This window comes from Pelodiscus sinensis, chromosome 27 (genome assembly GCF_052426305.1).
Source record: "Pelodiscus sinensis isolate ZL-2025 chromosome 27, ASM5242630v1, whole genome shotgun sequence".
NCBI lineage: Eukaryota > Metazoa > Chordata > Testudines > Trionychidae > Pelodiscus > Pelodiscus sinensis.
The window spans coordinates 4,389,667-4,633,459 of record NC_143078.1 but is presented as its reverse complement, the minus strand read 5'-3'; the positions used below and the strand labels follow the sequence as shown (position 1 = coordinate 4,633,459).

The following is a 243,793-nucleotide window of genomic DNA, read 5'->3' as shown; positions in this document are numbered from 1 at the left end:
CAGTTTAGGATCTATGATCTTTTAAGGGAGACAAAGACCTTGCTAGCAGATAAATTAACTGAGGAGAGGCCAGAAAAATCACAGCAGAAGCCTGGGACCAGCTCAGAGGAAGTAAAGCCGCCTGCAGATCCAAAGGGATCTCCCAAGGAACATCATGGTTGAGTCTCTGGGAAGCTGACACCTAGCCAGCACTCCAGCCACCAGAGAAATCAAAGGAAATCTACACTGCACTTCAGCCCCCGCCAAACAGCCAGCATGACTGATGTTAAAGTGATACTCACGCACATACTCTTAAGACTCTGTACCATAAACAACCCCAAAAGCAGTACTGCTCCAGCCCACCCTTTGTCCGGGTTTGTTCCTCAGCAGGTCTGAGGAAGTGCAATGAAATCCATCACCTTTGTAAAATGGAGGTAACGTTTCCTCATCTCACAAGGGTGTTGCAAGCCAGGCTCTATACAGGAAAGACTGGGTACTCAAATACATGGCCTGTAATTACCATGGTTAAGTACTAAAGTGAATAAGGTATCTGCTTCCTGCACTAGAAACACTCATTTTGTTGTACTCTCAGCCTTGAAGCCCCTACTGCTCTGGGAAGGAGAGCAGGTTTCTGTTATGGCTCATGAATCATCTTCATTGATACTGGATCAGGCTGTCCTATTCAAAGCACAGGGCCTCGCTCCACAAGCAGTCCCATTGATTTCAATGGAACGTAGTTACAAGGTACAATTCATTTTAAGTGTGGCACAGGCTGAGTTGTGTGTGCATGCGCAGAAGTATGTGCGACATACTCATCACCTTCATACATGCAGGAAAACATGGTCTCTGCCTCCCAAGAGTTCATAATCCACAAGTGCAAGGGCTTATCTAGATAATATAGTCATTAACGTTAGCTCAGATTGCACAGTATTATGACTGTGACCAAGTCACTGCTGTGGTTTTGTTTCCATTGTATATATTTCTACTATCTACCTATCAACAGGAACTGCAACCATTTTGCCAGGTAGAACATTGTAGAGGTACATGCATTAGCTTCTCTCAGACTTGATTTTTGCTCACTCTTAGCTTTATGTTTTCCTTACACTGACCTAAAGGCCATAGACAATGGAAAAAGCAGAGTCTTTGTACATAGCGAAGCTTATGTACCCCTTGCGGCTGATAAGGAATTACAAGAATCTAGTCTGGTCACCAGATCCTAGGCAGTGTCTGTAGTACAAGGTCAGAGAAAAGTGATCTTTTGACCTGTGAATTGAGTGTGTTTGACAGACCACTGGAATCCCAGAGGCTATTTCTTTATTTTCTAATCCCACTTTAAAAATAATAATAATAATAAAAGACTACCCAATTAATGACACCATGGATATAGCTTTCCCATGAAAAGAGAAAATTATTTGGCTTAAAAGACTGCAGGATACATAAAAGAAAAAAACATTTCATTGCTGTACATGCCATGAATGGAAATTATGCAACAAGCCACCCGCCACAGCAATTTTCCCATCCTTTTCTTAAGCCACAAGGAGTCCTGTGGCACCTTATAGACTAGCAGATGTATTGGAGCATAAGCTTCTCGCAGCTGATTGCTAGAAGTGGGCCTCACCCTCCCTGACTGAATTAACCTCATTATCTCGAGACTTATTCTGGCCTGCATATTTATACCTGCCTCTGGAAATTTCCACTACATGCATCTGACGAAGCGGGTCTTTGCCCACGAAAGCTTATGCTCCAATACATCTGTTAGTCTGGATCTGCAAAAGCGATAAGGAGACCTGTGGCACCTTATAGACTAACACGGCTACCCCTCTGATCCTTTTCTTAGACAATTTAGATTCCAGCAAGCCACTCCCAAGTAAACCCCAAATGCAGCCCAAGGTGTCTCCTTGCACACCTCTATCAGAGCATGCGTCATGGAGCTGGATGGAACACAGACATAGCCCTTCAAAGAAGAGAGCAGAGATACCCCAGCATGCCCGGTCTCATTCACCGGTTAGAGTTCCCTGTGCAGACTCAGCTGGACTTGGAGGCTGACAAACCCTGCAAGGGGGCTGCATTCTCCTCTCTACCCACTCACGTTAACCCTTTCCCTACCAGATACTGAGTTGCCACAGTGTTATTGCAATGGCAACTCTTGTTTGTCCAATTGCACCTTAGAGGCCCCACTGTGATGCCTACTCCACGTACAGTCAGCCTCTGACCTGAAAAGCTTCAAGTCTAAGCAGACAAGACAGACATAGGGTGGGACCAAGGAATTATCATTGTCCCTGTTCAGACAGCAGGGAACCAAAGCACAGAACAATGACGACATTCTTCGGGGCAGGGACCATCTCTTTGTGCTGGCCTGGGGGTGCTTGTGCAATACCAACAGTAAAGGACTTACCCAAGGGAGTCTGTGGCACAGTGCGGAATCGAATCCAGATCTTTGCCATCTCAGCATTTGAACGATGCCAGCTCCCACCCTCTCCTCGGAGCGACGGAGAGAATGATCCTCCTTTCCCAGCAGGCTCGTCGTCCTTGTCAGCATGCTCAAGGACAGGAGTGAAAATGAATAACTGGGTGCACGGGACCGGGACAGTGGAGTTGCAGGGAAAAGGGGCTCTCAGTAGCATTTGCCCGCTGTTAATGGCACTGCAGCCTTTGGGGAAAAAACAACAACTTTGGAGAGTGACACTAAGTGCTTTTCATCATCATCACGATCATCCTCAGCAACTCCCGCAACTGCATTGCTCACTGTAGGACACTATGTTACGGCTACTTTATCTTCTCCAGAGCTTTCTGCCTTCGTCACGGGCCCCAGTTCTCACTCTTCCATCTAATGCTCTTACGCTTCCCTATCACTGATGTACAGCTCATTTCAAGATTACATTGGCCCATCTGTTATCTGTCTTGCTGGCTGTGTCTCTTGCTTGCTGCCATTTGTCTCTCCTTATCCTGTTAATGTAGTCACTTGCTGGCTTGGTTTCATATTCAGTTGATTCAGTCTCTTTTCCTCTGCAAGCAGTTTTTCACTTGGTGCTGTCTTCCAGCTTGCTTACAATCTGGGCCCCCTAACTGCAGGTCTGGCGGCTTTTTTTTTTTTTTTTTTTAAGTGCATGAGGATGCTCACTGCATAGGTTCTGTTCACTTAGAGCTGTGGTCTCCAACCTTTTTAAGCACGAGATCACTTTTTAAATTTAAGTGCAATCCAAGATCTCCCTCAAACCCACCTATCCTTGCCATGCCTCCTTTTTGCCCCTTCTCCGAGGCCCCCATCTCGGCTCACTTCATCTTCCCTCCTCTACTCTCTCACTTGCACCAGTCTGGGGCACAGGCTCTGGTCTTAAGGAATTTGAAGTGTGAGGGACTCTGAGCCTGGGGCAGGTAGTTGGGGTGCCAGAGGGAGTGTAGGTGCAAGTTCTGGGAGGGCGCTTGGATGCAGGGGTGCTAGGGAAGAGACTGGGGGGCAGAAGGGGGTTCATGACTGGGGTAGGGTTTTCGGATGTGGGCACCAGCTGGGCAGCGCTTACTTCAGATGGCTCCTGGGTGCTGGTGCAGTGTGGCTAAGGCAGGTTCACTCCTGCCCTGGCCCTGCACCACTCCCAAAAGCAGCCAGCAAATTCTATCCCAAGTCATGTTGCAGCCCCCACCCTACTGTGTGGAGATAGAAAACAGGGTGGGAGGGGGCACCTTGACATCAGCACCCTCCTCTGCCCTGCACAGAAAACAGAGGCTCCTGAGTGGACATCTCCAAGGCAAAGGGCAGATGGGCAGCAGGGGGGGTAGGGGGAGGGGAGGAGCACTTGATAGCCTCTTGGCCAAACCAGTCAGGATCACCTGTCAGAGGCTCCAAGATCTACCAGTCGATCCAGATTGACCCGTTGGTGACCACCGACTTAGAGGCATGGCCTTTTTAAATGAAACATCTGGGTCATCACAAAATGGGCGAGATGCTTTGCCCTAGGAAGAAAATATTTGTGAACTGGCTTGTGTTCATACTACTGCCCTCCACTTGGCAGAATCTGAGCTGCTCAGTCATGTGACATAGGCCCTGCACTGCTAGCAACTTATTAAGATGCTCTAGAAATCTGAGGGGGGCACTAAGCAGAAGGAGCTAAGTGTTGTCCCTACAACTGCCTTAAAACTGAACAATCATGATCTAGTAGTAAAAGCATCTAAAGACCTGGGTGCAATTCCTTACTCCGTGGGCAAATTAGTCTTTCTGTACCTCAATTTTCCCTTTATAAAGTGGGACAATTTGCATTACCCTCTCTCACAGGGGTGTTGAGAAACTATATCCATAAATGATTATGGAGTGTTCTGATATTATGGGAATGGAGGCCATATACACAGTACTTTAATGATGGAGGCAGTGGTACTTTGGCAGCTGCAGAGTTGTTGCAGTTTTTCTGTTGCAACATGTTCTATGCTGCTAATGTATTTGGTCCTGGCATTCTCCAAGCTTCAGTTCAAATGTTTTCTAATAGGATACCCAGGTATTAGCATAAATGTGAAACAAGTCCTGTTGCTGGTGACAATCCAGACTGTTTCAGACACAGTACTTTATACTTGCTTGATTTCTCTGTGCTTCAGCCTTGGTTGAATGTGGGCATCTTCTCTTAGAGTAGTAGTATAATAAGAGTCCATCTCTGAAGACAGCATTACTTTGTATTTTCAGCTTCTAGGTAAAACTGACCGGCATTGTCGTTGGTTTACTCTGTGGATGCAAAGAATGTTTTTTATTGAATTCAGTGTCATTTTTAATGCCTATCATTACATACTGATTTGGCTAGATTAAATAAAAACTACCTTCCTAAGTTTCTCCTTGCAACTCGTGTCTGTTTTCGTCCTACTTAAAATGCTCACAGATGCAATGTGGCTTTTATGCAAATCTTAGTCTTTGGGTACTGCACACAGCAAAAAACAACATCTGACAAAGTTTATTGTATTAAATAGAAGGTTGAGAATTCATTTAACCTACTGTACTCAAAGGATCTGGCAGCTCTGAAAAAACAGAAATAAGCACTTACCACTGAATTCACTTGCTATTCATATGGCTGTCACGTGTACCTTTCAACAGAAGTTCGAGTGCAATTCAATTTTAATAAATAGATGCTTAAAATAATGCTGTGTAGAATGTATCCATCTTATTGTATTAAACTTAAAACCTCAACTCCTAAGCCATCAGATTTCAGTCCAGCAGGCTGTTCACCTACAAATGAGATTGTGCACCCAATACTCCTAAGACAACAGCATTAAACTGAAAATTGTAAGAAGTCTCAACTCAAACTATTCTGCTGTTGGGGACTTTTAGAGCTTTGAAGCTTAATTAGGGAGTGAAGAATAAGTCAAGGGTGTAGCTGGGGTAGTTTCCAAATCTTCACTCTGATGCAAACTCCTGGGCAAAGAAAAAGGCCCGGAGCAGCTTCAGTCCCCAGATCCAAGGGAGGGTTCTCCTGATTCAGGCATCATGGAATTAATCTGTAGGCTAGCCCTAAAGAACCTGCTCATACACTTCTGTGTATTGAACAGTGATTCTCAAATCCCCACTTCCATCCCACCATGTGCAAATCCCTAAAGAATATCACTGAGGTGCAGATCCTTTGGGAAATGGCCCCACAGGGATCCACGGACCACAGATTTAAAACCACTGATCTAGGGAATGCCACAGCTGTGGTCAGGGATGGTGGACAGCCAGAGGACAGTTTGTCATAGTACACAAGCCCCTGGGCAGCTCAGAAATGAGCAGGGGAGGGAGGTTAAAGAGTAACTTACAGCCACCTTGCCCCTGTTTCTTTGGGCTGGCATAGGTACAGCACTGAGTCCCACCCTGAATGCTTACCTAAAGCCTTTGAAATTGGCCTGGCTAATTCATGAGTTCATGGGTCCTTAGGTACCTCTTGCTCCTGACCAGTTCATTGAAATTAAAGTATCTGAATGTTTCAGATCATGCCCCCCTATCATAGAATAATAGGATCATAGAATAATAGGACTGGAAGGGACCTCGAGAGGTCATCGAGTCCAGCCCCCCGCCCTCAAGGCAGGATCAAGCTCCGTCTACACCATCCCTGACAGATGTCTATCTAACCTGTTCTTAAATATCTCCAGAGAGGGAGATTCCACCACCTCCCTTGGCAATTTATTCCAATATTTGACCACCCTGACAGTTAGGAATTTTTTCCTAATGTCCAATCTAAACCTCCCCTGCTGCACTTTAAGCCCATTACTCCTTGTCCTGTTCTCAGAAACCAAGAGGAACAAATTTTCGCCTTCCTCCTTGTGACACCCTTTTAGATATTTGAAAACCGCTATCATGTCCCCCCTTAATCTTCTTTTTTCCAAACTAAACAAGCCCAGTTCATGAAGCCTGGCTTCATAGGTCATGTTCTCTAGACCTTTAATCATTCTTGTCGCTCTTCTCTGTACCCTTTCCAATTTCTCCACATCTTTCTTGAAATGTGGCGCCCAGAACTGGACACAGTACTCCAGCTGAGGCCTAACTAGTGCAGAGTAGAGCGGCAGAATGACTTCACGAGTTTTGCTTACAACACACCTGTTGATACAACCTAGAATCATATTTGCTTTTTTTGCAACAGCATCACACTGTTGACTCATATTCATCTTGTGGTCCACTATGACCCCTAGATCCCTTTCCGCCATGCTCCTTCCTAGACAGTCGCTTCCCATCTTGTATGTATGGAACTGATTGTTCCTTCCTAAGTGGAGCACTTTGCATTTCTCTTTATTAAACCTCATCCTGTTTACCTCTGACCATTTCTCTAACTTGCTAAGGTCATTTTGAATTATGTCCCTATCCTCCAAAGAAGTTGCAACCCCACCCAGTTTGGTATCATCTGCAAACTTAATAAGAGTACTCTCTATCCCAATATCTACATCATTGATGAAGATATTGAACAGTACGGGTCCCAAAACAGACCCTTGAGGAACTCCACTTGTTATCCCTTTCCAGCAGGATTTAGAACCGTTAACAACAACTCTCTGACTACGGTTATCCAGCCAATTATGCACCCACCTTATCGTGGCCCTATCTAAGTTATATTTGCCTAGTTTATCAATACCCAATTCCCAAACGAAACACACCAACACCCTCTGTGCCAAAAGAAGAAGTGGAGATCTGGGCACATTACCTGTGGTAATATTTACAGAAAGTAGACCTCACTGCAAGCTTATTCACACCAGGATTTTGAGCAGAGTAATTTCAGTGGAGTTATTCTTGATTTTCCTGGTTGTCAGTGAAGCCAGAAGTATGCCAAATCCATTCACACCTTTGCAGATGTTGTGAAACGTCCCCTCTTTCCCAGGTTTCACTGACCAGGTTTAGAAACTGCCTCACAAACTTGTTTAAAAACTTTGTCCCTCCATCTAATCGGTCTGTCCAGCTGTCAAGAGCCCATAGCTATGGTATCGGAGCAGTAAACGTAGTACATTTACAGCTGCATAGCACTGCCCATCTGGTTGATGGGTATTTTTTTTTAAATATCAAAATCTTAGAATTACTCCATCAGGCAGAGGGGTTCTTTTCAGGCTAGCAGCTGGGAATGGACCACACAGAGTCAAGATGAAGATACGTTTGTTTTACTGTGGTTTTGTTTTCTACTTTTTTTGAGCCGTGCAACGATCCAAGGACAGAGCCTTTAAACAGTGACCCTGACTGCTGCAGGAATTTCTCACCTCAGTGTGGTATCTATTCATGCACTGCAAAATAGGATGAACTAGAGGACCAATCTTTAATTCCCTTGCAATAATAATGCCTAGTTTTTATATAATGTTTTTCATTCATAAATCTCCAAGTGAATGAGATCAATGGTTAGTTTGAATAGGAAGCTTGCTCTAATATTATTTTAAGTCTGTTGTGTGTATAGTGTTTCACCTCTATTGGGTAGAGCCACCCAATTTACATTATAATAAATCTGCCTCACTGTAAAGATTTTATTCTTTCACTGAATTAACCACCAGTGCAAAGCTAAATGACACTACAGTCCTTGCGATGCACAGTTCTGCTCTGAACTCAATTCCAAAAAAAATATTCACTACAGAGATACTTGGCTCCAAATGGAAGAAAAAACCTCAGCCACAACTATAACATTTTAACTCTCCAGAATGACCTCAGAGGAAGGGCACAGTGCAGATAGGTAACAAATGCATCCTGAACGCTATTTGAGGAAATCAACATCCAGGCTAAAAATGAGCTTGACAGGTCCTAACAGATGATAAAGCATATGAACTACTTTCTGCAACAGTAAGTATGGCTTAAAGCATCTTGTGGCAGAACACCACCTCTGGCTGGAGTGCTGGGGAAAAAAAATATCACTCAACTTTACTGCTGAGCTTACAAAAAGCTACGTTCATGTTTATCCTTCCATTGACACAATGACACACTGTTAAGGCAGAAGTATTTCATGCATATATACAGTGAGAGCATGTGGCTAAGTATATTTATAGTTAAAAGACAAGTATAAACTATATATGCTGCAGTCAGTGTGTATATAGCACAAAGTGCAAGATATATTCTACACAGGGAGAATGTATACAATACATTACTGTTAACGCAACAATTGAAACTCTGCTGGTGTAAGGAGCATTGTGTGATTAGTGAAAAATCAGTCCCAGTCTGTAGACAATGTAGTTTTTGGCTACATTTTGTTGTTAGGAGCAAGGCCTTTTCATTACAAAACCTCAACAAAAAGTGTCAATGTGTATGGGGAGGGGTGTGTGTGTGTGTAATTTTCCCAACCCCATGTCAGTTATAGAAGTTGTGCATGTGTTGGGTGGTTTCAAGAGGGAAAACCCAACAAAGTGAAGTTTGATGCTTTATCTCCGCCTACTGGTGATCAGCGGCACTTCAAGTCCTCAAATTGGACAACAGAGGTGGCCTGCTGAGTAGAGCTGGTTAATTTTTTTTTTAAAGGAACTTTGTTGAATTATAGCTTTCACAAAAATGCATATTTTCATGACAATTTCCATTTTTGGTGATTTTTCCCCCCAAGTTTCTGCTGGAAAAAAAGTGAGTTTAAGAACATCTCAAAGTATAGGGAAATGTTTTAATGAAAACTTGTTTCATTTTACTTTTATTTTATGGAAAATAAATGCTAGCTTTCAAGCAGAGCTATTGCAGTGGCTACCTGGAGCACCAACACAGCCAACAACTTGCATTCTACGATAGGCAGGACTGACCTGATGCTTCAGGACAGCTGGTAAGACACTGGTGACTTGCTTTGTAATTCGGGGATAGGCACTGGAATAAGCAATAAAGTCAGACATAAGTGAAGAGGTGAATTTTTAAAAACAAGATTAAATTTTAACTACATCAGGCCTTACCTTTTCCTTCTACCTATGATTATATGGCCCTATTTCAGCAAGGTTATTTGAGGTCAATAGGACTATTAGTTTGCTTAGTATCATGCACGTGCTTAAATACTTTGGGGTATGAATATTGGGGGGCAGGTAGCGCATGGGTGTTGCTGGCTGATATTTTATGGACCACTTTCTTCACTGGGTTTTTCCCTGGATCTTTTTTGTAGATGTTTATTTACGCCTGGGGCCTTTTCTCCTTTAAATAATTAATTGCTTGGTTTTAGATTATTGTTCATGTCCCTTTTTTCCACCCCTAGTCTGGCTTCACAATTAAAAGTTCCTTATTTATTAGTAATGACTGAGTATTAAAAATAGGCAAATGCTTTGCTTCGTTGACGTTAATCATCCCTTTCTGAGAGCAGTATAGCATACAGATTCTCATGCTTCGGTATGTTGGCCAAGTTCTACCTAAAGGTATTAAGCAGAAATGTTACGTATGAGTAAGTCATCTTATCACAGCCTCCTCTACGGTTCTGGCACCTCTCTGAAGTACCGGGGACCAACCGATTTCAGAAACAGGATAGAGTAGGTAGACCAGAGTTCCAATGCAGCATAGCAATTCCTGTGTACCGAATAGAGGTGGGAAAAGACATTTCTTCCATGTAAGCAGTCTGACTGAGAAGCAGGTAATTCCCAGTATGCTTAGGGTTTTAAAAAGGACTGTGCCAGTCCCGATCTTATCACAGAATGTGGTAATTGAAGGCTAGAAGTTGGCCACTTTTTTCTTCCAAATGGGATCTTATGAACATCTGAAGTTTCTCAGTACTTTCATGCTCATTTTTTTTCCCCAGGAATTCTTTTCATTACTTAGTCTTTTTAAACAGCATTGAATTTCTTTCATCTTCAGCGTTCTCTGTTCATCCGATTTTAAGAAGAAACCTAGGTAACTTTGAAATGCATTGCTCTTCCATCCTGCTGTACAGGGTGGCCAGCAGCTTCTCTCCACTCTAATAAGAATTGTAAATGTGACCCCTCTAAAGTAATACAGCCAATGTCATCTCCTGTAAAATAAAAGACAGTAAAGCCTACTTTATAAGGCTAAGTAGAGGGGATTGTATTCGTTTGAGCTAATTAAGCAGATGGACAGCCTCTCTGATAAACAGGAGGTGGCCAGAACACGTGAGCTAGGGAGCGAAGTAATATGTCTTCAGATTCTTTTTTCTCCAAACATAGGGATCATATTCTTGTACCCAGCTCTGACCACATAGGGACAGATGAACTTTCATTTCCCCTCCTCTCACATCCTCCATCTGTTGGCACATATAGTTTGATATACCATCATTCTGATGAGCAAAAGAGAAAGTAGAAGCTTTCTCTTTTTAAGAGAAGGGGAAAACTGTTTTGGATCCTATTGCATGGTACAATTGCAAGTTCAAGCAGAGGAAAACACTTTTTCCTAAAACATGGCTCATGTGTGACCATGTCAGGTGCCTATGGATATGAGCACCTCTAAACATCAAACCCCTCTGACTTCAGCATCCAAGTATTGATCTGTGTGTGCAATGTCAGGTACACTATTGTAACTTTGTGGTTGCCTTTACACGCTCCCTCAGAGTGTGACATTGCTATCAGGGGACTCTGAAATTTCACTCAACACCTCCTTCCTTTTATAGTCCCATGAAAATTCACTAAGGAACAGTTTTCCAAGGTAATTGATTAGTAAGCACGCAGCCTTATAAGATCCACAAAGTCAATCTTCAAATGAAGGACAGACTCATGGAGAAAATTGCATCAGCTATGACAGGTACCTAGCAAGGCAACTGAAGCATCATCAAGTTATTGGGAAAATTTTCCTGACAGGATCAGTTTCTTGTGGAATCCTCATTTTGAAGCGGAAACCAGAGAAAATCAGTTTTAAAATGTGGGACTATTGTTATTTCCCCATAACATGTGTTGTAAGAATCATCCAGCCATGGTAACAAATATACCAGCATAGCCAGACAACCAGGCCAATCAGTGTTGCAAGAGAGGATGGCAATGGAAAACTAGAAAGAGGCTGAGTCACAAATGACTACTGGGTGTCTAACTCTGCCACAGAACACTCATTCCATTTTTTAATGGATAACTTCAAATGGAATTGAAGCTGGTGGCTGGTTTGACTGACTAACTTTAAGAGCACTTTATCGGGGGGAGGGGAAGAAGGGTGCAATCTCCAGATTAGCAGAAGAATGACATCTAGGAAACCTGGAAGTACTGCACAGAGCCATACAGTTGGCCTGTCCAGCACAATACATCTCTTTCCCATTGTTACTTAAGGGCTTGTTGAACAAAACCCCCATAGAGTAACTTGGTCATAGGGCAAACTTCTTTATAATCCCTTAAGCTTGAAGTGATATTCCTTATATCATCTTCATGTAACCAGGGTATCTTATATTAACTCTGTAAATATTCAGTGCTTCCTCAAACCCTACTAATCTCTTGACTTCAGTAACATGTTGAAGCAGTGAATTCCACAGGCTCATACGGAAAGCATCTTTTCCTTCACCTCTTTTAAGTGTCATTTTCTTCAGTTGTCCCTTTGCCTTTTTATTTTAAGGGGTCGAGATTCCCTGTGTAGCCACTGACTCATTGAGCAACTTTGGGTCCTACATTCAAACGCAAGGACAGCTGCTTGGTATTGTAATATACATGCACAGCACTAGTGCCAACTCATCTCAAGCCTGTGCCAAAGTTCACATACCCTTTAAAAATATGATATTCATGTTCATATTTGTGAGCACACTGAACATGGGCCTAATACTATTCCCTCTGATTTCAGAGGACATTTAAACCTTGGACTTCCAGGGGAACAAAGACAGCACCACAAACTTTGGTTAAGATTCTCTCCTTAAATTCCTAATCTCTAGAATTGGTTTATCTGGGCAGTCCATTCATTTTCATCACCTAGCTTCTCGAAGATGCTTTGCCAGTAATATTCCCTTTTTGGCATGCATGGTAGCTCAGGGAGGAATATATTTCACAATTTCAAGTTGAGCTCAACTTTAATTGGAAATTCTCACACCCAGTAAATGATGAATGACTTTCCATAATGTTTTGTTGACCAACACATGTACACTGTGTCAGGCGTCGTAAGAGAATGCCATATGCAGTATGAAAATCTAATTATTTAGTAACAGCTGCTGCAATTACTCCCCCCTCCTCAACTTCAGCAACAATGCCTATGAATTTCTAATGTGCTTCTTTAGTTCTTGCTCCAGAGAGACATTTTTGACTCTGATTGCCATGCTTCCAATCCCAACCTGTCTGGTGGTAGAATGGGGAGATGTCATATTTGCAGACATATCCCAAGAAGGTTGGTAGCAAAAAGCAAGTGGCAATTCTGGATGCTTTTGAGGCCTCGGTCTTGTTTTTCTCCAAAGATTCAAGGGACAGGTTTCCATCAAACCTTCAGATAATGGTGCATCACCGTATGAGACCCTGTGTGCTGAAGAACCCGAAGATTAGGGGTGGATTCTATCACTGCAGAGAGCAGCATGGTCACATCTAGGAGTTCCTGAAGTGAACCCCACAGGGCCAGATCCTGTATTCCAGTAGCATCTAGAGGCACCAAGCGGACGAGAAGTCCAGTAGGCAGCTTGCTGCACCAAGTTGTTGCCCTGAAGAATTCTAAAATCTAAGGACATGAGGAAGTCCAATAAGGGATACACACAGGAGAAGCAACTAGCTCAGGGTCATATAGCAGATCAACAGCTGTGCCAGAAAAAAACCCAGATTTCCCAAATCCTGAGCAAGAGCCCTCTACATTGGACAACCACAACCAAATGAGGGGAGCAGCATTTCAGGTAGCAAAAGATCCTGCCTTGCTTGAACAACTCCATTCTGTGGCTCATTTACAAGACAGCACCAGAAGCAATAGAACTACCCTGGCCTGGGTAAGGGATGTGCAACATGAGAAAAGGCTGCAGATTCTGACATGGTTATTCCAGATGTAGTCAGCCCAAAGGAAGTGATCATAGAACACTAGAACAGGAAAGGACCTCGAGAGGTCTTCAAGTCCAGTCCCCTGCCCCCACGGCAGGACCAAGCACCATCTAGACCATCCCTGACAGATGTCCAACCAACCTGCTCTTAAATATCTCCAGTGATGGCGATTCCACAACCTCTCAAGGTAATTTATTCCAGTGTTTAACCACCCCAACAGGTAGGAATTTTTTCCTAATGTCCAACCTAAACCTCCCTTGCTGCAATTTAGGACAAGAAGCAATGGGCTTATCAGAGGCGATATTGGACTCAGCAATGCTGTGACTTCCTAACTGCAGTTATTATAACACTCATTCAAGGAAGGTATAGTCCCTGGCCCCAGCTGCTTCAAGAGAAAGGGAGAGAGAAAAAAAGACACCACACAACTGTCCCTTTTGGTTCTCAGTTCTTATACAGCACTGCAGCAAGGGATGCAATGTGAAAACCTGGATGGATCAAGCGAAGTTGCTGATTTTCCCCCAATTCTTGGCTGCAAAACAAACAAACCGCCCACAAAAAATGAAGCCTAAGACCTGGCTAGAGGGGGTTTGATTTTCACTCTGAGTATCTCACTTTGTCAGGCTGATGCCACCCTTGGCCTTTCCTATTAATCAGGGTGTTCTCTCGCCTCTAATGAAAGGCCAGACAGAGTAGATGGCAGCATTCTGATCTCATCAACTGCCTTCCCTTAGCAAAAGTGACCTCATTTTCATCTGCTCTGACATTTTTCTTTCCATTAGTATCCAAGGCTAGAAACAATTTGTCCAGGTGTTTGCCTTTCCCTTTATTCCCATAGCAGAGCAAAGCAAATCATGAAAGCCATCAGAAAGAGATGGGGAAAAGACCTATTAGACCTTTCAGTTCTTCCTTCAGGGACCTGTCTAAGCTTGATTCTTACAGCATGTTTTCTAGTGCTTCATTCAGTCTAATACTGTGTCAGGATTCTAAGGATTTAGAAAGCAGGAAAGCTTAGGGATTCAAGCAACAGGATGAGTTATCAGCCAGATTCTGCTCTTGATTAAAACAAGGGAGAGACTCCTGAATAAGTTTGCTCAACTCCTACTTAACTCCGAATTTACAGTTAAGGGGCTTGGTCTTCAACTTGTCACAAGAATGCTCCTTTTTCTATTATGCTGAATGATTACTTGCATTTCAGGTGTGCCCAGTGGTCTGCTCCCCTGGTCTGTGTATTGCACTGTTCCTAGGTGCAACACATCAATCATGGGCTCTATCCTGCAGAGAGCTGGTTAATGAGAATGCATTACATTTTCTTAAGTGCTTACATAACTTGGGAGTTACGCTCCTACTGAGTGTCAGCAAAAATGTAGGCCCTTGGGGTTTTAAGGGACTATTGAAAATTGAACATAGGAACTTCAGAATATTGCCCCTTGCATCATACATGATACAAGCGATCTCAGACATATGGAAGCGTGCAGAGACATTGTCTAATGAAGAACCAAAGAGAACACAAGCCATCAAGGCTGTTCCCCTTTCTGGGCACTTCAATTACAGAACTTCAACTTCTTTAGTTGGGAAACTTCATTTAATCTTGACAAACACTAGGGACACCTGTTATTTTCTCAATACTGTTTTCTGAGCTTCCCTCCCTTTTATCTGACAAGTCTCAGAAGCCAAAGCGATATGATGGCTTCCTACAGCATTCTGTCTTTGGAGCAGAAGACAGCTTTGTGTTAGATACGGATCAAAAAACCTTGTGCAATACTGCTGCCATCGTATCACTAATGCCAGATATCAGGTTTAATCTGCTCCATTTAATGCATGTACAGCCACCAAGACATTAACATGCTCACTACATAACTAGTATGTCTTAGGCCAACTCACACTCCATATTTAGCAGACAGCACTAGGGCCAGGAGCTGTTTAGAGAGCAGCAGCAGGAGGCACCTGCCCTGTTAGAGGATGATACCGTCCCATAGCCCAGCTGCGTGCAGGTTCCGATTTAGTAATTTGTATCGGGCTAATTAATTTACAGATTATAATCACTTGAAATACTCTAGCTGCTTTCTGCAATGAAAGATTAAATGCCTATGCTAGGATTCCTCACAGTACAAAGGATTCAGTTTTACAGGTTTGAACTAGGGAAAACATTAGAATATTCCAACCCTGAATCATCCCAGCTCTTGCAAAATTATGCACATGCGGATTATTTGCAGGCATGGTTATTGATATGGTGAAGGTGTCATTTCATCCATCTGTACAGATTTTGGTTCCCATACTTTGCAAGCACAGTACCTTTCACAGAAGATCCACAAAGCATTTACAAATGTGAGCCCTCTCCTACTTGCTTTCTCACCTTAATTTTACTCCCCCCCCCCAAAAAAAAAACTGTTATAGCAGCACACAGTCCCAGACACATTTACCCAAGCACAACATTTTAACACATGGGCAACATTTTTTAGAAAACTTAGAGGAAGGGGAGTATAAGATTTAACTGGACCAGGAGTGTTGTGTTTTAAAATACTATTTGTTGAGATATACTAATATATCATGTATTTATTCTCTGGGCTGCACCACAGCCTGCTGAGCACAGCTTGTTTTGTTATTTGAATTTCAAAATCATCTATATCCCCATCGTGCTAGCCAGTGTGCAGACAGAGGGAGATTGATTTGGTGCCTGTCCCAAAGAGCAGGAAGGGAAAGACTTGATCAAGAAGGGAATAGAACCCAGATCAAGGAGATGGCCAGGGAGGTGAAATCATTTGGCAAATATCCAAGCTTAAAAAAGGCAGAGGTGCAAGAAAATCCCTTTCTCCAAATTCCCATTAGAGAGACCAGTGTGCTATATCCCAGTGCCTATATCCATCTCTTTCCAGCGGAAAGATAGAATTTATTTTTGACTGCATCACACCTCCCCCTCCAACCATGGTGAGACTAAGCTAGCATCATATCTTCTGCTAACTTTATTATTGAATACTAAATGTTCTTTACAATAATTTATTCATTGGTAACAACTTCAGGCCCCAAATTGCTATTTAATTAATTACAGAGATAGGATTCGTGCTGACTTGACAGATCTGAAAAGGCATGATGCCGGCAGATATCACAGGGTCTAGTCTGTGCACATGGGAGTTCAGCTTGTCTGTCTGTCTCTGGAACTCCCATTAATTGTAACAAGCATTAAAGAGATAATTCTAAATACAAACACACACACACACACGGGAGAGCAAACCTTTGTGTGTTAGTCTGAAAGCGCCTACTCTCCCACCCCCAACAGAAACAATTCCAGGCTCTGCAGGATGAGCAACATGACAATATTGATAAGAGCAGAGATTATGTGTGATGTTGAAAGCAGGGCATGGCATTTCCCATCACTGCCTAGAAATATGGGACAGTTTCCCTCATTTTACTGTACATAATTGATATCAGGCCAGGAGCTGCTGGCAAATTAAATTTTACAACCCTTGACATACCAAGGCCTTGACTTAAAATTACTTGCGCTTTACTCTAATTATTCATCTTTTACTGGTCCAGAATTTAGGGATGTCATTTATTTTGCAGAAAAGTGATTTGCTGATCCACAACAGAAGGAAACAGATGGGAGGGGCAGAATCACTGTGGAGCTTCTGAACAAAAACAGCAAAAGGGAGAGCTGTTTAGGGGAACAAAATAAAGAAGTCCAAGGGTAATAGATGATGCAACATTTGGTGTTATGCTATCAGCAGTTGTCATACCATGCTTCAGGACATGTTCTAATGGGAAAAGGACAGGAAGGTATTTGCTCCTCCCCATATGTAGCAATAGATAGGTCAAAGGAACTGGTGCCAGCCACCATACAGTATAGAATAATGGACTTTTGCGATTAACAGTCTGCTCTACTCCAAGGAGTCCTACATTTCAATGACTGAACTTTCTAGAAGATTTGTCCTCAGACAGCAGCAGTTCTTAACCTATGGATCATCACCTCCAAAAGGAAGCGTGTATAGCGAATTCAATAGAACGATTTCCTGATTCCCAAAAGTTCCTCAATCTACTGAATTAATTGTTGGAGCAAAGCATCATGGGCAGTGGCAAAAGCAATTCTGGACCGTGTGAGAGTGGGACTGGCTATAAACAGTGTAATAGACTTATATTCTAGCCAAGTCAGTACGCACGTGCCATGGACAAACCCTCCCTGTATCCTATGCCCTCTGATGGCAACTGCTCCCGCTCCCTTATATATGGGAAAAATAGATTTGTGAATCCATTTGTTTGTTCAAGAACGCCTATTAAACGGTAAGAGCTAAGACCACGAAATTTGGCATACAGCTTCCTCCTATCCTAACTTAAAGCAAGGTCAGGGTTTGGTTGTTCCAGGAAAACAGGATATGCTTGGAATTTGATTGTTTTCATAACAGAAAGGGAGGGGACAGAGAGGAGACGCATGATAATCCATCACCACCATGATTGCTATATGGACATTTAACATAATGAAAGAAAAATATACTCTTGAAAACATTTATGATCTTTTATTGGGCTAGACTTTAAGGCCAAAAGGGCCATAGAGAAGTCCTCCAGGCAACTAGAACGGCTGTGGAGGAACCAGCCAATCAGGAGCCAGGAGGAACTACAAAAGGAGCCGCAGGACTAAAGATAGTTCAGTAGCAGCCCAGGCCTGGGAGGGAGAAGGTTGGGGTGTCTTGATAGAACCAAAACCAGCTCAGAATGGGGAGCTGGAGAAGTCCTGGAGGCACCACTCTCCTACTGAGTGGAGAAACAGACTGAGGGATTGGATTCAGAGAGACTCTGCAGAGAGCACTGGAATGGGCTTCTGTTAGCGATATACCCCAGATGGGGTTTGTGATTTCACACAAGGCTGTGTGATTTGGCCAGAGGACTGAGTGGCTGAAAGGCTGAAGATTGAAAGCAGTGCAGGAACCCGCACAGCCAAAACATGGAAGGTGAGGCCTGACCCCATTACAGATATTAACAGTAAACATGAGGCATTAAAAGTCACTTGATGTTTGGAGGACCAAATAGAAACCATTTCAACCTGACAGGGGTGCATTAAATAAAAAGGCATTTAATGCCGTGCAGTCGATAATCTTTGTGGATACTTCAATAAATACAGATATCTATCAACACATTCCATATGCTCCATTTCGATTGCCTGTCCATACATCCCTTAGACACCAGAGCTGTAAGGACCATAGAAAAACCTAAGTAACAATCCCTAGATGAGTGGAAATGTCTGTACTTGGATAGATAAGCCCCATAGTGCATTTCTCCTCTTTATAGTAAGTATCTAATAATCTTTAATGAGTAATTTCTCTAGCCATCATATTTTCCCCTTCCATGGGCATCATACCTCCCTACACCCGTATGTTATTAGATGACAACATTAACTTTGGGGAGAAAAAAACTATTATTCAAACTGAGTGGCTTAAAATTGGATTGCTTACATGGTAATGAACCTTGGCTTCTGTTAAGAATAAATCCCTTTATCTGCATTGCTATCTCACATCTACATTTGCCACAGAAGGCCCTTTAAAACACCCGGGTGTCTGGGCCTGAACCAGATCTAATGTGGCTTTTAAAAAGTACAACGCCTGGTTCTCTCTGCTTTCCTCTTTGGGCCGACAATAGGAGATAAATTCGCTCCCCGGGAATCTTTTGTGGGCCATGCTGCTGAGGCAATTTGCAGTTTGCTGTGGAAAAGGCATCTTACGCTACATTTATCACCCCCTGCCGTTGGCTACAATTCAACCCACTTTGAGTCACCGAGCAGAGGTACCGAGTGGCTCTCCTGCATTATTATTCCTCATCATAATGGGTGTGCAGGGAAGCAAGCGATAAATATACAGCACATTCCAGAAAGGCTCAGCTGGGAAGTGAAGGTAGAAGAGCCAGAGGGTAGGTGGGAGGAGAGAGAAACATTTGCAAAAAACTAGTCGGACATATTCTCTCCTTTTAAATAAACATTTCTTACTGACCTTGCAACAGCAGAGATCACTGCCTGCCTCTTGCAGGAGATATCAAGGATGGGCTGAATGAAATGAGCTCTTACAATCACCTCGATCAAGATCTACTGTCAAGAATGAAAAAAGGTAATAGAAAAGCCAAGAGAAATCTCCCCTCCCCACAAATGTTTCCAGCCTTTAAATATTCAGTTGCTTCCCTGCTTGCAACCCCCTTTGCTCCCCAGCATCCCAATCCAGACATGGACTCAACACCCTCAACTTCCATAGACTTCAGAGGATTTCGAGTACTGTGCATGATCAAACCTTGAATTTTAAACTTTAAACACAAGCGTAAAGTGCTTTGATTGATAACCATGAACTAAAGCACTTGCTGAGTCTGGGCTTTGTAGTTTACAGTAGCATTTGTCAGCAACATTTAGACAGCCCCTCAACAGGTGTTGATCGGGTAGTCAATGGAGCTATCCCAGTTTACAAGTTTTGAACGTAGAGCACAGATCTTTATGCAGCTCCTTTCCTTTCTAGGAACTGTACCTCTCCACAGACACACGAACAGGATCTGCCCACAGCTTCCAAGTGTCCCACCCCAGTACCCGAGCAACTGCTGGATGTTAATTTCTGGGACATTAGAGTTGCATCAATTTCAGACATGACTTATGTTTTTAGGAAAAATTAGGAGTCTGGTGGCATCATTTTTGCAGGTACAGACTAACATGGATACCCCTCTAAGTCTTAAAGGTTATAATGCAAGCTGGAGACTTCCCTTATGGCAATAACTGGGAAACAGTATTTTGTTTCGGCCAACTGTAAAGAGACAGTTGAGAGGAAAAAGGAATACTTTATCACGCTATGGCATATTCTATGCAAGGAATTTATTCCTTACTACTGATGCCTAAGGACCTGTCAGGGATCAGGGTCCCACTGTGATAGGGGCTGCACAAACACAAAGACAGATCTTGTCCCATAGGCATCACAGTCTCTAGAACAAATGATCTGGTTATGGTGTGGTGAATCAAATCATGTCCGTCCATAAGCTCCTTCCTCATCCAGCATCAGTTAATCGAAAATGCAACGCAACCGCTGCCTGGGCTTTTAAGCACGATAAAAAACCCACAAAGGATTTGTTTGGCAGATTGTTAGGCACTGACCAGGTCTGGCTGTTGGGGTTATGACTGGAAGTAACTCTGCTGCCTGATGCTCACCCCGTAATCCTCCATGGAAGCAGACAAGCCTCATCTGGTGGGCTCCGATTCTGTCCCTTCTACTTGCTGCAGAACCAAATCCTTGGTTCCACCAGTAACCGGCCACGAGTGGATTGTCCAGGTTGTGCTAAAGTCCATGCCCTTCTGTCACAATTGAGGCTTCTTTTGGGCAGGCATTTTAGGGCAGTGATACCTTCAGCAGGAAGCAAAGATCTGGGGCAAGAGTCACAATGGTAGCCGGAGACTTCTTTTGTAAAGACAGAACCAAGTTTGATCCCATTACCTAGCATTCCTAATTAGGAAGCCACTTTTAGTCAATCAGCATCTTGCCTCCCTGAGCCAGGCACTGTGTACTAGAACTGGTTGCAACTTTCAATATTTGAAATTTCAATTTAATTTTTGAATTTTCTCCAGCTTTCATGTGCACTTGTGTAAATTCAATGCACGCCCTAAAGAAATTGCTGTCTTACTTTTGCTCGTTCCTCCTCCCTTTTACCTATTTATTTTCCTTTTACACTACTTCTGGGAGTAGGTACTGTGCCTCTGTGTGTGTGTGTGGAAAGTGTGTGCGCTCTTCAAGACACCTGTTAAATACCACCGCTACTGCTTTTCTCTTTTATAGAGCACACATGCATCTCTAAGGTCATAAATGATGCACATCTTCCCATAAACATAAGTCTCATCTCTCTGGAATGCAGCTGTGTATTATCAGGAGTTCACACCTGCCCAAGACTTTGTAATTGTCTATATGCTACACAGTGTCAGTCCTAGGATTCTCATGGCCAGATGCTCCTGGCTCTGAAAATGCAGGGCCCTATCATGACAACCCATGTGTTCCCTTCAACATCCCTGAAAATGTTTGTAGTGTTAACATTCTTGTGGGCACCTTTTTTTAACTTTGTGTTTGTAATGCCTTCACCTTAAGAATACATGTGCTTGCTTCTAATGAACTGTTTGGTAACTTGTAACAGCAAGCAATTATGCTGCTTACTGCTCTGCAAAGACAGCAAATCACAGATGCTAGGCTGTATAGGCAGTCTAGCCTCCTGGGAATATTGGTGTAAAACAAGTAGCAGCTTTCACACCTCAATCATAGAAGAGGGGGAAGAGATGTGGGTCTCTTCAAGCTAGTCGATGTCCCAGAATCTGGAAATCTGTAAGTGCCCCTGTAAAAGCATGGAAGGGCAACAGGTGCAGTTGCCTTGAACGGAGGCCAGGTCTACACGAGGCAATCAAGATATGCAACTCCAGCTACCTTAATTGCTTAGCTGGAGTGGACGTATCTTATTTGAACATTAGTGCCATCCCCACAGTGGGAGGAATGTGCCTGTCAACTTCCTTTACTCTTTACGAGGAGTAGGAATACTGGCATCATCAACAAAGTGCCCTCTGTGTTCGATTTAGTGGGTCTTTACTAGACCCATTACATCAAATGTCAGAAGAACAATGGCTGGAGCGCTCATCCACAGGTAAATATTGTCATGGCCTTTGACGCAAATCTCATGATAGCCCTGTAGGACCCATGACATTTGGGCAGTTCGAGTCCATTCAGTAGAGGGCAGTGATTCTATGGCAGCTAGATGCTATGGTGATGGGCCTGATTTAAGGGCTTGAATACAAGATGCACTACCCACCTCATCATAATATTCTCAGTTTTACTTAGGGGGAAGTTGAGACAAGACTAGTAAGTAGCCCAAGGTCACAAAGCAGCAGCAAAGCCAGCAACAGAACTCCAGGACTTGGGTTCAGTAGCCCTTAAAAGCCATCATTCCTCTTTCCTTGTCTGTACATGCATAGAAGATTCTTGATTTCCATGTACAAGAGCTATATTCTACAGTGATAAAACAAAACGGTAATGAACCATTTGAAAACCGTAGTAGATTCCTGTACAATAGTTAGAGGGATATTTTGAAAATAAAGTACCAATCAGTTCCAATGCCTGAGTGCTTCTCCCAGTCTCAGACCACCCCAAGAAAGGGGGCAAGTTTTCATTCAATGCAGCTGGTCGACAAATACAGCTTTTTACTATTATCCAGTATGCTCTCAACTCTGTGCATTGCTGGCAATCTTTGATGAATGTCTCAGTTAGCAAGTGTCTGTTAAGACCTCCTGTGCATATTAATTATGACTGCTACACATGCACAAAAATGTTACATTCCATGTCCCAATATTTTACACCTGTGGGGATTAGAAAATATAGCAGCCAACATGAAGATGCTAAGTTTGATCACTGGCTTACCTTGGGTCTTTGGTCCTTTGAAAATAATTGTTATGTCCCTGTTTGACACCTGTCATTATAATTAAAATCATACCATCATACCCTTTCCCCCATGCAGTTAGCTCTAATGGGGATGCCAATTTTAATTTCTCCTTTCCAGAGGAAGACAGTCCACGCACATAGAAATTATAGATTGAATCATTTAACTTTCGCCTGAGGTGAATTTTGCTCATGCTTAGCAGATTTGCAGCGTGTCGGGGTTTCGGGCCTGATGGCTTGCAGGCCCATCACAGACTACTCTGCACATGAAGGATAAATAAGCTCTCCTGCCGTTCAGCTTTGGCACCACTGACCTACCATAAGACCTTGCAATAATGTAAGATTTCAGCTACCCAGACTTCTGTTGGATACAGAGTCACCTCGTCCACTGGACAGTTCAGGGCAATGACTCCACGCCTTGGGGGCTGGTCTGGGGGCCTAGTGCCTTCAACTGGGGTTGGTCCTGCCCCTGCCTTCACTGGTGGAGGCAGGAATTGGTGCAACTGGGCTACCAGCTATGTCACTTGTGGGAGGGGGTAGAACTGTTCCCTCCTCCCCTCCATCCTCATCAGCAACAGGAAGTGGAACAACTTGGCGGGAAAGTCGGAAGAGTAAAGTGGCCTGGGGCCTTGTTTCTCTGCTTCCTGCTGCTACCAGTGAGTGTGGAAGAGCCCCAACTTCCCCAACCTTTGCTGCCAGTGCCAGGCTCCGGCAAACCCCCCCAGGTGGTATCACTCAGGGAAGAAGGCTTGGGCAGGAGCTGGTGCAGATGGGGGTGGCCCATGCCCTGCACCCCCGCTCCACTGGGGCAGCTCTGGTTGGATAAAGAATATCCCTGAATAGTTTCTAGTAAGCTCCTGCCATGTACTGGCAAGACTGTTTCAGAAAGCGAAGGAAGGAATGAGGGGGAACAGCCATTTTAGACTTCATTCTGTGCAACAGGGAGGAAGCAGTAGCAAAATCAGAAGGTGAAAGGCAATTTGGGGGAAAGTAACCCTGAAATGATAGATATGAATCTAACAAAAAGGAGCAGTGAACAGCAAAATAAGGACAGTGGACTTCAAGAAAAGCAAACTAAGAGACTGAAAGTCCCATGGGAAGACAATCTATGGCAAAAAAGGAATTCACTAGAGCTGGCAGTTTCTCAAGGAGACCGTATCAAAGGCAGAACTACAAACTATACCTGTGCAAAGGCAAGATACAGGAAGAGTATTAAGAAGCCAGTAAGACTACAACAGGAACACTGAACCTGAAAATCAAAAAGGAATCCCACAAAAAGCAACAACGTGGACAAATTGCCAAGGAGTACAGAAGAATAGCACCAACTTGTAGGGACAAAACCCAGGAAGGCTAAAGCACAAATGAGTGACACCAAGAAAGGAACAAGGGCAATGAGAGGTTCTTTAAATACATTGAGAAACAGAAAGTGTAGGTCCTCTACATAATGGGGAAGGAAAGCTTGACCAATGATGTCAAAATGGCTGAGATGATTAATACCTATTTTTCTTCAGTTTTCTCTAAAAAGGTTAATATTGACCAAATACTCATCTGAATTCATATTAACAAGGGCAAAGAATGCAAGTCTGACAATGGAAGGCCAGGTTAAAAAATATTTAAAAGTAAGTTAGAAGAATTCAATTTGGCAGGGCCTCTTGCAATTCATCCTAGAGTACATACAGAAATCTCAGAAGCAATTATCTGAGAACTCATGGAGGACCAATGAGGTCCTAAAGGACAGGAGAAGGGCAAACTTGGAATCTATCTTTATAATGGGGAATGAAGAGGACCCAGGAAATTGACCAATCAGCCTAATTTCTATATCTGGAAGGATACTTGGAACAAGTTACAAATAAAGCACTTTGTAAGCACCTAAGGGAAAAAAAGAATTAAGGAGAGCCAACATAACATGGATGTGTCAAAAATACATCATGCCAACTCAACCTGATTTTCTTTTTTGACTGGCTACTAGACTAGTGGGATAGCAGGGAAGATGTGATAGATTTTTGTTTAAAAAACCCTATGGCATTCTCAAACAAGAGAAGCATAATCTAGATCAGGGGTTCTTAGCCAGTGAGGTGCACCTCCCCAGGGGAGGTGTGAAGGGGATACAGGGGAGCTGTGAGGTGCCTCCCAGAAAATTTATCGCAATTGCCTTTTCACTGGATAAAATTCTAAAGTTTACATTTCTTCATAATTAGTATTATGAATTAAAATTATAAACATTTCCTATTAACTTCTAGAGATCAGCACATTACAATAGCAGTGCGAATCAATCAGGCCTGTGACGACACACTACAACAACAGTACGCGAGCATTGCCGACTTTCATCTTCAAACATTACGTAAATTTGTTAGAAAAAAGTTCAAAATAAAAGCTCATATTATTCCTTTAGGCTTTATAACGGGGTTCACTCACCACACAGCGCCACCAGCTATTGGACTTGGGAATTAGCTCAGATGGCTGCATGCAGCGTTGTAGCCAGACAGGAACCCCCCTTGTAACATCAATTTTTGCTTGCCTGGAGCATACAGGGCACACAGAGCAGAAGGCCCAGGCTGCTGTGACCGTGAATGGCTATAAACAGAGATACGCCAATTGCTGACCAAGAGGCTGCCAAGGAGTGCCCTTGACTCAAACCCATATTCATCCGAACACACATCCGTCCGCGGGTGGAGGAATCTCTCGCCCAGTAAAAAAAAGAGTCTAGTATTCACAATTTAGTTCTCTTGCAAGTGTAAATTAATTTGAAACTTGCTTGTAAGAACTGGCGCCACAAAATGGACCAGTAGAATTTGGCCTCTTAGATAAAGAGGATACGGGCCCCCAGGGGTATAAAGATGGGTCCAGCAGCACATTTACTCTGAGTGTCAATCTACCATCTATCTGCTGGTAGGGTTAGGTGTTTGATCTCCCGAGGTTCCAGAGGGGACGCCCACCTCATATTCGTCTTTCCTAGGAATTGAGAGACCAGCCCTGGCCTGACACGCTGGAGTCGAGAGGCACAGAAAGGGGTAAAAATTGTACCTGGATGTGGTCCTTTGTTTAAGTACATATATATACACATAGTGTTAGAGCTCTTTAAAGATTAAGCTGTCACTTGGTACCATTATTTCTATTTTCTATCTTTATCTTTTTCCTGTAATCATTATTAAGACCTATATATATATATATATATATATATATATATATATATATATATTTGTTAACAGTTAAGAAATAGAATAGCCATTGAAACCATATGTTTTTATAAGTCTTTTAATAAACCTGTAACTGTTTAAGCTTTAACCTGACTCCTTCAGTTGCTGTAATAGAACCAAGCACAATTTAAAAGAACTTCAGCAGGTCATAGAGGGACAGACATAGGGAAAGCTTGGGCGTTTGGATCTGTGTCACTCCCAGGTGACAAGATCCATTGGGGCACCTTTTCAGCCTTTCCTAGGCTGCCCGCTGCGAAGGAACCCCTGTGTTCTAGCAGCTAAAATCTAAGGTGTAATAAGCTCTTCCTATATAATGGAGCATCTGTTGGCTTGCTGGCCACCCTCTGCGACGGGACCCTAGTCTGAGGGTAGGCCTGCTGGCCAGTTTGGCCAGGCCTTGGCAGCCCAGGCAGGGAAGCCTTCACTGGCCTGAGGGAAGGCAGCTGTGGGAGGCCCAGGCCAGGTCTCAGCCTCATCAGCCAGGAGCTCTGGGCAGGCCTCTGTCTCCCTCAGAGGCTGAGCCCCGACTGAACTTCCTGGCAGAGTTCTTATAGTCCTAGCCACGCCCCTTAGCTTCCTGTCAGGTGAGGGGGCGGGGCTAGGCTGTGCACAAAATGGCTGGGGGGGGGGAAGACATGAAGTTCACTTTCAGGGGAGGTGTGAAGGTAAAAAGGTTAAGAACCCCGATCTAGATGAAATTACCACAAGGTGAGTGCACAGCTCATTGAAAAGACCATACTCAAAGAGTAGTTCTCAATGGTTTGTGGTCAAGCTAAGATGGCATGTCTAGTGTGGTCCTGCAGGGGTAGGTCCTGGTTCCTGAACTATTAAAAGTTTTCATTAATGACTTGGAAAATGGAGTGGAGAATTTGCTGGTAAAATATGCAGAGGTCTTAAATATGGATGGGGTGACAAAGACACTTTGTATGAGAGGATTCATATTCCAAATGACCTGGACAAATTGCAGAATTGTCACCAAATTTGATCTTGTCGATTTCAGACCAAATACCAAGTAATAGACTTAAGAAAAAAAAAGTACAACCACAAAGAGGCAAACCACATGTTCAACTTGCTACATGGTTGTGTTGCTGAGAAAGACCTGGGGGTTATAGTGGATCACATGTTGAATAATGGTACATCTACATGGCACGCTATTCTGGAATAAGCTATTCTGGAAGGTATATTCTGAAACAGCACATGGACACTGCAGGGAAGCCTCAAAATTAGTCTGAGGCAGGCTTCCCTAACATAGATGCGCGACCTTGATTTAAAGCCCCAGGAAGCACTGGGGAGAAATGACCTTGGAGAGGAGCTATTTTGAAATAAGCAGCAGTGGAATGTGCACAAATGCCCTATTTCGAAATAGTTATTTTGGAAGAGGAGATATTCCTTGTGGAATGGGGTTAACAAGTCAGAACAAGCCCTATATTATTTAGAAATAATGGAAATTGCTGTGTAGCTGCTCTCATTGTTATTTTGGAATAACAGCTATTATTCAAAAACAATGGTGCAGTGTAAAAGCACCCTATGAGTCAAACGTGATGCTTCTAAAAAAAGCTAAACATTCTTGGGCGAGTTAACAGGAGTGTCATATGTAAGACATTGCAGGCTCTACTCAGTGCTGAGAGTTCAGCTGGAATACTGTATCCAGTTCTGGGTACCACACTTCCAGAAAAATGCGGACACACTGGAAAGAGTTCAGAGAACAAGAAAGTTTTGGGAAACTTGACCAATGAGGAATGTTTGAAAAAAATGGGTCTGGTTTAGTCTTAAAGAATTGCATGGGGACTTGGTAAGTCTTCAAATATACTAAAGGTTGTGATAAGGGGACAGGGATCGTGAATACTCCATGTACTCAGTAGTACCTGGAGTGAAGAAACCCTCAAAGGCAAAAAGAAGGAGTCCTGTGGCACTTCAGAGGCTAACAGATTAGGATAAACTTTTGTGGGTAAAACCCACTTCAGATTAATTGGAGTGGAAATTAGAGACAGGGGTGTATATTTATGTAAGTACAACAAAAAAAGTCACTCATCAAATGTAGGACAAATGTTAGAGGCTAGTCAAGTCATGGTGGATGTGGCTCATTCACAGCAGCTGATCACTATGGAAAACATTTTCTGGAGAAAAAGAATGTGTCCCAGAAACAATAAAGGGTATTATAATTCTTAATGAGATAAGATAACTGCATTTTTGAAAACTCTGGTTTCAGAAGGGTGCAGGATGAGTAAACGAGTGCTGGGACAGCAACACAAGATAGGCACATTCCTTCTAAAAAGGACAATTTATAATCTTTAGGAAAAATATAGCTGCAAGCAAAATCAGAAAAGGAAAGAACTGGAAAAGTGAGCATAAAGAACGGGGATTTTACCTTGATGTTTGTAAATGTAGTTCATTTTAAGATCTAAGGTAAATCCCATGATGTACTGACAGTACAGCTGTAGGGCTGGGGGGACTAAAGGCTAGTAAAAGCAAAGGACAAGAAAGAATATAAATGACTTCAGACTCCTGAGCCGCATTTTAAATTCTATGGCTTGGATTTCCCAGCAATAGAACTTTTGTATTATCATAATTAAAGGGAACATGCTCGAGTTGGCTAGGAAATGGACTTTCAGCTCAGCAAAGAGTTTTTGGATAAATATGTTAAGGAAATGATCCCTGCCAAAGAATAGGGAAAGTTAAGGTAAGTTAGCTGATCCAGTTCCTTCAAAAGGTCATCAAGTTCTACACATTCCCACGGAACATTTCACTTTTCGACTAACTGGCATTTTCCAGCTGAAATATGGGACTTTTTTGGATGAAGCACTGAGCTCTAGACCACACTAGTGTACCAATGAGGGAGATTAAAGTATGCTCTATGGGGTCTCAATGTGATAGTTCCAAAGAGTTATCCGAGTCAGGACCACTCAACTCTTGCCACATCACTCAACGGAAGACAGGTCTTGGTTACATAGAAATGGGTTTTCAGGTCAGTGTGGGAGGTCCCATTATTTTATTTTTAATTCCTCTAAAGGATTAATTTGATTATTAAGCTTATCTCTGTGGTATTTGCCCAGGCAGCCAGCAAAGATAGATTATAGAACAGTGGTTCCCAAAATTTTCAGCATCACCCCCCCTTCTGATTTTTGAAAAACCTTCACATTCCCCTCCTCTCCCCCCCAAAAAAAACTTGAACCAAAAAAAAAGAACTCGAGCAGGGCAGCAAAACTTGATGGTGGGGCTGGGTCGCCTCGCACCCCCCCTGGAATTTCTTCACAGGCACACTCTCCAGTTTGGGAACCCATGTTCTAGAATAAACGAGTCTGACAGATAATAAAAATATGGAAATACACCATCTCATAGAACTGGAAACTACCTTGAGAGGTCATCGAACCCAGGCCCCTGCTCTCACAGCAGGACCAAGTACATGACAGATTTGCTCCAGATCCCTCAACAGCCCCCTCAAGGATTGAACTCACCACCCTGGGCTTAGCAGGCCAATGCTCAAACCATGGAGCTATCCCTACCTTTGTAACCTTGGGTGATGGGAGTGACAAGGTATGATCAGCTGGGATGCTGGCATGGGACTTTCAGATGCACAGCCCAGGACCAAAGAGGGGCTGAGGATTAGATTATACATGTAATGAAGAAAAACAAGTCAGATGCAGGCTGCATTATTTCCCCAAACAAAGAAATTTACCCCTGTGCTAGAAATCAGGACAAGACCAATAGGTTACAGTGTCGCACTCAAAACAGAGCTTAAGTGAGACCTCATTGAGCCAACATCAGGTTTGTACACTACCTAACAGGAGGAAAATCATCCACGATCTAGTGCTAGTGCACAGTACCACCCCACTTCATGTGGGAATCCTGTTTCACTTCCAATGGCAAATTTTCAGTATGACACTGCACACTCCCACAGATTGTGAGCACACAGATCATGTGGGCTCACCCACAGCTTTTTATGCACTGTTCAATGTGTGCCCACCAAGGCACGTTTTGCACATGCTCAACAGATGCATTTGCAAATACTGGGGGTGCAGTCCAGGCTTCCTGGTAATTTGCCTTTCAGCGTCCTGTCTGGCAGAAGCCGAGAGACTTGCAGGAAAGCACATTCTGAAGTCAGGAGAGCAGTGTAGAAAAGCCTAATAAAAGGTAGGCACAGGAACCATCTGTCTGGCTCCATAGCATTCTGTAATAATTAAGTGTAATACACTATTTGGTCTTAAGACATTTGGACTATATCCACAGTAGTGGGCAGCTGGTGACATTGTATTGATAGGGGCTATAACATCTGAACGCTGGCTAGATCAGATTAGTCAGTAGTTTGTTACAATCACTTTCCCGCTGCTAACTCAGCCTGCCTGCTTGATTTACTGCACCCCTCCTAAAGAAAACTCACATGTCTATTTGTATTCAGCTCCTAGACAGGCATCCGGATTCAAGGAAACAACCATATGCAATTGTGAAGGGAGCAGATGCTACATAATCAACTGTAATTTAAAGAAAAAGGAAAGGTGATAAATGGACCAAAATTGCATTCAGCATCAAGAACTTTTCTGTTGTTGCGCTCACAAAAATGATGTTCTGCTTGCAGCTTTGCATCTCCTGCTGACACTGGCTGGCTTCCAGAATAAAGCCACCAAAGGCCAACTGTTTCTTGCCATGTCAGCTTCATTTTATATCCTTACTACCGACTCACTCACCAACTGGGATTTGTTTCACAAGAGATAGTTGTACTTCTTACTAAACCACCATGAATGGAATGAACTTGGGGCTGTGTCAGATGATGGGGTGATTCACTGCGGCACTAATCTTCTACAGATTTCATAAGACTGGCCATTAAATAGCACAAGAGATTCCAGAATTATTCCTTCCTGTCAAGTCCCTTCTTAGGGATGAGCTAGAGCTGAACTTCTGAACCTTGTATCTTCTCTGCTCACCTGAGATGCCTTGCTGCAAAAATAGCCCTAGGATTCATAATACCACAGTTCAGTTCCCTGCTCAGTAACTGGCTATGTCTACACTACCACCATGTAGCTATACCCATTGTAATCTAGCTAGCACAGCTCACAAGAGCATTAAAGACACAGGCTTTGGTGTGGGATAGCAATAAGACTACATAGCCACGGGGAAGTGCAGGGTTGCATGGCTAGAACCCTGCAAATTCTGCAGAGATCTGGGGACCATTAATTAGGGATTGTGGATGGATGCAGATCCAAACTACCTCTTTAGAGACTCACAAATTGGTGCCTGTCTGCTTTATGTCTGTGGAGCAATGCAGCCAGGGGTGTCAATATTCAAGTTTGTGGAGGGGATATGGATACAAATTGTGTGTCTGCGCAGGGTTGTGTGTGTGTGTGTGTGTGACCCACACTGCTGGGTCTTCACTTCACTGCTGCATTTGGTTTAACTTATAGCGGCTACTCGTGGGAGTGGAGTTAAGTGGAACATAGGAGGCCAGGGGTAAAAAAACCCAGACCACCTTCCTCACCCTAAGAGTGCTATGAGACAGTCAGGATTGAGATGCCTTTACTGGAGAGAACCAGCATTGCAGCTAAGGGCTCAGGAGAGCTTTGTGGGAGCTCTGGGTGGCATGGAATAGCAGGGGGTGCAGCAGCATATAACATACACAGGTAGAGCTGAAAGGAGAAAGCGGTATATTGCTTGCCAGCTTGAGTCCCAGGGCTGTCAGCACATCAATTTCTGCAGCACCTCCCTCCCCAAAGAGATATTTAAAAAAGAAAAATAAAAGTAATCATTCTGTAATTCAATACAATACTAATCAATTGTGACAGGACCTAGAGAATATTTTCACGGTGCCAATTACTTAAAGGGCAAAGATGCCATACCACTATTAAAATGATGGCACAGACAGCTCTCTAGGACATTGTGGAACAATGAATTAAATGCTGTTCAACTTGTTCAATGAAATAAAGTATTGGATCATTAACCTTACCAATGTCAATGTGTTGCCACTATCAAATTCAACTAAATGAGTGTCCAAGGTAATAGTAAAAAGCACACTTCAGACCAAGAAATGCATTAATATATTATTGGCTGCTAATAAAGAGAAACTCTAATGCAGTGTGAGCAAGAGAGAAAGGAACTAAAGAAGTACGTCTTAGAGGTAGTCAAAATTAGATAGAGATGGAAAGATCTGTATGTACATTTACTCCTGCATATGTGCGCATGCATAAAAATGTTCAATGCGTATTATTTATATGCATATTATGTACAATATGGATCCTTCTTTCATGGCTACATCTCTCTTCCTTTCTTGCCACCTCCCTATTCAGGGTCATCAACTTTTATAGACTTTTTCCACGACACATGATTATTCATCTGGCTGTTGTGTTAAATGGGCGCTAGTCTGCTGATATTCAAACCACACATCGACTTTGGACTCATTCTTGACCTCTTCCATTCAGTGTCAGCGCAAAGGTCATCTTATCAACCTCACTGTGGGTCTCTGTTGGACACATCCAATCCAGTGTGCATCTTCAGTGAATTTGGCCCCATCACCACAATGTTTTGTTTCTTATCCCAGAGCATCCAGCCATTTCACTTTCAGTTAGTCAAGTGCAAGGCATGGCAGTGGGGATCTCTCCCCATCCCCAATCAGCTGGGAGGCTGAATGTTTCTTCACTGCTTCCTCCCTTGCAAGAGCCTTTCACTGGCATGAGCATACCCAAAGTGGATGTACCCTGTTTTTTCACTCTAGTATGTCACTGAGCACACACTACATGTCCCCAGTTGTATGTTATAACATGGGAAGCAAAGTTGTGTGAATACACAGACACTTCACCCATCACTGCAAAGCAGCCACCTCTGAGATGGAAAATGGCTTTTAGAAGCACAAGCAGCTTACAAAACTCTGGAAAAAGATAGCGTGTAATTGAAAATGCATGTGACCAAATAGACATGACCGAATAATAGCCGCATGCTGTTACATTCCTATTTTAAGACCGAATGAACCAAATTTAAAAGAGGACAAGAAAAAACCACACTTACCCTTTCACTCATGAATGAGCAAAAAGAAGGCAGGAGGAGGAGAACCGTGCCTTCCTAAGACATTTTCAATTTTATTTTAAATGAAAATAGAATTAAAGACAATATGCAGATTTAAGACAGGCAAAAACCATAGAAACATATGGATATTGGCCATGACTGGGCTCATTTGTATTCTGTGATAATAGGGTTACTTAAACCGGTTGATTCTATTACAAGCTCAGATGATACTAGAGATGCCCATCACCAGAAGGGTTAAATACTCATGGTACTAGCTAGTTACCAAATCACCATTATTATACTATTTCATATTAACTTTACAGTAGCAGCTGATTCATTAGAGCATCTTATGTTACTATAGCATGAGCTAGACTCAAAATACTGTTTGCAGAGTAACAAAGCTTGAAATATCTAAGTTAGGTTCAGATTCTGCCTAAGACAGCACAAGCAGAGTGTGTTCAGAGGGTATGATGGGTGAAAGGCCTGCACACAACCTAGGCCAGGTCTACACTACATGACAAAGTTGACCTAACATACACAACTCCAGCTACCAGAACTCCAGCTACCAGAATAGTTTAAGATGAAGCCCATGTATGTTAAGTCTAATTTCTCAGGCATCCCCACTGCCAGAAGTCGACAGGAGAAACTCCTGATGGAGAATTTTAATCCGAGGGTTCCGATGGGGGTCCAAAACACCTACCAAATCAATTTCATTCACCCTTCTTAAGCAACCAGCTTTATTCAGGAGTGCATTCCAGAGCAAAAATCTCCAGGATACTCAGGAAAGTTTTGCAACTTCCTGAACAAAGTCTTTTGTACTATCTTACATGGTAATCATCCCTTTCCCACTGACCACTTACAGTTACACACATACACAGGTCATGCCATCTGCACCAAATCCCCTTCAATCATTACCTACTGCCTCACATTCCCTTCTCTGGCCTTACAACAGGTTCATACCCGTAAAACAGCTTTATACCAGTTTCACCTATCTCCTTGTTGCATATCTGTGACCAAGCATGGCCCCCTTTACAAAGACCAGGCTAACATCCAGGTCACACAGAGGTCATACTGACAAATTAATTTTATCCTTCACCCCCATCGACTTTCCTTACTCCTTGCCATCCTGTGGCATACCAGGTCAACAAGGGCACCATCAGTGAACGATTTAGCAGGTCCTCACTAGACCCGCTAAATCAAACCCCAGAAGATCGATCTTTAGAGAGTTGTTCTCAGGGTAAGTGTAAGGCAGGCCTGAGACTAGGACTCAAGTTTTTGAGATGTTAGACAATACAAGCTATTTAGGCTCCCTTAACTTTTGTGTTCATGTAACTAATCCTCTTTGCTGTTCATCAATGGGCCAAACACTATTGAGTTACACCAGATGCTATGACATCAAATTCAAAGGGACTAAAAAGGCTCAATGCAATACATTTCAATACTCCTTTATTGTACTTAAAGTTATTGAGGTCACTGCTACAACCCACAAGGATAGTCACACTTGATAAACATGGATAAGAAGAGCAGCCAGATGACTATATTTAGGGTACATCTAAAGCTACATACCTCTTTCAAAAGAGGGATGTAAATTAGACATATCAAAATTGCAAATGAAGCCAGGATTTGAATTTCCCGCATTTCATTTGCGGGATCGCGTCACGGCATTTTCGTAAAACACTATTTTGAAAGTGACACCATGGTCTAGATGCGGTTCTTTAAAAAAAGCACCTTTCAAAAGATTCTGTAAACCTTGTTTTTGAGGAGTACAGGATCTTTCGAAAAAGGCTTCTCTTTTCAAAAGAACCATGTCTAGATGGCAGTGTCACTTTCAAAAGAACTCTGTGATGCGATTATGCAAATGAAGCCCAGGAAATTCAAATCCCAGCTTCATTTGCAATTTTGATAAGTCTAATTTACATCCCTCTTTTGAAAGAGGGATGTAGACTAGACTTACCCTTACAGTGCACATCAACAGTCCTGCAAAATGTAGGGATGACACTACGTAGTCGTGAGCATTTCCCTGTCACCCTGCTCATAATCATCTACATAACCTAGCATAAGTAGATATGGTAATAATGTGTAATTAACAGAAGAATGGCCATACTGGTCAGACCGAAGGTCCATCAACCCAGTACCCTGTCTGCCGACAGTGGCCAATGCCAGGTGTCCCAGAGGGAGTGAATTGAACAGGTAATGATCAAGCGTCTCTCTTGCCATCCATTTCCACCCTCTGACAAACAGAGGCTGGGGACACCGTTCCTTACCCATCCTGGCTAATAGCCATTTATGGACTTAACCTCTATGAATTTATCTAGTTCTCTTTTAAACCCTGTTATAGTTCTAGCCTTCACCACCTCCTCAGGCAAGGAGTTCCACAGATTGACTATACACTGTGTGAAGAAGAACTTCCTTTTATTTGTTTTAAACCTACTGCCCATTAATTTCATTTGGTGCCCCTAGTTTTTATATTATGGGAACAAATAAATAACTTTCTTATTCACTTTCTCCACACCACTCATGATTTTATAGACCTCTCTCATATCCCCCCTTAGTCTCCTCTCTTCCAATCTGGAAAGTCCTAGTCTCTTTAATCTCTCCTCATATGGGACCCATTCCAAACCACTAATCATTTTAGTTGCCCTTCTTTGAACCTTTTCTAATGCCAGTATATCTTTTTTGAGATGAGACCACATCTGTACGCAGTATTCAAGATGTGGGCGTACCATGGATTTATATAAGGGCAATAAGATATTCGCCTTCTTATTCTCTATCCCTTTTTTAATTCCTAACATTGTTTGCTGCTACAAACAGGATGTTAGGAATCATTAAAAAAGGGATAAAGAACGTCTTCAGAGAACTATCCATGACGACTCCAAGATCTCTTTCCTGATTAGCTGTAGCTAAGTTAACCTACATCATATTATTGGGTTATGGCTTGATTTGAAGAATTGTAACATGCTAATCAGGATACAACTTGAGAAACCTTAGTGAAAATATTGTATGTGCTGGATACCCTGGAAGGTGATACTTGTCCCTGTGAAAAGAGCCAGCATGAGGCTAACGTACCAGTTACGTCCCACTCAGGCTAAGCATTAAGTGCCAGATGGAGTACCACTTTACGAATAGCCTCACTGATTGTGGTACGCAATACTCTGATGGGAACAAAGGGTTCACTCTAATTGGGTCTTCACTGCTGCATAGACCTAACTCTGGTCCTTTGTACCAGGGTAAAGGGCTTTCATCCTTGGTCCATATTTCTGTTCTTCACTCAAAACTTCATTATACTTCTCTGCTCACCTTTGGGTCTTAACCCACATTTTCAGTGACTGAATTATCAGCCTTGGCTAAATATGACATTGCCTAGAAATAGTTTAGAAGGAACAAGGGCACCATTGTCCTAATGTAAGAAAGCATGCACGCCACATGATGGATCATGTGCTAGATGCAATGCTACATTTGGTCAGGTTCATTGGTCACACCCCAATCTGGACCATCTGAAAATTTAAAACCAGAGGTCATGAACCACATCAGTGATCTAAAATTTGCATACTGTATTTGTGCTGGCTGGCATTAGAGACCTTTTTCCAGATGTGCTCACTGGTAATTTGGTGCCCCTTTTGAGGTAAAATGGTTCCACTTACCAAGCAGACCCTGTAGAAGTATTTAGCCTCCTAGTCCTCTTGTAGAAATTCTTCATGGATGGTCACCTCCATTTTTGTAACTTCAACCTTAAGAGAATTACAGACTTACTACTGAAATGAATTCTTTCATCATGAGACCACCAACTACTGCGGATGTGGAAAGATATTATTGCTGCCTGGGGGTAATGGGAAGGTGGCAGATAGTCTTCATGGTTTACAGAGATAGAAATGATAGTCTAGTAACAGGCTGTTTTACTCCCCCAGTAAGAGTTGTATAGGAACCATATCGTGATGCTAAACTTGGATGGAAATCAGTAATACCTTGAACAGCGCTTCAACAGCTGAGAAATCAAGCACTTGTCATGTGCCAACAACATCAGGACTGAATCCATCTGTTGTGCTACTGCATGTACCAGATACATGTCTGGGTCTCCATCCATGCCAAACAAACATTAACGCATCACAGCAACAAAAAGGTAAAGTGGGAGGACTGTTAGAAAAGGGATTAATATGGCTGGCTGAATTATCCCCCTGCATGTTCTGGGATTTGACCATTTGAGGATTTTAGTGAACAATTCCCCTCCTCCCATGCCAAATGCCCATTTAGCATATCCTTCATCAAGCTGGTGACAGCTGCTTCTCACCCCCTGGTGTAGGACCCAGAATTTTCTCCCCTTAGTAACTGTCTTCTCAGGCCAGAAAAATCATGTGGGGGTAGCTTCCAGCCCACCCCAACAAAAAAGTCAACACACAAAACCCCTTTCAGCCAGTCTCCTCCTCGGCCCTCCAAGCTCATTCAATAGTCCTTTCTCCAGTAGGGTGTGTCCTGGCTTTCCCCTTGTTGACCTGAGTTGGAAGGGTCACTCAACTCTATGGAAGTTTATATATGGCCTCCAAGCAAGGACCAGTACTTCCAAGGACATCACTACTGTACTGCCTCAAACCTTCGCTTGCTCTTGCTTCATCTCTTCCTGGAGTCTGTCTTTGTCCTGGCTCCTCACAAGCTTCTTCCCCATAGGCTCTCTCCTCAGCGGTTCATGGAGCCTCACACGAGTTTGTCCTGTTAAAACAGCATCCCTAGCAAAGCAGTTACTCTTCTGCTACTTCCAAGGAAAGTTGGCTTTTAGGTTTGCCATGCAGCCTTGGAAAAAGACATCAGTTCTCTCCAGGTGACAGAGCGAGGGAAGAGGAGAATTCTATGAAGTATGCTAATATCCTTTTGGAGCCAACACAAGCAGAATGACAAAGAGGGATGTGGAATGGGGTTGAGACTGCCAACTTTTAAGCATCTTTAAAAAAAGTGATCCATTTCAAAGAACACAACAAGGTTTTGGATGTGCCTTTGAAATTCTATGGAGATGCTCCTTATTTCAGAGTAAACCAGGCCAAAAGAAACAAGACTTGGCAGGTCTGTCAGGTCAAAGTGAGAGATGAAGTTGTGGCTTGAGTCTGTTCCATGATGGATTCCTTGATTAAGGAGTATGTTTCAAATTTAAATATAACCCTTCACTTGGATTACCCTCTGGATATAGCATGGAGAAAGGAACTGGAGTGTTTTTAGCACTTATTGTTGGTAATGATTTCAGTTTGCAGTACAGCTGCACTTGATAGTTATTGCTATGTTCCAGTACATTTAACGCCTCCCAAATGTGAGTAAATGAAAAACCACGTATACTACTCTGTTCTGCAAGTGAAATGTTTTTATGATTTCATAATGTGGGAGAAGAATTGCAGGCAAAGAACTTTCAGTTGTACTGATCTTAATTTGCCCTGCAATTTTACATCCCTTGGCCACCAAACTACCTGAGAACTGGAGCGAGGCCTCCGGGGTGAATTATTTAAAGACCACCCTCCATGATCATGTGACTTAGATGGAGGAGGAATATCCTAATGAACATACGAAGAGAAAAATAAGTCACATGATCACTGATTGAGAACTGTTCCAAGCCATTGAATCTGTATAATCAAGTCTGTATTTGAAGTACAACTGAAACACTCGTTTGTGATTAGATAATCAATAATGGCATCTTCTACAGAGCCATTGCCTATACGATTTAATATCTTTCCTTGCAATAAGTCTGACATCCTATTGATCAACAAAGACATGAATGGCTGCTTTAGGATCACCCCAGTTTTGGTTTTTAGCTTTTCCCTTGTCCCATCTTTGTGTTGCCTCTCCCCTACTTTTCTTGCCTAAAAAAAATCTAAACCCTCAGATGGACGCTAACATTTCATTCCCATGCTAGTCCCAATATCCATTTTGTTCTAAAGCCACCCCTGATACCTCAGTGTTTATGCACTGTTCAGAGTACATAAATGCTGCAAGCTAATCCTTTAATTCCTGCACTGAATGTTTCTTAATGTGAAAATATGGCTGTTGTATAATGCACAAGGTCTGTGCTGGTAGAAGTGGCCTTTCTACATCAAAAATACATGGAGTTCTATGTTTTCTACCCAATGTGTTCTACCCATTCCCAGGAGAGTGTTGGTGCCAGGCACAAATCTAGGCCTTTGTCATAGCATAACGTTAGTGATAGAGATACAGGTGCTTGCTATTCATATTATCCAATGTGCTGTGCACAGTGGACCAGGAGACAGCAGTTGAGCACAAGCAACTCATCTGTTCTACGTGAAGCAATGCCTTCTTAGCATTTACTCTGCTATCCAGAAGCTGACCTGATTCTTTGCCAATACACAGCACTGGCTAAGGGGATTAGTGTTGCTACATCAGACAGCTCTAGAGCCTGCTGCTGGAATGGTAGTCCTTAAGAGGAGACAAGCATTTTGCTGCATCTAATAGGAATTTCCAGCTTCTTGAAAGGTGGACTGGTTTATGGGGCAGAGTTATGTTGGCAGATGTTGTAAACCTAACTATTGATTTCCATAATTTCTAGTCTTATCCTTTTCAAGTCATTCTACTCAAGCTACTTTGAAGTACAACTTGCTCTCATCCTGTACTTGAGAGGAAACTGTCCAGGAACATGCAACAATTTAAATCTCCATAAAACAAACTTCAATGCTACTGTCCAGTCTCTGGCTTCATCTGCACCATCAAGCTGCAGTGAGTCAATCAGCTCCCAGCACTAACTCCTGAGATGTCCACACAGGCAAGGTACTTTGTGCAGAATAACTTTGCAGTTGCTGCATTCTTCTAGGGAAACACCTTGACAAGAAACTGCTTTTTGCAAAGGCTGCCATGCTGGGGCATGTGGACACTAAAATGGTTTGCTGCCTTGTGACAGGCTTCTGGAAACAGTCCATAATACCTCAAGTCCCCTCTGCTCTGTTTGGAACTCGTCTGTCCTTTCTGCAGGTTCATGCATGCTGCTTTTCAGAGCTCTGTTTCAGACAGCCTGTAGGCTGTGCCAATCTGCTGCAGGATGCAAAGGAAATTGTTCAAGTGAAATGCTTGTGCTGTTGAAGACAGAGGCAGGGGTATGTGCACCCACATATGGGAGTGAGATTGCTCTGCAGAAAGCTGGGGAAGGTGGCAGAAGGACTGATGTGTAGTGTGTCTACCCTTCCTCAGAAAGGGTTGTTTCCTGCTGCTGTTTGAATTGAACTGTTTGAAGACAGGATGCTAAAATCCCTAAACACCATCTCCTTCCCTAACACACTCCCTGTCACATTCTCTCCCTCCTGCCAGCAGCTGTCAATGTAGTAGGGTGACCATGAAGCATCTGATGCCGACTGCCCCATGGGGCATTACAAACCCTTCCCAAAGCACACTGTGGCCAGTTGAACAGTGGAAGAGTTACTATAATGCACTATTCTCCATGGTATTGCAAGAACTGCCTATGTGGATGTGCTCCATCACAAGGAGCACGCTGCGGACACACAACAGCTGTTTTTCTGTGAGCAGCACGGAGATTGCCAGCGTCATACATCTGCTGGTGTAGACAGCCACAGACTGTTCATAGACACCACACACAAAGGAGCCCTAACCCTTCTGCCCCCCCTCCCCCCGAATCAGCTCTGCTCATCTAGACCATTGTGCTTTTTGGCAGCAGCTGATCTTCTATGCTATACCCAGAATTAGGGCATGAAAAGGGCCATCTTCCGTTGGCAAAAGTCAGTGGGAACCTGAAAGGCCAATTCTGTAACAGCTATGTAGATAGGTTTCCTGACAATTGGTAGATGTAATTTTCCTCCACTCTTTCTGCAATTTACACTTCAAGACAAGACTTAATAAATTGCAAGATGAATGCTGCAACCAAAGTGCTTGAGAAACAGAAACAATGAAAAAAACAAAACAAAAAATTTAAGGGGAGAAAGGCAGAACAGGTCTTTGGATGAGAAATGATGCTAATGACACAGGAATATGAAGAGCCCCAGACAAGTACTAAAATAAACGGTTCTTGTGCTTTAAAACCTAATCTATCACTTGTTTTTTTTAAATGGGGCCATTTCATAAAAATAGATTTGGTGCTTTGATGTTACTGTGAGTGTGCCCCAGGGCAAGGCAGAGAAAGGGCAATAATATAACTAATAGGGATCAACTTTATAGCATTAACTCATCAGGAGCATGCAAGGATGCGTACCAATTGGTAGGTGTAAAGGATAAAACTTAATTATGTTTTTATTAAAGCTTTTCTGGTCTAAAGCACTAAAGGATTTGCTGAGCATTGCTTGGGCCCTTGTAGTAGTCATGGGTACAGGAGTGAGGACAGGGGACTGGGAGGCTCAAGCATACTGGGGTTGCATTTCCTGGGCCAGACCCAGGTTCTGCTCTGATGGCTGGCATCCAGAGGGAGCAACCAAGCACAGCTGCCAGGGCTGCAGTTGTCAAACCCCGGCTGGCACCCATGGAGGAGCTATAGGGGCTGTGCTGCCTGGCCATGGCTAACGGCTGCTCCCCAAAGAGGCTACAGTGGCAAGGCTCCTGCCTATGTCTGGCACTGGGGCCCAAGAAGCGGGGAGTGGTTTGGGCTCCAGGTCTGGGAGAGGAGGGCCACTTATCTGTGGTTGGTGGCAGGCAACAAGCAGAGCCCCGCCTCCTGTGGCTATTGTATTACAGGCACAGCTGGCCCCTGTGGTCACTCTGCAATATAATTGTCCCCCCACACTTGCTGCCTCCTGTGGTCATTCTGGAGCATAACTGTCCTAGCTGTCAATCACATTCCAGGCACATCCCATGGCCCTGGCATTACCAAGCCTTTACCTTGCTTTAAGTTACCATGTGAGGAAGCTTCATATCAAATTCGGTGGTCCTAGCTCTTACCGTTTAAGAGCCATGCTTGAACAGACTCCCAAATGCATGGACAGACAGATGCAAAGTTCCTAATATACGTAGTAAGAGCAAACACTGCTTGCTAGTGTACAAACAAGGAAGCCAACATGGTTTGTTTTAGAAGACTGCTATATTAGCAAAGACGCCCTTCTCCTCATTCTTCCCCATTAGATCCACTCCCCAAAAAGAAAGGGTTGGTGTCACTTGCACTGCAGCATCTTTAATTTCATTAGCTTCCAGCAATATGCTGTTCAGGTACAAAGAAAACAATCCTTGAAGGGGAAAATAGGGTCTTGTGCTGCAAGGGGAAAAAAATCTTGTTTACTGGGTCAAATGTGTTTACCTCATTTACCTCAGTAGAGACATTTCCATGCATTCCTCAGTAGCAACAGCCGGCACAGCAGACGCAATGCAGAGTGGGTCATCTGACAAAGCAACAACAGGAAGAGAAGAGAATGACCAGGGGGTTCCAAGTCACTGGAGTCATTTCACAAAGGAGGCGTGTGAGATCCCTAGCCCCTGCCCTGGAATGCAGCCATCATTCTCTGCCAGGGACCATCAAACTCACTGGGAAACAGACGTGCAAGTATTGTCCATTGGCCAAGTATGGTTACGATTAATTAGAGCCGCGTGTCGTGCTTTTGATAGCCAAAGTGCTGCACGAATGTAACGCCAACAGGCGGAACTGAACCTGGGACCTCTAGAGCTTCGTGAATGAACCTCCTCTGCTTGAGCTAAAAGCCAGCTGGCTCTCAGCTAAGGCTGCAGTGCAAGCTCAGTGGTCTCACTGCCACTACATGGGACAGTAAACCACACCCTGAAGGTGTGTGCATTACACTAACATTAATTAACCCTCATGTCGCAGCCCTTTGATAGGCAAGCTGGTATCAATAGCCCCATTTTACAGGGGTGAAGTGAAGTGACGGAGTCTGCGGAAGAGGATTTCTTGACATTCTTGCTCTTAGGGTGAAACACTCCTCTATACAGAGGGCCAGTGCCAGGCATTCAAACTACTTCAGTTATATTTGTGAGGTCAAATACACTGGTCCCTATCACATAACCCACCATCAATACCAGCACTACTTGTTGATCTCAATGACAGGCCAACAGACTGAACTCCACTTTTATCTGTACTAGTTGAGTCATGCTGGCAGTGACTAGTGAGCATCTGGCAGTGTAGCTCTTCCAGCAATGTGCTGGTCTCTGGATCAAGAAACCCATCTGGTCTCCGAGGCCCAATGCCTGTGTTCTAATGCTCAAGTCCACATCATCTTGTGGACTTCTGTGGCACCCTGCAGAGGAATGGGCCACTCAGTAAATTGGAAAGCAAGATCAGGACCCAAATTTGTAGCTGTGATCCTTGGCACTGAACTCCTTAACAAAAAGAAAGATTCCTTAAACAAAATATCATGGCATCACACCTTAAATAAAGCCAACTGAAGTTTGAGCCTATGACATCTTATTATCCAATAGATTTGATACATTTAGACATGTATGGAGAAACAGACACTTTAAATACTCACTGAATATTGGTTGAAATATTCCACCAAGAAAAAAGTGCAAGCAGCAGCATGTGCACACACGTGTTCTGTCTTGTCAAAGTGATAGATTTTATATAAAACTGACTTAAGGCTCCAACTTTCTTGATTTTAATAAGGTTGTCAGTAGTGAATGTTATCTTAACTCATGAAAAAAATCAAAAGACTTGTCTTGTTGCACCATATATCACAATGAACAGTTGACGAACAACAGAGAACATGCCCCAATTTGGGAAAGATTACTTTTTCTTGGAAGGAGGCAGGGGAAAGAGAGAGGAACACTGAAAGGCTTATACTCAAATGACTTGTGGTCAAAAGAGTAATTCCAATAGATATTCTTGAATCATGCCCAGACAATAAATCCTGCAACCAGAGGAAGACCTCTATTACATTAACAAGTACATTTAGTTCCTTCATAACAATGCAGTTCAACTGAGGCCTCAGACATTGAAAGAGTTAATGCCTGCCTTTCAGAAATGATTTCTGTGGAGAAGGGTAATTAACAAAAGCAGTACCAAACAATGAGATTCGTTCAATTGTTTCTATTACTGCTCAGGCAAGTTCTAAGAGGTGGAAGTCACCCCACATGGAGAAACTCACACTAGGGCTGACACCTAAGTCCCATTTAGCCCCAAGGGCAGAGCTCTTCACTTGTCTTCCTTCAGTGGAGTCAGCAACTGGACACAGCCTAACCCCATAACACTTTTCTTCCAAGTGTTGCCCTAAGATTCTAGGTAGAATTTAAGCCTTAGGCTCTGTATTGCAAAGCTTTGCATTAGAGCCCCTTTTTACAAGTGCTCCCCAAGGAGACACATTGCTTTGAGAGGAAGCCATCTTCAATAACCTAGGGTAAAGCTTTCCCAACTGCTCACGTGACTTGAGAACCTATGCCCCACAAATCATCATTGGGTTTTAGGCACCTAAATCACTTCTAAAAGTGTTACCTCGAGTGTAAGATATGCAGCTGTTACCTGCTCTGTAGCCGTGGTCAGCACTACTCCATGAGACAAGGTGTTGCTGCATTGGAGCTGTATAATATGGTTACTCATTTGGGGCCAGTCTCAATATTGGGGCCTCAGAGTTCCTTGCAGCTAACCATTAGATTCCCTGCCACTGTTCCAAACATTGTCCTTCAGACTGAGCATATGAGATGTTTGGCAGCCATGAAAATCGGCTAGTATTAAAGCACCATCGTCTGTGCTTAGAGGAGAGCTAACCCCCGCCCAGGTTCCACACTGACGGAGGGGATGGGCTAGGGAAATCTGTTCCGGGAAAGTGCCTGAAGCCTTTTTGAAGCCAACAACCCCAAAAGATTTTACTTGTCCATGAACAATGCAACCATGTCACTGTAATATGCACTCTGCATCTAACTCCTAGTCCACTATGCACAGGCTTTCAACAGCCACCAATAATGATAATTCTCCACCCATGATGGGTACTAACTCTATTTGGTGCTTACTTCATTAGCTAGGGAATTGATGCTGGGTGCCATCTGCAGCACTGTTTAGGCCTGCCGGCAATCTCATCACCTTGGAAATGCGACTGGGGTGGAGTTAAAATTAAAACATTGTCATAGCCAGGTCGTAACATTTCACGTGCTAGAGAATGGTGTCATTTGTTACTGGCATCTTGGAAAAATGGACCCCACCTGCCATTGAGAAGCAGCAGAAATGGAAGCTAGAGCTGGCTTAATGGCTCTTTCTTTCCCTTCACGTGTAAGTCTAGTTCGAGGCATGTGTCAGGATGGACCTTTAGCAGAATGGACAGCTTGTGCTTGTAGCTCAGACAGAGGCTTTTGCTGGTCAAGGTACCTGTGCACTCCTCCATCATAAATGATCTGGAGAAAGGGGTAAGCAGTGAGGTGGTAAAGTTTGCAGATGATACCAAACTGTTTAGGATAGTCAAGACAGAAGCAAACTGAGGGACTCCAAGAAGATCTCACCAAACTGAGCGATTGGGCAACAAAATGGCAAATGAAATTTAATGTGGGTAAGTGTAAAGTAATGCACATCGGGAAAAATAACCCCAACTATACGTACAGTATGATGGGGGCTAATTTGGCTATGACAAATCAGGAAAGATCTTGGCATTATCGTGGACAGTTCTCTGAAAACTTCCATGCAGTGTGCAGCGGCAGTCAAAAAGGCAAATAGGATACTAGGAATTATTAGGAAAGGGATAGAAAATAAGACCCCAGAATATTTTACTGCCCCTGTATAAAACTATGGTACACCCACATCTTGAATACAGTGTACAGATGAGGTCTCCTCACCTCAAAAAAGGTATTTTGGCCTTGGAAAGGGTTCAGAAAAGGGCAACTAAAATGATTAGGGGTTTGGAACAGGTCCTATATGAGGAGAGGTTAAAACAACTGGAACTTTTCAGTTTAGAGAAGAGAAGACTGAGGGGGGGTATGATAGAGGTCTACAAAATCATGAGTGGTGTGAAGAGGGCCGATAAAGAAGTTATTTATTAGTTCCCTAAATAGAAGAACTAGAGGACACCAAATGAAATTAATGGGTAGCAGGGTTAAAACTAATAAAAGAAAGTTCTTCTTCACGCAGCGTGTAGTCAACCTGTAGAACTCCTTGCCAGAGGAAGCCGTGAAGGCTAGGACTATAACAGTTTAAAGAGAAGCTAGATAATTTCATGGAGGTTAGGTCCATAAAAGGCTATTAGCAAGGGGATAAAATGGTGTCCTTGGCCTCTCTTTGTCAGAGGCTGGAGAGAGATGGCAGAAGACAAATTGCTTGATCATTGTCTTCAGTCCACCCTCTCTGGGGCACCTGGTGCTGGCGACTGTCAGCAGACAGGCTACTGGGCTAGAAGGACCTTTGGTCTGACCCAGTACGGCTGTTCTTATCCATTATGTCAGCTTCCAGCTAACCCCAAACCTCCAAGTCCTATGCAGCCAACGTTCCCCTCATTTAGAGCCTAGAGTATCCTAAGTCTTCATTTTGGAGCCACATGACCTGATTTCTCTACCACAAGGAGTGGTACACACAGGACTTGGATACAATGACTATAAAAAATGATTCTGTTCAGAGGCTGCTGGACTCAGATGTGCTCTGTGGTTCTCCTGGGCACCTCTGATCATCACTGCCCAGTGCACCTCAAAATCCTAGACCAGCCTACACATTCATGGAAGGATTGATTACAACCAACAGAAATGGTCTGAAGTGTGAAGGAACATTCCATTTTGTAACAACTCCCTAACTGGGGGAGTTCGTCACCCAGACAGTCAATCATGTTGGGTTCATCATTTGAAGAATCTGGAATTCGTCCTTACACTGGAGCCTTTTCACTTGGCTACCTGTAGGAACCTACTTGTGACCATCTTTGCGGCATTACAGGACAGTGAACCAGAGTCTTTCCTCCAAGCATTTGCTCATCCCAGAGGTAGTTCCATTACTGCTCTCCAAGTCAATACAGCGATGTCTCAGCTTTTACCTTAATTTAACAAGTCTGGGTTTGGTTCTCTGCTACCTTCTGAAGCTACTTTTATCTTGGGCCTAATTGGCAGAGATTCCTATTTTTTCAGCTACAGCTCTCCTTTCACTGCCAGGGCAGTGCTCAAAATGGGAAGTGTCAAAGCAGTATGCAGGATCCACACTAATTGATCCATGCCCTGCCAGCACCAAAGGAATATCAGCTGCTACCACAAAGCTCGCCACTCCCTCCCACTGGGGAGAATGTTTTACACCCACATGGCTTAATCATGAGCCATGATACATGGCCAAAGAGAACAACTCTCCTTCTAAATCTATTAAGACCCTGACTGCAGAAGTCTGCTGAGTAACAAATTACCACCTTATCACCACCCCACTCCTGTGGAATTATATTTTATTGCTTCTTGATTTTTTTCTAGGCTGACCACAGCCTTTTATCATTATATCTGCACTTTATCATAGCTTTATGGCCCATCATTCCCTCCCATTGGTCTTTCCCCCTTTCCCAAGGAACAGCTCCTTATATGCACCTCATCTAGTTTATCGGCTGATATTCCTCAAGGTTCAGTGGCTGCTTCCATGGTTATTTGCAATTTATCTGATTCCAAAACCTGACATTATTCCCGCACTGCGATATACAGTTGCCTGACTATTGTGCAAGCTTATTAGTCTGCATCAACAATTTTTTGTGCTACTCCCACATTTAGAGCAGAATTTGTTGAATTACAAAATTTGATGTCTGAGAAACATCACCCCATCTGCGCAGATAAGACAGAATTCATTACTGTAGGATCTACCATTACTGGGAAGAATTTAGGGCAAATTACTTTGCCCTTGGACAACATAGCCCTGTGCTAGTAACTCACTGTGCCCCAAATCCTCACCTCTTACAGATACTCTTTGGATCTGTGGCAATCAATTATGCCTAGTAAGGTGATAATGGAAACCTTCAAGCCCATCAGCCAAGTTTATCATCAAGCATAACACTCTGGCATTTTCTACCTCACCCTTCCTTTCTCCAGAATAGATCAACAGAAAGATTATTCCTTATTCAGGCGAATTTTCATGAATGGGTAACTAGTGATCACTGACAGGTGCATGGCAGCAAGAATAAAGAGTAGGTTTGGACGCATGCAGCTAGATAGGGCTTTAAATTACTAGCTAAGGATATTGTTGGGACTTAGGTGGTGTCAGTGTAAATGAGTCAATTCACCTTGCATTGATTTGTCCCCCCCGCCAAAGGCCATGTATTTGAGAGAGCTTGTGCATCTGTGTCCAGCCATGCTTCTGCTTGTTCAAGAACTCTTCCTAAACACTAAGAGCTAGGACCACCAATTTTGGGATGTAGCTTCCTCTCTCCTAACAAAGCAAGGCCAGGGTTTGGTTGTGCCAGGACAATGGGCATGTGCATGGAATGTGATTGTTTCCTCAAGTGGAATGGGAGGGCTCATAGCAGGAACAGTTATTCTCCAATGACCTCAGAAGAGCCTCCTTGAAGAACAGCCAGCAAGCAGGTCATGAAGCCCCTTGCCCTAAGCCCTTGCACCTGATACCCCCTGCCCAAAGTCACCCCTAACACCAACCCTGACTTCTGCACTCTCCCACACCTCCTGCCCCACAACCCCAACAGGGCCAAGCAACGCTGGGTAAACTTTTTAGTTTCATATAAGAGTTGTGAACAAATGGGTGACAGTTAAATATAAATAGCCCTTCTCCATAACGTATTGTAAGACCCTTATCCAAGACTGTTAATAAATGGCAAAATGTCAACAGCAAAAAAGTTTCATAGGAACTCCTCCAGCCAGCCACAGACTGACAAAAGTAGTCCTTTTTCTATTTTGTCCTGCAAAAATGCCAAAGCAGACTTTTCTTAGTGCCCAGGTGGTCAGAATCCAGATAAGGATACTTGATTGTTTCATCCACACTCCTCCATATGCTTAAAAATATTGACTAGTTATTTTGTACAACCATCTTATGAGCTTGAGGTGTTCTCTTCTCCAGTTGGCAGAGGAGACTGTTACCGAGTGGGTTAGTAGCGCACAGGTCACAAACAAGGATACCAAGCCAGTGGTGAAGCTGAAGGGGTGAACCAAGAGTATTCACTCCAGAAAGTGGTAACAGATACTTAGGTGCCTAGTATCAAAAGACAAATAGCAAAGCCACAAGAGCTAGGAGCTTGCTCCAAAGAGAAATGACCACCAGGGAATGTGTACAGAAAATGGTTCACTCCGGCTTCCATGGCAATCAGTAGCAAAATTACCTTTGATTAGTGAGGAAAGAGGGTTAGGTCTCTGGCCTGCGATCCAGAACATATGGGTCCACTTTGCCATCAAACAGAAATCTGTGACAGATATTTAGGCATCCAAATCAGATTGGAATCCAAGGTGGCTGGGTTTGTTTGCAGATTTTGGCCTTAATCTTGTGCTTCAGCTCCCTGGCTGTAAGGTAGGGGTCATGACCTTTCCTCTCCATATGGTCTTATCTTGTAAACCCATATGTGTTTATGTACAGCTCCTAGCATGACCGTTTGGGCATCTGAGCACAAATAATTCCAACAACTTGACAGACCAGATTTGACTTTTAGGTGGTCCTGGAAATGGGGGAAGAGGTGCACCTTTAGGGTAACTCCTTGTGGCACACCAATATTCCTCCCTTTGGGATTTGTCAAGCCCATGGCCAAGGCTAGTTCCAGCTAAGCCAGCTCCCATTGATCCACTGCATGGTAGGTTTGCTGGATTAATTGACAAAGTGCTCGGTAATCATCCTGCTGTGAAGAAAAAATGCAACGAGACAGGCCTGACAAATGGGAGACAGATTAGATGTTTGTCACACATTAAAGACCCCATCACAGAAGCTGCACACCCAATTAAAAGCAATACAGGAAAGCAGACAGGTGCTTTGAATGTGACTGTCTCTAGTTCCCTTTTGCACTGTGCCATGGGAATTCTCAGCCTGGGAGGTATTCTCCCCACCATCAGGCGAAACGGATCGCTAGGAGGGAAAGATTTGATCAGACTCATCTACAGGTAGACCCGCTCTGAAGTTCCACTGGAGCTGAGAGAGTTCTATGGTTCTATAAGAGCAGAATTCTAGAACTGAAGGGACCTTGACAGGTCATCAAGTCCAGTCTTTTGTCCTCACGGCAAGACCCAACACCAGCTAGACCATCCCTGACAGATGTCTCTAACCTGCTCTTACATAACTCGTGTTGGAGATTCCACAGCCTCCCAATGTAATTTATTCCAGTGTTTAACCACCCTGACTGTTGGGAAATTTTCCCTAATGTCCAACCTAAGCCTCCCTTGCTGCAGTTTAAGCCAATTGCTTCTTGTCCAATCCTCAGAGGCCAAGGAGAACTATTTTTCCTCCCTCCTCCTCTTGACACCCTTTTAGATACCTGAAAATCGCTATCATGTCCCCTCTCAGTCTTCTCCTTTGCAAACTGAACAAGCCCAATTCTTTGTCTTTTCGTAGGTCATGTTCTTTAGAGCTTTAACAATTCTTGTTGCTCTTCTCTGGACCTTCTCCAATTTCTCTACATCTTTCTTGAAATGCTGTGCCCTCCAACGGAGGCCTAATCAGAGCAGAGTAGAGCACAAGAATGACTGCTCATATCAGGAGTTTGGTGCACACAAAAAAATGACAAGACTTTAGTTGAGAAAATGTTTTCCTTGTGTGACCCCAGCTTAAATGTTGCCTGGACCTTCCAATGGGCAATTTGAAGTTTTGAGGTGATATTTATAAGAGCACCTCTAAACTGTGGGGGAATGCTTTTTTCTCTGTATTTATGTAGAAGATGGTATGCAAATTCCATTCTGGATTCATTAAAAGGAGGCAATTCTGTGCAAGTGCACTACTTAATATGATTAACTCTGCCAGTAATACAATAAAAATGAGCGAGAGGGGGGGACAAAGGTCCTCAGTTGATCCAAGTCACTGAACTCCAGGAGCTATATGAATTCATACAAGCTGAAGATCCATCCGAGTAACTAGATGGCAAAGTCAACAGCAAGAATTCTTTCATAGCCTCCTATAGTTACAACAAGGCAGTTCTTAAATTGATAGGAAACTCTGAAATTGCCAAGATAAGACTGTTTTGCAACCCACATGCCACCTACGCACCAGAGGTTTTTCTCTGTGAGGAACGTCAAAATGTAACAGAGGCAGACCCATTAACCTTAATCCATTATACAGCCACCTACAAGACTCATACCATAGATGGAAAATGACAAGAAAGGAATGTGTTGTATCAAGTTGGAATAAAATGCATGAAGATCTCATAAGCCACACATGCATTAGCCAACAGGGGTACCATAGGGTAGGGTGCATTTGTAGAGAATAACCTCATTACAAAAAATTCAAACAATTATACACTAAAGGAAATAGGAAAGTTAAGATGGGATAGTAAGAATGGGTGGCTTCAGGGCTCAGAGGGAAAGTATGTGTGCTGGGAGACCAGAGTTATGTGGGAAGGGTTTAGCAGATTGGGCCACATTCTCTAACAAGAAAGAAAAAGGTGATGATACAGAGATGGCAAGAGAAATGAAGTGAGTGGTGTGGACTGAATGGGGAAGCAGTTCAGTAGACTGAATAATTTAATGAGGAAATTTTAGTAAAAATGTATTACTCAACCCCACAGAGGAGTAGAGTAAGTGGACACATTCTCTGTCATCCTGGGCTGGGCTGTGTCATGTCATCCTACTCTCCACCCAACACTTTTAGTAAGCATTTGAGACATTTGCATGTGCTAAAGAACGAAGTGTGCATTAGTGCCTGAAGAGTATTAGAGTATAATTGCAGGTAATGCCTAGAAGGCCTGGCCCCATTGTGCCACACACCATGCAAGAAAAAAAGGAAGAGGTACCGAATGGGTAAGGAGTGACTTGTTAACTGTAAATCTTGATTTTGGGAGAAGATGGGCATATCCCTGGTAATTCAAGTGTAATTTTTAAGTTTGGTTCACTAACGAGCAGGGCTGTTGGGGAGGGAGAGGGGGAAAGGGAGGGACAGAGACAGACCAACCTTTGCAGAAAAAATTCCCTCATTTATAGAAATTTCAGACTTTCAACCAACTGGCAAGTTCTGTTAAAAACAAGTAGCTTGTAAGCCTAGTTAAGTACACCTACCTAACGCTCCAGCATGGCAGAAAACCTGAGCTAAACAACCACATGGTAAGGTAGGTAAGTAGGTAGATACACAATCTAGAGTCTGATACAGTGCCCACCGCAGTGAATAAGAGCCATGGGAATCCTTTCAATGGGTACTAAAGCTGATCCTCCCAGTTGTCCTTCACGTCACAGTAGGCTAGTCCCCTACATGATTTTCTAGTCAACTACGAAAACATCCCGACAAGTGGTGCTGCCATCACTTATCTTGGGAAATCAATCCATACTCCAGTAGATACTGGGGAGCTCTAACAGCATCCAGATGCTTTCACTGTGCTGGACTTCTGTTATTCTCTTTGAAAGTGCTGTCATGTGGAATGGCAGTGGTAGCACTGTTTACATATACAGCATTGTACATCAAAAGCACAGCAGCTTCCCAATTACTGGGATACCCTGTTGATTAACACAACTGTGGATTCCAGTTTTGGAGTGAATGCACAGACTGCGCTTTGCATTTCACATGACAACACTATCTCAAGTGTACCAAAAGTAAAGTACAGCCAAATACCTCCATCTACCTTTCTAACCATTTCGTTTTATACTACATGAATATAAATTCACAGAAGAGCAGTGCTTGCACGGCAAGAGGAAAAACAGTCTTTTGAAAGTCTTGCAAGCTAATTGGTCTTGAACCTAAATCATAAAAGACCTGTAATTATACTGCTCAGAATTAACACAGAATGCTGCTTTAAAAAGTCCATTTTTAAGAGAATTTATACTATAAGACCTGTCACTTGTGAGTAATAGAAGCGGAGATGCTAAGTTAAGCTTTGTTATCCTGTTTGTTCATATGGTGCTTATACCAGCTGTATCCCACAGAAAAGCACTTTTCAATTTATTTTTATTGCTTCTTTCTAAAAGCATTCCATTAAAGTAATATTATGCTATATGAAGTTTCAAACTGCCATCGGAAGTTTATTTGCTTGTTTTGCAGGAATGGAATAAACGGTTATTTGCAGTAACTTATTACAGCTTCATGCTTGTGATACCATAATTAAGAATCAATAGCTGGTAATAACCAGTGGTAACGTGTCTTTCCAAATTTGAACTGGACTGATACTTGGCCTACAGGCCATCTAGTCCCACGATTCTGCCCCACATATATAAACTTACAAGGGGTTCTAAGGTATCAACTCCTAGGAGCTCTTACAGTAACCAAATACTGTTGAGGAACTAATTTTTTTAACCCAGAGAAAACTGAAACACCAAAACCTTGAAATCTGAAAGTTACTAAAACCCAAGAATGTCTGTTTTTTCAAAAGCACTTGTCATAAAGTTCTCGTTTTCTAAGTCCAAATCTATAGCTCAGAGCTCATACACTTGTCTTGGTTTATTCTGGGCTACCCACCTACCTAGAAGCCTGGCATTTAACAGCTTGGCACTCTTCATAGATGAGAAACAGAACAAGAGTTTGAGATCTTGTCCTGTTTGACAGTTGAGCCCTTCCAGAACGGTCGCAAACTTGCAGACACTGATGGAAGAGCTGTATTTTTGAACCCAACCTTTTCAGAATGATCATTTTAATAAAGGATTTGGATGAGCAGCGTGAAGAGGCATTCTCCAGGCTTTTAAATTGAATTCAGACAACAGACAATGAGAAAGTGCTCCACAAAGTGGGGGGGGGGGGAGGGGGGAAGGAGGGGGAAGAGAAGAGAGAAGATACACTGGGATTGATTATTTTTCATGCTATTATGTGGAGTGCAGAGTCAGACATCACACTGTCCAGACCAAATTGGAAGGTTATACTTAAAGTAATTGTTACCTAATAAAGGTTAGAAAAACGGACAGCTAGTTCTTTCGAAGCCTGTAAATTTCTCCACACGCTAATCTTTCCCCCTAAGGTATTGCACTAACTGTATTATCAATTTGACACTCGATTGCTTTAGAGGCACAAATTCACTCCCCATATTATCAGCTTCAGAAGATTGGGAGAGAAGTGTCTGATTTGGACAGTAAAGGCAACGGCGAAATCTTCCCCCACTTCTTGGTTAGAAAACAAGTGGAATGCAGTAGAAGTTTTTGAAAGAAAATTGGCTGGAGTGAAATGTGAATAGCACAGAAGATCACACAGTAACAAACAAAAAAGGAACAGCCAATCATTCCTATCACCTTGGGATATGGTATTTGGAAAGAATTTGCTCCGATATTCCTCTGCTGTGTACAAATACATGTGCATGCGTGCACACGAGTAATTCTTAAACCAATCAATACAAGTCTCTAAAGTGAAAGATTGAAGCCATCTGTGGCAGGAACGTCAGTAAGCAATGCATGCAGGTTTCCTTGTCCAACTGTCAGCTTATCCACACATTGCTCAGCTTGATGAAATGCAGTTGTAAGGTACAGTATTTAAGCGATACAGAGCATAAAAAAGCAAGCCTAGACTCAACTTGTCTTCTAAGCCACACTAAGCACAACTGGGTGTGGTCAGTTTGAGGATGGGGCACCTTCTAGCAAAGCCCAAAGGGTGCTGGTAAAAGGTTCTGTTGATTTACTTGGTGGTGCTTTTCTTCCTAATACACACACTCCAACTGGTCTGGTCTGGTCCCCAGAGGCATTGCTGCTGATGCCATCATCTTTAAGATCAAAGATCTGTAGGCTTGGGAAAACCTCATTAGATGGGTGTAACACAAACTTAAGCAACTGACGGTTGAGAAAACCCTGGATTCCAAACATCTATTCTTGTTTGCACTGCATAAGTTACTTACTTTTTAGACTGTATTTAGCCTGTATTACTGTATACGGAGGACTACTGAATCTTGCTCTCCTGGGGTTCCTTTGGTGGTGTGAAATGGCAGAACTAATTAGGGCAACATTTTCAAAAGAATGCCTTGGACTTTGGAAACTCAACCCCATTGACACTGAGGCTCCTAAGTTGCTTGACGTTTTGGGGGAATGTTACTCAATACTTTGCAGTTGAATAGCTCCATGTACCTAAACATCTCAAATGGCATCAATAAGATTAGTAGGATCATCCCCACTTCAGAGGTCCACTAAAGCAGAGATGAAGTGATGCCCAGTAAAATACTATCAGTCCAGAAGAGACTCTCAACTTTAATGAAATGCAAGTTCAGAGATGGGGGTCACACTAGGGGTATGTCTAAACTACATGCTTCTTTCGAAAGAGATCGTTTAGACAACCACCACTTTTCGAAAAAGCAATCTGCTTTTGAAAGTGTGTAGTCTAGAGACTTTTCTAGTGTGTAGTTGAACTGCTTTTTCGGAAGAACACCCAGACAATCTGGATGCTCTTTCAAAAAAAAAAAAAAAAAAAAAAAAAAAAAAAAAACTTTGTTTGCGTTCAAGAACACATTTTTATGAAAGCTCTTTCAAAAACAGGTGTTATTCTTGTAAAATTAGGTTTACTGCTGTTGAAAAAAGCCACCACATTCTTTCGATTTAATTTTGAAAGAACATGACAGCAGTCTAGACGCAGGTGAAGTTTTTTTTGAAAAAACCAGGTTTTTGAAAAAACCTGTAGTTAGGGTTGCCAGATGGTTTCAACGAAAATACCAGGCACACTTAACATTACATCACAGTCTACATTACATCTTATTTAGAAGATACTGGCGATTTATATTTTCTCAATTTGTTTCCCCAATAGAAAGCTCAAATACAGGACTGTCTGGTTCAAAACCAGACACCTGGCCACCCTACCTGTAGTCTAGACATAGCCTAGGTCTCTGGAATGCTAATCCAGTTTTCTAACCACCTGTGCCTCACCTGGGCAGTGCATGTGGTTATAGCTGGCTTATGAGATTGGATTCATAGCATGCTTAAAATGCCAGTGCTATTCTAGCCACATCAGGTTTTATGATCTGTTAAATATACGTCAAAACTGATCATATATCATTGTCATGTCTTCATGGATGCCATCTGTCAACTTTCTGATGCAGAAAAACAAAAAAAATTAAAAGTCATTCTGTGGGTTGCAACCTAGTCTGTCTCTTGAAATGAAGATAATTTATTCCCCTCTTTTGGGGGCATTCTGGTTTGCGATAGAACAGGATTAGTGCCAGGAGAAGCCCCTCGACCCTACTCTCTCTGCTTCTCCCCACTGAAGTGAGGGATACAAGGATCAGGAAGAACATTTGCAAAAATAAGATCCGTACCACAAAATGAATTGGATAGGATTGAATAAGTCATATTCGCTCTTAGCAGTCATGAACAGTGGAGTTTATTTTAAGTGAATATTTTTCCCCAGTAAGGCCTTATCTGAATAAAATAGGATGTAATAGCTTGCTGTATTATACAACACAAGAAGAGAGTCCTGTTCAAGAAAAGGAAGATCTCCATGCTGTAAAGTAAGCATCTCTGGCTTAAGATCTTATCCTACAGACTTTAAGTAGAAGCCTGGGAAAAATGGCTGATTTACCCCTTCATAACACTTGATTGTGTGCCCCTGATTCTTGTTTACAGATAGAAAGTTTTTTTAAAAAAAATGAAACAATCAATTATCTCTTCCTAATAGTCAATCTATAGAACATGTTGATGATGGATACTGTCAAGTCAAAACCAACTGGGTGCATAGAAGTCAGAACTTTATGGAGGATGGACATCAAGGGTTATTAACTAAGATGCTCAGGGCTGCTACTCATACTCTGGGGCTAACTCTACATGACAAGGTTTTTGTGCAAAACCGGCCATTTTTGCGCAAAAACCAGCAGAGCGTCCACACCTCAAGCACACAAATAAATCAGAAGAGAAGGCTTTTTTTGTAGAGTTATTCCTCCCCACAAGGAATAACTCCTTTTTGCGCTACAGCTCTTGTGCAAAAAGTCAAGTGTGGATGCTTGAGGGGTTTTTATGAAATAAACCCCTAGCGGAAAAAGCACAGATGCTCTGATGGCCATTTGCAGAATGGCCATCAGAGCTTTCTTGTACAAGAGCATCCATGCAGTGTGGACGCTCTCTTGTGCAAAAGCACATTGCTTTTGCAATGCACTTTGAGATCTGGATGCACTTTTGCACACGTTTTTGTGCAAGAACTCTTCTGCAGAAGGCTTCTTGCACAAAAACCCTGAAGTGTAGACTAAGTCCAGGTGTCCCTAAACTTCTGCCAGCTGCAGAGACTGGGTAACAGGAAATGGATCCCTTAATTGGCCTGTTCCATCCATTCCCTCTGAAGCACTGGTGATTGGCAGAAGACAAGATTCTGGACTAGATGGATCAGACTGAAGCAGCACGGCTGTACTTATTCCTAAGAAAGCAAGGAAGGGAATTCTGCTCTCAGTAGCACTAAGAGCAAGCTGGACAGAAGGGCTTGATCTTTCAAGGTGCTCAGCTCCTCCTGGAAGCTGTTGAGAACCCTCAGCTTCCAGGAAAGTTAAATGAGCGTGGAACATCTCCCATGAGCAGGTCCATACCATGGAGATTTAGGTCCTCACTTTACAATCTACACAGGCATCACAAAACAGATGTTGGCCCTGAAACTGATGGTCAAATGTTGGAATTCAACCTATGCGGCAAGGAGTACAGGATTTACAAATTTGGGGCCAAATTCACTATTATGCCCTATTAATCTATTTTTTTTGGGGGGAGGGGTTGCACTGGTAAACTGACAGCAAAAATTTAGACTCACAGATCACTTGAATCGTCTGATTAAATCCTTGATCCTGCAGCCATCAAACTATCAGAGTTAGGGGCCAAAGAGCTTATTGAATTGTTTTTTCCAGAGCCTGTTTCTCTCCTTCCCAGGATAATAAATACAGCTATGTAAAAGAAAGGACACATACAAATGGCTGTTATCAGAAAGCCACTCTTTAATGCCATCCAGATAATGTCACAGTACTCAGTCTTCCTAAATTTAAATTATTAGCAATGACCAAGCTGTGCTCCATCTTGATGCATCACTTAACCTTGTAATCAGAAAATCTATCCCCTTGTGTCTTAGATGGATGATGTCACATTACACGTTTTCCCCCCTGCCAGACCAAGCAATCATGCGGGAGTGAATCAGTCCTGAGTTTGGCTGTAGACTGCCTCATGAGTGCGATTAATAATGTTGATTTTATTGGTGAGCTAGAGCAGGCTTCTTAGAGTCTACTATAATTTGGACACATTATAATTTTGCTAATCTCCCTCCCCCAACCCCACCACCACGCCACAAAGAAAATAATTTGTAACCTTAATGCTCTAAAGGAAGATGGTTTTGAATAAGATATCATAGCTAATAGTAACAATACAAATCAGCTGATCCAATGTGGGTTTTACTCACAAAAGCTCATGATACAATTTGTTAGTCTCAGGTGCCACAGGGCTGCTCATTGATACAATTATTGTTTTCCAACTGGGTAAAAAACTCTTGGTAGTTATCTAGACATGGCTGTACAGAGCCCTGATGCAAGTGTCTTTGGCCTAATATATTGTAGTTGAGAGGAAAGCATCTGGCAATCAATACTACATTCGCTTCCCAAGACCAAATGCAGGGTTTTTTTCCCTCCCTCCTGTCTCTGGGTTGGATACTCCTCATGTACAACCATAAAACTGATGTAAAACTACTCCATTGAGGCTGCAGTCATTTATTTCTCATCAATGCCAGTGAAAGCAGATTCTCTAATAGAAATATGCCCTCACCCCCAGTCCCAATAGCACCAAAACCTCCCCCAAATGTCAGTTACCCTTGAAACGCTGCTATGATGCTCTGAAGTATTATCCCATTGTTCATTGACAGCTGACTTGTAATAATCTATGAGCCATGAATGACACAAGATGCCAACATCTTTCCAAGTCTGAGATCTTTTCTGGTTTCCTTGATGAACCCTCACAGCATGATGGGCCAAACCAAACTCCAGAGCTGAACCTCTTTGAAAACCAAGGCTTTAGTGAAATTCTAACCCTTCTCAAGTCAGAATCCAAACTCCAATTCATTTTGACGGAGCAAGGATTTCATCCTTATATGTTGGGTCCATCTCTACTTCTGTTCTGAGAAATGCTCCTCTGCATACAAAGGATGTTTATTAGACTAAAAGCAGCTCTAGTTGAATTGCTCCTTCAGTTTGTCACGGAATGGCACATTTTGATTTCTAATATTTGTGAAGAGCAGTCACCCAGGGGAAGGTACCTTCAGTTAATACAGCCTGAACTCAGCAGGGCAGGTATAATAGCTCTCATATGACACTGGAAATGCGCTTGCTACTACATGCACCTGAGTCAGGTTTAACTGAAAGATCTTCATTCCCAAAGGAGAGACTAAAACGAAAACAAACCTACATTGCCCAAGTTAAAATCAAATAAACTACATCAGCAAAATAATCTATTAGAATAGGTTTATATTTACTTGATCCTGAAGGAGTATTTTGGGAAATAAAATTTTAATTCACTTCAAAAATCCCAAATACATTTCTTCTTTTCAAACGGCCTATAAAATTTTTCAAGATGAAATGAATGTTTCAACATTCCCTCAGTTCATAAACACTGTTTGTAGAGATTAGAATGTTTATTTAATGTCTGTTTACAAAAAAACCCAACTCATTCATATTGCGATAGACAATTTATTTGCTGGCATAGGTAGGGCTTCAATTCTGTGAATTGCACAGGAAAGATTTTGCCTGGTTTGATTCAGTTTAACCTACACTAATTGGGGGAGGAGGGGGGAGGGGACAATGTCCTTGCAGGGAGGCAGATCAGTGGTAAGTATCTTCTCTCAAAAAAGAAAAGGACACATTCACAAGACACAGGATATAGGCATTCAGGTAATACATACTCACTATTGTACTATATTATATATAAGCTCTCACAAGCTGTGCTACCCAGCACTTTGATATCTGGAAAACTCACTTGACTGGCATCTGTCATAGATGGCAATACAATTTCCCCTTCAATTAGCTGGAAAAACTCAGATAGCCATCCATCATTATTCCACATTTTCCAGCACTTGCGGAAGTCAGGTTTGTAATCTTGTGGCAGTCAAGTTTGTTTGTACAATCATAGAACACTAGAACTGGATGACCTCTCGAGGTCTCCAAGTCCAGTGCCCTGCCCTCATGTCAGGACCCAGTACTGTCTAGACCATCCCTGACAGGTGTCTGTCCAACCTGCTCTTAAATATCTCCAGACATGAAGATTCCACAACACCTCTGATTTATTTCGGTGTTTAATTACTGGACAGTTAGGAAGTTTTTCCTAATGTCCAACTTTAACCTCCCTTGCTGCAGTTCAAGCTCATTCCTTCTTGTCCTATCTTCAGAGGCTAAAAGAATAATTTTCCTCTCCTCCTGGTGACACCCTTTTAGATACCTGAAAACTGCTATTGTGTCCCCTCTGTCTTCTCCTTTCCAAACTAAACAAGCCCAATTCTTTCAGCTTTCCTTCACAGGTCATGTTCTCTAGACCTTTAATCATTCTTGCTGCTCTTCTCTGGACCTTCTCCAATTTTTCCACATCTTTCTTGAAATAGGATGCCCAGAACTAGACACAATACTCCAACTGAGACCTAATCAGCGCAGAGTAGAATCGAAGAATGACTCATTCCTTGCTCACAATACTCCTGTTAATGCATCCCAGAATCATGTTTGCTTTTTTGCAACAGTGTCACACCATTGACACATTTAGCCTGTGGTCCACTATGACCCCTAGATCCCTTTCTGCAGTATAGGAGGCCCCTGAGTTGTGACTGCCTGAGTTCCAACCCCCTGCTCTTAACCATTTTTGCAAGTGTGGAAGGGGCTGGAAACCCTCAACTTATGGACTCAGCCCACATTTATGGTAGTGTATAGTACCTTTCGTCAACGTGGGTTCGAATTAGGACGCCCCCGACTTGTGACACTTCCCCCAGAACCAATCATTTTGCCAGTCAGGGGCCTCTTGTACTCCTTCCTAGACAATACTCCCCGTTCTTTTGAAGGGTAGCTGAGTTAGTCTTTAAAGTGCTACCAGACTATTTATTGTTTAAGTTTATCTTGTAGAGACTAACAAAACATGTAGATGGTATCATGAGCTTTTGTGGGCACAGCCCACTTCTTCAGATGACCGGAGTGTTGGATGTCCAGAACCAAAAGTAAGGAAGAGGGGAAGGGGAAGAGAGGAGAGGAAAAATGGGAGGAGGGGAAGAGGCAGTGGGTATATAAATATCAGAGAAAGCCGAGCAGTATGTCACAGGCAAACACCTAAAGACTGGATAGTTAAAAGAAGCAGACAAGAACCATTAGTTCGCAATTAGAGAGGAAGAGTACTAACACCAGATTCTACACAGAAAAACCATTGGCATCTTAATTGTTTGGTTGATAATGTCCCAGCCATCCGGTCTTTTGATTCAGACCAGTGGCATGAGAATTAAGCTTGTGAATGAATTGTAGTTCCAACTCTTCCCTATTTATTTGGCTTCTGGAATTGGTCTAACAAAACAGCAACTTGATCTCTTAATGAGTGACCAGGCACATTAAAGCATTCACCAACAGGTTTCTGTATGTTCGCTTTACAGATATCTGATTTGGGTCCATTGATTCTTTCCTGCAGGGACTGTCCAGTTTGTCCATTATATATTGCAGTAGGGCATTGCTGGCATAGATCATGTTAGTGGATGTGCAGTTAAGCTTCCCATTCTGTATGTGTGAAACTCATTGTTCCTTCCTAAGCCGAGCACTTTGCACTTGTCCTTATTAAACTTCATACTGTTTACTTCAGACCATTTCTCTAGTTTGTCCAGATGGTTTCGAATTATGACTCCACCCCCCAAAGCACTTTGCAACCACTCCCAGCTTTGTAACATCTACAACCATAAGCATATTCTCTATGCCAATATCTAAATCATATGTAGTGTTCAAGATGTGGGTGTACCATGGTTTTATACAGAGGCAATAAGATTGTCTTATTTTCTATCCTTTTTTAATTATCCTTCTTTGTAGTTTAGCCTGTTTAAGTGAGTAGCATGATGTGCATGGAACCCCACAGTGGTTAAAAGCCTACAAGGATACCTGAATTTAAATGTTTCATTTTGGTCACTGTGACAGCTTGTCACTGATCGGGGGGCGGGACGGCCAGAACCCCGATGGAGGTTGCCGCCGGGGAACCGGTTCTCCGGCGTTTCCCCAGCTCGGGCGGCGGCAGCGAGCGGGGGAACTCCCCCCGCACCTGCGCCGTGCCGGCTCCTTCCCCGCGCCGCCGGACGGCGGGGACGGGGGAGGGGCGGATCAGCTGGGCGGCAGGACGCTGCACGGCGGCGTGCCTGGAAGGGGAGGAGACCCCAGGAGCGGTGAATACGGCGGGCCAGCTCAAAAGGGCCGGCCGCCGGCACAGGAGGAGGCAGGCTCCCGGCAGGAGCAGAGGAACCGAGCCAGAGGCAGGAGGGAGCCCGAGCGGCACACCCCGCGGCTACCAGGCCGGCGCTGGGCCCGGGGGCTTCGTGACAGCCACTGCCCCTGGCGGTCCCTCAGCCCGTCGGCCGACGGGGGGCGTACCCCACCGTGCCGCGCCCAGCAGGAGCGGGACGCGCGGAGACGGAACGGCGCCTCAGAGCGATCCCCCGAGGATACGTCGGGAAGCGAGACCCCACGAGACCCCGAACCAGGGTAGGTGGGAAGGCGGCGGGCCCGATTGGCGGGCACCGCCCGGGGGGAGGAAGGAGTTCGGGGCAGGGCGCTTTTGGCGACCGTGGGTGGACGAGTTTCGGAGGGATTAGCTCCCTCGTCCACCGCGTCAGGGCGTTAGCAAGCCCCGGCGCCCAGGGCCCCGGGCTGGGACCCGGAGAGAGGGCGGGACCGGGTCCCCCTCCCTCCCCGACGGGAGTATCCCACTCCCCGCGGCTGGCGCAGAGAGCCGCAGTGAGTTACGACCCCACGAGGGGAAACGTTGGACCAGGGGCCGGCTGCCCCACCCCGCTCGGGCTGGTGACTGTCGCCGGGTTCGCTGACCCCCCCCTCCCTTTGGGAGGGGGTGATCGCACCCGTTACCGGGGGTTCCCAGTTGGGGGCTCCGAGGCCGAATAGGCCCAAAAAGGGGGACACGAGGGTTCGCTGACCCCCCTCTTGGCCCAAGAGGGGGTGATCGCACCCGGAAACCCCCACACGTGGTGGAGAATGTGGGCATCGACCCCACTGGGCGCTCAGCGGGTAGGGTAAGATGTGCTCCACACCTAGGGAGCAACCGCTGCGGGACCACACGATGGACGCCCAGCAACTATTGGATTGGGTAAGGGACACCCAACGTCAGCAACAACAGCAGCAGTCCCAACTGATGCAGCAGCTGGCGAGCCAGTTTCAAGACCAGCAGAGACTCCTAGTCCAGGAGCTATCGGCCCAGCACGAAAAATGGATGCAGGGATCCCAGCCGGCTACCTCAGCGGGCGGACCAGCATGGAGGAACGAGGACTGCAACCCCGAGCTAGGAGCGCTACCCCTCCGCCTGACCAAGATGGGACCCGGGGACGACCCAGAAGCCTACTTGACCACTTTCGAGAGGGTGGCCACGGCGGCGAGGTGGCCGGAGGCTCACTGGGCGACCCTGCTGGCCCCCTATCTGTCCGGACCGGCCCAAATGGCCTACCGGAGCCTGGCGGCCCGAGAGGCCTTGCAGTACGCCCGGGTGAAGGAAGCGATCCTGGACCAGTTAGGAATTAACAACGACACCTACCGCCAACGCTTTCGCAATGAGCGGTTCAAGCCAGGTGAGCGGCCCCGGGTCTTCGCGCAGCGCCTCCATGAGTGGGCGTGGCGGTGGCTGGAGCCGGAGCAGCGCTCGGGCCCTGAAGTAGCGGAGCTCGTAACGCTCGAGCAGTATGTCCACCTCCTTCCTCCGGGCGCTCAGAAGTGGGTGCGGAGACACCAGCCGGGGACGCTGGCCGCGGCCATCGCCTTGACGGAGGCGCACCTCGATGCGGAAGGCGGAGAGGTGGGGATGCGCCGTGAGTCCATGCCCGGCCCCACGACGAGGGAGGCCCCGCGACCACGCGCAACAGGCCCGACGCCGGTAAGAGACCCCCCCAAGCCGCCCACGGGGATGGGACGGCGCCTGGCCCCGACTTGGCCCGCCAGGCCCGGCGAGACTTCCGGGGAGGCTAGGAGGAGCCACGGGGAGCTGGGGGGCGACGGCCGGCGGGGGGGCGGGCCACACTGCCTGTTACCAATGCGGGCAAGAGGGGCACCTAAAGCGAGATTGCCCTATGATGGACTGCACACTGTCCGTGCCCGCCCCGAGGGAGACCCCGGCAGGACAATCCCGCCCGGTGGTGACTATCTGGTTGGGGCTGAAGCCCCTCCAGGCCCTTGTGGATTCGGGGTCCGCCCTCACTTTGGTGCGTGAAGACCTCGTCCCGGAGGCACCGCCCACCGGGGAAGCTACCCCGATGAAGTGCGTACACGGAGATGTGCGGACCTACCCCACCGTCTGGGTCCACCTGGCAGACGGGCAGGTGGCCAGGGTATGGCGAGTGGGGAAGGCACCGAACCTGCCGCTGCCGGTGGTGATAGGACGGGACTGGCCAGGGTTCCCGCGACTCCTCAGGAAGGGGATGGACCCATCGGCTGGACGGGCCCCAACGGCGGAGGCCTATGTGCACCCCAGGGCCTCGGGGGAGCCCGCCCCCACCGCGGGCGTCGGAAGCCAAGACCCCGACTTTCTCGAGGAGCAGCGGGCGGATGAGACCCTGCGCTACGCGTGGGAGCAAGCCGGAGCGCCGGACGAGACTGACGACCCGCGGCCAGGCCCCCGCTTTCAGGTAATCCAGGACCGGCTGTACCGCCTGGTAACAGGCGGGGAGGGGGAAGGGGAGAATAGACAACTGGTGGTGCCACAGACCCGGCGACGGGAGGTTTTGGACCTGGCACATGCGAACCCTTGGGCCGGCCACCTGGGGCGGGAAAAGACATTGGCACGGGTGCTCCGCCGGTTTTACTGGCTAGGAGTTTACCGGGTGGTTCGGGACTTCTGCGCCTCATGCCCCAACTGCCAGAAGGTCGCCACGGGCAGGGTCCCCGCGGCCCCCCTGGTGCCTCTCCCGGTAGTAGGGACCCCCTTTGAGAGGGTGGCCCTGGACTTGGTGGGCCCACTAGAGCCATCCAGGGCGGGCCATCGATTTATTTTAGTAGTGGTGGACTACGCCACTCGGTATCCGGAGGCTATCCCGCTCCGTAATGTCAAGGCCCCCACCCTAGCCGCGGAATTGATTAAAATCTTCACGAGGGTCGGGTTTCCCCAGGCTATACTGACGGACCAAGGGACCAACGTGACATCCCAGCTGATGAAGGAATTGTGCGCGCTCCTACGGATCAAAACCCTGCGTACGTCAGTGTACCACCCCCAAACTGAACCGCTCCACCAGGCCATCCACCGCACCTTAACAGAGATGCTCCGCCGGGTGGCCCAGGACAGCCCGAGAGACTGGGACCAGATGTTGCCGGCGCTCATGTTTGCCGTTCGCGAGGTGCCCCAGGCGTCCACCGAGTTCTCCCCCTTTGAGCTGCTATACGGGCGCCAACCTAGAGGGATCTTGGATATCCTGAGGGAGGACTGGGAGGCGCAGTCGTCCCGGTGCCAGGGCACCGTGCAGTATGTCCTGCAGCTCCGGGAGAGGCTCCGACGGCTCGGGGCCTACGCGAAATGGAACCTGCTGAGGGCCCAAACGAGACAGGCGCACTACTACAATCGCACGGCGGTGACCCGTCAGTTCGAGCCCGGAGACCGAGTGTTGCTGCTCCTCCCCACCCGGGACTCCAAGCTCCTCGCAGCTTGGCAGGGCCCACACGAAATAGTGCGGAAAGTGGGGGACGTGAACTACGAGGTCCGACTCACGGGGCGACGGAGAGCCACCCAGGTCTACCACGTGAACCTGCTCAAGAAGTGGGTGGCCAGGGAAGGGCTCCTGGTGGCGCCCGCGGAGCAGGAGGAGGATCTTGGCCCCTCCCCGGCGGACCGGACGGAGGGAGGCGCGCCGACCGTGGGATCGGAGTTATCGGTAGACCAACGGGCACAGATGGAAGGACTCCTACGCCGCTTCCAACAGGTGCGGACAGCGACCCCAGGGACAGCCAAGGTAGGAGTACACCGCATCAACACCGAGCCGGGCCGGGCGATCCGGGAAGCACACAGGCACCTTCCGGGGAAGAGATGGGACACCGTCCGGCAGGAGGTACAGCTAATGAAGCAGTGGGGGGTGATAGAAGAGTCACGGAGCGATTGGCGCAGCCCCATAGTATTGGTCCCCAAACGCGATGGGAGCGTGAGATTTTGTATCGACTTCCGGAAAGTTAATGGCATCTCACAATTTGACGCATACCCCATGCCACGAGTGGAGGAGTTACTGGAATGCCTGGGGAGAGCGCGGTACATTTCCACCTTGGATTTATCTAAGGGTTATTGGCAGATCCCGCTGGACCCCCAGGACAGGAAAAAGACCGCGTTCGCAACCCCCTTCGGGCTGTTCCAGTTCCCCCGTATGCCATTCGGACTCCACGGGGCAGCCACGACCTTCCAGCGGGCTATGGACCAGGTACTGAGGCCCCTGAAAGGGTACGCGGCGGCGTATATTGACGACATCGCCGTGTATAGCATGACGTGGCCAGACCACCTCCGGCACCTGGAGGCAGTAATGCGGGCGCTGCAGGAGGCCGGCCTCACGGCGAACCCCAAAAAGTGCCACCTCGCCCAACGCGAGGTGTCGTACCTCGGTTATACCGTGGGAGGAGGACGCCTAAAACCCTTACTGGACAAAGTGGAAGCCCTTCGGAGCTACCCACTTCCAGCAACGAAGAGACAGGTACGGGGGTTCCTGGGACTGGCGGGATATTACCGCCGATTCGTCCCAGATTTTGCCACAATCGCAGCCCCCCTGACCGAACTGACTAAAGACGTGCACCCCAACAAAGTCCAGTGGACAGCCCAAGCCGATCAGGCCTTCCGAGAATTAAAGCGCAGGTTAGTCCAAGCCCCGGTGTTGAGGCAACCTGACTTTGAAAAACTATTTTCTCTATATACAGATGCATCCGAATGCGGTATAGGAGCCGTGCTGGCCCAGGACCACGAGGGAGAAGAACACCCGGTCCTTTATCTGAGCCGGAAGCTCCTACCGCGGGAAAGAAATTATGCAACAATCGAAAAGGAGGCCTTGGCAGTGAAATGGGCCATTGAGACCCTAAGGTATTACTTTATGGGGCAATAAATTCAAATTAATCACGGACCACGCCCCGCTTGTATGGTTAAACTCTATGAAAAATTCGAACCCGCGCCTAACACGCTGGTACTTGGCATTACAGCCCTACTGCTTTGACGTAGAGTATCGAGCGGGCAAATCCCACCAAAATGCCGACTTTTTCTCGCGGGTATTTGAACCCGTGGAGGGCGAGGGGGACCCCGCCGTAAGGGGGGGGTTGTGTGACAGCTTGTCACTGATCGGGGGGCTGGACGGCCAGAACCCCGATCCCCCGGAGGTTGCCGCCGGGGAACCGGTTCTCCGGCGTTTCCCCAGCTCGGGCGGCGGCGGGCGGGGGAACTCCCCCCGCGCCTGCGCCGGCTGCGCCGTGCCGGCTCCTTCCCCACGCCGCCGGACGGCGGGGACGGGGACGGGGGCGGATCAGCTGGGCGGCAGGACGCTGCACAGCGGCGTGCCCGGAAGGGGAGGAGTCCCCAGGAGCGGTGAATACGGCGGGCCAGCTCAAAAGGGCCGGCCGCCGGCACAGGAGGAGGCAGGCTCCCGGCAGGAGCAGAGGAACCGAGCCGGAGGCAGGACGGAGCCCGGGGGGCACACCCCGCGGCTGCCAGCCCGGCGCTGGGCCCGGGGGCTTCGTGACAGCCACTGCTCCTGGCGGTCCCTCAGCCCGTCGGCCGACGAGGGGTGTACCCCACCGCGCCGCGCCCAGCAGGAGCGGGACGCGCGGAGACGGAACGGCGCCTCAGAGCGATCCCCCGAGGATACGTCGGGAAGCGAGACCCCACGAGACCCCGAACCAGGGTAGGTGGGAAGGCGGCGGGCCCGATTGGCGGGCACCGCCCGGGGGGAGGAAGGAGTTCGGGGCAGGGCGCTTTTGGCGACCGTGGGTGGAGTTTCGGAGGGATTAGCTCCCTCGTCCACCGCGTCAGGGCGTTAGCAAGCCCCGGCGCCCAGGGCCCCGGGCTGGGACCCGGAGAGAGGGCGGGACCGGGTCCCCCTCCCTCCCCGACGGGAGTATCCCACTCCCCGCGGCTGGCGCAGAGAGCCGCAGTGAGTTACGACCCCACGAGGGGAAACGTTGGACCAGGGGCCGGCTGCCCCACCCCGCTCGGGCTGGTGACTGTCGCCGGGTTCGCTGACCCCCCCCCTCCCCTTGGGAGGGGGTGATCGCACCCATTACCGGGGGTTCCCAGTTGGGGGCTCCGAGGCCGAATAGGCCCAAAAAGGGGGACACGAGGGTTCGCTGACCCCCCTCTTGGCCCAAGAGGGGGTGATCGCACCCGGAAACCCCCACACGTGGTGGAGAATGTGGGCATCGACCCCACTGGGCGCTCAGCGGGTAGGGTAAGATGTGCTCCACACCTAGGGAGCAACCGCTGCGGGACCACACGATGGACGCCCAGCAACTATTGGATTGGGTAAGGGACACCCAACGTCAGCAACAGCAGCAGCAGTCCCAACTGATGCAGCAGCTGGCGAGCCAGTTTCAAGACCAGCAGAGACTCCTAGTCCAGGAGCTATCGGCCCAGCACGAAAAATGGATGTAGGGATCCCAGCCGGCTACCTCAGCGGGCGGACCAGCATGGAGGAACGAGGACTGCAACCCCGAGCTAGGAGCGCTACCCCTCCGCCTGACCAAGATGGGACCCGGGGACGACCCAGAAGCCTACTTGACCACTTTCGAGAGGGTGGCCACGGCGGCGAGGTGGCCGGAGGCTCACTGGGCGACCCTGCTGGCCCCCTATCTGTCCGGACCGGCCCAAATGGCCTACCGGAGCCTGGCGGCCCGAGAGGCCTTGCAGTACGCCCGGGTGAAGGAAGCGATCCTGGACCAGTTAGGAATTAACAACGACACCTACCGCCAACGCTTTCGCAATGAGCGGTTCAAGCCAGGTGAGCGGCCCCGGGTCTTCACGCAGCGCCTCCATGAGTGGGCGTGGCGGTGGCTGGAGCCGGAGCAGCGCTCGGGCCCTGAAGTAGCGGAGCTCGTAACGCTCGAGCAGTATGTCCACCTCCTTCCTCCGGGCGCTCAGAAGTGGGTGCGGAGACACCAGCCGGGGACGCTGGCCGCGGCCATCGCCTTGACGGAGGCGCACCTCGATGCGGAAGGCGGAGAGGTGGGGATGCGCCGTGAGTCCATGCCCGGCCCCACGACGAGGGAGGCCCCGCGACCACGCGCAACAGGCCCGACGCCGGTAAGAGACCCCCCCAAGCCGCCCACGGGGATGGGACGGCGCCTGGCCCCGACTTGGCCCGCCAGGCCCGGCAAGACTTCCGGGGAGGCTAGGAGGAGCCACGGGGAGCTGGGGGGCGACGGCCGGCGGGGGGGCGGGCCACACTGCCTGTTACCAATGCGGGCAAGAGGGGCACCTAAAGCGAGATTGCCCTATGATGGACTGCACACTGTCCGTGCCCGCCCCGAGGGAGACCCCGGCAGGACAATCCCGCCCGGTGGTGACTATCTGGTTGGGGCTGAAGCCCCTCCAGGCCCTTGTGGATTCGGGGTCCGCCCTCACTTTGGTGCGTGAAGACCTCGTCCCGGAGGCACCGCCCACCGGGGAAGCTACCCCGATGAAGTGCGTACATGGAGATGTGCGGACCTACCCCACCGTCTGGGTCCACCTGGCAGACGGGCAGGTGGCCAGGGTATGGCGAGTGGGGAAGGCACCGAACCTGCCGCTGCCGGTGGTGATAGGACGGGACTGGCCAGGGTTCCCGCGACTCCTCAGGAAGGGGATGGACCCATCGGCTGGACGGGCCCCTACGGCGGAGGCCTATGTGCACCCCAGGGCCTCGGGGGAGCCCGCCCCCACCGCGGGCGTCGGAAGCCAAGACCCCGACTTTCTCGAGGAGCAGCGGGCGGATGAGACCCTGCGCTACGCGTGGGAGCAAGCCGGAGCGCCGGACGAGACTGACGACCCGCGGCCAGGCCCCCGCTTTCAGGTAATCCAGGACCGGCTGTACCGCCTGGTAACAGGCGGGGAGGGGGAAGGGGAGAATAGACAACTGGTGGTGCCACAGACCCGGCGACGGGAGGTTTTGGACCTGGCACATGCGAACCCTTGGGCCGGCCACCTGGGGCGGGAAAAGACATTGGCACGGGTGCTCCGCCGGTTTTACTGGCTAGGAGTTTACCGGGCGGTTCGGGACTTCTGCGCCTCATGCCCCAACTGCCAGAAGGTCGCCACGGGCAGGGTCCCCGCGGCCCCCCTGGTGCCTCTCCCGGTAGTAGGGACCCCCTTTGAGAGGGTGGCCCTGGACTTGGTGGGCCCACTAGAGCCATCCAGGGCGGGCCATCGATTTATTTTAGTAGTGGTGGACTACGCCACTCGGTATCCGGAGGCTATCCCGCTCCGTAATGTCAAGGCCCCCACCCTAGCCGCGGAATTGATTAAAATCTTCACGAGGGTCGGGTTTCCCCAGGCTATACTGACGGACCAAGGGACCAACGTGACATCCCAGCTGATGAAGGAATTGTGCGCGCTCCTACGGATCAAAACCCTGCGTACGTCAGTGTACCACCCCCAAACAGATGGCCTGGTGGAGCGGTTCAACCGCACCTTAACAGAGATGCTCCGCCGGGTGGCCCAGGACAGCCCGAGAGACTGGGACCAGATGTTGCCGGCGCTCATGTTCGCCGTTCGCGAGGTGCCCCAGGCGTCCACCGAGTTCTCCCCCTTTGAGCTGCTATACGGGCGCCAACCTAGAGGGATCTTGGATATCCTGAGGGAGGACTGGGAGGCGCAGTCGTCCCGGTGCCAGGGCACCGTGCAGTATGTCCTGCAGCTCCGGGAGAGGCTCCGACGGCTCGGGGCCTACGCGAAATGGAACCTGCTGAGGGCCCAAACGAGACAGGCGCACTACTACAATCGCACGGCGGTGACCCGTCAGTTCGAGCCCGGAGACCGAGTGTTGCTGCTCCGCCCCACCCGGGACTCCAAGCTCCTCGCAGCTTGGCAGGGCCCACACGAAATAGTGCGGAAAGTGGGGGACGTGAACTACGAGGTCCGACTCACGGGGCGACGGAGAGCCACCCAGGTCTACCACGTGAACCTGCTCAAGAAGTGGGTGGCCAGGGAAGGGCTCCTGGTGGCGCCCGCGGAGCAGGAGGAGGATCTTGGCCCCTCCCCGGCGGACCGGACGGAGGGAGGCGCGCCGACCGTGGGATCGGAGTTATCGGTAGACCAACGGGCACAGATGGAAGGACTCCTACGCCGCTTCCAACAGGTGCTGACAGCGACCCCAGGGACAGCCAAGGTAGGAGTACACCGCATCAACACCGAGCCGGGCCGGGCGATCCGGGAAGCACACAGGCACCTTCCGGGGAAGAGATGGGACACCGTCCGGCAGGAGGTACAGCTAATGAAGCAGTGGGGGGTGATAGAAGAGTCACGGAGCGATTGGCGCAGCCCCATAGTATTGGTCCCCAAACGCGATGGGAGCGTGAGATTTTGTATCGACTTCCGGAAAGTTAATGGCATCTCACAATTTGACGCATACCCCATGCCACGAGTGGAGGAGTTACTGGAATGCCTGGGGAGAGCGCGGTACATTTCCACCTTGGATTTATCTAAGGGTTATTGGCAGATCCCGCTGGACCCCCAGGACAGGAAAAAGACCGCGTTCGCAACCCCCTTCGGGCTGTTCCAGTTCCCCCGTATGCCATTCGGACTCCACGGGGCAGCCGCGACCTTCCAGCGGGCTATGGACCAGGTACTGAGGCCCCTGAAAGGGTACGCGGCGGCGTATATTGACGACATCGCCGTGTATAGCATGACGTGGCCAGACCACCTCCGGCACCTGGAGGCAGTAATGCGGGCGCTGCAGGAGGCCGGCCTCACGGCGAACCCCAAAAAGTGCCACCTCGCCCAACGCGAGGTGTCGTACCTCGGTTATACCGTGGGAGGAGGACGCCTAAAACCCTTACTGGACAAAGTGGAAGCCCTTCGGAGCTACCCACTTCCAGCAACGAAGAGACAGGTACGGGGGTTCCTGGGACTGGCGGGATATTACCGCCGATTCGTCCCAGATTTTGCCACAATCGCAGCCCCCCTGACCGAACTGACTAAAGACGTGCACCCCAACAAAGTCCAGTGGACAGCCCAAGCCGATCAGGCCTTCCGAGAATTAAAGCGCAGGTTAGTCCAAGCCCCGGTGTTGAGGCAACCTGACTTTGAAAAACTATTTTCTCTATATACAGATGCATCCGAATGCGGTATAGGAGCCGTGCTGGCCCAGGACCACGAGGGAGAAGAACACCCGGTCCTTTATCTGAGCCGGAAGCTCCTACCGCGGGAAAGAAATTATGCAACAATCGAAAAGGAGGCCTTGGCAGTGAAATGGGCCATTGAGACCCTAAGGTATTACTTTATGGGGCAATAAATTCAAATTAATCACGGACCACGCCCCGCTTGTATGGTTAAACTCTATGAAAAATTCGAACCCGCGCCTAACACGCTGGTACTTGGCATTACAGCCCTACTGCTTTGACGTAGAGTATCGAGCGGGCAAATCCCACCAAAATGCCGACTTTTTCTCGCGGGTATTCGAACCCGTGGAGGGCGAGGGGGACCCCGCCGTAAGGGGGGGGGTGTGTGACAGCTTGTCACTGATCGGGGGGCGGGACGGCCAGAACCCCGATCCCCCGGAGGTTGCCGCCGGGGAACCGGTTCTCCTGCATTTCCCCAGCTCGGGCGGCGGCGGGCGGGGGAACTCCCCCCACGCCTGCGCCGGCTGCGCCGTGCCGGCTCCTTCCCCACGCCGGGGACGGGGACGGGGGCGGATCAGCTGGGCGGCAGGATGCTGCACAGCGGCGTGCCCGGAAGGGGAGGAGTCCCCAGGAGCGGTGAATACGGCGGGCCAGCTCAAAAGGGCCGGCCGCCGGCACAGGAGGAGGCAGGCTCCCGGCAGGAGCAGAGGAACCGAGCCTGAGGCAGGACGGAGCCCGGGCGGCACACCCCGCGGCTACCAGCCCGGCGCTGGGCCCGGGGGCTTCGTGACAGCCACTGCCCCTGGCGGTCCCTCAGCCCGTCGGCCGACGAGGGGCGTACCCCACCGCGCCGCGCCCAGCAGGAGCGGGACGCGCGGAGACGGAACGGCGCCTCAGAGCGATCCCCCGAGGATACGTCGGGAAGCGAGACCCCACGAGACCCCGAACCAGGGTAGGTGGGAAGGCGGCGGGCCCGATTGGCGGGCACCGCCCGGGGGGAGGAAGGAGTTCGGGGCAGGGCGCTTTTGGCGACCGTGGGTGGACGAGTTTCGGAGGGATTAGCTCCCTCGTCCACCGCGTCAGGGCGTTAGCAAGCCCCGGCGCCCAGGGCCCCGGGCTGGGACCCGGAGAGAGGGCGGGACCGGGTCCCCCTCCCTCCCCGACGGGAGTATCCCACTCCCCGCGGCTGGCGCAGAGAGCCGCAGTGAGTTACGACCCCACGAGGGGAAACGTTGGACCAGGGGCCGGCTGCCCCACCCCGCTCGGGCTGGTGACTGTCGCCGGGTTCGCTGACCCCCCCCCTCTCCTTGGGAGGGGGTGATCGCACCCGTTACCGGGGGTTCCCAGTTGGGGGCTCCGAGGCCGACTAGGCCCAAAAAGGGGGACACGAGGGTTCGCTGACCCCCCTCTTGGCCCAAGAGGGGGTGATCGCACCCGGAAACCCCCACACGTGGTGGAGAATGTGGCTATCGACCCCACTGGGCGCTCAGCGGGTAGGGTAAGATGTGCTCCACACCTAGGGAGCAACCGCTGCGGGAGCACACGATGGACGCCCAGCAACTATTGGATTGGGTAAGGGACACCCAACGTCAGCAACAACAGCAGCAGTCCCAACTGATGCAGCAGCTGGCGAGCCAGTTTCAAGACCAGCAGAGACTCCTAGTCCAGGAGCTATCGGCCCAGCACGAAAAATGGATGCAGGGATCCCAGCCGGCTACCTCAGCGGGCGGACCAGCATGGAGGAACGAGGACTGCAACCCCGAGCTAGGAGCGCTACCCCTCCGCCTGACCAAGATGGGACCCGGGGACGACCCAGAAGCCTACTTGACCACTTTCGAGAGGGTGGCCACGGCGGCGAGGTGGCCGGAGGCTCACTGGGCGACCCTGCTGGCCCCCTATCTGTCCGGACCGGCCCAAATGGCCTACCGGAGCCTGGCGGCCCGAGAGGCCTTGCAGTACGCCCGGGTGAAGGAAGCGATCCTGGACCAGTTAGGAATTAACGACACCTACCGCCAACGCTTTCGCAATGAGCGGTTCAAGCCAGGTGAGCGGCCCCGGGTCTTCGCGCAGCGCCTCCATGAGTGGGCGTGGCGGTGGCTGGAGCCGGAGCAGCGCTCGGGCCCTGAAGTAGCGGAGCTCGTAACGCTCGAGCAGTATGTCCACCTCCTTCCTCCGGGCGCTCAGAAGTGGGTGCGGAGACACCAGCCGGGGACGCTGGCCGCGGCCATCGCCTTGACGGAGGCGCACCTCGATGCGGAAGGCGGAGAGGTGGGGATGCGCCGTGAGTCCATGCCCGGCCCCACGACGAGGGAGGCCCCGCGACCACGCGCAACAGGCCCGACGCCGGTAAGAGACCCCCCCCAAGCCGCCCACGGGGATGGGACGGCGCCTGGCCCCGACTTGGCCCGCCAGGCCCGGCGAGACTTCCGGGGAGGCTAGGAGGAGCCACGGGGAGCTGGGGGGCGACGGCCGGCGGGGGGGCGGGCCACACTGCCTGTTACCAATGCGGGCAAGAGGGGCACCTAAAGCGAGATTGCCCTATGATGGACTGCACACTGTCCGTGCCCGCCCCGAGGGAGACCCCGGCAGGACAATCCCGCCCGGTGGTGACTATCTGGTTGGGGCTGAAGCCCCTCCAGGCCCTTGTGGATTCGGGGTCCGCCCTCACTTTGGTGCGTGAAGACCTCGTCCCGGAGGCACCGCCCACCGGGGAAGCTACCCCGATGAAGTGCGTACACGGAGATGTGCGGACCTACCCCACCGTCTGGGTCCACCTGGCAGACGGGCAGGTGGCCAGGGTATGGCGAGTGGGGAAGGCACCGAACCTGCCGCTGCCGGTGGTGATAGGACGGGACTGGCCAGGGTTCCCGCGACTCCTTAGGAAGGGGATGGACCCATCGGCTGGACGGGCCCCTACGGCGGAGGCCTATGTGCACCCCAGGGCCTCGGGGGAGCCCGCCCCCACCGCGGGCGTCGGAAGCCAAGACCCCGACTTTCTCGAGGAGCAGCGGGCGGATGAGACCCTGCGCTACGCGTGGGAGCAAGCCGGAGCGCCGGACGAGACTGACGACCCGCGGCCAGGCCCCCGCTTTCAGGTAATCCAGGACCGGCTGTACCGCCTGGTAACAGGCGGGGAGGGGGAAGGGGAGAATAGACAACTGGTGGTGCCACAGAGCCGGCGACGGGAGGTTTTGGACCTGGCACATGCGAACCCTTGGGCCGGCCACCTGGGGCGGGAAAAGACATTGGCACGGGTGCTCCGCCGGTTTTACTGGCTAGGAGTTTACCGGGCGGTTCGGGACTTCTGCGCCTCATGCCCCAACTGCCAGAAGGTCGCCACGGGCAGGGTCCCCGCGGCCCCCCTGGTGCCTCTCCCGGTAGTAGGGACCCCCTTTGAGAGGGTGGCCCTGGACTTGGTGGGCCCACTAGAGCCATCCAGGGCGGGCCATCGATTTATTTTAGTAGTGGTGGACTACGCCACTCGGTATCCGGAGGCTATCCCGCTCCGTAATGTCAAGGCCCCCACCCTAGCCGCGGAATTGATTAAAATCTTCACGAGGGTCGGGTTTCCCCAGGCTATACTGACGGACCAAGGGACCAACGTGACATCCCAGCTGATGAAGGAATTGTGCGCGTCCTACGGATCAAAACCCTGCGTACGTCAGTGTACCACCCCCAAACGGATGGCCTGGTGGAGCGGTTCAACCGCACCTTAACAGAGATGCTCCGCCGGGTGGCCCAGGACAGCCCGAGAGACTGGGACCAGATGTTGCCGGCGCTCATGTTCGCCGTTCGCGAGGTGCCCCAGGCGTCCACCGAGTTCTCCCCCTTTGAGCTGCTATACGGGCGCCAACCTAGAGGGATCTTGGATATCCTGAGGGAGGACTGGGAGGCGCAGTCGTCCCGGTGCCAGGGCACCGTGCAGTATGTCCTGCAGCTCCGGGAGAGGCTCCGACGGCTCGGGGCCTACGCGAAATGGAACCTGCTGAGGGCCCAAACGAGACAGGCGCACTACTACAATCGCACGGCGGTGACCCGTCAGTTCGAGCCCGGAGACCGAGTGTTGCTGCTCCTCCCCACCCGGGACTCCAAGCTCCTCGCAGCTTGGCAGGGCCCACACGAAATAGTGCGGAAAGTGGGGGACGTGAACTACGAGGTCCGACTCACGGGGCGACGGAGAGCCACCCAGGTCTACCACGTGAACCTGCTCAAGAAGTGGGTGGCCAGGGAAGGGCTCCTGGTGGCGCCCGCGGAGCAGGAGGAGGATCTTGGCCCCTCCCCGGCGGACCGGACGGAGGGAGGCGCGCCGACCGTGGGATCGGAGTTATCGGTAGACCAACGGGCACAGATGGAAGGACTCCTACGCCGCTTCCAACAGGTGCTGACAGCGACCCCAGGGACAGCCAAGGTAGGAGTACACCGCATCAACACCGAGCCGGGCCGGGCGATCCGGGAAGCACACAGGCACCTTCCGGGGAAGAGATGGGACACCGTCCGGCAGGAGGTACAGCTAATGAAGCAGTGGGGGGTGATAGAGTCACGGAGCGATTGGCGCAGCCCCATAGTATTGGTCCCCAAACGCGATGGGAGCGTGAGATTTTGTATCGACTTCCGGAAAGTTAATGGCATCTCACAATTTGACGCATACCCCATGCCACGAGTGGAGGAGTTACTGGAATGCCTGGGGAGAGCGCGGTACATTTCCACCTTGGATTTATCTAAGGGTTATTGGCAGATCCCGCTGGACCCCCAGGACAGGAAAAAGACCGCGTTCGCAACCCCCTTCGGGCTGTTCCAGTTCCCCCGTATGCCATTCGGACTCCACGGGGCAGCCGCGACCTTCCAGCGGGCTATGGACCAGGTACTGAGGCCCCTGAAAGGGTACGCGGCGGCGTATATTGACGACATCGCCGTGTATAGCATGACGTGGCCAGACCACCTCCGGCACCTGGAGGCAGTAATGCGGGCGCTGCAGGAGGCCGGCCTCACGGCGAACCCCAAAAAGTGCCACCTCGCCCAACGCGAGGTGTCGTACCTCGGTTATACCGTGGGAGGAGGACGCCTAAAACCCTTACTGGACAAAGTGGAAGCCCTTCGGAGCTACCCACTTCCAGCAACGAAGAGACAGGTACGGGGGTTCCTGGGACTGGCGGGATATTACCGCCGATTCGTCCCAGATTTTGCCACAATCGCAGCCCCCCTGACCGAACTGACTAAAGACGTGCACCCCAACAAAGTCCAGTGGACAGCCCAAGCCGATCAGGCCTTCCGAGAATTAAAGCGCAGGTTAGTCCAAGCCCCGGTGTTGAGGCAACCTGACTTTGAAAAACTATTTTCTCTATATACAGATGCATCCGAATGCGGTATAGGAGCCGTGCTGGCCCAGGACCACGAGGGAGAAGAACACCCGGTCCTTTATCTGAGCCGGAAGCTCCTACCGCGGGAAAGAAATTATGCAACAATCGAAAAGGAGGCCTTGGCAGTGAAATGGGCCATTGAGACCCTAAGGTATTACTTTATGGGGCAATAAATTCAAATTAATCACGGACCACGCCCCGCTTGTATGGTTAAACTCTATGAAAAATTCGAACCCGCGCCTAACACGCTGGTACTTGGCATTACAGCCCTACTGCTTTGACGTAGAGTATCGAGCGGGCAAATCCCACCAAAATGCCGACTTTTTCTCGCGGGTATTCGAACCCGTGGAGGGCGAGGGGGACCCCGCCGTAAGGGGGGGGGGTGTGACAGCTTGTCACTGATCGGGGGGCGGGACGGCCAGAACCCCGATCCCCCAGAGGTTGCCGCCGGGGAACCGGTTCTCCGGCGTTTCCCCAGCTCGGGCGGCGGCGGGCGGGGGAACTCCCCCCGCGCCTGCGCCGGCTGCGCCGTGCCGGCTCCTTCCCCACGCCACCGGACGGCGGGGACGGGGACGGGGGCGGATCAGCTGGGCGGCAGGACGCTGCACAGCGGCGTGCCCGGAAGGGGAGGAGTCCCCAGGAGCGGTGAATACGGCGGGCCAGCTCAAAAGGGCCGGCCGCCGGCACAGGAGGAGGCAGGCTCCCGGCAGGAGCAGAGGAACCGAGCCGGAGGCAGGACGGAGCCCGGGCGGCACACCCCGCGGCTACCAGCCCGGCGCTGGGCCCGGGGGCTTCGTGACAGCCACTGCCCCTGGCGGTCCCTCAGCCCGTCGGCCGACGAGGGGCGTACCCCACCGCGCCGCGCCCAGCAGGAGCGGGACGCGCGGAGACGGAACGGCGCCTCAGAGCGATCCCCCGAGGATACGTCGGGAAGCGAGACCCCACGAGACCCCGAACCAGGGTAGGTGGGAAGGCGGCGGGCCCGATTGGCGGGCACCGCCCGGGGGGAGGAAGGAGTTCGGGGCAGGGCGCTTTTGGCGACCGTGGGTGGACGAGTTTCGGAGGGATTAGCTCCCTCGTCCACCGCGTCAGGGCGTTAGCAAGCCCCGGCGCCCAGGGCCCCGGGCTGGGACCCGGAGAGAGGGCGGGACCGGGTCCCCCTCCCTCCCCGACGGGAGTATCCCACTCCCCGCGGCTGGCGCAGAGAGCCGCAGTGAGTTACGACCCCACGAGGGGAAACGTTGGACCAGGGGCCGGCTGCCCCACCCCGCTCGGGCTGGTGACTGTCGCCGGGTTCGCTAACCCCCCCCTCCCCTTGGGAGGGGGTGATCGCACCCGTTACCGGGGGTTCCCAGTTGGGGGCTCCGAGGCCGACTAGGCCCAAAAAGGGGGACACGAGGGTTCGCTGACCCCCCTCTTGGCCCAAGAGGGGGTGATCGCACCCGGAAACCCCCACACGTGGTGGAGAATGTGGGCATCGACCCCACTGGGCGCTCAGCGGGTAGGGTAAGATGTGCTCCACACCTAGGGAGCAACCGCTGCGGGACCACACGATGGACGCCCAGCAACTATTGGATTGGGTAAGGGACACCCAACGTCAGCAACAACAGCAGCAGTCCCAACTGATGCAGCAGCTGGCGAGCCAGTTTCAAGACCAGCAGAGACTCCTAGTCCAGGAGCTATCGGCCCAGCACGAAAAATGGATGCAGGGATCCCAGCCGGCTACCTCAGCGGGCGGACCAGCATGGAGGAACGAGGACTGCAACCCCGAGCTAGGAGCGCTACCCCTCCACCTGACCAAGATGGGACCCGGGGACGACCCAGAAGCCTACTTGACCACTTTCGAGAGGGTGGCCACGGCGGCGAGGTGGCCGGAGGCTCACTGGGCGACCCTGCTGGCCCCCTATCTGTCCGGACCGGCCCAAATGGCCTACCGGAGCCTGGCGGCCCGAGAGGCCTTGCAGTACGCCCGGGTGAAGGAAGCGATCCTGGACCAGTTAGGAATTAACAACGACACCTACCGCCAACGCTTTCGCAATGAGCGGTTCAAGCCAGGTGAGCGGCCCCGGGTCTTCGCGCAGCGCCTCCATGAGTGGGCGTGGCGGTGGCTGGAGCCGGAGCAGCGCTCGGGCCCTGAAGTAGCGGAGCTCGTAACGCTCGAGCAGTATGTCCACCTCCTTCCTCCGGGCGCTCAGAAGTGGGTGCAGAGACACCAGCCGGGGACGCTGGCCGCGGCCATCGCCTTGACGGAGGCGCACCTCGATGCGGAAGGCGGAGAGGTGGGGATGCGCCGTGAGTCCATGCCCGGCCCCACGACGAGGGAGGCCCCGCGACCACGCGCAACAGGCCCGACGCCGGTAAGAGACCCCCCCAAGCCGCCCACAGGGATGGGACGGCGCCTGGCCCCGACTTGGCCCGCCAGGCCCGGCGAGACTTCCGGGGAGGCTAGGAGGAGCCACGGGGAGCTGGGGGGCGACGGCCGGCGGGGGGGCGGGCCACACTGCCTGTTACCAATGCGGGCAAGAGGGGCACCTAAAGCGAGATTGCCCTATGATGGACTGCACACTGTCCGTGCCCGCCCCGAGGGAGACCCCGGCAGGACAATCCCGCCCGGTGGTGACTTTCTGGTTGGGGCTGAAGCCCCTCCAGGCCCTTGTGGATTCGGGGTCCGCCCTCACTTTGGTGCGTGAAGACCTCGTCCCGGAGGCACCGCCCACCGGGGAAGCTACCCCGATGAAGTGCGTACACGGAGATGTGCGGACCTACCCCACCGTCTGGGTCCACCTGGCAGACGGGCAGGTGGCCAGGGTATGGCGAGTGGGGAAGGCACCGAACCTGCCGCTGCCGGTGGTGATAGGACGGGACTGGCCAGGGTTCCCGCGACTCCTCAGGAAGGGGATGGACCCATCGGCTGGACGGGCCCCAACGGCGGAGGCCTATGTGCACCCCAGGGCCTCGGGGGAGCCCGCCCCCACCGCGGGCGTCGGAAGCCAAGACCCCGACTTTCTCGAGGAGCAGCGGGCGGATGAGACCCTGCGCTACGCGTGGGAGCAAGCCGGAGCGCCGGACGAGACTGACGACCCGCGGCCAGGCCCCCGCTTTCAGGTAATCCAGGACCGGCTGTACCGCCTGGTAACAGGCGGGGAGGGGGAAGGGGAGAATAGACAACTGGTGGTGCCACAGACCCGGCGACGGGAGGTTTTGGACCTGGCACATGCGAACCCTTGGGCCGGCCACCTGGGGCGGGAAAAGACATTGGCACGGGTGCTCCGCCAGTTTTACTGGCTAGGAGTTTACCGGGCGGTTCGGGACTTCTGCGCCTCATGGCCCCAACTGCCAGAAGGTCGCCACGGGCAGGGTCCCCGCGGCCCCCCTGGTGCCTCTCCCGGTAGTAGGGACCCCCTTTGAGAGGGTGGCCCTGGACTTGGTGGGCCCACTAGAGCCATCCAGGGCGGGCCATCGATTTATTTTAGTAGTGGTGGACTACGCCACTCGGTATCCGGAGGCTATCCCGCTCCGTAATGTCAAGGCCCCCACCCTAGCCGCGGAATTGATTAAAATCTTCACGAGGGTCGGGTTTCCCCAGGCTATACTGACGGACCAAGGGACCAACGTGACATCCCAGCTGATGAAGGAATTGTGCGCGCTCCTACGGATCAAAACGCTGCGTACGTCAGTGTACCACCCCCAAACAGATGGCCTGGTGGAGCGGTTCAACCGCACCTTAACAGAGATGCTCCGCCGGGTGGCCCAGGACAGCCCGAGAGACTGGGACCAGATGTTGCCGGCGCTCATGTTCGCCGTTCGCGAGGTGCCCCAGGCGTCCACCGAGTTCTCCCCCTTTGAGCTGCTATACGGGCGCCAACCTAGAGGGATCTTGGATATCCTGAGGGAGGACTGGGAGGCGCAGTCGTCCCGGTGCCAGGGCACCGTGCAGTATGTCCTGCAGCTCCGGGAGAGGCTCCGACGGCTCGGGGCCTACGCGAAATGGAACCTGCTGAGGGCCCAAACGAGACAGGCGCACTACTACAATCGCACGGCGGTGACCCGTCAGTTCGAGCCCGGAGACCGAGTGTTGCTGCTCCTCCCCACCCGGGACTCCAAGCTCCTCGCAGCTTGGCAGGGCCCACACGAAATAGTGCGGAAAGTGGGGGACGTGAACTACGAGGTCCGACTCACGGGGCGACGGAGAGCCACCCAGGTCTACCACGTGAACCTGCTCAAGAAGTGGGTGGCCAGGGAAGGGCTCCTGGTGGCGCCCGCGGAGCAGGAGGAGGATCTTGGCCCCTCCCCGGCGGACCGGACGGAGGGAGGCGCGCCGACCGTGGGATCGGAGTTATCGGTAGACCAACGGGCACAGATGGAAGGACTCCTACGCCGCTTCCAACAGGTGCTGACAGCGACCCCAGGGACAGCCAAGGTAGGAGTACACCGCATCAACACCGAGCCGGGCCGGGCGATCCGGGAAGCACACAGGCACCTTCCGGGGAAGAGATGGGACACCGTCCGGCAGGAGGTACAGCTAATGAAGCAGTGGGGGGTGATAGAAGAGTCACGGAGCGATTGGCGCAGCCCCATAGTATTGGTCCCCAAACGCGATGGGAGCGTGAGATTTTGTATCGACTTCCGGAAAGTTAATGGCATCTCACAATTTGATGCATACCCCATGCCACGAGTGGAGGAGTTACTGGAATGCCTGGGGAGAGCGCGGTACATTTCCACCTTGGATTTATCTAAGGGTTATTGGCAGATCCCGCTGGACCCCCAGGACAGGAAAAAGACCGCGTTCGCAACCCCCTTCGGGCTGTTCCAGTTCCCCCGTATGCCATTCGGACTCCACGGGGCAGCCGCGACCTTCCAGCGGGCTATGGACCAGGTACTGAGGCCCCTGAAAGGGTACGCGGCGGCGTATATTGACGACATCGCCGTGTATAGCATGACGTGGCCAGACCACCTCCGGCACCTGGAGGCAGTAATGCGGGCGCTGCAGGAGGCCGGCCTCACGGCGAACCCCAAAAAGTGCCACCTCGCCCAACGCGAGGTGTCGTACCTCGGTTATACCGTGGGAGGAGGACGCCTAAAACCCTTACTGGACAAAGTGGAAGCCCTTCGGAGCTACCCACTTCCAGCAACGAAGAGACAGGTACGGGGGTTCCTGGGACTGGCGGGATATTACCGCCGATTCGTCCCAGATTTTGCCACAATCGCAGCCCCCCTGACCGAACTGACTAAAGACGTGCACCCCAACAAAGTCCAGTGGACAGCCCAAGCCGATCAGGCCTTCCGAGAATTAAAGCGCAGGTTAGTCCAAGCCCCGGTGTTGAGGCAACCTGACTTTGAAAAACTATTTTCTCTATATACAGATGCATCCGAATGCGGTATAGGAGCCGTGCTGGCCCAGGACCACGAGGGAGAAGAACACCCGGTCCTTTATCTGAGCCGGAAGCTCCTACCGCGGGAAAGAAATTATGCAACAATCGAAAAGGAGGCCTTGGCAGTGAAATGGGCCATTGAGACCCTAAGGTATTACTTTATGGGGCAATAAATTCAAATTAATCACGGACCACGCCCCGCTTGTATGGTTAAACTCTATGAAAAATTCGAACCCGCGCCTAACACGCTGGTACTTGGCATTACAGCCCTACTGCTTTGACGTAGAGTATCGAGCGGGCAAATCCCACCAAAATGCCGACTTTTTCTCGCGGGTATTCGAACCCGTGGAGGGCGAGGGGGACCCCGCCGTAAGGGGGGGGGGTGTGACAGCTTGTCACTGATCGGGGGGCGGGACGGCCAGAACCCCGATCCCCCGGAGGTTGCCGCCGGGGAACCGGTTCTCCGGCGTTTCCCCAGCTCGGGCGGCGGCGGGCGGGGGAACTCCCCCCGCGCCTGCGCCGGCTGCGCCGTGCCGGCTCCTTCCCCACGCCGCCGGACGGCGGGGACGGGGACGGGGGCGGATCAGCTGGGCGGCAGGACGCTGCACAGCGGCGTGCCCGGAAGGGGAGGAGTCCCCAGGAGCGGTGAATACGGCGGGCCAGCTCAAAAGGGCCGGCCGCCGGCACAGGAGGAGGCAGGCTCCCGGCAGGAGCAGAGGAACCGAGCCGGAGGCAGGACGGAGCCCGGGCGGCACACCCCGCGGCTACCAGCCCGGCGCTGGGCCCGGGGGCTTCGTGACAGCCACTGCCCCTGGCGGTCCCTCAGCCCGTCGGCCGACGAGGGGCGTACCCCACCGCGCCGCGCCCAGCAGGAGCGGGACGCGCGGAGACGGAACGGCGCCTCAGAGCGATCCCCCGAGGATACGTCGGGAAGCGAGACCCCACGAGACCCCGAACCAGGGTAGGTGGGAAGGCGGCGGGCCCGATTGGCGGGCACCGCCCGGGGGGAGGAAGGAGTTCGGGGCAGGGCGCTTTTGGCGACCGTGGGTGGACGAGTTTCGGAGGGATTAGCTCCCTCGTCCACCGCGTCAGGGCGTTAGCAAGCCCCGGCGCCCAGGGCCCCGGGCTGGGACCCGGAGAGAGGGCGGGACCGGGTCCCCCTCCCTCCCCGACGGGAGTATCCCACTCCCCGCGGCTGGCGCAGAGAGCCGCAGTGAGTTACGACCCCACGAGGGGAAACGTTGGACCAGGGGCCGGCTGCCCCACCCCGCTCGGGCTGGTGACTGTCGCCGGGTTCGCTGACCCCCCCCCCTCCCCTTGGGAGGGGGTGATCGCACCCGTTACCGGGGGTTCCCAGTTGGGGGCTCCGAGGCCGACTAGGCCCAAAAAGGGGGACACGAGGGTTCGCTGACCCCCCTCTTGGCCCAAGAGGGGGTGATCGCACCCGGAAACCCCCACAATAACCAACTTGGCTTTAGAAAAGGAAACAAACACAGGAAGTGTTTTTCATCGCAGGGAGAACAAAAAGATAAAAATGTACATATCACTTTTGAGGATGATAATATGCAATTTTGCAGAAAGTCATAAACTGAAGGGTAACACAAGATAGTGAGATAAAACAGGACTAGGAGGTAAGCTTTTAGGTTGTAAATCAGGCTTTCCTTATGACATGAATCTGACGGCATTGGATTTTCAACAGTTGTGGAACAAGCAGGGAAAACATCATAGAGCTGATAATCTTTGCTCCCCTTTATAATATATGCTAACAAAGCCAACATGAATTCTTCAGCAGCACATCTGTGTGTGGCTATTCCTTGGAAAGTCACTTAAGAAAAATGATCCACTAGCATGGGAATGCTGGATCTAAGCAACAGTGGGAAAGGAGAGAGGTAGGAAAGGGTTTTCAAGTGACTGTGGGGGTTTCCAGGTGCGATCACCCCCTCTTGGGTCAATAGGGGGGGTCAGCGAACCCTCGTGTCCCCCTTTTTGGGCCTATTCGGCCTCGGAGCCCCCAACTGGGAACCCCCGGTAACGGGTGCGATCACCCCCTCCCAAGGGGAGGGGGGGGTCAGCGAACCCGGCGACAGTCACCAGCCCGAGCGGGGTGGGGCAGCCGGCCCCTGGTCCAACGTTTCCCCTCGTGGGGTCGTAACTCACTGCGGCTCTCTGCGCCAGCCGCGGGGAGTGGGATACTCCCGTCGGGGAGGGAGGGGGACCCGGTCCCGCCCTCTCTCCGGGTCCCAGCCCGGGGCCCTGGGCGCCGGGGCTTGCTAACGCCCTGACGCGGTGGACGAGGGAGCTAATCCCTCCGAAACTCGTCCACCCACGGTCGCCAAAAGCGCCCTGCCCCGAACTCCTTCCTCCCCCCGGGCGGTGCCCGCCAATCGGGCCCGCCGCCTTCCCACCTACCCTGGTTCGGGGTCTCGTGGGGTCTCGCTTCCCGACGTATCCTCGGGGGATCGCTCTGAGGCGCCGTTCCGTCTCCGCGCGTCCCGCTCCTGCTGGGCGCGGCGCGGTGGGGTACGCCCCTCGTCGGCCGACGGGCTGAGGGACCGCCAGGGGCAGTGGCTGTCACGAAGCCCCCGGGCCCAGCGCCGGGCTGGTAGCCGCGGGGTGTGCCGCCCGGGCTCCGTCCTGCCTCCGGCTCGGTTCCTCTGCTCCTGCCGGGAGCCTGCCTCCTCCTGTGCCGGCGGCCGGCCCTTTTGAGCTGGCCCGCCGTATTCACCGCTCCTGGGGACTCCTCCCCTTCCGGGCACGCCGCTGTGCAGCGTCCTGCCGCCCAGCTGATCCGCCCCCGTCCCCGTCCCCGCCGTCCGGTGGCGTGGGGAAGGAGCCGGCACGGCGCAGCCGGCGCAGGCGCGGGGGGAGTTCCCCCGCCCGCCGCCGCCCGAGCTGGGGAAACGCCGGAGAACCGGTTCCCCGGCGGCAACCTCTGGGGGATCGGGGTTCTGGCCGTCCCGCCCCCCGATCAGTGACAAGCTGTCACACCCCTCCCCTTACGGCGGGGTCCCCCTCGCCCTCCACGGGTTCGAATACCCGCGAGAAAAAGTCGGCATTTTGGTGGGATTTGCCCGCTCGATACTCTACGTCAAAGCAGTAGGGCTGTAATGCCAAGTACCAGCGTGTTAGGCGCGGGTTCGAATTTTTCATAGAGTTTAACCATACAAGCGGGGCGTGGTCCGTGATTAATTTGAATTTATTGCCCCATAAAGTAATACCTTAGGGTCTCAATGGCCCATTTCACTGCCAAGGCCTCCTTTTCGATTGTTGCATAATTTCTTTCCCGCGGTAGGAGCTTCCGGCTCAGATAAAGGACCGGGTGTTCTTCTCCCTCGTGGTCCTGGGCCAGCACGGCTCCTATACCGCATTCGGATGCATCTGTATATAGAGAAAATAGTTTTTCAAAGTCAGGTTGCCTCAACACCGGGGCTTGGACTAACCTGCGCTTTAATTCTCGGAAGGCCTGATCGGCTTGGGCTGTCCACTGGACTTTGTTGGGGTGCACGTCTTTAGTCAGTTCGGTCAGGGGGGCTGCGATTGTGGCAAAATCTGGGACGAATCGGCGGTAATATCCCGCCAGTCCCAGGAACCCCCGTACCTGTCTCTTCGTTGCTGGAAGTGGGTAGCTCCGAAGGGCTTCCACTTTGTCCAGTAAGGGTTTTAGGCGTCCTCCTCCCACGGTATAACCGAGGTACGACACCTCGCGTTGGGCGAGGTGGCACTTTTTGGGGTTCGCCGTGAGGCCGGCCTCCTGCAGCGCCCGCATTACTGCCTCCAGGTGCCGGAGGTGGTCTGGCCACGTCATGCTATACACGGCGATGTCGTCAATATACGCCGCCGCGTACCCTTTCAGGGGCCTCAGTACCTGGTCCATAGCCCGCTGGAAGGTCGCGGCTGCCCCGTGGAGTCCGAATGGCATACGGGGGAACTGGAACAGCCCGAAGGGGGTTGCGAACGCGGTCTTTTTCCTGTCCTGGGGGTCCAGCGGGATCTGCCAATAACCCTTAGATAAATCCAAGGTGGAAATGTACCGCGCTCTCCCCAGGCATTCCAGTAACTCCTCCACTCGTGGCATGGGGTATGCGTCAAATTGTGAGATGCCATTAACTTTCCGGAAGTCGATACAAAATCTCACGCTCCCATCGCGTTTGGGGACCAATACTATGGGGCTGCGCCAATCGCTCCGTGACTCTATCACCCCCCACTGCTTCATTAGCTGTACCTCCTGCCGGACGGTGTCCCATCTCTTCCCCGGAAGGTGCCTGTGTGCTTCCCGGATCGCCCGGCCCGGCTCGGTGTTGATGCGGTGTACTCCTACCTTGGCTGTCCCTGGGGTCGCTGTCAGCACCTGTTGGAAGCGGCGTAGGAGTCCTTCCATCTGTGCCCGTTGGTCTACCGATAACTCCGATCCCACGGTCGGCGCGCCTCCCTCCGTCCGGTCCGCCGGGGAGGGGCCAAGATCCTCCTCCTGCTCCGCGGGCGCCACCAGGAGCCCTTCCCTGGCCACCCACTTCTTGAGCAGGTTCACGTGGTAGACCTGGGTGGCTCTCCGTCGCCCCGTGAGTCGGACCTCGTAGTTCACGTCCCCCACTTTCCGCACTATTTCGTGTGGGCCCTGCCAAGCTGCGAGGAGCTTGGAGTCCCGGGTGGGGAGGAGCAGCAACACTCGGTCTCCGGGCTCGAACTGACGGGTCACCGCCGTGCGATTGTAGTAGTGCGCCTGTCTCGTTTGGGCCCTCAGCAGGTTCCATTTCGCGTAGGCCCCGAGCCGTCGGAGCCTCTCCCGGAGCTGCAGGACATACTGCACGGTGCCCTGGCACCGGGACGACTGCGCCTCCCAGTCCTCCCTCAGGATATCCAAGATCCCTCTAGGTTGGCGCCCGTATAGCAGCTCAAAGGGGGAGAACTCGGTGGACGCCTGGGGCACCTCGCGAACGGCGAACATGAGCGCCGGCAACATCTGGTCCCAGTCTCTCGGGCTGTCCTGGGCCACCCGGCGGAGCATCTCTGTTAAGGTGCGGTTGAACCGCTCCACCAGGCCATCCGTTTGGGGGTGGTACACTGACGTACGCAGGGTTTTGATCCGTAGGACGCGCACAATTCCTTCATCAGCTGGGATGTCACGTTGGTCCCTTGGTCCGTCAGTATAGCCTGGGGAAACCCGACCCTCGTGAAGATTTTAATCAATTCCGCGGCTAGGGTGGGGGCCTTGACATTACGGAGCGGGATAGCCTCCGGATACCGAGTGGCGTAGTCCACCACTACTAAAATAAATCGATGGCCCGCCCTGGATGGCTCTAGTGGGCCCACCAAGTCCAGGGCCACCCTCTCAAAGGGGGTCCCTACTACCGGGAGAGGCACCAGGGGGGCCGCGGGGACCCTGCCCGTGGCGACCTTCTGGCAGTTGGGGCATGAGGCGCAGAAGTCCCGAACCGCCCGGTAAACTCCTAGCCAGTAAAACCGGCGGAGCACCCGTGCCAATGTCTTTTCCCGCCCCAGGTGGCCGGCCCAAGGGTTCGCATGTGCCAGGTCCAAAACCTCCCGTCGCCGGCTCTGTGGCACCACCAGTTGTCTATTCTCCCCTTCCCCCTCCCCGCCTGTTACCAGGCGGTACAGCCGGTCCTGGATTACCTGAAAGCGGGGGCCTGGCCGCGGGTCGTCAGTCTCGTCCGGCGCTCCGGCTTGCTCCCACGCGTAGCGCAGGGTCTCATCCGCCCGCTGCTCCTCGAGAAAGTCGGGGTCTTGGCTTCCGACGCCCGCGGTGGGGGCGGGCTCCCCCGAGGCCCTGGGGTGCACATAGGCCTCCGCCGTAGGGGCCCGTCCAGCCGATGGGTCCATCCCCTTCCTAAGGAGTCGCGGGAACCCTGGCCAGTCCCGTCCTATCACCACCGGCAGCGGCAGGTTCGGTGCCTTCCCCACTCGCCATACCCTGGCCACCTGCCCGTCTGCCAGGTGGACCCAGACGGTGGGGTAGGTCCGCACATCTCCGTGTACGCACTTCATCGGGGTAGCTTCCCCGGTGGGCGGTGCCTCCGGGACGAGGTCTTCACGCACCAAAGTGAGGGCGGACCCCGAATCCACAAGGGCCTGGAGGGGCTTCAGCCCCAACCAGATAGTCACCACCGGGCGGGATTGTCCTGCCGGGGTCTCCCTCGGGGCGGGCACGGACAGTGTGCAGTCCATCATAGGGCAATCTCGCTTTAGGTGCCCCTCTTGCCCGCATTGGTAACAGGCAGTGTGGCCCGCCCCCCCGCCGGCCGTCGCCCCCCAGCTCCCCGTGGCTCCTCCTAGCCTCCCCGGAAGTCTCGCCGGGCCTGGCGGGCCAAGTCGGGGCCAGGCGCCGTCCCATCCCCGTGGGCGGCTTGGGGGGGGTCTCTTACCGGCGTCGGGCCTGTTGCGCGTGGTCGCGGGGCCTCCCTCGTCGTGGGGCCGGGCATGGACTCACGGCGCATCCCCACCTCTCCGCCTTCCGCATCGAGGTGCGCCTCCGTCAAGGCGATGGCCGCGGCCAGCGTCCCCGGCTGGTGTCTCCGCACCCACTTCTGAGCGCCCGGAGGAAGGAGGTGGACATACTGCTCGAGCGTTACGAGCTCCGCTACTTCAGGGCCCGAGCGCTGCTCCGGCTCCAGCCACCGCCACGCCCACTCATGGAGGCGCTGCGCGAAGACCCGGGGCCGCTCACCTGGCTTGAACCGCTCATTGCGAAAGCGTTGGCGGTAGGTGTCGTTAATTCCTAACTGGTCCAGGATCGCTTCCTTCACCCGGGCGTACTGCAAGGCCTCTCGGGCCGCCAGGCTCCGGTAGGCCATTTGGGCCGGTCCGGACAGATAGGGGGCCAGCAGGGTCGCCCAGTGAGCCTCCGGCCACCTCGCCGCCGTGGCCACCCTCTCGAAAGTGGTCAAGTAGGCTTCTGGGTCGTCCCCGGGTCCCATCTTGGTCAGGCGGAGGGGTAGCGCTCCTAGCTCGGGGTTGCAGTCCTCGTTCCTCCATGCTGGTCCGCCCGCTGAGGTAGCCGGCTGGGATCCCTGCATCCATTTTTCGTGCTGGGCCGATAGCTCCTGGACTAGGAGTCTCTGCTGGTCTTGAAACTGGCTCGCCAGCTGCTGCATCAGTTGGGACTGCTGCTGTTGTTGCTGACGTTGGGTGTCCCTTACCCAATCCAATAGTTGCTGGGCGTCCATCGTGTGCTCCCGCAGCGGTTGCTCCCTAGGTGTGGAGCACATCTTACCCTACCCGCTGAGCGCCCAGTGGGGTCGATAGCCACATTCTCCACCACGTGTGGGGGTTTCCGGGTGCGATCACCCCCTCTTGGGCCAAGAGGGGGGTCAGCGAACCCTCGTGTCCCCCTTTTTGGGCCTAGTCGGCCTCGGAGCCCCCAACTGGGAACCCCCGGTAACGGGTGCGATCACCCCCTCCCAAGGAGAGGGGGGGGGTCAGCGAACCCGGCGACAGTCACCAGCCCGAGCGGGGTGGGGCAGCCGGCCCCTGGTCCAACGTTTCCCCTCGTGGGGTCGTAACTCACTGCGGCTCTCTGCGCCAGCCGCGGGGAGTGGGATACTCCCGTCGGGGAGGGAGGGGGACCCGGTCCCGCCCTCTCTCCGGGTCCCAGCCCGGGGCCCTGGGCGCCGGGGCTTGCTAACGCCCTGACGCGGTGGACGAGGGAGCTAATCCCTCCGAAACTCGTCCACCCACGGTCGCCAAAAGCGCCCTGCCCCGAACTCCTTCCTCCCCCCGGGCGGTGCCCGCCAATCGGGCCCGCCGCCTTCCCACCTACCCTGGTTCGGGGTCTCGTGGGGTCTCGCTTCCCGACGTATCCTCGGGGGATCGCTCTGAGGCGCCGTTCCGTCTCCGCGCGTCCCGCTCCTGCTGGGCGCGGCGCGGTGGGGTACGCCCCTCGTCGGCCGACGGGCTGAGGGACCGCCAGGGGCAGTGGCTGTCACGAAGCCCCCGGGCCCAGCGCCGGGCTGGTAGCCGCGGGGTGTGCCGCCCGGGCTCCGTCTTGCCTCCGGCTCGGTTCCTCTGCTCCTGCCGGGAGCCTGCCTCCTCCTGTGCCGGCGGCCGGCCCTTTTGAGCTGGCCCGCCGTATTCACCGCTCCTGGGGACTCCTCCCCTTCCGGGCACGCCGCTGTGCAGCGTCCTGCCGCCCAGCTGATCCGCCCCCGTCCCCGTCCCCGCCGTCCGGCGGCGTGGGGAAGGAGCCGGCACGGCGCAGCCGGCACAGGCGCGGGGGGAGTTCCCCCGCCCGCCGCCGCCCGAGCTGGGGAAACGCCGGAGAACCGGTTCCCCGGCGGCAACCTCCGGGGGATCGGGGTTCTGGCCGTCCCGCCCCCCGATCAGTGAAGCTGTCACACACCCCCCCCCTTACGGCGGGGTCCCCCTCGCCCTCCACGGGTTCGAATACCCGCGAGAAAAAGTCGGCATTTTGGTGGGATTTGCCCGCTCGATACTCTACGTCAAAGCAGTAGGGCTGTAATGCCAAGTACCAGCGTGTTAGGCGCGGGTTCGAATTTTTCATAGAGTTTAACCATACAAGCGGGGCGTGGTCCGTGATTAATTTGAATTTATTGCCCCATAAAGTAATACCTTAGGGTCTCAATGGCCCATTTCACTGCCAAGGCCTCCTTTTCGATTGTTGCATAATTTCTTTCCCGCGGTAGGAGCTTCCGGCTCAGATAAAGGACCCGGTGTTCTTCTCCCTCGTGGTCCTGGGCCAGCACGGCTCCTATACCGCATTCGGATGCATCTGTATATAGAGAAAATAGTTTTTCAAAGTCAGGTTGCCTCAACACCGGGGCTTGGACTAACCTGCGCTTTAATTCTCGGAAGGCCTGATCGGCTTGGGCTGTCCACTGGACTTTGTTGGGGTGCACGTCTTTAGTCAGTTCGGTCAGGGGGGCTGCGATTGTGGCAAAATCTGGGACGAATCGGCGGTAATATCCCGCCAGTCCCAGGAACCCCCGTACCTGTCTCTTCGTTGCTGGAAGTGGGTAGCTCCGAAGGGCTTCCACTTTGTCCAGTAAGGGTTTTAGGCGTCCTCCTCCCACGGTATAACCGAGGTACGACACCTCGCGTTGGGCGAGGTGGCACTTTTTGGGGTTCGCCGTGAGGCCGGCCTCCTGCAGCGCCCGCATTACTGCCTCCAGGTGCCGGAGGTGGTCTGGCCACGTCATGCTATACACGGCGATGTCGTCAATATACGCCGCCGCGTACCCTCAGGGGCCTCAGTACCTGGTCCATAGCCCGCTGGAAGGTCGTGGCTGCCCCGTGGAGTCCGAATGGCATACGGGGGAACTGGAACAGCCCGAAGGGGGTTGCGAACGCGGTCTTTTTCCTGTCCTGGGGGTCCAGCGGGATCTGCCAATAACCCTTAGATAAATCCAAGGTGGAAATGTACCGCGCTCTCCCCAGGCATTCCAGTAACTCCTCCACTCGTGGCATGGGGTATGCGTCAAATTGTGAGATGCCATTAACTTTCCGGAAGTCGATACAAAATCTCACGCTCCCATCGCGTTTGGGGACCAATACTATGGGGCTGCGCCAATCGCTCCGTGACTCTTCTATCACCCCCCACTGCTTCATTAGCTGTACCTCCTGCCGGACGGTGTCCCATCTCTTCCCCGGAAGGTGCCTGTGTGCTTCCCGGATCGCCCGGCCCGGCTCGGTGTTGATGCGGTGTACTCCTACCTTGGCTGTCCCTGGGGTCGCTGTCAGCACCTGTTGGAAGCGGCGTAGGAGTCCTTCCATCTGTGCCCGTTGGTCTACCGATAACTCCGATCCCACGGTCGGCGCGCCTCCCTCCGTCCGGTCCGCCGGGGAGGGGCCAAGATCCTCCTCCTGCTCCGCGGGCGCCACCAGGAGCCCTTCCCTGGCCACCCACTTCTTGAGCAGGTTCACGTGGTAGACCTGGGTGGCTCTCCGTCGCCCCGTGAGTCGGACCTCGTAGTTCACGTCCCCCACTTTCCGCACTATTTCGTGTGGGCCCTGCCAAGCTGCGAGGAGCTTGGAGTCCCGGGTGGGGAGGAGCAGCAACACTCGGTCTCCGGGCTCGAACTGACGGGTCACCGCCGTGCGATTGTAGTAGTGCGCCTGTCTCGTTTGGGCCCTCAGCAGGTTCCATTTCGCGTAGGCCCCGAGCCGTCGGAGCCTCTCCCGGAGCTGCAGGACATACTGCACAGTGCCCTGGCACCGGGACGACTGCGCCTCCCAGTCCTCCCTCAGGATATCCAAGATCCCTCTAGGTTGGCGCCCGTATAGCAGCTCAAAGGGGGAGAACTCGGTGGACGCCTGGGGCACCTCGCGAACGGCGAACATGAGCGCCGGCAACATCTGGTCCCAGTCTCTCGGGCTGTCCTGGGCCACCCGGCGGAGCATCTCTGTTAAGGTGCGGTTGAACCGCTCCACCAGGCCATCCATTTGGGGGTGGTACACTGACGTACGCAGGGTTTTGATCCGTAGGACGCGCACAATTCCTTCATCAGCTGGGATGTCACGTTGGTCCCTTGGTCCGTCAGTATAGCCTGGGGAAACCCGACCCTCGTGAAGATTTTAATCAATTCCGCGGCTAGGGTGGGGGCCTTGACATTACGGAGCGGGATAGCCTCCGGATACCGAGTGGCGTAGTCCACCACTACTAAAATAAATCGATGGCCCGCCCTGGATGGCTCTAGTGGGCCCACCAAGTCCAGGGCCACCCTCTCAAAGGGGGTCCCTACTACCGGGAGAGGCACCAGGGGGGCCGCGGGGACCCTGCCCATGGCGACCTTCTGGCAGTTGGGGCATGAGGCGCAGAAGTCCCGAACCGCCCGGTAAACTCCTAGCCAGTAAAACCGGCGGAGCACCCGTGCCAATGTCTTTTCCCGCCCCAGGTGGCCGGCCCAAGGGTTCGCATGTGCCAGGTCCAAAACCTCCCGTCGCCGGTTCTGTGGCACCACCAGTTGTCTATTCTCCCCTTCCCCCTCCCCGCCTGTTACCAGGCGGTACAGCCGGTCCTGGATTACCTGAAAGCGGGGGCCTGGCCGCGGGTCGTCAGTCTCGTCCGGCGCTCCGGCTTGCTCCCACGCGTAGCGCAGGGTCTCATCCGCCCGCTGCTCCTCGAGAAAGTCGGGGTCTTGGCTTCCGACGCCCGCGGTGGGGGCGGGCTCCCCCGAGGCCCTGGGGTGCACATAGGCCTCCGCCGTTGGGGCCCGTCCAGCCGATGGGTCCATCCCCTTCCTGAGGAGTCGCGGGAACCCTGGCCAGTCCCGCCCTATCACCACCGGCAGCGGCAGGTTCGGTGCCTTCCCCACTCGCCATACCCTGGCCACCTGCCCGTCTGCCAGGTGGACCCAGACGGTGGGGTAGGTCCACACATCTCCGTGTACGCACTTCATCGGGGTAGCTTCCCCGGTGGGCGGTGCCTCCGGGACGAGGTCTTCACGCACCAAAGTGAGGGCGGACCCCGAATCCACAAGGGCCTGGAGGGGCTTCAGCCCCAACCAGATAGTCACCACCGGGCGGGATTGTCCTGCCGGGGTCTCCCTCGGGGCGGGCACGGACAGTGTGCAGTCCATCATAGGGCAATCTCGCTTTAGGTGCCCCTCTTGCCCGCATTGGTAACAGGCAGTGTGGCCCGCCCCCCCGCCGGCCGTCGCCCCCCAGCTCCCCGTGGCTCCTCCTAGCCTCCCCGGAAGTCTCGCCGGGCCTGGCGGGCCAAGTCGGGGCCAGGCGCCGTCCCATCCCCGTGGGCGGCTTGGGGGGGTCTCTTACCGGCGTCGGGCCTGTTGCGCGTGGTCGCGGGGCCTCCCTCGTCGTGGGGCCGGGCATGGACTCACGGCGCATCCCCACCTCTCCGCCTTCCGCATCGAGGTGCGCCTCCGTCAAGGCGATGGCCGCGGCCAGCGTCCCCGGCTGGTGTCTCCGCACCCACTTCTGAGCGCCCGGAGGAAGGAGGTGGACATACTGCTCGAGCGTTACGAGCTCCGCTACTTCAGGGCCCGAGCGCTGCTCCGGCTCCAGCCACCGCCACGCCCACTCATGGAGGCGCTGCGCGAAGACCCGGGGCCGCTCACCTGGCTTGAACCGCTCATTGCGAAAGCGTTGGCGGTAGGTGTCGTTGTTAATTCCTAACTGGTCCAGGATCGCTTCCTTCACCCGGGCGTACTGCAAGGCCTCTCGGGCCGCCAGGCTCCGGTAGGCCATTTGGGCCGGTCCGGACAGATAGGGGGCCAGCAGGGTCGCCCAGTGAGCCTCCGGCCACCTCGCCGCCGTGGCCACCCTCTCGAAAGTGGTCAAGTAGGCTTCTGGGTCGTCCCCGGGTCCCATCTTGGTCAGGCGGAGGGGTAGCGCTCCTAGCTCGGGGTTGCAGTCCTCGTTCCTCCATGCTGGTCCGCCCGCTGAGGTAGCCGGCTGGGATCCCTGCATCCATTTTTCGTGCTGGGCCGATAGCTCCTGGACTAGGAGTCTCTGCTGGTCTTGAAACTGGCTCGCCAGCTGCTGCATCAGTTGGGACTGCTGCTGTTGTTGCTGACGTTGGGTGTCCCTTACCCAATCCAATAGTTGCTGGGCGTCCATCGTGTGCTCCCGCAGCGGTTGCTCCCTAGGTGTGGAGCACATCTTACCCTACCCGCTGAGCGCCCAGTGGGGTCGATGCCCACATTCTCCACCACGTGTGGGGGTTTCCAGGTGCGATCACCCCCTCTTGGGCCAAGAGGGGGGGGTCAGCGAACCCTCGTGTCCCCCTTTTTGGGCCTATTCGGCCTCGGAGCCCCCAACAGGGAACCCCCGGTAACGGGTGCGATCACCCCCTCCCAAGGGGAGGGGGGGGTCAGCGAACCCGGCGACAGTCACCAGCCCGAGCGGGGTGGGGCAGCCGGCCCCTGGTCCAACGTTTCCCCTCGTGGGGTCGTAACTCACTGCGGCTCTCTGCGCCAGCCGCGGGGAGTGGGATACTCCCGTCGGGGAGGGAGGGGGACCCGGTCCCGCCCTCTCTCCGGGTCCCAGCCCGGGGCCCTGGGCGCCGGGGCTTTCTAACGCCCCGACGCGGTGGACGAGGGAGCTAATCCCTCCGAAACTCGTCCACCCACGGTCGCCAAAAGCGCCCTGCCCCAGACTCCTTCCTCCCCCCGGGCGGTGCCCGCCAATCGGGCCCGCCACCTTCCCACCTACCCTGGTTCGGGGTTTCGTGGGGTCTCGCTTCCCGACGTATCCTCGGGGGATCGCTCTGAGGCGCCGTTCCGTCTCCGCGCGTCCCGCTCCTGCTGGGCGCGGCGCGGTGGGGTACGCCCCCCGTCGGCCGACGGGCTGAGGGACCGCCAGGGGCAGTGGCTGTCACGAAGCCCCCGGGCCCAGCGCCGGGCTGGTAGCCGCGGGGTGTGCCGCTCGGGCTCCGTCCTGCCTCCGGCTCGGTTCCTCTGCTCCTGCCGGGAGCCTGCCTCCTCCTGTGCCGGCGGCCGGCCCTTTTGAGCTGGCCCGCCGTATTCATCGCTCCTGGGGACTCCTCCCCTTCCGGGCACGCCGCCATGCAGCGTCCTGCCGCCCAGCTGATCCGCCCCTCCCCCGTCCCCGCCGTCCGGCGGCGCGGGGAAGGAGCCGGCACGGCGCAGCCGGCGCAGGCGCAGGGGGAGTTCCCCCGCCCGCCGCCGCCCACACGAGCTGGGGAAACGCCGGAGAACCGGTTCCCCGGCGGCAACCTCCGGGGGATCGGGGTTCTGGCCGTCCCGCCTCCCGATCAGTGACAAGCTGTCACAGTTATAAAGACTGACTTCATATCAGCACTGACCTTTTGTTCAACAGTTACTGAAGTTTAAAAAAAAAAAAAAAAAAACACATGAAGTGTCCATTTCAATACTGGTGGGAAAAGGAAAGTTCATTGATTTTCTTAGCTTGCCAAGCTATCTGGGCTCTTACAAGTGTTGGCCTCTGCAGAAAGAGACAGCACAGAATATGGGGGCTATTCTTTATTCCAGCTAATATTAAACTTGTGCTTCGAAACAGATGAGAGGTCTGTTGGAGGCAGCCTGCAGAGTCCTCATCTTTTGGCTAGCAGCCAGAAGGTTTGGCCAAGCAACTCTGGAAATTAAACAATCTTCCTCCAGCAAAAGACTCCTTTACAGCATTTTAACCTATTTCTAGCTGTGAAGAAGTCCAGTCATGGGAGCTAATTCATTGAACATGTGGAGTATTAAGACCCACCCTGTAGGATTCAGCAAAAGCCAACATAAAAGATCTGAGGAAGTGGATTCTTTCAAAATCCAAACAAACATTATTGGAAACAAATCCTATGGATGAATCACCTAACTCTCATATGGTGTTAACAGGCCTGATTTTTTTGGTTCTTTGTTTTACAGAAGCCCTTAAGTGCGCCATTTTTCTAGGGCAGTGTTTCTTAAACTGTTTAAGACCAAGAAACACCAAACAATTTTTTTTTTTTATGAGGAACACCAAGGGTTTTTGGTTGAGCAAAGAAAAAAGTTCAGGGGGAAAAGGGTTGGGGGAAGTTATTGAGCTAAAAAGGTCACCTTCCTCTATAAGGGTGGTCATTTTGAATTCTGTTCTCTGCAGCACACCTCCAACTGGCTCGCGGAACAGTTCAAGAAACACTGTTCTAGGGGTTGAACAGTGTGTTCATCTCAAGGAGTTTATATTCAAACTATGCAAGACAGACATGTTGGAGAAAGTAAACAGACTGAGAACTGGGGCATGAAAGAATAAGTCATTTCCCTAAGCTGCTGGTGGATGGATTTGGTGCTGCATGTCCATCTCCCCAAAGGGATTGTCTCTTGCTTTGTCAAGGACCCAAAGGGGCAATGCTCTTGTGGAGGCAGGAAAAGGGAATAAGGGAATTTGTGTGCAGCCATCTTGGTCTTGTTAACAAGAGAGCAAGAGTCAGGCTAAGTCTGTGGCCTGACAACGCGAGATCTGTAATTAGACGCTGCCTTCGCCTCTCGCCTCCATACGGAGATAAGGATAGAATGCTGACTCTGGTAGGGACCTTGAGATAAGAAGCATCTGGGTGGAACTAAATAACTGTTAGCCATTGGTGTTTGTAATGGGAAGGAGACTAATTGTTATTGTTATTATATTTAATAGACAGTATATAAACTGCTTCATAATTGCTTGTATTCAAAGATCTGCCTCGGTGAGGGGGGGGACTCCCCCCCTTGCCCGAACCAGTTTTTCCCTTGCTGCAGCTCGTAATAAAACTGCCTCTGGCTACTTGTTGCTTACAAACTCAGAGTGAGGACAATGTTTTCTTCCACAATTTGGTGCCGTGACTTGGATGGCAACGCCCGATTGAAGACAGCAACAGCGGCTGCAGACCGTCCCCCTTCACCCCCATGGTGCCAAACGAGAGGTAAGACCTTTTGAAATCTCTACTGGGGTGTGGAGGAGGACTGCCTGTAGGGTCGTCTGCTTCTTGTGGGCTCACGCCATCCGAACTTCTTCAATCTGCAACAAGGTCAGACGCAAAACGGTTCCAGGGAGGTTGTTTTGTTATCCCCGAGTAGGCCTAAGTTTACGCAGTGCTGGGAACTGCTGTGGTATTGGTGGTGCCGCCCCGGGTACGGGAAGAAGGTTGTATTGCGTCTGGACATAAGGCACCTAGGTTTACGCAGTGCTGGGAACTGCTGTGGTTCTGGGGGGAAACGTGTTGTTTGCCGCCCCTGGGGGGAACAGTGTTGTTTGCCGCCCCAAATATGGACAAGGTCCATAATGAGAGATGCATCTAAAAGTGGGAAAATTTCTGTGTGTGAAAAGCATGCTGAGTGTGAATGTAATGACTGGAGTGTGAATGCCGCTGCCCAGGTCTCTGAAAAGTAAGCTGATTCCAGCCGCACCAGGGCTCTCCCACAAGGGAGTTCTGAACGCAAGGGGGGTCAGCCGAACCTCAAGACCGAGCAGATATGTGAGGGAGTGACGACTCCCCTTATTTCATGAGCTGCTGATAAGGCCTGACACTCTAGACCCAGCAGACCCCTTCTTTGGAGTGTGTAGATTTAGTTTCCTATAAAGCCACTGAGGAGACGGGGAGTGGACAGGATGTTCCCCTGAATGACTAAAATGGATGGGGGTCAGTCTAAGCATACCCCCCCCCCCCCCCCCCCCCCCCCAGACCGCTGAAAGGCACCCCTGCGTACTACATGTACGTGCATCATGGTCTAAGAACCTGTAAGCATTTGACAGATTGACAGAGAAAGAAATCAAAGCCCTAAGGGATGAGATTGAAGCTCAGAAAAGCAAAAATCCGCCCTGCAGTGAGAAGTGTAACTTACACGCAAGTGCACAGCCTCTCCCAAGCTTAGGGGGGAATTTGGCCCAACATTACCCCCTCCACTCCTTTCTATACCCAGCCCTATATGGGCCCTTACCCCACATTACTGAAGATAGAGAGGAGGCACAGAAGATAATTGAAAGGTGTCAGCTCTTCCCTATGGAAGAACGGGCTCTAGTTACAAATCTGTCCGATCCAAAGCAAAACACTGAGTTTTGGAATAGACTTAACAGCTTGTGGGAAGTATTCCTCCAAATTCTCAAGGAAGGAATGCCTGCCGACCATCAAGCCATATTGGCCCTAGGCATTTTGGTTGGAAACATATACACAGAACACAACGCAGGAGTAGGAAAGGGCTGCCAAGCAACTTTAGGAGATTCTCAAGCCCTTGTTAGCAAATAGATAACTACAGCCTCTCTGGCTGGAATCGCAGGCTACCCAAGGATGTTTCTCAACGCACAAGTGGGGGCCATCCAGAAAAAAAAAAAAAACAGTTAAAACCTTTCCCTCACACACTGTTATAATTAGCTTGAGGGCGTGGGAGGACATAACCTAAAAGCCACCCTAAAAGCCAACTAGTGGGAATTGAATTTGAAGATGTAATCACTAGAAGCTAAATCTGCCCTAACAAGGAGACACATTCTGCAAAATAAATCTCCTTACAGAACATGGCCGAGTGATCCACCCCAGAGTCAGCAGCATAGATCAACTGCTGCAGCATGGATGTTATGAAAACCCTATACTGAGAAGTTTAAAATTAGTAATAGCTGACTGCAATAATACACATTTGGATTTACCTATTGAAAAGAATTAGGAGGTGTGGGGGATATGGGAAAGCTCACCCTCCTTACCAAATTAATACTGGACAAACATGTGTCATTGGGAAGGGTCATTTAGCAGGAATCAGGACATAAGAAGGAATTAAGCGATTATTGTAATATATGAAGGGAAACCTGCTTTAAAAACTGACTCCTTGTTTCTTGCAGCCTTTCAATAATCCAGGCAAAGAAACAATTAAATTTAATTATTTGACTACAGACACTTTTGTTAAATATTCAAAAGGAAAAGAAGGAATTCTATTGACACTTAACTGGTTAACTGTATAAAAGAATGAAATCTATACATTCAATCCTTAAGGTTAAATTTACTCTTTAAGAAAACAAATCTTTGTTTTAAGAATCCAAGCCCTGAAACTTCACTGTGTCTCTGTTCAAGGCTGAGTTGATAACACTTTTGGCTTGCTTTCAAATCCAACATTATATGTGAATACAGGCTGCCTGGCTATTTCAAAGGAATATAAAACACCTGTCCCCTCAAGTAAATTGTCCAAATACAAACAAAATATTTATAAGCGCCCATATAACAAAATTTAATGTCAATATTATTATTACTATAGTCTTAATAAGTAACACTGTATATGATTCTTTTCAGGAAAAGAAAAGCTTTTTGCTTGCTGGAACAATAACTAACCAACACCTTGTGCTAAGGAGAAGCATTATAGCTTCACACATTAAGCCTGATCTGTGGTACAAGAGGGAAACTGAGGCATGCCACTGTTGGGGAGGGCTAGCAACTCTAGAGGTAATTCGAGGGAGTGGAAGGTCACGAGTACCGATGAAGCGCTCTTGTTCTCGTAAAGTTGTAGCTCACTCGCCCATGGAAGTGGTAAGGAACTAGCTGTAACCAGTTCCCCTAACAGATCTTAGGCAGTATTTTAAGTTATAATGGACCACCCCGACGGGGGTAGAAATGTTTTCTTGTCTTTCAGATCATCAGAAAGTGCTGGTGCCAGCTGAAGAAAAACAACAAACAACAACAACAACAAAAACCATGGTTCTGTGTCATGACACAATAAGTTTGTGTTCTGTCCAAGTTTGTCTTGTGTGTCTTAATTGTAATACGTATTGCAAATATTGTTGTGTGTAGGATATTGTTTTAATGAAAGGATAATTTGAGTAAAGCAGAAGCATTAATTTAAACCAACAAAATTAATAATTGGGCCCAATCAATTGGCAACTTTAAAATTCAGTGAAAGGATAATAGTTTGGAAATTGTTTAGGCTAGGAGAATGTTAACAATGTCTCCACAGGTGAACAAAAAAGGAACTGGAAGGAAGCAAGGAGTGCATCATGTGAACAGAAGGACTGGGAGTGGGGTACCAGCCCTCTCCCCCACCGGATTGGTTTTGCTTTAATGGCTACACAAATGAAATATTTAGCTTCTGTAAATTTGCACACCAATGATAACGTGGTTTGGCCAGAGATAATAAGAAATTTATAAGTAACAACACGGGCAAGTGGGACATCAGCATATTTAAGTAAAGATGCCCACAACAATGAGGAAACGAGTAACCTCACCATTGCAATAACAGCTACTTGCCCTGCTACTCATTAGTGCCTGATGCCTTAAAAGGCCTCAAGAATTATGGAATTGCATGTGTTCCTATTAACAATTAAACATCTGTGAACCATGCTTGGTCCTATAAGAGAAACCGTGACTCTAGTCAATGTAACCTCCTTCAAGTCACATACATAGAACAAATACACACTAATAGCGATGGGGAATACACGGCCTTGGGCCTCCCCTTATTCAAACATAATTATTCTGTTTATTGTAACAACATGAACACTATGAGGACAAAGAATATACAGTCCTCTGAGTTAAAGTTTGTATGGAATATTGTGGGAAAGAAGCTAAACACTAACATTAGGCCACTGAAGTTGGACCTACTGACTCCCACTGGGGCTTACCACTTAAAGCCCAGACAAAGGTAACCCCTGAGGCATGGCTGTTATTTGTTAAACAATGGCCATTGCTAACTTGCCCTCATTTGGGTATTATTAACCAGGTCCTTAAGGACAAAATAGAGCCTCCCAATTGTGCATGAACAGATCTGTCCCAGAACCAGGACAACTGTCACTGGTCCTTACCTTGGTGATGTTCCAAACTGGTATAGACCAGCTGTGTGCTAGACTGGCTAATCAAATTGGCAAGTGCCTGATTAGGCAACGAAGGGGCTTAGCAGATACTGTCGCAGATTGGTTTGGGCCTGGAAACTCTGTCAGCAACACTTATGTCATAGCCCAGAATTGTATAGAAACCAGGCTGGTAGATGCAGTAATATACAGTGCCCGTAAAGGCCTAGACACCAGCCAAGCCAACCGACTGATCCTGAATAGTTTGAAGGATCTGTCCAGCTCTGTGTCCATTTCACTAAACCTAACCAGATATTTGGACCAGAGACTAATTGGATTGTTAATTAATGGAACTAAATTAAAGGAATTAGAAGGCCAGTATTGAAGAATAGGATAGCTTTGACCATCCAGCCCTTATGGTGGTGAGTCCCCATCTCCCCCGTGCCTACCTATGGGAGTGGGGAAGTAGAGAATCCATGAGGACCCAAAGGCCCACCTGGACAGGGCATAGTTTGTTTTTGGCCCCTCTGGGGATTCCTCATTCAGATCAGATCAGAATGGTAACCTCCCTGCCTGTACCAAAGCAGGAGCATATAGATAGATCAAGGGCATCGCTTATTCTGAAGGTGTGGGAGCCTCCCTATACCCAGGGATTGTTGCACCCACTTTGATAAGGAAATTTTATGTACCTGCCCATTTAACATCATGACGAATCTGCCTAGGTTTGATGTGGTTGTCTCAGAGAAACAAAAACATCGAGCTGGTCCAAATAAACGGTACCTACTGGTGTTTGACTACCCAGACAGATCACTCCATCCTGCCCCTCTACATATCCGTCTGTGTGTATAACAGCCCCTCACCGGATGATCCTGACTGTTGATGGAATGCGGCTCTATCGCACTTCGGCAGTGATGAGTAACCTAACATGAGATTCTGAGTGGCACGGCGGAAGTAAGTACCTAGAGGAGGGTTTACTGGCCCTACAGGCAAAGATCGAGGAGTTGGTGGCCAATGCCCAAAGATATGTCGGGGCTGGCCGTCTGAGGTACACACAGATAGGGAAACACCGTGGACCATGCCAAACACCTACCTCTGCAGCACTCAACCAGGCAGTAGAGGTCAAACCTATAATCATGGGCAGCGCCAGTAAGGCGATGAAATATCTTAAAGATGGATTTAAATAGTGTTTGCCAAATTATGTGGGAAGTTTTGATTTTAACATTCATAATAGTGCTGGTGCTGTACTCGTACTTCCAGAGTAAATTAAAACCCCTTAAATTGTATTTAACCTGGTGGGTTAAGGAGAACCCCAAAGTCAAGAGAAAGGAACTATAGGAGTAAACTGAGGCAGTCCATGGTATCTTGCTGAGAACTGACAAGCTCAAAGTATTAGGCCAGCTTGGGAAGTAAAACAGTTCAACAGTTACTGTGACCCTAGTTCCCCTGGCAACCACATTCCAAAAGAGCCTCACTTTGATAAGGCTGGTACCAAACAACCGCGCGGGATTGTTTTTATGGTTTTTGTTTTATTCCTAGGAAATAACCTTGGTTCCAAAGGAGCCAGCTGGCTTTTAGCTCAGAGAATAGAGACTCGTATGTCCATCAGCGAAAGACTGCTCTAGAAAGACCTTTACCAAGTTTTGCTAACCACCAACACCGCTGTGAAGTGCCAAGAACCGACTGTTGGCCAATGCTTTTCACTGCAAAAAGATCCCTCCATCTCGAAATGATCCTACCCCGATTGCTGATAAGCCTCTCTCTTCTGGTCCTGCTTTCCTACCTGCTGGACACCAGAAGAACCAAAATATTACAGGGTGATGTGCTGGTAACCTCTCCCCTGCATGATGCTGAACCACGACTGTTTCAAGAAAAAAAAAGAGGAAAAGTCCGCTCCTCTGACACCGCCAAAGCCCAAAGATTTCTGACTACAAAAGGACATTAAGAACTGACCTTGGTGAAAGAAGCGAAGTATTGTATATTGCCAAGGAGAAACTTGTGGGAGTGGTTTGGTTTTCTCCCTTTGATCTGGACTCTGTGCTTATGGACAGGTACTATCAGCATGTACCTGCCCTCCCTAATTTGGTTACTAATTATAATATGTTGTATGATGTTACTACAATTATAGAACAGCCCCATCATAGAATTATATTGGGGATATTAATGATTATATTGCTTTTGCTTATTAAAAGTTTCATATTTGATTGTTGTTGTAAGGGATGTGGTGGTAGAGATAGCTTTTATGTTTGTACTAATTATGTAATGTTTAATGACAATAAAGGTTTAGAAAGATAGTTGTGCTGTGGGCACAAAAGGGGGGGATTGTGGAGGCAGGAAAAGGGAATAAGGGAATTTGTGTGCAGCCATCTTGGTCTTGTTAACAAGAGAGCAAGAGTCAGGCTAAGTCTGTGGCCTGACAACGCGAGATCTGTAATTAGACGCTGCCTTCGCCTCTCGCCTCCATACGGAGATAAGGATAGAATGCTGACTCTGGTAGGGACCTTGAGATAAGAAGCATCTGGGTGGAACTAAATAACTGTTAGCCATTGGTGTTTGTAATGGGAAGGAGACTAATTGTTATTGTTATTATATTTAATAGACAGTATATAAACTGCTTCATAATTGCTTGTATTCGAAGATCTGCCTTGGTGAGGGGGGGGGGGACTCCCCCCCTTGCCCGAACCAGTTTTTCCCTTGCTGCAGCTCGTAATAAAACTGCCTCTGGCTACTTGTTGCTTACAAACTCAGAGTGAGGACAATGTTTTCTTCCACACTCTTGATTCCATCTCTGAAGAGTTTGCTTAGGCCATGAAAAAGGGATGCCCAAAATGGTAGGGCCAAGAACAATTCCAATTGAATCAAACCTGGGATCATTTCTGAGAAGACTTAGGGTAATGTATTTCCATTTCACTACATCCCACTTCACTTTCATGTTGTGGGCAAGAGCAGAAATATCTTGGAACTAGGGGATATACCTGGTCTGGACAGAAGTTAGTCTCTAGGAATCCTAGCAAGCCAGTTCTCAAAAGGGTGAGATCCAAGTCTTAAATCCTAAAAATAGGGCTCATAGGTAAAAATAAGAGCTATAGTATCCCTTATATTGGCCCTATCAATAGAGTAAATCTCAGCTAAGATTTCTATGCTGATTCATATCCAGAGAGGGGTATTCTACTGCAGATGCCTTTTAGATATTACTGGATATACTATGAAAGTTAAGAGGGAAAGGGAGGGACAGAAGCAGACAATGACTACGTATGCCTTGGAAAATGTCAGTTTGTTCCACTGACAACATAAGGAAAGCGATTAACGGCTCAAGAGCATACTTGACATAAATCTATGGATGTGACAGTTTACATACAAGCATAAATTTCCAGTTGCCTATGGGTTTATTTACTTGGGGCAGCAGTGTCATCATTTATGGGAAACTCAGCAAATAAGTCGAGATTTGAATCTGTCAAAGGTAACCTCTAAAATACATTGGCACCAGAGAATAAACCAGGGCATGACAAGTATAGGATCTGTTGTCATCAATGTGGATGATCATACTGCCAACTTGCAGTATACAGCATCAATTTAAGTAGTGAGAGCTTGCAAGAAACATGAAGCTCCTGTTCCAGAGGATATCCCATTTCATCAATAGAGCAGCCCTTTGGCTCTTGTTTTCATAAAGAATTGGATCTGAAATATTCTGGTGGATAATTTCGTCTATTGAACTTTTTACCCATGTAATTACTCCATCGAAAGTCCATGAGACCTTGGATCCTAAATCATATAAGCACATCAAAACAGATTACCTGTGGTGTCTATGACACAGATGAACATTGTGATTCCATCCACTAGAGAGCTGTAGCAACTGATGCACCTATACAGACCAGGTTTATAATGGGCATTGAATACTTTTCTGGGGCACTGAGTCACAATCAAGCTCTGATCTAACTTGATTTCAATCACCAGGGACCAAACAGGGCAATTTTGCAAGGGAGTTTCTCAGGTCTAGCAGGAGTCATTATGTGACTCCGGATAAAGTTGTCAGGGTACATCTGTGGTGTACCTGATGCTTGACCAAAAGATACTGTGCTGTCTTTGTTTGGAGAAAGTGTGCTGAGGCTAGCAGTCTGCTAATGAGGCATTGATCCCTAATCCCGTTAACACCAATCACCTCTTAATCATGGGGTGGGACTTCTCAAGACAACCAGGACTTTAAAAAGCCCATTCTTAAGTGATCAGAGAAGCTAGCAATGAAGGGAGTTTTGTAAAGAAGTTCTGAGGAGGACTGAGCAGGGCTAGACAATTTAAGCTTAAAACTAAAGCCATCTGATTTAAATATAGTTGGACAGCTTGGTAATAACAACCATAATTAAATTTAACATCTCTGCTTTAACACCACAGCAGCCCAACACTAGCAGTTTCAGGAAGGGGATTACACAGAACGAGGAATTTAGGGTAACAGAAATAAGATACAATGCCACAAGTGAAGTCCATGCAAGCTGCATGGAAGCTTTTGAAGGATGCTGTAAAATATTCAACTTACATGGATAACCCACATTAAAAAAAAAATAATGCAGAAAAGTGCCACCTGGCTAAAGTTGTCAAGTCAAGAATCAGTGAGATAAAAGGCATCACTTAGAAAGAAGAAATTACAGGCTAGTGAGGTAAATAGAAATGGCAAATAAAGCCCCCTCCCCAAAAAAGCCCCACAGAACTTGAAGACCAGCTAGCCAAAGACTCAAAAAATAATTAAGTGTATCAGAAGCAGGAAGCCTTCTCAACAATCACTGGGGCTGCTGGATGACCAAGATGCTAAAGGAGCACTCAAGAATAAGGTCATTCTGGAAAAACTAAATGTTTTGAATTGGTCATCACAGCTGAGGACACCAGGGAGATACCAAACCTGAGCCATTCTTGTTGGGGGACATTTCCTCAGATTGTCACCAAGTGAGGTATCATTATAGGTGGTTTTGGAATACTACTATTTAGCTGATCAGTTTAAGTCACCTGGACAAGATGACACTATTCCCTGTTCTGTTCACTCCCTCTGGGGCATCTGGCATAGGCCACTGTCAGAAGACAGGAAATTAGATGAACCTTTGGTCTGACCTAGTACAGCTGTTCTTAGGAACGTTCTCTTCATTGTGGTCAGAACAAGTGGGTTGCTTTCAGCAGGCAGCTATCATTTCCATTTTCAATAGGAACACTTCCTTCCTGAATAGGATTTGGGGGACCAGTAATAAAATCTGTTGTATATGCCACCTCCTTCTGGACATACCGGCAGTGCAGGGCACTGCAACATTAGGGAAGGAAGAGAGTACCTTTCCTATTTTCCAGAGACTAGGAAATAGCTGAATATTTCATTCAAATCTATAGCATTTCCTAAAACTTTTCAAAACATATTTGATGAACTGTACTTCTGTTTTGACCCAGTATTCCCAACTTCACCAGTTTTAGGCAGATTAAACTGACAATGTGGCATCCTCCTTGAATTCACAGGTCATGCAGTTCACCCACTCAAAGTACATGGACTATGGAAAAAACTGATGAAATGCCTCTGTTTAGAGAGGAAACTGAACTTGCAATTAATTCATAGCAGAGCCCGTCCACTGTGGTTTTGTAAACTTATGGGGGGGCAATACAGGTGAAAAGAGCTCTTAAGATTCACTGAAGTGTTCTCTGACTGAAGACCCTCCAGGCAGAGAGGAACAGCTTGAGGGATTTAGCAGCAGTGGTTTTATGAACAGCAGGGAATTACAAATATTCCCCTTGTAGCTAGCAAAGTGAATTTCTAGGTTTGCAGGCAAAGCTTAAAACTCAAAGGCCAAGGGCTGGGTCTACTCTGTTCTACTGAGAAGAGAGCTTCCTTTCCTCTCTGCACTCAAGGACATGCTGGAAGTGGAGTGAGTATAATGAGCAGGATTTCACCCAGCGAGTGCACACAGAATCAGGCCACTGGGGTGGATATAAATTTATGAGCTACAGGAGGAAGTCTGTGGCTGGGAAAGCATCCCCTGAACTCCTCAGACTTGCCCTGCTTTGCCCTTCACTGGGGCCATTCCAGCAGACGCTTAAGTAAAGAGTCACATGCCCAACACTCAAATGGATTGGGTCTCTGTCCTTTGCTTTTTTTAAAGCCAAAAGGGATCTTTAGTTGACCTAGTCTGATCTCCTGCATATCACAGGCCACTGCATTTCATCCACCTGTTGGAATGATTAGAACATTTATGACGACCATGAAGCATTGCTGGTTTCTAGCCTAGTGGGATCAGTTGTGTGAATATCACTAAGGCTATGTCTAGACTACAGGGTAGTTTAAAAAAAGCTTCACCTGAGTCTAGACTGACACCACATTCTGTCTAAATTACATCAAAAGAATGCGGCGGTTTTCTCAACAGCAGGAAACCTAATTTTATGAGGAAAAACACCGTTTTCTGAAAGCTCATCAGAAAAAAGATGCTCTTGAATGCAAACAGGGCTTTTTCGAAAGAGCATCCTGCTAGCCCGGGGGCTCTTTCAAAAAAGCAGATCGCTTTTTCGAAAAGAGTTGTGGCTGTCTAGACCATCTCTTTTGAAAGAAGCTTTTTCAAAAGCTTCTTTCAAAGGAAGCCCGTAGTCTAGACATACCCCTGGTCAGGGGTTCCCAACCTTTTTTGGTCCCCGTACCCCCTTGGCTTTTAGTAAACCTTCCTGTACCCTCCTATTCAATATGAAAGGAAATAAATTCTAGACTTTAGAATTCACTACTTTTTTCACTAACACTACTACTTTTGGAATATTTCAATTAGGATAATCTAGTTATTTACCAAATATTCTCTGTACCCCCTTGACAAGCTTCTCGTTCTCCTTGGGGGTACATGTACCCAGGTTGGGAACCCCTGCCCTAAGTCATTACTCTCCATGACCCAGTTTTTCTATCTGAAAACTGGGGACAATACTAATGCCCCACCTTTGTAGGGTGTGTAAGATTGACAGATATCCAACACTGAGAGACCTTTCCAACAGCTTTGGCCCCTCTCTAGGGCAGCATATCACGAGCAATGCAGTTTCAGCCCCAAAGCACTGAATGATCTTGCATTTTGTGACATAGAAAAAAGCCAAAGAATCTGTACCTCAGTGAATAAATTACGTAATGGGGGAAAATTGAGGCATTATAAACATCGGGGACTGGTCAGCTTGGAAATCTCTCCCACAATGATTACTTCAGTTAGATTCACTGAATACCACTGGCAGTAGGGTCTTCTAACCCTCACCATACAGCACAGCTTGAAATGACGGAACATGCTCAAACTCTCATTACTTTTCCTATTAAAAACTCAAAGAGGGAAGCCTGTTCTCATTGCATTTCATAGCACACACTGCTATGCAAGAGTATTTAACCTAAATGCAACTGAGGTCACACCCCCATTTGTAATGTAATTATATTGAAAAGAGCTTGATTTACCTTAAAGTCAAAGGCTAACTTGGCATCACCATGCAAGTGTATTTAAATGAAACCTATGCAAAGGTTCAATAGGGCATTTCTGGAAAGTCAGTCAAGTCCATTGGTTGAGAGTGGATGCTTTGAAGTATTAATTGGAAAGTTGAGAGGAAGTGCTTAAGATAGTAAAAGAAGGATCAGACAGCAAGTCAGAAAATTACTCCTGTCCTTAAACCAAGTCAAAATAAAAACAAAACAAACTAAGGCAAAAGAACCAAATATTTAAAGCTGCTGTTTACGTCTCACATGTCAAGGCTGCTGTGCAGGGCTGCCTGGAACTTTGTTCATGAGGAACGGATCTTAGGCTGAGATGGTGCTTCTCACTCTAGATAAGCTCTGAACTGCTCTATCAGCTTATTCCCCACCTCCTGCCACTGGAATGTATCATCTGAAAGGTGGCAGCCCAAACCACAAAAGAGGTAGAGCATTTGCATCAGCAAAGCAGGCTTCTGGCTAGACACCTTTATTATAGTGCTCATAGAATCATAGAACACTAGAACTGGAAGGGACCTCGAGAGGTCATAAAGTCCAGTCCCCTGCCCTCACAGCAGGACCCAGCACCATCTAGATATGAGCAGGCAAAAATATGCCTGTCGGCCACATTTGACCCACCAAGCTGCCAGATCCAGCCTGCAGGTGCCTCAGCCAGGCTCCCTGCCTGCCCCACCTCTGTATGCTGCTTGGAGCACTTCTTTGAAGATTGCGAACTCAGGAGACATCGTGTGCTGCTCCCACCCCATCTCAATGCCCATTGGCTGTTTTCCAGCCAATGGTAGCTGCTTGTTTTCAGGGCAGCATTCGAAGTACCCTTCTGGTACCGCAGCTCCTTCCCCCCCCCCCCCCTTACCCTCTGCTCCCCTACTTCCTCCAGACCCTACACTCATCCCAACACCCCGTCCCAGCTCAAAAGCCTCTCCCAGACCTCACACTGCAATCTCCTACCCCCATCAAGCCAGATCCCTGCACCAGGTCACAATCCCCTCAAAGACCCTGTACTCTCCTCCCACCCCCCTTCCCCAGGGCAAAAATCTCTCCTGCCCACAACTCCCTTCCAGACCTTGCACCATAGTCTCCTACTCAAGTCACAATCCCCTCCCTTCACCTAAACTCCCTCTCAGATCCCACAGCTCCTCCTACACTCCAGTGTCTTACCCCAAGCTCCCTTCTGCACCCAACCTTCACCCCAGATCCCACACCACCTCCATTAATATCACGGAAGAGTGTGGCCCCTGACCACTTTGCCCACCCTGACAGGTGTCTGTCTAACCTGCTCTTAAATATCTCCAGTGATGGAGATTCCACAACCTCCCTAGGAAATTTATTCCAGTGTTTAACCACCCAGACAGGTAAGAAGTTTTTCCTAATGGCCAACCTAAACCTCCTTTTCACAATTTAAGGTCATTGCCTCTTGTCCTTAGGTAACTGTTTTAGTGCAGTGCTGAGCTCTCCCAGCCAAACTAGGCCCTGTAAAACATGGTCAAACAGTCTTCAGCTGAAACAAACAAAACAATATGTATTGAACAGAGAGGGGAAACTGAGGCATACTGAGGTTAAGTGATGTGTCAAAGGTCAATTCCTGGCTATGGGCAGACATACTTGCTTTCTCTGAGACAGTAGGTAGTGTGTGAGGTGCAGAGGACATGTACTGATGAGTCAGGGAGGAGAGAGTTAGGAAGAGATTTCCATGGCAGATGCAGTTACTATCCTGAGCAGTAGTGTGGGGAGAGTGTTGAGAAAGTGGTCATCTTTATTCCTGGCCCACCAATGGTCCCCCTAATATTTTCCATTCATATGAAGAATAAATTTTCTATGTGCAGCAATACATATGCACCACCAGCAGAAAAAGCCTACCTGTGGATGCTCTGCTAAGTATCTGGGCAGCATTTGAACCTCTCCTGACCGCACGCACTTCCTCCCTCCCCACACTCGGCTTACAGAGAACACTGGCTATCACCTGTCTGGGCCCCATAGAGCCAATATCCTCATACCCTGAAACAGTGTCCAGAGGTGTAATATCCTGCTGGCAGTGTGCCGGGGCACTTTTTGCTGAACAGCCTAGGAATGTCCAGGAGAGTATGTAGAACACTCATATCCTTATTGGCTGATGCGGGAAATAAAATAATGAACATAAATATTGATTGGGACAGTCATGGAAATAAATGCCTCTACCTTCCTGCTAAATTGAGCAGGAATGGTGTTCTACCACGTTTGGAAGGGTGTACATGAAAGGAAGACAGTGAGTTGAGGTGAAATGCAACAGCGACCAGCAAAATTTAACTGGGCCACACTTTGGCAATGGAAATCCAGTGAAAACAGTCAGAGATGGTATCTGAACACTAAAGAACATTAGCTACATTTGGTTTAAAAATGATAAAAGACCCAGACTGTACTGTTGTGTACAACATCAAGACAGTTCATTCTGGATATTCTGAAGGGCAGAAGAGATCCTTAAAATGTTTCATTGTTTTTAATAATATCCACCATTTACTAGCCTGCTTTTATACAAAGCATTTTAATTTTTTTATTTTGAAAGTGCAAAAACAGCAACAAATAAAACCCTTACTCTTCTATGTTCCATTTTGCAAACTGATTTTATTGAAATAACCCGAGGGAGAATAAAAATAGAGCTTAGAATGAACTTAAATTGCAAGCATAACAAAATGGAGTTAACCAATGCCTTCAGGAATAATAAAAACAGCACCTGAAGCTGCACAAGGAAGCTAAAAGTACCATGACTTGAATCCTCATGCTTTGGAGTATAAAGTGACTAGGTCAGGAAGCAATTTTCTTGTGTATATTGCTCACAGGACAGAGGCATTATGGGAGTTTTGCAGCTCTGAAACATCTTGGTTAGAAATAGGATACCAGACAAACTGGGACACTTGCAATTTTTAAGACTCTTACAGGTTGTTTCTAGGATATAAATTTCAAATGAAAGTCTTGATCCTACAGTCCTTACTCTGAATAAAAATCCTATCAACATGGAAACTGCAGGGCCAAAGTAGCTACACATAATTAACTGTTTTCAGTAGGGTAAAGCTAAAAAAAGCGATGTGTGTGTATGATTTCAAGTTTCTAAAGTCAAGACTTCATTCTGTTAGGTGCTTATGGTCCTTTCTGCCTGTGAAATAAAAACCTATGAATTAATATAAGTAAGTGGGAAACTGAGTCGGGGTGGAAGTGGAGAATAGCATTTTGAAATCACACTCCACAAGCTTTTCAGGAAAGCATGAATGCAAGCTTTCCCCTCCTGCAAAATTCATCTGTCCCTCTCTAGTGGAATTTTATAAACCCATCTCCATTTGTGTCAGTTACAATTGAAGGAAGTCACTCATAGCATCCTTTCCATTATGACAATCAGAGCAAACAGGAATTCATTCCAGTCTCATTACATTTGAACAGTAGGAGGCAGTTCCATATATGACTGTAATCTTGTAAATTTTCATTAGTTATCAAGATTAATGAAGTCAAAAGAAGTTTTGGTAAACCCAAGAAATGGTTTTGTCACTTGGTGCGGAGCTAAACCAATTTAGAATGCTGACAGTTCTCCAGAACATAAGAATGGCCGTACTGGGTCAGACCAAAGGTCCATCTAAGCCCAGTATCCTGTCTGCTGACAGTGGCCAGCACCAGGTGCCCCAGAGAGGGTGGACCAAAAACAATGATCAAGCGATTTGTCTCCTGCCATCCCTCTCCAGCCTCTGACAAACAGAGGCCAAGGACACCATTTTATCCCCTGGCTAATAGCCTTTTATGGATCTAACCTCCATAAATTATCTAGCTTCTCTTTAAACTCTATTATAGTCCTATAGACTATCAACCAGATTGCCAAGGTCACATGAAGAACCATAATTATTAAATTTCACCCTCCTCTGCAGAGACAGAGAAAGACTGCAACAGTTTTCATTTGTGCATGTCAGTGTGGAACCTATAAGCACCATTTCAGAGGAAGGCCCATTGTGCCAGGCACTGTACACTGCAATAGACAGTTCTTGCCCTGATGAACTCACATTCTAAACAAACAAGACAAAGTGTGTGAAAGACTGACATTTGTACCCATTTTACAGAAGGGGCACAGATTAAGTAACTTTCTCAAATGCGAACAGAAGGATCCATAGCAAAGACAAGCATTGAACCCCTGTTTTGTTATCCCCACCAGAGCACCTTAACTACAAAAGCATCCTTCCTCTCACTTTGCCAGAGCCATAAAACCAACTGTCTAGCCAACTTCAATACAGCCTTTTTTGGGGTGGAAAGAGCCCTTTGCCTCTAAGAGTTTCTGCATTAGGACCACCAAAGCTCCTCTCCAGGGGAGATTAGGGCTAACACACAGCAAAGGAACTAGTTAAAAGTGTGTGATTCTTTAGACATGAAGACCCATCAGAAGGAGGAAAAATCTTCAATTGCAAGGCACAGAAATGGGGCTAGTTTAAATCATGATATATAGGGACTATTAGCATGTAGGATAATGAGAATATTTGTTTCTCCCTGTTACCAGCACTGGGCCAAGGAATGTCAGATGGGGGGGGGGGGGGGGAGGGGGAGAGAGAGGGAGAGCAGCTAATACTTCAACTTAGGCCAGGTCTATACTAGACCCAGAAAGTCAGCTTACAATACACAACTCCAGCTATGTAAATGATGTAGCTAGAGTCAATGTACCTTAAGCTGAGCTGGGTATCATCTCCACAATGGGAGATGGATGAGAGCAAATGCTCTCATAGGCTGCAAATCTTCTCATGAAGGGAAAGGATTTCAGTCTCCATAAAGGTGGAGCCTTCCCCTTCCTCTAAGCCTTCTTTCTAGCATCCAGCTCTTCCCACAGGCTCAGCCTCCATGACCTGCTCAGTTCTCAGCCTCTCTATGGACATGCTCAGCAGAGGGGAAGCAATGCCAGGCTGCAATGACTGCAAATCCACAGACGCTTGAGACTCATGGGATTTATTGCACAAAGGCTACCAAGGAGCAGATGTGTGCACTCGCCCATATGTATAGTAACAGCATATACTCACCCTTAAGAAGCTTCATAGAGCAGGGTCAGCAGATTAGCTTTCACTTGGCCTGGTGCCTTCTCCATCTGCTGCTCACCCGAGGGCCTGGCTCTCTGGATTGAGCTACCTCCCTCTTCAAGGCTCAGCCCTGCAATGAAGTCACTATGAACCCCTGTCTTGTAAAATGCTGAATTCCCTCTGGAGAAGGGACTATGTACATCCCATGTCAGGTATTCTTTCAATCCAGCTCCCTATCAAGTAGCTAACTAGTACTTTTACTAGCCTTCCCATTGCTCCATATGCCCCACAAGAGACCCTCTACCTAACAAGCACTATCTACTCAGCCTCAGACCCTATTGCTGTTTTCTCTGGGCTCCTTCTTTGCTTCTCTAGCTCCTAGTCCAAAACTAGGCTTAACATCCATACCTTCTTCCACTTACAAGAACTACTGCCCCCTCTTATAAGACTGTTTAGCAGACACTCAAGCTCTTCTACCTATGCCCAGGAACTAAAGAACATTCTCACACTCTCTTTCAAAAAAGAGCAGCCTCAAAGCTCCTACCTTTATCCAAACCCTGCCTGCCCTTGCCCAGCTGGGCTTCATCTTCAATTAGCCTTTCTCCCGCACTGACTCTCCTCCAGGTGCAGCTTGTAAGATTAATGGGCCCTTTATAACCAGCTCAGGCCCTAGGCAGGGTGGATGTTACACCATAAAAACTGTAGGGCTGTGTTTGTATTGGCATGAATGTGCTCTAAAGTGGCTGCTTTTGTGCTAAAACTTATTGCCTGTCTATACTGGTTGTGAGTTCTTGCACAAGAACACTGATTTTTTTTTAATGTATGAAATCAGTGCTTCATGCACAAGAACTATGATGGTCCTGCTCAGGAATAAGCTCTCTTGCACAATTGTTCTTGTATAAGAGGCTAGTGTAGACAGACAACATGAATTTCTTTTGCAAGAAAGCCCTATGGTTAAAATGGCCTTCTGAGCTTTTTTGCTCAAGAGAGCTTCTACACTGGCATGGATGTTCATGTGCAGAAGCATATGCTAGTGTAGATGCTCTCTACTAGAAGAGTTTTTACACAAGAACTCTTTAGAAAAAGTGTTTTTGTGTGAGAATGTGCCAGTGTAGACACAGCCTAGGTGTCCCGAGTACTTTGGGGTTTGGACTACAGAAATCCTTTTAGGGAGTGAATGCATGAGGCACAGAGAAATACTGTTTAAATGGGGTTTTTGAGGATGATGGTGGCTAGGTTGCTTTTCAAATAAGCTTTTTCTTATTTTTGGCTGTTATATAAGATTAAAACAGGTGAAGAAGCGGGGAACACTGAGCTAGGGAAACGAAGGGGGGAATTTAATGGGAACGTAAGCGCTAGATGCTAGTTACACTTGTTGGTACCAAATGCTCTGATGGTCAGCTCTTGACCTGGAGACTGTAGCACACTTTTGCTGAGGTTTCAAAGCTGTTTGTTTGTTAGCTACTAATGTAGAGTGTTTACTATCACACAAAACATATAGCTATGGTCAACCTTTACTATCTAAATTAAATCTCTTGGTTGTGTTTTAAAAAAAAAAAGTCTGGGGCTCTCGTATAATTCTGCTCATGAAAGCAGCATCCAAAGTGGATCTGGGAGCCAGGGATGGCCTGAAGTGCAAGGTAGTAATATTCAGAAAGCAAAACCTCAGCAAAAGGGGAGCACTGGTATTAATTTCAAGACAAACTTCCCCTTATTTGTGATTATTATGTAGTGTACCTATGTAATACTATGGTTCAGTAATTAAAGTCAGAATGATTTATGAAGCTGCAATGTGGGGAGATGTTGTTCTGAGACTTGGAGGAGTGGGCTACATTATTTAACTGAATTCAGCTGGAGTAGTTTATTTCCTAGTAGTTTTTTTTGGTTTGTTTTGCTATCCCTGCTATCCTGGCCAAATTCCAGCTCAAACAATTAGACCCTGCCTGTTTAAATTACAACTGGTGTTTTCATGAGGCATGGTGTTTTTCATTCCTGCTGTAAAACAGTCACCACTTCCCATCCCCAGAGGTGGTTGCATTTCAGTGATAATGGGTAAAGTTGCAGTAGTGGTTTTATAGACCAGTAACTTACCTCCAATAAATTATCATAGGTTGTGTCCATCCCATGTGGCTCAGTGCATGAATATCACTTGGGCTTCTTCTCCTGAAAGACAGGACTATTGAGAGTTTAAAGCACAGGATTATGGCATCAGCACATTCTTTCCACCTCTGCCACTGAATTGCTGTGTGGCCATGGGCAACTCACTTTACTATGCAGTGCTATCGGCAAAGGGGATACTATAGGGTTGAAATAACCTATTTCAAGGAGAGCTATGAGATTTACATTAGTTAATCTTTACAGAGCCTTTTGAAATTCTTGGAGAAAGAAACCATGGTATAGAAAAACTGGCCAACATGTTCAAACACCACTAGTAGGCTTGCCGATGGGGGAGCAAATTAGTCAACTGCTTCAGGGCTTGGCCACTCAAAAGAGCCCAGGGCACCTGGCTGCCATCCCAGGCCCTTAAAAATAACTTCCAGAGACCCAGGCAGTACTGAGGCTGCCTGAGGTGGGTGCAGAGTGCTCTGGGCAGTGCTGTGGCTGACCGAGCCTTGTCCCTCCCACCTTTGGCCCCACACCTTTCAGAGATGCTCTCTTGATTTTCTGTACCACAGGAGGTGGATATTGTCTAGCAACTTAGCCAACACTTCCACCGCTTACTGGGATGTGCATAGACCGGAGGGTGAAGGCAAGACCTGAGTAACAGTTTGATTTCATTCTGCAGCAAAGCTGGAACCATAGTTTAAAGAGTGGGAGGACACAGGGAAGGAGACATATGCAAAACTGGCAATAGACTGCTCCTCACTCCCATCGTAGGACCCTAACCACTGCCCTCCACTGCCTCAGATGTCTGTGGAACCTCCAGTGAAAGGAATGAAACAGCAGAGCACCTGAAGTGTACATGCTCAGTGTACCATACTTGAAACATCAATCACCACTACAGCTTTCCACAGTCAACCCCCCATCAGAAGTAGCAGTACTTCCTCTGTGGGAGTGTGTGTGTCAAAACGATTCATTTCACCTTTAACTGTAAATTCTCTTCATGCCAAAGGAGCCTCAGCAGAGGTTCTACATCCTTCCTCTTAGCAGAGACGAATACTCATCTAACACCTCTTCATTCGACTTGTGATACCTCACCTGCTGACTGTCACTTTCCTTTCAGCTCTACTTGATACAGCTAACCCTTCTTTCTTTGTTAATTACACGAAGGGTGCTGTGCCACAAGAAAAGAGCCTTAAAAATAAAAAAAGAGAGAAGGACCTCAATATTTCTTAGCTTTTCAAACCCATCTTTCTCTGTCTCCAGTGCTTTAGAAATGAAAACCTGGTGATCAAGGGCACTAGCAACATGCCATTTGCAGACATGCTGTGCACAGCTTTCACCTTATACAAGTTGAACCTCTGTAGTCCAGCACTCTCTGGTCCAGTAACATCTGTGGTCCGTCATGATTTTAGTTAGCCAGATGTCCATGTATCATGGGTGTGGCCAAGTTTCCCCGCAGTCCCATAAAGTTTGTTTACAGCCACCAGCCCTGGCTCTCATTGTTCTGTGCTGTTCTTTACCTCTATAATTTACCCCTAAATATCTTCTAACAGCCCAGCAAGCAGTGGAAGTGTTGGTGATGCTGCTAGACAATATTGACCTCCCATGGTCTGGCAAATTCTCTGGTTCGACACCAATTAGGTCCAAAGGGTGCCTGGCTAGAGAGGATTGACTTGTTCCAGCAACTCACAAGTAGAACTCTTTAGCGGCTATTGGGCTGGATTTACCAAAAGGACAGAGGGAAGATATTTAGTGACTGCTTCACAAGATATTCATAAGGGGTGGTGTGGGCTGCTGGAATAACAAAGCAGGAGACAAGGGAAAAGGCTGGTCTTGTTGTGGTGGCACAAGTCTGAGATGCAGGTTCAACTCTGCCCTGTGTGATCTCTTTGAGTCATTTAATTTCTCTGTCTCTTACGTCCCCAGCTGTAACATGGGGATATGAAGCTTCCTTTGTCTTGCCAATGGTTCTGAGGAGTGGACTGTCTGATGCCATGTCTTTGTCCCTAGCCAAATCAGGCCTTGATAAGAGTTGAGGCCACTGGTGCAACCGCAGTACAGAGGAAGATGAAAAGGCTGCTGATTATTCATAGAATGGGTAGAGATATTGGATGACCACCGGGATGGGCGTTTCCCTGGTTAATTAACTGATTCCAATCCTACCATGACCAGTTTTGATCTGAAGTCATGGCTATTTGACATTTGCTGAGGGGCCCGGGTGATGAATTATAGTCTCACTCTTGTTTTCAGTGTTAGAGATAGTCTGGTCTAGCTGAAACAAAAGACAGGACTATGTAGCACTTTAAAGTAGTCAGAAGTTAGCATCTCCCTCTGCTGGTCATCTGTGTAGCAAGGCGATGGACCAAATAGAGCACAGAGACTAAACTCTGTTCTCTCACTTCCTGGATGTGTCATAGAATCCCTGGGCTGGCAGACACCTCAGGAGGTCTTCCAGTCTAGCCCCCTGCCCAAAGCAGGACCAACCCCAACTAAATCATCCCAGCCAGGGCTTTGTCAAGCCACGATGTAAAAACCTCTAGGGATGGAGATTCCACCACCTGCCTAGGGAACCCATCCCAGTGCTTCACCAATCCTGGTAGGGAAATAGTTTTTCCTAATATCCAACCTAGACCTCCCCCACTGTAACTTGAGACCATTGCTCCTTGTTCTGCATCCGTCATTACTGTGAACAGCCTCTCTCCATCCTCTTTGGAACCTCCCTTCAGGCAGTTGCAGGCTGCTATCAAATCCCCCCTCACTCTTCTCTTCTGCAGACTAAATAAGCCCAAATCCCTCAGCCTCTCCTCACAGGTCATGTGCTTCAGCCTCCTAATCATCTTGGTTGCCATTCACTGGACCCTCTCCAATGCATTCACATCCTTTCTATAGTGGGTGGCCCAGAACTGGACACAATACTCCAGATGTGGCCTAACCAGAGCCAAATAAAGGGGAATAATCATTTCTCTAGATTTGTTGGCAATGCTCCTCCTAATGCAACCTAATATTCCATTTGCCTTTTTGACTACAAGGGCACACTGTTGACTCGTATCCAGCTTCTCATCTACTGTAACCCCCAGGTCCTTTTCTGCACAACTGCATTTTACCAGTCAGTTCCCAGCCTGTCGCAATGCTTGGGATTCTTCCATCCCAAGGGCAGGACTCTGCACTTGTCCTTGTTGAACCTCATCGGATTTCTTTTGGACCAATCCTCTAATCTGTCTAGTGTCCCTCCAAGTTTGGACGGGCACTGGGGATGCAGCCCATCGGAGAAGCCGTACCTTTTCTGAAGTTAAACTCCATCCTTGTGGAGTTCCCCATCTGGTACTCTTCACCATTCTCTGGAAGACAAACATGCACCAGAGTATAGCTATAGCTCCATATCTGTGAATAGGGGTTCTGGACTCAAGGGGCAAGTGGATTCTGCCAGTGCTTTCTCTTGCTGTGTAATGATGCCCCATAACTGTTGGACTCATTCAAAGGCCAGTGTAATCAGGGAGGAAGCACTAACAATGCTGAAGAAACTATCCCTGTATAGGGATGAAGTCGGTGTTTCTGGAAGGGAGCTTGGTAGCCTTTTGTGTTGCTGTCTGCAGATCCAGTGGAGCATGTTTTAAAGCCACATTCAGACTCGCTCTTCTCCTGACCCTCAGCCCCATTAAAATGCTTGTGCTCCAGACATCATAAAAGAGGAGGTAAAAAAGGGCAAAGTGAGCACAAAGCGCCGCGCCGCTGGGTTAATGCTGACCGTCTGAATACACTGGAAAATGCTAACTCTACCAGGCTAAGCGACACCTCCAGGACTGCAAAGAGTAGCTGGGAGAGGGGGAAGGAAGGGAAGGTTTAGGAAAAGCGATTTCCATTTTGATCCTATGGCTGCACTGCCGATTTCTTTGCCCAGAGGGCAGATGCATTTTCGTCTCTCAAAGCACAGTGACCCAGCTGCAGGCAGGCTGCATAATACCGGCCTTTGCATGCACAAAGCACACACAAAGGAGAAGGAGGAGGAAGGGGCGGCTGAGCTTTCTGAGCAGGTGGGAGAGTTAGTAAAGGGTGGTGAAGCGTTGGGTTCACACTGGGAAACAGGGACATCAAGCCGAAGGCACCGGAGGCTGCCCTCCACCTCAGCTGAGGACTTAGTGGGTTCTGGAGCAGCAGGATGTCAAGAAGTTTCACTTATTTCCTTTTCTTTAAAAAATTCTCCTCAGATGTCCTACTGATATTGGCTTTACAGTAAATGGAGGGTGTGTGCGTGAGTGAATGAGAGAGAGAGAGAGAGCTTCTAACTGGATGTTCTGAGTGCCCTAATCTCTCTGAATCAATAGAAGTTGCACTCCGTGCCTCTCAGGACTGGTGTTCTGTCAGATACTTTCAGATGGTGACAAAACCTTGTGTGCTGTTGTGTTTAATAGGTACCTAAAATTCACCTGGTGTAAAACTGAGTGTTGTCAAACTGGGGAGCGGGGAGTGTCTGTCAGGGTCGCCCCAGGTGCCCCATGTGTATTGATTATGGTAGACTGGATTCTCATTTACACGAAGGATGCCATATGCAAAGCAGCTTGGGGTGGGTGGGACTGCCAGCCCAGTGTAAAGAGGTTTCGGTGTAAAGGAGAGTCCGTCTCCGTGTTTCACACTTGTATGTGCAAGTACCCATGTGTGCATGTTTCCAAGTGGCACTGGGTGAGACTTGTTCCCATGAATCCCTGCCAAGACACTGATTCTGTTCTAGGACCTATATTCTCACCTACATTTGATGTGGGTGCAGCTTCACGGGAATCATTCTTGATTCACACTTGCAGTGAGGCTAAACTCAGGCCCCTGGTGGACATCTGTTTGTGTGTGCGTGTGTGCGTGTGTTTTGTGTACATGAACTCTTAGATCTGGCTTGCTTGCTGAATAAAATATGTCGACAATTTTATCAGCCATTCGAGTCATTAGTTGTGTGGAGCCCGACTGAACATACTGGGAGGTCATGCTATTCATTAATATTTATTACCCCTGATTTGTTTAACAAAATACATAAGAGGCTTTTTGAAGTAGGGAATTTCTAACTGCAGAAGGCAGCCAGTATAAATGATGCGGGTAGAGTACACACAGCCTAAGGAAATAAATTTAAGGACAGATAAATGCACATAGTGTGATGCTTCCAAGAGTGGAGGGCTCTTTTGATTAAAAGTGGCAACATCTCAAGTGGGGGAAAATATTGCAAGCGCTGTAGCAAGGTGTTACGTGTCTTTATTTTCCCAAGCTGCCCAGGTTTCTGTCTTAGCTCTCAGGCCAGGTCTACACAACAGGTGAAAGTCGAAATTAAGATATGCAGCTCCAGCTGTGTATGGAGTTGACGTACCTTAATTTAAATTTCCACACTGTCTCCACAGAGGGAGTTCAATGGGGCAAATGCTCCCATCTCCCCTTACTCCTACTGAGCAGCAGGAGTACTGGCACCGATGGGGGTACTCTCTGAGTTCAATTGGGCAGATCTTTCCTAGACCTGCTAAATCAAACTCCGAAAGGTCGACCGCGGCAGCGTCCGTCTTCCACGTAGTGAAGAAATGGCTTCAGGCAGATGACCTGAAGCACAGTATCAATTCATTAATGACAGTCATGTGAAGGGAGCTGTCACTCACTAAGTGATGCCTGATTGAGCAGCAGTGTTCTGCATTAAAGGAGGCCAAAGACAGGTTAGGCTGCTTGTGTGCACAACGCTCGGACTGTTGGATTTGGGGATGAAGAAGGATAAATACAGCTATGATGTTTATTGGGGAGTAGAGGTGAATCGATCATCATATGATTAGGCTCACTTTTGCTTTCTGTTCTGGGTACTGAAGCAGTTTGAGTGGCTTGGTATTATAATAACTATAATCTTGGGGATTTGACTGGCCTTGAAAGCAGAAAGTATCCCCATAATCCAAATGATCCATCAATGCTGTGTAAATACTTCTGGATATTTCCAGTGACTGATATGGATGTTTGACAGGGGGAAAATCATGTTAGCTTCATTTATATTGGTTAAACATATTAGGCTAAGAATCAGCCTTCATGTAATTATCTCCACGGTCTTCAGTGACTGTATTTAGTCCTATTCTGTTACGTTCCTGGGGCAGTCTCAGAACGTACATGGATGCGTCATCACACCCTGCGCAGAGTTAGTGCTGCCCATTATTTCACCAACTGGTCTCAGTGCCTCTAAACTAAGGATGGGTCAGAATAAACAACTGAGATCTGGGCACCCCTGAAGAAGCATATGTTTATACCTGCCTATACAAAGAGGTATGGTGAAGCAGAGATTATATTCCATGTAGAGACTGGGTGTAATTGCAATTCAGGATAAAGTGCCACCCACCTGAATATACAGGCTGGAGAAATATTGTATTGTGGTTTCCATAGTAATTTTTGTGGGGAGGTTCATATTTACATACATTCATTTGAACAACACTAAAAAGATAAATGTGGGTGGAAAAGGAGAGGGAGAGAGCTATTAAGAAATGGAAAGGATTTCAAGCTGTGTATTAGCTTATGAGTATTAAGAAGGGGGAAAACCTGTTCATAAAGCAATTTTTAAATCTGATCTAGTGAGTTTATTTTCTCCTTTGCTGCATTTTCCCCCTGGGAGCCATGTATACATTTACAGGCAAATTAATATTTTTATATATAATTTACCAGCTAAGAATTTCAAAGCACACAGATTTTCAAGAGCAAACAACTGACAATGGAAGGTGCTAGGGAGAGATTTAACAATGCAGAAGGCTACCCAAGAGGGAAGGATTGGGCACTGCTCCCATGTTTCACAGGATGGGTTAGTGGGCTTTAAGGATATATAAACAGAGTGGGTACCTCCACTTTCAGAACCTGGAAGTACTTTGAAATTCAGGTGATTTTTTTTGAATCACTTTTACTGAAGGCTCTACACTTACAGAATTTGTGGTCAGGAACGAAAATGGAAACAACAAACACTGTGGATGTGTCTACACTGGCAAGTTATTCCAGAAAATCAGCCGCTTTTCCGGAAAAGCTTGCCAGCTGTCTACACTGGCAGCTTGAATTTCCGGAAAAGCACTGACGATCTACTGTAAAATCATCAGTGCTTTTCCGGAAAAACTATGCTGCTGCCATTCGGGCAAAAGTCTTTTTCTGAAAAACTGTTCCGGAAAAGGGCCAGTGTAGACAGCACAGTAGTGTTTTCCGCAAAAAAGCCCCGATCGCAAAAATGATGATCGGGGCTTTTTTACGGAAAAGCGTGTCTAGATTGGCCACGGACGCTTTTCCGGAAAAGCGTCCTGCCAATCTAGACGCGCTTTTCCGAAAATACTTTTAACGGAACACTTTTCCATTAAAAGCATTTCTGGAAAATCATGCCAGTGTAGACGTAGCCTGTAGGTAGACATATTTTTTTTTACAACTTATCTAGACTGACTCCATAGAGGAAGGTCTGGAAATCATGTCAGAAAATCTGTCCAGATGAGATGTTTAGCTGGATGGTGCAGACTCAGATAATCTCCTGACAAGCATCTGAGCTCTGAATCCCTTTCTGAGCACTTAAGCCTTCGGCGATTGGGCCTTTGCTCAACATTTCGCAGTGTATTTCAGTCCTGCCAGCTTTAAACGTTCAAAAACCATAAGTCAGGGCTCCCAAAATCATGACATTGGCTTAAAAATGATGAGATTTAAAAAAAATAATGCATGATGGTGATTTTGTTTAATTTGCATGTGTATTTTGAGCATTTAGGAGTGATGTTTTCAATCTTTCCTCTATTACCAGAAGGATCGGACAGTAAAAAAATTAAATCTTAGGTTCTACCATAATAACATGACCCCTGGAGCTAAGGCTTTAAAAACACCAAATACTATGAGATTCATGAGAAAATTGTGACTGTGGGTAACAGTGGCATGGGTATTCCAGGCCTTGAGTTGTTTGATTTGCTTAAAGCCAGACCTGGGGTGACAGGTTCAATTCTTGTGAGTTTGCATTGTTGAGTTGCATTTAAATGAGCTGTAATTTACTTTCACAGGTGAAAAACAAGCCATCGAAGGCAATGTGAGTCAAATTCCTTTTTAATCAGGGGTGACCACATGGTCCAGTGCACATGGAATTCCACTGGACATCAGACAACAAAGTTTCTGCCGCTAACCTTTTGTGAGATCTTGGCCTAGCCACTTCCCTTCATTAGGCCTGTGTTTCCTATTATTTGTTCATTCTGAGTATGTAGATTATAAACTCTTCAGGGCAGTGGCTGTCTCTTAGTATACATTTGTGTATAGTGCCTAATACAATGGGGTCATTAGATGATGCCATAATTATAATTAGTTTCAGCTTTAATAGGACTGAAAGACCAATGACACTGACCTTAAAGTTTATTTTAAAATTTGAGTATAATTGAGAATGGTGCTTCTAGGGCGGATATATACTTTCTGGGAGACACTCCAGATGTGAGTTTGATACATAATAAATAAAACAATGTACAGAAATACAATCTATGCTGTTTAGCAATGTAGCAGCTAGTGCACAGGAATGGAAGGCAGTCTCCTATGCTATATTCCTGCCTTTGCCACTGATTCAGTGTACGAGCTTCAGTCATTTGCTCGGCAACTCTGGTTCCCAGTTTGCCTGCCTGCAAATTGGAAAGAGTAGCTACTTACCTCTCGGGGGGCTGAGGAAATCAATGAGTGTTTATAAAGTGCTTTCTGGAATGATAGAAGTTGGAAGTATTAATAAAGAGGAAACCACAATAGTGCGGCAGAGAGAGAGTGAGTGTGTTAATAGAGGAACAATACCAAGTCACCCAGCCACAGCGTCGGCTCTCTCTGCATTGAAGTTACCCACTGGCATGTCTGGACTAGCTGATTTTTGGTGGCTGCACATATATTTGCCAATGTTCCCCCTCCTTTTTTGCATCCAGGTGCCGATTTTTTCCATCCACGTGTGGAATAATTTTTGTGTGCATCGAGGCATGTGCGGATGGGCACCACCAGCAGTAAACAGAAACTAGCTGTGGGCACTCTGCTAATCAGCTGGGCAGCATTGGAATCTCTCCTGAGCAGCTGCACAAGCACACAGCTTACCTGGAATATTGATGTTCGCTCATTGCTTTGAGCTGTTTACTAGGATATGCAAGTGAACCTACGCCACTGAACATAACGCTTTTACCAAACTCACTTCTAAGAACTTTTTGTGGTACAGTGTAGCCCAGGCTAGGCTCTACTTCTCAATGAGCCTGTATTCCAGCCCCATCATGCCACATTTGTTGCCATCTAAGATATTATCTGAAAGAATAAGGTAGGCTACGGCGAAGCCTCCTGTACTCTTCATGTCCAGGACCTTGGAGAGCAAAATACCCCATGTATGAAACCCTGCTTGCTGTCTTTGTTCCTCTGAGCAAATTTCTGCCACCCTTATGCATTCAGGTCCTTACTCCATGGCTAACTTACTTGGAAAGAGAAACACCTATTGGAGGGGAACTACTCCGAGTAAAGCAGTGCTCAGTGTGAATACAGCTGTCAGAATCTAGCCTTCTGAAATCACACCCTCCAGCACCCCATCCATTCCTCAACTCGTTCCCTGAACATACACATTTAAAAATCTGCTGGGGATACAGCATTTAAGCCTGAGACAAACTTCATGAGCTTGGCAGCACAGCCTGGATTGTGAGCCAGTAGCTCCCTTTTGCTGAAGGAGTAAGAGTCGGAGATGGTGACAGCTTTATTTGTAGTACAGTCAGGAACCCTGGCTTGCACCATGTTTCAAAACAAGAGAGAAAGGGGAGATAAAGGGTCTAGTAAGTCTTTCAAATGTGACACATACAGTAATTACTTTATGTTTGAAACCAGCAAATATCTATTGATTTTTTTTTCCACTCAGTACCTGTCCTCAACCTCATAAACATGCTGACATGGTGTTTTACTATGTGTTTTGACCACAATTGGACTTAAGGCTCGATTAGCACCCGGGAAGATCAAAGTGGCATTTGTTTTGGAGTCTAGCCTAATGTAGCAGATTAAATTCGTTGCCACCAGAGAATTTGGCCATTTCACAGCCTTTAGCCCCACTGACATGCATGACAAGAAGCAGCTTCCATATTGGAATGGCAAGTTTCCTTCCGCTAAGCTGACTTGCAAGAGAGATGGCTACAGCAGTGCTGTGCGTAGAAGCAATAATAGGATCCCTGGAATGCAGTATGGAAGGAGAAGTGTCCAGTAAGGATGTTAAGTATCAAGTAATTTGCTAATCTTAGGCCAGGTCTACACTGCAAGGGGAAAGTCAGCTTCAGGTGTGCAACTCCAGCTAAGTAAATAAAGTAGCTGGAGTCGATATACTTTAAGCTGAGCTTGGAGCCATCTGCACAGCAGGAGATCAATGAGAGAAATGCTTCCGCCGACTTCCCTTACTCCTCATGAGAGTGAGGAGTACTGGCACTGATGGGGGTACCTTCAGCATTCTATTTATTGGGTCTTTACCAGAACTGCTAAATCAAACCCCGGAGTAATCAATTGCCAAAGCGTTGATCCTCTGTTAAGTGGAGACGTGGCCTTCACTGTTAAAAATGAACCAGAAGCCCGGATTGTACACCTGGATTTGTATCCCCTTGAATATTTGTGGGTGCTTGGATTCAGGGTTTGAATTCAGCATATGGCATGTTCTGAAGCCAACTGTGAAATTCAGAGCTTATTGTAAGTTCTGATTTCAAATATCTGCCCCACCCCAGTAGCACAGTAAAGAGATATGAAGTTTTGTCATTGGTTTCAGCTCATCTCTAGGCAGCATCTCTTCAGACATTCGTTATAACTCCGAGAAGCACACAGAACATTATCTCGGTTACATAAATGAAGCTCAGGCTGGTGTTTGCCAAAGCCCCTCAAGTGAACCTGGCCTCACATTTCAGGGGACTCTGGAGGAAAGATTTAGGGTTTCACTCAGAGCTGTGCAGTGCTTGGTGTCTTTTCACAGAGCCAGCCAAGGATGGTCCAGAACCAAAGACCTACATCCAAACCCTTTGGTCCAGGTGATGTTTGGATTCAGAGCTGGTTTGCATCCAGGCCCAGTTCTTATGCTCAACCTGCAGTCAGACAAAACGTGCGTTAGGGCTTTTTCTGAGCAGGTGGAAGGATATTCCTAGGCATGCTGGGACCAAAGCGAGGACACATACCAACCTCTGCTAAACAGAATCGCTGAGTTGTCCGATAAAAACCTGCATGTCTGGCCATTAACCCTGTCTCCAAGGGACTTGCTTCCCCTTTTACAACTATTTCCCAGACCAGACAAATTCTATAATCACCAGATAACATTTCCCTTTATTCTGCACAGTGATCTTAGATCCCATTAGCATTTATCACATTGACAGAAACGTCCCCTTCCTTCCCTGAGGTGCTGACTGCACCGGGGGGGCCCGAGAAGTCTAATAAGCTTTTCTTGCCAGCTAATCAGTCACCTGAGGCAAACATGAGCCATCTCCAGCCTCCAATCCAGATCTTGTAGTGCTAGATTTTAGTAATGAAGCAGCTCCTTGCTGGATGAATGGTCTTAATACACCTTTCAAATTCCATTCTCTTCCCACCCCCAACCTTTGGAAGCTTTGTTTCAAGGAGGGACATATCAGTACAATAGATCAAATTTCTTCCCCCTGCCATTCCTTTGGCTCTAAATCTATCCTTATGTGTTCCACACCCATGCCTAGAGGCCTTGACTGTGGCTGGGATCTGTTCAGGCCCAGAGTAAAAGGCAGTTCCTGCCCCCAAACAGCTCACGAAGATAAAAATGGAGATCTGCGGCACAAAGCGAGGAAGCGACTTCTCAAGGTCCCACAAGTAGGCCAGGGCAGAACTGGGAATTAAAGTCAGATTTCCTGTGTCCCAGAGATGTGTCTTAATTACAAACAAAATCACATAGGGCTTTGGGCTGCAGGGGGAGGGGAAGTATAGTGAGTTTCATTGTGAACATTCACAACTATCAGCACCCGCCCTTGGTAACACACCTGGAGCTCAGCCTTTGTCCAGTGTGATGTAGGAATCCCAGCTAAGGTGAGCAGGGAGCTGAAGGCATCACTGATTTGTACAGAGAGCTCCTGTCCTGTGCAAGACAGAACACATAGAAGCATCAACTAGAAAACTGGCCTGCTGGGCAATTAAGGTTGGCATCACCAGCGGAGTGGAGGCAAGAGTCAGGGACTTGATTGCACATCAAAGATGCAAGTCCGAGTGGGCTGAAACAGTGAAGAGTGTTAAAAGGGAAGATGCCTTGACGGATGCAGGGGAGAAGTGTGTGGCAAAGCACTTGTAGGACAGGTAAAAAGGGGCGGATTAATAATGGCTCCCATTGTCTTTAATGGGAATTGTGGGCACTCTGCAACTTTGGAAATCAAGACCTTTATGCAAATGAGATACTTTAACATATTGCTCTATCCACCTCCGACACATTTATGCAGTTTTTGGCCATTGGTGCTAGAAATGAAAAAAAAATCGAAAAGAACATGGGAAAAGCAGTCCCAGACTGAACCCAGATGACCTCTGGCGATAACCTCACTGTGAGAAATAATCTATCTGGAAGTGAGTTTTCCCAGGGAAGCTCTTCTGTTTCAGTCTCTAGGAGCCTGCAGCTAATAGGAGAGGGAGATTAAAACTGAAAAAGGCTCTACCTGGACTCATCACTACTGTTATCAGTGATCTGAGGTTTTAACACAACAGAATCAACTTGGCCTTTAAGGGGAAAAAAGCCACAAGTGGGTAAAGATACACCAGGTCAAATGAAATGAAAATATCTCATCCTATTGATGACGGTAACTGGCTGATCCTAATTAGCAATCTTAATGCGGTGTAAGGTGGTTTGTGGTGACCTTTCAGCCGAGTGAACTCTGAGAAATGCGTTTTGCTCAAAGACAAAGGCTACGTCTAGACTGGCATGATTTTCCGCAAATGCTTTTAACGGAAAAGTTTTTCCGTTAAAAGTATTTCTGCAAAAGCGTGTCTAAGATTGGCACGGATGCTGCGCAAAAAGTGGTTTTGCGCAAAAGCATCCATGGCCAGTCTAGACGCGATTTTGCGCAAGAAAGCCCTGATCGCCATTTTCACGATCGGGGCTTTTTTGCACAAAACAATACCGCGTTGTCTATACTGGCCCTCTTACGCAAAAGAATTTGCACAAGAGGGCTTTTGCCCGAACGGGGGCAGCATAGCATTTCCGCAAGAGCACTGACAATCTTACATGAGATCGTCAGTGTTCTTGCAGAAATTCAAGCTGCCAGTGTAGACAGCTGGCAAGTTTTTCCTCAAAAGCAGCTGCTTTTGCGGAAAAACTTGCCAGTCTAGATGCAGTCAAAGTGTAAAGTGGGATTCTTACGACTTGGCTTTGGTCATTTAACAAGATAACATGCTTAAGGATTGCATGAGTCTCCGTTACAGGGCCAGGGCCAGGGCCAGGCAGTTTGAGAGACAAGCAAATTGAGAGTGTCTGGTGAGAGTTTAAAATGACTCCCATTACCCAAAGGGTCACTGTTGCTTCAAGAGACCTAGATCACTGGCAGAAAATAAGATTTAAAAACACGTATGTGATTTAGAATTCAGAAGGCAACTTGCTCAGGATCCAGGAGGAAGGAGGTTTTGATGGTACCCATAGACTGAGGTGTAAAGGTAATTCGGAATAGGAAGCCTAATCCGAACTACCTAGTTCGTGCCATGTGTAGCCGTGGGCACGGAGTCTGAACTAGCGGACATTTAAAAATGGCGGCACCCGGCAACATGCAAATAAAGCCCGGGAAATTCAAATCCCGGGCTTCATTTGCGACTCCGGTTGACTACATTACCACCCTAGTTCGAACTAGGGTGGTAGTGTAGACATACCCTAATTGACTTAGGAGCAATGTTATCTTTATTTTTTTCCATCCCTGTGCAGAATAAATGGTATGTGCACCAACCCATTTGGAGATGTGCACCACCAATAGAAATACATGCTGGTAGCTGTGGGCACTCCACATAGTGGTAAAAGTAACTTAACATTTCTTACAGGTCCTGTCCTATTGCAACCCAGGTCCCTGCCAGCTCTTTCAATAGCTCCCTGCCGGTTTGTGCAGCAGCTCAGCCAGCTCTTGCTAGAGCAGCGCATCAGGGTGCACCCGCTTACTGTCACTTCTGTCTGCTAATCAACTGGGTGGCATTTAAATCTCTCCTAGGTGGCTGTCCCAGCATACAGCTTATAGGGAACACTGCTTAAGAACCTAAGTCCCTGTGACTTTCGGAGACAATTAAGTGATTATATTGATTTTGAAATTGGGTCTTGGCCTCCCAGATCACTTACAGACTTTGAAAAATTTAGGGGATCAGTTCCTCTCTTGGTCAGAGTTTTTCTGTGACTCTAATCAAGAGACCTGGGTTCAACAAAATACTTAAGCATGTGTTTAAGTCCGTTCCTCTTCAATGAAGCCTGTGCACAAATAGCACAGATGACCCTGCGAGTTAAGTGTGTGCTTAATCTGGGCTTTAATCCAGAAGACTGCATTCATTTGGTCATCAAAGGACTCATTCTGGGTGGATGGTGGAAGTACCTAATGAAGCTGAGATCATACAAATGAGGAGCAAAAACAATGCTGATAGACCTAAATGACCAGTCAAGTAGTTCACACAAATTCTGAATGCAGACTAGTCTGTTGAATAGAAGCTACGACGAGTTCATGAACAACCCACAGACTGAATCATATCAATAAGTTATTCAAACAATTTTTTGAATATTACTTACCTTGTGGTAGCATGTGGAGACTGCAGTCACGGGCTAGGAACTAGGCATGGTACAGGCAGAAAGAACATCCCTCCACCCAAGAGTTTACATTGTAAGTAGAGAAAGCATTAACAAAAATGGCAATCTGATCAAAGGCAATTCAGATGGAGGGGGAAAGGATTGCATCAGCACTGTTCAATGCAATGTACATGTTTATGGTTTTTTTTAAAGAAATGATTATATCTAACAGGACAGCTACTAAAAAAAATCCCCATCACTCAGTATCTAAATCAAGACAGAAAATTATTCCTCAAACAAACCAGATATTAGGGTCTTGATGCAGGAATGATTGCCTTGTATTATAGAATCATAGAAGGGGCCTTGAGTGGTCATCATGTCCAGTCCCCTGCCCTCATGACAGGACCAAGTGACATCTAGGTCATCAGAGTAATTGATCATCATGATTCTTTGTGGCCTTGAAATCTATTTCTTGATATCTAACATTCCATTGTGTAATGGACCAGGTGTCTCTGGTCTATAGCATAAAGTCTATTCTCATGCTAGCTACCCTTCTGTTGATTCAGGTATAAGCACTATGCTGTGATGTGTGAATGCTCTTTGGTGATACTCAGGAAATAGAAATGGGTCCTCTGCTACACACGCTCCCTTTAGACCAGATTTGGGATGATGGGAGCCTAACAGCCTACTCTGAGGCCAACACTGTACTTTTTCTATATGTCCAAGACTTCACTGGCCAATTCGGAGCCTTTCGCCAACACTAAATTCACTTGAATGTTTTTCAATGCATCATTCCAGCTGCTGAGTTAAACAGATTATGCAGGAGACAAAATAAAGAAGCTAATGAGGCTTCAATACTGGCTCCTAGCAGATTCATATTCAAGGTCTTTAAGAACAGCAACAAAATTGTCCAGTCTCTTCTCTGCTTGTATAAAAGGGCCATTTAAACAAACATTTAAGTAAGCGAGGGAACACTGATGTCGTGGTAGCGTTTTGTTTCTGGCAGACATAAAGGTTGAGTGCTTATTTTTGCAATATATGGTATGTTTTAGAAAAGGATTATGTATATTAAAAACAAAAATCCTCTCATGCTTCCCTCGAGTTGTTTGCTTAAGCATCATTTGTAGCAGCTGGCAGTTCCTGTTATACACAGGTTCTTTGGCGGGGTAATCCCACAAAGACCAAGGATTTATGGTGTATCATTTGGCCCTTAGATGCTGAAAGTTTTTGTGGGAAGTCGGGAGGAGATCCATTTTCCACAGCTTGCGATTTTCTTTATTTTAGTTTTTTTTTTAATCTTTTACTTTTGGGAAGTTCAAAATGGAAATGGGGGGGGGGGAAGGGTCAGAGGAGAACAGGCAACAATTTAAAATTCCAAGTTTGTGAGCTGACCTTGTAGTTTGTAGTTTCCCTTGGCTGAGGTGCAGCTGTGTGAGCAAAACTGCTAAGCAGCCATCCAACAAGACGGTAAAAATGGAAGCCCTGATTCAGCAAGGAACTTAAGTACATGCTTCACTTCAAGTGCATTCTCCACTCCAGTTATCTTCAATGGAACTTAGGTGCATCTTGCAGCCTTAGTGCTTTGATGAAAAGAGTTGGACTTAACAACCTGCCCAGGAGGTGCGCTAAATTGGGGGACACAGTTTCAGTATCCCTCACACTGTCTGTACCTATTACCCTTTAGGACAAGACTCATCATTCTAGGATACTTTTAGGAGCTACACCAGCAGAGAATTTGGGCCACAGTGTGAGACTTCAGAGCACTTTTCTAATTCCTGGGGATTTCCAGTTTCTGCCCTCATGCAATTCTGAACTGATATCTTGGAGATGCTGGAGAACATGGGAGGTATGATTGCTCAGTATCTCTGAAAAAGAGGCCCAAAGTAGACCAGAATCACATGCCTCCCCGCTGTAAGGCAGGCCCCATTTCAGTGTAAAGGGGCCTTTGTGTAAATAAGAATCTGGCCCTCAGTTCAGTTTTGGGTTGGTTGGAAGCTGAAACTCATGGGCTAGCTTGAGTTAAATAACCTATCAACCAACTAACCAAGGGTGGTTTGCACAACATCAGAGAATTAGGTAAGTTCATTGAAGAAAGGTCCATCAATGCCTATTAACCAAGAGGATTATGGACTCAACCCCACACTCGGGAATGTACCTAAACCTCTGACTGCCAGAAGATGGGACTGGCAAGAACGGATCTCTTGATAATTGCCCTGTTCTCTTCATTTCCCTGGACACTGGGCTAGATGGTCTATTGGTCTGATCCAGTGTGGTGGTTGTTATTATTATCTGAGAACAAAGCCACAGAGCTCCCACCATGTGTATAGTCAAAACCAACTCTGTGTGGCAACACGACACAGCCTGTGTGTGTCTGTGTGTCTATTTCTTAAAGAACAGGATGAATAAAAAAGCTGTAGGATAATCTGCTCCATCCCCAGGCAGGACAAAGATTTCTCAGCTCTTCAAGGCAAGGATTGCCCATCTCTTGTGTTTTAGGCCCATCTCTTGTGTTTTAGGCAGTACCTCACATAGCATAATAGGACTTTGATCCAAAACTAGAGTTCTTAGGCACTACAAGGTTTGAACCTCTTTAGTTCAGGACTCTCTGGTCTGGCAACATCTGTGGTCCGGCCTGGTTGTAGTTAGCCGGATGTCCACTTCTTATGGGTGTGGCCAAGTTTCCTGTGGTTCCATAAAGTTTGTTTGCAGCCCCCAGTCCTGGCTCTTAGTGTTCTGTGCTGTTATTTAGCTCTAATTTCCTCCTAAATGTTTTCTAAGAGCCCAGCAAGCAGTCGAAGTGTTGGTATTGCTGCTAAACAATATTGACCTCCCATGGTTTGGCAAATTCTCTGGTTCAGCACTGGTCAGGTCTCAAAGGTGCCAGATTAGAGAGGTTCAGCCTGTACCACAATATAAAAAATAATGGTTGGCACTACCATAATATGATGGATAATATTCCTCTGCTATCTGGTTCTTTTACTACATTAGTAAGGTACAGTCAAGCTGCCATGAAACTTTAAGACCTGGACTTAACCCAAATAAGTTGTTTGCTAGGAATATTTCATCCTGCTATAGTCAGGACCTTGTCTTTATAGCTCCTCTGAAAGAAAAGAAAACAACAACAAGAAAAAGAACATGACCTGAGCTGTGTAATCTGATCAGATGAGCATCTCTGGATGCTGTATAATGTGCCCATTTGAAAATATTGAGGGATGAATCGGGATAGAAAGTCATTAAGTTACTGCATGCCTGTGCAAGTGATATGGATTCTCGGTGTCTATTTTCATTTCCAGGGTTGTGCTTTTTTATTTATTTTTCTCTGAATAGCACACCATCCTTCTCTTCAAAGCGACTTAAAAGCCATGATTACGCAAACCGTGGCACTCCATGAGGCAAATACACATCACACCACACAATGCCTGGTGGGTTGTTTTCCCCTCCCACCTGATGATAGTTTTTGTTTTGTTTTTCCTTTTAATTTAAAATTGATTTTATTTTTATCCCACGATTACACACAACGTTGGGTTCCATTGTCCTCCCTCCTCTCCCTGCAGCTTTTCTCTCTGGGACAAAAAAAAATCAATCCTTAGCAAAAATAATGGGAGGATGAAAGACTGGGCTTGGCAGTTATCTCTTGTGTGGATGTCCTCATGAGAATGCTGCAGAAGGTGGCAACCATGATGTTTAATGAACATTCTCCACACAGTCCAGCTGTTTGACTATTGTAACACAGCTTGTCGCCGCAACGGGGGGACGGTTTTTTCCCTCTCCATTTTCCACACTTAAAATCCATTCTTGCTTTAACTCTGCCCCCATACCGTTCTACACCTGAGTGTGTTTGATATTCACATTGAATCAATACTGTGATTTATGCATAAAAGCTCCAAAACCCCGCAACACAATTGTGCAAGTAATTTTCCATAAACCAGACTTTAAGCACTTGCCAACAAGCTAAATTACCCTCTTGTTAAGTGTTGTATTTTGTTCTTGCTTCTTTCTTCTCTTGCGTTCACGCCTTAATATTGATAAGTGTTCTCCAACACAGAGAACATTTGCATTTTTTTTCTCTAAACACAGCCTAGTCAGGCGCATCAAAAGCTCCTTTTGTTCTTTCCTTGCTGCACTGTTTTCTTAAATGCAGAACTCGATTGGGAAGATAGCAGCCTACGTTTGGGCTGAAGGAAATGCCTTTCAGCTGTGCACTGCATGTCACAGTGTTTGCCAAGGAGAGACCTACCTCTAAGGCCCCGAGCAGTTGAATGAGACACTCACCGTAGCCTGGAAAAGCCATTTTTTGCAGGATTTCAAACAAGCACCTTTATGCTTTCTCCCAGCTGTACCACACACAGAGAAGGAGCTCTCTAAATACCTGAAAATCCACTTCATTGATGTTTTTCAATTCCCTCCTGAAACTGCTCCTTTATCACGATCCTAGAGGAAACCTGACAACAGTTAGGCAGCTCATTGGCAGGTACCACCGCTTATCACACTGCCAAAATGCCTCATTCTTTCCTTGTACTCACCCATCTGTTTGTTTCCATCTGTTGCCCATCATCTTCTTTGAGCCTAAGGTCTTTGGGGGCAGAAATTGTTCCTTCTTCTTCAGCTTCGAACACAATGGTCTACCTATTGGTGCATGATTGGCCTCTTAGGCCCAAGTGCAATACAATAACAACTACTCCCCTGTTACCCTGCTCTAGAGCAAGAGGGAATCTCAAAATGCTCTGCGAAACCACCCTGAGGAACCTGCTAATTAGCTGCTCTAGTATGTTTATTTACTGCCTCTGGTTCACCCATTTGCAGCCAAGGGGAGTCATGGGAAGTGGCGTGGGCCAGGCCGCCAACGGTGAACCAGAACCAATGGGAGCTGTGAGGCTCTGTGGCTGTGGAGCTGGTAAATAAACACACAGGAGCGGCCAGTTAACAGGTTCCTCAGGGTGGTTTCAGACTACTTTGAGAGACACTGCTCTGGGGAGGGCACACCAAGATTTTGGTAATGAGCTAAGGGCTGCACTTTTCTATGGAGAGGCAGCAGGATCTAGGATGGAGGTTGGGTGCAGAAGGGGTTAGGGGAATGGGGTGCAGGAGAGGGTGTGGAATTTGAGAGGGAGTTGGGGGTGAAAGAGGAGGTTGTCACCCAGGGCTGCGGATTGAGGGTCAGGGAGGGGGTATGGGTGCAGAAGAAGATTCTGACCTCGGAGGAGGGTGCAGAAGAGGGTGTAAAAGGTTTGGGTTATGACCTGGGGCAGAGGATTCGGGTGCAGGGATGGGGTATGGGTTCTGGAAAAGATTCCGACCTATGGGACAGGTTTGGGGGGGGGGGTGCAAGGTCTGGGAGGGAATTGTGACCGGGGGCAGGTGGGGAGGGGGATACAGAGGGCTTGGGTGGTGACTGGGGCAGGGAGTTGGGATGTGGGGGGGGGGGGTAGGGTGCCAGAGGCAGGGTCTGGCTGGGAGGTGCTTACCGAGGCAGTTCTCGGCCAGCAGTCCTGGGGCTTCAGTTCACACTTGAGTCGCATTTTTAGGTGTTGTCTTTGCAAAAGCAAAAGCGAGACACTCGTGTTTAAAATGGCAGCTGAGAATCTCAGCTAATCAAGTGATTCCAGGAGCCAGGGCTTCTAGTACAACACCAAATATCATGAGAGCTGTGAAAAAAATCTCAAGAGGTGGCAACACTGTTTAACTTGGCCAAAGTGGGGGGTGAGTTGTTGAAGGCACAGAACAGCCCTGAGGACCTGATCCAAAAGTCAACAGGTACGGAAATCCCCCTGTTGATGCCAATGGCTTTGGGTCATGCACTTCGTGAGTGCTTGGCGATGGGAAAAGAATGGTGGAGAGGCCAAATGGATACGTTTTACAGGTCATTTTTCCTGGCAGTCATTTGTAATTCTCCTTTATTCTATTGTCTTCCCCTTCATCATCCCAAACTTAAAGGGATTTTCTCTATGTACACTTATCTTGTTAGGTGATGGAATTGAAGATATGAACAGATTGTTCTTTCACTCCACAGCTAAGGAGCAGTACACTGTCACCATTTATTCCTGTCTCTGGCTCGTTACTCTATGAAGTCCAGCCCAGTCATGTCTCTGCATATAACGTCTTGCTGTCTGGTCGATGGCCAACATCTAGGTTGGATTGATCTTGGTTGCATTTGCCTTGCTTCCTTTGGCTTCCCTAGCATCTCCCTGTCTTCTAAACTGACCCCGCTATTGGAATCTTTCTGCTTGGAGCCAATCCTGTACCATGACTTCATACTTCATTCTCCTTCTGATTTCATTTATTTTCAAATCTTTCCACTTTACACCATGCAGCTTCCAAAACACTGATTTCCACTGCCTCCTGCCCCTTTATGTCTGTGCCACTTAAGGCAGCTGCTTCCAGAACATGGACTACTTTTAGAAAACAGGTGTGATAAATTTTCACTTTGATACCACCCATGGTTTTTTTTACCAATCTATAATTTCATATAATTTCAACTTCTGTGCTGCACTTTTAGCTAAAGCACATTTCCTTTTAACCTCATCTTTGATGGAACCGTCACAATTGATCATGCTTCCTAGGTTCACTTGTTCTACAACATCACTGCTGTTGTATTTCAGCACATTATCGATTGTCCCTTTACAAAGTTTCAACCACTTCATTTTCTTGGCATTTATTGTAAGTCCGATGTGGTTACACCCATTTTCCATGGTCATGAAGAGTATCATCATTCTTTCAAATATCTGCCAGCTATACAAATGCCATCTGCATAAACTAACAGATTGTTTCATTTGTTCAAGACATTGTGTTAAGGAACAACCACCACCAAGCACAGTTTGGATTCCTTCCCTTCAAAATGAAATTCTGCACATCTCAGACACAGGTATTGTAGATAAATACCTGTATTCAGGAGCTGTTGGAGAGAATCCAAGTGGAAAAAAGTCAATTTAATGTAAGAAGATGTAAAGCAATACTTGGATTTCTGTTCCAAGTATGTTTGTTGCTTAAAAAATTAATAATTAGACATTTAATACAATTGGTATTCTAATATTCTTTTATGAACTTGGCTCTTAACAAATCTAAAAAAGGGGGGGATTATATTCTTTTTACCATTTTTACAAGAACTACCCACTGTAATAGAAATGTTTTTAATCACTGTCACGTTTTCCCTGTAGTTCTAACGATGCAATGAAATTTGGATTTCCAGATGCATCCACTCTGCTTCCCCATGATTGCAAATTCAAGGCAGCAATGATAAGCCAGCATAAGAGGGCAGAAATGGATAAGAGGCTGAAACAGTATGTGATGCTGCCGAAGCCAAATTTCCAAGTTCCCTGTAATGAAACCGTGCATTTATTTAGTCCCTTTGATTAAAGGCTCCGGAGTGATTCACAAACATTAATTAATTAACACAATTCTTTCAAGACAGTAAAGTATTATTGTCTCCATTTGACAAATGGTTACACTGATGCACACGACACTAAAGAGACTTATACAAGAGCACATAGAAAGTCAGTAGCAGAGATGAGCTGAGAGAAGAAGTCAGGAGTCCTGATCAGTGTTCCCTGTCAGCTAGCATTTGGGCGACCACTCAAGAAAAGCCCCTCCATTGATTTGCAGAGCACCCACAGCTTCCCACAGCCAGCAGCATGTATTTCTACTGGTGGCGCACATTCACACATGCCTTTGTGTACACAACAAAATGTATTCTACACACGGATGGAAAAAAATAGAGGGAACATTGGTGCTGATTGCCATTGCTTTGGTCTAGCTACTGAAACTCTCTTCTCCCTGCATGAATTTTCTGAATAGATACGAGCACCAGGAGCAGTTAGAAATATGAAGGTAAGAACAAAACCTCAAAGGTATTAGAGAAGTTCATCTTCAAACCTCCACCTGGAGAATGCTGTCAAATCAAGCTTCATAGCCACTCATGTACCAATTGTATTCTCTTCACCTGCTACTGCAAGCTCACAGCCCATCATATATTCCTTAAAGATCATGTTTACGCTTGTGCTCCCAATAAACTGAGCCACCCAGGAGAGATTCAAATGCCACCCATCTGATTAGTGCCCACAGCTGCTAATAGCCACGGCTGGTTCATAGCTACTGCTGGTTCACATCTGCACATGCCTCAGTACACAATACACAATTTATTCTGCATGTGGTTTGGAAAAAAGTAGAGGGAACATTGGTCTCCACCCTCACTTGGTGAATAAAAGGAAGAGGGCAGATCACTCAGAATGAAAAAGCCATTGAGAGGCTAGGAGTTGGGTTTGATTGTCTAAATATTGCTTAGTGCTTTGTGGTGAAGTTAAGGAAGGATTGGTATTGCTTTGAAATCAACCCAGGAACAACAACTTTATAGAAAGAAAGGTCTGAAACATGAAACAAATGGCCAAAGGCAGCCAGCAAAAAGAAATAGCTAGAATAAGTTTTCGGTTTACTTGCCCAAGATCTAATCAGTAACATATATTTAAAGTAATGGGCTGAAGACAGAGTTGATGTAATATTGTAGCTATTTTAACCAGGTTGCATTGGCCTCAGATTCCTTCAGTCAGCAGGGGGAAAAATGAGCACATCTTTTAAAGGCGTAGATTTTCCACTACATTTGATAGATGAGACCAAGTTCAATTTATCATTTTAGTTTGAGGCACATCTGCTACAGCCACTGCCCTTGCTTTGAAGCAGACTTATGATCCAATAGTTCTTCTCCATCTATACATTGTATAAACCACAGAAGAACCTCCATCTTTTAAATCAATGCTCACCTTAATGCGGTAAGTTGTTTATGCACCAAGAAGAAATCTGCCTGCCCTTAGCCTGTACTGCACTTTAGCTGCACAGACCCCATTAATTGTAACAAAGTCTTATTTTTACCCATAGTTCACCATCTAGTTCAGAGATGACCCTAGCCTGATTACTTGACGTGATTCTCGGTGACTTTAAAGAGGCTGTTCTTTCCCAGAGGATCACAGCACTGCTGACTTGCTAAGAGTGATTTTAGAATGCATCCCATCTTTTAAAATGAAAAGTGCAATATGGTCTTGCTAAATCTAACTGGGCATTAAAAGGGATCATGTGATGTGATAAGAGATCATTTTGCTCAGTTCCATATAAACAAAGTCAAACTTCTGTACATGCTATGATCCCAACAAAACATTGTCTAATTAAAAATATTGATCTCAATAGGTATGAACTTTGCCATGTAAAATTCATATAGTTGAGGACTGAGCATCAGTTTTCACACTGAATATTGTGCAGCATGGAAGATACTGCATAGCATGTAGCAGGGCAGGCTGAACCAATCAAGACATCAGGAGTCATATATCCAAACTAAGACCAGGTCTACACTAAAAGGGAAGGTCGAATCAAGGTATGCAACTCTTTGATAATTCATGTAGCTGGAGTCAATGTACCTTGTTTTAAGTTTCCCCACTTCCCTTACTACTAGCAGAAACAGGAGTACTGGGCACCCACAAGGGTGGCCTCTGAGTTCAATTTAGCAAGTCTTAAGTAGACTTACTAAATCAAAATCCGGAAGATTGATCATAGCTGCCTCGATCTTCCATTTAGTGGAGATCTGGCCTACGCCTACACATATTTATTAATACGTCCATTTGCATGAACAACAACATGTTTTAGTACACATACAAGCACACGTGTAGTGCCCAAACCTGGGACCTCTGGAGCTTAGTTCATGAGCCTCTACAGCTTTAGTTAAAAGTCAGCTGGACCACACCCAGTAGCTTTTTGGGCTACACACGTGTACAGAGGCACTTGTGTGTGTGCAGTAGTTAATGTACAGCAACATAGATGTAAAAACAAACACACATTTTCATATGAATTTACAAATGTGCAAAGCCCTACTTGCATATCAGCCCAGATGTTCTTTTTGCATTTAAAACAAAAACAAGACAAAAAGAAGCTTTGTGTTTAATTTCTGTGTTGCTGTTTCTTATAGGCCACAGAGGTTAGGTTAGGGTTATGTGCTGTCATGTGGCTTGTGGAACTTCTTCTGATAAGTATGAGAGTTGCGCATACACTATAAGGGCATGCTGTAGACTCCTGGAAGTCTGAGCTTACCTGAGCATTACTGTGGAAAACAAATCTGTTCACCTTGTCAGTGTAATGAGGCCACACTTAAAGGCCAAATGTGGCAAGCAAAGAGCACAGAGAAATGAAAGTCCCTCATTCCACCATAGGATGGGGTGAAGGGTACATGCATAACATTCCTTTGTCTGGTTCCTCCTGAAAAGCAATCTTATTTAATTATGCTTAGATGGAGGGAGAATGGTTGCAAAAATAGGTCTCGGAGTTAGGGACGTAAAATTGTGTTTAATTAGTTAATTGGTTAAACATTAAATGTAACCAGTTAACCTAGGGGTGGGCAATAATTTTTAAAAGGGGCCCACTTCATAAATTTCTGAAGTAGCTCCAGGCCACCCTGGAAGGGGCAGGGCCTTAGGTGGAAAGGGCGGGGCCAGGACAAGGCTCATGCTCCCCCCCCCCCCCCCGACTCTGATTGGTCTGCGGGTGAGGTAGTGTGTGCAGTCCCCCCGTCCCCCCCAGGGCCTAGAGAGAATTGCTAACAGTTTTAAAACAGCTGGCGGTACTCTCTAGGTGCTGCAGCGGGAGGAGACCTCATGAGCTCCCTCTGCCCACAGGCCAATCAGGGCCTAGAGATGGGGGAGCATGTGACGTCTCTCATCTGCTGCCCCTTTTTAAAACAGCTGGTGTTTCTCTCTAGCCATTGCGCATCCCTTGTCGGGGGGAGGAGACTTCACTTGCTCCCCCATTCTTGGGTCTTGATTGGTCTGGGGGCGGGGGAGTGGCAGGGCAGCCACAAGCTGGATCTGGCCCATGGAGGCCCTTCTGCCCATCCCAGCATTAACCCATTAAACCAGAAAGCATGCAGGGTAGGGGCACTCCAGCCCAGCTGTGTTCGAGCAGCTCTCCTGCCTACTGCAGTTGGTCTGGAGTGGGTGGGAGGCTGCTCCAGCCTCCACCAGTTAACCATAATTGGCAAGCCCCACCTGTTAACCATTAACATCCCTACTTGGAGGTATGTCAGCCATGTGCTGACATCTTGACAGAGTTACAGTGATAAGCCCAGGGAGGGAGGAAATCAAAACTGTAATGAAAAATTAGGCATTTGGGAACTAAAGGATATCATGGTCCGTTGTTCTACAGGATTTCAAACATGACACCCAAAGGCTCGGTTGTCAGTGCTTCCTTGTGCTGGCTCTTTATTCTGAATTTATTGCTGGAACGGACATTTTAAGGGCAGCCCTCTCTAGCCTCATCACTTCTCATTACCACCGATCCAGCCCTTCAAATGTAACTGGCAGTGGAGCTGAAAACTCCATGTCATGGGCATTCCAAATTCAGCGCAGTAGCACTGGGAACAAATGGGTTCATACCAGCCCATGTCCCTGTGCCCACAGGGAGTTGCAGCTGTTGATCCATCTCCTCCTCCCACCTCCTCCCTTGTTACTGCTCTTTAGCAGCAACAACTTGTCAAGTGCTCTCACTGCAGCGAGATCACTCTGCCATGTCTATGGGCCAAACTGGACAGTCTCTGTGGCCAAGGATAAATGGACACAAATCAGACCTCAGAAATGGCAACGCACACAAACCTGTAGGGATCATTGTCACCTGCCTAGGCTCTCAGGCATGGATTTAAAAGTAGCCGTTCTTCTACAAAGGAATTTTGCCAACCAATTACCGAGAGAAAGAGAGAGAGAGAAAGAGAAAGAGAGAAGAATTGACATCCCATCTACAAATCTGACACTGTCTCCCTTGGCTTGAACAAAGACATTAACTGGAGGTCTCATTATGAACCCAGTCTTCCCTGCATTTAACACCTGATTTTTACATCAGAAGCTAAGAATAGGACACATCCAGCCCACTTAATTAGCCCCATTAGCACCAGCCCTACAATTGACAGGTACCCTTTTTTTCCCTCCGTCTTTTTCTGTTATAAAATACTGGGTTTCAGTTATTCCTCTCCAGCTCATCTGAGGAAGTGGGCTTTGGCCACACAAGCTCATGATATATATTGTTAGTCTCTTGGGTGCCACAGGACTATACCTTGTTTTGCACTGGGAGCATTGGACCCCCCAGAAAGGGACGAAGACTGATCAGAGGCAGGATTGTTGCAGTATCACCCCAGGGTGTCTCGGACCTGAGCCTGAGTACTCTGTGCACGCTGTTCCTACATCCTGCACTGATAGATGGAGAAAGAAAACTCCTCTCATCCCCCTAATGGACAATATGGTTCTTTTGGCCCAAACACACTTCGTGTAAGGCCTTCCTGTCACCGTTTTCATTACCGCTCTAATGTACAGCAAAACCACTTTACCAGCAAATAGGATTAGTTTGGGGCATTATATTTTCAGCAACAAATGGGAATGCTGGGAATAGAGCCATGCTAATTAATGGCTGCTTACCCCTCCTAATGGGGCCCCACCACAAACTGGCCGCTCGCCAAAAACTGATGGCTATTGGCTATTCACTGTAATTTTGACTTTGCTGATTTTCTGCCTCCCTGTTCTCTTATTTTCCTTCTCCTCTTTGTTTTCCTAGTAGTTCTCCCTTCCTCCCCCTCACTTTTTCACTTTCATCCTTTGGCAGCCTCACTTGCCTCTGAACAGAGAGAGAGAATATGTGACTTCTAGTGATGTTCATGCTGGACATACTCTGTGACTCGGCAGAGAGGGACCAAGGGAAGGAGGGAGGGGAAATTGCCCTTGGGACCAAATGAAGGGAAACAAAACGCTTATCTTACCACCATTACAGACTGACAGAGGAATTTCATCCCAGCTCAAACACAGTTTAACCTTCATTCCTGTCCTTCCCTTCCTATTGGGCCTTGTAGAACCCTAGACTTGCAGGTATGGAAGGGACCATCCTCAGCTGGTGTACATTGACCCAGTTCATTTGAAGTTACATAAGAACATAAGAACGGCCATACTGGGTCAGACCAAAGGTCCATCTAGCACAGTAGCCTGTCTGCCGACAGTGGCCAGCACCAAGTGCCCGGAGGGGGTGGACCGAAGACAATGATCAAGCGATTTGTCTCCTGCCATCCCTCTCCAGCCTCTGACAAACAGAGGCCAGGGACAACATTCCTACCCCCTGGCTCATAGCCTTTTATGGACCTAACCTCCATGAATTTATCTAGCTTCTCTTTAAACTCTATTATAGTTCTAGCCTTCACAGCCTCCTCTGCCAAGGAGTTCTACAGGTTGACTATGCACTGTGTGAAGAACTTTTGCTTATTAGTTTTAAACCTGCTACCCATTAATTTCATTTGGTATCCTCTAGTCCTTATATTATGGGAACTAATGAATAACTTTCCTTTATTCACCCTCTCCACACCATTCATGATTTTATAGACCTCTATCATATCCCATAAGTTAAGTGTGAAAAGATGCTTATAAAGAGTTAAACATGAGAAACCACTTGCAAGGCACTTAAGCATTTGGCCACCAGCCTCCCTGCATTACCTGGTGTATTAGTTGCTTTTGACTGAAGCAGATCAATACACCAAGGGAGCAAATGTATTCCTGGAATCCACAGAGTAGACTAAAATAAACCAGTATTCACATATTATGGTGATTAATTGGACAATCATTAACTCTTGTCTACCAGACACACTCAATGCAAGAGAGCTTTGGCTCTCCAAAATTAGGACTTCATGGGGAAGGTCCATTGGCCTAAAAAGGAGTTGAACTTCTCATTCAGAGTCCCAAATTCTCATTGGGTTTCACGGAATCTTCCCCTGAAACATCCGGCATTGGCCACTACTAGAGACAGGACAGTAGCCTAGATGGATCCCTGAGGATGAGCTAATAAGGCAATTTGAATGTTCCGGTGATGGATGAGTCTTTCAAATACTTCTTCAGTCCCAGTGTCAGCCTCCCACAGCACTGGCTTAGCACGTCAAAAGGCTCTTGAGCACAGAAAGGTTCGAACTAGTTAGAAGTCACTGCTAGTGATGCTCTGGGCAGTGTCGCTAGTTTTATCTTTGGCAGGTGGCTGGAAGGAGAGAAGGGCACTGTGGATCCTGTTTAAATATTGATCTCGGCATTGTTAAAACCAGGGTCCATAGACTCGTCTGGGATTCTGCAATCTCAATAGTTTGCTGCATGTTTTCCTGGAGATGAGAGGAAAGCTCTTTGAATTATGATGTTAATAAGGGAACCTGGAGGAGTCCCTGGTGTTTGAATGGGAGTCTAAGAGAGAACATTTTTCACTCACAGTGGCCTCTGGATACCCTGCAATTTTTTAATATGTATCCATCCACTAATATAGGGCCTTTGGAAACTAGTTAACGGGGGTTCCTGGAGTGCTCCCAGGTGTATGTTTGCACTGTTACATCAATCTCAAGATAGCCAAAAATAGTGTACCCATATGCAGAAAGCTAGGTGGTCTGCATATTTCAGGGGTCTTTCTAATCCTTGTGTCCTGCATTAAAGCAGTGACCCAGCAAAGTACTTCATCATATGCTTAACTTTAAGCATGCATGTTGTCTCTTTGACATTGATGGGAGTACTTGCAAGCTTAAAGTTTAGCATATGCTAACGGTATGTTATTGGAATCAGGGCTTAAGCAGGCAATGCTTCCCATCACTGACTACATTGAATATAATTTTCAGTATGGACACACCCAGAGAGAGAAAGAGGGAGAGAGAGAGAGAGCTTTCTCCTTCCTTTGCAGTGTGGCCACGGGTCATTTCCTGCCTTGAACTAGAATAAATCTATAACAAAGTCTTTAAATCAAGATTTGAGGTCCTCATTAGCTCAGCCAGAGGTTATGGGTCTATTACATGAGAGGGTGGATGAATTTCTGTGGTCTGTGATGTGCAGCAGATCAGACTAGAAGGTCGTGATGGTCCCTTCTGACTTTTAAAGTCTCTGAGAAAAGGTTAACCATTCTATTGTTATAGGGTTCAGCTGTCCCATTCAGGATCAGGGCCCCATTGTGTTGAGTGTTCTACACCGACAAGTTAAGACACAGTCCCTGTTCCAAGCAGTGTGCAATTTAAGACAAAGGAACGACAAAGGGGAGGAGAGGGAAGCCGGCAAATACAGACAGATTTTATGTGGTAGGTAAATTTGCTTTTTTATTGTTGTTATAAATAAATAAAGCAAGAGCCAATTATCCCAAATTGCTCAACCAAGCCTGGAAACACTGAAAAGGCTTTTAAAAGAACCACAATAAAGCGTATAGCATAGTAATAAGATTGGCCACCACTTGATCAGACCGAATTCATCATCTTGTTATGAGCTAAGTCAAGTACATGACACTTCAGAACAAGTCCCCTCCTCCCACTCTAATGCATTTCCATCTCCCGGCATGGGGAGAGCAAATTCTTCCGATTGCGTGCTTTGAAGCATGCAACTAGTTGAATCTTCTTATTTAAGGGACAAAATCCAGCCCCATGTCACTGGCTGCAGAAGACTGTCAAGGAAAAAGCAACATTAAATGATACACTCAATAATTTCAATGAGGATGGGAATGGTGTCCAAAGGTCAGAGGGGGGGACTGGAGTCAAAACTCCTTGGTTCCATTTATACCTGTGTGGGAGTTAAATCTAGCAGGCATGGAAGGAAACAAGGAATCCTGGGTTTGAGTCATGCAACTGACATTGATTCGCTGCCCTTAAGGCAAGTCATTTAACCACCATTTCTCCAGTCACCTGATTTTGTAAAGTCGAAGGTACCATGTCCCCACTGTGTGCAAGAATTCGACGTAATGCATCCCCAGTAGGGTGGCTGCTGTCGACTTCAACAGTGATGCACTGTGGGTAGCTATCCCACAGTTCTTGCCACCCCTTTGCATTCTGGGTGGTGCTCCCAGTGCTCAATAGGACCAAAACAGTGCAGTGGGTGGTTCTGGGTACATGTCCTCTGTGTCTCATAATGCATTCATCTCCTCCCCTTCCTGAAAACAATAGCAAACAATCTTTTTGCACCCTTTCCCCTGGTTATCCATGCAGGTACCATAACAGGGCAAGCACGAACCCTGTTCAGCAGCAAATTGCTATGGCAATCATAGCAAACCTCTTGTGCTTGATGCTGCAGTGTGTCAAGGGGCCACCGGAATGAGGAAGAATCTGAGGACATGAATAGATGCTTGTGAGAAGCACTTGAGCTGAGCGATTGGCAGATGCTGGCAGCATTTGCACTCCTATACACTGTGGAGTGCTGGTCCTGGTGCCACAAGACAAGCACAGACTGGTGGAATCTCATAAGCTGCAGGCTTCTTTTCAGAAGAAGCTTTTTTCGGAAGAGATCTTTTTAAAAAATGTCTTCTGAAAGAGAGCGTCCACACTGCAAAAGTGCATCAAAAAAGGGATCTGCTTTTTTGAAAGAGAGCATCCAGACTGAATGGACCCTCTCTCACAGGTAAGCTGAGATTGCTATGGATGGAATGGCCACCAAGGCACCTGTGCTTTTTCCTCTTTCCTCTTCTTCTGAAAGAACTCCCTCGTCCCTGTCCACACATGCCTTTTTCCAAAAGAGCTCTTTCGCAAAAAGGCTTCTTCCTCATAGAATGAAGATTACCAATGCTGGAAAAAACATTCTGCTTTTTCGATTTTCTTGCGCAAGATAGCAAATTACGGTGTGGAGTTTTGTCAGAAAATTGGCTTTTTCCGATAACTCTGTAGTGTAGACATACCCATAGTTGATGCAACTCTGGGATGCCCAGCAGTGGCTGCAAACTTTTTGCATGCAGAAGGGCACTGTCATTGAAGTTTGTGAATGGCTTTCCCCTGCCCTGAAGTGCAGCAATACTAGAATGAGACCCACTCTGGTAGGTAGGGTATGTCTAGACTACATGGCTCCATTGACGGAGCCATGTAGATGAGTTTACTAGACACAGGAAAATGAAGTGGCGATTTAAATAATTGCTGCTTCATTTACATCAAAATGGCGGTCGCGCTGTGCTGATCAGCCGTTTGGCGGCACAGTGGGGCAGTCTGGATGCTCCGCGGTCGACAACAGAAGCCTTTGTCGACCACTCTGTTATGCCTCATGAAATGAGGTTTACCAGAGTGGTCAACAAAGGCTTCTGTTGTCAACCATAGAGCATTCGGACTGCCCCGCTGTGCCACCAAACAGCTGATTGGCACAGCACAGCGGCCATTTTGATGTAAATGAAGCGGCGATTATTAAATCGCCGCTTCATTTTCCTATGTCTAGTAAACTCATCTACATGGCTCCATCGACGGAGCCATGTAGTCTAGACATACCCTGATTGTTGAGAAGTGAGTGGCAATAGCCCTGTGGACTCTTGCAACCCCAGACAGCCACCAGTCAGTTGGCAATCAATTCATAGTGGGGAAATCTGCAGTGAGGACTGTTGTGACCCAAGGAGCCAAGGTGATCAATACTACGGAGGGTAGTGACTCTGAGAAGCGTGCAGGGCAGAGTGGGGGGCTTTGCCACAATGGGGTTCCCTAACTGTCATGGGGGCGATAGATGGAATGCACATCCCTACATTGGCACCCAACCACCTTGCCAAGAAGTACATAAACTGTAAGAACAACAAGGAGTCTGATAACACTTTCAAGACTAATACATTTATTAGGGTATTAAAGCATAAGTTTTTGTGAGCTGCAATTCACTTCTTCAGATGAAAAAGGAAGAGAGAAAGAAACGAAAATGAAAACAAAGAAAAAGGAAAAAGGGAAGAGGGAAAAGAAAAGAGTGTTCTGTAGGATATTAATTTTGTAAAGAAAAATAGAGCCAGGCTTCTCTCTCTCTCTTTAATCAACTCACATTTTGTTTTGTTTTGTTTGTCAAAAATAACCTAGGGCTATTTAATAAAGCAAAGTCTTTGGTAATTTTCAGCAATGGCTCCCAACCCACAGTGGTTTTCTCTATATATAGTGGTGGGTTCACTAACTGTCTTTTTGAGTGTAGAAATAGCTTTTTCTTTATTTTTACCAGTTGGGTGATGACCCCAAATCACCACCATTGAACAGCCATTCACGTATTTTAAAAAATAGAATTGCTTGTTTTCTTCTCCATTTTGCATTCTCTTTCTGTATAGTTTCCAGTGAACACATTTACTAGAAGGAACTCTTTTGTTTGAAACAACAAATTTAAATCAATGTTGAAGGATATTTGCAGGTTTCAAATGAATCACTGCACCTGATTTTAAGGATTCCTCTCTTCCATTCAGGTTGTATATATAACACATGAGATCTATGCAACCCATGAGAATATTTTACATTTTGGAGTATCTGCTATATTCAACAAACTGATTATAAATGGCCTGTGAACTGAGAATTATTAGCAGACTTCTTTGCCTGTACATGCTACACTTTATACATGTTGGGAGAAAACCGTAAAGCATCATAAGTCAAATCTACATAGCCCCCAGTGCTTTAAAGGAAGGATCAAATCTTTAATTATTAAAAGGCAGCTAAACTGCTGGTGCTTACCTTGCAAGGACGGAAGGTGAAATTCACTTGGTGTGGAGGAACAGCTCAAGGCCAATGGATGATTGAAGAGTCCAATTTTGGGGGCCTGAAGTAGTTCATTGTCCTCATGTTATCCCTCAGGACAGGGGCAAATTTCACCAAGGATAAAAATGTCAATTGTGGAAGTACCGACAATTTTCGTCCCCTTTCCAGAGATCACACTATTATCAGAGAATACTGAGAGCTCACTTACCGTTCTATTTTATACCGTTTTCCAGAGTCTATGCTTTTACAAATATTTCCAGCTACATGGTGCATTTGTAACTGTACTCCAATAAATGAATGGCTTGTAAATCTGAATATGTAACACAGAGTGAAAACTGGCCCAGCTGAATGTAATTAAAATTTATTTTTCCATCACATTGGAACAATTAAGTGTCATAACATCCTGTGCTCATCTGAGGAAGTGGGTTTTGTCCACGAAAGCTCATGATACTATATATATTTTTGTTAACCTCTAAGGTGCCACAGGACTACTAATCATGTATGTTGTTACTTGCAAATGCCATTCCATACCATACAAGTCTATTTTCCATGTCATGGTAATTTTTCAAATGGATTCTCTTTGAAATCAGGTGTCCATGTTAGATTTGTTTTCTTAATACAGGCAGTCCCCGGGTTACGCGGATCTGACTTAAGTCAGATCCGTACTTACGAACGGGGCTTTTCTTGCCCCGGAGGACGCGGGCGGCGGGATCGCCCAGACGTGCCGCGGTCTTGCCGCCCAGGTCCTCCGCGGCTTTGCTGCGCGTCTCCCTGGTCTGCTGCGGGGGGGAGGGGGCGCAACTAGTGCGCCCCCCCTCCCCCAGCAGACAGGCTTTTCTCGCGGACGCCTGTGGTAGAGCAGCTGGGGTGCTGCTGTGTTGGTCCAGTAGCGCCGAGGAGCGGTGCTACTGGACCAACCCAGCAGCACCCCAGCTGCTCTGCCTCAGGTGTCCCAAGTCAGCCTGCTAAAACTGACCAGCGGCTGACTACAGGAAGCCTGAGGCACAGTTGCTCTGCCCCAGGCTTCCTGGAATCAGCTGCTGATCAGTTTCAGCAGCAGCTGACTTGGGGACACCTGGGGTAGAGCAGCTGGAGTGCTGCCGGGTTGGTCCCCGCAGCGCCGAGGTGCGGCGCTGCGGGGACCTACCCGGCAGCGCTCCAGCTGCTCTGTCCCAGGCGTCCAGATTCAGCTGCTGTTGAAACTGATCAGCGGCTGATTCCAGGAAGCCTGGGGCAGAGAAACTCTGCCTCAGGCTTCCTGTAGTCAGCCGCTGGTCAGTTCCAGCAGTGGCTGAATCTGGACGCCAGTTCCGACTTACATACAAATTCAACTTAAGAACAAACCTACAGACCCTATCTTGTACATAACCCGGGGACTGCCTGTATGTGCAAGGAAGTTTTTATGACTTCTTTAATATACATATGATATTTTTTCCATATAAGCACTGAGTCCTGTCTAAAGCACATTATGTGAGGGGAAGTACAGGTTGAACCTCTCTTGTCGAGCACCCTCTGTGGTGTGGCATGATTTTAGCTCCTGTTGGCTTCCCTTACTCCTTGCACAAGCAGGAATACCAACCGCTGGCAGGGGAGCCCTCTGAATTTGATTTAGCAAGTCTTAACTAGGCTCGCTAAATCAATTGTGGCAGCATTGATCTTCCATCCAGTGAAGACATGGCCTTAGGCTAGTGGCTGGTGAGGAAGAAAGGAACTTTCCTTTACACCTTGCATCACCCACATAAAGTACAGTCAGAATAGCAAACGCTGGGCTTGTATGTGTGCGTAGGAGGAAGGGTTTACTGATAAACTGCTCCTAATCTGGAACCAGCCTTAAAGAGAGGGAGGAAAGACATAGAACCACGGCTTCTCCCCACCCTTGCACAGCAGAGTGCATGTAGCAGGGGCAGAAAGTGAGGTAACAATTTTTTCTCCTCTCCCCGCACAAACAGGGGACTCTGACAGTCACTGAACCTCTCTGGGGTAAGGTTCCTCCTCGTGTTCCTACTGACCTGTCCTCAGAACAGGGCTACTGTTAAATGTCACAAACTAGCCCTAGATTTTTTGAAAATGCTGCTCCCTTCACAAGGCCATTGGGAAGGGAAGAACAATCCATGTTACACGTCTGCTGTCCAACACAGGTAAACTGAAATGAGCAACATTCTGCGTTTCTTCATCCATAATATTTTCATGAGTCAGAAAGGAGACAATTAATAGTTGATGGGCACAACTTCTTCATTTCTTTCCTCCCTCTCTTGAGTTTAAATAACGTGTCCTCCAGTTACTCTTTTCCATTTACCCAGATGAAAAATATATAAACAGCAACTACTGCCACCGCCAACCGGGTTTGAAAGACCTGACTTGTATTTCTAATTCTCTTCCGCACCGATTATCATTCGTGCTGTGTCAATTCTGCAACATGGGTTTTTTTTAAATTTTATTTCGCAGAGATGCTCAAGATGGTCCAGATTGTCAATGCAATTGTTATGTAAAGCACACTTTCTGTGCATTGAGCTCTCATGCATTTATCTCAATATAGGGAAGATAGTAGCATGTTTACTTATCACCTGCAATGGCCAAATCCAGGGACAGCATTAAACAAAGGGTTACATTCCGCAGCTGAGAGAATGAAAGAGAAGATGCTTTTTTGATGCTCTGTGCATTATTGCCCTGATACAGTTTAGAGCAGGGGTTCTCACAGCACAATTTTCAGGTGGCCTCAAAGTGCAGCCACCAACTCTTATTGATAACTGCTCTTACATTTTTTCCAGAAATATTTAATTAACTTTAGGAAAAAATGAATGTGGACATACACATGTCTAAATAATTGAATAGTATGTCGAATTTTTTTCTTGCAGATTCATTATTCAAAAAAATGTACAGTTGGCCTTGTTCTTTATTGGACGTAATCATACTAGAAACCCAAATCAGGTGCTTTGCACATTCTTGTCTTTTTTTCCTTTTTTTTTTTTTGGTGAGGGGAAGGGAAAGGTTGCTTTTAAAAAAACTGGCTGGAGAGGAAGTATGTTGTGGGATTAACAAACATACAAATAGCATTTTTCACAGCAAACTTTCTCAGTGCTAGCAATCCTGGGGGGAAATTAAGTCCTGGGTGGGAAGGGGAGGAGGTTCAAAGACAATGAAGGCCACAGGCAATGGGCAGGCCCACCAACATGGGGGGTAAAGTGGGCAGTTGCCTTGACACCTGGAGATTCAAAAGGGCCCGGGGTTCCCAGCCGCTGCTACCACTGAAGTGATAGCAGCCAGAAACCTGGATCCTTCCAGTTGCTGCCGGAACATTCTGGCCAGGACTGAGGGCTGGCTGCCACATCCTTGCCCCTTCCAGGAGTGTGGAGCTGTGCCCCCCTCTCCACCTTGCCAAGTCTGTCGCCCCCACCCCATCAGTAATGGGACACTGGTGGTGGCAGGAGGGGCCAGGTGTTGGAGGGTGTGAGCTTGGTGCTAGAGCTCACCACCCGGCAGCCAGGGAATGGTCCCTGAAGCCCTCTGACTGCAGCCAGTCACCCACAACCCAAGGACATCCATAATTTTCTTCAAGTGGGTCATGAGAAAAAGAAAAGTTTGCAAACCCCTGCTCTAACGGTGAAAGCTAGGCTCGATTAGAATATGCCATGAACTAGGTCTGGCTGCCATAAATGACAAACAGCATAAGAGAGTCAAAGAACTTGGTGGTGTTAGTACTACTAGTGATTATTTAGCAGCTCTAATCAAGGATCAGCGCTCCATTGCGCCACTGACCAATAAGGAAACCGTTCCAGTGCAAATCGCTCATAGTCTAGGCTTCTGCTAAGGCCGCAAGGTGGGAGGACAAAGCACCAGCAGCCATGTGCAGAGCTGCATTATAGCTAGTAGCCAGGATGGGCAGGGAGGGTGTCCCTTGTGTCTGTTTGTCAGAGGCTGGGAATGGGCAACAGTGGAGGGATCACTTGATGATTCCCTGTTCTGTTCATTCCCTCTGGGGCACCTGGCATTGGTCACTATCAGAAGACAGGACCCTGAGCTAGAGGGACTTTTCCTCAGACCCAATATGGCCGTTCTTATATATGAATCTCAGCTCCCAACCTGCTTCTCCTTCTTTTACTTGTGGTCACCCCTGGACCACATGACCTTCTTGATTTAAAAATCATTGTAACTGCCATCCGAGCTGCATTGCTGTGCCATCTAATTAAAAACCTCTGCAGAGTCCCCCCCCCCTTTTTTTGGCACATCTGAGATGTGTGTGACATTCCAAATACAACTTTCATCTCAGAAACTCAGACCGTTGCCATAGAAATAGGAGCAGGGGAGTCTTTGGGTTGTTAGCTTGTGCCCTCAGGGATTACAAATACTCAGAGACCCTGCTGCTTGCCTCCCTCCCTGCCATTTGCCTCTGGATAGGCACCAGCCGGGCTGGAGTAACATAGAGTAAGAGGCAACTTCGTTAGTCTGAAAGAGGGGTTATTTACTTACACACACACACACACACACACACACACACACACACACACACACACACACACACACACACACACACACACACAGAGAGAGAGAGAGAAATTGAGAGTACTTCTTGGCATAGGGAAGCATGCGCCAACTCTAAAAGTTTGCATGTCTAAGAAGCTAAATAAGTGTTCAGAAAAATAATAATCTTCATTACTATAGCAGCCTTTGCCTGTGGATCACATAGAGCTTTTATAAATACTAATTAATAAAGCCTCAGAACTGCTCTGAGAGACAGGTAAGCACCGTCACTCTCCTTTTACAGGTGGGCAGTGATGAAACCTGAGGAAGGGTGCACAGCTAATCTTTGTCAGACCCAGATATAGGCTATGGAGTCTTAATCCCAGGGTCTGCTTGCTCTTCCCACTATGCCACACTTCCTCCCAGAGTTGGGAATAGCATCCAAGATCCCTGATTCCCATCCCCGCAGCTTTAAATACTAGCAACATTGCCCGTTCCATCATGAACTACTGAAAAATGCAAAATAAATTCAAAGGGCCAGAGCTCAAAAGAGCACTTCCCAGCCTTTAGGGATCTGGCCCACAGAGCCAAAACCTCCTGCAAGGAAGGAGTTGGGTGTATTGCACCAACGTAATGGAGTATCACAAGGGAAATTGTCTATAAGCTGAACCATCCGCTTCTTCGACTGGTTTGACACACTTCCCTTTAGAACCCCTTCTCTCTTGTGTGAACTCTTCTATCCTGAAAGGTCAGGGTATTACATAGTACTTTGCATTATCTCATCACTGTTTTGCCTGGTCCTCCCACAGATCCCCAAGAGTAATCATCCCTTCAGCACTTTCGCTGCAATGCTTTGACACTCCCAAATCCAGCAGAGTCTTCTCTGGACTTTAATTAATGAGATAACAAAAGGGAAACACCCAAATAGCGAACCCCCTGAGTTGAAGACTTTATCTGCTCTTTGCAGCTGCATCTTCCTTTTTTTTTGAGCTGCATTTCAAGTCCCGTCAATACCATTTCCCATTAAATTAAATAGCTTATTGACTGGTGAGAGACGTGGCCGTGAGGCGGATAGGAACCAAGCGCAGTACTTTCTCAGTGCAAACAATCACAGGCCACTGCACAGTAAATCAGTTGGTAATGGAGTTTGAACTCCGGGAATCAGTTCTGTGTACCCTTTTTATTTGTTTTTAATTTGTATCAATGGTAATTCTGTCGGTTTCAATTTATGTGACGGTAGCAGGTTGTGGAGCAGTGGAAACATCATTTGTCGTCTTGTTAACCATTGCATACATGGGATCGTGGCAGACAGGTGTTCCGAACAGGGTGACGTGGCCAAAGATTTCCGTGAAACAGCAAACACCAATCCCTGTTTATTTTTCACTCCCCGTCCCCTTAGCACTGGTCTACACAAGGGAGTGATTTTGAAATAACTTCCCTTATTCCGAAATAAAAAGCGGCGCATCCACACTATCAAGCCCATTATTTTGAAATAATGGGCTAGTTATTTAGAAATAATAATGCCTAATAAGGAATAAGGCTAATAGCGAAATAATTATTTTGAAATAGCAGTAGTGTGGACGCTCCTCTATCACTATTTCGAATTAACGACTCCCCAGACTCATTCAAACTAATGACTCCCCAGTGCTTCCTGGGGCTGTAAGTTGAAGTAGCATGTCCACATTAATGGAGTCTGCCTCAGACTAATTTTGAGGTTTCCCCCATAGTGTGAACGTGCTATTTTGAAATTATTATTTCGGGAGTTATTACTTCGAAATAATTTTCTAGTGCAGACATGCCCGTAGTGGCAACACTGGGACTAATTCCTGTGTATAAATCCTCACCCACCTGAGAAAAAAGGGGTCGCACCGCTTAGCTTGTGCATGTCTTGCTGCCATGTTGAGTTGAAAACTCATCATGGGTTTAATGCCCATAATTCTCAATCAGCGCTTACTCCATCTTAGGCCTTGACCATGCAGGTTCTTGCACTATGGCAGTTGCACTGGTGAAAAGCATAGTGGAGACCAATTGAAAAGATGTCAAAAGTGACTTGCATCAGTTTCAGTGCATCTAATATATCTTGGAGAGGCATGTTACAACGCAACTCCCACCTCTCTCAAAAAAAGCTAGTGTAGAAAAGACATTACTTCCAGCTCCCTTCCCATCATATGCCTCTTCACTAAAATCTTTCTAACCCTCCTTTCAGTCACCCCTTTGCACTAGTAGTGTCAGATCCCATGTCATTTGTGTATAGGGACTACTCTCCCCCAGACTGTTTTACTCACATCGTGTTGAGTCTGAAGCTCTTTTTATAAAAACAACATTCTCTGGCACAATTTGCCCCTTCATTGCTCATGTATCTGGCTCCTCGAAGCCTTTAGTTGCTTAATGGATTCATTGAAGAAATAATATGAGGTGATTGTATGTCAGGATGTTAAAACAGTGATAAGACATTGCACTAGAACAGCATTATCTCCACTAACTGCTTTATAATGGTCAGGGAATGTCAATGGAAGTACATATGATCGTCCCATAAACACCAAATGAATTCACAGGAATTAGGTTAAGTCATTTAAAGTGTTGCCAAGACAAGAGGTAGCACTTCATCTTTGTGGCGCATATTTGCCTAGCACGGCAAAGGGAGATGTGCAGGCAAGGTCTGCCGGTAAAGTCTCAGGCACACGCACTCCGCTTCCCTGCAATATTTTCAGACTCTGCACAGAAGTGTTAGGAAAACTGTCGCTCGTGTAACTTCTTTGCAACCTGAGTGCGATATTTTTTTTTTTACAATGCTGTTAATTGTAGACAGGAATGGAACCAGCACGGTAAAAACACGGCGCCTTGTAAATGCATCGAGAAAAGGTTTGCTTGGGTGGGAGTGTCTCATAGAGGGGGTACATGTACAACATATATTTTTCTGTCTAGTTTCTTATATGTTCCGGATCAGCATTATATCTGAACACTTTGTTCTATAAGGTACAGTCACAACAGCCTTTGAGAGAGAGAGAGCAGTATTACTATCCCCATATAACAGAGGAGGAAACTGAGGCACGGACTAACAGCTACATTTACCATAGAGATACACACTGAACATGAAGGCAACATGCTGAGAACTGTTAGTATTATGGTAATATCTAGGCATCTCAGTCAAAGATCAGAATTCCATTATACAACCACAGAACAAAAAGACACTTCCTACCACATATTGTGTACAGCCTAAGGGCTTGTCTTCATTGCTGTGGAAATCGATGCTGCAGCGACCGATCTTCTGGCATGCAATTTAGCAGGTCTAATAAAGACCTACTAAATCGAATACCCATCAACCATGGCACTCCTTGCAAAGGGTAGTCGATGGGAGCATACCTCCCATCGACCTCCCATCATGGGGCCACCCCAGAAAATTGATGGAAGGCACGACAACTCCAGCTAAACAACTGTTGTCGCTGTAATTGCATATCTTACATTGATTTCCTCCACCAGTGTAGACCTGGCTTTAGTATATAAGATGGGAGACATCAGGGAGATACAACACAAAGATAAGGTTTACAGGATCGGTCCACAATGGCTTTCCTTGTCGACTGATCACCGTCTTGACTGGCACTTTGAGCCGACAAACAGCTGAGCCGGCACAATGTGGCGGCCATTTTTATTCTAATGAAGTGGGGGATATTTAAATCCTCGCTTCATTGACTATGTCGGTATGTCTAATTTACATGCCTCTGTCGGCAGAAGCATGTAGTCTAGACATACCCCAGGTGTTTAGCCACAGCTGTGTTTTGGGAAGTGTAATTGCAGAGGAGAGTTTTAAGCAGGCATTTGAAGGTGCCAGTGAGGAAACCCTGTGAACGTTTGTGGAGAGCTCCTCCCATGTGAGAAGCAGAGTGGTGTGAAGCACGTTTTCTTTTGGAAATTCTGTCTTGCCAGAGAGTCTGTGGCATAGCCAAGAACTGAACCCGAATCGTGTAAAATCCCAATCCAAGTGCTTTAAACACAAGACCAAACTCAAAAGTTGAGAGACACCGAGAACAGTGATCATTGGGTGGGGATTCATGGGGACCCCAACATTTCACTGATCCAGCCCCTATTCAATCTAATCTTCAGATCAGATGTCTCAAATGCTCCCCATTCAGAAGAACTAGAATATTTTTTTCCAAACTGTGCACAGCACATCTTGCCATTCCTAATATCCTCACTTAACCTGTTTCTAACCAGAGCCTTCGGTGGCTAATCTATTAGAACTTTTGTTTAGTAGGAGATTAGTGAAGACAATGCTGTGAGGGGGATGAGGCGAATATAATCTTGAAGGCCTATTAGGAAACAATTGATCAGAAAAGACGTTCTGTTGGGAGTTTTTCTTTCAGTGACACTTGGTAGGTTTGTTTCCCTTGCCGCATTCTTGACAGCTTCCAACACCTTCTTGGCTATGCCCCAGCTTTGCATCAAATCTCGTCATGCTGATGATGTGCTGGGGTGTATCTTGGTGCTGCATGATGGTTCTAACCCTGTTCTGTCTGTGAGAGCGTGGCACGTGTCCAGGCAGAGATAGTGTTTGGTAAGAATGGTGTTGCAGGGATATTGCAGAGCAACTTCAGCTCCATTACAGTTCTATTTAGTTGCTAGAGAGAGGCATACTTTTGGCTCAGCTTGTGTCCACTATTTGGGCTGCACACTCTGTCATCAAGGGAGCATGCGTAAGTACTGGATGTGTTCTTAATAGGAGCAGGGCACATAGACTAGAGTGTCACCATCTTACTCACGCTATCTCACAACCACGTGGACTCCCAGAAGCACAATCTCTGTGGGTCTGTGTCTCACACACAGGCCATGTCTACACTATATAGAAAGGAATATTTTGGACTTGTTAAAAAATCCCGATGCAGAGAAGGAACAAAGTAGCTTGAACAAGGGCTAGCTGATTAAACACATCCTAGTGCTCATCTGTTAGTGGGACTTGTTGAGTGCAGAGCACTTCTGAAAACCAAGCCCTGCTCCATTATGCCTACAGATGCTTATTCCTTTGGTATGCTGGACCTGCCAGCCTGGAAATCATTCACAGTCATCCTCTGTCTCAGACACACCCCACTTGAAAAAAAGCTGGGATAATTGAGTTGGGGTTGGTCCTGCCTTGGGCAGGGGGCTGGACTTGATGACCTTCTGATGTCTCTTCCAGCTCTATGATTCTATTATTCTAAGCCAAATATTTCTCCAGCAGAGGTAGTGTTAACCCTATCTCGTCACTTATCCTCCATCACCTGTCTCATTTCACAGCTCCGTTGTTTTCCCTTCACTGTTCTTCAGTCACCCAAACAACACAACCGTTTCCCCAGTCTCGGTAAATCAGGTCCCAGTTTGGCACCAACTCTGGCAGTTATGGACTTGCAAGAGTGACTCAAGCCTTTTGAGTGACAATAAGTAAACAGCCTTCAGTTATACGTGAGTAATGGTCCAGAAGGGATTTACTTCACTTAAACGAAATGAGAGATTTTCTGCCGTGGGGAGGTGTCTTCAAACGGACGAAGGAAGCTAATAGATTTTGTGATCAGTTCTACTACACAGCAAACCATCATGGGTCACAAAACTATAAATCAGAAGTTAATGGATTTTCAACTACATACTTTGGCCCTTTGTGCATTTTTTAATTTGCTTTTAATTTGTATTGATCTTCCCCCTTCTGCTTCAATCTTTCTTGTGTCAGCAGGTTAGAAAGGGTTCTGAAGAGAGTAAATTCCTATTGAACTGCAGGGAAATCAAAACAAACATGCAACATATACATATGTGCCTTAGAAAAACTCGTCAGGTCTGTGCGGCTGGAGCAGCAAGAGCTCATCTGACAGACCGTACTAGTTCAGGGTTGCAAAATGGGGAATCTGTATCATGCCAGCTGAAAAATTCATAGCTGGGGCAGTTCCCCCACAGTATAGAGGAAAAGTTGCATGGCATATGCATTCGGGATGTGAATGGTTAATCCGTTAACCAGTGGGAGCCAGAGCAGCCCCTGTTTGTGGCTGTGGAGGGGGACTCCAGACCACCCCTCTTTAACTGGCTAAACAATATTTTATCAAATTAACAAATTCTACATCCCTGAGGTGCATCACTTAATTCCTTTGTAAGGAGTGTATTTCATCCAGACAGAACAAGCGATTTGGAACAAGCAGGAAGAACAAATAACCTCTCCATTTAAAACCTAAAAAAATCACTCTCAATCTGGCACCTTTCATGAGAACTTAAACTTCTGCTATTTTTGCTTTGACTTGTTTGCACCACTGGATTATTCACTCTCCTTCTTGGTCATATTTGCTCCTGATCATCATTTGGCTGGTGTGAATGTCTGTGAGCAGTGGATTTCCAGCTTCTAGATTCATCCAAAATTTGTCTTGGGTGGCAACAGTACCAAGAAAAATTTAAAAAGCAACCTTAAGGTGCTACTAGACTATTTGTTGTTTTTTAAGTTTTTCCTGGTACAGACCAACTCAGCTACTCCTCGGTAGCAGTACCAAGATTTGGTCTTTCTAGGAAAGAACTATGCATATTCAAGTCAATGTACATCCTTCCCTTGACTCTATGGGTCAATGGATAAACATTTTCAAAGGAATTTTTGTGTTTAATAATTTCTACCATAGTAGACTGTAGAGGCCCTGAAATTTGGAAGCCTTTAGACAGTGGGTCATACTAACTAACTCTCATAGTCAGAGCAGACACGCAGGGTGGACTAGCAGTTCATAAAATCACAGAACACTAGAACTGGAAGGGATCGCGAGGCGTCATCGAGTCTAGTCCCCTGCCCTCACGGCAGGACCCAGTTCTGTCTAGATCATCCCTGACTGGTGTCTGTCTAACCTGCTCTTAAATATCTCTAGTAATGGAGATTCCACAACACCCCTAGGCAATTTATTCCAGTGTTTAACCACCTTGACAGGCAGGAAGTTTTTCCTGATGTCCAACCTAAACCGCCCTTGTTGCCGTTTAAGCCCATTGCTTCCTGTCCTATCATCAGAGGCTAAGGAGAGCACATTTTCTCCCTCCTCCTCGTAACACTCTTTTAGGTACTTGAAAACTGCTATCATGCCCCCTCTCAGTCTTCTCTTTTCTTAACTAAACAAGCCTTCCCTCATAGGTCATGTTTTCTAAATCTTTAATTATTTTTGTTGCTCTTCTCTGGATCTTCTCCAATTTCTCCACATCTTTCTTGAAATGCGGTGCCCAGAACTGGACACAATACTCCAATTGAGGCCTAATCAGCACAGAGTAGAGCAGAAGAATGACTTCCCATGAGCACTATTGTAGGTTTGAGTAACTAGGGTTAAACTACCTGCTCATTTATAGACCTCCTGTGTGTGACCTTATGTCTCGGTCTCAGTTCCCCTCTCTGTAAAATAGCAATAAATAGCACTGCCCTTTCTGACAGGGATGTTGCAAGACCAACATTTAAGAAACTGTAACGTGCTCACATACAATGGTCCTGGGAGTACATACCCAATATACATACTCTGTCACAAAGAGCTCATGATCTAAATATCTCTGATGGATAAAGAAGGTATTACCACCCCTATTTTACAGATGAGGAACTGGGCAAGAGCAAACCAAGTCTGTATGGGGACTGAACACAGATCTCCTAGCTCCCATTGTAACTACAATCTCATCTTCTTCCAACAAACCTTAGCAAGTAACTCCTGGATGGTGAATAACTCATCAAATACCAACTATAACCAGCATTTATTCAGAGGAAGCAACTGTAAAATAATAATGAACAAGTTAATTAATAGACATTTACAAACAAGAAAAATGCTGAATTCTTCAGATAAACTCTTCACATCAAACAATTGGACCAGCTCTGGTGATTGGCTTATGGCCTAAAGTATGAAGATTAACAGTCTGGTGTAATGTTTTCCCTAGCTCATGTAAACTGCAGAGGCTACTGATATTCGTATAAAAGCATAATCCTCTAATCTAAGATTTTGTTTCTTTGCTTGTGGTAAAGCTTTGCAGCATGTACTCAACGTTTTTGAGCAACAGCATGATTGATAAATTACTATGGAGAGGAAGCGCTCAAAACACACAAGGCCAGGCCTTGGATTTCTTAATAAGATTTCTCTTTTCAGTAAGAATACCAGGGTGAGAATTTCCGGGATCATTACAAGGATTTTGTTGCACCTGTATTTTCCAAATACCTGCAGGTTCTCACAGAGGAATGATAAGTTGTCTGCCATAGCTGTTAGAAACCTCTATCACCTTTTAAAAAATGCATTATTCCAATCATTGTCCACCATCACAAAGGGTGTAAATTGATTGCTCATTTTCATTAGGTGTGTAGTTATTGGGCTATCTCCTGTATCACATTATGATTCTTCATGGTAAGAGAACAAAGCAACATATTGAGAACTGTGTGCATGCAAAAATGTACACGTGCATGCATGCACATGCACACCAGAGTGAACATTTAGTAGCCCTGGGTATGAGAAGGTGGGATCAAATCAACATCTGGGAATTAGATTGCAAAGGTCCATCAAAAGGGTTAGAGAGTGTTAATGGGTAAAGAGGGTTGGGAGATATATTTAGAATCATAGAATCCTAGGGTTGGAAGAGACCTCAGGAGGCAATGAGTCCAGCCCTCTGCCCAAAGCAGGAGCAATCTCACCTAACCATCCCAGCCAGGGCTTTGTCAAGCTGAAACTTTAAAACCTCTAGGAATGGAGATTTCACCCTCTCCCTAGGGAACCCATTCCATTGCTTCACCAACCCTCCTAGGGAAATAGTTTTTCCTAATATCCAACCTGAAACCTCCCCCACTGCAACTTGAGACCATCTGCCACCACTGAGAACAGCCTTTCTGCATCCTCTTTGGAACCTCCCTTCAGGAAGTTGAAGGCTGCTATCCAATCCCCCCTCACTCTTCTCTTGTGCAGACTAAGCAAGCCCAAATTCCTCAGCCTCTCCTCGTAGGTCATGTGCTCCAGCTCACTAATAATTTTTGTTGCCCTCCGCTGGACCCTCTCCAATGTGTCCACATTCCTTCTGTAACGGGGTGCCCAGAATTGGATGCAATACTCCAGATGTGGCCTTACCAGTGCTGAATAAAGGGGAATAATCACTTCCCTAGATCTGTTGACAAGGCTCCTATGTAATATGGGTAGAAGAGATTATTGAATCGCATAACTCCGTCAACTCAGAGCTCTGCAGAAGACTTCTTAATTACGGCACCCTCATCCTCACCTCCTAATTCCTAGGCTCACTTTTATCATCCTGTAGCCACAAAACAGGTATTAGCACAGATACAGCCGTGCAAGCTTCCCTCATGCTACCTCCTGCCATTGCTCCTGAGGGCTAGCAGGGAAAGAGCACAATCAGCGGTGAGAACATGGTCCACTCACCATGCCCAGTTATGCTGCTTGGAGCGTCTCGGCTGAGGCTGCTGACAAAGGAGCCAGTTAATCTTAATTAGAGTGGCAGTACAGTCTAGTGGACAGGGCATGGAGCTAAAAGTAAAGAGACCTCAATGTGTTTCCTGGGTTTGCCTCTGACCTTCAGTGTAACCCTGAGCAAACCACTTCTCTCTGTCCCGCTCTTGTCCTTTGATTGTCTTAGTCTATTTGTTCTGTAAATTCTTTGAAATAGGGACCACCTCTTACTATGGGCTGGTACAGTGCCTAGCAGAATGGGTCTCCAGTCACAGCTGGGACCATTGTATGACTACAATCAACACAATAATTCTAGGAGTGATGTCACAGAGAACCCAACAAACTTACTACATTAATATTTCAGTTAGACCCATGAATAAACATCACATGGTAACGGCTTTCAAGAACCAATTTTAAAACTATGCCCTAGAGGAGAGAGGCTGTGTATCCCATTACCAGTCCCCTGAGCCAGCCAGGTCCCCTACTAGTTTTTATCTCAAACTAATAGTGCATTCATGAGCAATTTCTTTGGGCGATTAGATTTCTGACTCTAAGCCGCTATGGATTTTTTAGAAATTATCTTTTCACTTGATGATTTGGAATTATTTAGATGACAACCCATGTTCAAAAAACCCTGATTTTTTTTCAGGCTAATGGATAAATTCTGTTCCAAGTTACAATAGGGTAAAACTGGACTAAATGCATTGACTTCAGTCAGCTCACTACAGAGCAGAATTTTGCCCTTTATCTTAAAAAGGTCACTTTTCTTGTGTATTTCATCCATTTTAATAGTCCTAAAAACATAATTCCATGCCAATAGGTTTAGCTGTGCGGTCAGAGGAGGCTGCTCAATATTGTACTCTCTGAGATGCTTTTTACACATATTTAATCTTTTCCAAATACCAGTTAAATTTTTAAAATGTTTCTTTCTTTCTTTCTTTCTTTCTTTCTTTCTTTCTTTCTTTCTTTCTTTCTTTCTTTCTTTCTTTCTTTCTTTCTTTCTTTCTTTCTTTCTTTCTTTCTTTCTTTCTTTCTTTCTTTCTTTCTTTCTTTCTTTCTTTCTTTCTTTCTTTCTTTCTTTCTTGCCTTCCCTAGCAAATATAGGCATTGCTCAGGTCCTTAACTCAATTAATTTTTGTTTGTTTCCAAATAAAATGAAAATGTCTGTGCTTCATTTCAATCATTGCTGAGGTGGGGCTGAGGAGGAGAGGTTCAGGATGCAGGCTGCCCTGGGGAGAGAGGACTACCTCAGGCCTCTCACTGCAACAGCTTGAGGCCTGGTGAGAAGCACCTCTCCTTGGCTGCTGCAGCAACATGAAGGAGTGCATATCCCTTGGCTGGGGCAGGTCCAGGTTCATTTGCCCTCTACACTCTCCCGCCAGAGTGAGAAATGCAGAAAACTGTGCACTTTCCCCTCTCTCCCTGACGAAGGGGAACAGCTGGCAATATTCCTGTATGAACTGGGGGGAGCTTAAGCCCTACCCCTCAAGGGGGGTAGAAGGCTTGGGGCTGAGTCTGTGATAGGAAGGGGGGTCATGGCAGCCAGCCCCTTTTACCTGCCTGGTGATTCTGACTCTCTTCTGTATGCTTTTCTGAGAATCAGTCCTATTCCAGGCACATCCCAGTTTCCTGGCACAGCCAGGATGCTTTATGTTATGATAAGAAGAAACTGTATGTGGAATTTAGTGGTCCTAGCTCTTACCATTTAGTTCTTGAACAAACAGACAGACAGCCACACAGGCAGACAGACGAACTCTCTCAAATATATGGTAGATAAGGCAAAATGAGTGAATATGTGTCCCTTTAAATCCTGGAGGCAGCCCTGGAGTGTGAAATTCTTTATTGATCCAGAGAAGAAATACAGTAAGGGCCATAGACAGTTCGTTCAATTTCATACAGCAAATTCACTTATTTTCCCATCTCCGGTTTCTGTTCCTCAAAAATAGCCAACACTGCTCTTCATATTCTATTCCCTCCCTCTGTGTTGGATGCTTTATTTGGGTGACTGTATGGTTCATGGAGATTGGTAATGCAGATATACAGCCTCTGTCTTACAGTTCACCAGTGCAAATCCTGCCACGGTTTGTTGTAACGGGAAGTTATTACAATCTGATGGCTGCTCCGTTTCTTAAAGGAATACAATATTCTGGTTCCTAGAGGGCATTTCCACGATTGGCACTAAATGGACTCCTTGTGGTCCTCTAAAAGGCCAAGAGACAGGATTGGGAGTCAGAAGGACTCTTGGTGCATGGTCTCATGGAGGACAGTGGGATATAAGCACTCTAAACATATGCTGAGGTCCATCCATATTCGGGAAAGCAAATATTCACATGTTTATGTGCTGAGCTCAGCTTATGCTTTTCAGAATTGGATCTGAATGACCATTGATGGTTCACTACCATTGTATCTCTGGACATGATCCCTCCAGGTCTGTCCCCACATACCTTTGTAGCACAGTATTGAGTGGAAGGGGTTTGTAGTCCAGGTTGAACCTCTCTAGCCCAGCACCCTCAGGACCTAGCCAGAGAATTTGCCAGAGGTCAATTTTGTCTAGCAGCATCACCAACACTTCCACTGCTTCCTGGGCTCTTAGATGACATTTAGGAGTAAATTTTAGCTAAGTAACAGCACAGAAAATGGAGAGCCAGGACTGGTGGCTGCAAACAAACTTTATGGGGCCACGGGAAACTTGGCCACATCCATGGTAAATGGATATCCAGCTAACTAAAATCATGCCGGACCATGGATATTGATGGACTAGAAATTTCTGGACTAGAAATTTCAACTTGTACTTGTTCTGTGGCAATATAGAGGCTTTTCTTCTCCAGAAATGTCACTCTGGTACTTTTCTTCGGGACTGACATGATGTGCCTAAGTGAGTTTTCAGGAGCAAGAACTGAATACAGAAATGGATTCTAACACCATGAGCCAGTACGGCCTGAGGTAAGGACCCAGGTGTCTTAGCTCAAGGAGACTGCAAATTCATCCATTTCTTCATGGCTCAGACAGTGGTGAGTAACAGAGGGGACACGTTGCAGAACTCTAGATTGTGCTATTCTTTCCCTTCTCAAGGAAGGTTTTATTCTGTCTAAAATTAAGTTCAAATCTAAAAATATTTCTTCATTCGGATGTGCAGGGCTTACAATGCAGGCTTCCTTGAAAGCCACCTTCACATTAGTTACCAAGTCAGTTAGCCACAGTTCTGCAGTATCTGTAAAAAAAAATGCAGGCCTAGGATTTTAGGCACGTAGCTGCTGTCGGTTCTTTAACAGGGGAATTGTTTTATTTCTTTGCTTTGCCTCCCCCACCCAATGCACACGCATATTTAAAGGTTACAAACCTGCTTTATGCAGTCTGGCTAGTTAGAATGAAAATGTGTGTTTCCCTGATAACCTCCCTGAAATGGCTTTATTGGCTGTTACATCCCTCCGTTGATTGGCTTATTAACCAGCACCAAAGAGGGCAAGCCTTTATCAACACCGACATCTTAAACACTCTTCCTTATTGAGCCTGCGTGGAGCATGGGATAACAATCAGGGACCCTGATTAATTAATTATAAACTGTAATTTAAAAAATAAACTGGAAAACAATGGGATGGTTTTACCGGTGTTCCAGCCATCATAAACGTTACCAGATCCCTGTCAAGAACAACTCTGCAAATTACTTGTGTGTAACTTGTCCCCTATGCTGGTTGAACTTGAGAGATGCCAACCACAGGCTTGGTATTTAACTGCTGTTTGCCAAGCCATGTCTGTGACACACTGTCATGCATTAGACTGACATGCAGTATGTGATGACGATGGGTGAGAAGGACTTAGCATTATGAAGGTTAGGGAAACGGCAACACGTAACAACAACTAGGCAATAAATGATACATTTCAGAAAGGGACAGGGCATGGGTGGGAAGCAGGGGAAGAAATTATAAGGAGTAAGGTAATGGATGAAGAAGGGGGAAGGTCAGGATTTGGTGTAGTGCTGTGGGAAGCTGAAAAGGAAGTGCAAAAGCACAAAACTTCTGAGTGTCCTGGGACACTGTTTGAATTGACTTGAATAGCTGGCATGTGCCTAACCTGAGAGTTACCATCAGCATGTGGTGGGACAGCACAAAGTATGGGAAAGAATTATGGCCTAGATCTATGTCAGGGAATCATAGAATCATAGGGCTGGAAGAGACCTCAGGAGGTTATCAAGTCCAGCCCCCTGCCCTAGGCAGGATCAACCCAACTAAATCAACCTGGCCAGGGCTGTGTCAATCCTGGACTTAAAAACCTCTAGGGATGGAGATTCTACCCCCTCCCTAGGTAACTCATCCCAGTGCTTCACTACTTGCCTAGGGAAATAGTTTTTCCTAATATCTAACCTAGACCTCCCTCACTGTAACTTGAGACCATTGCTCCTTTTTCTGGCATCTGCTACCACTGAGAACAGCCTCTCTCCATCCTTTTTGGAAGCATACGGAGAACCACTAGCTCCGGGAAACCAGTGATATATGTAGAGGCATTAAATGTATCCTCTAGTGCAGTGTTTTTCCGACTTTATTTCTCATGACCCCAGTTGAAGAAAATTGTTGATGCCGCCACACAACAGAATTTGACTAGAGTGTGGGCTCCAGGGTGGGGCTGAAGTTGAGAGTTTTGGAGGATAGGAGGGGGCTTTGTGTTTGGGGTCGTCGGGGCTAGTGCAGGAGGGACTTACCTTGAGCGGCTCCCAGTCAGTGGTGCAGAAGTGCGGCTAAGACAGCTTCCTGCCTCTCCTGGCACCACAGACCATGCTGCCCCCAGAACCAGCCAGTGACAGGTTCCCAGCCCATGGGAGAGTGGAGCTAGTGTTCAGGGCAGGGCAGTGCACAAAGCCCCGTGTGCTCTTCCTGCCCTCATCTAGGAGCCGGGCTTGCAGCCGGCAGCTTCTAGGGCACAGTCTGCGGTGTAGGACAGGCAGGGAACCGCCTTCGCACCCCCCATTGATGACCTGATCCCCCTGCAGTGACCCAGTGCCTGACATTCCGTCACCCACTACTGGGGGGCACTTTGAAAACCACGATTCTAACGAACTCCACGCTACTGTACGGCTACTTCTGAACACATGGGATGTGATCTAAGATCCCACTTTGCTTTAAGGATTAAAGGAGACCTCAGGCCACCATCACTGACTTGCTTTGAATCTTGGGCTAGTCAATTAGGGTCCTGATTGGCAGCCTGAATGATTTTGCCCCGGTCATTTTAGCATGCTTGCTTGAGGTCTGTCTCCCTGGCCTGAGAGACTCACTTCCATCACTAGTGTAGACGCAAACTCACTTCTATCAGTAGTGTAAAAGCAGCCTAAATTATTTAAGAACACAAGTCTCATTGATGGTTACTTAGATGCTTTCGAAAATCCCATGCGCTGTTCTTATCATGAGAATGGTTTTGTATGTGAGTAAATAAGGAAATAAATAAAATCAATACAACACACACATTAATAACACTCATTAACCATTATAGGAGTTCCACAGCCAAAAGCAAAATCAGCTCTTGTATCACTCATTTCTGGCTTTTGTGAAAACACGGACAAATTATTCCTTTTCTTTTGCTGTTCCATAAATCAAATACTGCTTTGAGGACTGAACTAATATTCTGGGAATTGAATATGGAATTTGGTTTGGCAAACGGCTAGATGCATCAGATTTGTCTGATGTCCTCTGAAAGGGCTGAGAAATAGGAAAGCTGAAAATCAAGGTTTTTGAAACACAAGCTGGAAGGGAAAATCATTAGCAGTAACATTGCTGAGTTTGGCTTTGTGAAGCAAGAAGGCTATGAAATGTAGTTGTGTTTGCTGGGTGATGCCTCGCTTTTAAATGCAAATAGCGAGATTATTTAAGCATGGGGGAAGGGACTTGGGGGAGAAGGGAGGTTGTTTGCTTGTTGGTTTTGCCCCGTCTTAAAAAGTGTCATCCAACCAAAGGACCAAGTGCAACTCCCGCCCTCCAATTATCTGATGCTATTTACTTAAGACAAAGGTTGACAAAAGATAAAAGCAGATAAAGATGCTCACTTAAATCTAGCTGATGTGATCTGCATTTGAGCTGACATTCTGTAATCCATGTTACAAGCAGATGTGCTCTCCAAAATGGCCAAATTATAGCTACCTGAAAAGCAGGGTTTATGAAAACATTTAACATGAGCTGTGTGAGCATTGAGTTCCTGTAGACAAATATTTTATTGATTAGAATAGGCAGAAACTTTGGTTATTTATAAGACATTTTTTCTTAGCATGTATTGATGTCCAATGTTCAGAGGAAATGGAGGGAAAGCAGGTAAACATAATAAATTGGTCAGAGGAGTATATTATTGTGAGTGTAATATGTGAGCCACAAAATGCACCTGAGGGTTGCTTGGAACACTGATTTTGGTAAGCTTGGCAATCTAACAGAATTAGGCTCTCTCACGAGAGTACCAGTGCATTTGCATTTGGCTTCATCTGGAATAGCACAAAAATAGTTTGTGGGGTTAACAATTTTGGCTGCCCAAGAGAAGTGCAAAGCCAGCAGAGAAATGTTATCTTTAACAAGATCAAAACAAAAAATGGTCGGAGGAGGGTAGACAGTTAAAGTGCTATGACTGATGTTTACTAGATTACCATAACCATAAACATAAGCATCTCGCTAATACCTGGTGCACATCCATTGTAACAGTGGGAAATTCAAAACTGTAAAGTGGAAATATTTTTTCCCCATTACATGTAACTAGACTGTGGAACTCATTGCCACAATAAATGATTGAAGACAAAAGTGAAAGAGAGCTTGCATATTTGTATGAATATCAAGGTCATTCAGAGTTACAACAAATAATGACTATAGCTGTTGGCAGGATATTACACATTGTGCATCAGGGCAGCTAATCTCTAATGATTAGAGACCATGATGAGATTCCTGGGATGAGAAAATTATCCCACATGGATCTAGTGCACGATTCTTACACCTTCCTTTAAGATGGACCTTGGAGCTGATCAAGTATGGTTGTCAATTCCTAGTCACCTTCTGTCTTACGTCTTGGCTGTGTCTACATTGGCATGATTTTGCACAAAAGACCTGCTTTTGCGCAAAAACATGCTGCCTGTCTACACTGGCGGGGAGTTCTTGCGCAAGAACACTGACGTTCTAATGTGTGAAATCAGTGCTTCTTGCGCAAGAACTATGACGCTCCCGCTCAGGAATAAGCCCTCTTGTGCAAGTGTTCTTGCGCAAGAGGCCAATGTGGACGGGCAACATGAATTTCTTGCGCAAGAAAGCCCGATGGCTAAAATGGCCATCAGAGCTATCTTGAGCAAGAAAGTGTCTACACTGGCATGGATGCTTTTGCGCAAAAGCACATGCCAGTGTAGATGCTCTCTTGCGCAAATACTCTAATGCAAAAACTCTTGCGTTAAAAGTATTTGCGCAAAAACTTGCCAAGGTAGACGTAGCCATAGTGTTTAAATTACAAGCTGTTTGGGATAGGGACTATTATTTGCTATGTCTGTATTCAGTGCCTAGCCCAAATGAGGCCTCTACAATTTGAAGAAGGAAGCAACTATGGCAGCAGGCAGTGTGTTTGTATGTGGGTGCCTTTTTAACTCAACAATCCCATAGGAAACTATCTCAGTTTTGCCAAAGAGCTTGTGAATTCTGTAGCCTTCTGGGAGAAAACACTGCAGCTAGCTGGAAAGCAAGCTTCCCATTAGAGAGACCTTGTCAATGATTTTAACCCTCTGACCTGGAGTGAAGAGAGGTAATTCGGTCACCATGGTAACTGGATAGCAGACCTCTCCTGAGCAGAAACTGTCACTCGCGTTAAATTGGGCTGAATCATCTGTCTTGGTTTGGTGATATGGACAAGACATGGATAACACAGTCCATGGAGGAATAAGCTATCCTTATACATGATAATGATGCGTGACAGCTTAAACTTTGGGTCACTCACAGTGCATGAATTGTCAAATAATGTGACAGAGCAAGAAACTCGCAGCACCCTTGCACAAAGGCAGACAGAGTGACAATGTCTCTGCTGATTTTTATTATTCTCTCGCTACCAGGAATTCAGGCATGCAAATGCTCTCTGAGCATTCTTAGATGCTTTTGTGGGAGGACATTTTCTAAGGACATCCAGAACACTCTAAACTCACGCCCCACCCCCAAAACAGACTATCAGCTGGGAAGAACTGAAAACTCCATCCCTGGCCCTAATTCTTTTGTACCTGTGTGGTGGTGTTTGTGCCAGTGCAAAATTAATGTGACTCTGATTTGGTAAAGTTGTACAACTCCTTTAGGGGTTTGGAATGGCTGCCATATTGAAGAGAGATTAAAAAGACTGGGACTCTTCATCTTAGAAAGGAGGAGACTAAGTATGTTAGGGTATGTCTACACTACCACCCTAGTTCGAACTAGGGTGGTTAATGTAGGCAACCGAAGTTGCAAATGAAGCCCGGGATTTGAATTTCCTGCACTTCATTTACACCTTGCCGGGCGCCGCCATTTTTAAAGCCCCGCTAGTTCGGACTCCGTACCCGCGGCTACACGCGGCACGGACTAGATAGTTCGGATTAGGCTTCCTATTCCGAACTACCGGTACAACTTGTTCCACGAGGAGTAACGGTAGTTCAGAATAGAAAGCCTAATCTGAAATACCTACTCCGTGCCGCGTGCAGCTGCGGGCACGGAGTCCGAACTACCGGGGCTTTAAAAATGGCGGCGCCCGGCAAGATGCAAATGAAGCCTGGGAAATTCAAATCCCGGGCTTCATTTGCAATTTCGGTTGCCTACATTAACCACCCTGTTTCAAACTAGGGTGGTAGTGTAGACATACCCTTAGAGTCTATAAAAATCATGGCTGGTGTGGAGAAAGTGGATAAGGAAAAGCGATTTACTTGTTCCCATAACAAAAGAATTAGGGGTCACCAAATGAAATTAATAAGTATCAGGTTTAAAACAAACAAAAGGAAGATTTTCTTTATACGATGCACAGTCAATCTGTGGAACTCCTTGCCAGAGGATGTTGTGAAGTGCAAGACTTTAACAGAGTTTAAAAAAGAGCTAGGTAAATGCATGGAGGTTAGGTCCATCAATACTTCTTAGTCAGGATGGGTAGGAATGGTATCTCTAGCCTCTGTTTGTCAGAAGCTGGGAATAGGCAACAAGGGAGGAATCACTTGATGGTCAGCTGTTCTGTTCGCTCCCTTCGGGGCATCTGGCATTGGCCACTGTCAGAAGACAGAATCCTGGGCTAGATGGACCTTTGGTATTTCCCAGTATGGCCGTTCTTATATTTTTATGTTCACTACTATGAATGGCTTCATCAGGTACAGAGCAATTGTGAGACAGACATTGCCTCTCCTTTTGAATGAAGGACACTTTTGTTTGAGTTTAACCAGGGGTCTCAAACTCAGTTTACCTTAGGACCAGTGCCAGTCCTCAAATCCTTCTAGTGGTCTAGCAGGTACTCCCATCTAGCAGGCTCCACAAAGGTGGGGCAAGGGCTTCTGCATGTCCTTTCCCCTTTCATCTCCTGGCCCTGCCTGCTGCTCCCAGGTGATTGAAAAGCCACCAGGGGCTCCTACTACCACCAGCAGAGCAGCAGGGCTGGAGTGGCATCCGGCCCAGGGGAGGTAGGTGCAGAGCCATCCCATCCCTAAGTGTAAGCTGTGAAATTATTAACTCACTTTGTGAAACTGCCGAGACCTCAGAGATGCCACCTCTCCTGATTTGATCATAAGCCTCCTGATCACGGGCGGCGACTTTTTTTCTAGAAAGCCCCCCGCCACGTTATTAGAATTAAGCCAGATCTGGGAAGTTCACTGCCTGATGCCTCATGCACCACTATCAACTGTGATCACTGACTCAGTCGGTTACATTTGCTTGTTGGTGGTTGGGTGCTAGAAGGGAGTCCCAGCCTTCTTTTTCTTTCTCTCTCTCTCTCTCTCTCTTTTTTTTTTTTTTTTAATTAAAGAAACACTTTCGGTTTCCTGCCTTGTGAAGAAAAGCTTTAAAACTCACCCTGAGAGCAGCCAAAGACCTCCAACACCAAATGCCAAATAAAAAGATCCCCAAGTGTATTTTTATCTGTGATTTTTTTTTAAGTCATTCTCTTTTTGGGGGGGGGGGCGGTGCGGGGCTGATTCATGAGTTTTGAATGCTTGGTGTTGGCATTACAGTATATGCAAGTCGATAGTGCCTTCCCTTGTGTCCAGGAGCCCAGAGACAGACCAGGATCCTCACCCCAATACCCCCATATCCTCATACTGAGATGCCCCCCCCAACATCTGCACCCTCACACTGGAATCCCACCGCCCTCTACTAACATCCATGTCCCCGCATTGGAACCCCCTACTCCTCTTGGGGTAACCAGAAGGGAAACCCTCCAGCCCCACCCCAAAGTGCATCAGCTCAGGCAGCTCCCTGGCCAGTGTGGCTTGCATCATGATGGATGCAGCGTGGCTTCCCGGAATGAGCAGCACCCTCTGCAGCTGGGGGTCTATGTGTGATCCGGGTGTTCCTGGGAGCCATGCAGCTGCAGGGGCCCAATTAAACATCTTTTTCCAAATATTGCACAGGCTGGATTGGGGAAGGGCTTGGGCCACAAAGGGCCCCTGGGGCCGGGAGTTCGAGACCCCTGATCTGAGGGCTTATTGAAGGCTGAGTGACACTGGTTTTGACAGAAGAGGTGATTTCAAAGAGGTTTGACTGACGTGATGGAACAGGTTGGGGTGGGCACTTTGTTTGGCTCAGCTGAATAATATACATTTCTCTTAAAATCAAAACAAGTGTTCACTCTGGGGTTAGCACCAGTTTAGCTAGGATGATGGCAGAGGAGAGGGGAGAAAACTAATTTAATTGACAACATTCCCAGGCAGGTAGGGTCTCAGCTTCTCAAGAACCTACCTACCTTCTCATGGGGAGATTTTGTAGCTTGGAAACACACTATTAGGCAACCTTCCCCCCGCCCTATCCAGTTCTAAATATTGTTAGGTCAGGTTGCCCGGTCTAGCTGAGGAGCACTGGGTGGTGATGGGGAAGGTGGTTCTGAGTTGGTCATAAGCCTGATTGCTGGTCAGAATTCTGAGGGCTATAACTGCCCCCTACAGACTGGTCCATAGCTGATGATAGCCATGAAGCTTTGCACATTAGCTTTGCAACACACAAGCCATCAGAAGTGTCCCCTGCACTTGTGAGGTGGTCAGAAGAATGTGTTGTAGAATTGGACATTCTAATTACACCAGCTCCACAATGAGAATGGTACTAAGGGGGCAGGGCATAGGGCCCAGAACTTACCCCGTGATTTAAGGCATGAGGGTTCCATTACTTTTTTGGGGTGGGGATCGGAGGGGGACAAACTTATCTTCCAATTTTTCAGTAGTAGCAAGTTCTTGTTGTTCAGCATAAATAGCCCATAAATCTCATTCATCCCAGTTATTCACGACTTTACATCCCTGGGTTGTTTAGCGGTATACATCAGAACCTTCCCTCTTCCCTGCTGCTTCATGTATATGCCCTTCAAGTGGCATCAGCTTGTTAAATCTGCCACTTTCTATCTCCAGTAGTTGTTAGCTCCTGCTTAGAGGATGCTGCTACAAAACTCTTTGAATTATGCAGGAGTTGTTGTGTACCATCGTCCTCAGTTATTAAAGTACTCCTCCAAGAGACAAATTCTTAGGGCAACTTTCCCTGTAACATCCTCCTTGAACTGTCCTTGTCTTAGAAAAGTGCATGAATTAGTTAAGTGTGGATCCATTATCAGAGGCACTGAGGAGACATAACGGTAATACAGGGACTCTCTAGGATGGCAACATCAGGGACCATGGGTATTCCTGGACCAGAGAGCCTTCGTGGCTAGGAGTCTAGTGTCAGGAGAGCTGGCAGCCAGGAGCCCTGCCAGGGATAGGAGCCCTTCCTGGCTAGTGGCAGGGAGGCCAGAAGCTGGGAGCCCTGCTGGGCCGGGTTAGGCAGCAGATATCGGGGGGAAGGGCGGGTTGGCGTTCATCTCCCCTGATCTGCAAAACTCCCTCGTTCAGGACAAATGAAGTCCCAAGGGTGTCAGACCAGGGAGGTCCAACCTGTATGTGGAGGCAATTGGAAATTCTGCATGGAGAAGAGAAGAGAAGAGAAGAGAAGAGAAGGAGAAAGCTATATAGTTCTTAAAAGTTTCCATTCAAAATTTTGACTTTTCACCAGAAAATATGATTTTTTTCCCCTCAGTTTTCAGTGAGTGTCTATGATTGAAAACTGTTTTCCAGCAAAAAAGCTGAAAATTTCCAAGGAAAGTAGTATATTTCTGAAAATATCTGTTTAACTGGAAACCCCATTTTCCAAACTCAATTTTCCATCCAAAAAAGGTTTAGACCAGGAATGTTCAAAGAGCCTTCACTGCAATGAATCAGTTTGTGAGTACAAGATGTACATTGCATACAACTCCTGTCTTTAGGGTGTAACGTGTCCAAACTGCTCAAGCATTCACAAAGTTCTTGCACTAAGCAAACCATCCTATTTAGACTCACTGAGATCAGGATCCAGTGAGCTGTGTCCCCTACATACACATGAAGACATGCCCTGACTTGAAGAGCTTACATCCTAAATCAGCAAAGAGTGGGAAAAAAGAAGTCTTGCCTGCTTTACAGATGGGGAATGAAAGCCCAGAAAAATTAAGTGACTCACCCAAGGTCACAGAGCAGTGTTCTATGTTAGCCGAGCTGACCGCCCATGAGAGATTCAAATGCCACCCAGCTGATTAGCAGAGTGCCCACCGCCGCCCACAGTTGGGCAGCATGTGTGTCTACTGGTGGTGCACATCCACACATGCCTCAGTGCACATAACAAAATGTGTTCTTCACATGGATGGAAAAAATTAGAGGGAACATCGTTTACAACCTATACTGCTTTCCCTTTACAAAGTTTACATGGGGGTTGGGTCCAGGCCATGTCAGGAACATTCTCTCCTGCTGTCTCCATCAAACGGAGAGGAAGAAGAGCAGCTCATTTTTCTGCCCCGCCCCCCACCCCCACCCCCAACACATACACCACCCTGCGCGTTCAACAAGCAAGTTCTCACTCTCTTGGAGAAAATGGTCAAAGGAACCATGAGGTGATGGGATGGGAGGATCATGATATTGGAGTGATTCCAATCAAAGCAGCATTGCTCCCCCTCAGTTTCTTCTATGAAAAGTTTTCTGGATGGTGAGGAAGAGAGACAGAGGCCATGTGTGTTTGGTGGAGAAGAAAAGGGAAGAACACATTAAAGGGAACACAGTCACAGAGGGGGTCTGTAGATGAGCTGGGAATTGAAGGTGATTTCCTGTTACTGGCCCACAATCAAGTCCAGTGCCTCCTATATCTATGTTAAGGACTCTCCCCCTCCCACAGATGGTTGAGCCTTACAAAGAGAGAGCTCTAAATATCTGTCCATAACGTCCACGACAAGTCAAACTTCATCACACCATAGCACTAACATGATGGGAAGCCAGTCCTGGGGTCTGCACCTGTGGTCCTGGCAATTTTTCAAGCAGACTCACGGGCATGCACGTCCTGTATGGGCTGTGGTGACTTGGGTAGCACCTTGAAATTGCAGGAACGCAGGTTTGTTTAATGATACTTAATTAGTTTTAATTACTTACATTTTTTTGAATAGTAGCTTAGCTTTGCTGAATCCCAGCCGCTCTGATCACTCTGGGACTTCTGCCAGCTTCCTCATTAGATATCAGCTCCCCTAAGGCTATTTGATAATGAAAAGGTCTTTGCAAGAAAGGGATGGAGGAAGATATCAAATACCTTTGGTGGAACCCCTGGGAGCTGGGAGTGGATTATGATGCGGCAGAGAGATAAAATGATAGTTCAGGGGTTTGCTGCTTTAGGAATAAGGTATTTCTAAACAGGGAAATACCCTGCTTTTAACAGAACAAAGCCATGTGTCTGCCAGGACTTCCTACATCCATAGCCACTTCTTTAAAGGCAGATCTACACGACTGGATAATGTCGATCTAATTTACCATAGCTGGAGTCGATGTACCTTAGGTCAAGTTGCTGCAGGATCTCCACTCCAGGGGGTTGACTAGAGAAACTCCTGTCAACTTCTCTTATGCTTCTTGTTCTGGTGGAGTACCAGAGTCCATGAGAGAGAGCAACTGGCAGTCTATTTAGTGGGTCTTCACTAGACCCACTAAATCGGTCCCCAGAAGATCGATTGCCACAGTGCTAATCCCCCAATAAGTGTAGATATGCCCTCAGAGGCCTTGCCGTATGTGGATTAGGTGAGCAACTCAGACACTTGGGGCAGGTTGCGCAAAGAAATTTCCACATGGGAAAGTCTTAAGAATTTGAGAGGATAATGACCTAACTATACAATTTTAAACCAAACTATGAATTTTACAGCATTAAATTCTATATGACTTTCAGAGTAATTTGTATTGATTTATCCCTATTAAACTCCAGATAATTTATCCATGGAAGGAATATGGACTGTCCTTTAGGACTTGGAGGAAAAGGTGGCACACATAGTTCTCGGTGATGGGAGAGGTTTTTCTGATTATATTTTTTCATACAAACTGTCCTGGCTCTTGTTACACACTGCTTCCATGTGTCTCTTAACTCACTCCAGCTCATCTCATGACCAGCAGCAGTGGGATAACTTCAAAGAAGTCAGTGCTTGGGTTGGCAATGGAAAGAAATCTACAATTCTGGATGCTAGGTTGAAGCGTCTCTAAAACTGGGCTGTAAATCACACAGGAAGAGGTGCTCCTTGGAGAATTTTGCAACCGGCATGGCCCAAAAATACAATGCAAATAAATCCTTGTATGTCTTCATGCTTACACATCTTGGTTCCAGAAGAAAAAGGGATACAAAGGGGCATGAATGGGTAGAAGGGCAAAATAGTATATTTCTAAACAAAAATGTCAAAATGGTTTGGACGATGTCACAGTAAACTCTTGATTTACTTTATTCAGCTACAACTATTCACTAAATACCATTCAAATTTAGAAATAGTTTGGGTCACCCTAAAACTATATTTTTCAGCTCATTGTAAATTTGCCGAAGAAATTTTACCCAGCTCTGTTCCTAGGTCTGAGCTTGAACCACATCTTTAGATCAAAGATCTCAGTTTTTCAACATATCACATTTCTCCAGACCCAGATATGATTTTTCTTACAGATTCAGGCCACATCTTTATTTACCACGAAGTTCAAATCAAGATATGGAGTCCTGTAGCACCTTATAGACTAACAGATGTGTTGGAGCATAAGCTTTCGTGGGCAAAGACCCACTTTGTCAGATGCATGTAGTGGAAATTTCCAGAGGCAGGTATAAATATGCAGGCCAGAATCAGGCTAGAGATAACGAGGTTAATTCAGTCAGGGAGGATGAGGCCCACTTCTAGCAGCTGATCTGGAGCTGGAGTTGACGTACCTTGATTCAGACGTTGGTGCCATCCTCATAGTGGGAGGTCGGTGGAAGAAACACTCGCTTTGACTTTCCTTACTCCTTGTGGGGTGTAGAAGTACCAGCACTGGGGGAGGGGGGTGCCCTCAGCATTTGATTTAGTGGGTGTTTACTAGACTCACTAAATCAAATGCCAGAAGATCGATCTCTAGAGCATTGATCTGCGGGTAAGTATAGATGTGGCCTAAGAGAACAGTAAAACAAGAATGGACAGCCTTGACATTTCCATGAAAGAGCATAATGTAAGCATTTACTCTGAAGGTCTGCACTGAAGTGAAGACAAAATGGCCACCCATCTCTGCAGACAGCACGTATGGCCACAAAGTCCTATGTACACCCCAGAGATAAGTGAAGGATTGGGTGCCACAGCCATAGGCAAAATGACTGTGAGTGAAAGTAGACCTGACAAGGGTTTGAATGTGGAACTTGGGCCATTTCTTGTCTCCTACCCATCTGAGGCCTGTGCATAATTCATAGACCATAGATTGTATATATCATATTCATGAAAGTTTAAACAGACTGGTTATTACTATTGACCATTAAAAAGCAATTTTTCCCCCATGTGCAGCAAGCAGTATTGACATTCTCACATCCTTGAAAAAGGGTATTTGATGTCTTAAGATGCTCACAGCCTCTCTGCATGCGGGCTTTGAAAGACGCCATCTGTGTAAGTGAACATTGAGTCAAACATGGTGGTTGGATTTTTAAGAAGGTCTGGATAATTTTACCATCATTAATAACATTTGTAGCTGTGCATGATAAAATAGAAGCAATCAAGTCTTGTGCTTCGGGACATATACTGATTGCCAAGGAAGTCAGAAAGAAATTTCTTTTTTTCACCCCATAGCACATAGACAAGGCCAAATTCTTTCATAGTATGTCTACTGGAATAATTTCCACCCAGGATGGATGAATTTGACAAAGTCTAGTTGTGTTTCTATTCTTGCCTGCCACTGAAGATGTTCCTTTTGGAGATACGAATCTGGGTCTGAAGGATCTATTGTCATATCATGTGTACAATGTATCACCTTAGGCAGAGAAGGACCAGACAGGAGGTGGGCAGGAAATGGTTTTCCTGTCCCATAAACATTTTCAGGAGTTCCATTTTCCCATCCCGCACTGGGGCAAAAAGTGAATCTCATTATTATGGCAAACTGAAAATTAAAAATAAAAATATATCGGTTGGGGTGAAAGCATTTTGTTTTAACTATTTTGCAACATTTCCTTTTGATTTTTGACTTTTTTTTAGAGAGAAAGACAGGTGTTACTCTGTTTACTTTGCACTTCAAAACAAAGTCCTTTCCTACAGGAAACCAGGATTTTTTTTTGTTTTGAAAACTATCAGAACAGGAAAAATTTCCTAACCTGCTCTCGAACACATGGCTGGATGCTGGACAGGATACAGTGGGGTACTAGCTAGCATTTGGGAGCATTACAGGGGTGATACTTGGAGTACAACAGGGAGGAGACTAATGCGGAGTAAAAAAACAACTATTTTTCTCCTCTCTACGGCCTCACAGAAAATTAAATTCATGCCCAATGGCCCTAAACACACTCAGCTGCATTAAAGTGTAAGATTGAGCTAACAGGCTTTTGATGTTCAAACAAGGGCGCACAACATTCTGGTGCCAGTCTAGACAAGGCTCCAATTTTTTTTTTTTTTGTAAATTGATGCTGCAAACAAACAGTGATTGAAAAGAAAAGGCGGGAGAGATTTGGCCTTGGTACCGGGTAGCTTGGAATGTGCAGCAAAGGCTGAGAAATTTGGGCTGGGGAGAGGAATGCAGTGTTGACAACCCACAGCAATCAAATGTAACATGACTAGCTGACAAGCACAGGTATTTTTTGTTCTTTTAGACAGTGTGTTGGTTCTTCTAGTTTGTTTTCTGTCCCCCTTGGTTTTCTTTTTGAATTTTTTTTCTCCCTGCAACCATGAACATGACACAAGTGCCAAAAGCCATGCTGGGATCCTGGGTAAGATGTGGGGGAGTCTGGCTCTGTGCTTACATAAGGGAAAGAGCCTCAGACAGAAGGAGTGGGGCTGAGGGGCAATCAGTCCTCTTCACTACCACCCCGTCTGCCTGCAGCCCTCACAGCTGCCTGGAGCATGCCACAGCAGCGCTCCAGCGGCCATTTAAAGGGCCAGAGTCTTCGGCTGCCAGTGCTGCTGTGGTATTGGCAGCAGTGGCCAGAGCCCCGGGCCCTGTTGAACTGCTAGACCCTGGGACAATTGTCCCATTTGCCCCCCCCCATCAGTGGGCCGGGCACTACAAAGTTACTTGACTCCAGGAAATGGGGCATTAAGGAAAATACCAAAGATTGTGGCCTCATGAGAAAATAGTGAGAACAAGCAGCACATATTGCAAGCACCTACGGTTGTATGTGTACATACGTATAATGGGGGAAGGCAGTTTAGTTGCTAGGCCAGTGCAAGTGGTGCATTAGGAAGGAGGGATCGAGGTGAATGGGCGGGGAGAGGTGAGCACGGTAGTTGTCTTGCCTTCCTCCAAAGCATCAGGTATTAGTCACTGCCAGAAAGACAAAGCTAGGATAGGGGGCTCAATAGTCTAACCCACTGCACAGTTATAAACCCACTGTTCATGTTTCTTAGCAAGTGCTGTTCTCACCCTGTTCTGGATGGAATGTGTGCACAATAGATACAGTCCACATTTGCCATTTTGCTGGGGTTCTTATTGATAAAACAACAACAAAATCACCAGCACCTAGCCCTTCCCAAATTGCTCCTGTTCTTCTTCTCCTGCAGAATCTCTGTCTTTGTCCCTTCTCCATCTCTCCCACCCCGTTTGGCTTTGTCTCCACTGCTAAGTTTAAAGTGCAGCCCCAACAGTGTTTTAACATGGCAGTGTGGTCATGGCACCGGTGTTGCAAGAGAGTTCTCCCAGCAGTCCAGGTAAACCACCTCCCTGAGAGGAGTAGCTAACAGCACTGCGAGCCTGTTTACACTGGTGCTTTACAAAACTATGGGTGTGTCTAAACTACACCCCTCTACCAACAGAGGGCTGTAGATTAGGCACATCGCTATTGCAAATGAGCAGGGATTTAAATATCCTGCACTTCATTTGAATAGAAATGGCCACCGCTTTTTGCCGACGTGGCACTTTGCCGGCAAAAAGCGGCAGTCTAGACGAGGATCGGTCGAAAAGGAAAGCCTTTTCCAACCAATTCTGTAAACCTTGTTGCACGAGGCAAAAGGGGTCGGTCAGAAAAGGCTTTCCTTGTCGACCAATCCCCGTCTAGATCCCATCTAGAGTGCCGCGTTGGCAAAAAGTGGTGGCCATTTCTATTCAAATGAAGTGCGGGATATTTAAATCCCCGCTTCATTTGCAATAGTGATGTGCCTAATCTACATCCCTCTGTCTGCAGAGGGGTGTAGTTTAGACACACCCTATAATTTGCTGCACTCGTCTCTGTGTGTGTGTGTGTTTTCACATCCCAGAGAGAGAGTTACAGCGCAGTAAAGTGGCAGTGTAGACAAACCCTTAGAGAACCACTCCAACATATATTAAATTCATTGACATGTGCTTACCGGCTTCATTTTAATCTTTGCCAAAATACCTCTGCATCCCCACACAGGGCTCAAATAACAAAACATTGCATCCCAGTGTGGAGTCCAAAGGATCTGTCACCCTGTGTCAAATTAAACGTGGATCCCAAATGCTGAATGTCTATTAGGAGTACTGGGCCATACTGTGCACTAGTGTAAATTAGTGCAATTGCTACTGATTTATTTTGGCTGATTTGGGTCAATTGCCTTCACTCTCCCTTGGTAGGATTTGGTGGTATATTGGGAAGTGAAAGTAAGCAGGTGCGCCCTGATGCACCACTCTGGCAAGAGCTGGTTGAGCTGTAGCAAAAGCTGGCAGGGAGCTATTTAAAGAGCTGGTAGGGAGCTGAGTTGCAATAGGACAGCACCTGAAAAAAATTGTAAGTTGCTTTCACCGCTGGGGATATTCTTTTTAAAACAAGAACTTGACCTTTCTTCCCATCACATTTGGAGTCAGTTTCATCCAACATGTGTTTAGGGTGTTGCTTTCCCAAAACTAGATTTTAATCCATGTTTGTTTTTGTGCCAAAGCACATAAAGTGAGCAGATCTGGGAGTGCTCTGAGCTCACCCAGGTGTGGGGAGGTTTCTTTGCTCCCCTGTCTTTAAGGCATTACTTGGAGGAAAGGAGAGGTATTTAAATTGTCATCTAATATAAGGTCAAAGCTCAGATGTGCACACCTGTTTGAAACGAGAGGCGCAGGAAGCATTGCACATGTAGCAGTCAGAGAACTGAAGAAAGAAAGGAAGCAGGAGAAAAACTTAAGAAATGGAGCATAAGGTAAGAACTGTGTCAATGATCCATTGCAGTGCAGAATGTGGGAATGTAAAGCTGGAAGTGCACTTGAAGTCACTGGAGAATAGAAGTCAGACATGTGGAAGCCACCTTCTCTGGGGGAGAGAATGAGGGCTGCATCAAAGTGGCTGCTGCCTGTCTCCTTGGGGTTATCCCTGACAACATTAGATGCGCCTACTCTGAGGACACCAGTTGTCTGGCATGTTTCAGTTTTTTCTCACCAGACTGGCTTTCAAAATTTTTGCCAGGCTCATGGCATGGAAGCTAATGTGGGGACAACATTGCCCTTGTAACCCAGTGAATTAAGGACGAGCGGTGCCTGATTCTGACAGGTAAGTCGGTGCTACTGAAAGTGAGTTCCCCTTCCTTCACCACGAAGGTGAACGGGTTTGCATAAAGGATAGGATGCATTTGCATGTGCAGAAATCATAGAAGCTGTTAGTCACCTCTTGAGCATCCTCAAGGGCTCTCTTGAATTTAGATCTATCTATATACGTACTCATGTGAAGTGCATGTTGCCAACGTATCCACCATAGAAGGCCCTACATGTAGGGAGCAAAGGAAAACTTTAGTAATGATGGTGGTAATTACACAGTTGGTCCTGCATCTCAGTGTCGGTGCCATGATTTGATGCGAATGAACCTTAGAGCTTTGCCTTCCTGTGTTCTCTCAGAGGTTAGGATGCAGCATGCTCATACACAGATGACCCAGTCTGATGGTTTGTCCATTCTTTTAATCAGCACCAAGAGTGCTTCCTTTTTTCCTTCGCTTTTCCATTTGCAGTTCAAATTTCACGGCATCTCTTCAATATTCAATATGTGTGAGCTCTACACACACTTCTCACCCCGATCATCAGTATCTGGCAGGATGGACATACTAGTGAGAGCCATCCCTTTCCTTTCACTGTGGGAACAATCTCTGTGACAATGTGGGAATATCTTATAGTTCTCTCCTGACCTGCATCCAGTTGGCTGAGCACTTAGGATTGCCTGGGATGTTTCAGGTGCAAGAAAATTCTTAAATAAATAGGAGTCATTGAAAAGGTGGATACAAACAGGGGCGAAGGGAAAGCAACTTTGAAATGTTATTAGCTTCATTCTATCTTTTCCTTTCCTCTGCACAGAAGGGGAAAAAATGATTCTGTTCCCATCTGATGTTTACACAGAGTGAATCAAGAACAGATGTGAGCTGGACACTGCCGACTCCAGCAGATAAAAGACAATTACAAGCAGAAAATGGAGTTGCTGATAACACGCAGCTTTCGCTTGGGTTGTTCACTTTAGCTACTGTTTGGGGAGGGGGGAGGAGAAGAAGGGGAAGAAAACTAAATTTCTGACAGCAGCCGTCCCTCGCTGCAGACCTGCTGATTCAAGCGCCTCACAGACATATGTAAAAATGTTGGAGACGCTCATTTGGAGTCATTTGTTTTTCATTTTTGAGTCCTCATTAAAATAATCGGATCTGATTGTCAGAGTTATTTTTGGCTCTAAGTGGTTCCATGGGTAGTAGAGACTAGAACAGGAGAATCACTGGGCTGGATAAGCCAATAGGCTCATCAAATTCAGACTCTGATCTCCTGCAGAGTCTGATGCACTTGGCTGGTACTATACTGTGGTAGACAAGGACAGTACCTGGTTCTCAGGGTGTGTCTAGACTACACCTCTCTGTTGACAGAGAGATATAGATTAGGCAAATCGAAATTGCTAATGAAGCCGAGATTTAAATATCCCGTGCCTCATTAGCATAAACATGGCCGCCACTTTTTTCGAAATGGAGCTTTTTCGAAAAAAACGGCAGTCTAGATGTGATCTTTTGAAAATACAACCCTTTTTCAAAAGAGCCTGTAAACCTCATTTTATGCCTTTTTTTTCAAAAAAGCTCAATTTTGAAAAAAAGCGGCGGCCATGTTATGCAAATGAAGTACAGGATATCTAAATCCCGGCTTCATTTGCACTTTCCAAGTGCTTGAGTTGCATCCCTCTGTCGATGGAGGGATGCAGTGTAGACATAGCCTCAGTGGACAAAGGATTCACTTGGACAGGTTGGACCTCCCTGGTCCGGCACCATTGGGACCTCAGTGCTCCTGAACCAGAGAGTTTACTGGACCAGGGGAAGGCAATGATCCCTGCTGGCCACTGGCCCCACTCCCAGCCATCAGTCCCATGGGCTCCGGCCGCTGGTTCCCCTGACACTGGGGTTGCACCTTCCCGGCCTAACTATGGCTCCTGACTGCGGCTTCCTGGCTGCCACCAGCCTCTCTACAGCTGGTCTGGCCTGGCTGGGAGCTTCCCGGCTTCTGTTGGCTCCTCTGGGGACAGCTCGTCCGGGTGCTCTCAGTCCACCACCAGTTTCCCAGCCAATTCTAGCCACCGCGGCTTTCTGGCCAGCAACATCCAGAGCATGGATGTTGCCAGACCAAAGAGTCCTGGATTTTGAAGGTGCAGCCTATACAAGTGCTTGTTCCACTGACACTGTTGTGGAGTGGGAGGAGTGTAAGAGACTTGCTTGTACCTTGCTTGGAGGGGAAGAATGCTTTTCCAAAAGGCAGGCTCTATATCCAAATATCTAAGCATTATAGACACTGAGCCTAGAGGAAATGACCTTCTTAACTCGACTTTCTCATCTGAGATGTTCCACCTGCCTGCATATGCCAGGAGGTAAATTTTTTTCCTAGTCCTGAAAAAAATTCGGGACTGCTGTGTAGATGTATCCTAGTGTAGACCAGGGCTGAGAGACAAGAGACATTTACATTTTATTTCCCTTCCAGGTACCTATGCCTCCCTTCCCCTTGGTCCATTCTTCTCAATCATGCCACGAAGATGTCTTTTGTTTTAGTGCTATGCTACAGTGAATCTATTTGTTATTTGGGAATTTAAATATTCCCGTCACTGACATTTTTAAAGCGATGGGAAAGGATTTTAATTGGCTGAAATGCTGATTGCTATAACAACTGACTAATGAACCATCTGTTAGCATATGTAATATTTATTTATGAATTATAAAAAAGAAAACACAGCTAGAGCTCAAGGCTGGTTCTTTTTTGAAAGGGAGTCATGACTCTCTCACCTCCATGCAAAGAAGCAGCTGAATGCATTTCATAGATTTCAAGGCCAGAAGGGACCACTCTACATTCATCTAGGCCAAACTTTTTCACAACGCTGGCCAGAGACTTTTAGCCAGTAATATCATGTATCGAGATAACTTGTGATAAACACTTGAAGGCTACGTCTATGCTACGAGTTTTCTCAGCAAAAAATATACTAATGAGGGACTCATTTGCATGAGTCGCAATCTCATTTGTATATTTTCTGCCGATCGTTTTTTTCGCAAAAACAAGTAGTGTGGACATTTTCTTTTTGCACAAACCCCCCTTTTTTTGCAAGATCCTTATGCCCCCAAAAAGGAGGTATACCGATCTTATGAAAAAAGGGTTTTTTGTGCAAAAAGAAAACTACCGCACTGCTTGTTTTTGTGCAAAAACGTATCAGTGGAGAATATGCAAATGAGATCACGACTCATGCAAATGAGTCCCTCGTGAGCATATTTTTGTCGAGTAAACTCATTGTGTAGACGTAGCCTTAATGAAAGAGGTGAGGTTAGAACTCATGACCTGTTGATGCCCAACAGAGTGCACCTTTTCCTAAACTGAAGTGAGTTATTACAATAATGGAGATGAGAAGAATGAGGTGCACTCAGGACCCCTTAGTTCAAAACTTGTGGATGAAGTTGAGTATGATGGATGCCAAACAAGTTGTTTGCTGTTTTTCCCATCTCTTTTTACTACAGGTTGAACCGCTCAAGTCTGGCACACTCTGGTCTGACAACATCCATGGTCCGGCATGATTTTAGTTAGCTGGATGTCCCTATATTATGGGTGTGGCCAAGTTTCTTGCTGTCCCATAAAGTTTGTTTGCAGGCCCCAGCCCTGGCTCTGAGTGTTCTGTGCTGTTATTTAGCTCTAATTTACCCCTAAATGTCTTCTAAGAGCCCAGCAAGCAGTGGAAGTGGTGATAATGCTGCCAGACAATATTGACCTGTGCTTGAGCAAATTCTCTGGTTCAGCAGTGGTCAGGTCCCGAGGGTGACAGACTAGAGGTATCTAATGTCCTGTCAAGTGTACACAGGTTTCATGTCCTCAATTTGTGGAGAAGACTCATTCATCTTCATTCTTAGTCCTCTCCCTCTTCAACTTTATGTATGTGACTGCAACTTCAACAGGAATGAGCTACACCACCGCAGTGGAATGACGTCTTGCATCTACACCACCATATGGAAGAAAAGCCTCGCCACAGCAAGAAGTATTGGATCTAAAAAAAGATAATGCAGGAAAATTCCTTCCACATCATCTCAAGGAATATGTCCAGTGTAAAAGCCAAAATCCCTAAAATTGTGGTACTCTTTCCTCTGTTTAAATCCTAAGAATCTTGCTTACCAGAGGATGCAAAAAACCCTTCGATATATATTTACACTCATACATGTATATATCTCACAATCCCCCTATCAAGAACTGACCTTATGTGATGTATCCCCATTTTGTGCCCTTGGAAGTCTTATTCTAATCTGAGCCTAAGTCAGTTAATGTTCCCTTCGTCTGTTACCCTCTGTTGGTATCAATAAAACCTAATAATCTCTTAAAAGAGTCCAGGCATTTGCATGAATTAATCAGTAGCAATAGTCCCCTTCATGAATTGAATAGGATGATGCATGAAGTTTAATAGGAATAAGATATATTTTTAGGTTGTTGATGAGGGGAGGAAGAAAAGCGAATGAGAAAAAGCCCTATTTCACAAAAGTCTCGTGCATATGCAAATACAGCCTAATTGCCCTCTTTAGAAACCAATCATTCTGAATTTTACAAGCTACATTATAGAACCTGACATGCTTATTTTTCCTTTTATTATGTTTGTAAGCAGTGATCCTTTTGAAAAGAAAATCAAACTCTATTTTTATCAGTCACAACCATTCCCTTTTTCTTGAAGCCATTTTTAAAAAAAATCTATTTTCTTTCCTTTCCATCAGTTGAATGGAATAGCATTTTCATGTGTATTAATTGCCCTGTAGAATGTACTCAAAGTCATTAGATTTCCCCATTCAAAACTATTATATTGTGCCATTATATCTTTGCATTATATTTATTTAAATGCGCCTCTTCTGAATTAGCTCATTTTTAACAACTAGCCAGGCTTGAAATATTGTTCCAGTCCAAGCTGCTTTCAAATCTATTTTTTATTTTACCTTCCAGTGAATGATTTGATGTTTTATCCTGAGTGAAATTGTAGTTTTTGTTTCCTAACCATCCTTTTTTTCATTTTCCTTTGCTGAAACATAAGGGCAAATCTTGTGCAACTTGTTTTGTGAACCTACAAAACTATCCACTGCGTTTGCAGTCCATGTTAATAAACCCTTTTTTCTTTCTGCCTGCCATTGATTTTAAGTACATGCTGATTTCAAGGATGATTACAAAACAACATGTTTCCTAAGTAATATTGCAAAGTCTGCTATCTGTGTTGCAGGAAGAAAGATCCCCCAAAAGATTAGCTGCCTTACTTTGAGAAAATATAGGGCCAGATTTTTCACTCATAATTGAGAGTGCATTTCCAAAAGCACTCCACTCCCATTTACGCCATTAAATTAATTGTGATTTTCCCAAAGTGCTTCACACACATGGGCTCCTACTGTGAAACTTGTGGCTGTTTTTTTTCCAATAGTGGAGAACAAGAGTTGCCTAGAGGAAAAAAAACCCTCAAATGAAAAATGTTGATGAAAACAAAAGTATGTTTATTTTTGTTGAAAAAAACTGTAAAAAAAATATGCAGGTTGTTTGTCAAAAGGGTGAAACCCTCAAAACAGAAAAGTGTTTGTTTTGTAGTGACCAAACACTTTTCTTTTGTGCGTGTCTATGTGGTGGAAGGGGTCAGTTATCAATGAAAACTCTAGTTTAAAAAACAGAGAATGAACTTGTTTGTGGAAGATTTAGCCCTGGTCTACACTAGGGAGTTATTTCAAAATAACACCCCTTTATTTTGAAATAATAAATGGAGCATCCACACTACCACGATTATTTCAAAATTTGTTCCTGCTTTCCTTGGGGAATAATGTTTATTTCAAAATAGCTATTTCAAAACAGCGGTAGTGTGGATATGCCACTGCTGCTATTTCAAAATAACTGCTTCCCAGAGTAATTCGAAGGAATCGCTCCCCAGTGCTTCCCGGAGCTCTAGTTTGAGGTAGTGTATCCACAATAACAGAGCCTGTCTCTGAATAATTTTGAGGCTCTACTGTAGTGGGGACATGCTATTTCGATTTTGCTATGAGGAGTTATTTTTTTGAATTTTGTTATTTTGAAATAATTTCCTAATGTAGACATGCCATTCTTCTTCTTAAACCCTTGACCTCCGAGCGGAGCATAGGTCATCTACAAGTATCCTCCACTTCACTCTGTCTTGAGACAAAACTTCTAGCTGACTCCAGGAGAATCCCAATTGTTGTCCTTCAATCTCAGTAGATCTTCTCCACGTTGTCCAAGGTCTTCCTCTTTTGCGTTTTCCTTGCAGGTTCCACGTGAGAGGTTGATGGACTATGCTGGATGATGGTTTTCTGAGGTGTGGCCTAGCCCCTAGCCCTAGCCATCCCCACTTTCTTCTCCTGATTTGAACATCAAATGGCTCTTGTCCTGCTCTGTTTCAAAGCTCCTCATTTGTGACAAAGTCTTGCCATTTGATGTGAAGGATATACGTTAGGCATCTGTTTAGGAATGTCCGTAGCTTGTGATTTGAAGACTTTTTAGTATGCCAGGTCTCGCATCCATACAAGAGCACACTCTTCACATTCGTGTTGAAGATTCACAGTTTCATCTTCACAGATATTATTTGTGAACTCCATATAGACGAAGAGTCTTGAATGCAGCTGTTGCTTTCCCTATCCTAGCATTGATATCCTTGTCTGTTCCTCCATCTCTGCCCATCATACTCCCCAAGTAGATGAACTGCTCCACATCTTCCAAGTCATCCCCTCCCAGTGTGATGGCATCGTTGTTGGACTGATTGATCCTCATTGTCTTGGTCTTTCTCTTGTTAATGCTCAGTTTAATCATTGAGGCAGCTTTTTTCTAGTCATGCAACCTTTTCTTCCATGTTGGTGTGAAAGGAGGGGGACATTGTCAGCAAAAACAATATCCTCTAGCTGTTTGAAAAGTGTCCACTGAATACCAAGTTGATGGCCATCTGTTGTCCTGCTCATAATCCAGTCCATTGTGATCAAGAACGGGAAAGGTGACAATAGGCACCCTTGTCACACTCCTGAGACATGCCATTAATGTTTCATAAAACTGCATTTTATGATCAATTTCTAAAAAAGTTAATGATTTCTATTATGTACCCAGAACACACCCAATGTGCTAAGGCCCTTTGAAAACCTTATCTAGGTGACTAAATAAGAGCTAATCTCTTTTGCAAGTCTGGCCACAGGATTGATTACAGCAGGGTATGATAGAAGTCTATAAAATCATGACTGGTGTGAAAAAAGTGAATACAGAAGATTTTTTTTTACTCCATAACATAAGAACTAGGGGTCACCAAATGAAATTAATAGGCAGCAGGTTTAAAACAAACAAAAGGAAGTATTTCTTCACACAACACACAGTCAACCTGTGGAACTCCTTGCCAGAGGATGTTGTGAAGTACAAGACTTTAACAGAGTTCAAAAAAGAGTTGGATAAATTCATGGGGTATAGGTCCATCTAAGGCTATTAGCCAGGATGGGTAGAAATAGGGCCCATCAGAAGCTGGGAATGGGCGACGAGATGGATCGCTTGATGGTTCCCTGTTGTGTTCATTCCCTCTGGGGCATCTGGAATTGGTCATTGTCAGAGGACAGGATCCTGGGCTAGATGGACCTTTGGTTATATTATATATACCCAAGCAATCTGACTACCTGTTCAACCCCCTAGCAAATAGACCAGTTAGGCAACACGAGCTGACCATTCTTACATTTTCCTTATTGTTTATTCACACTGTTAGTGCTAGACTGGCAGCCCTGGAAACCAAGGGCTTCTCTCTATATACAGAATAGCTATGTCACACGCAGCAGCAGGGTAATCTTTGCCACCCGTATGTGACTCAAAGCTGATCTGGAGAGATTCCACCTTTGGCGCTGAAACTCATTCAACCCTTGGCCTCTCTACTGAAGCTGCCAAGAAGGGAATCAGTTTTTCCAGGCAGATGGGTGATTGTCTCGTAATGCTGACACTTGTCCCAAAGGAACGGGGCATGCAGACCCCAAAGTAATAAGGCACAGGCCACTAAACAGCAACTAAGTGCCAATATTTTGCCATTCTCAGCACAGGCTTCTCTGCAACATGGTGAGAGAGAGGTTAAAGCTACATATTGTGGAACCACCCCCCTGGGCTATCCATCATCCCCACCCACGGCACATTTCTTCATTCCCGTCCCTTATCACATCTCTCCCCCACTGATGTCCTCCCCAATTCACACCATTTTCATATTCTAATTAGATCAGCAATTCTGTGTCTCTCGTTAACTGACACCCATAATTACTAAACATTTGACTGTCTGTCTAATGAATCCCACAGGAAACCTGGCTGCAGCTCCCCTCCCCCTGCCCTTTTGTGTTCTTAGTTTAAACGTTCACCACAACCCCTGTTTTGCGGCAGAAATATTCACGCCTCCAAAGGACCGAACCTTCCTCCCTTTGGCAGCACAGAAGGGCCCTCCTGTCTGCCAAACAGCAGGTCTGTTTCTTGTGTTTTTTTGTCCCCAAACAATATTCTCCCTTTCTTCCTCTGTCATGTATCTGGCTAGCTGGCAGTCCCTATTCAACCACTAAAGTGGTCACTGTTAACCTGTGGTCTTAGTATGGTTGGTAACTTCTCTATCTGCCTCTCCTGATGATACTTTAGGCTTTGAAGCTTAGATTTGTTTAAATGACAAAACTTCCCATTCACTAACCCTTTACTTAGTTCGGTCTGAAGGAGATAAAAAAGAAGAGATTGAAATGACTCCTTCCCCCTGCTTTGTGGGGAAAATAATTCTATTCTGTGCTACTGAGCATGTAAGCAGAGTCCAGCAAAGGGAGTGAAAGCTAGGCATGGTTGCTTTAGCATTTAAAGGTAGCCCATGTTCACAGTTAGGCCTGGACTAAATTCATAAAAACTCTCAAATTTTCAGCCTCGTCCTTTGCCTAATTTTTTATGCAGAACTGAGTGGAATATGGAAAAGAACAACCAAGTTTTTGCTTGATGGTGCTGAGTTCATTCAATCCTAAAACTTGAGGAAGTTGAGGCAAAGGTCACAAGTTGTACTTGTGCGGGAATGGGAGGAAGAATATCCCCAAAACCTTTGCAAGTCTGTCATGTGTCCCTATTTCACTGCTCTCCTATCACTGTAGGTTCTTTGTTTACATGAAATGTATACATCGATTGAAATGTAAAGAAGTTCATGCTGAATAGACTGAAATAAATCAGCAGGATTGTGGATTTCAGGGCAGCTGTATTGTAGACTGTTATATACTCCCGAACAGTCACCCCAGTGCAACAGAATGAAACACTTATTTTTATAAGAACAACAGGGAGTCTGATGACACCTTATAGACTAACACATTTATTAGGACATAAGCTTTTGTTAGCGGCAGCTCACTTCATCAGCTGCATGAAGTGAAAGAATCAGATGGAAGGAAATACATACAGAGATGGGAAGTGTTATAACATCTTTCCCATTAAATAACAGCAAAATCCCTAAATTTGAATCCCATTTCTCATAAAAGTTCTCTTGAATATTTAAACAAGAAATCCACTATTCCTCAGTTCTCTGTGTTACATCATCCTTCATTTCCCTGTGCAGGTGTTCAAATAATATGTTGACATACAGGGGCACATGTAACTCCATGGATAGACAAATAGCTACTTCTCACACGGGGGCTACGTCTAGACTGGCCCCTTCTCCGGAAGAGGCATGCAAAGCAGGCAAGTCGGAATAGGGAAATCCGCGGCGGATTTAAATATCCCCCGCGGGATTTAAATAAACATGGCCGCCGCTTTTTTTCCGGCTTGGGGAAAAGCCGGAAAAGAGCGTCTAGACTGGCGCGATCCTCCGGAAAAGGGCTTTATTCCGGAGGATCGCGCCAGTCTAGACGCTCTTTTCCGGCTTTTCCCCAAGCCGGAAAAAAAGCGGCGGCCATGTTTATTTAAATCCCGCGGGGGATATTTAAATCCGCCGCGGATTTCCCTATTCCGACTTGCCTGCTTTGCATGCCTCTTCCGGAGAAGGGGCCAGTCTAGACGTAGCCATACAGTTTATCCCCTCCCCTCTATCACTGCTCAATCGTCTCCCAGGCTGAATAGGGGGCAGATAGATTCAGCCCTTAAGATGTTAGCTCTTTCCTTTCTAACAGCCAAGAATCTTGGGAGGTATTTGGAAACAACTGTGTGTTCAGCTACCAAATGGTTAAATTAAGCTGATAAAAATATTACTCATCATCTAGCATAACATGGATCTGGGGTAAAAAAATCCAAAACACCTTGCTGTCTAGATTCACCAAGCTTCTCAGCTTCACAAGAAAATAATTTTCTCCACTAGGTGGAGTCTGTTCTTAAAAGCTATTTAACCGTTAGTAATGTTGCAATATTCTGTTTTCACTCAAATTGATACTGACAGCAGCACTGAGCACCTAACTTAATGATGTCCAGGATTGGCAGCCCTAGGGGCAGATGACGTTGGTAATTTTCTAGGAGCCCAAGCTCCACACTTTACACTTCCATTTTGAAAATCAACATTAAAATGCAACACAGGTATAACGTGGGCCCATGCTTCTATCTTCCTTACTAGACCGGGAGAAATTGCTTGTTGCTTCTGCACAATAGTAAGGCCATGAAATTGATGAGTGGTGCCCACCATGTGAGAAAAAGCCACTGGTGGGAATGCAGGACTTGGCATGGGGTACTTTTTACTAACTTTTTAGCAGAGTGTAACGCACTCTGGCCACACCTCGCCCAACACAGCTCCTATCCCCTCACTGTGCCAAGAGCTAGGAGCCCAGTTGTCCCTGAGCCTTCTGCCAACCTCACACCAACTGGGAAACACTTTGAGCTAGGCAGCATTTTCTGGTAGTCTGTTTCCTTGCTCTTTAGGTTGTCAGAACAGTGTAAACGGGCTTTAAACTTGAATGAGGACCAGCAGAGCCATGGAAAGTGAAACCGAGGGCACAATTTGGTCCTTAATGTGCGATTTGGCCACATTTCCTAGTTACCCCATCGCAATTACTTTCCAAGTTCTTCTGTGGAGAAGAAATCACCTGTCTTCCCCAGAAAGCAGACAGCTTCCTTTGGTTGAGAGAGTCTTTCTTGATAATAATAAACCGCTCCGTAGGAGGCAAATTGCTGCTGTCACCTTCCCCCTCCCCCTTTGCTGCACTCTGTTTTGTAATGTCTGTCTAGGTTACAGCTTCTCCCTCATTTCATTCTGTGACACTAGCAGGCTGCAGGCAGCTCCTGCAGCACTTGTTGAGTTTGTGCACTAGATGGCATAGGACTAACCACAGTTTTAATTGAGTGGCCCTAAAAAAAAAAGAGTCTGGGGGGTTGCTGTGTTAGTCTTTATTTTTAGAAGTACAGGCAGTCCCCGACTTACGCGGATCCGACTTATGTCGGGTCCGCACTTATGAACGGGGCTTTCTCGCCCCGGAGCTCGCAGGCAGCAGACCCGCCACCTCAACCTCCGGAGCGAGAAAAGCTGCTCCCGGTGCCCCTGGTCTGCTGGGGACCGTCTCCAGCAGACCAGGGGCACCGGGAGCAAAGCCGCAGCTGCGGCGGGTTCCCGCGCTTCTGAGGCTTTGCTCTGGCAAAGCCTCAGAAGCGCGGGAACCCGCCGCGGCTGCGGCTTTGCTCCCGGTGCCCCGGTCTGCTGGGGGGGGAGGGCCCAGCTAGTGTGCCCCCCCCAGCAGACCAGGCTTTTGTTGTGGACCCTGGGGCAGAGCAGCTGGGGCGCTGCCGGTTGGTCCTGCAGCGCCGCTCCTCGGCGCTACTGGACCAACCCAGCAGCACCCCAGCTGCTCTGCCCCAGGCGTCCCCAAGTCAGCCGCTGCTGAAACTGACCAGCGCTGACTACAGGAAGCCCGAGGCAGAGTTGCTCTGCCCCGGGCTTCCTGGAATCAGCCGCTGATCAGTTTCAGCAGCAGCTGACTTGGGGACGCTTGGGGTTCTTAAGTTGAATCTGTATGTAAGTCAGAACTGGCGGTCAGTTTCAGCAGCGGCTGAATCTGGATGCCAGTTCCAACTTACATACAGATTCAACTTAAGAACAAACCTACAGTCCCTATCTTGTATGTAACCCGGGGACTGCCTGTAGCGAGTAGTCCTGTGGCACCTTAGAGGCTACCAAATACATATAATCATGAGCTTTAAAAAATATTTCTCTGAGGCTATGTCTATGCTACAGAGTTTTTCCGAAAAAACTTCATTTACGTCCACACTGCAATCACATTCTTTTGAAAAAAAAAAAAACCCCGAAAGAACAGAGGGGTTTTTCCAACCTTGGTAAACCTCTTTCTACAAGGAAGAAGCCTTTTTCCAAAAGAGCTCTTTCGGAAAAAGGCATGTGTGGACGGGGAAAAGGGAGTGCCTTCGAAAGAAGAGGAAAGAGGAAAAAGCACAGGTGCCCTGTTGGCCACTCCACTCATAGTCATCACAGCTTAAATGCGAGATAGCGTCCATTCAGCGTGGACACTATCATTTGAAAAAGCAGATTGCTTTTTCTATGTACTTTGGCGGTGTGGACACTCTCTCTTTCAGAAGAAGTTTTTTTCGGAAGATCTCTTCCAGAAAAACTTCTTTTGAAAGAAGCCTGCAGTCTGGACATAGCCAGAAGGTTTAATGTAGTTATGGAAAATGTTGGATGGATAGATGACAGACTGAGCGAAAGGTCAAGCATTACATGTGGCACAGACTGTTGCTATTCTAGGATTATCCACAAAAACAAAGGGGTTGACTCCCCTCTTTTTTACACTAGTGTAAATCCAGGATGACCCCGTTCAAGTCTCCGGTGCTCTGCTGAGGAGGCTGAGATCAGAATCAACCCTGATGTTGTTTCAAATTGGCAGATGCCAAGAATATGGGGGTACAGGTGTCATTCCCCACTGGAGTAGACACAGAATGTTCACAGTTATCAGGTTCTATTTTAGAACTTAAAATACAGAATTTGGCTGCTAGGTCAAATCAGTCTCTAGGGAAACTCCATAGAGACTGGTGGGAACTCAGGCAGGGGCTCAGCACCCCTGTAAATCAGGCCTGAGGGGCCTCAGAAAGAGTAAACAAAAATGGAAACACTCTCGATCAGTTAATACTTCAAAAATTTTGGACTGTACGACTTGCACGTAGTGGGGGATATTTCAAAGGCACTAACTTCCAGAGTGGGTTGGGAGTCAAAATGCCATTTGTGCTTTTGGAAACCCATCTTCTATGAATCCCAGCAGATCTGTGAACAGAATCTAGAAGTCGTGACTCACGGCTCCCCACTCCTCTTCCCCATCCCGCTCTAACCACTACACTGCATGTCCCATGTCAGATGAATGGTGCCATTATTTTACAGGAGTGTCTGTGCTCTTGAATTTTAATGCTGCTGCGCAGAGCCTTCTGCATTAGGATGTGTCATTTTACAGAGACATAGTTTCTGAGCTCATCCTACTTAGATGTGTGTTCCTACATAAATCACATTAATTGGTTTACACTTTTAAAGTAATAGCTGAACAAAGAATTCTGTTTTGCTTTGCTTTCTTCACTGAAGGAAGGAGTTTTTTGCTGTTTCAGGGACTGTACTGCTAATAAACCTTTCGGCTTTAAGCAGAGTCCCCATCTTTTTGGAGGCATTAAAAAATATACAGGACAGAAGTCTGGAAAATGCACCTCTGGTTGACACTGCTTACCATCCTCAGGGACCTTTTGCTTGACTTCCCCTCCTCCCCGCCCAAAAATTCCGCTCGTTGCTATTAAGGTTGCATTTTGCCAGTGGTAGTGTAGACAATTGGCTATTGGTATTCATGTCACTGTGTGTTTCTAGTGTCCTGTGTCCATTGACTGGTCTTGCTAGCACTTCCACCATGGATACCACTGAGGAAGTGGTGTTAGCAATAGAAACGTTGGGGAAGGGGGAAAATTGTGAAGGGAAGAGAAAGCTCCTACTGGATTCCGGCCCCGCCTCTTGTCCTCAGACACTGTGCTGGGGAGGCATAATTGTAATTAAGGGCCACAGCTGGCTGGGGGGAAACTCCTCTAGGTGCAGCAGAAGTATTAGGATGGGAAGGGGAACCTTTCTTGGGTGGAGGGCTGCTGACCCACAGAAAAATCAGTCGGTAGGGCTGCCAGATGGTTTAACCAAAAATACCAACCCCCCGACCCTCCCCCAAAAAAGGACCCCAAGTGTTAAGCAAAATAAATAAATAAATAAAATAAAAAACCAGAATGGCCCCTTTAAGAAACGCTTTTGAGGCTTTTTGGCCCTAACAGGCTGCTGGTGGCCACACAGCTCCCCTGCGGAACCAGGTAAGCACCCGATATTTTCGCCTCCTGGCCGAGAAAAAATCAGAAAATACCACAGTTTAGGTGTCCAGTATTTTCTGAATTTGTTTACTGGACAAGAGACAAAAATGCTGATTGTCCGGGTCAATACCAGACACCTGGCAAACTTGTCAGTTGGGGGCCCCTCATTTCCGTGTCCACTAATGGAGAAGCAGAAAGACACTCCCCACATTCCCCTCACACACCAATGCCTGGGTGGGGGGCAGCCCAATAAATTTTGTGTGCTCCAGACCCACAGGGGGGCTGGAATGCCAGTGCAGGCTCCCCAGTCCTGGGGGCCAGATCCAGGCAGGCTGGGGGCCTCATCCAGCCCCCACCCCTTAATTAGGACAACGCAAGCAGCCCAGTACTGCTTCTCATTATAGGTCTTCACCCAGGAGCTGAGCCAGGGCTAAGCAAAGGCCAAGAAGCGGTGTGTCCATTGCAGTCAACAGCTTTGAGTCTAGGCCACAAAGCAGCCCATATACAGGCTGGATAAGGCTGCTATATATCTATTTAGCTCAACAAAGAGAAGGCTAATATAAGAAGTGACTTGACTGCAGTCTGAAAGTACTCACACGGGGAACAAATATTTGGTGATGGGATTTCTGAACTAGTAGAGAAAGGTGTAACATGATCCAATGGCTGGAACTTCAATGTAGACAAATCCAGACTAAAAATAAGGTGCATATATTTCACAATATGAGTAATTAATCATTTCAACAATTTACCAAGGGTTGGGATGGATTCCCCATCTCTAGAGCTCCGCGTGGATACAAAATTTTGGTCTGCATCTGTATTCACAAAAATGAGCCGCGGATATCTGTGGATCCGGTTCCCTGCAGGTATAAAGCAGATATCTGCAAATTTTCAGGGTTCTAGATGTGAAATTTGCATCCTCATCCATATCGGCGAAAATTACCTGCAGGTATCTGCAGCGTCGGAGATGAGTGCAGAATCCTCATGGATACAAAGCAGATATCCATGGATTTGGAGGGCTCTGCCCAGCACTGGCAAATCGTAAATCAAGAGTGGCTGGCTGATTTTCTAAAAGATGTTCCTTAGGAATTATTTGGCAGCTGGTCTCTGGCCAGTGCTTTACAGTGGTCAGACTAGATGATCATAATGGTACCTGCTGGCCTTGGAATCCGTGAATGGATGGATTAGAGCAGCCACCAACGTGAAGGCTCATTTCAGTCATTGGAGCATCTCTGAATCCAGTTAATGCAAAGGTGATGAGGCCACCTTCGTCCTCCACTTCTCTTGGCTCGCTCCTTCTGTGCTGTGTCTCTCAGGATCCACAGTACCACGTCCAGGCCTAGCAGGGAGACAGCTGGAGAGGGTAGGCTGTTGAGAGCATCTCTTGTTGCGCTGATGCCCAGTGTGTGCTTTGAGGTCAGGGGGATGCAATACAGTTATATGAACATTCCTTTAAACACCCCTGGCAAAGTCCGAGCAAGCTCTGATGGCAGCAAAGTGGTTAAAACCAGATAAATTGCAATCCTCTCATGATGCCTTCAGAAGGCTCCCAAGCTGGCATCGTGTACAGGCGTTACCTGTGAAATAGCCCTCTCCCCTAGCATTTAAAAAAAAATAGTAAATATAATCCACATTGGGAAAGGTATCGATCTGTGGATTTCACTGACATTTACAAATAAATGATGTATTGCCGTTTTCATTTCGCTGCCTGGGCTGACCCTAATGGCCTTTACATAATTTACTTTTGATTAAAGAAGTGCTTTGACATAGAGAACTAAAAGCAAAAAATCAATATATTTATGACACCACCTTCAAAACATGGGTTGGTGGTAGGCGGGAAGCGTCCCACCTTATGAAGACGTTGGAAGTAAAGCGTGACTTTTGAAGATGTTCATGTCTATGGCAGGCAGATGTTGTACAGACTAAGAGGGTTTTAGCTAAATAAACTCAGATTCAATGTATTCAAGGGCACATATGGGCAGCATTTGTGTCCAAGGGCTTTCTGTCCCCTTTCCCTATTCTACCCCTTAAGTGCCAAGGGCTCTGGGGCTACACTGCTGTAATAAATCCCGAAAAATGCCCCAGGGCAAATAATCATCTTCTATAAATCAGTATAAAGAGATGGACTGTGCAGCCCCCCAACTTCCCCGCACCGCCTCAAATCAACAAATGTGGGCTATCTAACCTTGCAGCTCTTGTTCAAGTGGATGTAGAAACCTTCTCATACAAACTGGTGGCTGCATTTGTTATTCTTTTTGAGCAGACGCAAGTGGCTGGAAAAGGTGAAGCATGAGAGAGAATCAAGTCCCACATATCAATTTCATGCATTTAAATATTTAGAGGTGAAAACCAAATATCTAAGGTGAAATATAAACAGTCAGAGCGACTGGAACTATGCTGAAAAGCAGGAAAATATGTATCTTATTACACAAAATTGGATTTTCTCATTAGTCCCCCGATTGCCATATGTTATAAACGAAAATGTTGGAATGTGGAAAATGATGGTGACATGAAGATGAAGCGATATTCCTGGTTAATGATATCCAAAAATATTTATTTCAGCTCCCCAACTGTGCACAACATGTATAATTGATGCACGCATTTGCAATTAGCACGCCCTGGCATAAAGAAAATCATGACAATCCGTTTGCATTTTTCAAACATGACAACAAAATATTAAGATCTTTTATGAGTCCTTATGATCATCTCTGTAACAGATACTAGCCCATTTTATTTTTCTAGACAACTGAGAGGGAGGGGTAGTTGCATTGTTAAGAAACGTAACAAGCAGGGGTTGGTGGCAGATCATTTGCTTTCTCTTTCCCCTTTGGAATAATGCTGTGGGCACCACATTCTTTATTTTCTCCTTTATGTTTCTTGAAAGCACATGAAATAGGGGAAAAAAGACTAAAAGATTACTATTCGCTCTCTCATAAGTATCATATTTCTTAATACAGAAAGCTCATTGTAGGCTGCACCTTTTGTTTTATTCATTTTACATTGTTGAGTGAATTTAGGGCCTGATGGAAAAGGCAACAAAATCAGCTGGGGTCTTTAAGTTACCACATTACAGATGGCTCGAGAAATGCCATCAAATGGAGAGTTAGGTTTAGTGAAGTAAAAGGTCCAGGTTCAAAATAAGGATCCGGTTCAACATTGCTATTCTATGAAAATTGCTATCCTCTTGTCCTGGCACGTCTCAGATGCCTTTTCTCAAAACTTCTCTCTCTGCTCGTTCCACTCTTTTAGCACCAGTTTCCTTTCTGTGGCCTCTCACAAGTTCACGGCTGCTGGCTTGGGAGTCTTCTCGTTTGCAGCTGATGTCTTGTACCACCTCTTTCTTTTTCATCAACTCCAGCTTTCTTCAATTCTCAAGTGAAAACTAAAGATCATGGGCCTTCCTTAGGATGTATGGGGCCCTATGTAATACTATTAAACTATAAACCCAGAAGAAGGAGGATTTTTAGCGATGTGATTTTAGAGTCTTCAGCAATACATATTTCTTAGTGACTGATCTAGAAATCAAGTTTGAGTGCAGAGGAAAAGAGATTGGCCAGATGACGACCATCAGCGACCCCCAGTGATGCAGACTCTTCTACGGAGAACTGGGCCCTATGCCAGACCAAGAGGAGATGTTCGGACCTATTAGTTTGGAGCAAGTCACGTTTCCCAGGACAGACCAAATCACCAACGAAAAGCAGAAGATCTTCACAAGTCGGCTACTAGATGTTATGGACAAGGGACTGATTCTGGAGGTCATCGGCCATGCCATTTATGCCATTTGGCTCTGCCAGTGCAAGGTGTACTGGTCTGGGCCATGCGCCCCTTCCTCCATTGCACCAAACTTGATTGAGAGGCAAAAGAAAGTCAAAATCTTCTGCCTGGAAACGTTTCTAAGCGGAAAGTAACTTGAAATGCTTGGCAATAATCCTGAGTACTGGCCTTTCGGTCGACAGCCTTACTCCAGCTCAGGCTGGAAGATTCAGCCTGCAGGTCGGTCTTCATAGCCTTAATCCTCATTTTGATGGCCTGAGTACATGCGAGTCCCCAGTCAATGGCCGCTGAAGTAAACAGGAGCCTTTCCACCGACTTGAATGGCCTTTGGATTAGGCTTAGGGTGAGGAGGAAAAAGGAAACGGGTATCGTCTACTGCTAAACAAACTTTCATTCATCGAGCAGTATTGGTGGCCAGTGTAATTCCTGGAGAACCTTAGGTTGGACATTAGGAAAAACTTCCTAATTGTCAGGGTGGTGAAACACTGGAATAAGTTGCCTAGGGAGGTGGTGGAATCTCCATCTCTGGAGATATTTAAGTGCAAGTTAGATAGACATCTGTCAGGGATGGTCTAGACCAGCGGTTCCCAACCTTTTCCACATTTTGACATTTCAGGAAGACTTGGTGACCCAAAGCAATTAGAGAATGGGGGAACAAGGGAGGGCAGAGCCACCTGGGGTGACCTTTTTGAAATGTAAAGGTGACCCATATTTGGGTCCCGATACATAGATTGGGAATCCCTGGTCTAGACGGTACTGGGTCCTACCATGAGGGCAGAGGACAGGACACGACATCTTGAGGTACTTTCCAGTTCTAGTGTTTTATGGTTCTAAATGTTTTTAAAGTGAATTTTAAACTCAGTTCCTGTCAACTCACACAGTCCATTCAGAAACTGACAGTATGTACTTGGGGTTGGCAAATGCCTGTTACATGGCGTCATTGCCAGTTGAATGGCTCTTTCACGGGTTCCACGTTCTGCTAATAGGCCTGGCAGGCATTTTCAGTTCGGAGTGAACTTGATCCTCTCCAGAGGAAGCAGAACCACAGAATAGGGGCAGGTGGGCCTGAGAGAGAGATGGGTGGGTGGACATTAAGACCCAGTGTTGACCTAATTTTTTGGGTATCCTACGCAGCTGCATATTCTGCATAGAGGTACGGCTGGCCCAGTATGGGTCAAATCCTGAACTAGAAAAAAACCTATGTCATTCTATTGACTTCAATGGAATCATGATTTATACGAGCTGAGGATCTGGGCTTAATTTCTCTGCCTACTTCTGCTAACAGGAGATGTGCATAACAGGGGGAAATGTAATACATTCTGAGAAACCATTTGCGAAAGGGAAGCTATCCAATGCTGACTGCATCCTATGCTCCATTCAAGTCTGTTTCCCTTTATACTCTAGGCATGGTATTTCAGAGTTCATGAGCCCCTGCAGCCCCCATTGACTTCAGCTAGTGGTGTGTGTATGCTCAGAATCTCTAAAAAACAACTGCATTTGTGTCCACCTTTCTGTTATTCAAATACTGACCTGACTCTCGTTCATCCTATAGCTGCTTGATAAAAACACCATTTTCACTGTAAGAAGAGTCCTTAAAATAAAAATTGATTACATTTGCAGCCACTTTAAGTACCTTTATGCTGCTACAGTACTGAAAAGTGGCCTCTGTGTAAGTGAGAAGCCGGCCTCGTGTTATTTGTTTGTAGCAGAAGAGTTTGCATTATCTGTCTAATAATCCTTTGCCTACCTCATTATCTTCATTATCCCATGTATCAATACACTGTAAGCCTTTCTCTGATATTGAGTTTCCATACAAATATTCATAATCCTTCCCCCTTCAACAGAAGTCATGATTACACAACAAAAATAAAAAGCTATAGGTAACCAACTTATCTGGGAAAACAATCAGCTGTATGCCAGTTTATTCTGTCTGCCTAATATAGGAAGTTTGCAAACATTCTACTGACTATCCTTAGGTTGTGGGTTGTTGTGGGGTTTTTTTGGCAGCACTAAAAACAACGCAAAATCAGTTGCTATACCATTTCAAGGCTGAATAAATAAAAATGAAATTCAACAGGGAAAAGACATTTGGCCTAGATTCATTTTGCAGGTTTCCCCATAAAACTCAGCAAGGTTGGGAGTCTGGAGGCAGCTTCCTTAAAATCAACAGACAGTAAAAGATAGAGCATCAGGTAATAGACTGAGGGTATGTACAATAGCAACAGAAGAACTAGAATCATAGAAAGGAAAAAAATGGGTTGAAGTATTGGAGTATCTTGCAAAGCACACAAGTCTCCTCGTTTAAAGCAAGGAGTTTAAGTTCTAGGTCAGGACTTGAATCTTTTACCATCTTGTTTGCATATCAACTGGAAAGCACTGAAAAATCAGCAGTGTCCAATTGCAGAGGTTCCTGGAAAAAAACAACAACACTTGCTGGTTTCAGATCACAAAGGTCTCACATCTCCCTACCTCTGTGCTCAAAAAGAGCAGGTTCTCTGGCGGAAGGAGCAGAGGCTCTGCACCGACCAAATCGTTCACCTCCATCTCAGCACCATCTGGAGCACGCCGCCCAGGGCTCTGGAGGCAATTTAAGGGGCTTGGAGCTCCAGCCACGGAGCCCCAGGCTCCTTTGAATCACTAGGCCCTGGGCCAATTGCCCTCTTTGCATACCCTCCATCAATTGCCCTCTTTGCCTGTCCACAGTCCCAGCTTAGAAGGGAGGAGGCTGCAGCAATCAGGAATTGGCTGAGCATCCTTCTGAATCTTTTCTGTCTCCATGAACCTGAGGGTTCTGTAGCTGCAACATAGGTGGTAACATTAAAGGAGGCGAATCCAGATCACTCTTCTTTAGACACATAGATTCTGCAGGGCTAACAGGATTAAGAATGTGCACGTCAGTGAAGTTGGCACAACATATGTGATTCATGTAGAGCACATATGTTCTTGATTATAACAAACTAATTCACTCATTATTCCTAGTGATCACTATACCGTTCACCTCCTTTTTGTTGCAATACTATCACATATACATGGTGAGGCACTTTGGGAACAATAGGAAGGTGATTTATATGGACTCACATGGTGCTCTTTTCGTTACACACTGTCATATCTGTTTTATGGCTTCGGGTTTTGAGGACCTCAATAAAATTTTAATTAAAAATCAATTGACCATACAGAAGCTGTAAATTCCTGTTTGCTGAGTGAAAACTTAGGAGTAGTCCCTACTTGTAGAAAAATAGGATAATAATCTTCAGTCTCTCTCTTCTACTTTGATACACACAAGTATTTTATACAGCCTTACCCCATCCCAGATGCATTTACATGGAACACAAAGATGGACTCAACACTTAGTATTACTATTCATTAGAACATTTGATTTTTTCCCCTATGAAAAAAAAAATCCCCTTTCAAAATTTTCCAGTCAAGGAATCTTGATTTCCTCATGTTATGTTTTGGGGAAATGGGTTCCTCTCTTTCTTCCTTACTGTTTCCTACATTATTTCCCAGAAAAGAAACAATTTGGTGAAGGGGAGAAAGGAACCCTTCACTTAAAAAAAAAACCAACTCCAAAACCCAAACCCTTTTTTACTTTCACTTTTACAAATTACCACAAGTCATTTTTAATTTTTTAATTTTTGGAAATTCAAAACAATGTTGTTTTATTTCTTGAATTTATTTCAGAAAGAGTTTGGAAAAAGGAAAAAGAAAAAAATATTATGAAATGTCCATGTGAAAATTTTAATTTTCATCAAAACCCTACTTTCTATTGGAAAAAAAAATATTTTGTTGGAAAATTGATGATCAGTTCCATTTATTTATTATGTGTTTCTGGTAGTGTTGACTATGTTCTCTGTGCTGTTGCAAGAATCATCCTTGCTAGTGCAATATAATGACTTCAAAGCAACTCCACTGTGTGTAGCGGAGGATTCCTTCCTCACTAAATTCTTAGGAAGCAACCAGAACCCAACCATGCTGCTCAAGCTGGATCCTGACTGAAGGGTCAGGACTCATCTGAATGAAGGGATGAGTCCCTGAGTAGAACTGGAGATAGGGCTGAAAATTCCTGGATTCTCCATCAATTATGGGATTAAAATCTGGATATTGTTATAGGAAGATTGTATGCTCTCTGGCTATGTCTATACTGGCATGAATTTCCGAAAATGCTTTTAACGGAAAAGTTTTCTGTTAAAAGCATTTTCGGAAAAGCACGTCTAGATTGGCAGGATGCTTTTCCACAAAAGCACTTTTTGCGGAAAAGCGTCTGTGGCCAATCTAGACGCGGATTTCCGCAAAAAAGCCCCGATCGCCTTTTTCACGATCGGGGCTTTTTTGTGGAAAACAGTACTATGCTGTCTACACTGGTCCTTTTGTGCAAAAGTCTTTCGGAAAAAGACTTTTGCCCGAACGGGAGCAGCATAGTTTTTCTGGAAAAGCCCTGATGATTTTACCTGAGATCATCAGTGCTTTTCCAGAAATTCAAGCGGCCAGTATAGAAAGCTGGCAGGTTTTTCCGCAAAAGCAGATGATTTTCCGGAAAAACTTGCTAGTCTAGACACAGCCCCTGTGTCTTTCAGAAAGGACCAGAGATTACAAGGCAGAAGAGAAAGTAAAGTTTGCTAAAGGCCTTGCACAGGACCCTGAAATGGCATAGCACTCCTAAAGGCAATGGTTGTTTATATCAACCATATATATGCTTCTGGTAGTGCGGTCCCAAGTCATAGAACCATAGAATCATAGAACTCTAGCACTGGAAGGGACCTCGAGAGGCCATCAAGTCCAGTCCCCTGCCCTCACAGCAGGGCCAAGCACCATCTAGATCATCCCAGATAGATGTCTGTCTAACCTTCTCTTAAATATTTCCAGAGATGGGGATTCTACAACACCCCCCTGCTATATAATGCAGTGTTTAACCACCCTGACAGGTAGGATTTTTTTTTCCTAATGTCCAACCTAAATCTCTCTTGCTGCAATTTAAGTCCATAGCTTAAATCTGACCTCCTTTCTTCTCTAATCCTCCTTCAAACAGGACAACAGCCTGGTCTTAATAATATCTGTACATCCTGAATGAGAAGTGGAAAGAGAAAGCTGCTTTAGTGATGAGGTCATTTCTCAAACCCGGCTTTCAGTTTTAATTACTCTGATTGACAGGGGAGGACAGTTATAGGTTCCAGGGCTCTGGTCTGATCACTTGGTCACAGCACACTCATCACCAAGTGCCAGCTCCAGTGTACAACGGAGCCCCCTGAGCTTGAAGAAGAAACCCAAAAGGTCACATTTTGCCTTTCCAGAGAAGGCTAAAATTACAACAGGCCACTCCTCTGTAAAAACACTGCCAAGCAACAGATCTGGGAGCTCCCCAGATAGATCAGGGTTGTGAAAAGGCAGAAAGAGGCAAAAACAAAATGTCTCCTCATCACTTTATGAAGGTCTCTGCTCCTGCAGAATTTTACTTGGTTGTGGGACTGATCGAGGTTCTTAGCAAGGGACCCTCTTTTAAATGAGTCATTCAGAGCAAGGCCTCTTTACTTACTTGGACAACTTCTCCCAGCATCCTAGTGCTGGGATTTTTTAATGCATATTCATTATCACTTTAACCTTGTGCACAACAATAGTAACCCACAAGCATAAAAACATAGGTCTCCATTAAGCCTGGAGGAAAAAGAACCCAAACAGACTGAGGTGCTTACATCCCATTTCCCAAAGCACCCAGCAGAGCTATTTAAGAGATTAACATGATTAATTTTTTGGCTTGTTGTTTTTAAAATGTTACTTAGAAGCATGTGCTTAATTTTAAGCATTTGCTTAAATCCCACTATTGTTATGCTGATTTGGTGCCCTAAACTCATTTACATCTTTGACTGAATATCCCCCTGTGTTTACAATCTACACTGTTTTGTAATTATCTTTGTACAAAGTGTATCTTGTAAGGTATCATTTGAAAACTCATAATTTGCTCGTCAGAATTATCCCGATAAAATGCGCGTTGCAACACCCTGTGTGAATGAAGTTATAAGATCCCCGTGCATGATGCTATTAATATATGCTCCAAACCCCACAGCTCTGCCCAGGCAGAAGTCAGGCCTGTCCTAAACAAATGAAGGGATATGTATTTGCCTTAATTTGCATTTTAACAGTGAACAGAGTAATGAAAGAGGTAGGGGAAACAAAGGAGGTCCAAACAGCTGGGCTACGTCTATACTGGCCCCTTTTCCGGAAGGGGCATGTAAATTTCACCAGTCGTCGTAGGGAAATCCGCGGGGGATTTAAATATCCGCCGCGGCATTTAAATAAAAATGTCCGCCGCTTTTTTCCGGCTTTTAAAAAAGCCGGAAAAGAGCGTCTACACTGGCCCCGATCCTCCGGAAAAAGTGCCCTTTTCCGGAGGCTCTTATTCTTACTTTGAAGTAAGAATAAGAGCCTCCGGAAAAGGGCACTTTTTCCGGAGGATCGGGGCCAGTGTAGACGCTCTTTTCCGGCTTTAAGAGCCTCCGGAAAAGGGCACTTTTTCCGGAGGATCGGGGCCAGTGTAGACGCTCTTTTCCGGCTTTTTTAAAAGCCGGAAAAAAGCGGCGGACATTTTTATTTAAATGCCGCGGCGGATATTTAAATCCCCCGCGGATTTCCCTACGACGACTGGTGAAATTTACATGCCCCTTCCGGAAAAGGGGCCAGTGTAGACGTAGCCCTGGAGAACAAACAATGAGGAATATCCTTCCACATAGATTCTTTGTCTCCTGTGTCCCAGTTGGAAATTTTGTCAAGATGGGGGCAGAAAACATACAAAGGAGAAGCAAATACCCCATGGCACCCTTCTTTCTCTTCCTGCCTATCACACACACTACACCTACAGGAAAAAAGAAACAGCCATTGGATTCTGAGAGAGAAGGCCTTCCCTAAAGAGTTTGGTCAGGGAGACTGCTAGAAGCATGTGGCGAGAAAACTGCTTTGAATCTAATGTAGTTTAAGTGGCACATCAGTAAGCATTTTATCTTTATTAACTACCAAGAGGTACGTTTTTTTAAGTGATTACAAGTACTGAGGCATAAGAGTCATAAATAGTTACAAGAAAAAAATAAACTTGTTTTACTGTTTCATCTGTTCCAATGTGTTCAGGCTGAAGTGTGTGCATAACCACATTTGCTAGTGACTAAAACATAGCTCAATAGACTACAATCCAGGGCTAATGTAAGTACCAGAACTAAAGCATTCCCCACCCCACATAGTAGATGTTCCACCAATCACCTTAGTCCCTCCATGACAGGTAACCAAAATGTCTCTTTGCTTCTCCTTTTATTGAGATCCCTGCAAATCTTCTTAGAATCCATATCTGCAGACCACTCTTGTGGATGTGGACACCAGTTTTGTATTTGCACAGGGCTCTACTTACATCCCCAAATTTGTCTTTGTTCCAAGAGCCAAGATGGTCCCCTACGGGCTCCGATGCCAGTGTGCCGACACCAAGCTATTTCCTCTTCCTCCCTATAATTGGTGTTTACCTCAGGAACAAATGCACTGCTCACTGTCTCTGGCATCACCATGCTAAACTTACATTAAAGATCAGGAAATGGCTACCCTCCCTCTTGTCTGGAACAGAACTTATTTTCTCTTTTGCTTGATTACAAGTTTTAAAGCAGGGGCGGGCAATAAAAAAAAAAACAGGGTTAGACCCTGGTAGGCTGCCACTGCTGCACCTCCACAGGTATCAGGTGATCACAGCTCTCATTGGCCACAGATCACCATTCTCAGCCAATAAGAGCCGTGAAAAGTGGCGTGGACCGGACACCACTTCTGGTCACTCCCATTGGCCACAAACAGTGATCCACAGCCAATGAGAGCTGAGACTGCCTGCTACCTGCAGAGGTGCAGGTAAATATAGGGGAGGGCACCTGCCAGGGACTAACCTTGTGGCCTGGATCCAGCCCGTGGGTTGGAATTTGCCCACTCCTGTTTTAAAGGATAATATCAGGAAGTATCCATAATTCTTCCTTTAGTGTCAATCAGAAGTGGGAGCGCTCAGGTGTGCACCTCCAGCAAGAGCTGGCTGAGCTGTGGCAAAAGCCAGCAGGGAGCTATTTAAGGAGCTGACAGGGACCCAGGTTGTGATAAGCAGTACCTGAAAGAAATTTTCATTCCTTTCACCCCTGGTGTCAACATACATATTTCACAATGATCTTAATTACCAGGGTGTCACAGGCTTTCATTTGCTATCTCATGTGATATTACATAAGAACGGCCGTACTGGGTCAGACCAAAGGTCCATCTAGCCCAGTATCCTGTCTGCCGACAGTGGCCAGCACCAGGTGCCCCAGAGGGGGCGGACTGAAGACAATGATCAAGTGATTTGTCTCCTGCCATCCCTCTCCAGCCTCTGACAAAGAGAGGCCAAGGACACCATTTTATCCCCTGGCTAATAGCCTTTTATGGACCTAACCTCCATTAAATTATCTAGCTTTTCTTTAAACTCTGTTCTTCATTGATCAAATTCATGGCAGCATTGGGGTAGGTGTGGAGAGTTTACTGGATTCGAAAGGAGCTGTTGTTAAATGGTAGCGAACCCTTTGCCACAAAACACTGAGGGGCTGTTGGGCTTGCTGGTGGATGTGGCTGGTGTTACTCTTGTTTAGTATCCCTACGTGGTCGAGTCAAGCAAGATCACAACCAAGTTCTAAATACTTAATCCTCTTACGTGGACAACACAAAAGAAGCATGTTTTTGAAGAATGAAGAGTGACAGCTAGGTGACAGAGACTGGAGAGGATGCAGGGGTCAGCAGATGAGGACTAACGGGGCAAGATGACCACCAGGCATGATGCTACAGACATTCTGTGAAAACCCACATTCATGTGATATGTCCACAGTCCACCCCAAAGTGGCAGATGCAAGAGTTTGGGCTTGTTGACCTAAATATCCAACTCCTGGGTATTCTTATGCACACGTTCCCCCAAGACTATGGACATTTGTCCCCTTGCATTGTTGGTGGAGGTAGCTGGGATGAGATGCCCCAAGTGGCCATAGAATTTTCACACACACTTTCCATGAGAAGCATCCTAGCTGTGAAAAGGCAGATTTTATTTCCTGTGTGTTTGATTAAGACAGCTGCAAGTGCTGAGTTTCCAATATGCAAATGATACTGGAGGCTGTGGAGGGATCAGGTGGGCCCGAAAGGATGTTCTACTAACAACAGCTATTTTTACAAGTAATTGTCAAAAATCAGCAAACAAACAAAAACTAAAAACCCAACTAAATTGTTATTCTCTGCCTCCTTAATTCCCTTCACGGATTTCTCACTTAGGAGCATAAATGTTTTGTATCTTTAATTCCATACCATTGTCAGTTCAGTGTGCCTCAACATCATTATTTATAGGGAGGATAAAATTAATGCAACAGCACTTTGAAACTAAGAGATTATTTTGCACCAGAGGCTTCTCTGGAATTAGATTTATCACACACTATATGACTATTTGCAATTTACTGTCCAAATGCCTTTTTTTAAAATGATATAACAGTTACTAGTTGTTGATTTTCTTGGCAGCTATTTAGAAAGTATATCTGGCATATTGGAAACACATAAAATGTCAGTCATAGTGCCATCTTTGCCTCTGAAATACAACAGCAGTATATTTTTCTGGAGCAGGAAACAATTTTGAGTGGCTGAAATGCATGTCTTATTGAGGGGGCACCTGTCAATCACCCTTTTTGTCTGATTTAAGCCTTATTTTGAAGGCCTAAGTGGGATTTAAGGAGTCCCTTGGTTTTTTGTTAACCCTGTGTGCAGAAGTGAATTTCACCCTAAGCTTATGAATATTTTCCAAAGTCAGGTGCTTGTCTGGCCTCTGAAAAGTGACTGACTGTATTTCTATGGCTGTGACATTCTAAAAACTTCTCTCAAGTGCCTTGGACCTCTTGTTTCACTGTCTAGGTATTACTTTTCCAACTGTCTATCCTCTTCATTTTAAAGATCAGACTAAGTTATAGTAGAGGGTTGAAAATAAGGCCCTATAGTGGGGGATTTAGGGAGCTCAATCTGTTTAGTTTATTAAAAAAAAAAAATCAAAAGTAACTTGATCCTGATGTATGAGTATCTTCACAGGAAGAAAGTACCAGGTAATAAAGGCCTCTGTCATCTAGCAGAGACAGAAAGAACAAGAACCAATGGCTAGAAATGGAGACAAATTCAACTTAGAAATAAGGCTCAAGTTTTAACAGTGAGAGTAACTTCTCTCAGGAACAAACTACCACAAGAAGTTATGGATTCTCCATCCCTTGTAATTTTCCTGTGAAGACTGGATGCCTTTCTGTAAGATATGGTTAGTCAATACAGGAGTAACATAAGATAGAAAGGAGGTCACCATAGATCAGTGTTTCTTAAACTTTTTCAGACCGAGAAACACCAAACAATAATTTTTTTTGAGGAATACCAAGGACTTTTTTTTTTTGAGCAAAAAAGAAAAAAGGGGGGACGGGGCGGGGAAAAGCTATTGACCAAAAAAAGGGTCGGGGGGAAGGGGAAGTTATTGAGCAAAACAAACAAACAAACAAAAAGTTGCCTGTCCCTTTAAGGGTGGACATTTTGAACTCTGTTGTTCTCCACGGCACACCTCCAACTGCCTCACGGCACACTGGTGTGCCGTGGAACACAGTTTAAGAAACACTGCTGTAGATGATCTAATGGAATACGGGATATCTGTTTTTTATTCATTCTGATGTCCACTATCCACATAGACCTCAATCCAGTGAAGCACATAAGCCCATACACAACTTTAACTTGATTTCCCTGGGACTACTCATGTGCTTACTGTTACTCGTGAGCCTAAATGTTTCTGCTGGATCACAGCCATAGACTGTAGATGACCCAGCATTTGCAGTCGACTGCGTACTATTTTGCCAAAGTTTACACAGCAGGACAGTATACAGATTTTCAAGGATACATTTACTCGCATAAGCACCTCCCCGGCATCATTAAACAACACATTTGCTTGGAAATACTTGCATCGTTTCTCAGTGGAAATGAAATACAGTCACTTGCTCGGGAGCAAACAATAAAACGAGAGTGAATGCTCCCTATGAGCATCCTAAAACAAGAACAAAAAAAATCTGATATGCAGCCTGTGTACTGATGCAATTATGAGGCTTCTAGCTCTGAGCGGTAACAGATGGAATTTTTTCCCCCTCCTCTCTCTCTGGTGATAAGGTGAATGCTTTCCCCAAGGGAAGAGTTGAGAGAGCTGCTGAGTTGGCAAAGTTTGTGCCAAGCAGCTGGCGGCTGATAGAATTATGGATCTTGATAGGCACAGCCTGGGAGGAAGGCAGAAAGGCCCTTCTTCCTTCTATCATATATTGATACAGGTCATGGCTACATGGATTAACGCATCTGAAATGGGAAAACAATTGAGCTGTGCTGCAAGGCAGAGAGACTGTGACTCCATTACCTTTTATGTATTAAAAGATTGCATGTGTCTTCGGGGCCGGATTACATTGCACTTCATTAAAAAAAAAAGCACCAATGTTTGATTCCTAAGACAACTGACAACCCAGCCAAACAGAAGCTTGGCCAGGAAACCTGGCAAGAAACAAAGGAACAATAAGAATAGTTTGGGGCTCGCATGGTCTCTCATGAGAGGGTCTCAACCTACTCGCGAGACGTTATCCAATTATGCTGCGCCGTACTCCTCCAGGCGGCACTGAGGGCTGGCTGCCTCCAGCCCCGCCCCTTCCACCTGAGGCCCCACCACTTTTGGGAGCACGGAAACACCTCCCGCCCACACACACACTTTGCCCATGGGCCTGGTGTTACTGTCGCCTCCTCTCTTGTTAATCCACTTTTTACAAGTGGAAACAGGCTCCAAGCATAATTGTTTCAGGCCCAATACAAACTTGTAACATGGGCTCTCTCCCACACACAGAATTTGCAGTGACTCCAGGCCTTGGCAGAGTGTACCTACCCCCATCTCATGGGGGAGTCCTGTGTGGAAGCAAAAGCTTCAGAAAATAGTCGGTTGGCAAAACATAAGGTGCGATGCCTGCGCATCTTTTTGCATCACTATTTGCACTCCTGCCTTTTGTGTGCACTCCCCCCCAATTCTCCATGTGTAAACAGGGCTTCCAGAGAGCCATGTGTATGCTCAAATGCTTGTTTAGCTCAAATAACCCTTTACATTTCTACAGTGCTTGGCATCTTGGCATATTGCACAAGCATTAATAGGGAGGTATCGTTACGGCCCGTTTAACAGATGGGAAAACTGAGGCACAAAGGGACAGAGTGATTTGCACCAGGTCAGCCACAGAGGTAGAATTACATAGTAGTAGTTTTGCTTCCCAGTCTTCTTGCAGTAACCACTAGACATGCTTTCTCCAACAAGAAGTTGAAAAGCAGAGGGCTTTCAGTTCCAGGGTTGGCTGTTCAGACTTGCACATGTGGGAATTAATCCAGCTGAGGTGGTGGCATACACTAGTTTGGAAGCAATACAGGTGGAAGATACAATAACCAAACAATTTACAAGCCCATAGGCATAGCAGCTATTCTCTGCCCCGAAGAGCTTTATAGTCTAAACTTCATCATCTCAGAGTCCCTCCTTGTAGATTTGTCACCTGCCACCACCTGATTTATCCTCAACATAATGTGCAATGTGAGGACATTTGTTTCAAGGCATTGTTCTGTTGACCAGATACTTCGACAAACAGACCAGGTGCCTTTGAGCGTTGGGTTGCCAGTGAATAGATACACAATGGGGATGTCAAAAAAAGAACTAGATGAGGATTCCAAAAAGAACTAGATACATTTGTGGAGGATAGATCCATCCATATTTATTAACCAGAACCAGGATGGGCAGGGATGGTGTCCCTAGCCTCTGTTTGTCAGAGGCTGGGAATGGGTGACAAGAGAGGGATCACTTGATGATTCCCTGTTCTGTTCATTCCCTTTGGGGTTTGTGGTATGGGCCACTGTCGGCAGACAGGACACTGGGCTAGATGGACCTTTGGTCTGACCCAGTACGGCCGTTCTTATGTTCATATGTCAGTAAAATACAGAAGCAAGGTGGAGAACACAAGTGTTGAAGGGGCTGACCATCTGCAGGAGCAAGTGTCCTCTAAAGAAAGCAGCATGTAAAATTCAGAAGGCTTGTTTTACCTGGGTGGCTTCAGTGGAAATATTTCTGGTCTCCTCCAGTGCTAGTGACATGAGTCACAATCTCACGAAATGCTCCAGAAGAGGGAAACAGCTTTCCATTACTGCCACGGGACAAGCATACCCCACCTCCTGAACAATGAGAAAAAGAAGAGGAGGAGATGTGGTTGAGTCGAGTTCCCAGCCTCGGGGAAAAAAACCTCAAGCCTCTCAACCTTTCCTGTACTGAAGAGGGCTCAGCAACAAAGCCACTTGACGGCACTACATCTCAGCTCAAACTCAATGAGCAGTGATGAACCAACGCAAGCTGCTATGGAGACAGCGAGTTTGTGTTAGTCAGCCCCAGCTGCCTCCTTGTTTCCCAGTACACTAAAGCATCCTCTTTTGAAACCATAATTTCCCCCCACTATTGATGTTTTCACACCTCTTTCTTTAAACCACTAACACTCACTCTGCCTCCTTAGTGCCGTGTACAAAAATCTCTTTATCATCAGGAGTGTTTCAATAGAAAGAAGACAGATGGTAAACTGATGCACTCAGACAGTAAAAGAGGCCCATCTGTGGTATACACTGAGCTCATCTCCACCATGGAGGGCCATGAAATCAGATATCCTGACACACTGCTTTCATTTTTTGCCTTTTCTGTGTGTAGGGAGATTGGGTCTCTGTGGGGTCATTTGCAGTGTAAATGCCTCCCTCAGAAGGAGACTCCTGGGGGAATTTGCTTCAAATGCTGATTTTAGCTTAAGTTAAAAGTGGTGACTCCCTGTAAGGAGAAGAGATTTGCACACAAGGCTGACCCTACAAGAACCATAGATCATATACTAGCTCGGTTGATGTCAATAGGGATTTTGCCACTTCTTTGGGGGTGGGGCAGAATTTTATCCCATGTGTTTTAAATAATGCTGGTAGAAAAATACAGATTTTTTTGGGGGGAAGCCCCATTTTTTGTTAATATTATTCTAATACGTTTTGAATTTGAAGATGCATTCCCCCACTCCATATAAGCTGTTGGGGGGAGGGGGGGGGGAACAGTCTGCTCATTTTGGCAATTTTTTGTCAACATTTTTTACCACTTTCTACTGCAGGGGTTTCTGGGTCGGAAGCTTTGGGAATATTATCACCCAGGAGATGAGGGCAGCTAAGGATACACATTCTGTTTAATGAGCACTTGAGAAATTGTTCATTAAACAATTGTTTATTAATTGTTCATTAAACAAATGGTTGGGGCTGACCCAAATGGCATGCTGAACCTGTATTCCACCAAAGGACCTTTTGCTTCCCCTCTCTTGGCTTCAAGAACTTAATTCCCAGGTACTTTTCACCATTTAATTCACTTCTGGGTTGCTGTTGCAATACCAACATGCCACAGGAAGGGTTGTTGCCACAAGCCTTCAAGCCTTAACCCAAAGCAAGAATATGAAAAAAAAATGTTTTTGTAAGATTCCTAGACTTGTTTTGCAAACCAGACAGGCCTAGATACTTTAGATAAGCATTGGAACTTTGGGGTGCTTATCCATTTTGTGAGGGTGCCATTTCCTGAAGAGGGACGCTGCTTAAAGGACCAAGATTCCCAAATTCCCCTCAATGAAATCACAATGTGCATCTAGACTTCTTACCAATGCAAAATATTCCATAATGCAGTGGCCATGCAGGTGTATGGTGTTGGCACTGGACCTGTCGTGAGAGCTTTTGTCCCAACTGTATAACTTGCTTTGCTTATCTGTACCAAGAAATTGTTTATGGGCTGTAATGTCAGAGGCTTCTGCCCTCCATTCTTTTTCCAATCATAACACAGCAAAGCCATTTGGATTTCTGAAATGTCACCGTGTCTATCCAGAGACCCAGCGCAGACAAGGTAATTATCCCTTCCTGTCACCTTTTCTTACTCTGACTCGTAAAAAGGAAGAAAAAAAAGTGTTTTCACTTTGTCTGCCAACCAGCGTTTTAGGAAACACGTATGGCTCCCAGCTCCTGCAGGGTAACAGACAATCTCTTCATAAACACCCCAGACACAGCAAGCCTCATTGCTGTTCATGTGGCTTAACATACAGCAGAGAACTGAGTAAGATGCTTTTGATGATAGACTAACACCTATCTTAGCGCCTAATGAAGTCAGTGCAAGTCTTATCATTGGTTGTGGATCAGATCCATAAAGCAAACTAGAGGGGCAAAAGAAGAAATGTTGTCTTTGTAGGACTACCTCCATGGCCCAGGGGCCATTAGATCCCTGGTCTTTATAGCTGGGATTCTCAAAGGAGTGTGAGGCTTGGTCTACACTAGGGAATAAGTTTGAATTAAACTACGCAACTTCAGATACCTTCGCTGTGTGGCGTAAGTCAAAGTAGCTTAACTTGAATTTTGGAGCTGTCCACACCGTGGGACATTGAAGGGAGCACACACTCCCTTTGACTTCCCTTACTCCTCATAGAAGCAGGATTATTGGCATCAACGGAAGCGCCCTCTCAGTTCGAATTAACGTGTCTTCACTAGACCCGCTAATTTGAACGTCGGAAGATCGACTGCGGTGGCTTCGATCTTATCTGTAATGGCCTAAAGGAGTTAGGATCCCCATCCCACTGAATTTCAACAGAGGCTGGGTACATTTGAAAAACCCAGCTCGTGACAACCACTCTACTGCCTGCTGAACGTGGTGGTGTTTTTGCAAGGCAGATACTTGTCTTCTAGGAGCTAAATAGAAACCTTCCACTCATTTCACACACCGAACAGACATTTAGCCATAACTATTTGCAAACCCAATGGGCATAGGTTGGATTTAAGATGGAAAGGAAACTTGTCTCCACCCAAACCAACCAACATAAGCCATCTCGCAAAAAGCAACATATCATTAAGTTGCTCAGGACTCTGGATACGAGAGATAGGAGCAATTTCTCAAGAATAAGAGCAGGGAGCATTTTTTTAGGAAGGAAGCTATCAAGAATAACAAGAATTCAGTAATGATTCCAGGTCTGGATGTATACTGACATCAAGGTTAATTAGAATGGTTAATAAGGCTGAGAAAAAAATCTTATGGAGCAAGAAAGTGTTAATAGACAGTAGCAGGTAGATTATGCAAGACACCCACTGACATTCTGGTAGTACCTTTGATACCCATTGATATTAGGCATTGTTGTTTAATATTTCTTAACCATAAATACAAGGCTGGCTTTCTGCTGAAAAAGCTCTTTTTAAACCAGAGAGATCTTATCTTTCATTGTGTATAGATCAGTTTTGCAGCATCTTGAAGTATTTATAGTTTTAATACATAACCATAAATGCCCCCTAAACAAGGGATATTGCACCTTTAGATTACTATTATTGCTTTATTGCTCATCACAACCGTAAATTAGCAACTTCCCCCGGCTATACTGAAAGAGGGTAGAATTAGGTTACAATGAGCGTACACAAGAACCTATTAAAGCATTGCTATTTCTTACAGTCTTTATAGTTTTTCAGTGCACACCTATAAGTGTTTCAATTAAAGAGCTACATGCTTGCCCAGTAATTGCCCTCCCATTCGAGGGAGAGTTTTGGTGGCGGAAAAAAGAAAAGCAAGACTAAAAGGTGGAAAATTGGAATATAAAACACTGAAAATGAAACTGCTATAAAAAGAAAGCCATGGGTTTAAATTATACTAATTAGAGATGTGTATGTGATGCATACATGATTTTAACTCTTATGCTCAGCCTGCTGCAATGAAACCATTGTTTGCAGTTCTGGTCAAACCATCTTCATTTCAGTGTAATGAGTTCTCATACTCAGCTGTCTTGCTGGTAATCAGTAGCTGGACTAAAATGATGGTCCTCTCTGGAGACCAGTTGTGGCCACAGCTCATTTCAGCCTACATATAAGGAACTCTGAACTCCTCGGACAACACATATGAGAGAGGCACATTCTTGCAGATACTGACACGAGTGCTCCAAAGCTAAAAAAGGATATCATGATGGGATCTACAGGTTCTTAAGTGCCTCTTAGAGAAGATTCTGAAACCTTCTACCACTCCACTCAAGAAGAAGACTTGCTTAGCCAGCCATTGGCCTAGAGTGTGGTGGTTAATTACAACTCTTCTTCAGAGGGAGCTCAGCATGTCAGGTAACTAATTAAACACACATGAGTCCATTGAAACTCAATCTCTTGAAAGACGGGCATGTCATCGTAGCAGGAAGACAGACGGAGGAATTGTGCTGGCCAAAAGGAAGAGTAGGGAGCTTCAGGGGAACTTACAAGCTATTTTGTGTTCCTTAGCACTTCTGATTTGCAGGTTTGAGTTCTCCGCTTGTGTAAGTGCGTGGAAAGAATGATCAGATGGCTATTTGTACTGTGTTGGTACCTAAGAGTCCTAAGCATGGACCAAGACCCCATTGTGCTAAGCGCTGTAGCTACCTTACACTACATGCTTCTTGCTCAAGAAGCCTTTTGCGCAAGAGTTTTTGCGCAAAAACTTCTTGCGCAAGGGCACGTCCACACCTCAAAGCACATCACAAAAGCCATGTGCTTTTGCACAAGAGAGCATCCACACTGCATGGACGCTCTTGCGCAAGAAAGCTCTGATGGCCATTCTCAGAATGGCCATCAGAGCACCTGAGCTTTTTCCAATAGGGGTTTCTCACACAAGAAACCCCTCTGGAGCATTCACACTTGCCTTTTTGCGCAATATCTGTAGCACAAAAAGGAGTTATGCCTCATAAAAGGAGGTTTACTTACCCTGGGAAAAGCCCTCCCTTCTGCTGTTATACTGTTGATTTATTGCACTAAAGCGCATTTGAGGAGTGGACGCTCCAAAAACCTTGCAGTGTAGACATAGCCTGGATGAACACAGAACAAAACAGCAAATCTTGCCCCAAAGCATGTGCAGTTTATAAGCTTTTGTCAAAGGAGGCCAATTTGGAAAGCCCCTTCAATAAAACCCAATCTGGAGAAGGTGATGTTTGTGTTTACACCTGAGCTGCTCCCTTCCCCCTGTTGTTCTTGTGCCCTCCAACCTCCGCGATAGCAATCTTCTCAGCCTTTCCCTCGTTTGAAAATTGGGCTTTGGACACCTGGTGATATCTGGCTTCCTGGTGTCACTGAACAGTCAGAACGGTCCCTCTCCTGATATTTCAGCATGCCATCTTCAAGCCTGAATCAGGGAGCACAGAGGGGGGTGTGAGGATGAAGAAATTGAACTTGCAAGGTCTTGGAGAGGGAATTAATAAGGAAAGTCACCAGGTCATTTTTATAAGCTCTCTCTTCTGGCTGTGTCTGCTCTGTGTAACAGACTCAGCGACTGTAGCAAACATTAGTGTATTGCTATCTTAGCGAGAGAGAACTATTGCTATGATAAAAGACTGCAGGGGGCATCCAGCATCCTGGTTGTCATTTGACTTCTTACATCCCATGCAGGCTCTCTCGCATTAGTTACACTCTCTGCAGTATTTTCTATGCACAGTTCTTCAAAAATTAAACACTGGTGGGGTGGTGGGCATAGGGAGAAAGGAATGGGTAACACCAATAAGCAGCAGACATTAATGGATGCTACATGACAATGGAATTCAGAGGAAATAATATATGGTAGCCACATTAACAGCAAAAGGAAATTCATCATGGTTAATATTATTACAATGAATGTCAAAGGAAGCAGGATGATTTGCCACTTACTGCGTAATGTAATCTAATCTAAATGTAATTTTGGTTGGATAGCCTTGAGCATCCATATGAAGTAAAAAGTGGTCGGGTAACCAGTATTTGGCTTTTCCCATGAACAACTGAAAATATTTTCAACTTGCCCACAAATCATATAGTAGCTGCAGCAGGTACTTGCTGTGGTGTGATCGACAAGGACAATAAGGACAATAGAGGCTGACTTTTCTGCACCCTTTTTTAAGGCTGATCTTCTTTCTAGAGAGGCCGCATGATTTAGAGGTTATCACATTAGGAATCAGGAGATGTGCCACTTCCTTGCTGTATGACCTTGTAGAAGTCACTTCATTTCTCATCCACTCCTTCTCACACTTTGGGTATGTCTAGACTGCAAGCTTCTTTCGGTAAAAGCTTTTCTGGAAGAGATCTTCCGGAAAAACTTATTTTGAAAGAGAGCGTCCACACAGCAAAAGCGCAACGAAACAGTGATGTGCTTTTTCGAAGGATAGCAACCACATTGACTGGACGCTAGCTCGCATTACGTTGTGATCAGTCTGGACAAAGTGGCTACCAGGGCACCTGTGTTATTTCCTGGAGGCTGCTTCTTTCAAAAGTACTCCCTCTTCTGAGTCCACACGCGCCTTTTTCTGAAAAAGCTTTTTCGGAAAAAATCTTCTTCATAGAGTGAGGTTTACTGCCATCAGAAAAACCCTTCCATTCTTTCAACTTTCTGTTGAAAGAATTGAATGGCAGTATGGACGCAAGTATTGTTTTTCCGGAAAAACGCTGCAGTGTAGGCTCACCCTTTGTCTTTCTATTTTAACTGTGAACTCTTCAAGGCACCATCTCAAATCAGCTCCCATTGACTTCTGTGGAAATTATGGCTCTTCTGTGCCTCTTGAAATATAATTAAATATGCAAACAAATATTAGTGAGTCCTAAATATGAATTCGCTTATTAAGGATGGTGATGTTCATGTAATATACAGGGAAACAGCCTCTGGAGGACTGACATCCTTTCCAAATGCATGCACTGACTGCTAGGGTGGCAGTTAAGTAGATATTGCACTTTTCCCAAACCAACATTGCTCTCTTCTAATCTTGAACACTTCAACGCCTTTATTATATCTACGAACAGCTTACTGGGCATGGTCTATTTTTATTTAATGATCACCCCTTGCTCCTTATTGTCTTACTACATAGCGTAGGCCATTGCTACCTTTGCCCCAACAAATTACTGTCCCCGTTATAAAGAACAGTAAACAAAGTGAAGTGATTTACAAAAAGAAGTCACACCACCAGTCACAAGGTGCCTCAACGCTCCCATGATCTTTTTTAGCCGGTACAATAAGCTTCATTCCACTCAAAATATTATCTTTGGCAGAATTTTCTTCATATTTATATAATACGCATATGATGCTCTTTTATGCTTATTATAGAAATAGAGAAGCGTAATATTTGATATGGCTGCTTGAAAACCTTTTCAGACTCCAGCTATATTAAATGTGAAGCATGCTTGCAAAACTTTCCTACTTGCACATTCCCCTCTTCATAAAAATCTCCTTTTGTATGGAATTGTGAGTGATTTATATTATTGTTCCCCCACTCAATTAAGTGTTTGGTTGCAGTAAAACGTCTTCTGTAATAAAAGCCTGTTCAAAGGGCTTTCCTAGCACCTTATTAATTTCCCCATCCGCAAGACACTACATCTTCCAGTACAAAAAACACAATTCTGTAGAGGCTGCTCTGAAGAATATTATTCTAACACATTGGAAGGTGTCATTATAAGTTCTCTTTTGAAATAAAAGTTATAAAGGGATATTTTAAAAAGTCTATAAATCAGTATTCATAGCGGTACTATCGATGCTAATTCTTATAAATGAAATAATGTGCAACATTTGCAATATGTTTCGCTGGAGGCCCTTACAGCTGTTTAAATGTTGCTTTGTTGCTGAGATAAGAGTTGACTCTCTTTCATTAACTTTAGCTTACATTTATGAAAGGGAATACACGGATGTATCTTTTAAAAGATTTTTTAAAATATTTATTTATGCAGTGCTGAAAGCATGGTAGGTGTTTTGCTTACATGCATTAAGAGAGGTTACTGCCTTGGAAAACTTACCATCTAAACAGCGAATAAATAAATCAAATGCCGCACTTTTTACCCTTTCTTTCCCCCTCCCCTCATATATTCTGTCTTTGCATTGCTACTTCTCCATAATCCTGAATTCTCTACTCACACCAGATTTGCAGTTGTCCTAACCCTATTTACTTCAGATAGAGCTACTCTGATTTACACCAGAGTGAGGGGAAATTTAGGTCCAGAATTTACACCATCTTGCTGACAGTCCACAGACTCAAATTTATCTGTGAACATTCTCTGAAAATACAAGCTAGATGGCTGAATAATTCCAAAATTGTGGCTTCATGAAAAATGTAGGGGCTTATTTTCCACTGACTCGAATGTTGTGTACTTATTTACACCAGTGCAGAGTAGAGGTAAAACACTGTCTATGATTTAAATAATTGAGGCACTCTGATTTGGTGTCATTTTACATCCACTTTGCTTATTTACAAATGACTATATAAGGGTTAAATTTAATCAACCTGACCTTTCATACAAAAGTCAACTCAAAATTTTCTGAGGTCCATAATTATTTAGGTTAACTATTAACCATTAAAAACAACAAGTAGTCCTGTGGCACCATAGGCCTGGTCTACACTAGGGGATACATTTCAAATTAATATACACAACGCCAGCTACGTTAATTGCATAGTTTAAGGTGAAGCATCCTAACTCGAATTTTGGCGCTGTCCACACTGGAAAGTCCACACTCTCCCTTCGACTTTCCTTACTCCTTATAAAGCAGGACTACCGGTATTGATGGAAGTGCCCTCTCAGTTCAAATTTGTGTGTCTTCACTAGACCTGTTAATTTGAACCCTGGGAGATCAACGGCAGCTGCTTCGATCTTATCTGTAGTGTAGACATGGCCTTAAAAGCTCACAAAAATATATCGGTCATGCGCTTTTTTGGTTCAGACCCACTTCATCAGATGAATTGCGGTGGAAAGAACAGACTCCAAAATATATGGAATTCATCTACAAATTTGAGTTATTCTGAGCTTGAACAAAGACATTAACTATTAATGCACTACAAAGCCAATTTCCCCTGCCTTTGACATCCACATTTTCACATCAAAATCTATGAATGGGACATATCCAGCCCACTTAATTAGCTTCTTTAACACAGGTCCTACAATTGACAAATACTACTTTTACTGTTCAGTATATCTTGGAATCTGTTGTTTCCACTTCAACTCATCTGATGAAGTGGGTTTTACTCAGGAAAGTGCATGATCCTATATATTTTTATTAGTCTCTAAGTATGTCTATACTGCATTCCTCTTTCGAGAGAGGAATGCAAATGCAGCCAAGAGAAATTGCAAATGAAGCGCAGATTTGAATTTCCTGCGCTTGATTTGCTTAATTGCGTCCGGCCGCTATTTCAAAATACCCTATTTTGAAATAAAAAACGCTGTGTAGATGTGGTTATTTTGAAAGAAACCCCTTACTCCTAAAAAATGAAGTTTAATGTTTATTTTGAAAGAAGGGGTTTCTTTCGAAATAATCGCATCTACACAGCGTTTTTTATTTCGAAATAGGGTATTTGGAAATAGCGGCAGGACACGATTAAGCAAATGAAGCACAGGAAATTCAAATCCACACTTCATTTGCAATTTCATTTGGCTGCATTTGCATTCCTCTCTCGAAAGGGGAATGCAGTGTAGACATACCCTAAGGAACCACAGGAATACTCATTGTTTTTAAAGTTACAGACTAACATGGCTATCCCTCTGACACTATTTAACTATTTTTATTCAGTAATGAGGGCCTGTGAATTTCCTGCTGCCAGTCAGGTTTGAAAGAAAATATGGAAATGCTGTAAGAAATGTTGGTTTTATGGCAATTCACAGAAGCCTCAGGAGCAAATCTATTTTGGGAGTGAGATTTGTAGCTCATGTAGTTCAGAGCTGTCCGAGGAACCTCTGAATTTCCAGAGATTGCTATGTTTATCCAACATTGCTCCTCAGAAGTGTATCATTTTGTTTGTGCATTTACGCAGAACAGCCTCACACATGTGTACATGCAACACCTCAAAACAACCTGCACATTAGAGAGGGCTAATATATCGTTCCTGACCAGTAAAACAGCAGTATCCACATCCCAAACAGTGGTCTGTCAAAGTACATCCCAGGTTCAGTTTTAAGGGCACAATTCTCTTCTCGCTTACTTCAATACAAATTGGGAATAACTCAGAGGAATTACACTAACACAAAGCTGGGGTGAGTTAGATCAGACTCTAAAACTCTAGCTCTAGGCTTTCAGCATGGACTGTACATAGAAATCAATGCAATTGCCTATGGCTTCTGTGTTGTGAATTTACATGTACAGACAGTTGGCTGTACCAGCTGCTTTGCTTATTCAGTGGTTGCTGCTGGAAGGATTGATTCTATGGATAAATTATGGAAACATGAAAAATATTTGCATGGAAATTATCTCACATATATAACTATTTTTAGGATCTCTTTAAGGGGATAACACTACTTCCATCCCCCAGCACATGTACATGTGGCAGTAACTCTCTTTCCAATAAAAAAAACCTTCTGATATAGCCACAAGGTTCATGACAATGAATATTGATTTTGCTATATAAATAGAGTAAAACAAGAGAGAGAAAATATATTATTAGATCATTAGTGGTGATATTAGTGGTGTTTAGAACAAGATGAATAATACATCAGCTAAGGTAGCTAGCTTCCCAAAATGTCAATGGCCCAAAAAACTGTATCTCAACGTGGGCACAATGCTGTATTTTGTGATAAAGTTATACTCCATTTGCATTGCACCCCTCCACCATTCAAAAGCAAAGCACATATTAAGTGGTGAACTCCACATTTGCTCAATTCAGCAAAATCTTATTACCATAGATTTTATAGCCAAGAGGGCCATTATGATCATCTTGTTTGACCTCCTGAATAATATATGCCAGAAATTTCTTCTAGTGACTCCTTGCTTCTAGCACAAGAACTCATGGATGAACTAGAACTTATCATACCTTGCTCATTCTCGTTCAGACAGGGGTCCATCTTCTAAACCACAAGCGGAGTTTTGTAAAAAGGAGACTGTCATAACTTGAGCAAAAGAATCAAAGAGTGATGGTAGAAAGGATGGAGAGTTTGGGGGCAAATTCTGTGCTGAGGTTCTTTTCTAAATTGACCAGCACATTCAACTGGATCCAGTGAAAGAAAATAACTAAAACTTTTCATTGGGTGGAAGAAGTTCCTTTTGACTAAGTTTAGAAGACTATGCGAATTGTTGGATGCTTATCAATGTTGATAGGTACTGGAACTGAAGGAGCTCATGTGTTCAGTAGAAGAAAGATGGGCTCATTTGTCTGGATAAGTATGCAAAGTTTCAGAGGTTTAGCCTGAAACTTAGTCTAGGGATCCTGCAGGCTATTTTCAAAGATGCCGTTATAGTTTCTCAAATGTTATAAGATATCTGCGGTGTTTTATTACTTACATAAACTCACGTATCAAGCTGGGTTACTAAATATAATCAGTGTGAAAACCTGGTCCTGTTCATGTCAATACAGCCAGGATTTCATCTGGAAACTCCAAAGGACACAACATAATATTTCAAATCTGCAGCATAGCGGACTTGATCATTTATTGTGCATTCTAGCTATTGACTTAGGCTTGGATTTTCAAAGAAGACCCAATGGAGTCAGCTTCCAACTTATATTCAATTTAATGGGATGTTATACCTAACTCACTCCACAGAGTCTTAATACTTATCCATAGCAATAACTCTATAATGCCAACGCTACACTTCAATATGTTCTTTTTTCCAAAATAACCTTTTGAAATAGAAATTCCGTTTTAATTTTTAAAACATGGTTGTGTTTTCTTTATGCACGAGGGACACATAAAATGTGTTTAGATGGCTTAGATTATAGGATCATCACTCTCTCAAAAAGTCCACATTGACCACCATTACTTTTTATCATCAAATTCCAGTTGCCTGGTATTCTGCTTACTTGTTCTCTGGTCCCTTTGTCTAAATTCACATGCAGAAACATCTGGTGAAATGTTGCATAAGAGAACAAAGCCCACCTTATTTTAAGTCTCTAAATCTACCTGTTGACTACAAGCATCACCCACCTGTGTCATTGTCTTCCAATTACCCTCCCCTGGAATTGAGAAGTGCGCCTATGATGCCCTTGAGACTAACAAATATATTAATCATGAGCTTTTGTGGGTAAAACCCACTTCACGAGTTGAATTTTACACCACAAAAGCACATGATATACTATATTTGATAGTTAAGGGTGTGTCTACACTACAGGGTTTTTTCAAAATAAGTAGCCTTTTTTCAAAAAAACTTCACCTCTATCTAGACTTTAGCCATGTTCTTGCGAAAGTAAATCGAAAGAATGCAGCAGTTTTTTAGAATGTGGAAAACCTCATTTTATGAGGAATAACGCCTTTTTCTGAAAGTGCTCTTTTGAAAAAATGTGCTATGTAATGCAAACTGTGCTTTTTTGAAAGAGAGCATCCAGACTGCCTAGGTGCTCTCTTTCGAAAAAGCGGCTTGCTTTTTCTAAAGTACTGGCTGTAGTCTATATGCTCTCTTTCGAAAGAGCCTTATAGTCTAGAGCAGTGTTTCTCAAACTTTTTTTGATCATGGCCCCCTTCTGAGCCTCGTTTACCTCTGTGGCCCCCCTCATAGCCGCTGTTAGTTGGAAAAAAAGGTACATAATTTACCTAATGTTCCATTTTTTCCATGTGGCCCCTTAGAGGTAGAGCTATATGGCCCACGGTTGAGAACCACTAGTCTTGACGTACCCGAAGGCTCCATAGGACTGCTCATTGTTTTTAAAGTTACAGACTAACATGGCTCCTCCTCGGAGATTTTTCATTTGAGATCCTCAGACAATGTTCTCATCATTTCTCACCTGGATGACTGCATCTGTCCAAGAGTAGAGAAAGCTGCCCTGTTTCAGTTTCAAAAATGGTCAGTAACTTGAAACATCCTCTCCTCATACCTCTTCCATGGCCAAGCCCTACAGCAATAATGCTCCATCTTGGAATTCCTTGTGTCTATGGATTGTAAAAGCAGAAGGGGCCAGTATGATCCCTCAGGGTATGTCTACACTACCCTCCTAGTTCGAACTAGCGGGGTAATGTAGGCATACCGCACTTGCAAATGAAGCCCGGGATTTGAATTTCCCGGGCTTCATTTGCATAAGCGGGGCTCCTCTATTTTTAAAACCCTGCTCGTTCGAACCCTGTGCCGCGCGGCTACACGCGGCACGAACTAGGTAGTTCGAACTAGGCTTCCTAGTTCGAACTACAGTTACTGTTCGAACTACCGTGGAATGTGGAGTAACGGTAGTTCGAACTAGGAAGCCTAGTTCGAACTATCTAGTTCATGCCGCGTGTAGCCACGCGGCACAGGGTTCGAACGAGCGGGGATTTAAAAATGGCAGAGCCCCGCTTATGCAAATGAAGCCTGGGAAATTCAAATCCCAGGCTTCATTTGCAAGTGCGGTATGCCTACATTACCCCGCTAGTTTGAACTAGGAGGGTAGTGTAGACATACCCTCTGTTGGAGTTCCTGCAGAACATAGGCCAGACAGAGTTTACTTAGTCATTCCTTCAGGGGAAAAAAATTGTTCTTCTTTCTGGGAACACAATCCACTCCAACAGCTTGTTCTCAGAAAGTAAGAGTGTATTTAGACACTGGCGCTATTTCGTGTCTTTTAAACAACCCCGTTATTTTGAAATAGCTTTCAAAATAACGGGCTTCTTATTCCAGCTTCCTGTAAACCTTGTTGCATGAGGATTATGGATGATGCCAGAATAGTGATTTATTTCAAAATGTAGCGCTGTGTGGAAAGAAAATAGAGGATCCTGATAGTCTTATTGCTTAAAATATTTCTGGCTCACCCTTCAATCATCAGTGACATCTTTAATTTGCCAGCTGATCAGGTCTGACTCTATTTAGTGCTTTAAAATATTTACTAGCATCTGTGCACCAAGGCAATCTGCCTCCGCTCTGTGCCCACAATGCAAATGAAGAAGCATTATTTCCCTCCTATCATTTAATTATTCCTGATCTTTTTTTTCCCCTCCATTATATGATCTACAAAGGAGAGAAGAACTTGGTGTTCATAAAAAAAAAAGAGAGAGATAGAGACACTCTTTTCTTGCCTTTGAAGGCGCTAACAAGGACTGGGTGACATATATGGAATAATTAAAAACAACATTGATGAGTCTTACAGCCACAGTTTTTCCTTTCAATTCAAGAGCCCTTTTAAATCTGTGTCATCTTTTGGCACTGGCTATACAGCCAAGAAAAGTAATTTTTACAGAAACACTATTAGGGGTTGTAAACTTTAATGATTTTTTTTCTTTCTGGGTCCTTGTTGTTCTATAGTTGTAATTAAACAGCACTATGTATTTTTAAAGGTTAAAAAAATAATATTACTATAAAAATCATGGTTGAACTCATCACTACAAACTTTAACAGCCCAGCAACCAGGGAACCAGCTAGGGCCAACAATACAAGAGGAGTCATTATTGTAACTAAATTAGACCGTTTGTTTTCTTTCCCTCAAATCGAATTGTGTAGGAGCTGCTTTATTGCAAAACAGACATTAAAATTCCAGCAAGACCTCAGAGAGAAAGTAATTTCTATTTTATCAGTGCTGTAAAGCTGTCTTTATGTTCTGAAGCAGGAAATATTGCAGGGATATTTATAGCTTCAGCACCAAAGCCAGTTTGAATAGAAATGTTACTGCGGTCGGCAGCGCTGTCACACTGCTCAGTGGAGCAGGGAATTTTAGTGAATTTGTGAATTACTGTTTCAGTCCTGACAAGTCTTTCGGAGAGGCCGGTGTGTGTCAGGAGTGGCTTTGTGATTTTGGGATAATGATTAAAGACAGGAATCACTTTAAGAAAAGAGTTAGATGATGATAAAGCTAATCAGTTTCACTTCTCCAGACCTTCTAACCAAAGCCAGGGTTTCCAAATTTTGCTGTACTTGATTTTCAGAAGCTCAGTAGCGGAGTCCCTTTCTCTCCCAACTCTCATCCGCTTGCTTCTTTAACTGAGACTGGATTCACCACAGAATTTCTCTGTATAGCCCTGTTGCACAAAACTTTCTCATTTTGCGCTATGTTAAACATTATATTTGCACTTACACATGGCACTTACACGCAGATTCTCATTGGGTCTGAAGGTGATGAGGTCTAGTAAGCTCCACCGCTCCCATTGAGGTAGGTTTTATTACAGCCATTCAAAAGACGAGTAAGCTGATGTACAAAGAGTGGTGAAGGCATTTGTCACAGCACACACAGCTGCTCAGCGGGAGAGAAACCAGGATTCCCGACTTTCCTCACAAAATTACATTGTCATCAGAAACCTCTGGAAAGAAATTACCATCGACTAAGGGTTTATAGTATGATATGAATATTCAAAGTAACACTAAGATGTCTTCATATTCCTGCCAATGCAAATAAATGTGCTTGATGCTTTGCTTATTTCACACACTATACATATTTCACACACTATACATATATCTGTCTGTGTGAGTCCGCCAGTCTGCCTGTGAGTCTGTTTGTTCAAGAACTCTTCTTAAATGGAAAGAGCTAGGACCACCAAATTCAGTAGGCAGCTTCCTCTTCTCCTAACTGAAAGCAAGGTCAGGGTTTGGCTGTGGCAGGAAAATGGGATGTGCCCGAAATTTGATTGTTTTCCATTACATAGTAGGGGAGGGGGCTGTTTGGAGGGACCCAGTACTGTACCTGGGGGCTGTAAGCACCGGGGGAGTGGAGGTGGAACAGCAATGCTGCTAAGTGACCACTGGGGGCAACTGAACCAGGAAGAGATTGATATGGGGCTCCCCATCTTGCTGGCTACTGGTCCAGGTAAATCCCCCCCACAGTCCTGCACTGGAGCCAAGGATCAGGGAGAAGGAGGTTGAGGCAGGGGGGGCAAGTCCCACTTGCCTACTGTCACTCCCCCCCTCCCCGCAGCATCACTAGGGCTGGGCAGCAGAGCCCTGCCTCCCACCCCCCTGGACCAACAGGTGCTCACCCCCCAGCACTGGCTTGCCGCCCAGCAGGGAGCCCCTCCAGGGATGACCTGTACAGCCCCACACCCCTTGGCCTGGGGAACACTGCCAGAAGGCCTCTCTGGCCCCCCAGGCCCAGGCAGACAGAAAGAACTGGTGGGAAGCCTGTGTCCCCCTCCCCCCCGACACACACACACTTCTAGGCCCCAAACCCAGGCAACACAATCAATTATTTCAGTGAACCACCATACAACAAGTGTTTCTTTAGCACATGCTCATATTCTGGGATTAACATAATGGTTTCTATTTAGTGGTAAATACAACAGCATGTTTCCAGTGTTGCTCAGTGGGTACTTTGGGCATGACTGATAGCACCGAATGAAGTTGTAGAGCAATGCTGAGTTTGGCGTAGCAAGTCAAGGTTCCTGGTTCCTCAAAATCCCAGCAGTTCCAGAGGAAAACTAATATTTTACAGGAAGTCAATATTATTCCATGAAATTCACTATTCAGGACAAGCAATCCCCAGTAGGACTGGAGAGGTGTCCATCACAACTCCCTGTTACTGCATGCGCTTTGCTGTAATGCTGTCCAAGTTTCTTGGGGACAGGGATCATGAGTCTCCTAAAACACTTGAGAATACAGCCTTCTCTTCTATGGACATTCCTTAGAATCATAGAACACTAGAACTGGAAGGGACCTCGACAGGTCGAGCCTAGTCCCCTGCCCTCACGGCAGGACCAAGCACCGTCTAGACCATCCTTGAAAGGTGTCTGTCTAACCTGCTCTTAAATATCTCCAGTGATGGAGATTCCATAACCTCCCTAGGCAATTTATTCCAGTGTTTAACCACCCCGACAGGACATTTTTCCTAATGTTCAACCTAAACCTCCCTTGCTGCAGTTGAAGCCCATTGCTTCTTGTCATATCCTCAGAGGCCAAGGAGAACAATTTTTCTCCCTTCTCCTTGCAACAGTCTTTTAGGTACTTGAAAACTGCTATCATGTCCCCTCTCAGTCTTCTCTTTTCTCAACTAAACAAGCCCAGTGTTTTCAGTCTTCCCTCATAGCTCATGTTCTCCAGACCTTTAATCATTCATGTTGCATTTAATCATTCCTTCTGCAGGCCAGAGTCAAAGGATAAAATGGCAGAGCACAGCAGAAAGTTACTACGTGTTAATGATCCCATTTTAGCAGACTCCAGGTTGAAGACTATTTTAATGGCACCTATTTTATTCCCATTTACTGCAAGGTAAATCATGAGTAATTCCACTAGTGTCAATGTAGCAAAATCAGTGTAAACTCCATGAGATGAGAAGCAGGCCCATGTTTACTTTAAAGGAATGTGCTTCTGATTTGAATGATCTTAATAACATCAGCCTCAAAATTCAAGATGGCTTGACAAGGATAAGCCACTGTCTTTGGATAATGTAGATGTTCAGTTGCTAGGCACATGGGAAGGAAAGAACTGGATATTTAAATGCTCTCATGTCCAGTGGAGCTTTTCTCGCTTCCTGCTCTGTTCCTGACATACCTGATTTCTGCTGAAAATGTTGCCAGAGGAAATCAGCTTTCAAACAGCTCAGCTGCTTATCACTAACTCTTTGACACATCTGCACCAGTCCACAGAAGACAGGAGCTGTGGCTTTTAATTTACTTGGATGACATTCTCTAAGCAACCACCCCTGTAGATTGATTCATGCAAGGTGGATTTATCAACACTACAGAGCTCGGATTCACGTGCAGTCTGGACTAAATACAACAAAGATGTCTTGACTATTGTGGTTGCATTAGCAAGATACACACATCCAGAGCTCCCTTGCAATCAAACAACCCGCCTATCATAACCTTTTCTCATCAGCTAGAAATGATTTTGAATTATCCGCTTGGACTCCTCTCTCTGTTGTTTTATTTCCAATAGTAACAGCCACTCCCACCCAAATGGAGTCAGCTTAAAAAAAATCCTTCATTTCCACAGACACAATTATAGATTTATTTCCAAAATACAAGAGGCAACAGCTAATTCCAAAAGTGGCAATCACAACAGCTGATCAACACTTTTTCTGGTCCAGCTAAGCATAAAGATCGCTCCTTCTTTGAAGAGTCTGTTTGCGGATTCTACTGTCACTCACCCTGGTGTACATTCAGGGTAATCCTACTGAAGTCAATAGAATTACTCCAGTTGAAATCAGGATTTGAGATCAGGATCAGGACCACTGTACATACTAACTCAGTTTCTCATTAGACTAATGGTGCATTATGTTGAAGCAAAGAACTTTTGGTCTTTAAACATACTTTGCTTTTTATGTGGTTATGTCATGTTGGTTGCTGCTATGGTCTAATTTAATGGAACTGGATGGTGAAGATATAAATATACACAAGATGCATCTACACAGCAGGGATTAACTCAAAATAAACTATGCAAATTGAGCTACGTCAATTGCGTAGATTATTTTGAAATGGTTTATTTAGAAATAGGGAGCATCTACGCAACACTTAATTTGAAATAGAGCACTCTTCCTCCAACTTCCCTTACTGCTCGTACAATGAGGGTTACAGGAGTCAGAGTAAGAAGTCCTCCAGCTTGACAGTATTTTGACACTATTTACAAATAACTGCCTGCTGTGTAGATGTGTCTACCTTGTTGTGTAGACATACCCCATACTACCAAATTCATTAAGTCAAAGCCTATTCTATACAGGTTCTTATTCCAAACTCAAGAGTATTTGAGCGCCTTTCAGAAGTGCATAGAGTGTCATGGTTAGCATCTTTCATGTGTACTCTTTCTTTCAGTTCTCAGATTCTTACTCCGCCTCTGCTAACTTCTCAGCCAGGCAAACCCCAACAAAAATCAACAGTCAGTTTGAAAACATAGAGCTAATAATTGAGGCAATAAAAATCTTCCCTAGAGTTTCCATAGACATTTGAAGTGTGTGGAGGAGCTACACACCCTTTATTACCTAATCTGCATCCAGAACCCTTCATCGGTGATTGTCTCGACTACAAACAGATAGGATTTTGTGCTCCATATATTTTGATAGAATTCTAGCCTCTGTTCTAATGAAAACAGCTAGTTATAAAATAGCCAGACCTGAATAATACGTTCTTTTGTGAGTGATGTCTCATACTCTGTGACTTAGATTGCAGTTTGGAGTTCTAGTGTTTAATGTACTGGTGGCTAAGCGCTGGTTTAATTGACTTGTTTTGGTAATAGGTGCTTTTTGCCATCCACTGGGCCAATCTAACTTACTTCTCATAAGAACATAAGAACGGCCGTACTGGGTCAGACCAAAGGTCCATCTAGCCCAGTATCCTGTCTGCCGACAGTGGCCAGCACCAGGTGCCCCAGAGAGGATGGACCGAAGACAATGATCAAGTGATTTGTCTCCTGCCATCTCTCTCCAGCCTCTGACAAACAGAGGCGAAGGACACCATTTTATCCCCTGGCTCATAGCCTTTTATGGACCTAACCTCCATGAAATTATCTAGCTTCTCTTTAAACTCTATTATACTCCTAGCTTTCACAGCCTCCTCTGGCAAGGAGTTCCACAGGTTGACTACACGCTGTGTGAAGAAGAACTTTCTTTTATTAGTTTTAACCCTGCTACCCATTAATTTCATTTGGTGTCCTCTAGTTCTTCTATTTAGGAAACTAATAAATAACTTTTCTTTATCCGCCCTCTCCATACCAGTCATGATTTTATATACCTCTATCATATCCCCCCTCAGTCTCCTTTTTTCTAAACTGAAAAGTCCCAGTCGCTTTAACCTCTCCTCATATGGGACCCGTTCCAAACCCCTAATCATTTTAGTTGCCCTTTTCTGAACCCTTTCCAAGGCCAAAATATCTTTTTTGAGGTGAGGAGACCACATCTGTACACAGTATTCAAGATGTGGGCGTACCATAGTTTTATACAGGGGCAGTAAGATATTCTGGGTCTTATTTTCTATCCTTTTCCTAATAATTCCTAGCATCCTATTTGCCTTTTTGACCGCCGCTGCACACTGCGTGGAAGTTTTCAGAGAACTGTCCACGATAACTCCAAGATCTCTTTCCTGATTTGTCGTAGCCAAATTAGCCCCCATCATACTGTACCTATAGTTGGGGTTATTTTTCCTGATGTGCATTACTTTACACTTATCCACATTAAATTTCATTTGCCATTTTGCTGCCCAATCACTGAGTTTGGTGAGATCTTCCTGGAGTCCCTCACAGTCTGCTTCTGTCTTGACTATCCTAAACAGTTCTCATTTTGTCTAGTAAAGTATTATAACTTGATAGAGTGGGTCTCAATCTTTGATGAACTATGACCACCTAAGGATTCAGGACAGAGGCCCTGGGCACTGTTATGCCTCAGTTTTTCTTGCTCTTTGCCTGGGCACACACAATAGTCTAGTCTCCTGTGTGCTGTAATATTTTGGTCTAAATTCTGTGTTTTTCTGGTTGCTGGCCTGTGATACACAGAAGATCAGACTAGATGAGGTTGTGGCCTTCTTTCCATTACAAAATCTAGTTGGGATTGGTCCCGCCTAGGACAGGGAGCTGGACTTGATGACCTTCTGAGGTCTCTTCCAGCTCTATGATTCTATGTGCCTGGTAACTGTGATTCTTCTGGAGACAGGGGTTCAGACCTCCCAGGCTGAGAAACTCCTGCTTTAAAAGCTATTCAGACAAGGCAACTCAGTCAGGGCTGCTGGGTTCTAGCTTCAACTCTGCATCTGACTGTTTGGGTGATCTTGGCCAACTCACTTAACTGCTCTGTGCCTCATTTCTCCATAGCTGTAGAATGGAGATAAACAGCACTTCTCTCATGGGTGGTGATCTATCCGTGCTTTGGGATTCATAGAGCGAAAGGATTCTGAAGGGTAAAAGGACTCTTTTTGTTTCTCTCTGTGCTTTGCACAGAAATTGAATGATGAATGATTTATTACTGGATTGTTTATGATGGTCTGAGTCTCTGGTCAGTGCCATGGTAGCCTCACACTTAACCAGCCACTTAAAAGTTCTCACCTGTTGAGTCAGTGTAGTCACCCTCTTTTGTTCCCAAGTGCCACTGTACTATACTTATACTCAACATACACATTGTCAGTTATGCTCCCAAGAAGCCAGTTTAGTTCAGAGCAGTCCCAGAGTCTGCTGCATTTTATTCCCAGCTCTGCCGCTGCCAGGATGAGTGACCTTGGGAAAGTCACTTTACTCGGTAGAGTTGAAAGAGCCCCAGGATTATGAACACATCTCATTAGCTGTCCATCCCAGGAGCTGTATTCAGGTGAAGCTGTAAATGTGAGGCTATATCATTGGTCTACATATAATGCAGCTCTCCCCTTTCAATGTAAGCTTCTGCTCCCTGGCTATATGTATTAATATTAAAATTAACTCTCTGTTAAGTGGTATTTTTTAGAACTTCGTTTCTTGAGTTCATTGGTTCAGGATAAAATGATTAGAGAGCGGCTCTGATTTATAGAGCAAAAGAAAAAGCAATTTGATGTGGAAATCCAGGACACATTTATTTAGCGAAGGTTCTGAACTCATGTCTGGAAAGGGCTCTACAATGAGAGAAGATCAGAAGGGATAGCAGAGTGCTGCTAACAGATCTTCTCAAGTCTTAGAAAAGAAATAAATACTTGAAGTCTTCGGAGCTTAATTACAGGCAGTCCCTGGGTTACATGGATCCGACTTACATCGGATCCCTAATTACAAACGGGGTGAGGCAACCCCGCACTAGCTGCTTCCCCCCAGCAGACCAGGGAGACGTGAAGCTAGCGCCCCCCCCCCCCCCAACAGACCAGGGAGATGCGGAGTGGCTTTTCTCAGCAGACACCTCAGCTTGAGAATAAAGGACTGAGGGAAATGAGGTGTGGGAGAATAAAACTGAGCTCTGGAGAAATGTTTGGCTAGAGTTTCCCCTACAATATGTACCAGTTCCGACTTACATACAAATTCAACTTAAGAACAAACCTACAGTCCCTATCTTGTACATAACCAGGGGACTGCCTGTACTACTAAATAGAGCCCCCTTCCCCACAACCAGAAATGCAGCCTTGAACAATCCCTGAGTTTTGCTGTGGCTGAACTTGGTTCTAAAATTTCACAGCTGGACTCAGTTTTACTTTTTTTATCATAGAGACTATGCAAGTGGCTCATAAAAACAACACCAACACCCCCAGAAAACAAAAAAAAAACCTCACCTACCCCATAAAGCTAAAAAAAGAAAGAAGAATGTATTAATCCTCCCCATTACAAAAAAAGGAACCAAACCACACCTTCATAGCCCTGGGTATGTCTACACTATCCCGCTAGTTCGAACTAGGAGGGTAATGTAGGCATACCGCACTTGCAAATGAAGCCCGGGATTTGAATTTCTCGGGCTTCATTTGCATAAGCGGGGAGCCGCCATTTTTAAAACCCCGCTGTTTCGAACCCCATGCAGAGCGGCTACACGGGGCTCGAACTAGGTAGTTCGGACTAGGATTCCTATTCCGAACTACCAGTACACCTCGTGACCAGTTTATATCCTGTCACACGCCATTCCTATCATGTTCACCCATGCTGCCCTACAATAGGAAAATGCAGAGCAAGAGAAAGAACTGGATCTCAACGGGGAGAAAAGCAACTACAGTGTCCCGCGCTGAGTAGTCTCTAAAATAGCTAGGCCACCCTGTCAGGTTTTCAATGATTGTTATTACTTTAGCACTATACACCTATGGTGCCTGTCAGGGAGTGCTGGTGAGAGGTGCTGGTCTTCCCTTCTTGAGCACCCAGCAGCTACTGAACCTGCTTTGCCCTGTAGCTCTTCTTATATGGGCCCATGAGGCCCTGACTGTCTTCTCCTCAGCCTCCCTCCGATTGGCTGCTTTTTGCAACACCTCCCTAGGGCTCTTTTAACCCTTTACAGATCAGTGTGCAATGAATGCCCCTTTACAGATTGCCAGACCTGTAACTACTCAGGCAATCCTATTTACATCAGCACCACACTGTCTTTCTTCTAGGTTTCTTGAAATTTTGCAGTGTTCTGCAGCTTATTGAAACTCATCAACATTAATGATCCAGAGAGCAAGGTGTTTTAAATCTCTTAGATGCAAGTTATCTGCACCTGCTGAGTTGAAACTGTCTAACTTTACTGAGTGCTGTTTAATATACTCCTGAGATAGTGTTGTAATGGAAGTATTTCATCATCATCATCACCATCATATAATACGCATCTATCATCTGGCTTTTTTCACAAACACAGAACAAAAATATTTGACACTTGTTCCTTTAAGAACATAAAAATGGCCACACTGGGTCAGACCAAAGGTCCATCTAGCCCAGTATCCTGTCTGCCAACAGCAGCCAACACCAGATGCCCCAGAAGGAGGGAATACAACAGATAATCCTCATATGATTCCCCTCCTGTCATCCATATCCAGACAAACAGAGGCTAGGGACACCATTCCTACCGATCCTGGCTAATAGCTAATGGATCTAACTTCCATGAATCTATCTAGTTCTTTTTCGAACTCTGTTAAAGCCCTATTCTTCATCACATCCTCTAGCAAGCAGTTCCACAGGTTGACTGTGCACTGAGTTAACAAAAACTTCCTTTTGTTTGTTTTAAACCTGCTGCCTATTAATTTTATTTGATGACCCCTACTTCTTATATTGTGGGAATAAGTAAATAACTTTTCCTTATTCACTTTCTCCACACCAGTCATGATTTTATAGACATCTATCTTTTCCCCCCTTAGTGTCCTCTTTTCTAAGATGAAAAGTCCAAGTCTTTTTAATCTCTCTTGATATAAGATCCGTTACAAACCCCTAAACATTTTTGTTGCCATTTTCTGAAGCTTTTCCAAAGCCAACATATCTTTTTTTGAGATGAGGCAACTACATCTGTGCATTATTATGGACAATTCTACCACTTCCATCAAGTAAGAGACCAATAACATTATTAGCATTCCTTTAGTTCCTACTATATTTTAAAATCCCTTCTTATTGTCCCTAACTATGCTGACCACAGGTTTTGCCTTGAATCCTTTTACTTCCCTTATCAATTTCCTTAGCTTCTAGTTTATATTTTTTGCTGTTAATTTCCCTCTTTTCCATTTCTAATATATAGTTTAATAATTACTATTATTATTATCTGCCTTCACTTCCCTTGTATGCCAGACTGTTTTTTTAATCCAGTGTAGTCTTATTCTTCAGTTGTGGAATTATGGCTTTTTGGGTATCTAATAAAACATTCTTAAATAGTTCCTAATTATCATTGACCTTAAAATGGCACCACCAACATTTCTGTAGGGCTGATACAATGTAGAGCCCTATAAACATCTGAAATGGTAGGATGAATTAAGTATGCAAAATAGTATTATCTATGCTGAAATGTAGTCAGATTATTAGGACTAGCACCCATTCTCTAGCAGAGAGTGCCATCAGGTCTTTAATAGCCAGGGTTTCATTTTATATCACTTCTGCAAGTTAGTAATGTCTCTGTCTTCACAGTGCTCCTGGGACAACACTGTGGAATGCCTGTACTGACCCTGAGGGTAACATTGTCCACTCTGAATGAAAAAAAGCAACATTTCCTCGGACATCTCAAAGATTTCCTACTGGGTTTTTAACATAACCCAATCTATAGAGGCCAGCAGCAGTGAAAGTGTTAATATTTCTCCAAAAGCCCCCACAAAATAGCAACCCGAGGGCTGGACTCTGCTCTTATTGGCATCGCTTGGGTATAACTGAGGGTTTGTAACTTTTGTTTATCAGCATATGAATTCAGTGTCTGTGCTGATGCAGTGCTATGGAGATAGGTTCTGCATATAATAGCAATGCATTATTTTCTAATAATCCCAGGCAAGTCACAAAGAATATGAAAGGTATGGTATTTCTGCCAGTTGTAAATGAGATGCGGTAGCTCTCTCTGTAAGCTGGGATGGTTTATCCTTAATTGGAATTTGTATGTAGTGTGTTTATCTCTCCCCCAAATCCATAAATAAGGCCAGTGTTTTGGCAATTACTGATGTCTGCTGTCATTTTTCAGGACTGGGCTTTTGATGAAGCACCTGGTGTTATAGGCTAATATTTCTCATTTCTATCATTCCCTAATTCTATTTCTGTATGGAAATATAGCTCCAATTTAATGCACAGTGATTTGTGTTTTTTTTTTCCTTTTTCACTGGAGAAATAAAGGATGGGGGAGGGAAGTGATCAAATGCTCCAGATATTGCTCAGTATGCGTATTTTTTTGGGGGGGGGGGAAGAGGTGGGGGCTTGATGCAAATCTTTTCCTGAGGGATTCCTAAATAAAGACAGAAGACTTCCTCCTCCTCTCTCACCCTTGAGCCCTGGATATGTGCCTCTGGAAAGACTTCCTTGTCACAGAGGAGAAGAAACCTTCAAGGAGCTAAGGAAGCACAGTTTGAGTCTCACAAAATATGGCACGTCCCTGACCCTGCACAGGGCTACAACTACATTTGTAAACATTTATTCTGACTGGTTTCTATTTCTCTCTGAGTTTGATTTGGTCTTTGTTTTAACTTACCAGTTTCCTTTTCTTACCTCATTGCTGTTGTCTTTTTTTTTAAATCTCTTCATCATCTCACTTTTTGTCAATGGTCTTCTCTGGCTGCCATCCCCCTTCTTTTAGTGTGATATCCATTGATGCTGCATTGTGAACAGCTAGGGACCTGATCTAGCTCCCACTATAGTCAATGGAAAGACTCCTATAATTTTCAGGGAGAACGAATTATGCCCACTACCAAATTCAGAGCCTGAGAGCAGTACTTAAGCACAACAATTGGCTGAACTGTGAAGGCCTTGAAATGTGCTTAATTGCTGAACAAGGGTCAAGGCTCCCATAGTAGCAGTGCTCCATGAAGGATGTTATGTTCTTATGCATGTTCGTGTTCTAACACAGAGGCTTTCAAACATTGGGTGGCGGGTTGTGGGGGTACGCCGCTAGCTGGCCGTGAGAGGCTGTTTCCCTGAGTGTTCGAGGCATGGCCCCTCACAGCTCCTAGTGACCACCGTTCCCGGCCTTCACCACTTCCCAAAGCTCCCATTGGCCTGGACTAGTGTACCACAGTCACTGGGAGCTGCGAGCGGCCATGGCTGCGGACGTTCAGGTGAACAAGGCATCTCGCGGCCAGTGGCGTACCTTTACAACCTGCAGCCCAAGTCCCTGTTCTATTGTATGTTCTTTACAATAGGGCTGACCAAAATGGATGTTATTAAACTATCATTGTCCCTATAACAGGGGTGGGAAGCTTTCTTGGGTCTGGAGCCACTGACCCACAGAAAAATCAGTTGGGGGCCACACACAAGTGAAAAGAGGAAAAAACAAAACCCCTCACTGAGGAGGCCCCCAACTGAGGAGAAAGATGCTCCCCACATTCCCTTCCCATGCCAGAGCCTGGGGGGCCCAGCCTAGTAGATTGTGTGTTACAGCCCTGTGCTGGGACAGGAGGGGGCTGGATCGTCGGCATGGGCTCCCCAATGCTTGGGGGGCCCTGAGCCTCAAGGGCTGGATCCAGGCAAGCCGGGGGTCACATCCAGCCCCCAGGCCTGAGGTTCCCCACTCCTGCCCTATAGTATTATACTGCATTTTCTAACCATGTCATTATCATGTTGCAACCAGTTTATGAACATTTATCATGATTTCTCTCTCTTACTCACACACACACACACACACTTTCTGTCTCTCTCTCTCTCACACACACACCCTTCCTTTCTCTCTCACTCACTCACACAGACACACACACAGAATCACACCATCTCTCTCTCTCTCTCTCTCACTCTCGCCCCCCACACCCTTTCTGCCTAAGTAAGACTCTATAGACCAGGGGTGGGAAACCTAAGGCCTGAGGGCCAGATATGGTCCCTGGCATGTCTGGATTCAGCCCCTGAGGCTCAGGGCTCCTCCCCAGCATTGGGGAGCCTGCGCCGGCACTCCAGCCCCCCCACTGTCTGCCCCACGGAGCTGGAGCACACAAAATCTACTAACTTCCCCCCCCCCCCCCCGCAGCTCGGGTGTGCAAGAAGAATATGGGAAGTGTCTTTCCTTCTCAGTTGGGGGCCATATCTGTGAGGGTTCATTTTTGTTTATTTTGCTTCTCACTTGTATGTGGTCCCTAACTAATTTTTCAGTGGGTCAGTGGCCCCCCCACACCCAAAAAAGTTTCCCCCACCCCCGCTGTAGACCCTGGTGACTGTTCAGTTTCAGTTACAAGCCCCTTAATGTATTTCAGATGGAAATTCTGTCAGCACCTATACCTTCTACTCTACCACTAGACGGCAGAGACCACACTATTTTTAGGCCCACTCCTCAGCTGGTGTAAATTACCATAGCTCCAGTGATTTCTGCTAAGCTACAAGGATTGATGCAAGTTGAGGCACTGGCCCTGTACAAAGAGAGTAGAGTGATGGATGTACTAGATTGCTCCAAGCATCACTGAGTCATCCAAAGACCAGATTTTGATCTCATTTACCCTAATGAAAAGCTGGAGTAATGCCACTACAGTGGATGGAGTTACTCCAGATTTATAGCAGTGTAAGTCAGATCAGACACTGGTCCACAGCCTCCATATCTCCTAGTTGTCATTTTTTTCACCGATGGGGGCCCTGACGTAGCAGGCTGATGCATAGGCCTACAAACCTATGAAGAATCCCCATTATTTAAATTTGCATACATTCATAACCAGCCAAATCAACCCCTGTCATGTTTGGACACTCAGGCTATCTTGATGCTGCAGGGTTTTATCAGAAAAAGATAAGCAAATTGCGAACCTTTTTCTGATTGTTGTTTCCGAAAAGCTTTTTCCGACATTTGGCCCGTCTACATGGGCCAAATGGAAAAACCTCCTCTTTCAGAAGAGCCCTTATTCCTCATAAAATGAGGAAGACAGCTTCTGAAAGAGCGCGTCTGCTCTTCCGAAAAAATTTTGGAAGAGCAGATGCATTCCCTGGAAGTGGGGCAGTTTCTCCGGGATACCTCCAGTATCCCGGAAAAAACTTCATAGAGGAGACATAGCCACAGTGGTCAACTTCAGAATGGATTTTTAAGAACTTAGGAGAGCACATGAAAGAAACTTGGCCTCTATACCCTGCCTATTTCTAGAGGCAGTCATTAGAGAGGGGCCACAGAGGGAAGTTAAGATCTGGAACAGAATTTCCCCAAAGCTATGTGTGTATTTAAGACCTTGGTTTGTCTACTATTGTGACAGAGGGTAGCCACAAAGTGCAGCTTAGTATCCAAACCTAGGTAAGGGTAAAGGGTACTTGTGAAGGGGCTTTGTAGAGTAGCGGGATAGCTCAGTGGTTTTAGCATTGGCTTGTTCAGTCCTGGCTTGTGTGTTCAATCCTTGAGGGGGCCATTTAGGGATCTGGGGCAAATCTGTCAGGGATGGTCCTTGGTCCTGCTCTGAGGGCAGGAGACTGGAGTGAACAACTTCTCAAGGTCTTTTCCAACTCTACGAGATAGGTAAAGAGGGCAGATATGAATGTGCAGAGCAGAGCCCCATGTAGGGGGAGATAGATGAGCCAAGTCCCTGACTCCCTCACACAAACCTTCATTTAAACCTCTCCAAGATTTCCAATGTCTCTGCAGGCTGGGAGCCTCCAACATTAATCTAGAGATATTGAATCTCGATGGATAAAACATGTGATGCAGATGACGCCATATACTAATTTGCATATATTTTGAATATAACCATACACTTCATTTAAAAAAATAATGTAAAGATTGTCTACAGATTTAAGAGCTAGTGAAAGGTGTCAGAACACAACCCTTGGGAAAGAAGTTCTACAGAGCAGGGCTAGCTTTACACACAACACTCAGGGTGTGTCTAGACTACAGGATTTTGTCGACAAAAGTGGACTTTTGTCGACAAAACTATACCTGCGTCCACACTGCCTTTGAGTTAAAAGCAGGACAATGTAGTCGACGTATGTAAACCTCATTCTACGAGGAATAACGCCTTTTGTTGACAAAGTTCTGTCGATAGAAGGCATTATTGCATCTACATTGTCCTTTGCGTCCACACTGTTATGTCGACAAAGCGGCTTGCTTTGTCGACAGAACTGGATGTAGTCTAGATGCTCTTTGTCGACAGAAGCTTTGTCAACAGTATCTGTCGACAAAACTTCTGTTGACAA

The 243,793-nt window shown here is 46.5% G+C and overlaps 1 long non-coding RNA gene across 1 annotated transcript; it reads right to left on the bottom strand.

Moving 5' to 3' along the window:
* Positions 1-4,306: 4,306 nt before the first annotated feature.
* Positions 4,307-115,016, bottom strand: LOC142820906 (uncharacterized). Its single transcript, XR_012897909.2, has 4 exons — positions 114,539-115,016; positions 42,087-42,159; positions 36,505-36,591; positions 4,307-4,687 (listed from the first exon to the last, which is right to left on the bottom strand). It is a non-coding gene; the product is annotated as an uncharacterized LOC142820906 (long non-coding RNA).
* Between the last annotated feature and the right edge of the window lie 128,777 nt (positions 115,017-243,793).